The 288,358-nt window shown below is 38.4% G+C and overlaps 1 protein-coding gene across 2 annotated transcripts; it reads right to left on the reverse strand.

Moving 5' to 3' along the window:
* Positions 1-29,856: 29,856 nt before the first annotated feature.
* On the reverse strand, positions 29,857-45,935 carry LOC111917948 (phospholipid-transporting ATPase 2). Of its 2 annotated transcripts, none has more exons than XM_023913583.3 (25): positions 45,710-45,935; positions 44,806-45,022; positions 44,104-44,317; positions 43,883-43,999; positions 43,196-43,288; positions 42,643-42,817; positions 42,351-42,517; positions 41,224-41,328; positions 39,664-39,761; positions 39,411-39,553; positions 38,207-38,303; positions 37,673-37,782; positions 37,431-37,595; positions 37,195-37,349; positions 36,841-36,921; positions 36,353-36,473; positions 34,753-34,859; positions 34,545-34,676; positions 34,318-34,471; positions 33,447-33,564; positions 32,333-32,506; positions 32,180-32,231; positions 31,695-31,822; positions 30,814-30,964; positions 29,857-30,393 (listed from the first exon to the last, which is right to left on the reverse strand). In XM_023913583.3, the coding sequence occupies exons 2-25, from the start codon at positions 44,928-44,930 to the stop codon at positions 30,043-30,045; spliced, it is 3,333 nt and encodes a 1,110-aa protein (XP_023769351.1). In that variant the 5' UTR covers positions 44,931-45,022; positions 45,710-45,935; the 3' UTR covers positions 29,857-30,042. The 2 variants fall into 2 exon arrangements, with proteins under 2 accessions (XP_023769351.1, XP_023769353.1); XM_023913585.3 differs by having other exon boundaries at positions 45,623-45,935.
* Between the last annotated feature and the right edge of the window lie 242,423 nt (positions 45,936-288,358).

Consider the following 288,358-nt stretch of genomic DNA (forward strand, 5'->3'; position numbering starts at 1 on the left):
TAGCTCCATTAAAGTCCTTCTTGAGCCATTTCCAAGCTTGATTATGAATTAGGGTTTGTAATAAGTTGATTAACCCTTAGATCTAGGCATGATTGAGCTCCAGGAGCTCGGATCTACTGCCTTTATGGAGCCATATTGCATGAAAGCCCTAGATCCACTCTTTTAGTGCATTTTGAGCCCTAAAACCTTCATTGGTGTTTATTTACACGCAAAGTTGGAAACTTTACGTGTTAATCAAGCCCTAGAAACCCAGATCTATGTATGGCATGAGCTGGATTCGAGCTAAATCGAGTATATAGTATTTGCATGTGAAAGACTCGGTGAGTCGTTCATCGGACTCAGCGAGTCGAGTCACGAGTCCTCGAGTTTTCCCCCTTTTCGTGTTTGCGGAGTGGAGTAATGAGTCATGGGGTGTGACTCAGTGAGCCGGAAGCCAGACTCACCCATGAAGGAACTCGGCGAGTCAATGCCCTGACTCGGCGAGTCCAAGGCAATCTTCTTGCCTCAAGAACAGACTCAGCGAGTTGTTCATACGACTCGGCGAGTAGGATGAAGGACTATTGGACTTTGGTTTAGAAGGAAAACTTCTCGAGTCAATGCCTAACTCGACGAGTAGAGACAGGATTATGGTCAATCGAATGGATAGGGACTCGGCGAGTTGGCAAGCCAACTCGGCGAGTCAGGTCAACTGGAAGTTGACTTTGACTTTGACTCGTGGCTTGGTTAGGGGTAAATGGTCATTTTACCCTGAGGTCGGTTAGCAGTATTTGACTGAGTGTTTTGTGGGGATTATAGCCGGAAGACTTCTGGGGCAGCAGCAACAAAAGGCAGTCAGGACCCACGCAGATCAGCAGCTACTTTGAGGTGAGTTACCTTCCAGTAGCGGTGGGTCTACGGCCACAATGTCGGCCCACCAGTAGGAGCTGTATGATAGATGATTGTCTCTGTGATATTCATCTAGGGTTGCTACTACCTGTGTTATGTTATTGTGCTAGTATGATACGATGCTATGTGCTAGTGAAAGTAGGGGGAAATAGTCCCCCAGATTATCGGTCGATAGGGCCGAAGGGGTGGTCATGCCCAGCCATGCTAGATAGATTATATGATATATGTGTTATGTGATAGTAGTATGGGGTGAAATAGTCCCCAGTACCCGGTCGAGAGGACCAAAGGGGAGACCAGCACCCAGAAATGCTAGTCAGTATCCGGTCAAGAGGACCGAAGGGGAGGCAAGCTCCCAGACATACTGGTCAGTATCCGGTCGAGCGGACCAAAGGGGAGGCCAGCTCCCAGATATACTAGACAGTAGCCGGTCGAGAGGACCGAAGGGGTAGTTTGGGCACCCAGATATGCCTGACAATATATGTATGTTATGTGATTGTATGGTATGTGGTCTGTTAGGGAACTCACTAAGCTTTGTGCTTACAGTTTTTAGTTTTGGTTTCAGGTACCTCTTCTTCGAATGGGAAAGAGCTGGCGTGGTAGCGGCCCATCACACACATGCCTTGTATTCCGCACTATGAGATCTTCCTGGGGATTTGTACTCTGACATTATTATGTTTTATAAAAAAAATTTCCAGACATGCGATATCTTTTATGAAATGATATGATCGGTGAACGTTTTATTTCCAATGTTTTGCTAAGTATATGTTTTAAAAATGAAATTTTTGGCTCGTATTTTTGGGACGTTACAAGTTGGTATCAGAGCCTTAGTTTGTGGGATTCGGACACACCTTCGGGGGTGTCTGAACTCAAATCGAGGGATTAAAAGATTTTAAAGAAGAAAATGTTTTCTAAAAAGCTAAGTAAAGAGTTTTAAGAAGGAACGAAGTGTGTGATGTGCGTGACCGGCCGAGCTCAAGTAAGTATTCCCCAAAGTACCCATACAAGCTTATGTTATGTTTATCAGTTTCAATAGAACAGCATGCTAGAATAGGGCTAAGGATCTAGGAGTGATGCCTTATGTGCCTGCTTTATGTGCTTCAGTGTATGAAAAACTGCATGCTAGAATTGAGTAGACAGCAGTAGGATAGCCTGTTTAGGTTATGCCTGATAGTATGAGTTTAGCATTGTATGCTAGTTCGGCTTCTCTCTATGAGGACGGATTTGCTTGAGATTGTTCCCTTTTGTCTGAATGTTGCTTGCTTTGTGCTTCGTGGGACTCTGAGTGATGGGAGTTAGACATTAGGTGAATACGTCACGTCACATGTGAGCAGGGTTGAATAATCTTAGAGTGCTGGATTTGGCCCTATTGTGCAGCTCTTGTCTGAGTCTAACCGTTGTAGAGCCGAGTCAGTTACTCGAAGGATTATCTTAGCCTCACCACATGTGATGGTATTCAGGTAATGACTAATTGGCATTACAAGGAGGCCTTCAGGAGCTGAGGACCGAGTAGGGTGGAGTTAGATATTTTCTTGGGGCAAGCCTAGGATGAGTATAGCAGTGATCAGCGGTAGTGAAAGGGACCTGGTGGAGTCAAGGCATTCCTTGGAGAAGGTACGGATAGATGTGGAAGGTAGTATGGGCCCGTACTACAAAAAGCAGAGGATCTGTACCCGAACCGAGGAAGGCCAAGATAAGACCATGGAACTTGTATTAGGTGTGATCCCTCCAGAGGTATCAGTATCGCTAACGATTATTATTTATGTATTTCAGAATGGTGGTACTACGCTCGAGGCCAGCAGTTGGTAGTACAGGAGAGGGATCGGGTTCGGGATCAGGTTCCGAGCCAGTAGATGAGGGGCTATGCGAGTTCATCGCGTTAGAGATCACCAAAGGCATCCTTGAGTCGACCCCCATTACCTTTGGGTCGATCAAGGAAGGGATATTGGAGTTGATGGAGGATCGCCTCAGGGCATTCAGGAGCGACATGGCATCTGGCCACTCGGGATCTCGCACACTGCCCTTCAAGGACTTCCGGGGCAGTGGTGTGCCGGATTTTCACGGGGTGAAGGACCCCATAGCTGCCAGGCGATGGATTGCAGACATTGAGTCTGCACAGTTGACTAGCTTCTGCCCTGAGGGGTCGAAGGTGAGATATACAGCAGGGTGTTTGAGAGATCGAGCTAGGGATTGGTGGGAGTCTGTTGGTGACTCGTTGGGAGTCTCGGATGTCAAGGCTATGACCTGGTCGGACTTCATGACCAGGTTCAGGGCAGAGTTTGCGCCGGCTGTCGGGCTTTAGCAGCTGGCCAGGGAGTTCCTAGATATGAGATAGACGACAGAGACTGTGGCGGAGATCACCGCCAAGTTCCGGGAGAGGGCGTTGCTGGTGCCCCAGTACGCGGGTGATGAGGATATGAGGAGGACCCGCTATCATGACATGCTACGAGCTGATATTTGGGAGCATGTTAGTTTTTCAGCTTGCCCTACCCTGGACTCTATGATTACCAGGGCAAGGGAGAGGGAGATAGATCTGGAGCACATCCAGAAGAGGAAGGCGGAAGAGGGGCATGTTATAGGGGCTTCGGGGAAGAAGCCCAAGGGACTAGATGCGGGACCGAAAGGCCAACAGGGGCGGGGCCGCTGCAGGAAATGCGGCAAGACGCACGAGGGAGCGTGCAAGTTGGGATCGTCAGGCTGCTACAAGTGCGGCAAGTTAGGACAATTCAGCAGGGATTGTACCGCCCCTGCACCTATGATACAGACGTCGGAGTTGCTGTGTTTCCACTACAACCAGAGGGGCCACAAGAAGGCCAATTGCCCCCAGTTGACAGCATCAGTGTCGGTTAAGGCGCCAGCTCCAGCTACCCTGCACATTGCAGATGGCCGGCAGGGAAAGGCAGAGGCTCCATTGGTGAGGAGCCTAGTGTTTCAGCTGACTACCGAGGAGGCACGCGCCGTACCCGATGTGGTGACGGGTATGATTCTTTCCCTCTGTCTTATTTTTATGATGTTATGATATTGATATATGCTTGTGTATATGCGTTAGGATCGTTGCATGTGAACGGTATCCCTGTTCAGGTGTTGTTTGACTCAAGTGCTACCCGATCATTTGTTTCCCTTGCGCTTAGCAAGAGGTTTACTGAGTCTTCGGGCATGTTGGATTGCCCTTTAGAGTTAGAGATTGCCGATGATCGATCGGTGCGAGCGTCAGCAGTATTCAGGGATTGTGTCCTAAGGTTATTTGAGGAGCGCTATTTGGTGGATTTGGTTCCCATCCCTTTGCGGGGGAACAAGGTGATTATCGGCATGGATTGGTTGAGCCATAATGGGGCGGTGATAGATTGCGCACAGCAGCTAGTGCGGATCAGGACCCCAAGTGGGGGAGAGTTGGTGATCCACGGCGAGACGCCACAGCGTGGACCAATAGTATGTTCAACAGCGAGAGCTAGGCGCTACCTTCAGCAGCGTTGTGCGGGATATGTTGCGTATGTTATGGATACCCGGGAGACGGGTAAGGCGACGGTGAGTGAGGTTCTAGTGGTGCGAGACTACACTGATGTTTTCCTAGAGGAGCTTCCTGGAATACCTCCGGATCGTCAGGTAGAGTTCAGGATCGACCTAGTTCCTGGTGCGGCTCCGATAGCCAAGGCACCCTATCGGTTGGCTCCTCCCGAGATGCAGGAGTTGTCTACGCAGCTGCAGGAGCTACTAGACAAGGAATTTATTCGACCGAACAGTTCACCTTGGGGAGCCCCGATCCTATTTGTGAAGAAGAAGGACAGGTCGCATCGGATGTGTATAGATTACCGGGAGCTGAATAAGGTGACGGTGAAGAACCGTTACCCACTCCCGAGGATTGATGACCTCTTTGATCAGTTACAGGGAGCATCTTGGTTCTCCAAGATCGATTTGCGTTCAGGTTATCATCAGATGAGGATCAGAGAGGATGATGTACAGAAGACCGCGTTTTGGACGCGTTATGGTCATTATCAGTTCGTGGTGATGCCGTTTGGGCTCACCAATGCTCCTACCGCGTTCATGGACCTCATGAACCGCGTGTGTAGACCGATGATGGACCGGTCTGTGATAGTTTTCATTGATGACATCTTGGTTTATTCCAAGACGCGGGAGGAGCACGAGGAGCATCTGAGAGAGGTTTTGGAGACCTTGAGGAGGGAGAGCTTGTACGCCAAGTTCTCCAAATGTGAGTTTTGGTTGCGCGAGGTGCAGTTTCTTGGGCACCTCGTCAACCAGAACGGGATTTCAGTAGACCCGGCCAAGGTGGAGGCCGTGATGAGATGGGAGGTTCCGAAGTCTCCATCTGAGATTCGGAGTTTCCTAGGATTAGCAGGCTACTATCGGAGATTCATTCAGGATTTCTCCAAGATAGTCGTACCCCTGACACGGTTGACTAGGAAAGTCGTGGTCTTTCGATGGGGGCCTGAGCAGTAGGCAGTGTTCGAGATTCTGAGGCAGAGATTGTGCGAGGCGCCAATCTTTTCCCTGCCCGAGGGCGTAGAGGATTTTGTGGTATACTGTGATGCATCTATCTCGGGCTTAGGCGCAGTATTGATGCAGATGGGACATGTCATTGCTTATGCCTCGAGGCAGCTGAAGCCTCACGAGGCGAACTACCCGACGGATGATTTAGAGTTGGGTGCGGTGGTTTTCGCCCTCAAGATTTGGCGGCATTACCTCTACGGGGTTCGATGTACCATTTACACGGACCACAAGCGTTTAAGGTACCTCATGGATCAACCGAATCTGAACATGAGGCAGCGTCGGTGGTTGGACGTGGTGGAGGATTATGATTGCGAGATCCTTTATCACCCGGGGAAGGCCAATGTGGTGGTCGATGCGCTTAGCCGTAAGGCGGCACTGATTAGGGATGTGTGTATGAGGATAACGATGGTGACTCCACTGTTAAAGCAGATTCGGGAAGCTTAGCAGGAGGCTATGAAGGAGGAACATCGGAAGAGCGAGCGAATAGTGGGTCAAGTCACCTCCTTCGATTATGATAGCCGAGGATTATTGACACTACACCGTAGGGTGTGGGTGCCGTATCACGGAGGTGAGCGCCAGATCTTGATGGAGGAGGCGCACAAATCCCGATTCTCTATTCATCCAGGGGCGACGAAGATGTATAGGGATCTTCGTCTAGACTATTGGTGGCGCTGCATGAAGCAGGATGTGGCGTGGTACGTCGAGCGGTGTCTAACCTGCAGGAAGGTCAAGGCCGAGCATCAGAGACCGCACGGCAAGATACAGCCGCTGGATATCCCGTTGTGGAAATGGGAAGATATTACGATGGATTTTATCACAAAGCTTCCCCGGACGGCGCGAGGAGTAGATTCGATTTGGGTCATCGTGGATCGGTTGACCAAGAGCACCCATTTTATTCCAATCCAGGAGAGTATCTCGGCCGAAAAGTTGGCCGATATCTATATCAGGGAGATAGTGGCACGACACAGGGTGCTAGTGTCAGTGATATCAAACCGAGATGTGCGGTTCACTTCCAGGTTTTGGAAGAAGTTTCATGATGAGTTGGGAACTCGTGTGCATTTTAGCACCGCCTTTCACCCGCAGACGGATGGTCAGAGCGAGCGGACCATCCAGACTTTGGAGGATATGTTGTGGGCATGCGTGCTAGATTTCGGTGGTAGCTGGGATACTTATCTTCCCTTGGCTGAGTTCTCGTACAACAACAGCTACCACCCGAGTATTGATCGTCCTCCATTTGAGATGTTGTACGGATGAAGGTGCAGGACCCCGATATGTTGGGGTGAAATTGGCCAGAGGGTCATGGGGAGCACCGAGGTGGTGCTCAAGACGACCGAGAGAATCCAACAGGTTCGAAGCAGGCTTCAAACTGCGCAGAGTCGACAGAAAAGTTACGCCGACAAGCGTCGATCAGACCTGGAGTTCCAGGTCGGGGATATGGTTCTCCTAAAAGTGTCGCCTTGGAAAGGCATCATTCGATTCAGGAAGCGGGGCAAGTTGGACCTGAGATACATTGGTCTGTTCAGGGTTGTAGCCAGGGTGGGCAAGGTGGCATATAGGTTATCCACAGCACTTTCCATGTCTCCCAGCTGCGGAAGTGCCTAGTGGATGATTCAGCGGTGGTTCCGCTGGAGGATATACAGGTGGATGACAGCCTGAATTACATTGAGCGCCCAGTCGCAATCCTCGACCAGAAGTCGAAGGATCTGAGGAACAAGAGGGTGGAATTAGTGAAGGTGCAATGGCAGCACCGAAAGGGTTCAGAGTGGACTTGGGAGCCGGTGGGAGAAATGATGGAGCATTACCCCGAGCTGTTTCAGGATCGAGCAGCAGACTTCGAGGACGAAGTCTAAAATAAGTGGGGGAGATTTGTAGCACCTGGTTCCTGGTATGTAAAATTTATCTAAGTGTTTTGCATTTTTAGCCTTGGACTCGGCGAGTTGTAGGCCCGACTCGCCGAGTAGATACGGGATTTGGAACACGTTTAAGTTGGCGACTCGGCGAGTCCATATTCTGGACTCGGCCAGTCCCCGCTATCTGATGAAACCCTAAATTTCAAGGGTTTGCACCCTATTTAAGTCATCTTATGCACCCCCAAGCTCGCCCCCTTCACCCTCAGAGCTCCCTATATCGTCCAACCCTTGTTTCTTGTGAGATTGAAGTGCTTTGGTGTGTTTTCTTGAAGATTTTGAGAGAAAAGGAGAGTAGATCAAGAAGAGAAGAAGGAGGCCAGACATCTTGTTGTTATTTCAGTGATTTCCTTGAGGTATAACTCAATTTCCCTCTGTTTTCATGCTTATAGTCCCTTGTAGCTCCATTAAAGTCCTTCTTGAGCCATTTCCAAGCTTGATTATGAATTAGGGTTTGTAATAAGTTGATTAACCCTTAGATCTAGGCATGATTGAGCTCCAGGAGCTCGGATCTACTGCCTTTATGGAGCCATATTGCATGAAAGCCCTAGATCTACTCTTTTAGTGCATTTTGAGCCCTAAAACCTTCATTGGTGTTTATTTACACGTAAAGTTGGAAACTTTACGTGTTAATCAAGCCCTAGAAACCCATATCCATGTATGGCATGAGTTGGATTCGAGAAAAATCGAGTATATAGTATTTACATGTGAAAGACTCTGTGAGTCGTGAGTCCCCGAGTTTTCCCCCTTTTCGTGTTTGCGGAGTGGAGTAGTGAGTCATGGGGTGTGATTTAGTGAATCGGAAGCCAGACTCACCCATGAAGGAACTCGGCGAGTCAATGCCCTGACTCGGCGAGTCCAAGGCAATAGTCTTGCCTCAAGAACAGACTCGGCGAGTTTTTCATACAACTCGGCGAGTCTTAGCCTAGAGTGTTCTTCGGATGAAGATGAACTCGACGAGTTGTTCATACAACTCGTCGAGTAGGATGAAGGACTATTGGACTTTGGTTTTGAAGGAAAACTCGTCGAGTCAATGCCTAACTCGATGAGTAGAGACGGGATTATGGTCAATCAAATGGATAGGGACTCGGCGAGTTGGCAAGCCAACTCGGCGAGTCGGGTCAACTGGAAGTTGACTTTGACTTTGGCTCTTGGCTTGGTTAGGGGTAAATTGTCATTTTACCCTGAGGTCGGTTAGCAGTATTTGACTGAGTGTTTTGTGGGGATTATAGCCGGAGGACTTCCGGGGCAGCAGCAACAAAAGGCAGTCAGGACCCACGCAGATCAGCAGCTACTTTGAGGTGAGTTACCTTCCAGTAGCGGTGGGTCTACGGCCACAATGCCGGCCCACCAGTAGGAGCTGTATGATAGATGATTGTCTCTGTGATATTCATCTAGGGTTGCTACTACCTGTGTTATGTTATTGTGCTAGTATGATACGATGCTATGTGCTAGTGAAAGTAGGGGGAAATAGTCCCCCAGATTATCGGTCGATAGGGCCGAAGGGGTGGTCATGCCCAGCCATGCTAGATAGATTATATGATATATGTGTTATGTGATAGTAGTATGGGGTGAAATAGTCCCCAGTACCCGGTCGAGAGGACCAAAGGGGAGACCAGCACCCAGAAATGCTAGTCAGTATCCGGTCAAGAGGACCGAAGGGGAGGCAAGCTCCCAGATATACTGGTCAGTATCCGGTCGAGAGGACCAAAGGGGAGGCCAGCTCCCAGATATACTAGACAGTATCCGGTCGAGAGGACCGAAGGGGTAGTTCGGGCACCCAGATATGCCTGACAATATATGTATGTTATGTGATTGTATGGTATGTGGTATGTTAGGGAGCTCACTAAGCTTTGTGCTTACAGTTTTTAGTTTTGGTTTCAGGTACCTCTTCTTCAAATGGGAAAGAGCTGGCATGGTAGCGGCCCATCACACACATGCCTTGTATTCCGCACTATGAGATCTTCCTGGGGATTTGTACTCTGACAATATTATGTTTTATAAAAATGTTTTCCAGACATGCGATATCTTTTATGAAATGATATGATCGGTGAACGTTTTATTTCCAATGTTTTGCTAAGTATATGTTTTAAAAATGAAATTTTTGGCTCGTATTTTTGGGACATTACAGATTTATTTATGTTTACAAGTGTACAACTATAAATCCTAATGCAAAGTAACACTTGAAAGTCCCAAATGTTAAAAATTTAAAACCCTAATCTAATTTAGGGAAGTATCAATTCTATAAAGTACTAATAAGTACCCTAGAGGGTGTATGGCACTCAAAATGGGATGTAACTAAGTCTAAAGTCCTTGCTCTACAAAGAAAAACATTATTAAGGACTCCCGAAAAAGTCTCTCTCAATCTCTCCCACGATATCTAACTCTCTCCCAAATCTCTCCAAGTATGTGAAATCTCTCCCAAATCTCTCCAAGTATGTGAAATGTCTCCTAAATCTCTCCAAGAATATGAAATCTCTCCCAAATCTCTCCAAGAGTATGAAATCTCTCCCAAATCTCTCCAAGTATGTGGAATTTCTTCCAAATCTCTCTATGTACCTTCTTCAGTCGAAAACAGCCCAAGACCGGAGGAGTGGTCCGGAACCCCCTTGGTCCGGAATGCCTTCTAAGGAACCAAGAGGAGGCACATCTTCGGAACCCTCCTGGCTCCGGATCCCCTATCATCACTCCAGAAGGTTTAAGCTCCGGAGGGCCTCGCGTGATGCCTTGCTTCGGAACCTCGCACCGAAAGATCTAGCCCCGCTTCGGAATTTTAAGTTGCTTCGCACCTCGGTCCGGACTGCTGACCTCGCACGTGCTTCGGATCCGAGAATATGCTCCGGAACTAATCTTGTTGACTCCGGATATTGCTTAACGACTCCGGAATTTAGAAAGTGACTTCGGACCCTTGCAGGCTCCGGACTACACACCATATTTTCATCATTTTCGGACCTTTTTCTCATTTTAAGACATTTTGACGTCGGAAATCACACCAAACTCGTATTTTTCATATCCTAAACCCCTTAAACCCCTGTTTTATGCCAAAATTAATTATTTTAATACATATTCATATAAAATAATACCTAAGATTTTAAAGAGATTTTTAGAGGATAAAGGAGTTTGACTTGATGATGTGATGCTAATTCCTCATTTCCCATTGATAATTGCATGTATTTGTATGTTTAGTATGTATGTTGAGATGTTATTATATTATAACAAATTTTTCATGAACGTGAGTGCACAGATTATACGAAAATCATAGAAATGTTTACAAAACCACCATATAGAGAATACTTTATGTACAAGAAGAGCCTCCCAAGGTTTGAATGTGTACATTCATACACCCCCCCCCCCTTACTTCATATCTCTATATCTAAAGATAAAAAGTTGTTGAAATACACTTATAAGATGACACAATTGCTAGGATCTTAAAAGTTTGGGACTTTATGCCCATTAATGATTATTTTTGCAAACTATTAGGGGGTATTTCTTAAATAGTTGACATTAGTATTTGCAGCAAGAAAATATATAAAAATAGAGTGGTTATGACAGAAAAATTTTTATGTCATAAATTTGTTGTCATAAACTCACACAAGTCAAAGTTATATACATATAAATCACAACTTGGTATTTTCCAATAATTTGAGTCGCACATAGTCTGTTATAAAGAAAAAGGGGCTGTTTGCTGGATCTGATAATATTTGGGTCATTTTGTGTAAAATCCTAAAATTTAGGTATATCTCTTTAATCCTTCTTCTTTTCCATGTTGTCAAAATTAGCCCAAAATAGAAAATGGTGACAAGTGGGTACATTGGGCTTACTGAAGAGTACACTGCGCTTACCCATGGGCGTGCCTTTGACGCGAACTCAACCCAGTACGCGGGGCGTACTGGACCGAGATTCCAAACCCTAAATGAAGCATGCACACTATAAAAGGAACATTATGGCCTCCATCCCAGCCACCATATTCAGAGAGTGAAACCCTAAAAGAGCCAACCCTCGTTTTAGATGTGAGATTGTGAAGAGAAGAAGGTCCATTGTAGAAGCTAGAGTTGGAGTGCAAGTTGTGGATCTGAGCTTTAGAGAGGTTGGAGCATCATTTGGAGGTAAAAAGCTCAAAGCTTTCTAAACCTTTTTGGATTTGTGTATTATGGACCATTTTTAGGGTTTTTGTCCCAAAGATGGAGAGTTTATGAGTAAATAGTCTCCATAAGCCTTGATATGCCCCATTTTAGTATCAAATGTGTTGTAGATCCATAAAAATCCAATCTTGATCGTTAATATGGGATCATGTATGAGATAAGGACTTAATGAGGAGAGAGGATAAGAGTTTGGAGTGATTGGTGACCTTTACAACCATGCAAAGGCTTAAAGGCTTCAACTTTATGGGTTAAGAGGCATTAGAAGGACTAGATCTACGATATGAGCTTGTATCCTAATCGATTCAGACCAAAAAACACTAAGAGCATGAAACTGAGCCTTATGCTAGGCGTAAATCTCAGAACGCACCGCGTAAGGGTTGAGATCCCCGATTCTAGATAGCCAGGGTACGCCCCGTGTACAGAGTTGGTACGCCCCGCGTACTTCCCTCTGTTGACTTTCGTTGACTTTTAGGGTTTGGTCAACAATTGGACATTTGGACCTTTGGAGGGGTAAAATGGTATTTTCCCCTTCTGAGAGATTATAGGAAGGGATTAGTCTAGCCTTTGAGAATCGTTGTTAATTAGAGGTAAATTACTTTATGTGATTAGTCGGAGGCTAGATCAGTATTTCAAGTTCGAGACTTTCCGAGATTACCCGAGGTGAGTCTTCTCACTATACATTACCTAGAGTGGTATCTATGTGCAGACCGGAGGATCTTATGTGTATGTGTATGTTTTAGATTTATGTGCATTGTGTTATATGTATGCTTTGTGTTATATAGACCAGAGCAGAGGGTCCAACAACTCATAAGGCCAGAGGGTCCTCGATCAGACCGGACCGGAGGGTCCAACGATTTAGACCGGACCGGAGGGTCCAACGAGCTAGACCATACTGGAGGGTCCAACAATTTAGACCGGGCCGAAGGGTCCAACGAACTAGACCGGACCGGAGGGTCCAACTAGCTACGGGACTGGAGGGTCCCACTGAGACACATTGACCGGAGGGTCATACCGAGTTATAGCCTGGAGTGTTATGTGTTGTATGTGGTATTTTGGGGAACTCACTAAGCATTTATGTTTACCGTGTGATGTGATATGTGTTTTAGGTACTAGCGAGGATCGCGGGAAGGCGTCGACATGATTTGTACACTCTGACAGAGGATTTTGTATTTGAGATTCTGGGATATGTTTTACCGTGATAACATTTGATACACTTGAGTTTTGAGATGATTTATATGAGATATGTTATGTTTGAAAAATGAAAAAAAAATGTTTTGAAAATTCACGTCGTTACAAGTTCGTATCAGAGCCTTGGTTTGAGGGATTCGGATGCACCTTCGGGTGTATCTGAACTCAAAATGAGGATTTGAGAAAAAAGTTCATAAAATAAACAATTTTTATAAAGGAGTAAAGGATTTTAAGACAAGCAGAACGGAGTAGTGTGTACGATCAACCAGCGTCCGAACGGTGATTTCCCAAAATACCCTTACATTATGTGTTATGAGATATTATGTGATATGCTATGCATGATAGAGTAGGATATCTAGGACTAGAGTGGCCTAATTTGTGATGCCTTAGCCTAGGAGATTACTGCTACTATGAGATACTTCGAGAATGAGTGAGTAGCAGCGAGGAGCTTATGAGTGGTCTACTGGAGGGTAGCCTGTGTTTAGCGAGATACAGAGTACTTGTGATATGGGATCCTAGGAGGAGGACCTTGGGTGAATATCGATGCGTTGTGTAAGGTAGTATAGGGCCCGTACTATTAGAAACACCATATCAGTGAGCAGTCCAAGTAAGAATCCTTAGGGTACTAAGGAACAAGTAGGGTTGAGTATCGAGTGCGAGCATACTCGAGCGAGTCTTTGATTCTATTTGTGTTGTGTTTCAGAGACATCATGGTTGGGACACGCCACACACCAAGGGGCAGCAGCGTTAGCGACAAGGAGAATCGTCGAATGATTCATGATGAGGTGGTCGCGGCGATCCAGGAGGCCATTACGGAGATGTTTGGGTCTACCAAGACCGCGCTAATTGAGACGTTTGACAAGAGATATGTTGTTGTTACTGAGGCGGCTGTTGTTGCATCCATTGCAGCTGTCGCTGCCGCAAAGCCACAGGGGGGTGACTCGTTGCTGTACTGAGAGTTCAGCAACACGAAGCCACCAGAGTTTGATGGGACTCAAGATCCGATAGCCACGATGAGGTGGATCTCTGACATTGAGGGATGCTTCTACACCTGTTCTTGTCCGGAGCATCTGAGGGTACGGTTCGCACTGAATCAGCTTCGCTTGGGAGCGAAGGACTAGTGGAAATTTGTGACGGCTGACTTCACTCCTGCAGAGATTACAGCGGTGACCTGGGAGAGGTTCGCCGCCATGTTCCGAGATAATTATGTTCCCCCTGTGGAGAGGGAACGTCTAGCCCATGAGTTCTTGTCCCTCAAGCAGGGGACGGAGTCTGTGACTGTGATTACATGGATGTTTCACAAAAGGACGTTGTTTTGCCCTGAGTATGTGTCTACTGAGCAGGCACGCATGAGTCGATATCTGAGCATATTAAGGAGAGACATTCGTGAGTTCGTAGCAAACTCAACATACTGTACATTTTTCGAGCTCCAGGCAAACGTCCGAAAGAGGGAGATCGAGCTAGAGACTCAGTCCAGGGAGGAGGCCGAGTCTCAGAGGAGGGATAGGCGGCTGGCACATTCTCTGCCGGCAGCCAAGCAGGAAAAGCCAGCTGATTCGAGATCTGGAGGACCGAGGGGGCGCACTTGTAGGAAGAGCGGCAAGAGACACGAGGGAGTGTGTAGAGCGAGGGTGTGCTACAAGTGTGGAAAGGAGAGGCATCTCGCGAGGGATTTCCCCAAGGGTTTGCAGTTTACTTCCACTGCAACCAGACTGGCCATCGGAAGGCCTAGTGCCCACAGCTACTTTAGGGATCAACACAGGGATCTGTACCTCCTGCTAGACCTACCGAGGCCCGACCAGCGAAGGCCGAGGCACTAAAGGCTCGCAGGAGAGCCTTTTAGTTGACAGCGGAGGAGGTCCACGCCGCGCCCGATGTCATGGCTGGTATGTATTCATTTATTTACTTATACTGAGTTTGAGATATTGTTCTTATATTGTGGTATGCATAGGTACTTTTTTTGTGAGTTCTATACCTGCTTTAGTGTTATTCGACTTGGGTGCGAGTCGATCTTTCGTGTCATTAGTGTTTAGCTAGCACATCAGTATCCGATGAGAGACGTTAAGCGAACCTTTGTGAGTTTCTATAACCGAAGAGCGAGTGGTGTATGCTATTGATGTGATTCGAGGATGTGTGCTCGAGATTTTCAGTGTTGAGTTCCCGATAGATCTGGTACCGATTGCAATGGGGGATGTATGTGTCATCATGGGCATGGACTGGTTGAGCCAATTTGGAGCTATTATCAACTGCGAGCGTCAGTTGGTGACCATACAAGACCCTAGTGAGGGAGTACTTACGGTGTATGGCGAGGGTACCCAATCTGGGTCAGCATTTTTCTCGGTTGCCAAAGCGAGACAGAGTCTACAACAGGATTGTAGAGGGTTTGTAGCCTATGTGATGGATACACGAGTTGTCGTAGAGAGGTCGAGTTATGTCTGTGGGGTTCCAATAGTGCGAGAGTTTCCGGATATTTTCCCGGAGGAGTTGTCGGGTGTGCCTCCCGAGAGGCAGTTGGAGTTTCGCATCGATTTGGTTCTGAGGGTGGCACCTATTGCCAAGGCACCCAATCTCCTTGCGCCACCGGAGATGCAGGAGTTATCCTTGCAGCTTCAGGAGCTGTTGGGGAAGGGATTCATCCGACCGAGTAGCTCGCCGTGGGGAGCGCCGATACTTTTTATCAAGAAAAAGGATGGTTCACACCAGATGTGCGTTGATTACCGGGAGTTGAACAAGTTGACGGTCAAGAACCGTTATCCACTACCGATGATCAACGATCTGTTCAATCAGTTGCATGGAGCTTCTTGGTTCTCCAAGATAGACTAGAGGTCTCGATATCACCAAATGAGGGTGCGGGATGAGGATATCCAGAAGCCGGCGTTTAGGACTCGTTATGGGCATTACGAATTCGTGGTGATGCCTTTTGGGCTCACCAATGCACCAGCAACGTTCATGGATCTCATGAACCGAGTATGTAGGCCGATGTTGGATTGATCAGCGATTGTGCTCATGACGATATTCTAGTGTATTCGAGATCCAGGGAGCAATATGAGGAGTATCTACAGGAGATTCTTGGAGTATTTAGATCGGAGAGGCTTTATGCCAAATTCTCCAAGTGTGATTTCTGGTTACGAGAGGTCCAGTTCTTGGGACATCTCGTTAATCAAAATGGGATATTGGTCGATCCCGCCAAGATTGAGTCTGTTATGAGTTGGGAGGTTCCGAGATCCCCCACCGAGATCAGGAGTTTTCTGGGGTTGGCTGGCTACTATCAGAGATTTATCAAGGATTTCTCCAAGATTGTCGTTCCCCTTAGCAGATTGACTCGAAAGGGCGTTGCTTTTACTTGGGGTCCAGAGCACCAGACCTCTTTTGAGACGCTTCGCCAGAGATTATGTGAAGCCCCGGTGTTAGCCCTTCTGGAGGGAATGGAGGATTTTGTGGTTTACTGTGATGCATCTATATCAGGGTTCGGTGTGGTGCTTATGCAGAAAGAGCACGTGATAGCATACGCATCGAGGCAGCTGAAGCCTCATGAGACGAGGTATCCCACCCACGATTTGGAGTTGGGGGCAGTAGTGTTCGCCCTCAAGATATGGCGCCATTATTTGTATGGGGTTCGGTGTACCATATACACGAACCATAATAGTTTGAAGTATCTGATGGATCAGCCCAACCTGAATATGCGCCAGAGGAGATGGTTGGATGTGGTAAAGGATTATGACTGTGAGATCCTGTACCACCCGGGCAAGGCTAACGTTCTAGCCGATGCCCTGAGCCGCAGGGCGGAGAGTGCCCCGATACGAGATATATGTATGAGGATGACGATGATGACTCTGGTATTGGATACCATCCGAGAGGCCCATTCAGAGGTTGTGAGACCTGAGAACCGCAAGAGAGAACGGGTGATTGGGCAGGTATCCGAGTTTGTTACGGATAGCCGAGGGCTTATGACCTTTCACGGTCGGATTTGGGTGACGTTTATGGGCAGGGCACATATCATATTGATGGAGGAGGCGCACAGATCGATATTCTCGATCCATCCCGGGGCCACTAAGATGTATTTGGACCTAAAGAGAGATTACTGGTGGCCCTATATGAAGAGGGATGTTGCGTGGGTAGTAGAGAGGTGCTTGACCTATCGTCGGGTTAAGGCCAAGCACCAGCGTCTGCATGGCAAGTTGCAGCCGCTAGAGGTTCCCCAGTGGAAGTGGGAACAGATTTCTATGGATTTCATCACCAAATTGTCGAGGACCACGAGGGTTGTTGATGCAATTTGGGTGATTATGGATCCGCTGACGAAGAGCGCTCACTTCCTTGCTATCAATGAGAGCTCTTCTACAGAGAGGTTGGCAGAGATATATGTGAGAAAGGTGGTGTCGCAGCATGGGGTGCCAATATCGATTGTGTCAGACCAAGATGTACGTTTCACTTCCAGATTCTGGAAGAAGTTTCATGAGGAGTTGGGTACGAGATTTCACTTCAGTACCGCTTATCACCCACAGACAGACGGGTAGAGTGAGCGGACGATACAGATGCTTGAAGACATGCTTCGAGCATGGGTTTTGGACTTCGGTGGAAGTTGGCATACATACCTACCCTTGGATGAGTTTTCTTACAACAACAACCACCATTCGAGTATTGGTATGCCTCCCTTTGAGCTTTCATATGGGAGGAGGTGTCGGACCCCCATCTGTTGGGGAGAGGTAGGGCAACGAGTGATGGGTAGCATGGAGATAGTGCTTAAGAGGACGGAGCAGATTCAGCAGGTCAGACAGAGGTTACTGACAGACCAGAGTCGCCAGAAGAGTTATGTGGATAGGTGACGATCCGAGCTAGACTTGGAGTGCAAGCCGTGGATCTAAACTTTACAAAGGTTAGAGCATCATTTGGAGGTAAAAAGCTCAAAGCTTTCTTAACCTTTTTGGATATGTGCATTATGGACCATTTTTAGGGTTTTTGTCCCAAAGATGGAGACTTTATGAGTAAATGGTCTCCATAAGCCTTGATCTACCCCATTTTAGTATAAAATGTGTTGTAGATCCAAAAAAAGCCAATCTTGATCGTTAATATTGGGTCATACATGAGATAAGGACTTAATGAGGAGAGAGGATAAGAGTTTGGAGTGATTGGTGACCTTTACAGCCATGAAAAGGCTTAAAGGCTTCGACTTTATGGGTTAAGAGGCATTAGAAGGACTAGATTTGGGATATGAGCTTGTATCTTAATCGATTCAAACCAAAAAAAACATTAAGAGCATGAAATTGAGACTTACGTTGGGCATAAATCTCAGAACGCGCTGCGTAGGGGTTGAGATCCCCGATTCTGGACAGCCGTGGTACGCCCCGCGTACAGAGTTGGTACGCCCCTCGTACTACCCTCTGTTGACTTTTGTTGACTTTTAGGGTTTGGTCAAAAATTGGACATTTGTACCTTTGGAGGGGTAAAATGGTCTTTTCCCCTTCTGAGAAATTATAGGAAGGGAATAGTCTAGCCATTGAGAATCGTTGTTAATTAGAGGTAAATTACTTTATGTGATTATCCGGAGGCTAGATCAGTATTTCGAGTTCGAGACTTTCCGAGATTACCCGAGGTGAGTCTTCTCACTATACATTACCTAGAGTGGTATCTATGTGTAGACCGGAGGGTCTTATGTGTATGTTTATGTTTGAGATTTATGTGCATTATGTTATATGTATATGTTATGTGTTATATAGACCTGACCAAAGGGTCCAATGACTCATGAGGCCAGAGGGTCCTTGATCAGACCGGACCGGAGGGTCCAACAATTTAGACCGGACCAGCGGGTCCAACGAGCTAGACCGGACTAAAGGGTCCAACGAGCTACGGGACTGGAGGGTCCCGCTGAGACACATTGACCGAAAGGTCATACCGAGTTACAGCCTCGAGTGGCTTATGTGTTGTATGTGGTATTTTGGGGAACTCACTAAGCATTTATGCTTACCGTGTTATGTGATACGTGTTTCAGGTACTAGTGAGGATTGCGGGAAGGCACCGGCATGATTTATACACACTGACAGAGGATTTTGTACTTGAGATTCTAGGATATGTTTTACCGTGATAACATTTGATACACTTGATTTTTGAGATGATTTATATGAGATATGTTATGTTTGAAAAATGAAAAGAAAAATTGTTTTGAAAATTCACGTCGTTACATTTTGATAAATATTTCAAAGCGGATTAATTCCAATAAGTGAAACGAACGAAATGAGATATCTAGTTACAACTACAACTATTATTTTTATTTATTTAGTAAATAATGATTTTCACGATTTGCTCAAAGATCGGTTAGTATTCTATTCAGACAAAATCTTCACAGTTCATATATTAATACAATATTGTACACTTTAAGTCCTGTAAGAGTTATAGCTAGAGTCTCCTGGAGGAAGAGCGGAAATTTGTGTATAGATCTATACGGAATTGACACCCCGCACCTTCGATGTTTGCTACAGCTAGATCGGCCAGTCTAGGGTGACAAATGTCTTGAACAAAACCGACGCCTAAAGAACGTCATAACAGGCACTCCTTCATATTAGTATGGTTATAACGACTCACTAGAATATATTAGAAATGTATTTATATAGATTTCACCTTTGGTTTACAATAAACTCTGTTTTGATTTCCTCAAATGAGACCTTTTTCACACAAGTGTTATTGTTTTGTTAAAGCTACTATTTTATACATCAGAAAATATAGGATTTTCTGGAGGAAACGATTTTATACGATTTCGATAATGACAAACTAAGGCATACATGCAACTATACTCGTTTTGAAACAAGACTTACAACTATTTTGATAAGAAAATATTGGATTTTCTGGATTTCTAAACTATCATCGAAGTTTTACACGAAAATGCCTATGAACTCACCAACATATTTTATGTTGACGCTTTTCAAACGACTTGTATTCTCAGGAAACCAATAAGCAGGTTATGAAATCGCGGACTCAGGATTATTTTGTTGTATTTTGGGAATTGCTTACCGATGTTTCTTTTGTGTAGAATTTGAGAACATAAACATGATGTAAAACAATGTAAGTTTGTTATATTGATGTATGTTGTTTGGATTTGCTATCTTTCATTTATATTCAATTGTTATGATACTACACAATGAAGTCACCCGCCTCCGGACGTTTCCGTCGTTCTGGTCCGGGGGTGTGACATTATCCAAGAGGTGAGTTTCAAGTTTTTCCCAGACTTGTCGCCATAGATGATTAGTGCTTCGCCGTTATGCAAGGGTAGTCATATGACTTCTTCATAACACTTGATTTCAGCATGGTATGGAGATAACCAATCCATATCAATGATGATGTCAAAACTCCTAATGGTCATGAACATAAGGTTGACGTGAAAAGTGTGGTTGTTTAAGGTCAATTCACAGTCTTCTTATATTTCTTTAGTGCTACATCTAACTTGCTAGACTCATTATTTAAAAGTTGTCTAAATGTTGGAGTTATAAAACTTTTATCAGCACCAGAGTCAAAGAGTATCGTAGCATATAAGTTATTGATGGGGAATGTATTAGTAACCACTGTAGGATCCTGGATAGCGTCCCTATTCCCAATCACAAAAACTAGCCCACATGCATTCCTGTCTCTATTTATCTATTTCGACAATCGCGCTTGAAATGACCTGCTTCACCACACTCATAACAAGATCTCCCACTATTACCAGTTCCTGTACCAGTCCTTTGATTCCCCATAACAGGTGTTGAGCTTTTGTAGAAATTGGCAGTGTCCCTTTCTGTTACACTTGGTGCAATGGAAGCATTCACCAATGTGATGTCGGTTGCATTTGTTACAATACGTGTGATTTCTAGTGTAGTTTTTCTACTGAGTGGGGTTTGGTTTTATTGTTGTCGTTGTTGTTACATAAACCGTTCCTACTTCCTGTTTTTCCCCGATGATTGCTTTAAGCTTCTTCCATTAAACTTTCGCTCGTGGCCACCATACTTGGGGGTTTTGATCTTCTCTACCATGGTTCCTAGTTGTATCTCGTTTGTGATCAGATGGAATGTGATGCGCTTGACACTTTTGTAGATTGTTGGTCTTGAATCCATGACCATTGCCTAAATCTGTGGTGCTAAACCCTGAATGTATCGCTCTACTTTCTTGTTTTCTAGAGATGCGAGTGTCGGACACAAAAGAGAGAGGTCAGTAAACCTATTAGTGTACCCTGTAATGTATGCACCCTTCATGGTCAAGCTCCAAAGTTCCTGTTCCCAACTTTGAATTTCATCCCTAGGATAGTACTCTTCGATTAGGAGCTCTTTAAGGCCCTCCCAAGTCATGTTATTTGTTGCAGTAACACCCACTGTGGACATGTTGTCATTCCACCAAGTTAATGTTGTGTCCATGAAAGTACATGCAACAAACCTGGCTTTACAATCCCCCAAACAAAAGCTAATTTGGAAGATTGATTCAGTTTTCTCAATCCACCGTGCTATACCAATGACGCCTTCATTTCCATAGAAACTTTTGGGTGTATAGCTCATGAAGTCTTTATAGGTACATGCCCTTGTAGGCCCCACATTGCCACCATGGTAACTGCTTCCCTAACCATTGGTTCCCCCACCTTGATGTTCTCCAGATGTTGTGTTCCATATGGTCTAATAATTTACTAGTGCATTTGTAACTCTTTGTGCTATTAATTTCTCTAGTGTCGTTGATTCCATGGTGATTTTCACTACAGGTGGTGGTGGTGGTTGTTCCGGTTGTCCTTCTTGTTCACCTTGCGTGAGTTTACGATTTATTCGGATACTCCTCCTTCTAGGAGGCATATTGTTCTTCCTAATAGAGGTAAGAAGAGTGTAAGTTTTTACGTAGCATTTTTTTAGTCATTAGAGTACAAATGTCAAACGACTATTTTGTTCATAAGAGTTCACCAAAATTCAAGTTAAGCACATAGTTCATACAGTTTGTTTAACAAGCTTAGATTTAGTATAATGTATGCGTCAATTATATTTATATCATTGTTTTTGGTTAAATGTATTTTCCACGATTACAAAAGAGCATGTGTGCATGTTAAGGGTAAAAAGCCCTAAACATCATTATAGGAGTCAAAAAAATTTGAAAATTTGTAAGACTATCTAAACCTCTCACTATATGCTTTTTCCCTCCACTAACTACAACCATGGGGCATTACGTGCCCGATCATCCTCCTATATTCATACTAATCTAAAACTTCTATAGCAAAATTGGCTAGTCGAAATTATACACTTGCATATACCATTTCTTACCACATATACCCTATTCATAACCAACTCCCATCTTGGTCTACCCACGATGCAAGTAACATGCCAAAGTGGCGAGTATCTCTTATACTTGTTCTTCCATCTCCCAGCACCACTGTTTAACCATACCAGCTCTCTCAACAACACTCGTTACTCTGTAAAGTGCTTATTTGATTGGCATTTCCAGTTCCAACTATCGGATATCATGCGTGATCATGTAGTCATAGGTGGATTAGGTCTTGTAGTGATCTTTCATTGTTGATTCATGATCATGAGCTCTTTGGATTTCCATTCTTTTTCCCTCCTCTATAGATGTCTGGTGTTCCCCTCTATGCTATTTAGTTCATCACTCATAGTCTTTACTTAGTGTCTAAGCTAGATGTTGCGATCAAATAGAAGTGATAAGGCTTCAACTTTAGTGGGTGTCAAGGGTTTTGTTCTGGATGACTGTCCAACTTCAAACCTACAATTTCCTCCATTTCCACTCAACCAATTGTTTACCACACCTGCAATCCAAGCAGGGTTGTCCGTTTGCCTCTATAGGTTATTATGATTGCCTCCAAATTCACAAGGGAAACTCTCTATCTCTATCCACCTATCATGGAAAGGGTCATATAGATTATGATTTTTTTGCATATCAGATGACTTATACTTAGACTTCTTCCTGATTCCACCACGCACCAGAATAGACTTGTGTGCTGTCTTTCGAGTATGATTTCTTCCAGTGATTGGCATGCATGGGATAGGTGGTGGTGGTGCAACACGTTCTTTTTCAATTATAGGTTCCACATCTCCCTCTGAATCAAACTTATATGATTCCATGTCTTCTTCTGGCTCTTCCTCTTCAGGGTCTTCCTTGGGGTCCTTTATAGGTTCACTACTTTCTGAAGGTAGTGGTGCATCATCGTTCGAAGGAATTAGATCACTCATCACTGGTACATCTGAAAAATACGGATCCCCATATAGTAGTGATAGCCTTGGTTCATCCTATGGAGGCTCAGTGATCATCCACCTCGGTAAGTCGTCCATCCTAAAAATAGTTAAACCGAGTTAGCGTCGCATATCATAAAAAACCATGTGTGCCTATCGATGAGCGTGTGGTGTGAAGCTGTGATAATTTGGTGTGAGTCGTGTGAATCCATGAGATGTAAATCCCTTAAATCTCCAAATGTTTAGTCTATCAACTACTGCACTTAAGTTAGATAGTTCATGCGGCCTGGCCATAATAAATCTTAGGTGTGCAACTAGGTTCCGTTGTGGTATGACCTATGTACTATAAAACATGGTTGAGTATTTGACCTAAAATCTTTAGTTTAAGTTAGTTATGGTATTGTATAAGGGTTATCATCGAGTGATTGAGTTCATATAACTCTATATCTTATGTTTGTTGTGTTTACGAGATTTATTAATTATTGTCCGTTACTTCAGGTCAAGCTGATTAAGGCATCGGCCAGTCAGGACAGTCTGATGGCAAGCCCATTTTGGCGTATAGCTTAGCTATGCTAAAATCCAACAACCCATGCGACATGTCTATCCTGACACTCTTCCCGTAAGTAGTCCATCAGTAGTATATTTAATAATACTTATTATTTATAGGTTAAGGGATATACCTAAACCTAAGAGAGTAATTCCTAGACTATAGTCGTGCTTTCCTAAGAAAGTACTTATTTCCCTATAGCGTTTAGTTCTTATACCAATCTGTCACACCCCGGTCGACGGCAGAAGCATCGGGGTAGCGACGTAAATGTTGGATCACAGATAACACACACATAATGAACAATACAAAAACTTATAATAATATTACATACTTTCATTAATCTTAGGACAAGGATTACATTGTTCGAAACTCTAAAATACGATAATATAGAACAAATTCAGCAAAACATAATTTAAAATAAAACAAAGGCTTGAACAGATCGGCCAACAATCAAACAAGGAAACAGACTTTCCATGATACACAATATGTGTAATCCAACTCATATGTTCCTGAGAATACATGCGTTTAAAATACGTCAATAAAAATTGTTGGTGAGTTCCAAATGTTTTGACTCTACGTACTTTTATAATCAAAAGTGTGTTTTATATAAATATAATTGAACATTAACTTATATAAAATGAATGTACTTTTTCTAACTAAAAAAATATAAAATAAATTGTTTAAACACATGGAATCCAATACAAGTAAAGGAGTCATATACATTAATAACTTATTAAATATAAGTTTGTAAACAATAAAGTTGTGTCATAACCTTTATTATGTATCATTTTACTTAATTAATTAACCAACACTTAACACTTGACCAAAACATTCTTACTACATACAATCCTATGTCAACTGGTATGAGTATTTTAACTTACGTATAAATAATATTTCAATTCTATATGTGTGCTTATAGAGTGAACTACGGATCTATAATGAACCTATAACCAAACTATGGACGAGAAAGCCTCTAAAAAAGCACTGCAAAGGGGCGTGTTGAGAACATCACCAATGCTTTATTGACATCATGATAAGTGTAGAGAATGAACATTAATGTCCAATTCGACTCGTTGGACGTAGGTTGTAGCTAGCAACCACAAGCGGGGTTGTCAACCCGTATATATCTATACCAAAAGTTTCACGCTATTTACGGATTAACGGTTAAAGCACAAAGGGCTTTACTAAGTTTTTGTGTTCTTAGTAGATGAAGAGTACATCTCATATAGGAAATCCCGAGTTTAACAGATCTAAAAGTGTGTGCGTGCATTTAAGTTCTAAACTTTAGTTAAAAATTTTATTAAACTATTATTCGTTTACTAAGTTCAAATTGTTGCAAAATAGGAACCCGACTCTTTAAAACTTAAATTATAAAGTTTAATAGCCTAGGAGTTTAGAAATTGTAATAAAGTTTTCTGATGAAAATCAGACAACATAATAAGTATTTTGACCAAAACCAAATTTCAATCAATGTGACATTATAGTTTATAAACCAATAATACATCTGAAATGTATATAATTGTTATATGACTTTGCTTTTATAAACACAAAACGATCCTTTTTATTATAAAATAACCAAATACTATATTTTTAATGATTTAACCTAAAAAAATATATTTTATTCTTTGTCCATCATAGTATATGTAGTTATTCCTTATGTCATAAATGTGAGAATGGATTTTCATAACATATATATGGTTCTCTCTCTCTCTCTCTCTCTCTCTCTCTCTCTCTCTCTCTCTCTCTCTCTCTCTCTCTCTCTCTCTCTCTCTCTCTCGTCGGAGGTGGTGTTTTAGATCTGCGTACCTCCAATGGCAACAAGGAACCAACGTTGTAACATGATCGACATGGGTTTCTCTTGGACGTAGCCCAACTTTGTCGTTGAAGAAGGAGCGAGGATTTCCAGATGGCAGTGTCGTCGTCGGATTCGTTATTGTTTAATGATGACTGAAGATGAAAAAACCCTAACTCTTCAGATCTCGATTTGTTTTCTCCAGTAGTGGGAATCAGTTAGGGAATCAAAGGGGTTTTCCATAAGGGTTTTCTTGATCGGATGCGGAGACAATGGCAGTTGAAGATGAAAACCCTAATCGGAGTGTTCATGGGGTTTGAAAGATTATTATCAAATCGAAGGGTTTCTTTTTCTTTTTGACTGAAAATCGAGTGTGTTTTTGTCTTTTTCGGAAAACCGATGGTGGTTGTGGTGTTGATTTGTGGTGGTGGTGGTGATTTTGACATGCGGTGGTTATATAGACTGGAGGGGGTGGTGGCATTCATATCTTCTGACGGTGGTAGCGATGACGTTCATAAGTTTTAACGAGTCATCGCCTTCGTCATAGTTGGAGGTCCGATGATAACAAACATTTGTTTTGCATGTTTAGGGAATGGGTGTATGTAATGTATAAAGAGATAGAAGGGGTGGGTGAGGGTGATACTAGGATTTTTTTTTTTTTTGACAAACCACAGGGACCATTTTTGCAATTTTTCCATTACTAATAAATATTTAAAAGTGGCAACTTGCTAAAAGTATGACCATATGAGATCATATGTTACTAGCAAATATCATTCTAAAATGATTTTTAAGCATATAGATCCAACATGTTAAACACCAAAGATCTAATGCTCATTCATGTAGAGTATGATCAATGGGTGATTAGGATGGAAGATTGTCTATAAGCTTATGATGAATATGTATGGAGATCGATCGAGATTGGACGACACAAGCAGAGATGCATCCAACGTCACAACATACCGAATTTGTAATTTACCCCAACCAATATAATTAATTGATTACCGTTATCCATAATAATTCATTATTATTATATATTCATTACAATTAAGAACATTAATTAGACATGATGATCAATAACTTTAGGTTTGGGATTCTTAGCACCTAACATCTCTTTTATTTTTATTTTTCTTATTTTTCATACGTGTTATAATACTCGACCCGGTTAAGTCCGGCCCAAATTTCTAAGGCCCTTCGACTTTCTGTTTTTTCAGTTTTAGCTTGAGTTTACATGTTGCGCCGTGTTTTGCCTGCTCCAACAAGGCCCAATCAGCATAAGTCTAAACCATTCACAACCCAAAATTAACCCTTTAAGTTATGTCTTATACATTTAAGCCCAAAATCTCAGTACTTTAAGGTCTGAACTTTATTCTTGACTAAAATAAAGCCTGTTATTTCTAAATGACAAAATTCCAAAAATGGTCCCTGTGGTTTGTCAATTTCTGTGGGTAAGGTCCAAAAAAAAGTTTATTAGCAAAAACGATCCCTATTTGATGGTTTTGTTGCGGTTTTGGTCCCAACCTCGTTAAGTTTAACAGCATGGCTGTTAATTTTTGGCAAATAACGGATTTACCCCTGGGACTTTTCCTGCAGTTTTATCTTTTTTACCAAACTACAAGGACCAATTATGCAATTTTTCTTTTTCATTTTATTGAATTGTTATATATTAATTATTTTAATTACTTTTTTCTTTTTAACTTTTTTCTTGTTGTATTATTTTTTATTGGATTATTATATATTAATAAATATTATTTTTAATATATTATATTTATATATTAATAAATATTACTTTTTTATTTTAAATTTTTTTAATTATTTTTTTATTCTTTATTGCATTAATTCTTTTTTATTGTATTATTATATATTAATAAATATTATTTTTAACATATAATACTTATCTATTAGCAAGTGTTACTTTTTTGGATTATAATTCATTTAATTAATTTTTTTATTTCGTTAATTTTTTTGATTGGATTATTATATGTTAATAAATATTATTTTTAAGATATTATACTTATATATTAATAAATATTACTTTTTTATTATTATTATTTTAATTAATTTTTTAAATTTCTTCTTTATTGTATTAATTCTTTTGTATTGGATTATTATATATTAATAAATATTATTTTAGCATATAATATTTATCTATTAGTAAGTTTTACTTTATTGGATTATTAATTTCATTTAATTATTTTTTAAATTTTTTTATTGCATTAGTTCTTTTTATTGGACTATTAATTTAAATTTATTATTTTTATTTATAATAAATAATACTTATTTAATTGTTTTTATTTTATTTTAATTTCTTTCTTTATTGTTTTAAATAAAAATACCAAACACTCCAAGTCAGCTCCTCCATTCGTTGCATTTTACCACCTTGCGTCGTCGTATCATCTTGCTGGAAATCATCTATCATCGACTACAGTCGGTCATTCTCGATGAAAACTACATCAGTTAACTAGCCACACAATGTGAAATAAACCCCAGGAAACATACTTCCTCCAGCCGACCATTCATTATAAATACCACCATCGACGACAACAATGTTAGATCGAGGGTTTTCAAACCATCATAGCCACTATAGGTGGTGACAAAGTTGTAGAACTCATTATTCGGTACTCGTTTGGCCGACCGCCGAGTAGCGAATACTTAGATTTGGTAATTCATGTAGAAATATTTTTAGGGAAATTATATATATCAAAATCATAAGTTTATTGAAATAAATAACAAATTTTGATATATGTGAATACACAAAAACTAAAATACACACGATGATCTCACTTCGTGAATAATTATTGAACTTATATATTTATATATATAGTAATAGGGTTGGAGATGACCCAATAGTGGTTTGTTGTGACTGAGTAATGGTGGTGGTGTTGTCCAAATATGTTATCTTTCAAATATTTAAAATAAATTAGAGAATGTGGGGTGGGTATGATTTTTTGGTATTTTTATTTGAAACAATAAAGAAAGGAATTTAAAAACAATTAAAAACAATTAAAAAAATATTATTTATTATAAATAACAATAATAGTTTAAATTAATAATCCAATAAAAAGAACTAATGCAATAAAAAAATAAATAAATTAATAATCCAATAAAGTAACACTTACTAACATATAAATATTATATGCTAAAAATAATATTTGTTTAATATATAATAATCCAATAAAAAAGAATTAATGCAATAAAGAAGAAATTTAAAAAAATCAATTAAAAAATTAATAATAAAAAATGTAATATATATATATATATATATATATATATATTAAAAATAATATTTAATAATATATAATAATCCAATAAAAACAAATAACGAAATAAAAAAAAATTATAAAAATTAATTAAATAGATTTAATAATCCAATAAAGTAATACTTACTAATAGATGAATATAATATTATATGTTAAAAATAATATTTATTAATATAATAATCCAACAAAAAAGAATTAATGCAATAAAGAAGAAATTCAAAAAAATTATTAAAAAAATAATAATAATAATAAAACTAATATTTAATTAAAATATAAATATAATATATTAAAAATAATATTTATTAATATATAATAATCCAATAAAAAATAATACAATAAGTAAAAAGTTAAAAAGAAATAAGTAATTCAATTATTTAATAATTCAATAAAATGAAAAAGAAAAATTGCACAATTGGTTCTTGTAGTTTGGTAAAAAGATAAAACTGCAGAAATAGTTCCAGGGGTAAATCTGTCATTTTCCAAAAGTTAACAGTCGTGTTGTTAAACTTAACGAAGTAGGGACCAAAACCACAACAAAACCATCAATTAGGGACCTTTTTTGCAAATAAACTTTTTTTTGGACCTTATCTACAGAAATTGACAAAGCACAGGGACCATTTTTGCAATTTTGTCTTTCTAAATATAAGAAACCTCCAAAAATCGGATGTTACAAGTGGACTTTTTGGTTTGAGAATTTGGCCACAAAAAAATTGATATATTCGCATATTTAGCCCCTATAACTTTTGGGTTTCATATTTTGACCACATAACAGTTTTGTTTATTGGCCGGTTTAGTCCATAGATATTTTGGATCTAAGACTTTGGTCACAACATTTTCGGATGTTGACATATTATATCCTTGTATAGAAAATAAATTATAAAAATTATCTAATAATTTACGGATGAAGTCTTTTTTTACATAAACAATTCATATGCTTAAGATTTTCTTATGTTGGAAAGTTTGGGTAGAAAATAAATTACAAAATTATTCCTATAATTTATAGAACATGTGTTTAAAACAATTACAAAAATAACCGAGGAAATAGAAAAATTACGTATTAAACCTCCTGTAAAACAGAGTTTTATTAATTTATAAATTACATCCGAATTACAACTTTTTATTAAAATTAATTTTTCACGAACTTTTTTATAATATTTTCTTATTTCTTTTTACAACTTTGTTTTATAAAATTTAGTTTTATATTTATAAATTATATATTTAGTGGTGATTTTACATTTTAGATTTTATGAATTTGATTTTACAGGTCTTTTTAAGATTTTCCATTTTATGCCTTGTCTTTTAAGATTTTTTAATTTTTACAAATTACATCTTGCTTACAAAATCATTTTTTAACATACTCGTTTTGGTGCACGAAGGATTTTTTTTTTTTTTTTTTTTGACAAAACTGGCAGGGTGCAACCATAGTTTCCTACAATTATTTAAGCTGTTGAAAATGAAGACATAAGGCACCGGCAATAGGGTGCTAACCATAGTTTTATACAATTATTTAAAGTGTTAAAAAGGCATAGGATAGTTGAAAATGAGTTGATATAATAGTAATAAAATGCAAAAACTTTACAAAAATGATAGGATTCTATGGGTGGGTTATTGGATTGGATGGTGAAAAATGGTGGGTGTTGTTACTTGTCCTTATTTCGGGAATAGGTGGAAGATTTGGACTGGGATGGGAAAAAGTCGAATGTAGCCCCGGGCCCGAAAGAGCGTCTGACGGCATTGGGTGAATCTGAGAGAAGCGGCTCGAAAACAGAGTTGCGGCCGTTCTTGGACTGAGAAATTGACAAGGGGGCGAGATCGAGATCCAGATCATTGTCTAATAATAATGATCTTGGCTGCGGTTCAATGTTTCCAAGTGAGAGGATGGGGCCACCCAAGCGCTCCGCTTGCTGAAGAATGTTGATTTTGCTTGATCTGTATGTGTACCTGAAGTACTTCAAAGCTAGCACCGGACCCATCCCAGCAGCTACTATCAGCTGAAATTATATCCAAACACAACACAACAAATGTACATGTAATGTATTTAAAGGAACAAAATAATATATATGTATATCATAATTTTAGCAAATAGCTTTTTAGTTATGTTTTGTTTGTTTTAGTCAATGTTCTTGACCATATCATATTGGATCAATAGATATATTTTTTGGTATGGTCCCATCCAATAAATTAATCACTCTGTATTCTTCCCATCGTTAGAATTAAAAATAGCCTTACTGTCTTTTGCACACAACACAGTAAGTACACAAGAGAAAAGATGGAGAGTGATGAAAACTTGCACGTTTTTTCTAGTCTAATATTGGTATGTTCTTTCCTGTAGGCTTAGGTTCACATTTGCTCAGAATTTGAGTACTAGGAGAAAGAATATGCAAAAGAGATGGATGGATGGATGCACTTACAAACATAGTATTCCAGTAAGAGGGCTGTCTGCACAAGCGATGCATGATTGTGTACATCCCGGATTGTGGCACAGCACTCACAATCCAATTGATGATATAGAAAACCACTAAATTGCCCCATATGGCAACATGTTGGAAGATTGTAAATGAGCTGCACACATACACATAATTGGTAAACAAAGCGAATAAGTTTCAGTTACCAAGCGTTCAAGGGCTATTTTTTTGGGTGGGGGTGGAACAAAAAACTGCAACTTCTATCCCATGGACAAACTTTCTGGGGCTATTTAAATTTTAAAATGACATTTGTGGATTTGATGAGAAATGGATGGCAATTATTTGTCTTCTGTATAGTCGGGTGGGACCAAAAATCGTCCCATTGACATCAGTCTAATTCACGTTAACCACAAAAACAGATCTTTTCACTTACTGCAGTCCTTTTTTCATGTTTTCCATAGATAGAGATCTTTCCTGAGTTTCGGTTTCATATAATTATATTTAAAGCAGCATGTATCATGTACACACACATTTCTTTTTCGACGAGATTATTAAATACAAAAAAGTACATATATATAAATAAAAAAAATAAAAACATTCTTTGAATTTTTTATTTTAGACAAGTGTTACGCTCGCTGGACAGGATAGAATAGTAGAACAGGTTGTATTATTGTATTGCGTAAATGAGACAAAAATTGCAACTTTTTTGTTCTACCAAAGAAGGTGGGAAACTGGTTTGAGAAAAAGACGTAAATGCCCTTCTCATCCTCATTCATCAAAAACAGATGTATTGCTCTGTCGGAATCGGAAGAGAGGGAAATATTTTCACAAATACAAATGGTCAAGATGAATTCTAGTAGTTGAAATCTCAAGTGTTGGTAACTTACTTGGTCTCCAATGTGACCACAAAAGCTTGTAACCAGACACAGCCAGAAAGTGCCACCATTGATACCTCCTCCAACCCACTTTTCTCAAAGGCATATGAATGTATGGTTATCACAAACACAACAATCGCCTGAAAAAAGTAATAATCACCACTGTAAATATTAGGGAAAGAAATATTGATGCCATGGTCATGTCGACGAAATCAAATCAGCTTCTTAACTGTGAAGATGAGAAAAGCATTTCATAAAGTTTTTTTTTTTTTTAAGTTAATACCTGTAATTATTTTTCATATTATCCACTCTCGGTTAACACTTAGGTATGATAATTCATGAATTTTTGAAGGATAATATATTAGCTTATTTATCCATATAGGTTACATTTGCTTTCATTAAAAAAAAATGATGAGCATGAGTCATGAGACATGATCGATCATATTTATAAGATAAGAAGCGCCAATATGAAATGGTAATTAAGAAATAGCACTGACATGAAAAAGAGCACGCCCAAACCATCCAGCAAATGTAGTAGGATTGAGAAGCCTGTTTAAGAAGAAGAATATTAAAGCTTAGGTTACCTAGAATCAGAATTTGAGACATGAATGATAAGAAGAATCCATCCTAAGTCCAAACTAATTACTAACCTCCCTGCTTGGCAGTAAAATAATATTTGCGGGTGCTGCATAACAGTTTTTTCAGTGAGATCTTTGTCAAGAACACTGACTAGAACAGGAACACTGGTGTAGAAAACATTATAAGCCATGAGGCTCACAGAGTTGAAAAGGCTGGTGCCAGATACACCTGAAACGAACGAGAAACTGAACACAATTTAAGTCAGCAGTTGAATTATAAGAAATAAGATCCGTTTCTTATAAAAGAAGCATGACACTAACAGGACAGAAAAGGTAACAAACATCATGTACTGCATTCGACTGGGACTCAGATTGATGTCAATGGGACAAAAAATGTAACTTTGATCCCACCCAGAAAAGGGACTCCTCAATCTGCCCTCCTCATCCTCTTTAAATAAATATTTTCTCTATCATTTACCATACAACCAACCAAATTCAATGTTTTACCATTTATCAACAGCCTATCACAACTAAAAATATATATCATATACGAGACTTTCAAATAAATATAGAAAATCCATCAATCTTATACTCTATTTATACGAATTAAAAACCATGTATTTAAATATACTTTTTACAATTTTTACATAAATATATTATCTAATAAATAACTATTAAAACTAAAAAGAATATATATATATATATATATATATATATATATATATATATATATATATATATATAAATTTGACATGTGGCAAGGTTGGGTAGTGATTCGTTCTGTCTGGCGACTTTGGTTGTAAATTAGTATGGTATTTTCATTTTTATTTATTAAATATCCGTAATTTTGCCCCACAATTGGTCGCGACTTTGCTCCTATAAACATGGTCTCAAAATAACCCTAGAAAGTTTGTTCAATTCCACCCAATCCAGTCTAGTCCAGTCCAGGCCCATGTAACATACGCAGGCAAAATAATAATAATAATAATAATAATAATAATAATAATAATAATAATAACTACAACAATAACAATTATAATAAAAAATATTGATAATGATGATAAGATTAATAATAACAAACACGATGATTACAAAAATAGCAATGATGAAAACAGTAGTAGTAGTAGTAGTAATAATAATAAGGATGAAAGAAAGAGATTAACATAGGTTGTTGCAGGGAACTCACAAAATCTGGATGAAGCATATGAGTAAGGATTTATAGAATGAATATTGTGAAAGAAATGCGGTGCGGTTATATGAATATCTCCCATGGACAAGTATCAATCTTTTAAGGAACCTGAACTCTGCATAGTAACACAAATGGAGATATTACTTGGTGTGCATATCAGGGTATAATAAACTGAAACAAAAGAGCAATTTATTTATTGCCATTTAAAACTAATTTAATAATATTTTAAATAATTCTGAGACATGTGAAATTATTGAACCCATACATAATCCCCAAACTACCCCCGTGCATCCGAAAAGCAATGAATGAGAATCTAAAAGGATGATGCCATGGCCAGGGGATGTTTCTTTGGAAGAAGAATAATCATAATGGTCTGTTTGATTGGATGAAATGGGATTGATGAAGGTAAGGAATGAGTCTGTTTGGTGATCAATAGGAGCGGAATGAATTTAGATATGACTTTTTTTATATTATATGCAGAAACATATCTACTCTATGATTTAATTATATAATCAATGAAGATTTTATCCATGAACATCAATTAAATAACTAAACCTAATAGATTAAATGCTCACCTAAACCCAATAAAAGTATTTAGTAAAAGATATATATACATTTTCTAGTTATTTTTAGAAAATAAGAATTGATAAATAAATAAATAAATAAAGACGGGTGTTGGGTGATATTGCAAATTATAATGTTGTTCCACTTCCACAATGGAATGAGAAAACAAAAACAATTCCAACGTTGGTAAGGAATGAAATTTAACAAAATGGAATTTTCCATTCAGTTAGTTGTTTTCATTTCGTTAAGGATTAGATACGTATTGCTCCTAAAATTGTTAGCCAAAAAATTCAGTAGATCTTACTCCCAATACTGTAATCAGCTGCTCTTGCTGCCTGTAGTCCTTCTCTCCCACTTATGCCAACGCCAATATCAGCTTGTTGGATCATCCTTACATCATTCCCACCATCCCCAATGGCCAGGGTTCTGTAGTCACAAGATTTAAGAAGCTCTACAAGCTGCAAAATACAAAGCTTTAGTACCAGTCCAATCACAGAATATAAATATAAAAACAAACTAGTGTTGTAGTACCTGTGCTTTCTGGGATGGTGTAACCCTACAACATATAGCTGTCCGTGACAGTATAGCCAACTCTGTGAATGCTTTCCGGTAATACTTGAGTGCAATTTCAAGAGCCCATCCATCAATCACAAAAGCCACATCCTGCAACATACATACATAAATAAATGCCTTCTAATTAAATCAAACAAACACAATAATAAACCATAAATGTAGTTACCTTAGGTTCTGCTTTTGTTATCCTCATTGTAAGCAAAACTCTTTCCAGATTTCTGCAAACTTCATCTTCTGTTTTTCCATTAACTAACAGAAGCTGCCCTTTGGGTTCTGTACAGAAAAAAAAATTTGAAAAATCATAAATTCTAAAATTCAACCAAACTTCCAAAACTCATCCTTCCTACTCAAGATACTTAAGGTAAATTCAAGGAATAACAACATAATTTCGTTGATTTATTTCCAGGCACAGCATTGTACTTTGAAAAATCTAAGGATCTACCCAATTATCAACCAAATAAAAAGCATTTTTTGCTGTTATAACTCAAAATTATAATGTCCCTAATAAGCAAAATAATAATAACGATAAAGTACAATGCTATCATTGGCAAAATTTTCAAACAGCATTGGCCTTGATAAGAAAAAAAAAATACAAGTATTATGCTGTAACAAAAAGATCGCAAGTATAAATTGAAAGTACACTGCTATATCTTGCATTTTAGGTATAGCTCAGGATAAAATATCTGACATGTAACAACAAAAGAGTGCAGTGCAGTGCAGGCTAATCATGAAAATTTGGAGACATTCGTGGCTTTGCTGCTCTCAAGTAATGCATTACCATCATAGGAGAACAAGGCACTTAACAGAGCTTTTTTCCAACTTGTTGTTTATATCTTTCACCAAGTACGCATCTATCACTATTTGTGATTCAAATTCTACACACACAAACACATGAATATATGTGTATGACTGTTTGTTGAGTGGGTTCTCAATCCCTAAAAAAATAAATTAATTTTTTAACCAAAACACTTGTAGTTTCATTGTAAACCAGCATATATAGTATATACTATTGCTTTTACAAAAACTTCTAACAGGTAGTTTATAATAAAACTACAACAATGATGGTTGAAATAGTACTCTAATGTTTTTCTTTTACTTTCTTCCATTTTTTTCAAATTTCATAAAAACGTAACGTACTTTAGTCATTTTCTGATTTTAGGAATCCTACTAATTTTAGTCCAAAATTAAAGGACAACTTTGATCCATGGTATTATTTTTTCTTGAAAACCAGGTTGTCGATAGATAATATTTTCGTGTATAGGTTTATGTGTGTGATATGCATTCAAGAACAGAGAAAAGAAAAAAGCAACGGAGAAATATGGATTAAAATACTTGTTTTTTTTTTCTTATAAAAGCAAAGCCATTGAAATTATCCTAGGCAATAAAGGCTGTGTTTGTTGCACACACAGGATAGGAGAGGACGGACAGGACAAGCTTTGTAGGGCTATTTTCAATGATGAGGGCATTCACGTCTTTTGAACAAAAAAAAGAGACCGTGGTCCTGGTTCTGGTTCCGTCCCACCAAAAGTGGCACAACATGTTATGCATACCAAGTCCTGCTTAACAATCCATAAAGAACAACACCCCCATGCTCCTTTGAGGTTTAGGTATATCTAGATACGAGTAAGAGAATGATCCCTTCCCACTACAAAGTACAATCAATCACAAGTGTGAAATATTTGCATATATGAATCAACGTAATGGAGTTAAGTTCCCTATTCTGATATCAAGCAAGGTGAAGGTTGGTTTCACTATATAATTTTAACCTGGGGAAACAAAATTGCACGACAGAGCAATCTGTATAGCGGTATCCTGTTTGTCACCAGTAAGCATCCAGAAATTTATCCCAGCTTTTCTGAGGGTTTCAATCGTCTCTGGCACACCATCCTGAAAAATATTATGCAACATACAAAAACTATAATGCTAGTTGTTATATTGAGTATGTGGGTTAGGTTGCCAAAATAAGGGCAAAACACACGAAAAATCAAAGTGAGTATAGCATCCGATTATAGTTTTTTTACTTTTGATGTTTTCTTATATTGATTGTACTTTGAAAAAGCTATCCGATTATAGTAGCGAAAATGTTTTGTATTTGGAAGACATTCACATTGCTATGATTGGGTAGGGGTTTTATTCAAAAAGTAGAATGCATTTATAAACAAATAAATGAAAGTATGTATGTATGTATGTTCCTATTTCTTGCATTTCACCTGCCAAGCTAACTATATCTGCTTCACAGAAAATAAAGATTAACCTGTAAACGGTCCTCTATCGCAGCAACCCCAAGTATTTCAAGGTCATGTTCCAATCTTTGGCAAACCTCAGCTACTCTCCACTACAAAAATAAACCGATGATGTGAAAAAGAAAAATGAACAGACCATATCAAGATATAAAAGAATAAAAAAATATATTAAAGGTTTACACCACCCAACCAACCAGCCCCATGGACCTGACTTATGGATGCTTGCTGCTAGGTCAAGCAAAAACCTCCCCCCATGTGATGTGGGGAGGGGAGAGGATAATACTATATTATAGGTATCTATCTCTAACTGTGTATGTATGTATGTATGTATGTATGTATGTATTTATGTTGTTGCTTTCTTGTACCTCTCTGTCAACTAATGTGCTATTAGCCTCTTTAAACATCACAGACCAATCTTGATATTCCAACTCATTTAATTCACGCCAAGCCAAGCACAAAGTCCGTAACCCCATTTGTGCATATTGATCTACAGCTTCAGAAAATGTCTTGGTTTGATGTCCTGCCAGTGCCACATTTTACAAGTAGCTATTTAAAAACTACTTATATTATGATTATTATATGAGGAACACGGAACGCTTACCCGCATATGCACATGGAAGAATAGTTTCATCTGCTCCTTTCGACAAAAGCATAATCTTCCCCTCATCACAATCTCTAACAACCACCGACATTCTTTTCCTATCAGAGGTAAACTCCAGGTACTCCAGCACCTCATACTGCTTTAACGACCCATTAAAGTTTATTTCTGCGCACAAGTATTTTCTTTTAAATTAGTAGTATAATTAAAATATTTCATTTAAAGGGACAAGGATAAATTCATACCAAGTATGTTAGAATTTTTGTTAACAAAAACCATATGCAAGGAAGCAGCTGCACGCACTAGAGCTTCCTCATCCTGCGACTGTGCCTTATATGAGACCGTTCCACTCGGGCTGTAATTATTTGTTTCAGGTACAATTACATCATGCAGAAAAGACAAAACCCAAAATGATGCAGTTTTCTTGGCAAAACAAGACTGAAATGCAAGGAAAAGCAAAGCACTTTCACCTCATTTGTTTATTATAGCATCATACTTTTTATTCCTCCTATTACAGACAGGTACACCATCATAATTTGAAAAATCTACCCGATTATAGCAATGTCACCAAGCAATTTTCACTGCTATAATTGGTACATATTCAAAAGTACAATGTCCTATCAAGAAGAAAAATTGAAGTACATTGTCATTGATATAAATTAATTGGGAGGACTTTGCAAAGTACAATGTTGTAATAGTAAGATATGAAAGCACATCGCTATTTCTTGCATCTAGCCAGCAAAAAAAAAAAAACTGACAAATAGCCATTGAGGAATAACCTTTTGATAGGAATGACAGTGTTACATATTGCCATAACCGTCAGAAATCTAATAGCATCTGGGGAAGCAGTATTGATGGCATTGAGAAGCTCCACATCTGTAAAAAGTACATTGAAAGAAATTTCAATGAGAAAGCAAAAGTATGTAGTATAAAGTAATCCTACATAATGGAAATAACCGCATGAATAAACTAGTTAAAGCTCAATGAAGGGAAAAATTCACAGCAATAAATAAATATAAAGATGTGTTCTAAAATTTGATATAAAATCATAAATTTATAGAAATGCTAAAGTATAAATTATTTAATATGTCACTAATGATATTGATTTTTTAACTATATGATATAAATAAAAAATAAAAAACATTTGATAGAAGTATACGCAAATAATAATAAATTATAAATAATGAAACACTTAAATACTTTATTTAGAAAATTTTCATCACATTTGGGGAAACGGAAAGGAGAGACAGATGATGGAAAATTTGTAAAAAGTTAGGACTTTATGAAGAGACCATTCCTTTTCCAGATTTATCTGTTAAGTCATTCTAACATCTTTATGCATTTTGTCTTTCTCTCTCGCTTCCTTATCTTATAGGGATGAGCTTTTTAATCGAAAAACCAAACCGGTAGGAACCGATAAGTGGTATCAGTCCGGTTCCCAGTTATCTCGGTTCCGGTACCAAACACCTTCTTAGATGGCACACTTTCTAGTAGAACCAAATCAGAACCAGAACCAGACCCGTTTAGTGGTATTCCGTCCAGTTCTCAGTTCCTCGTTCACTCCTTAATCGGTCTTTGGTTATTCCGGTTCTAGAGCCGGTTAGATCCCTAGCTCCTTATATATATATATATATATATATATATATATATATATATATATATATATATATATATATATATATCATTCATCTCAGTTGTTCACTCCAATACTGAAGAAGATCGAGGAGGCTGTGGTTCCTTTATTGTATGTATCATGTATGTAAGTTATTCTATTAGGGTTTATAGATGCTAATATACGCCTGTATATATATATATATATATATATATATATATATATATATATATATATATATATATATATATATGTATGATTTTGTTCCAGAAACTTATTAAAGCTTTCCTTGTCTTTCTTCTCTGCCGTCTCAATTTCAAGTAATACCTCTTTACTATCAAATTATTACAGCTTAGGGGGAAAAGACAAACCTTTTACAGCATCTCCATTCTCATTACCAAAGAATGTCCCAGCAATGCAACATCTCTTAAAAATCATCTTATTTTCTGTAAGTGTCCCTGTTTTATCTGTCAGTATGTACTCAACTTGACCCAGATCTTCACTTATTGCTGTGCTGCCATATAAAAGAATTAAAAAAAATTAAAAAAAAATATAGCAATAAACTGAATAAGGTGACGTAGGCATATTTGGAAAAGTTGATAAACGAATTACACTTTTTCTTACTTTGTTGCATTGGCTGAAGTGCCAGTCTCCAGATCAATCATCTGTTTATCCCAATCAATGAACTTTGCATACAAGCTTTTAACAAGATCTAATGACACCTGCCAAAGAAGAGGGAAAATGAATCTCTAGAGCTTGGAATTTTGTGGCATATCAAACAGCAAACAAACCATAAATAGAGCTTGTATATTGTAGAAGATGCTAAATGCAACAAGTATACTTTTATTTATTTATGTATTATAGCATCCTACCTTCATTTCATTCTATTACAGCATTGTACCTCCAAATTTAATTTTTTTTCTTATTAAGAAATTAATTATACTACGAAGAATGTACCCAAAATTGTAATATCTACCTGATTATAGCAATGAAAATTTCTTTCTATTTGGATAACATTTCTTATAAGTTATAAGTGAGTGGTACAATGATGTAAATATGTAATTTGAAAAAATGGAAGTAGAAGGCTTTAATAAAAAATCAAAGGAAGTATGGTACTGTAATTTGCATTCAACCCTTTTAGAGACAAGATCAAACTGGAATACTGTCTTTCCCCCAAAAAAATGGGATACTGCAGAATAACATTATAGTATACATACTTTCTGGTTCATTAAAACACCCACATCTTTCATATTTTTTGGGGTTTTAGCACTTGTATCGTTAGATGCTATACAAAACTTTACTGGGTTAATGCAAGAAACAGCACTGTACTTTTATTTATTTGTGTATTATGGCATGGCATCTTACTTTCATTTCTTTCTATTACTGCATTGTGCTTTCAGTTTTTTTTCCTATTAAAGCATGGTACTTACAAAACTCTACCTAGTAGCATCGTACTCTCATTTTTGTCTTATTAGGACATTATCTTTGAACATTCTACCCAATTATAGCAGTAAAAAAAGCTTTGTATTTCATGACATTTGATAGGAAGGAGATAAATGATGTAATAAATCGATAATCAACTATAATCTATAATAATGGTTGAATGCTTGATTTATTTCTGAAAATGGTAAAGAGAAGAATACAAGAGGGGATATCAGAGAAGAGAGCCAATGACTACTCTTCCTGCCCAAGCTAGCTACTAGCCGATCCTTCCTAACAGAAAAATATTCTCTCCACACCTTTATTCACGCATTCACCTACATATATATATATATATATATATATATATATATATATATATATATATATATATATATATATAGTATCTCCATGTGATGTAACAAACTATGATGTCATCATCTTACACCTGGGCTTAGCAATTGTGATGCCTGTTCTGTATCAACATCGCTATAATCTAGTAGAAACTAATAGTACAATGCTATACAAGACGTGAAAGTAAAATGCTATAACAAACAAATCAGTGAAAGCCATGCATTTAGCTCTTTTTATTCACCAATATAAATATGTTTCAATAGAAATTTCTCATCTGATCAAAGCAAAATTATGGCCATAACTGTTCTTCACATATCTTCTGAAAACAGCTATGTATATTAAAAGGCTTCAATTATAATAAGCAACAAGCATACCATCAAAGAATAACGACCTAATCCTAAGTAAAATTACCTTTATAGATATTGGTATCATGATGGAACAAAGAAGCTCAAACCGTAGAGGGATTATCAGTAGTTCATACCATGGACCCTCATCTGGATATAGAACATACCAATGCTGCATAAGGTAGATACGAACATGAGTTCAATTGTCCAAGTGTAAGATATGAGATAGAAAATTAGGAGGCATTGTTGGAACATCCCTTAAATATGTGGCCTTAAGACCATTTACACCAACAATACTAGTACATAACATTTGTTATCATTTGTAATTGTACCACATTCATTTTGACTTAAATGACAATACCTAGCATAACTAACTATACTATGGAAATAACTGCCATGTAACTTGGTCTCTTTCCCAAGTGATGTCATGAACATAAAGAGAATCAGAAAACTCTCTCTAGTAACACCTTAACTTGTGAAGTCCTTTCTTTACATAAATTACGTAAGGGTTTCCTCATCAAACTTAAATCCTGAATAGGTGTTATTATCATGTAAGTCTGTTTTCTTTTAATAATTTAATCTGCCTATTGGATAGATTGACTTGATTTAAGATTGAATCCTGTTACATGTTTAACTTGATCAACAGGAATAAGATACATGATGCTCAGGACTAAAATAGATTATGTAAAGAAGCCATTCAATCTATATGATAATTGACCTACAAAGAAAGTAAAAGAACCCATAAGATAGTTTATGATGAAGATGCCACGTCCGCATAGATAGATTATACATGTGAAGTTGAAATCATTCCAATTATATGTTACCATTTCTGCATAGATAGATTATTTATGTGAGCTTATATGATTTTAACTCGTGCTAAATCAGAATGAAGTCTAAAGTCATGTAAAGAGGGCAACTTAGGAAGTATCACAATTCACAAAAGCTCCTATCACCATCAGCAACAAAGAATACCGACCCTAGAAGTAGAACCACAGATGGCAATATTAGCAACTATAAACCTTAGACTTGATTTTGAAGTGTTACCTTTGTATGTATGGATCATCAGCAGAATGAGATGAATGGTGCAAAAACACAATAAATTATAAAGTAGTATTTTGAATCAAGAACAAGCATAAGTATGTGAAAGAAACAGTGTAGTGTACATGATGAGAGTGAGACAAACAGTATACAAACCTTTCTTGCTTCTGTATCCTTCCATATATTTCCAGCTATGCCTAGAACAATTACCACCACAATCTGAAATATGAATATAGCCCCAGTCAACTTGTCAATCATCGCGTCCATAGCAGTAAGCTTCGGTTCTGCCACACCTCTACTCATGCCCATCTTGGTCTCGTTGCCTGCTTGACAAAATCATGTTCATGGATCAGCTAAAAAGGAGAGATTCCAGTAAATATGCCTGCTAAATAGAAAGACTTTCTCATCTTTTGTATGTGAACTGTGAAGAGATAGGACATGTGCATGCCTGTATATACAGCAACACCACAAGCCCAGTCTGTATTCCGTAAGTAGCATGATTGTAGGATTGTATTTTTTATGCTTAAAGGGCACACGTCATTATCTAAAAATGGAGGAAACAGCCTCAGATTTGCATCAAATCTTCTAATGTCCTTATCTGGGTGTGGGCACTCAATCACACCCTGCAAAAAAGAAGACCCCATATAAATAAAGGGCTGTTTAGTTCGTAGAATGTTTTTGGAATAGGAATCATAATTTGTCACTTGTTTGGTTGGCAGGAATTTGGAAAGAATTCAATAGTAAAACTTAAATACCTTTTGCTCTTCACTTAAAATTTGATTATCTTTTTGTTTCAAAATTATATATGATGAGGATATTTTGGTCTTTTAATATAAAAGGAAGAATGAGACTGAATCCCTTCCACCCTTCCCTAGGAATAGTGAAGTTGATCAGACATGGAATTTGAAGGATTTCGATGAAATTGAATTCCATCCATTATGTGTAATGTGTGAGAATAATTAGAATGTATCCTCAAGTTATAGAGTATATGCAAATCTTGCCTTGATTTTGTGCAACAAGTCAGAGTCAATACCCATGCAAGCAGGAGGTATATTCCTTGTCTTAAGGTCAGTTTCACCATCTAATGCAGCCGTCTGCAAAATATGTTATTAAATGGTTACAAGCTATGATATGAAATGTATAGTACAAACTAGAAAGAAACAAAGAACTAACATCTATTTCCATATTTTAGTATCAAACTCCAGATACTAAAAGCTCCCAAACTTGGCAAAAATCAAATTTAAACATTGACTTGTTTATCAAATGGGACCACATGAGGTCTTCAAGACGAATACTGGCTTATAATCTCTTTAATTCTCTTTTTTGTTCCTACTTACTATATATTGCCAAACATGAGATTCTAAAAGGATTTAATGTAGTAAATCATATGATACAACCTTATCTAATGCAACCACAAACACAAACACAAACACAGGACATGGTGTTGCCTATTTGCTTTCTCAATTTATGGACGCTTTATCATATTTATGTGGATTAGTTGTAGGTTTGGTGATGGAGAGTTATATATATATATATATATATATATATATATATATATATATATATATATATATATATCATCTAACTAATAGTATTCCTGTGACAACAATTACCATCACCCAAGCTAGTCGAAATTCGACATAATAAATCGTATGAGATATCAGCAAGAAGTAAGAACATAGTCATACCTCCACATAGCAGACTCCTTGTGGCTCGGAGGTACCAAGTAAAACGAGATCACATGGAACTTCATCATTTTCACGTAGCCACACCAGGTTACCAACATGAATCTCTTGCGCTTGAATCTTCAATTAACATGGTTTTTGAGAGAAATAGAAGTCCACGAAATTAATCCCTTTATCAAAGATAGAAAAAAAAATTTGTCTTATTGAGTTGGTTTAGCACTTACCAGTTTCTTGGAACCCTGCCTCACAACCCATACTTGTTTCTCATTTGCTTTCTTGTCAGAGAGATATCTATTGTAGTCGTCCCATGCCTCTTTCGTTGCTGAGACTGCGAATATAAATATGAGTGGACCCCACGTACTAGCGGGGTTTACTGGTGTTATAAGCGGCCATAGTTGAAGACAAGCGATCAACAAAAAGTATTGGTTCATAAAGCGGCTGGGAAAAAAAGAAATTTAGAGGAACAGGTTAGAATGTGGTAGACAGAGGTAAAACAGAAGTAACTAATAAAGGGCAACAAAAGATGATATCACTTGCAAAACCACATCAAAAAATTAAGAAAACTAACTTCCAATCATCCCATAAAGGAGGTCATACTTAGGAATTCCTATCTCATGCTCAATATTTCAATATTTTTAATATATATACATACATATATATATATATATATATATATATATATATAGCAGCTCATCCCACTTATCTTCATGAAACATTTAGTTCTACTTGTACAAAGTTTTTGCTCCTATTCTCTTCAAAAACTAGGCTCTTTCTTTATCAAACATAAAGACATAAAGTACAATCTTTTTTATACTCATCCCCAACACAATATAACCATGTATAACTACAATATTCAGTTGAGATACATACTCAAATCATCATATCAGCATCTAAAATCTTAAAATACATCTCAGATATTACATTACCTGAACTGTTCCCATAAATTTTTCGGGATGAAATTTAACAATGTGTACTTTCTGTTTGATATACGGTTGTCACAGTAAAGCTCATGCGACAAATCGTCGTCATTGGCATACACAAAACGCTTCATTGTTGACTTTGGTGCATGCAATCATACTCCTAATATGTTCACCCGAGATCAAATGCAGGCAGCTACAAATCATCTTCAAGAAAATCCATGTCCTGAAATTTATTACACAATATCGATAAACATTACATACACTCTCATGGGAGCAGCTAGCTACATGGCACAGGCTTGCAAGACATGAAGAACAATATCCTCGACCTTTATACCAGTTAGGGATAGGCTATATAAGAATACCTAGTTATGCACCCACAAGAAAAGAATGCTACTTTGTATGAAAGCTAAAACTTAAAAATCAGTTCTAAAGCATTCAGAAAATCATAGTTTAATTGACTTTTTATCTTACACTGCAAATTTAAAATCAAGAGCATTTTTTACAGAATTCTCCCAGCTCACTATTTTTTTTCTTTCATATTTGTTTAATTACAGTAGTTTTGCTCTACTGCTTGGATGCCATGACATCCAAGCATTCAAAAGAGCATTTAGACCAATTGACGTGTGCATAATCACAAAGATAAATTAGACTTAAGCATGAATGCATCACAATATAACTAGGGTATAGGAGTTCATCTAGCTTCAGTTACTTGATGCCGAACACATAAGTACTCAAACTGCCAAACACATCCTAAAAGTCTATCAGAATTGACGAAATCAGTTACAGAGAATGGCGAATTTCATCTAAGAGTTGGAATACATACGGATCAGGTAGTGAATTTGACGAATAAAGCTGAATCCCGAAAATCACAAGAGCGCGTATGAATCAAAGTAAACGAGATGTTTGATACCTGAGGGGAATTGGCGTGGTTGTGATTGGGTCTGAGCTTCTTCCCAAGAGAATATGCTTCTTAAGGGGAGAGTTGAAAAGTCAAGACTCGGATATGCTTTCTTCGATGGTTCGATCAGGGGCCAAAGTCAGCTATTTCGTTTCTCTGTCAAGAATTTGCAAATTATGCCCTCCATAGTAAAGGAAAATAGAAGGCAAATCTGGTGTAGTCACTCAATTTGGGAATTCTCAATACTCGAGATTCATAGAAATTATATTATACTATACGAATTCTTCAAAAATTAAAAATATATTGTATTAACTTTGAGATAATATATATATATATATATATATATATATATATATATATATATATATATATATATATATATATATAAAGCAATTTTCAATTCTCAATTCTCCGTTCTCCGTCGCCTCACATCCCATCCCGTCTCTTCTGTCTTTTGAAATTATATCTATTTTGGAAATCAATTTTTGTTTTTTAAGTCTTAAATTTTGATCCTTTTGGATTTATGAGTTTTTGCATTGAACTTATTGCTGATTATTTGATGATTTCTTGATTGAATTTTCTTTTCTATCAATTTTCAGATGGTAACGAAACAACAATCGTTCTTCTACACAACTACCTCATCCGCCCTACGTCTGGGGTAGCTGATCTCTCGGTTGCTATTTTTCTTTCACAATTGCTTTTTTTCTATGTTTAAAAGATTGGATCAGGTCACCATCTCTATCTTGTTTGCTTGCTTCTAATCATCATTACCTCATGCTGAGGCTGAAGACTTCAAGACGGGTTTTCCTTGCATTTTCCCTCCCCTTTTACCGCAGTTCTTCAGCCGACTCATCCTCTCCAACGTTCTCTTGACAACACGTATCTTACACATGGGTGAGACATGAGATTTCCCGTATGCCTTCACACTTATACTTTTCAAGGTTCGTTTCTTCTTCAGTGGATGCTTTATTTCTTCTCTTGTGTTTTCTTCATTTCTTTTATTGATGTCGACTCCATCTTTATTATGTATTTAAGGTTTGTACAATTTCATTTGTTTAATTTATATTTATAGTGTGTATAATCAAGGGTTTGTATTGTTTAATTTATATTTGGTTTCATTTTGTTAATTTTGAGTTTTATTTTTTATATTGTAATTTAGGTTTTGTAATTTGTAATTTTTGGTAATTTTTACATTTTTACATTTAGGTTTTGTATTCTTTATCTTCTCTTTGACCTGTAACTCGATCATTTGGAAGAACTTGTTTGAATGAATTTTCGAGGTTAAAGCTTCAGTGACCCAAAAGTGAAAAGATACAAAATGGATTTCAAGGAAAGATCCTCATGTTCCGCATTTGTATAGGTGCTTTATCTCTCTCACGTATTTCACTATGAATATGCTAATTGATGGCAATTGATTTGAATTTTTTTGGGATTGATAATTGATAGTTCAATCTCCTTTTGGTCTTTCTCTTTTTCCATTGAAGTAATTTGAAGATTTGATTGCCTAAATCTATAATTCTATTCATTGTTTTTTGATTTGTGAACATTTATCTAGCATCAGGAAGGTGTATGAACAGAGATCAAGAAACAATGTTCCTGAATCAGCTAAACCTTTCAAATCTGACAACCCTTTTTGCTTGTCCACAAGAACACCTTCATAGTTAATTTTGGATTGGTTGTTATTTTACTTGACTAATCTTGATTCCTATTTATTTTCTATTATCCCATTCTTTCTTGTAATATGGGTAACTTTGTTTATAATACGTACTTATTGGAATCATGAGGAGTTGTCACACCCCTAAACCGGAACGGCTGAAACGTTCGGGGGCGGATGACTTCATGTGGTAACGTAACAAATGAATACATAGTAAAGAAAGCAATACAACCATCATATATATAATTGAAAGTTTACATTGTTAAAAGGTACATGCTCAAAACCAATTACAATATGATGCCAAAATATGAATTTAAACTGGCGCCGCAGCGTCCCTTCTTCAAAAGTTGTTTGTTACCTGTAATTACTAAATCCCTGGGACATACAAGTAGTTTTGAAAGAGTAGATCAGCATTTAAGCTGGTGAGTTTCATAAGTATTAAATGACAATGTTTGTATGAAATGAAATGTTTTGTTCTTGTTTGTTTGTTCCTAGAAAATCCTATATTTTCTACTAGCATAAATGTAGCCTTCTTTCAAGACTAATGTTTGTTTCTAGAAAATGTATGTACGTATAAAATTTCCAATACGTCTGAAAAACCCCGTAAATCAATGTGTTTTTAATACTCCATGTGAGTTTTATAACCATGCTATTGACTAGAATTGCCTATACACAACGTTCTTCAGGCGTTGGAATGTTATGACGTTTGTCACCCCAAATGGTGGACTGTAGCTAACAGTCAGGGTGCGGGTTGTCAAGCCCGTATAGATCTATACACAAACACCATGCTCCCCCTCCAAGGGATTCCGGTTTATAATACAGGACTTGAAATGTGTACTCGAACGTACGTGAAGTTGATGTCTCACAAAACTTAGTATAAAACAGATTTACGTGTGAAAATGTTCGTTTAAATGATCATCCCCTAAGACTGGGATAGCTATGAAAAACAACGTGAAATCTTTAGATATGCATTTGACAATACTTTACCCTTTGCTCAACAGGATACAAATGGAGTAGAGTTTCGTAAACTATATATGTATATTTTTGATGTAGAAGACAAGTTTGTAAACAAAACATATATATGTATATTTTCGATGTAGAAGACAAGTTTGTAAACAAAACATATATATGTATATGGTTCGTATATATGTATATAAAAATATATATGTATATAAACAAAACATATATATGTATCAATTTTAAAAGATGATTTGGTATGTTTCGTAATTGTTGTTCATATTCTTACGTTTTTATTAGAAACTTTGCATTAAATAATCCTTAAGTTTGATACTAAAGACCTTTTTGTACTTATCACTTTTGTAAAAATGGTAATTAAACATATTTAAATGATTGTGTTTTAACATCCTCAATGTATAAACATTGCTCAAAAATGTTAGAAGGTGTTAATAAATCTATAAACCACTTTTGACAGTTTTACCCTTTACTGTCCCTGTTTTTAGAAAACTCATAGAAAAATCATCGTAAGTCAAAAACTGAATCCGTCACCTTTGAGAGTTTATAAAATGAGTATACTTTGTTCCTAATTTTTATTATGATTTTTAGTGGTCTCAAACTAGTGTGAAAATGAACATCTTCACAGACTGGTCCGAAATCACTTCTGAAATGACAGGCAGTTTTATAAAAATCGCCATAAATTGTAGAAAAATCGTATGAACGCGTGCGAGTAGTCCTTAGAAAGGTATAAACTTGAAATATTTGCATATTATATAGTTTTGAAAAATATTAAGTTTAAGATGGTCAAAACAGTCTGTGAACAGGACTCAACTTTTCTGTAGAAAGCTGTCATTTAAATTTAAGTTATGTTTAGTGTTCTAACTTGTATCCCCCCCCCCCCCCCCTTAAAACTAGAAGAAAACATGAAAAATGTAGGGGTATGAACTCACCTTATGTGAATACTTGAAGAATGGAAGGTTGAAGATGAACTTTTGGTTGTTGGTTTGATGCTCCAAAACAGCCACTCTTTTGGCTATGTTGCTATCACGAAAATTTCACAGCAAAAGAGCAAGAAAAAGGGTAGTTTACTCACTGTTTTGAATCAATAATTTTGAGTATCATAACAAGTAACTTCCAGGGGTATTTGGTGGTAAAAATATCAAGCAAAAAGGAAGGTGTATATGGATGAAATGGTGGCTGAAACACAAAAGGGACAGCAGCCCTTTAGTTCATGGTTTTGATGGCTTTGGAAGGAAGTTCTTGTGCTTGAAAATGAGATGAAGGTTGAGAGTAATTCCCTGGAGTATTGGCTGGTCAAATGAGGGTAAAATGAAGAGGAAATTTCGTGGATATGAAGGAGGAAAGAGTGGAAGAGGATAAAGGGACAAAACCTAGACTAGCTTGTGATGGGATGTGAGTTTAAGTGATGTGATCTTGTCTAGCCACTTGCTTGGGTGGTTGCTTAGAGATAGAGTTAGTTAACTAACTAACTACTAGTTATTTAGTTAGTTAGGAGTTCTAGTTAAGGAGATGGAAGGTCTTAATCTCGAAAATTAGAAGAGGGATTAATAAGCATTCTTAGTAAAATGTCTTAAGTGATTAAGCACTTATTAGTTAAGTTGGCACATATCTCCACCAATTCTCTTATCTTAATTGATTTAGAAATCATATTCCTTACATGAAATCACTTAAATCATGACCCATTACTAGTCATTCACTAGATAATAATACATATGTACAAATACATACATGTATGCTTAGTATAAAATAACAATGTAGTTTTTGTGTATTTGAACTTTAATGTTTATGTTTTATTCTTTTTATTCAAAAACACTTAAATACATTCTAATTATACCTTATAATAATTCATTTTATATCTTTATTTATTTAAATATAAAATTTATTGACCAATGTATAATTTCGTGACATTTAACCGGTTAACCATATCGTTAAACACGTTTTGTCACTTTGGTTTGTATATTTGTCAAATGTAGATCCTTCACATCTATTAAGCAAACGTTTTACATATAACCTAAATTAATTATCAATTAGAGACATGTTGATACAAAAATTAAGCTTGTTGCGTTTAAATGATGTTATATGCTAATTTCACAAACCGGTGATGGTTCGTAGTCATACATCATAACGAAATTTATCAATAGTTACTTGTTTAATATTTCACAATAACTTATTTAAATAGAAGAGGTTAAATTCCTTCAACCATTCTTGATAAAATACTCATATTGCTTAATAATCATAGCATCGCACGATCATTCCTATTTTTACCAATTGTTACATTCTCCCTCCGTTAAAAGAATTTCGCCCCGAAATTCAACTTGTAGACGGGATATCACTAAACAATTGGGGGTGTTTTTTTTATTTGATCCTCGCATTCCTTAGTGAATTTCGGTCCTCGCTTGGCGTTCCAACGAGCCTTCACTATGGGCATGCGACTTTGTTTTGTCATTTTGACCTCCTGATCCATGATTTCCACCGGTTCTTCGATGAAGTTTAGACTCCCGTTGATTTCAATTTCATCCAGTGGAATAACAAGAGTCTCATCAGACAAGCTCTTCTTCCGATCCTGGGATGCCTTCAATCGTTCACGGGTTTGAACAATCTTCTCTGTAGTTTCTCGTATGATCTGGGGGCTGGTGAGAGTGTTGTTAGGAACTTGCCTGTTAGCTATTTATGTGTCACCTACCTCATCCCATCAAAGAGGTGATCTACACTTGCTTCTGCAGAGAGCTTCGAATGACGCGACTTTGATGCTAATGTAATAGTTGATGTTGTATAAGGATTCGATGAATGGTTTTTCCTCTTTGTCTTTCAGTTTGAGGGTGATAAAAAGGACTTCTTTAATGACTATTGAAAACACGAGGTGAATCGCCTATCCCTTATCCAAAATGATAGATAGTGGTATACTATGCAGTCTCGCAATTTTCTTGTGATATGCTCCTGTCAGCTTTTCTATTTTTCTTTGTATCCTTGGTCGGTAGAAAGTGTGTGGGTTTGGTTGATTTGTCTACGATCGCTCAAATGGTAGCATATCCATCCACTGTCCTGGGTAACTTGTCATGGAGTTCATGGTATGACTCGTAACTAATTCATCTATCATCTCTTTGTGTTTATAACTCGTATATAATTAAGATTGAAAAGACAGTCGAATCGGTGATTCTATTCTAAGCCCACATCCAAACAAGGAAAAGGATTTAAAGCGAAATTACCAACCCTAAGTCCGTAGAATCTTAATTATACAGGGCTCCAATATATACACTTAGTAATCATAGATTCACTAGTATGGGTCCATAGTCTCTACTTGAGTGGGGTGATTAACTTGGGTGAGATGGCATTTACAACAACCCTTTTCCACAACTACTGCACTTACGTTGATTTTTGAACTCGGGTTGCCGTACGGATGGTATTCCCAAGAGATCTTCTGGGAATATATCGAGAAGGTTACGGGCTTTTTCAACATCCATGATGTCTTTCTCTTCTTGTTTCTTATCCACAGCACGGGCTAGGACGGCGTGGTACCTCCTGTGTAGGTACTTCTGAGTCTTGTTGTAAAAGGTGAGTCGGGGGTTTGTGTCTGGTTTGTCGTCATAGACAACGAGGGTTCTATTACTCGATGGGTTTAGGCGAATGGCCTTTTCGTAATATATGATATCGGTATGGTGAGGAAACTAACTAATACGTTGTTAAAATGAAAATGTCATAAATTTTTATTGTGATCGGTTTTAGGATGATTTGAACGAATTGGTTGATTTAGTGTTAGAGTGCACCATATGTACACGTCTCTAGTGCTTTTGATTATTCCAATTCTACTGTAAATATTTCGTTTAAGTTTTTGAGGTTTTTGGTTGAGAAATTGATTAAATCTTCGACTCACAATACTCCTCTCTGCGTTGCTATTATATAGTATCCATGCATGTGTGCTATCGGGAATGAACGTACTGGAATCTCAGTGGGGTCTATTACTGCTTTCCCACGCTCTGTTGCTAAAACACTTCCGACGCTCCTGACATCTTTGTTTTTAGTCTCCGGGAACTCCTTTATGAAATGCCCTACTTCTCCACATCAGTAGCAAGTCCGACTCATCCCAGCTTTTATGTTCTGGGCGGTCTGTTGAGCCGGCACCCTATAGAAATTTGTGGTATGCCCCTTTTCATTACAGTCCTTTCAGTGCATTTCCCTGCACTTTCCTTTGTGATGAAAGCTACACTTGGTGCATTTTGGCAGGTTTCCAACATATGGTCTTATCGGCACTGAGGTAGTAGGGATGGTGGTGGTATGGAATGTCATTGTTTGTTGTCTTTTGGTAGGTCCTTGATTTGGGGCGTCGTTGCAGGAACATACTCGGGGTGTCCCTGGTTGTTATTACGATTGGAACTTTCGACGCCGTTCCCGCTTTTGTTTGTGTTGTTAGCGTCGAGGTGTACCATGACTGTTGTCACGGCGACTGTTACCGCAATTTGAAATGTTGTAGCGTCTATTTATAGAACTAGTGTTGCACCAGAATGCTGATTACCTTCATGTGTCGGCATGATTCTATTTCGCGAGTGGCCTCCTCTATTCTCAGTTCTGTGATGACTGTCCAGGTTGTAGCTGTAAGGGTTCTTTGTCCTATAACGACTATCTCCTTTTCTAAGGAGTGTAGGTGATCCGTATTGTTCTCTTGATCTGCTTGCCGGTCTATGGGTGCTATGGCCCGAAGTACGGTGCAGTGAGTTTATGTCGGTTGTGGATCATCGGTTGTCCTCTCCAATATATATGTGTGGCTAGGTAGTTAATTGCGGGTTGCTTCCTAAAATAAGAGGTGGAGGTTCTCACATTCCTCTTGATAGGGTAAGGTTTATTGATGGTATCTCCCGAACTTCTTTCTCCATCTGGTCCCTTCTCGAAAATCTTCTTCCTCGTATTTCATCTATTGGTACTCTTCGAAATCTTCTTCTGGATCCTTCTAGATCCATCTATTAGCTTCGGTGGCAGGATAGTAGGGGTCTATGTGGAGATGAAGTCTAGCTGATATGCCTATGCGAGAATAGGGGTAAGAAGCATATGAAGAATCTAAGTGTGTGGTTCAATTGTAACGCAAAATACTCCCATAGTATTTTAAATTTGTATGTTAAAGTTTTCATTGTATGGTTTGTTGGTAAGTTTTAGACTCGTCATCCACTACGACCATTCCTCGGCATACGTAGGTCACCTCTTGGATAAATATAGTTGATCAAGCTATATTCATCCCAGACATGATTACATACCCCGAGGCTTACTCGCAGTGTTTAACTTATCTTAATACTTTTTGTTTTGTTGCCAATATGACTCCTTACTAGTATGTTTGTATGAACTTATATTTTTCATGAAATCTCAGTCCATTCCTGGTCCTTCTATGGTTGCCTTGTGTATACAGGTCATATACAGTCAAGATTAAATAGTCAGTCGAATAAGTGATCTTACCTTATATCCACATCCAAACAAGGAAAAGGAAGTAAAGTGAAAATCACAAATTCTAAGTCTATAAAACTTTTAGTATATACCACCTTAACGTATACACTTAGCAAACATAGACTTAACAGCAAAGGACCCCTAATGTTCCTGTTTTGAAATTGTTAAGTCAGAGAGTTTTAGTCCCTATGTATTTATAGTTTGTATATCTTATGTGGTTTGATATACTTAGCTCACTATAAACTGATAAGTTAATAAATAAACTTGAAGATCGATTAGATCTTTATAACAGGTAGTATGAAGAACATAAACAATAAACAAGACAAAGTTAAATCACAATATGTCAAATGATTGATTCAAACAATCCTCAGCAGAGCTCGACTAAGAACTTCCGCTGTAGAGGATTTAGGGTTACAAGAACGATAATGAAATAATGCTCTGATCTATCGTAACTATCGTTTCAATCGTTATCAATCTCTAACCTAAGATGCATGCAAGCACCTATATTTATAATAAACCCTATCAAGCTCTCGGTTGGACAGGCCCAAACCGGAGTTACAAAACTGGACTAATAAGCGAGCCCAATCGACGCAATACATAACAAAACACGACCCAACAATCTCCCCCTTTGCGTCAAATTGGAGCGAGACTACTTCTTCTTTTTGCTTGGGCCAGCAGCGGGTGTCTTCTTTATAGTATCAAACAGACGTGAGATAAGAGCGAGAATAGTCTGTCTGAACCGAATGTACCAATGTATCATGTCGTCGAAGTACTTGATATCATCCGCTGTGTTTTGCTTGCATCTGTGGATGATCCCCAACACATGCTCTAGGCAAGCAGTGGTGTACAGATGTTTATCAGCTAAGGCAAAAAGACATTTCTGTCCTTCGTTTCTAGTGAACATGACTGAGTTCCGCCTCGAGTCAATTTTCCCCATCTGCATTTGGTTCAGATCACTGGCCGAGCCAACAGGAGATATTGTTGGTTTCTTCTTGAAGACGCTTGCTATCTCCTGATCCATCAGTGCAACTTCCATGATGTAGCACACGAGCATCCTTTTGAAATGGTCGATGATCGGACCGTATTCAGCTTCATTGGTCAGAAGGATGTTGTGCAAGATAATCCAATCATGGGGATTGAGGTTCGGAAGATCTGCTAAAGAAATGGCATGTTCGGTTTTGGCAGATCCCCGAAGCACCTTGAACCGAATGTTAATGAATTTCCCTTCAGTGTACGGCTTCAAGACTCGAACATTGATAATCTTCTGAGCGCTCCAAGTTTGATATTGGGGTTGAGCAGCTTTCAGATAAAAATCAACCAAGTCCCGATCAACCTGTGGATGAGGATGATGGAACTCTACAACGTTGGAGAAGGCGTGAAAGATGAACGCCTTTCGGGTCAGTGGCATGTCAAACTGAGAGTCGACAATATTGGAACAATCAAAAGAAATTACGGGTTCCAGCCACAAGATGCTCGGAGTGTCGATGGCTTCCTTTATCATCTTCTCGAGAGTCCAAGCAGGAAAAAGAGTTTTCCTACTCTCAAGAAGGTCGTGGGCTTCCTTCTGTTTTCGTTCAGCTTCTTCAGCCACTTTTGCCACATGACCACTGTCATCAGCATCATTGCGTCGACTTCGACGCTTCAACAAGTCGACAATTGTTTCTTTGTCTTTTCCTCTTCTTCCTCAGCAATATTTTTACCTTTGTCTTTCACACCTGAACCGGAGGCTTGGCCTACAGGAGGAGGTTCGGTAGTGTGAGTTGCCTTTGAGGAATGAGGTGGTTGGGATACAAACTCCTTTTCTCCCCCTTGTTTCGGAATGGACACGAAATCGGGTAGCCCTTCGATTTTGGTTAACAGGTCAAGGGTAGGAGCGAGCTTCTCTGCAAGGGTACGCCTCACAGAATGGTTAAGGATAGGATCATGTGCTTCGAGGATGTTTGAGATAGCTGAGTGGACATCCGAAACACATGTCTTTATGACCTCCCGTTCGGACCGAAGAGAGTCAATCGCCTGTTGAGAATGGGAGAGTTGAGCACTCTTGACCTTCAGGGCAGTGGTCTTCTTGGCTAAAACATCCATCAACGAGTTCTCAGCAGCTAAATCTTCTTGGAGCTTTGAGAGACGCTCGTCAATAGTAGCACGAAATGCTGAGTTGTCGTCTGAGAGCGTTTGACGAAATGAAGCGAAGGACTTCAACTCAGTGGAGACAGACGTGGCCAATTGTTGAACAATTGGTTCCAACGTAGTCTTGGTGGCATTTGCACTCTCCTGTAAAGACTTTAACAGGGCAGAGGCATCAGAAAATAGTTTATCAACTTTTTCGGTCGCAGCCTGACAGGCTTTTGTTGAGGCATCAATGGTGGAGGTTGTAGAAGCGAGAGAATCTTGCTGAGCCTTTGAGAAAGCATCAACAATCTTCTGAACAACAGCTTCAGAAAGGGATGATTGAGACGTGGAAGAGGAGGCAATGAGCAAGTCGACCTTGTCATGGAGCTCCTTGAGATGTTTCTTTGTTACCGGAGCGTCATCATCATCATCGCTCTGCACTTGAAACGGACTATAGTAGACCGAGTCAAACGTCATATTTTCACCGCCAAGGAATGTGTCGTCTCCCTCAGAGGCGTGACCGGGAGATGGTGGTGGTGGAGAAGCTGGTGGTACAGTAGTATGGGTAGGTTCGGGTTGGGTTGTTTCGGGTGTAGGTGTGGGGGTAGGTTCGGTTGCTTTTGGGGTTTCGGTTGTGTTTGTGGTTTCGGGTGCTGGTGTAGGTTCGGGTGCATCAGTATGAACCCCCGTATCAGATACGTTGGCTCTAACATCTGCAGTGGATGTTGTGGTTGCATCGGTGAATATTGGTGGTGGCATTGGGATTGAAGTGTTTGGAATATGTGTAAAGGAGTTTATGGTGGGAATGGAAGTAGGAATAGTTTTAGGAGGAGAGGGAATTGGAGAAGGAGGGATTTGAATATCAGGGGTAGGAGATCTGGGTGGTGTGTTGCCTCGTGGAGAGTCATCAGAATCCGAACTCTCACTTTCAGACTCGCTAGAGGAGGAAGCGATAATCAGCTTTCTCCTGGGTTGTGTTTTTCGCCTCTTTTGCTGCATAGACTGAGCAGCCTTTGTGGGTTTCCTCTTCTTTGGAGAAGGGCCTTTAGCCCCTTTCGCCACCCGTTTCCCTTTATCGACCTTCTTGCCTCTTGGAGCAGGCTTGTCGGCTTCATGAATAGACTTCAACATCTCCGGTGCGAGATCCCTCGGACCAGAACGCTTGAATTCTTTGTAAGTTCTGATAATCCGGCTGTCAGCTGGAACATCTCCATACATAGATTCCGGAATGGAACCATTGAATGGAAATTTGGAAGCATCTGAGACGATGATCTTCGTGGTATGAAATGTACCAATCGAAGACATCGGAGCACCGGCAAAAACGGGGACGTTGTACTTGTCCATCACCCATTTCGTAACCCAAGTCCAGAACCTGGTGTAAGAAATTTCAGAATGTCTGGATGTAGAGGAGAGACTCTGGATGAGTTGTTGCCACAGAACAGACCCATAATCCATGTTGATGCCATTGTAGACACCATACATTATTGACAAAAATAACTGACTGGCACCATCGGATCCAGAGCTTCTTTCAGATAACCCTTTAAATAGAACAGTGAACATCCCGTTCCTCTGTGGCGGCAAGCATGACTTCTTGAACTTCGCGACGGAAGAAAGCACCTCTGTATAACCCATGTTGTAGAACATGTTGAATAAATGCCCCATTGGAACCGTTTCTGGGTTAACCCTCGAGGAATCAGGTTCAAACCTAACAACGAGCAAAATCTTTGCTTTGAAATCGAGGCCTTGTGCTGAAGAATATCAAAGAATATTCTGTCAACGACCTTGTCGTAGTGAGCAGTCGCAAAGATCTGCGACAAGAACTCCATCGGAACGGATTCAGCTCTTGTAAGTGCAGGAGAAATCGGCGAAAACTTCAAACACTCGATAATGGGGAACATGTAGGAATCGTAAGCATGAGGGGTTAAATCGATGATGAGGCATTGATGTGGGCAAATAGGCAGTATGTGGGATGTTGTGTGAACAGAAGATGAATCTGCCATTGCTTGAAGAAAGTGGAGAAGATGATGAACACTTAAGGTTCAGGGATTTCTTGCGCTCTGGGAATTTTAATTGCAGTAAAGAGGTAAACGGTAGAGGATGTTGCCTTTTATACTGTGGGGTAAGGAGAGAGAAAGATCTTCCCAAATCTTCTATCGAAAAACGAAGAGTTTTCCGGAGTTGACTGATGCGTGACAGTTAGGGTAGCCGATGATCACGCATGAGAGAGAGTGTCAGACCCCTAAGAACACGCCTCCCATCAAGCGTCGTTTGGATATGAACCGTTTCAGATTCACACGCGCCCCTTCTGTGCCATTTGGAGATGCGACGGTTCCAATTCGCACGCGTTCCCTTTTGCGCCGTTTGACATCAAATCGATTAGACTCCCGCCTGAGTCAGCAACTCTTCATCTTATCCCTTTAAAGTGTAACGGCATCTTTTTGAAAAAAAATACCGCCACGTGGATTAAAATCAACTACAGCCTTTAATCGACTGCCAATCCAAGTAAAATGCCTTGTAATTATTAGAACCTGAATTTTGGAAAATCAAAGATTTTCGTGATTAGGGTGTCAAAGAAAAGAAATAAAGCAAAATTTTGGTGACAAATGTGATGTCAATAAAGACACGAAACAGATGATCCCGGGCACGAATCTCTTCCTTCAAAGTCAAGAGAGACCTTAAAGTGTTAGTGTGGTTTCCCGTTGAATAACGATCAAACACTTATTAAGAAGTGTTGAAAGGCGTCTTTTAATTAGGCTGAGTAGGGTGGCTTTCGCTTCGATCCAACATTCCTAATCTTGATGTAAGAGAGAAAGTGAACGAAGTACTTGTGAGACCGGTGTAGTCTGTTGAACAAGTAGGTTGGTAGTAATTTAAATTGGCTGGGAAATATAAAATCTCAACAAAAATGAAAAATTGGAACCCAAGGGAAGAAATTTTATGGTGTTTAACAATTTCATAGGAATCACACAAAAGAAAATTTTGAGATTTCATGAAGATACATCCGTCAATTCATTAGTGAAAACTAGAGCAAATGAATTGTTCACCGTCAATTCAGATTGGGTGTTGAATTTTGGGTTTCACTCAGCTCATAGTGGCACGAAACTAAGATCATGAATGCAGTTAGTGGGTAACCATAAACCTCAGTGGTGATTTCTGAGAGTCTCAAGGGTTATGTTTATGAACTGAGTGGGATGGAGAAATGTAATGTAGATGGTGTAAGAAAGCAAAAGTACCTCTGCTGTGAAAGATAGGACTAAGCAGAAAACTCTTATCTCTTGTGAGAAGAGAGTTAGGTAGCTCACGATTAGAATAAATGTGATAGCCTAATTGGGAAGACAAGGTTTGTGTATACCAAGTCATTAAGGCTATTATTCAGAATCAAATGAGGCTTTGGACACATACAGCAGCATGTTTCTAGGGACACTTAACTAATTCAACAATTTCCCCATAAACAAACACACAAATAAAATTAAAGATCCTGTTTCTAAGGACACATACAGCAGCATGTTTCTAGGGACTCTGCTTGAATTCACCAAACTCGGATAGCAACAAGGTTTGAATAGAATGCTCAAGATCCTCGTCCGTAGAATACAATTCTCGTAGCCTGTCCCATATTTCTTTGGTAGTTGTGCATGAACTCACCAGCCTGAACGTGTCAGATTGAAGAGCGAATCTGATTAATCTCAATGCTTTAATATTGCACTGAAATTTATCTTTTTCGTCTTGAGCAATATCTTTAACGTCTTTCAATAGATCATTACATTCTTTCTGAGTTTTAATGATCCTTGAAGTTGCTGAATGAGCGAAAGGTCCAGACACGATAGATGAGGTATCCATTGTCCTCAGATCCGATGACATAATCTTCAAAATGATGTGCCCAAACTTCGTAATCCTGAGTATAAAGAATGGGAATCTTTGTTGTTGATCCAATGTTGTTTGAGATGTTAATGGGATTGGATTGTGACTCGTCCATGCTTGATCGAATAACATGTTTAAAAGATCAGACTTGTAAAGAATTAAATTAGGGCAAAACAAATAAATACCGAGTTACGTCAATTATGGGATGACGGCTCAATAAATATCAGTAAATGCGGAATAACCCTAATCGCAACCTTTTTCACAGAAAAGAAGTGTATGAATTACACAACCTCCTGCTCTGATACCAATAGATAAGTTAATAAATAAACTTGAAGATCGATTAGATCTTTATAACAGGTAGTATGAAGAACATAAACAATAAACAAGACAAAGTTGAATCACAATATGTCGAATGATTGATTCAAACAATCCTCAGCAGAGCTCGACTAAGAACTTCCGCTGTAGAGGATTTAGAGTTACAAGAACGATAATGAAATAATGCTCTGATCTATCGTAACTATCGTTTCAATCGTTATCAATCTCTAACCTAAGATGCATGCAAGCACCTATATTTATAATAAACCCTATCAAGCTCTCGGTTGGACAGGCCCAAACCAGAGTTACAAAACTGGACTAATAAGCGATCCCAATAGACGCAATACATAACAAAACACGACCCACCATAAACAACGCTCTAATACCAATCTGTCACACCCCCAAACCGGAACGGCGGAAACGTTCGGGGGCGGATGACTTCATGTGGTAACGTAACAAATGAATACATAGTAAAGAAAGCAATACAACCATCATATATATAATTGAAAGTTTACATTGTTAAAAGGTACATGTTCAAAACCAATTACAATATGATGCCAAAATATGAATTTAAACTGGCGCCGCAGCGTCCCTTCTTCAAAAGCTGTTTGTTACCTGTAATTACTGAATCCCTGGGACATACAAGTAGTTTTGAAAGAGTAGATTAACATTTAAGCTGGTGAGTTTCATAAGTATTAAATGACAATGTTTGTATGAAATGAAATGTTTTGTTCTTGTTTGTTTGTTCCTAGAAAATCCTATATTTTCTACTAGCATAAATGTAGCCTTCTTTCAAGACTAATGTTTGTTTCTAGAAAATGTATGTACGTATAAAATTTCCAATACGTCTGAAAAACCCCGTAAATCAATGTGTTTTTAATACTCCATGTGAGTTTTATAACCATGCTATTGACTAGAATTGCCTATACACAACGTTCTTCAGGCGTTGGAATGTTATGACGTTTGTCACCCCAAATGGTGGACTGTAGCTAACAGTCAGGGTGCGGGTTGTCAAGCCCGTATAGATCTATATACAATGTAACACCGAAAATTTCAAAACAATTTTTCATTTAAAAATAATCGTTTAATTCTTAGAAACACTTATTTAAAATCTCATTCATTATCGAATTACAAAACATAACTCCATTTTCACATGCATAGTAAACCAGGATCCTCAAAACATGACTCTTTCTCTGGTGTGTACAATCTAGCCGGTGTCGTCCCGTGGGCCTGAAAGAAACCTGAAACACATACATAACACAAAACACTGTAAGCACGAAGCTTAGTGAGTTCCCCAAAATACCACACATAACACATATTAGCCACTCGAGGCTATAACTTTGTGAGTCCGTGGACCCTGCTCTGTGAACCCTCTAGTTCTAACTCTATGAACCTTTCGGTTCTAACTCTAGGAACCCTCCGGTTCCAACTCTGAAAACATGCACAGCATAAATCACATAGAAATAATGCAGTACAACACATAACATACATAGCATACAAATACTCTGTCACATAACTCTGGTTACCTACTCAAGGTAAAGTATAGTGAGAAGACTCACCTGGCAAGCAGAAAGCAGATATCCCCACACTTGAATCTCGAACTCGCCACCGCCTAACACGTAAGGCATATACTCTCATGAATATAACTCTCGAGACTAGAATCAACCCTCTCATGGCACCCTATTAAGGGTAAAAGACTATTTTACCCCTCTCTTGGCCCAAAGACCACATTTGCTGACCAAGCCCTAAAAGTCAACGGTCAACTCTTGGTCAAAGTCAAAGTCAACCCTCCTGGTTGACCCTGCTCGCCGAGTCAACCCGTCGACTCGTCGAGTCCCCATGCTCAGAACTTCCCCAATCTGCGACTCAACTCGCCGAGTCATCCCGAGACTCGCCGAGTCCCACAACTCTGAGTCCACTCGCACACAACTCACCGAGTCATCCCTTGACTCACCGATTCTCGACTCAACCAGAAAATATTGGGACTCTTCGACAAGACTCTCCGAGTCCAAGAACAGACTCGCCAAGTCTAAGGCTATCCTCAACCTACTCGCCGAGTTGTTCATACAACTCGCCGAGTTCCAGGCCATCTTCATCCAACTCGCCGAGTTGTTCTTCCAACTCGTCGAGTTCCAGCTCATCTTCAAGCAACTCGTCGAGTACACCCATGTGACTCGCCGAGTACCACCGGTCTGAATCCATACAGAAGCATTCCAGGCCATGCAATTGGTCCAAAACATAGATCTAGTCTCCTACAACTCATCCATCACGTAAAGTGGCAAACTTTACGTGAATCCAAGGAGATCTAGGCCTTTTACACTTTAGGGCTAAGGTTTGGGACATGATAGCTTCACTACATACTCAAACACAGGGACTTTCAGGCATTTCCAATCCTTCTCCATTCCAGATCTGAGGTAGCAACCTCAGATCTAACCTCTAAGCTCCAAAACACCAAAAGATATGATCTCAACACCCCCAAACATGAAGAATCTAGACAATAGCAGCTCAAACAATGGAAAGATACCTCAAAAGGAAGCTCCAAGAGAAGATTATCCCGATTCCTTGCAACGCCCTTTGATCCAAGCCTCTTCTTCTTCAAGATCTCTTCAACAACCACCTCTCCAAGCTCCAATTTGCTCAACAATGGGGTTTCTCCACGAAATTAGGGTTTCTGGGACTCAAGGGGGTGATAAAGCGGCTGGGGAGGAGACATAATGTTCCTTATATAGGGCTCAACCCCGAGAATTAGGGTTTTCTCCACTCAGCGCCTACTCGCCGAGTCCATCTCGTTAACTCGCCGAGTCGGCTACTTGACACGCGACAAAGCCGTGACTCTACTCGCCGAGTCACCCATGGACTCGCCGAGTCACTCTTTCCCAATTTACTCTTTTAGCCCTTCAACTCTACTCTTGATATTTCGGGATGTTACACACAAACACCATGCTCCCCCTCCAAGGGATTCTGGTATATAATACAGGACTTGAAATGTGTACTCGAATGTACGTGAAGTTGATGTCTCACAAAACTTAGTACAAAACAGATTTACGTGTGAAAATATTCGTTTAAATGATCATCCCCTAAGACTGGGATAGCTATGAAAACCGACGTGAAATCTTTAGATATGCATTTGACAATATTTTACCCTTTGCTCAACAGGATACAAATGGAGTAGAGTTTCGTAAACTATATATGTATATTTTTGATGTAGAAGACAAGTTTGTAACCAAAACATATATATGTATATTTTCGATGTAGAAGACAAGTTTGTAAACAAAACATATATATGTATATGGTTATATATATGTATCAATTTTAAAAGATGATTTGGTATGTTTCGTAATTGTTGTTCATATTCTTACGTTTTTATTAGAAACTTTGCATGAAATAATCCTTAAGTTTGATACTAAAGACCTTTTTGTACTTATCACTTTTGTAAAAATGGTAATTAAACATATTTAAATGATTGTGTTTTAACTTCCTCAATGTATAAACATTGCTCAAAAATGTTAGAAGGTGTTAATAAATCTATAAACCACTTTTGACAGTTTTACACTTTACTGTCCCTGTTTTTAGAAAACTCATAGAAAAATCATCGTAAGTCAAAAACTGAATCCGTCACCTCTGAGAGTTTATAAAATGAGTATACTTTGTTCCTAATTTTTATTATGATTTTTAGTGGTCTCAAACTAGTGTGAAAATGAACATCTTCACAAACTGGTCCGAAATCACTTCTGAAATGACAGGCAGTTTTATAAAAATCGCCATAAATTGTAGAAAAATCGTATGAACGCGTGCGAGTAGTCCTTAGAAAGGTATAAACTTGAAATATTTGCATATTATATAGTTTTGAAAAATATTAAGTTTAAGATGGTCAAAACAGTCTGTGAACAGGACTCAACTTTTCTGTAGAAAGCTGTCATTTAAATTTAAGTTATGTTTAGTGTTCTAACTTGTATCCCCCCCCCCCCCCTTAAAACTAGAAGAAAACATGAAAATGTAGGGGTATGAACTCACCTTATGTGAATACTTGAAGAATGGAAGGTTGAAGATGAACTTTTGGTTGTTGGTTTGATGCTCCAAAACAGCCACTCTTTTGGCTATGTTGCTATCACGAAAATTTCACAGCAAAAGAGCAAGAAAAAGGGTAGTTTACTCACTGTTTTGAATCAATAATTTTGAGTATCATAACAAGTAACTTCCAGGGGTATTTGGTGGTAAAAATATCAAGCAAAAAGGAAGGTGTATATGGATGAAATGGTGGCTGAAACACAAAAGGGACAGCAGCCCTTTAGTTCATGGTTTTGATGGCTTTGGAAGGAAGTTCTTGTGCTTGAAAATGAGATGAAGGTTGAGAGTAATTCCCTGGAGTATTGGCTGGTCAAATGATGGTAAAATGAAGAGGAAATTTCGTGGATATGAAGGAGGAAAGAGTGGAAGAGGATAAGGGGACAAAACCTAGACTAGCTTGTGATGGGATGTGAGTTTAAGTGACGTGATCTTGTCTAGCCACTTGCTTGGGTGGTTGCTTAGAGATAGAGTTAGTTAACTAACTAACTATTAGTTATTTAGTTAGTTAGGAGTTCTAGTTAAGGAGAGGGAAGGTCTTAATCTCGAAAATTAGAAGAGGGATTAATAAGCATTCTTAGTAAAATGTCTTAAGTGATTAAGCACTTATTAGTTAAGTTGGCACATGTCTCCACCAATTCTCTTATCTTAATTGATTTAGAAATCATATTCCTTACATGAAATCACTTAAATCATGACCCATTACTAGTCATTCACTAGATAATAATACATATGTACAAATACATACATGTATACTTAGTATAAAATAACAATGTAGTTTTTGTGTATTTGAACTTTAATGTTTATGTTTTATTCTTTTTATTCAAAAACGCTTAAATACATTCTAATTATACCTTATAATAATTCATTTTATACACCCGCGGAATCCCTTCCGCGTCCTCAGCAGACATCCCATCATGATGTCATTCCATACCACTGTCGCAGACACAATGTTCAACCACCATACTCCAAATCATCCATTCTCACTACTACTTTCACTTCCGTGAACCAACACTTTCCCCCCAGGGGTTACATACCTTTCTCTTCCCTAACCCAGGGAAATCCACTTGTCAACCTTGCCACTACTCCATGTATCGCACATGCTCTGGATCTGCTCGCAAGGACTCTCGGGTCCATGCGCTACCTCTCCCCAGCAAATGAGGGTCCGACACCTCCTCCCATACAACAACTCAAAGGGTGGCATACCAATGCACTAATGATGGCTGTTGATATAGGATAACATAACCAAGGATAAATACGTGCCGCAACTCCCTCCGAAATCTAATACACATGCCCGAAGCATGTCTTCGAGCGTCTGAATCGTTCGCTCGCTCTGAAGTGTCCTCAGACATCATCATGATAAGCTCTAGCTCATTTCTCATATCCCTCTTCGAGACTGAGCACCAGGTCAGCTTTTGACTCCACAGCTGAGCCTCCAAGGGTCACCCACATCATGATCCAAATATCCCACTAACTTCCTCCCCGTGACCACTATCCCGGCCCAGTGACACGCAAGTCACGAAATTCTCTTTTCCTCATGCGAGAAAATACAATCCAACCGAGGATCGTCTCAACTCTGATCTCTGGTTTCTGCTGCGCATATCCCTTGCGCATCTCGCCGCATCTCCCGACAGAGACGGAGACCCCAGTCTCGCCCCCGGTTCAACACCCAGGCTCCAAAAACTCAATACTAGGGCTACTCAAGCCCAAAACTCTTCCACATCATACACTGATCGGAGAACATTCCATCATCACATTCTCTTGCCATCTAGTGAGTACTACGGCTCCCTGCAGTATCACAACACCCTCTGACTAGTGAAACCTACGGCTCCCCGCAGTATCACAACACTCTCTGATCCCACTAGCTCATGCTCCGCAGACTATCATAGGCAGCTACCCATACTCGACTCGAATATGTATCACAGACTCTGGAGGCAATCGACATATCAAAATGCCTACCCTCGCGAAGATCCACTCTCTTAAATAATCTCCCTGGATGCCCATACTCGAAGAGCTCCCACTAGATCCGTAGATACCTGATATACCACAAGTCGTCTCAACTCAAGATTCACGAGTAACTCCAAAATAAAGATATCATACCCGGATACCTCGGAATATCCCAACAGAACATCACAAGCTCCTGCCACAACCACTGATCTCCTGCCCCCAAGCATCATATAGATACAATAATACATTTCCTCCGAACCCCATAATTAGATCTACATTTTTCCCTTAAAATGCAACTTCGGTGTATCCAATTTCTCAATTGGAATACGAGAAAACGCTAATGCTATGAAATACGCTGATAATTCTCCGAAACCCTTTTTCCCACCACTCAAAATCCAAGCAAGGATACGCATACCGACCCGGGAGTTGGCTGCCCAATCATTCTCTATCTACTTGCAACAACACTGACCACTACCAGGTTCCTGACCATTAAACACCTTCCGTGGAGACATTCATCCTTCTCAAACAAGTACTTCCCGCATTAACTCACTCTGACCCCCTTCCCTCGATTACCGACATCTCTGGTCTCATGATTTCTTACCGCAGATCTCTATACTCCACTTAGAACTGCTCTTGACAAATCTCTGCTTTCTTACATACGGTACCCAGTTCTCCCCCACTCAGGGTTCGAACCATCACCAATTAGCACACAACCAACCCACAACTATTTTCACCAGCAAAATCGCACCTGCCCCTGGAAAGTGCTACACAACGCCCGATAATCCCCCTTTAAGGAAATCAATCGACCTCATATACTCTGGACCTCTGATGAACTCCTCAAGAATTTCTCGTACCAATCTAGTACCAAACAACTCAACTGCTCAATAACATCCCTATCTCATAGACTGAACCACAAAATCATCGTACCCCTCACCTCAACTCATCAACCAACGCTCCAACACCGGGATCATCCCAAGAACAGAGACCCACTCCCATATTCAATACCCAACATAGATAGAAAACTCTCTGCACTGCTAAACTCAACTGAACTTCCCACTGATACCACTACAATACATCCTACTATACTCAAATAGGCGTAATGTGGTCCTCAACTATCTCAGTCCCAACTGACTATCTGATCATGATAAATCACTGCCTCGCGGCACACATGCTACCTGATACTCTGGTGGGAAATCATCATCAATGACAACCTGCAGGGTTTACCCCCAAACCCAAACTTAAACATCATTCTTCTCATATTTTGCACACGAACATAATCAGTACCACCCAGATCATAGAAGGTGACATCTCCTTTATCGACTGATCGCTCAACTCAGATCGAAATTCTCCCTTCTCACTGACTCCTTACTAAAATACTCTGAGAGGCTCTCGATCTCCCTCTCAAGGGACGCCTCTTCGAACTCAAACATGACCGGATAGCCGGAGAACCACAAGCATCATTCCCTACGAACCATGGTACTCATTCCATGACATCTCTTCTCAATATGCTCCGGCGTACGGTACTCGAACCTTAACATCACTCCTTAGTCCACTCCGATGTATGGTACTCGAACCATAACATCACTCCTCAATCCGCTCCGATGTATGGTACTCGAACCATAACATCACTCATCAATCCGCTCTGATGTATGGTACTTGAACCATAACATCACTCCTCAATCCTCTCCGATGTATGGTACTCGAACCATAACATCACTCCTAAATCCGCTCCGATGTATGGTACTCGAACCATAACATCACTCCTCAATCCGCTCCGATGTATGGTACTCGAACCATAACATCACTCCTCAATCCTCTCCGATGTATGGTACTCGAACCATAACATCACTCCTCAATCTGCTCCTTAGAACCTTCAGAATACTCCCTGTATCAAGTATAGGTCCTCTGTTTTCAGTAGTACGGGCCCATACTACCTGCCACATCTACCCATACTTTCCACACGGACCATCCTAGAGCTCCTAAGTAGCTGCTCGACCTGCTCTTTCACCAATCCCATCGCGCGTGCTCGCTCCCCAGCGAAATTCTCTACCCTACCAGTGCACTCATTTGGCTAAGGTTACTCCCTAGGCTCTTCCTTGATCCTCCTACTTCTTTGCTATCAGCTGCTGAATAGCTCCTAATGATGCCAACCATCTACCTCCTGAATATCGTCATATTCACTTGGTAGCTGACTCCCATCATCGAGAGTTCCACAAAGCACAAAGCAAGCAGCATCCGAGCATCGAAGAATACATAGAACTCACTCTCGGTGATAACTCCACTTTCTCGGCTCATCCTCGAAAGTACCACCGAACTCTGTAACTCTACCCCTCATGGGTTCTAACTGGATACTCTCACTCATCACATACTCAAAAGCATAACACATATAACAACAAGTCCTAGGCTAAGGCATCACAAATCAGGCCACTCTAGTCCTAAGATATGAAATACCTAGCCTGTCTCTAGCATGCAATAATATCTCATAAAGTGCATCATAAATATCTCATAACACAAAAGTAAGGGTATTTTGGGAAATCACCGTTCGGGCTCTGGCTGATTGTACACACTGCTCTTTCTCGCTTTCTCTTTGAACTCTTATTCACTTTTAGAAATTCATTTATTTTTGAAAACTTTTCTTAATTCCTCAGCTTGAGTCCAAATTTACCCGAAGCCGCATCCGAATCCCTCAAACCAAGGCTCTGATACCAACTTGTAACACTGAAAATTTCAAAACAATTTTTCATTTAAAAATAATTGTTTAATTCTTAGAAACACTTGTTTAAAATCTCATTCATTATCGAATTACAAAACATAACTCCATTTTCACATGCATAGTAAACCAGGATCCTCAAAACATGACTCTTTCTCTGGTGTGTACAATCAAGCCGGTGTCATCCCGTGGTCCTGAAAGAAACCTAAAACACATACATAACACAAAACACTGTAAGCACGAAGCTAAGTGAGTTCCCTAAAATACCACACATAACACATATTAGCCACTCGAGGCTATAACTCTGTGGGTCCGTGGACCCTGCTCTGTGAACCCTCTGGTTCTAACTCTGTGAACCTTCCGGTTCTAACCCTAGGAACCCTTCGGTTCCAACTCTGAAAACATGCACAACATAAATCACATAGAAATAATGCAGTACAACACATAACATACATAGCATACAAATACTCTGTCACATAACTCTGGTTACCTACTCAAGGTAAAGTATAGTGAGAAGACTCACCTGGCAAGCAGAAAGCAGATATCCCCACACTTGAATCTCGAACTCGCCACCGCCTAACACGTAAGGCATATACTCTCATGAATATAACTCTCGAGACTAGAATCAACCCTCTCATGGCACCCTATTAAGGGTAAAAGACTATTTTACCCCTCTCTTGGCCCAAAGACCACATTTGTTGACCAAGCCCTAAAAGTCAACGGTCAACTCTTGGTCAAAGTCAAAGTCAACCCTCCTGGTTGACCCTGCTCGCCGAGTCAACCCGTCGACTCGTCGAGTCCCCATGCTCAGAACTTCCCCAATCCGCGACTCAACTCGCCGAGTCATCCCGAGACTCGCCGAGTCCCACAACTCTGAGTCCACTCGCACACAACTCACCGAGTCATCCCTTGACTCACCGATTCTCGACTCAACCAGAAAATATTGGGACTCTTCGACAAGACTCTCCGAGTCCAAGAACAGACTCGCCAAGTCTAAGGCTATCCTCAACCTACTCGCCGAGTTGTTCATACAACTCGCCGAGTTCCAGGCCATCTTCATCCAACTCGCCGAGTTGTTCTTCCAACTCGTCGAGTTCCAACTCATCTTCAAGCAACTTGTTGGGTAGTACATTTGTTTATGTGTTGCGTCTTTGGGCTCGTTTAACAGTCCATCATTTTGTACTCCGGTTTGGGCTTGTCCAACCGTGAGCCTGTTAGGTTTACTATTTAAGAATATGCTTGCATGCATATTAGGTTAACGATCTAGAATACGATTCATAGAAGAAGATAGCATTACAAAGTTCTTTCTTTATCGTTCCTGTAAACCTTCTAACCCTCTACAGTTGATGTTCTTTATCGAGCTCTTCTGAGGGTTGTTTATAAATCATTCGACATGTTTGATTCATTCTTGAGTTGTTTATTGTTTTCGTGTTCTTGCTGTTTACTGTTTATTTAACCTATTTAAGATCTAATCGATCTTCAAGTTTAGTTTTTAAACTTATCAATTGGTATCAGAGCAGGAGGCTGTGTAATCGATACACTTCTTTTCTGTGAAAAAGGTTTCAATTAGGGTTTTCCGCAATTACTGATATTTATTGAGTCGTCATCTCATTATTGACGTATCTTGATATTTATTGTTTTGCCCTAATTTGATTTATTACAAGTCTGATCTTTGAACAGGTTATTCGATCATAATGGACGAGTCGCAATCGAATCCCATCAATATTTCCAACAGCATTGGATCGACCACGAAGATTCCCATCCTATACACCCATGATTATGAAGTCTGGGCGCATCACTTTGAAGATTATGTTATAGGGTCTGAGGATAATGGATACCTCATCTGGGAAGCAATTGTTAATGGACCATTTTCCTACTCTGCAACTTCAAGGATTATTAAAACTCAAAAGGAGTATAATGATCTACTGAAGGATGTTAAAGATATTGCGCAAGATGAAAAGGATAAATTCCAGTGCAATATTAAGGCGTTAAGATTGATCAGATTCGCCCTTCAGTCCGACACTTTTAGGCTGGTGAGTTCATGCACGACGGCAAAGGAGATTTGGGATAGGCTACGTGAATTGTACTCTACAGACGAGGATCTTGAACACTCAATTCAAACCTTACTCTTGTCTGAGTTTGGTGAATTCAGGCAAGGAGCCGAAGAATCTGTGACCCAAACGTTCGACCGCTTCAATCATCTTCTTAGCAAGATGATCAAACATGACATTGAAAGGAAGCTTATTGAGCAGAAGGTTACGTTCCTAAATGGTCTCAGATCAGAGTGGAGAGCTGTTGTGTCCACAGTGAAAGCCCATGAGCAGTTTAAATCATATTCTTTGGCGAAACTGGTGGGCATTCTCAAATCTCAGGAGAAGATTGTGTTGCAGGAGAAGAATGTTGTCTCAAGCCTAGGTTCGTTGGCTCTATTGTCAAAAAGTAAAGCTGTGATGGAGGACGAAGACCTCAACTTGGAGGATTATGACCTCACGTCTGAGGATTATGCTATGATGGTGTCTAACCCCAAAAGGTTCATCAAGAAGAGATTCCCCACCAACAAAAACCGAAACTGGCAGGGAAGTTATAGTTCAGAAAAGGTTAAAGATGAACCGAAGGTTGAAGAGTCTAAGAAGGAACCGAAGGCAGAAGGTGATTCTGGAGTAAGCTGTTACTACTATGGAGGGAAAAACCACTATGCAAAGGATTGTGTCCTCAAAAAGATGGCTGAAAAGGATGAGGAAAAGGATGAAGAAGCTTTGCTGCAGAAAAAGCTTGATGAGATCAGGAAGAAGAAATCTACCGCTAACCCTTCTATGAATGCTCTAATTGTGCAGGGTTCGGTTGCTGATGACGAGTTCGGTGGCGTGGAGGTTTGGTCAACCGACTCTGAAGACGCTGAAGTGAGGAAGCCTTCTCATGGAAAGGCTTGTGTGGCAAAAGAGGAAAGCAGTGGAGGACGGTGCTTGATGGTGTCTGACGTATCTCAGATGAGGGGATACAATACTGATGGTGGGAGCAATGAACCGAAGGAGCAACAGGATATGTGCTTTACAACCAAACCACTCAACGTACAGTTCAACGAGCTCGATGAACTAATCAAGAAGGTACAATCGGTTTTTGTCTCATTTAAAGTTCCACTATGCTCATATGAAAAAGAACTAAAAAGTGTTAATTCTCGAATCTCTCATCTAGATAGTAGTTTAACTCAAACTCGAGTCACCAATTCTAACCTAACTGATCAATTAAGCAGGGTGTCTTCGAAGAGTGAGGAACGGCGCATGTGGATCGAATTGAAGGAGTCAGAATTAGTCAAAATAAAAGATGAAAACATTTATTTACAAAGAGATAATTTAAAGCTTTTGAAACAGCGAAATGTTTTTTGTTTGATTGCTAAACGTCTTTACACTAATATTACTCAGCTTCATCTGGATTGTGAAATAGGACAAAAGATTCATCGCATGATTTTTCCCTTCCTTGAGTTTAAGGAGGATGAAATTGATGCCGAAGCATATAATTGTGAGAGTGTGATATCATCTGAGGACGTTAATTCGACCTATATGTATGGACTGGACAAAATAGAATCTTTCATTAAATCCAAGGACCATAAGGACATGCTTAAAAACCTTTTGGATGAAAATGATAGACTGAAACTGAGAACCGAAACCATACAAAAATTTGACTCTTTAAACTCCAACTTGAGCTCTGAAAACAAAATTGATGTTGAAAATGCATCTAAGCTTAATGAGGATGACAATATGAGTGAAATTTCTGTAAAGGACACGGTTGACTGCTCAGAATTTGTGAAAAGCGAACCTGAAAACCACAAGAATCTAATTTCAGAAAATTCAGTAGAGTTCGCTCGATTGTCCCAACAAAAGTCCCCGATCCTAGCAGAAAAGGCAGTTGTATATCAAAAGGTTAGGACTACTCCAAATCAAGTATACAAGGTCACCGGAGTAACCGAACATCAGACTGTTGAACTCACAGCAATTGTAAACGAAGACAATGCTGATGGCTGCGATGAGTTCTTCTGGTCAGCTCCAATCGATAATGCTGATGAAACGGTAGGCTTATTTGAAAGGACCTCATGGAAAAGTAAAGGTAGATACGTGCTAGAACCCTTGAACAAGCCTGATAATTTTGATGTGCTAAGTACCAGTGGTACGAAAGACATTCCTCAAGAAAATGGAAGTTCGGCAAAAGAAGACACTCCCTCTAGTGAAACTTCCTCAGTTCAAAGTGAACTAGCCAAAGAAAAACCGAAACCAAAAGCCAACATCCATCATCAACCAAAGCAGATGAGAAATCAGAAACGTCAAAGGAATCAGAGATACAGGAAGAATCTCTCTGAAAGAAAACAGTTCTAGCAATCCCAAAATGCTTATTTCTCACATCAAGACAAGAACCTAAAGTACGAGAATAATCCTGTTGAAACGCACGAGAGCCACAACAACCGAAAGCAAAGGTTCAGTTCAGAAAAGAATACCAACCGAAAGCAAAGGTTCGGTTCTGAGAATGACTCCAACCGAAACCAAAGGTTTGGTTAAGAAAAGAATACCAACCGAAAGCAAAGGTTCAGTTCTGAAATCAAAAGAGATCAAAACTCTAAGGTCAGTCCCACCAATGATCAAAAGCAAAAGGGTCACCTAGAGTCTCCATCCAAGAAGTCATCTCAATCTAAGCCCTCTCATTCTTACTCATCTAATTCTTCTAATTCTTCCAATTCATCTCCACCTCGCTCTAAATTCCATTCTGTTCCTTCTCAAAAATCTCAATCTTCAGCTGAACAAAAAGGGAAACAGAAAGTTTCAGTGTCTAAACCTGAGTCAAAACCGAAATCACCAAACCCTAATAAAATTAAAGTTTTTACCATCAAAAAGAAAGATGACACAACACTAATAAAACGAACATACCTTGTTGACATCTCTCTTACTATTCCTGTTCCTGTGAAAGGCTCACGTGGACCCAAGAAACTTTGGGTTCCTAAATCTGCTTAATTTTTGCAGGTTATCAGTGACGAGCAGTTTGACGAAGAATGGTACATTGATAGTGGCTGCTCGCGTCACATGACAGGGAGGAAAGAAGAACTGAGGGAATACAGGTCTCTTTCAAATGGTGGAAACGTGAAGTTTGGAAACAACTCCTTCGGCACCATAAAGGGATACGAAATGATTACTAACGGTGATTTCACGATAAGAAAGGTTGCATACGTGGAAGGACTACAACACAACCTCATCAGTGTATCTCAGCTTGTTGGAGGTACCGGTCTAAAAGTCTCATTTGACGATGAGGGTTCTGAAATTATTGAGAAGAAAACAAAGAAAGTTATTCTCAAATCGGAGCGTAAGGGTGAAATGTTTCCTCTAAACCTCAAACCCATCAAAGGAAACCCAGCTATATGCCTATTATCAAAAGCACAATCTGACGAAAGCTGGTTATGGCACCGAAGGCTCTCTCATCTCAACTTTAAAGACATCAACAAACTTGTCACTGGAGGTCACGTTCGAGGTCTTCCACTGCTCAAGTTCGACAAAGATCATTTGTGTGCTGCATGCGAAATGAGGAAGCAGAGTCGTCAAAGTCATCCATCTATAATAAACACTAAAGTTGTTGAACCACTTGAATTACTTCATATTGATTTATGTGGTCCATCATCTATCGAAAGCATTGGTGGTAGCAAGTATATACTTGTTATTGCTGATGACTTTTCGCGGTTTACATGGGTGTTCTTTCTAAAGCTTAAATCTGAAGCGACTCATAAGCTGAAAATGTTCATCAAGCAGATTGAAGTTCAGCTGAAGAAGGTCGTTCGCAACATCAGGAGCGACAATGGTCTGGAATTTAAAAATATAGAATTCGAAGAATTCCTGGCAGAAAAGGGAATAAGTCACAACTTCTCAGCTCCCTACACACCTCAACAGAACGGAATTGTCGAAAGACGAAACCGATCTTTGTGTGAAGCTGCCCGAACCATGCTAAGTTTCGCTTCCTTACCTCTTTCTTTTTGGGCTGATGCTATTTCTGCTGCTTGTTTTACACAGAACATGTCATATCTCAACAAGCGATTCACGCTCACACCTTATGAGATTCTCAACAATAGGAAGCCCAATGTGAAATTTTTCCATGTGTTCGGCTCACGGTGCTTCATCTTTAACTCTAAGGAACACCGCAACAAGTTCGATGTCAAAGCCGACGAGGGAATCTTTCTGGGATATTCTCTCACTTCTAAAGCATACAGAGTGTTAAACAAGCGTTCGAGGAAAATCGAAGAGACTTACTATGTGACTTTTGATGATAGCTATGTCAAAAAGCTAAAGGCCAATGAAGAAACCGCTGGGGAAATCTTTCCACAAACTGGCCAAGTCACGGTCTCGATCGCTAATCTATTCGAGAAGTTTATGGAACTATTTGACGAACCAGAGAAAGCTACTCTCTCAGAAGCAGGTGCAGTAGACAATAAGGTAGATCACATGAAACAAATTATTGAAGATGCTGCAAGGAGGATCAATGAAGGAGGATCATGTTCTGACGAACCTCCATCAAACAATGCTTCAGTCGAGGGGGAGGATCAACCGTCATCAACTCAGCTGACCTCACATGTTGAGGGGGAGCCAAGGTCTCCAACTGCTCCCGAAAGCACTTCTCCAACCGAAAGCTCAGCACCACAAGAAACCTCTGAACCTCAAGGTTCTCAAACCATTCCTGAAAGCTCATTTATCGAGGGGGAGCAAGCTGATATGTCATACGACTACGAAAGCCAGCCCGAGCCAGAAGAAATGATAAATGCTGAATTAGATCCTACCTTTGATCCTCATTATCCACCTCTCACCAAATGGACAAGAGATCATCCCGTCTCTCAAGTTGTTGGTGATGTCTCTGAAAAGGTTCTGACCCGATCACAACTCAAGGAAAAACAGACGTCCTTATTTTCCAAAGTTGAATTCTGCATGTTTAACTCATTCGTATCAAAAGTTGACCCGAAGACAGTTAATACTGCTCTTGATCACTCCGATTGGGTTCAAGCCATGCAAGATGAACTGAACGAATTTGAAAGGAACAAAGTCTGGCGCCTCATTCCAACTCCTCCAGAAGCCTCGGTTGTTGGTCTCAAATGGGTCTTTAGGAATAAAATGGACAAGGAAGGAAATGTTATAAGGAACAAAGCTCGTCTGGTAGTGAAAGGATATTGTCAGGAGGAAGGGATTGATTACGAAGAGACTTTCGCTCCTGTAGCTAGGCTTGAATCAGTCCGAATATTTCTTGCCTATGCTGCCCGCAAAAACTTTGAGGTTTTCCAAATGGACGTCAAGTGTGCATTTCTCAATGGAGAACTTGAAGAAACTGTGTATGTGGAGCAACCTCCTGGATTCGTGAACGAGAAGTATCCTAATCATTGCTACATACTGGATAAAGCTGTGTATGGTCTCAAACAAGCTCCGAGAGCCTGGTATGAAACGCTAAGTAAATTCTTAAAGATGTCCAAATTCAAACAAGGTTCGGTTGACCCAACCTTCTTTCGTAAAAAGGAAGGTAACCACCTTATGATCGTTCAAATTTATGTCGACGATATCATCTTTGGCTCAACGAATCCTAGCCTAACAGCTGAATTCAGAAAGCTGATGGAGACTAAATTTGAAATGAGCTCAATGGGTCCTATTAACTTTTTCCTGGGTTTAAATATTAGACAGGGACCCGAAGACATCTTTATCAATTAGGAAGCTTACACGAAGACTCTCTTAGCAAAGTTTGGCATGATGGGAGATTCCAAAGTCAAAGTCCCAATGGCATTCGGCACCAAGCTCACCCCATCCCTGGACAAACCGGCTGTTGATATCACGCTTTATCGTCAAATGATAGGCTCTCTGATGTATCTTACTGCTAGCAGGCCTGACATCATGTTTTCTGTGTGTTACTGTGCTAGATTTCAGGCACACCCACGCGAACCTCACATGCTTGCAGTGCAGAACATTCTACGATATCTCAAGCGAACTGCCTCCTTAGGTCTATGGTATCCTTCCAACTCAGGCTTCTTCGTTCAAGCCTACTCAGATGCAGACCTTGGAGGATGTGGACTCGACAGAAAAAGCACCACTGGTAGCTGCCAATTCCTTGACGGGAAGTTGGTTAGCTGGCAGTCAAAGAAACAAACGTGTGTGTCTTTGTCTACTGCCGAAGCTGAATACATAGCAGCTGCCTCCTGCACCTCTCAAGTGATTTGGATCCAGAGTCAACTTCGAGATTATGGACTCAATATGAAGAAGATCCCTCTATATTGTGACTCTGAAAGTGCAATTAGGATCTGTCATAACCCAGTGCAACACTCCAAAACCAAACACATAGCACTGAGGTATCACTTCATCAAAGATCATGTGGAAGATGGAAATGTTGAAGTACACTATTTTCGAACCACTGATCAACTGGCCGACGTCTTTACCAAAGCTCTTCCTGAAGCGTCATTCAACAGAATTTTACAAGGGCTAGGTATGATGCAATCAGAGTCAGTACCACAAACTACCTCTCAACCTCAAACGTAAGAAGTGACATTGACCGAACGTTCAGGTTCGGTTGAATCATCTGACTCGCTCATCACTTCAAAGGTAGTTTTCTTGGTTGTAAATTTCTTGTATAAAGTTTTTTATCTTACTGTCAAAAGTATTTCCTTGTTGAAAGTCTAAATTCCTTGGTTTTTCAAAAAAATTTCAAAACCGAAACCAACTGAACGCTCGGGTTCGGTTTTCCAAAAATTTTTCAAAACCGAAACCAACTGAACGCTCGGGTTCGGTTTTCCATAATTTTTCAAAACCGAAACCAACCGAACGCTCGGGTTCGGTTTTCTAAAATTTTTCAAAACCGAAACCAACCGAACGCTCGGGTTCGGTTTCTAAAATTTTTCAAAACCGAAACCAACCGAAGGTTCGGGTTCGGTTTTCCAAAATTTTTCTCAACCGAAACCAACCAAACGTTCGGGTTCGGTTTTTCAAAAATTTTCTCAACCGAAACCAACCGAACGTTCGGGTTCGGTTCCATATTTTTTCCAAAGTTTTTTTTCTATTTATTTTCTTTCTTAGTCTTATTTTTTTTTTATTTTTTTATTTTCTTCTTTATATCAAAAACTCCAAAAATATTTTGTTTTTTTTATTTTCTTGTCTTTATTTTTTTTGTGTGTTCGTTCGTTTATGGGGATAAAATTGTTGGATTAGTTAAGTGTCCCTAGAAGCATGCTGCTGTATGTGTCTCAAGCCTCATAAGATTCTGAGTAATAGCCTTACTGACTTGGTATAAACAAACCTTATCTTCCCAATTAGGCTACCACATTTATTCTAATCGTGAGCTACCTAACTCTCTTCTCACATGAGATAAGAGTTTTTCTGCTTGGTCCTTATTTTCGCAGCAAAGGTACTTTAATTTCTTACACCATCTCCATTACATTTCTCCATTACATTCGTTTCATCAACGTAACCCTTGAGACTCTCAGAAATTACCACTGAGGTTTATGGTTACACAACAACTGTGTTTATGATCTCAGTTTCGTACCACTACGAGCTGAGTGAAACCCAAAATTCAAAACCAAATCTGAATTGACGGTGAACAATTAATTTGCTCAAGTTTTCACCAAAGAATTGACGGATGTATCTTGATGAAATCTCAAAATTTTATTTTGTGTGATTCCTATGAAATTGTTACACACCATAACATTTCTTCCCTTGGGATCCAGTTTTTAATTTTTTTGTTGAGATTTTATATTTTCCAAACCCTTTAAAATTAATTCCTACCTACTTGTTCAACAGACTACACCGGTCTCACAAGTACTTTGTTCACTTTCTACCTTATTTCAAGACTAGAATTGTTGAATCAAAGCGAAAACCACCCTTAAGTAGCCTAATTAAAAGAAGCCTTTCAACATTTATTAATAAGTGTTTGATCGTTATTCAACGGGAAACCACATTCACACTTTAAGGTCTCTCTTGACTTTGAAAGAAGAGATTCGTGCCCGGGATCATTTGTTTCGTGTCATTATTGACATCACATTTATTCCTAAAAAGAGTTGCTTTATTCCTCTTTTTTTACACTCTTAGCATGAAAATCCTTGATTTTCCAAAATTCTGGTACTAATAATTACAGGCTGTCTTCTTGTATCGGTGGTTAATTATAAAGATGTGGTCAAAAATCATCCACGTGGGAGTATCTTTCAAAAGATGCCGTTACAAAGATAAGATGAAGGGTTGCTGACTCAGGCGGGAGATAAATGGATTGAATTTCAAACGACGGTAAAAAGGCACGCATGCGAAATTGAAACGCAAATTTTTTAATTGACATAGTGGACGCGTGTGCGAATATGAAGCGGTTCCTCTCTGGCATTAAACAGGCGTGTGTGGATTTGAAACGGTTTCTTCAGAAACGGCGCTTGTTGGGCGGCGTATTACACGGAATCTGACACTTTCTCTCATGCGTGATCATCGCATACCTTAACTGTCACGCATCTGTCATTCTGGGAAAACCTTTTCGTATTTCCATAGAAGATTTGAACAGATTTTTCTCTCTCCTATCACCCACTATAAAAGGCAGTCTCCTCTCCCATTTACCTCTTTACTGCATCCAAATTCCCAAGAGAGCAAAAATTCCCTAAAGCCCTTACTGTTCATCTTCTTCTTCCTAACTTCAACAATGGCAGAATCCTCATCCGTCCATGCCACCTCACACATCCTTCCCATTCGCCCTCAACAGTGCTTGGTGATTGACTTAACCCCTCAGTCATATGATTCCTACATGTTTCCGATCATCGAGTGCCTGAAGTACTCGCCAATCGCTCCTACACTTTCTAGGGTTGAATCTGTGCCTATGGAGTTCCTATCGCAGGTGTATGCGACTGCACATTATGATAAAGCAGTCGATAGAGTTTTCTTCGAGGTTTCTGATCACAAGACCTCGATTTCCAAGCAACGATTTGGCGCAATGCTAGGGTTTGCTGCTGACCCTTCAAGGATTAATTCGGAGATGATTCCGATTGGGCATCTTTACAACATGTTTTACAATATGGGGTACACGGAGGCGCTCACCTCCGTAGCGAAGTTTAAAAAATCCTGCTTGCCGCCACAGTGGAACGACATGTTCACTGTCCTCTTCAAAGGTTTATCTGAACGGAGCTTAGGATCAGACGGCTCCAGTCGACTCTTCTTGTCGATCATGTATGGTGTTTACAACGGTGTTAACCTTGACTATGGGTTGGTTCTCTGGCAAAAACTCATCCAGAGCCTCTCTTCTTCTTCGCGACATTCTGAGGTGTCGTATGCATGGTTTTGGGCTCTCATCACCAAGTGGGCGATGGATAAGTTCGATGTCCCCACTGTTGCCGGTGCATCGATGTCTTCGATCGTTACTTTTCATACCACGAAGATTATCGTCTCAGATGCATCAAAGTTCTCTTTCATTGGCTCTATTCCGGAGACCATGTATGGCGATGTTCCATCTGACAGCATGATCATCCGGACTATTAAGGAGTTCAAACAGTCTGGACCGAGAGAACTCACACAGGAAATGCTTAAGTCCATCCATGATGCTGATAAGCCTGTTCATAGAGGCAAAAAGACAGATAAAGGGAAGCAAGTGACCAAAGGGGCTAAAGGTACTTCTCCCAGGAAGAGGAAACCAACCAAAGCTGCACAATCCCCGCAGCCGAAGAGGCGAAAGACTCAACCGAAGCGCAAGCTCATAATCGCTTCCTCTTCGAGTGAATCAGACGGTGAGAGTTCGGATTCGGACGACTTTCAAAGAGGCAAAACCCCTCCAAGAGGCAACACCCCACCCCGATCACCTACCCCAGACATGGAAATCCATGTCTCACCCATTCCCTCTCCTACTCAAACAATCCCCACTTCCATTCCCACCATAAACCCCTCTACCACCATTCCTAAAACCTCTTTCCCTATACCACCACCCATTTTCACTGATACAACAACAACAACAACTGCAAAGGTTACAACCAACGTATCTGATACGGGGGTTCATACTGATGCAACCGAAACACCACCTGTAACCGAACCTCCTCATACAACCGAAACTCAACCACCATCCGAACCTATCCACACTCAACCACCACCCGAAACTACCCCCACTCACACTCAACCTGAACCTACTCACACCACAACACCCCCAGCTTCACCACCCCTAACATCTCAAGATCATGCCTCTGATGGAGATAACCCTTTCCTTGGAGGGGAAAATATGACCTTCGATTCGGTCTACTTTAGTCCGTTTCAGGTCCAAAGCGACGACGATGAGGAAGCTCCAGTAACAAAGAAGCATCTTAAGGAGCTGCATGAGAAAGTTGACATGCTTCTTGCTTCATCCTCCAACACTCAATCCTCTCTCTCTGAAGCCGCTCTTCAGAAGATTGTTGATGCCTTCTCCAGGGCTCAGCATGATTCCGTCGCCTCTGCCACTGCAGCCATTGACGCCTCAACGAAAGCTTGTAAGGCAGCGACCGCAAAAGTCGATAAACTATTCTCTGAAGCCTCTTCCTTGTTAAAGTCCTTACAGGAGAGCGTCGATGCAACAAAGACAACGTTGTAACCAATCGTTCAACAATTGGCCATGTTCGTCTCAACGGAGTTGAAGTCGTTCGCTACCCTTCGCCAATCCATCAGCGACGACAACTCGGCCCTTCATGCCTCCATTGACGAGCGCCTCTCTAAACTTCAAGAGGATCTCGCTGCTGAAAACTCGTTAATGGACGTTCTTGCTAGTAAAACTACCGCCCTCAAGGTCAAGAGCGCTCAACTTTCCAATTCTCAGCAACAAATTGACGCTCTTCGATCCGAACGGGAGGTTATCAAAACATGTGTTTCGGATGTACACTCTGCCCTATCCAACATCCTGGAAGCACACGATCCGATTCTCAATCATTCGGTGAGGCGAACCCTTGCTGAAAAACTTGCTCTTGCCCTGGACCTTCTCAGCAAAATTGAAGGGCTACCTAGTTTCGTGTCCACTCCGAAACAAGGGGGAGAAGTGAAGTCCGGATCGAAACCACCTCCTTCCTCAAAAGCTGCTCACACAACCGAACCTCCTCCTACTGGTCAAACTTCGGGTTCGGGTGTGAAGGATAAAGGAAAGAAGATAGCTGAGGAAGAAGATGAAGATGATAAAGAAAACATTGTTGACATGTTGAAACGCAAAAACAGTCGCAATGTTGATGATGACAACATTCGTGTGGCGCGAGAAGCTGAAGAAGCCGAACGCAAGAAGAAAGAAGCCCACGATCTCCTCGAGAGCAGGAAGACTCTTTTCCCTGCTTGGACTCGAGAGAGAATGATAAAGGAGGCCATAGATACTCCTAGCATCCTATGGCTCGAACCGGTGATCTCCTTCGACTGCTACAACTCTGTCGATTCACAGTTCGACATGCCCTTAACCCGAATGGGGTTTGTCTTCCACGCCTTCTCCAACATTTTTGAAGTCCCTCATCCTAATCCTGAGGTTGATCGGGAGTTAATTGAGTTCTATCTGAAGGCTGCTCAACCACAATACCAAACATGGAGCGCTTAGAAGATCGTTAACGTTCGGGTTTTGAAGCCATATACCGAAGGGAGATTCATCAACGTTCGGTTCAGGGTGATCAGAGGGTCTGCAAGAACCAAACATCTCATATCCCTAGCAGATCTGTCGAACCTCAACCCCCATGATTGGATCGTTCTGCACAACATCCTCTTGACGAATCAAGCTGAATATGGTCCAATTATAGACCATCTCAAAAGGATGATAGTTTGTTATATCATGGAGGTCGCCTTGATGGATCAGGAGATAGCCACAGTCTTCAAGAAGAAACCGAAGATCTCTCCTGTTGGCTCAGCCAGTGATCTCAATCAGATGAAGATGGGAAAGATTGACCCAAGGCGAAACTCGATCATGTTCACTAGGGTTGAAGGACAGAAATGTCTCTTTGCCTTAGCGGATAAACATCTTTATACCACTGCTTGTCTTGAGCATGTGCTAGGGATCATCCATCGGTGTAAAGAGAATACAGCGGATGATATCAAATACTTCGATGATATGATACAATGGTACATCCGATTCAGACAGACGATACTCGCCCTTATCTCTCGTCTGTTTCAGGTTGTAAAGAAGAAGGTTCCTGTTGCTGCTGGCCCAAGTAAGAAGTGAAGATCTCGCTCCAATTGACGCAAAGGGGGAGATTTTTGGGTAGTACATTTGTTTATGTGTTGTGTCTTTGGGCTCGTTTAACAGTCCATCATTTTGTACTCCGGTTTGGGCCTGTCCAACCGTGAGCCTGTTAGGTTTACTATTTAAGAATATGCTTGCATGCATATTAGGTTAACGATCTAGAATACGATTCATAGAAGAAGATAGCATTACAAAGTTCTTTCTTTATCGTTCCTATAAACCTTCTAACCCTCTACAGTTGATGTTCTTTATCGAGCTCTTCTGAGGGTTGTTTATAAATCATTCGACACGTTTGATTCATTCTTGATTTGTTTATTGTTTTCGTGTTCTTGCTGTTTACTGTTTATTTAACCTATTTAAGATCTAATCGATCTTCAAGTTTAGTTTTTAAACTTATCACAACTCGTCGAGTACACCCATGTGACTCGCCGAGTACCACCGGTCTGAATCCATACAGAAGCATTCCAGGCCATGCAATTGGTCCAAAACATAGATCTAGTCTCCTACAACTCATCCATCACATAAAGTGGCAAACTTTACGTGAATCCAAGGAGATCTAGGCCTTTTACACTTTAGGGCTATGGTTTGGGACATGATAGCTTCACTACATACTCAAACACAGGGACTTTCAGGCATTTCCAATCCTTCTCCATTCCAGATCTGAGGTAGCAACCTCAGATCTAACCTCTAAGCTCCAAAACACCAAAAGATATGATCTCAACACCCCCAAACATGAAGAATTTAGACAATAGCAGCTCAAACAATGGAAAGATACCTCAAAAGGAAGCTCCAAGAGAAGATTATCCCGAATCCTTGCAAAGCCCTTTGATCCAAGCCTCTTCTTCTTCAAGATCTCTTCAACAACCACCTCTCCAAGCTCCAATTTGCTCAACAATGGGGTTTCTCCACGAAATTAGGGTTTTTGGGACTCAAGGGGGTGATAAAGCGGCTGGGGAGGAGACATAATGTTCCCTATATAGGGCTCAACCCTGAGAATCAGGGTTTTCTCCACTCAGCGCCTACTCGCCGAGTCCATCTCGTTGACTCGCCGAGTCGGCTACTTGACACGCGACAAAGCCGCGACTCTACTCGCCGAGTCACTCTTTCCCAATTTACTCTTTTAGCCCTTCAACTCTACGCTTGATATTTCGGGATGTTACACACAAACACCATGCTCCCCCTCCAAGGGATTCTGGTATATAATACAGGACTTGAAATGTGTACTCGAACGTACGTGAAGTTGATGTCTCACAAAACTTAGTATAAAACAGATTTACGTGTGAAAATGTTCGTTTAAATGATCATCCCCTAAGACTAGGAAGGTGTATATGGATGAAATGGTGGCTGAAACACAAAAGGGACAACAGCCCTTTAGTTCATGGTTTTGATGGCTTTGGAAGGAAGTTCTTGTGCTTGAAAATGAGATGAAGGTTGAGAGTAATTCACTGGAGTATTGGCTGGTCAAATGAGGGTAAAATGAAGAGGAAATTTCGTGGATATGAAGGAGGAAAGAGTGGAAGAGGATAAGGGGACAAAACCTAGACTAGCTTGTGATGGGATGTGAGTTTAAGTGATGTGATCTTGTCTAGCCACTTGCTTGGGTGGTTGCTTAGAGATAGAGTTAGTTAACTAACTAACTACTAGTTATTTAGTTAGTTAGGAGTTCTAGTTAAGGAGAGGGAAGGTCTTAATCTCGAAAATTAGAAGAGGGATTAATAAGCATTCTTAGTAAAATGTCTTAAGTGATTAAGCACTTATTAGTTAAGTTGGCACATGTCTCCACCAATTCTCTTATCTTAATTGATTTAGAAATCATATTCCTGACATGAAATCACTTAAATCATGACCCATTACTAGTCATTCACTAGATAATAATACATATGTACAAATACATACATGTATACTTAGTATAAAATAACAATGTAGTTTTTGTGTATTTGAACTTTAATGTTTATGTTTTATTCTTTTTATTCAAAAACACTTAAATACATTCTAATTATACCTTATAATAATTCATTTTATATTTTTATTTATTTAAATATAAAATTTATTGACCAATGTATAATTTCGTGACATTTAACCGGTTAACCATATCGTTAAACACGTTTTGTCACTTTGGTTCGTATATTTGTCAAATTTAGATCCTTCACATCTATTGAGCAAACGTTTTACATATAACCTAACTTACTTATCAACTAGAGACATGTTGATATAAAAATTAAGTTTGTTGCGTTTAAATGATGTTATATGCTAATTTCACAAACCGGTGATGGTTCGTAGTCATACATCATAACGAAATTTATCAATAGCTACTTGTTTTATATTTCACAATAACTTATTTAAATAGAAGAGGTTAAATTCCTTCAATCATTCTTGATAAAATACTCATATTGCTTAATAATCAAAACATAGAATCGCACGATCATTCCTATTTTTACCAATTGTTACAGAAGCTATTTGCTGAATTGTGTTGGTTAATTGATAGTTTCACTTTACTTTTAAAATTAAGGTAGTTTTAAATGGACTATGAGATGATGACTAGAATTGGTGGCTTATAGACTATCACCTCCGCCAAGATTTGTATCAATTTTCCTATGATTTTGATATTTAGGGTTTTAAATTTGATGTTTATTCATTAAAACTCCATCTTATTTCATTATCAAAACAAATTTTTTGTGTTTGTAATAGCATGATTGGAATTTTCTGAAAAAAGGGGCACATGCATAAGGAGAGGTAATATCTTACAAGTTTGATAAATTGGTTGATGAGACCTACAACCCGACTTATAATGGCAAATCTTCCATGATCTCTAAAAACTAAAACTTTTGTGGATGAAAGGTTGTTAGACATATGCATGGGTTTTGATCCATTCATTTAACTCTAATGTAACTAACAGATGAGGAACCAAGGACAATAGTTTTTTTATCCCTTCATCCGAGAACCAGTTTCAGGTATGGTACCTTTAACTTATGATTTCATTAATTGGAAGTTAGGTCTATAATCAACTTATCGGTGTTTGAAATTTTATATATTGATGTTTATTACTGTTTTTTATTACTTATGTAGCTCACATCAATAACCAGGAAATGAATTTGCTAATGTTGAATGCATTAGTAAGAGTTTTCATGCTCTTTGTTCTCTTACTACCTTTATATTTGAATTAAAGCTATACATGGAGATTCATTTTTTCTTTTGTATAAGCCATAATTGATAAACATGGACAGGTGAGGGGTAGTTAGGAAGAAGGAAAAATTACAAGGGCTGGACGGATCACTTGGTCATCTGTCTTATTAGTCTGAGTCCAATATATGGGAAACACAATACGCCTACCATTTTAGTTTTCTAATCTATCTATCAACGCCGCCTTGCAGTGTTCTCTATTGATACAACAATTGGAGCAGTTACAGCTCAGAATGATGTTGTCGTTAAGCCTTCAGAAAATTACTCCACTCATGTTTCACTGCTACAAAAAAAAAACTTTTGGATGGATGTCTAGATAATTTGGTTGTAAAAGTTGTTGAAAGTGGTGTTGCTGAAACAAGTGCGGTCATGTTGATACAATAATTCCTTGTTCCTTACCTTTTAACTATATTTTCCTACGCTGTTGTAACATAGGGCTGGTTTGGGGCTACAAGAGTTGTACATGTTACACATTCACAATATAGTATGTGTTAGTCATGACTCATGAGCATAGGCAATCGACTTAAAGTGATGCAAAAAGAAGCCATTTAGTTACTTATCTCAAATGCAACCTCATTTTTTTCTAACCATATGAAGCAAACATGTTCAACATCTACTATAATTCGGCTCTGTTTCCAGTTGGTGCATTTAATGACCCCAAACTCACCGAAAAACTTCGAACTCAAAAAGCAACTGAAGATAGAATACAGGGGTCAGAGGGAAAGGTTAAGGGGCTCAATTCAGCCTTACAAAGTCGAGGAAATTAAATCATCTCAAAAACATCAACAATGAGGTAAATATTCATATTTCCTAGAATAATCCATTTTTTACTACTTTTGGTTGATTACAGTTATGTACTTTTTTCTAAGGAGAAGTTAGAGAAAGAAAGATCATTGAAAAATGAAGTTTTGGAACAAACATGCCCAATTAACTGCTTAACTTGATTAAAGCTAAATTTGTCTTACTTATGGGTTGATTTCCTAAAACATGTTTATTTGCTGTCAAAAATGCCCCATGGTTTATCAGTTTTGTCAAACATTACCATTTAAATTTGTATTACCAATTTTGCCCTTACATTTTTCATAAATTTATTATGTAGGCTACTAGAGAGCACGCTTCAAAACAGAGGATTGTACACATTGAAGGCTCTGGGCCTTACATACACACCATTTCCATAGTAACAAATTTATAAAACAGTACCTACTTAAAAACAATACCTACTTAAGTTGCTGGGCATGTCCATAAATGATGACATAAGTTTATTCATTGATCACTTCAAAAATATCTAAATGGATTTAATACTTTCTTCTTTTATTTCTGTACACTGTATCAGTTATATAAAATGTTGTCAAATAAAAAATGTTTGAAGATAAATTATCTAAGATAAACAACCATAATCAAACGATTTGGTAAAACAAAAATTAAATTTATTAAAATAGCTTGCCTGATATGCTATATACAACTATTTAAATTTTATGTTAAAAATAACGACCTACATAAAATTAAAAAAAAAATAAAAAAATAAGCAAAGGAAACGATCATATAACAATAATACCCTTTGTAACTTGGTTATAACCTATGCAACTATGGAAACATTTGGAAAATAGATATATTACAAAACAACAATTACAAAAAATGGTTACATACTTCAATCTAGATTATCAATATAAACAAAAAAATACCACACCACCACAAAAATAGAATAAGACCATTTCAACATGTCTAAATCAACAAAATTTAGTTTATTTGAAACATTTTAAGATCATACATTGCACGTCATTTTTTAAATTCCAAAATTACCCTTCGTGGGCCGTGCTCAGCACGGTCCTCTGAAATTCACTAGTATATATATATATATATATATATATATATATATATATATATATATATACATATATATATATATATATATATATATATATATATATATATATATATATATATATATATATATTGAACAATAATATCTATTGACATCAACCCACATTCCTCATTGATAGAATTAAATATTATTATCTATTTAGTGCTATTTTTAACAATTATTATTATTGATTAATTATATTTTTACTTATGCGATCATTTAATGATGTTCATTTAAAATACAATTTATTTATAGCTAAATGTAATTTATAGCTTGTTGTTAATATCATTTAAAATTGATATTCATTAACTTTAAACCACTTATTATTAAAAATAAGTTAAAGAAGACTTTTAAGAAACACTTAATATTATTATTAAAATGTGAAACATACACTAAATAATAAAGTGATAAGATAGACAATTTGCATTTCAAAAGAGACTTGCATGGATAATATGACATATCCATGTAATTTGATTTTATTATTTATAATTATTGCTTATTAATTTAACAACCACTTGTTATTATTAATAAGTGAAAGAAACTTTTAAAAAACACTTATTACTATAATTAAAGTGTTAATCATATACTAAAGTATAAAGTGATAAGATAGACAATTTGCATTTTAAAAAAGACTTACACAGATAATATGGATAATATGACATATCCATGTTTTTTTAATTAATTATTGTTTTGAAGCAACATGAACATACAAACATGTATACAATAGTTAATTAAATATTATATATATCACCTTCCATAACATATAATCGATAACATGAATCTAATCTAATTTATATTAAAATTCCAACCACAACATACAATGATATTCTTAAAAGAATACTTAAATCAAGAAAATACAAAAAAGAATTAGTATATAACAAACTTACAAATTAAAAACTTCAACATAATAACATGACTCGAAAAATTGTTCAAACCCTTCAAACCAATACAAAAAACTTTAAACTTGTTTTCTTTGTGAATTTTGTATGTGATTTGTATTTGTGTGTCTACTAAAAAAGATTAAACTTTTTATAGTAGAGTATCCATTAATTGTTTATTAAATATATTATATAAGTTATAAAACCTTTGAATTGTTAATCATTATTAAGAGATATTTGAGTGATATTCATTAAAATAGGAGGTTTCAAATGCATGTGGTGTTCGCAAATTTTTATGGGGGTTTCAAATGCATGAGGTTCAAGAAAAATACTAGCTTTATAAGTATGTATAACTAGTACCTTGTGCCAAAAATGTACCTTAGTGGTTAAAATAATTATGGGAAAAAATAAAAATATGTTGAAATTTACGTTCTTAGTCATGTTTTGGGCATTAACCGAATTATCAAATAACATAAATGTAACATACACGTTTTAAAATCGTATTTTGTAAATGTTAAAAGTAAATAATATTATGAAATATTATGTGATATTGAGTATTGGGTTCTAACAGATAGTTTTTACTAGAAATGAAGTAAAACTATGTTTAGAATCACTTGGAAAATATTGGAAGTCTTATGAGATTTCAATCAAAAGGCAAATATTGAAATTTAACGAAAATATGAAATTTGAAATAAGTAGAATTTTATTATCGAAAGTTGTAAAGAATCTCGTTAGAAACATTTAAGCGAAAACCTCATCGAAATCCGAGTTATAACGAAGAAGTTATGACCAATCGAAGATCCGCGACAAACTGGCAGGACACCGAATGACGTAAAAAGTGAGCTTTTGATAAACTACTTTTTAGCCTTGGTGATCTAAATGAAAGTCGTAGTGTTTGTTAAACCGAGAATTTTCATTAAAGAACGTCCAAATCTGACTTCGTATGAGAAAGTTATGATTTTTCTAAGTTTCGAAATAGCAGTAGACAGTTAAAAACTCAAAATGAAGATCGAGCGATATTTAGCCGACACAACCTAAACAAGAATCGAATGTCTCGTAAATAGTAGTACAACGGTAAAAAGACAGGCAAAAACGGACGTCAGATGAAGAAGTTATGAATTTTTAATGGATTTTCCTGTCCCGGTCTGTTAAAAATAATAATATTAAAAATAAAGTCAAAATTAGCCAACGAAGTCTAAACGAAAGTTGTAGAACATAATTTTACCTACGCGTGCATATAAAGAACGTCAAAAACGGAGCCCGTATGCGAAAGTTATGGATTTTAGAAGTTTGGGGCTCAATTTCCGAGGAATCTCGCATGGATAAGGTCGAATCTCGCACACGTCACCCCCGTCGTGTCCGATCTCGGTGAGTCAGCAGATGCGTGTCCGATCCGGAGAGTCGTCCGAAGCATGGTCCAATTGGCATCCGACACATCCCCCCCGTCTCGTATCCGAGGCCTCGGTCCAATCAGAAGCCGCCAGCTGCCCTCCCTCGCCTCCTCGCCTCACTGCTGCAACGCATGTTCCCTTTCCTCTCGCTTCAGATCTGAGGCTCACACCTATATAAAGGGTGCGAGACCTCCCAGCTATATTTAGAAAATTGCCACTTTTCACCCTTAATTTCATATTTTAGCTATTTCCACTTCCCCCGAAGCCCCGAGATCATTTCCAACACCCGAAACATGCCCCAAAGTACCCGAGGAGCCCGAGAAATTTATCTTTTCGGTTTAAAGCTCAACCCTCGCAGGTCCTGGTTTTCAATAAAGCTTCCGGTTTTCAACGAAGAAAGCTATTTATTATAACGAAGTGTTGCACAAATTACTATTTTAACCCCCGGTTAATTCACGGTGAGTTCAATATAGGAACAATTGTATGTTATGTGTTATATGTGCTATGTGGTTTTCAGTGTTATTATTCCAGGTTATTTCCTGTGTTATTTTTATTTGCTATTTTAATAGCAAAGTAATACCTTTGACCATGTGATCAGTGAAAGGACTTAGATTCACATTGGTACTGGTATGTAGTCTCTGGCCATGTAGAGCATGTCTCCGTAAGAGAATGGCTTCTATTCTATGGCATTGGCAGAAGGTTAGACAGGGCTATAAGCTTGAAATCTACCAAAATGTTAATCAGAATTGTATGTCTTCTGTGTCATTTGGGCCAAAGCTTTATTGATGTACATCAATTATGGAAATCATTATGTCTCATTAATTGTATATCTTTGAATCAAATCATTGATTGATATGGAAAGTTTGTCACATGATTCACATATGTCTTTTTTGTTCCTTGTTCCTATTTGCTTCTGCCATATTGAAGTATATATATGGCATAACGTTATATTGTATCTATTATTGAACTCACTAAGCGTCACCGCTTATCCCTCTCAATGTTTAACAAATTGCAGGAGATAAGTAACTAGTATAGTTGTATACTGTTTGAAGGTTTATAATAGTTATGAAACTATTGTATTGTGTACTCATGTATGTATAAATTATAGTATCCTGGGAAATATGTAATATATAACACTTTGTAATAGTCGATTTGTATCCAATAGTTTGTAATCACTTTATCAATGTAAAATATTGTTTTTATGAATATGCATGTAGCATGTTTTTGAGTAACAATTGTCAAGTATGAAAGTTTGGGACTTTCAGAAATATGAAAGTGTGGGTGTTTCAATAAAAATCCACCAAGTTATATTTTGATACTATCTAATATAGATCATACCTTATAAACTTTACTTTTACTTTATGATATCCAATATATATTATAAGTTTTTGTATAACATTAATATAATCTACTTTTCTTATGTTCGATAATATTTTTTTGGATAAAATAATAAATAAATTGTTTTGAATGAGCTATTAATAAACAGTATTGAACAAATAGATTTTGTATTACACTATTTATATTACACCAAAACATTCAAGGTTTCATATATGAACTTTCAAATATTAAACATTGAAATTAAGAATGAAGTCATACAAAATATATCATTATACATAAATGTCATAAAGAGTTTTAAAATAAGTCGATTAGTAAATATGATATTTAATTTTAATTACATATTTTGCAAGGCGTACGTTTGACTTTATATTGGTGCGCTGATAATCCTCTTCCTTAATTTGTACCTAAAAAATTAAGGTGAATAAGAATACAAAATAGATATTACTAAGCATTAATATAAATAATTAAAAAGGGTGTGTGGATCTCCTATCACCGGTTAAAGACAGCATGCATCTCTAGTGGTATCGATTCATATGTGAAATTGAAGTATTCATTCTATATACACCTTGTTTTCTAATTACATAACAAATATGAGTAACCAAACATAAATAGTTATCTTTATGTAGGAAAAATATTTTAGTTAACTAACAAATTAAATATATAAGTTTAAGAGTTAGGAGTTTCAAAACATTAATATTTTTATTAATCAATCAATTAGGTAACACATGTTGAAATTTTTACAATCATTATTAAAAAGCATTTGAAATATTAGATTTTAAATGAATTTTGATTGAAGTGTTCTGACATATATGTATATATATATATATATATATATATATATATATATATATATATATATATATATATATATATATATATATATATATATATATATATTGTCACACCCCCGAACCAGACGGCGGAAACGTCCGAGGGCTCGCGTGACTTAAATTGAATATCATCACAATGAATATATATGAATCATAACATAAACATCACCATGCATCAATATATTACAACTGGAATTGTTCACATCAAGTACATTGTTTTAACGTTACAAATCCATACATAAACTGTTTGATAGTTTTCAATAACAAAACACACTAACATACTTGGTACTCATTCCTCGGCTTACCTGTTACCTGAGAATACAAGTTATTTTGAAAAACGGTCAACATATGGAATGTTGGTGAGTTCATAAGCAATGTTGTGATAAAAATGATTTGTGTAGTTTGCAAAACCCAGAAAATCCGATATTTTCTGAAAAGACCATTGTTTATAAAAAGGTGTGAGGACCGTAAATATATGCATGATGATTTCAACACATGTATAATTGAAAAACTTTGTATTAATCGTAAGTGCAAAATGTTGAACTTCCCCGGAAAACCCGATGTTTTCCAAAAACATAAAATACAGTTATTTCTCAAATTGTGATACCACCACAATGAATGATTTTTGATTACTCTTCCTTTATTACTCAGGTGGTGTTGGATTAATTAAGGTTTGTGAGTTGTTATAATCATGCATTAGTAATGACTAGTTATAACCATAGTATACGAACGATCCTTAGAGACGTCGCCCATTATCACTCACTTAATCCAAACAACCTTGTTTACTATTGATTAACAACTTGAATTTGTTTACTTTGATTACTCATAAGCCTAACAAACGAGGAGAAGGAGTACGAAGTCCTGCTACTTCCGTGAGTTATTTTAGGCTGTCGGGGATGCGAAAGACGCGTTGACCCATCTCGCATTTGATTATTTTGACCTTATGACAATACTAATGGGTCACTAGGGCCCAATAGCACTTAAAAAGTCATTGAAGGTCCCTTTATATGGAATTGGGTCATAGAAGGCCCAATAACATATAATCATTAGCCCTTGGGCCCAAAGATCATGTTAATGGACTTGCAAGGTCCAACAAGCATGATTTGAAATTTTCAAGACCAAGTGTCGAATGTTTACTTGTCTTAGGTATCACATATCTACTAGAGAGTTCAATTTAACAAATGTTATTTTGTATCGACTCGAGACCGATCGATTTATTTATAACGATATTTTGGAGTTATACGTGTATTTGTGTTTCGATTTTTGTAAGCCGTAGATTGGTATTTTTTTGACTCAATATTCTATAAATAAAATAATTGGTTTAAAATATGTGGTTTGACCTTTTCAGCCCCTTTTCGTTTTATAAAAATAACAATTTTAGTCCTTTATATAAGAGAAAAGTCATTTTAAGCCCTTAAAACATTTTCTTGACACTTTTGCATCATAGATTTGTTGAAATGATATTTTAACTCAAAACTTATTTTGTTAACAGTTTCAGCCCTTCCAGAATAGTATTTTCCGGTTAAAGCCCAACTTTTTGCAATTTTTACATTTTTAGCCCAAAATCCAAAAACTTTACATTTTCGATCCTTTTTGGAAATGAAAACCATCTTTAACCCTTGAAATAATTTTGTTACACTTTTTATCTCCTGTTTTGAAGAGTTTACTACTTCAGCCTTTTTAAATGTCATATTTTTGCAATTTTGGGCTTATTGGGCCGAAAAGCCCAAAATTTAGCCCATTAAGCTAATATTTACATTTTAAGTCCTTTGAAGATCATAATGTTCAGAAAAGAAATTATTGTAACTTTTTTGACGCTTTAGACCTTTAAGAAAACGTGAATTAGCAACTTTTAGCCCAACTTTTGTATATTTGACAATTTAAGCCCAAAAATGAGTTTTGTGGTGAAATATGTTTATCACAATCTTATAAGTTATTATTCTTGACTAGTTTAGTGTAAGATAACTTAGATCATGTTTGATTTCCTTCTAATGTTATAGATCTCGAGATTTCTTCCCTTTTTGTTTACATATTCAACACAAAAACACATAAAGTCACACATACATGCATAAAATCATACATAGCATACACATACACATAGATCTACACATTTTACTTGTATTCTCCCCCATAAAACTCATGAAAAACGAAAAGAGAGGGGTATGAAGCTCACCTTGAGTTGTGGGTTCGTTTTTTGAAGAGAGAAATGAAGAAGATTCGATCCTAGCAAGCCTTCTTGGAACATCTCGAACTTAGAGGCTTCTAAGATGGTGATCATGAGTTTGAATAAGATTAGGAAGAGGTTTTTGATAAAATGAAGTTGTTAGATCATATATTAAACATCAAATTACCTTAGATGATGAATTTTGTGGAAAATCCTCCTTGAAAAGCACTTAAATCTCGAAAGTTTTGAAGGAGAAGTGAGAAGATGTTCTTGAAGACTTACAGAGAGTTTTAAGTGTTTTTTGTGTTTTCCCTTGCTCTCAGCCAAGGATAGATAAGAGAGAGAAGAGAGAGTGTTGAAGTGACCATGCATGGGAACATGAGAAGAGTGCATGGATACCCCATGTACAATTGTGGGGTGGCACCAAAAGTCAACTCCTCCCCTTTCTTTTGTAGTTGGACCGAGAGAGAGAGTAGGAAGAATAGAATGTTTGGGCCTTTTGTGTTTAAATTTATATTGTGGAGCCCAATTTAATGATTTTTGGCCCATTGGCCCTTTTAGGGTAATTCACGGCCCAAAATTCATCAAAGTATGAGCTTTATGGCCCATTAGGGCTATTTAGTTTTGTTATGGCCCAATAAAGTCCATTAGTGTATTTTATTTCATTCTAGGCCCAATATGGCCCAAAATGTTAAAATAAATGAAAGTGGGTTCAAATTAGAGCCCATATAAGAGTTCTAAGCCCAAAGTAGTTGATGTGTGTAAAACAAACTAGTTTTAATCCTACTAACTTAGACACAAAATAAACACACGAAAGGCAGTGCACCTATCGATTAGTAATATAGTTCAAGCAAGTAGGGTATCGAACACAGGGAATGGTAAACAATTAAAATAAATGCTAATATTATCTAAATAAAACAAGTAATAGAAAATGGGTTTTCTCTAGTTTTGCAAGAATAGAAACTTAAACAATTAACTAAAATTTAAACTAAGAAACTAAGAACTAAGCAAATAAAAATCAACTAAATTCAATAATAAAGAGGACTTCTGTTTAGGTTCGAATCATTTGTTCCCATGGATGATTTCAATGTATCGGATTAATTCTTTATTGGTTACCGACTAAGATGATTAGTTTCACGTTCGCTATTACTAATCCTTAGGAAACAAATTAACTCAAGCAGTGGCCAGTTGTCTAAATTAACGGATTTCATAGTTTTTGATTCGGGTTAAATAAGGCTTGTAATGGTTAATTAAATTGGCCCTTCAATTAACCTCTTGCTGATGTTCATCAAACAAGCTCACATATTAACTTACCTATCTTCTAGTTAATTCTAGTTTCACATTCGCTATTCCTAGACATACAACTATGTGGTCACGTTAATCATATGAAATTAGCAACTAAGAGATGTTCATACAACTTAATTAATAATTTATTAACAGAGAATTGTTGTTGTTAGCATATGAGGTTCTTTAACAAGCTTAACAAAACAATATCACCAATTAAAATAAACCCTAACCATAAAATCAAACCATGTTTACAAATTCATCTACCCTAAACAGAAGTTATGAGTTTTTAGCTCATATCTACAGCAAATAACAAACTAAAAACATAATCTAATGATTGAAACATGGTTCATGCAAAAGATTAAGATAAAAGTAGTGTGTTATTGCTTTTGATCTTCTTCCAAGTTGATATCTAGGTTGAAATATCGAAAACTACAGCTTCTAAGAACCCTTCTGGCCTCCAAAAATCGTCCTAAACTTCCCCCATTAGTTAGGCTTCGAATGAGAAGCGTTTCTATATATATATATATATATATATATATATATATATATATATATATATATATATATATATATATATATATATATATATATATATATATATATATATATATATTCTGAAAACAGGGGCTACTCGGCGAGTCCAGTGACCTACTCGCCGAGTCCATCACTTAAAATCCCGTGTACGGCAAGGCAAAGTCAAGAATCGCGAAACTTCTGACCAACTCGTCGAGTTGATGGCCTACTTGTCGAGTCCGTTTGGAATCAACATTTTCTCAAAACATGAAAGTCGTCCGAAATTATGTCTAGTTTTCAGATCATTTTGAATCTCTTCAATCGGAGTTACAGTTCATGAGATATGGCCAAAACACTGACGAGGGGTCAAGCTGTCCAGCAACATCCTTCTTTCTTCAAAATCCAAGATCCAAGCCTCCAATCGCTAGTTCCACTTCCTTTTCCATCCGAGCATGTAATTGTTGCTGAAAAATGAAATTATAAACTAATTAAGCACCTTTCGTGTCACAACTAGAAATTTTTGTGCCTTGTAACTACAACACTTATGACAATTATGAATCAAAAACATGAAAGCATGTATGATGCTTACTCTATGACAACAAAATTTCAATCAAACACTTCATACAAGCACTGCAAATAGTCAGCAAACAATTGGGAACCTTAGAAATCCTTGTTTAAGTCTGTTTTGGATTAGTATTTCCTTATTGGGCCCAATTGACCAATAAGCTTTCAATTGGACTATCTAGGGCCTAGAACTCTCGAATGGGCTCTAATTGGACCCACTTGCATTTATTTCAATATTTTGGGCCATATTGGGCCTAGAGCGAAATAAATTATTTAAATGAACCATATTGGGCCATAATTAACCTAATTTAGCCCTAACAGGTAATAAAAATCACATTTATAATTATTTGGACCAAAAATCACTTAACATAACCATAAAAATTTGGCTTAAGCATTCAAGGCCCAAAACTCTATTCTCTTTTCTCCATTCTCGGCCCAAGCCCAATCCATGGGGAAGAGTTGAATTAGGCCTTGCCACCTCATTTTTACATGGAGGTTATCCATGCAAATAACCCAAGTATCCATGCAGTATCTCATCAATCTTCTCTCTCCCTCTCCCTCTTTTTCCTTCGGCCGAGAGCAAGAGAATGAACACACACACACACACACCTCACAACACTCTCTCTAAATCACTCAAGAATCATCCACTCTTCTTCAACCAAAATCTCGAAAATTTGGCTTGAAGTATAAGGATCTTCATCAAGTAATTCATCATCTAAGGTAAGTTAATGGCTAACTTATGATCTAACTCCCTTCATTTCATCAAAATCTCTTCTAAATCCATTCAATCTTGTGATCTTGCACCTTAGAAGCTCTTTAAATTCGAGATCTTCCAAGAAAGGTTGCTAGGGCCGAATATAACAACAAACTCTTCTCTTTTCTTCTTCAAAACCGATCCACAACTCAAGGTGAGCTTCATACCCCCTTTCTTTTCGATTTTTATGAGTTTTTATGGGGGAGAATACAAGTAAATGTGTAGATCTATGTGTAAATGTATGCTATGTGTGATTTGATGCATGTTTGTGTGTGATATCATGTGTTGTGATGAATATGTTATCCAAAAAAATATATGTAAAAAAAAACCGAGATCTAAAACATAGGGAAGGAAATAAACATAACTTAAACTATTTTACAAGAGCCCTCAGACGTTTCCGCCGTCCGGTTCGGGGGTGTGACAGGTTGGTATTAGAGCTCCGTTTACAGTGAACTAGCATATTTAACCACACATTGATATGCAACTATAAACCAAAAAGATAGACTAACACAACTCTGAACAAAACAAGTAAAACATAACAATAAAAACATCCTTGATTGTATTAGGAAAAAGAAGATAATAGCGAACCAAACAAGATAATGCTAGTATCTCGGTTAAGCCCAGGATGTTCTTAGTCGTATCAAGGAGTGGATGTAGCCTGATCAACTACATTCCCTCCAAGGTACAACCATCACATGTCTTGAGGAAATCGTGATAGCTAGGGAACCTAAAAACATACCCCTTAATCTCCAAGAATGGAACCACAACTAAATCTATGCTATAGTTGTAGAGTTGTAGGAGTAATGATAGTTTATTCGTATGCCTTCTTGAACGACCCAAAGATTAAATAACTTATCAAACAATGACTGTAAATAAGAACAATAAAGATTCACAAAGAAAACTTTCACTAAGAATGATAATCTCACCAAGAGATTATCGTATGCACAAAGCAGCTATTAGGGTTTGTGAAAGGCGTGCCTATCACAAACCGGTACAAACGAATATATACAACTATTCTAGGCAATCCCTACAAATCAGGGATATACCAGCTAACTAATAGACAATAACTATGGAAATTAGATAAGTACTAAATCTGTTTCAAAACGCTGAATATTAAGCTATACACTGAACAACTGTTACGCTGACGCTGATACTGACGCTGAGTCATGCGCTGACGCTGAGTGACCAGTTTCAAACATCATCATATTACAAGGTTTGACCTTACAATCTCCCCCAATATGATGATGTTCAAAACCAGCTAGACTAGAACACTTCTGGACAAAAATTCTTCATACTCAGCTTCAGCTTCTACTTTCACTGGCCAGTAAGGGCTATCCAGCAGCTCCTGTCTTCTATTCAGTAACTCCATAGCAATTAGTATATGAAACTCTCCGGAGAGATCTCGATGACTCATGCACATTTTCCTTAAGCCATCAAGATGATTTGTTGGAGCCCTTGGAATCTCTGTAGTTCGCTGAAAACACATTTTTCTGTTCTTGTCAAGATAAAACATTCCATGTTCAGGAACAGAAATGAACTGATGTTGAACCGGCTCAACACCAATGGGAAGAGAGTTGTTTAATTCTTCAGCACCAAAATTTAGAACCAACACATCTTCACCATCAACCTGAAATCTGGTTCTTCTGTTTCTTGGAATTGAGGAACTTGAACCTTGCTGCTAAGAACGCTCTTTAGGAATGAGATCAGGACGCTGAACTTTCTTAATCAGTAAATGAAGAGCACAAGTCAATTCCGAAGAAAGAGCTGAAGTTTGCTTGGATGCCAACTCGAGCAATTCCATCCATTCAGAGAGTCCATATCTGATCAGCTCGTCTCTCTTGACAACTTCAGTGTACGAATGTTGAGGACCTTGACGAGTAATCAGCAAAGTAAGAATTTTCTCGTTATGAGGTTTTGAGGCTTTAACTTTGATGATCTTATCATTGCTCACTCTTCGTTTAAGAACATCTTGAAACCTCTTATGATCAATCCTGTCGAGAACACTATCAGTCCTTGACTTGATCAGGAGACATGTTCCATTCAGCTGCCAAATTGGATATGCTGACAATGGACTTAGATTTCTTGCTGGGAAGAGAAGTGTCAGCATGTGAATCAGATAATTCAGTATCTGCTGCCTTGCACTTTCGAGATAACGGATGAAGATCCTCGCTAACTACATGTGAGTCTTCACCTTGAACTGGCACAGTGGGATCAATGAAGTTCATGTCTAGCATCTGACACTCATCATCATGTTCATCTTCATCATCATGCTCACTATCTTCAATAAGCTTTTCAGTTTCTGTTAGTCTCTCAGAGTCGTGCACATGCTGTGGTGGCTCGGTCTGGTTTAAAATGTTCTCTTCAGATCCATGCTCAACAGAATCAGTTTCTCCCTCTTTTTGACCATCATCATCATTTGGGCCAGGGGAAGGAGTTGACAGAAGAACTCCCTTCAGTTGGGTGACATCATCCTCAATACGTAGAAGACGCTGACTCATGTCTCGAGTCAGTGTAAGAAGCTCATTAAACGCTGAGGCCAGGATTTAAATGAGCTGAGAACTTGGAATTTCTTGTGATCGATGCTGCTCCCCCTGAGATGGTTGCTTCCCTTGAGATGGTTGCTCCCCTTAAGCAGATGGCTCCCCATGGGCTGAATGAATCTTTTCAGTGACAGAAATGGTATGGTGAGAAAGTTGAGTAGAGATATGACCACCTTTTGGACTAGGATCAGCTTGTATGTCAGCATTAGTGTCGTTGATATCATCAGCTCCGTCGTCAGTATCAGCGTCTAATGAAGGAACAGTATATGGATTCGCGATCCATTCTCGCATCCGATCAGAGATGCCGATGTCATTGGCCAGTGGATCATCCTGATACATTCGAACTGACATGCGTGGGCATTGGATGGGGTTTCCAGAGTGTGAGTAGTAGGCTTCAACGAAAAATTTATCTAGAACTAGAGCAATCCAGTGTGGAAATGGAACATGATCAGCTCTTACATTGGCACGAAGAAGTTGGACAAGCTGATCAAAGAAGAAAGCCCCATAATCAAGAAGTTTATTGAGAAGAAGGGAACATACAACTTGTTGCTCAAAGGCACTCAGTTGATCACCACTACGAGATTTGTGACCCACACATTTGCAAAGTGCCCCGGTGAAGAACTTCCATCCTGGAGTCATACATTGACGCAGAATGAGAGATGGTCGAGCACCAGCCTTGGAGTGATCATAGCCCAGTTGATCAAAGAGGCGTCGAAAGCGTTCAATAGTTGGAAGCTCAGAGAATGGCTCAAAAATTGGTAACATGAGTGCAACACTGAGGAGATCAGCGGTGATGAAAACTGAGCGACGGCCACGCCCAATAGTGCCGGAGATGACGTTGTTTTCATTATTAACCGTTGCGGTGTAATAGAACTCACATACTTGTTCGGGAAAGAACTCTGATGGAACCTCACTGATAGCGTATCGAAGTCGGCAGGATGCTAGAAAATTGACAAAATCATCAAGTCCAAGACCGCGATGAACATCTGGTATATCAGGGTTGAAAACGACATTTGTGGATTTGATGTATATGGGAAGAGGAGGAGAGTTTGGAGCTGGGATGACTCTTCTTGAAGTGGAGGAGAAAGCAAACAGTGATACCACCATTGAAGAGAGTTTGGATTCTAGGGTTTTGAAGAGAGAGAAGGAAGTTTGAATTATGGAGGAAGGTTTGGGAGAGAGGTGGGGGAAAAGTTTAAATATGGGATTAAACGGTTTTAAAAAGGTAATGATTATCTTTTTCGAAAATAACTGCGTATCTTAACAAACTGTCAAATCAAAAAATAGTCGTTGGGTAAAAAGAGTCGTTGTACTGAAGATGAAACGACAATCAGTGTCTGCAGAAGCGCTGAGATCAGTGTCACTAAAAGTTACATGCTGAAAGATAGTCTGTCGTCAATTCAAGGTACAACTTGCTTGTTTAAGGTTAGCAAGGTGGTTGGTGCGTGTGATAGATATTGGTTTAATTATCTAACCATCGGCACAGAGTGTTGAGTCTTTATTAGTGAGCGGTTCTTCTTATTGAATCATTAGACACTGAGTGAGAAGAAGGTGAAGAGAGGATTGTTGCGTGTGATAGGCCTTGGTGTTTTGGTCTAACCATCGGCAAAGACTGTTAGACTCTCATCAACATGTGTTTTGTCACACTGAATCACAGAATCAATGTAAGATTGGTAAGAAGGGATAGTTGTGTGTGATAGACCTTGGTGTTTTGGTCTAACCATCGACAAAGAATGTTAGACTCTCATCAGCATGTGTTTTGTCACACTGAATCACAGAATCATTGTAAGATTGGCAAGAAAGGATAGTTGCGTGTGATAGATCTTGGTTTTTTGTCTAACCATCGGCAAAGAGTTTCAAGTTGTTATCAGTGTATGGTTTAATACGGTGAATCATTCAACTTTAGTTTAGAAGATTTGTAGAAGAGATAGAGATAAGAGATCATACAATATACTCAGCATGGTAAACATCATCAGCACATCATCATTAGCAAAAAAAATACATTAGTTTATAAGACAATAGCAAATATTAGTAAAACATTTTTTTAATCCAGAGTGATCATTCCAAGTTCTCCAATAATGTGAGCAGTAGTTTGAGTATCTAGGGCCTTGGTGAAAATATCAGCTAGTTGATCTGAAGTCTTGACATGTTCTAGAACAACCTTGCCCTTCTCAACATTGTCTCTGATAAAGTGATGTCTGATCTCGATATGCTTTGTCTTTGAGTGTTGAACAGGATTTTGTGTGATCTGAATGGAACTGGTGTTATCACAGTATATAGGAGTCTTTGAGAATTTAAGCCCATAGTCTAAAAGTTGATTCTGAATCCATAAGAGTTGAGCACAACATCTCCCAGCTGCAACATACTCAGCTTCTGCAGTGGAGATAGCTACTGAGGTTTGCTTCTTGCTAGACCAGCTGATTAGTCGATTTCCAAGGAAATGACATCCACTTGACGTGCTCTTCTTGTCTAAGTTGCATCCTGTATAGTCAGAATCAGTGTATCCAAAGAGTTCAAGTGCTGAGTCACGAGGGTACCACAATGCCAAGTTCTGAGTGCCCTTTAAGTATCGAAAGATGCATTTAACTGCAATGAGATGAGACTCCTTGGGATTAGCTTGGAATCTAGCACAGAGAATGGTTCCAAACATGATATCAGGGCGACTTGCAGTGAGGTAGAGAAGAGATCCAATCATTCCTCGATAAAGAGAGTGATTAACATCAGTGCCGGTGGGATCAGCGTGTAGCTTATCAGTCTTGGACACTGGAGTAGAAGCCGATTTGTAGTCGCTGAGAGAGTACTTAACAAGCATGTCAGCAATATATTTACTTTGACAAATTGAGATACCTGATTTTTGTTGCTGAACCTCAAGACCTAAGAAAAAGGTCATCTTCCCCATCATGCTCATCTCGAACCTTTGAGACATGATCTCAGCGAATTCCTTGCTCAGCTTCTCATTTGGAGAGCCAAAGATGATATCATCGACATAGATTTGAAAAAGAATCATGTCTGAGCCTTTGTTTTTAATGAAGAGTGTATTATCAATTACTCCTCTTCTGTAGCCATTCTCAAGAAGATATGATGTCAGTATCTCATACCAGGCCCTGGGAGCTTGCTTCAGTCCATATACAACTTTATCTAGTCTGTACACATAGTCAGGGTGCTCTTTGTCTTCAAAGCCTGGGGGCTGTTTTGACATCCATCTGGTAGATAATGAAGTTCATGTATGAGGCATATGCGAGAAACAGTCTGATTGCTTCAATGCGGGCAACTGGAGCAAAAGTCTCCCCGTAGTCAATAGATTCAATTTGATTGAACCCCTGAGCAACAAGTCTTGCTTTGTTGCGAGTAATAATACCATCTTTATCAACCTTGTTGCGGTAGACCCAACGTGTTCCGGTGATGGTCTTTCCTGATGGTCAGGGAACAAGAGTCCAAACCTTGTGCCTTTCGAACTCATTCAGCTCGTCTTGCATGGCTTTAATCCAGTCAGCGTCTTGAAGAGCTGAGTGTATCTTGTCAGGTAAGATCATTGAAACGAAATTAACATACATGCAAAAATTATTAGATACACGAGATCTGGTTCGGACACCATCATGAAGATTCCCAATAATTTGATCAACAGGGTGATCTCGATGTTCAGGAGCTGATTCCAATGGATTTGACACTGAAGTGTTATTACTGAAAGGAACATCAGTTGTAGGAGAATCTTCAGCTTCAAGGGTTTCATCAGCATCAGACAAATGAGTTGTCGAGCTGACCGCAGTACCTTGATTTACAGAACTTGGGTCTGAAACGATAAGATCAGGAATAATAGCTTCTTCTTCAGTATGAGAAACTTCATCAAATGGGCAAGGGAGAAGCTCTTGAAAGATAGAAGAGGAATGAGCTACTTTTTCATCAGTGTATGATTCTTCATCAAACTTTACATGAATGGATTCCTCAATGCACTGGTTGTTCACATGAAAAACACGAAAAGCCTTTGAAATAGATGAATATCCAACAAAAATACCTTTGTCAGCCTTAGGCTCAAATTTTGATATGGGATCGCGCTGATTGAGAATATAGCAAACACATCCAAACACATGAAAGAAGGATACGTCTGGCTTTCGACCTTTCAGCATCTCATATGGTGTCTTCTTGTGAACCTTGTGAATTAGAGAGCAATTCTGAGTATAACATGCTGTATTAACAGCTTCAGCCCAAAACGACATAGGAAGACCAGCATGTATCATCAAGGTTCTTCCTGCCTCAATCAGTGTTCGATTTCTTCGTTCAGCAACTCCGTTTTGTTGAGGTGTGCGAGGAACTGCAAAGTTCTGCCCAATGCCTTTAAAATCACAAAAGTCTTCAAGAGTTGAATTCCGGAACTCAGTGCCATGATCACTCCTTAGCTGCTTAACTTTGAGACCAGTCAGTGTCTCGTTTTGACAAATCAGGGAGATAATTTCCTGTGCAACATAACCTTTCTTCTTCAAGAAAACCACCCATGTAAATCGAGTAAACTCATCCACAACCACCAGAGTATACTTGTTTCCTCCTAGGGAACGAACAGGAATAGGTCCAAACAAGTCCATGTGAAGTAAATGAAGAGGAATGGATAGGCTAGAACATGCCTTGGGTTTGAAAGATGACTTGGTTTGCTTTCCTTGTTCACACGCTGAGCACACCTTATCTTTGACAAAACTGAATTTTAGGAGACCTCTAACCAGATCTTGATTGGATATTTTAGACAGATTCTTAAAGTTCAAATGTGAGAACCTTTTGTGCCAAATCCAGCTGAGATTGGTTTGAGATTTGGTAAAAAAACATTGCATCGGTGCCTTGTCACTTGAGAACATGTCGAGAACATATATATCATCTTTTCTGCTTGCTGAGAGTGCAATGTTCTTGTCAGTGTTGATGACTCTTCCCTCATTCTTTGTAAAATGAACTTCATAATCAGCATCACACAATTGGCTGATTGAGATAAGGTTGTGTTTGAGCCCCTTTACATATGAAACATTCTGAAACACCACATTGTTGCACTTGATGTTCCCATATCCTTTAGTAAACCCCTTTCCATTGTCTCCGTATGTAACTGTAGGACCACTTTTCTTGACATAGTCTTCCAGGAGAGACTTGGATCCTGTCATATGTCTTGAGCAACCACTGTCTAAGTACCAAAGATGCTCTTGACCCTGCAGTGCTGAGAAACTAGTTAGAACACACTGGCCCATTGTAAAATGGGTCATTCACAAAGTTATTCGACAATAAATTATAACACCCTTTAGGAAGACAGTTCAAAGAATTTGATTTACGAGTCCATTTTTCATTTCTAACTTTGATGTTGTCAGCTCTTAAAGATGTTTTATCAAACGTGCATTCAATGATCTTGTGAGAGGTATCACCACATCTGTAACAAACTCTAGTACCAAAGTTTTTCTTGGTGACCAGATGTCTAGATTTAACACATTTGGATTTGTAAGATCCACCAAGTGAACTTTGAGTCCTTTTGTTTGACATTAAATCACAACTGAATTCAGTGTCAGATGGATTATGATCAGTGATGGATGAGGAGCTGACATCAATATCAGATTTGGACTTATTCACGGAAGCACTACAGTTAGGGTAATGCTTAAGTTGTTCATGAACATCATGAAACAATCCACTTAAGATAGGGAAGGCAATAATATTTTCAGTGAGAGGAGTTGGTCTCACAAGATGTGCAGGGTAAGAGGTAGGATCAATTCCGGTAATTTCAAAATTACACTCAGTAGCACCATTAGAATTAGTAACACAGTATTCATCAATTAGACTCTGATTAATAAAAGTGTTACTGATAAACTTGTTTTTGAAACTATCTTTCAACTCATTCATGGAATAAAATTCAGATTCTTTTTCTTGAGATTTAAAAACCTTTTCAGCTTCAGCAAAATTTCCCCCAAGAATTTTCTCACATGAATGAGGTATTTGAGTAGAAATGACATAATTAGCATTTTTGTGAGATTTAGCCGAAATTTGTAGTACAATTTGTTCTTTGTTCAAGAGATCTTTAACATTATCAATTTCAATAGACAGAGAGGAATTTGATAAACTAGTGACTCTTAGATTTTCCTGAGTAGAATCAATAATGTTATTTTTCAGGGATAGTTTGGTTTTAAGAAAATCAATTTGATGATGCAAATCCCTTATTATTTGATTCTTCTTAGAATTAAGAACACCCAAATACTCAAACATTTTGATTTTTTCATTCATTGAATAGGAAACAAAATTTTGAACCTGATACATTGAAGGGGAATCAGTGTTGTGCTTCCTGGAATTTTCAACTGCATCAGACATATCATCATCAAACAAACTTTTGCTGACTTCACATTCATCATCATCTTCTATCTTAGCCATCAGACATTTAACTTCATCATCTGATGACTCCTCATCAATCTTCCATTTTTCTTCTTCAGCGACAAGAACTTTATGTTCCAAGTTCTCTACTTTCAGCTTTTCAACCAACTTGTTGTACTTCTGCTTCCAGTATTCGTCCGAGCTTTGGGTTCTTTGCTTGCATTCTTTTGCAAAATGATCAGTGCTACCACAGTTAAAGCACCGAGCTTTCCCTTTCCTTTTAGTAGCATGTTTCTTGTCAGCATCTGATTTTCTTTGAAGATTTCCCACTCATCTTCTTCTGAAACTTTGAGAAATTACGGCCTGATTTCTCAAAAGTCTTCACAATTGAAGCCGCACTAGCAACATGTCACACCCCGAAAACCAAAGGCGGAAACATTTCCGGGGTTGACTCCACGTTGAGTATCAAATCCAATGCACATAGTAATCAAAGTAAACAACCATTACATTACATATATTTGAAAGTTTACATTTGTTTCAAAAGTAAATTGTACAAGTGTTATACATATATCATATGAACAAAAGTAGAGACGAGTCTTCTGCGCACTCCGTCTTCACCAAAAGATATCACCGGGTACCTGTTTAATGAGGACCTGAGAATACAAGCGGTTTGAAAATCAGCATAAAGCTGGTGAGTTCATAAGATGTTTGTTTTCTGAAAATTTTACCGTTTCCTTTAGTTTTCCGAAAAGGTTTGTTATCCAAGAAAATCCCATATTTTCTTATGTAAAACAGTTTAGTTATCCTTCATTACAGTTCAATTACGCGTTATATGTTACCGCAGGAAAATCCCATATTTTCCTAAATGCAAGACCGATTGAATATCATGGAGTATAGTTTAATACACAAAACTATATATTGAGAATCATGGGATTACTATCCCGAATTAGGTATAAAATACTTTAATTATACGTGAACTGTAGATGGAAAGTAGTTTGAAAACCTTGGGACTAACATCCCGTACTACATATAGATTTAATACCATGGGACTATCATCCCGGACTAGATACAAGATAGTTTGATATACTTGAAAATATAGACTAAAAACCATGGGACTACCATCCCAAACTAGATACAAGATAGTTTGTTAAAACCATGGGATTACTATCCCGAACTAGATATAAGATAGTTTGATAAAACCATGGGATCACTATCCCGAACTAGATATAGATTCTAACCATAGGAATAACATCCTGCAATAGATATGAACCCTATAGACTAAAAACCATGGGATTACCATCCCGTACTAGATATAAGATCTAAAGATAGAAGATTGATATAAAATCAAATCCAAAACCAAAGTCGTGAATAAACTTATATTAATACGTATTGTGAGTCGGGTAACCATGCAGATACGACAACGAGACCTCCATAACGTTTGTTAGACGTCGGATGATATCCAAAATTTGTCACCCCAGGCGTGCCCGCCTAACTGTAGCTAGCAGTTAAGGTGTGGGATTGTCAGTCCCGAATAGATCTATTCACAAATTCCTCGCTCTCCCTCCAGGAGACTTTGGTTACACTTTCGGGGAGCATTTACTGATCATCCAAAAAGGGTAGTGACGAACTCACAAGCTAGTACTAAACTATTCATAGGGTTCTCATACGATATCAAACATACAAAAGATTATGAAACATAATAGAGTGAAACTATCTGGCAATACATTCAAATGAAACGGAGATAAACTGAATCAGACATAGTTTATCTAATAACTTATTATATAAATATCAGTACGTGATAAAACAAGAACTAAAGAACCCCAAATTATTCCCATAATAATTTGATTAGTTTGGTTATTTCCTTAACTGAAATTCATATAGTTGTGGTTGATAAATCATCCCTTATGCTCAACATAATACATAAGGGGTAAAAGTATTTATAATCTGGCCAGATATTATTTGAAATACATCAAAGTTATGTTTTGAAAACATTTATAGTTTGCTTATATTCCCCCCCTGAAAACATTGAAAAATCATTTAAAAAGGGTAGGGGTATGAACTCACCGGACGAGAAACATGTCTGCTTGGATCCTAAACGTCGTTTCTGGGTTTGCAAACACACGAGGTTCCTATGAATTATGAAAAGATACATATTTGTATCTAATTAGGACTTAGATTATTTATTTGGTAGATACAAACACTTCTAGTTGTGGAAACACTCCTTTACAAGTGTTTGGAAGGACCCGGGTGACATTTGGGGACACATATAGCTAGGATATTGAAATGGGACTTCAAGAGTAAACTCCTTAGGGAGTTTACGGCCCTAAATACCACACCCACATGAGTTCACGGCCGTGAGCTCATAAGTGGTGTTTTTGGATGCTAAATGGCTTCATAATTCATGGATAATTTAGCTAGGATTGCATCTAAGGCATAGGGATGAATTTAAACTCACTTAGGGACCATTTATTGGAGTTTACGGCCGTAAACTCCCCCACACACAAGATCCTTAATGTTTTGGTCCTTTAATCAATCACATGTGATTCTAATGATTTTTCCAAGCCTTGAATGGATTTTTAAGGGACTTTTGACATGGTTTTAGGAGTTTACGGCCCATGAACCCCCTCATGGCCGTGAACTCCTTGGAAGGGTGTTATAATATGTTTTAAGGTCCAATACTTGTTTGTAAACACTTCTAGAATTTATCCCAAGGCTTTAGGTGTGTTAAAGTGGCATTTTAACACATTTAGAGGAGTTTACTCTCCATGAACAATGAGTTTACGGCCCAAGCATGTTCTTGGGCAGTAAACTCAAGTTTACTCCTCTAAATTGATGTTCAAGGTGTTCCAAGGCCAAATCCAATGTTCTAAAATTCATATCTAAGCTTCAATGGAGTTTTGGAAGGGTTTAAGGGCATAAAAACCCCATTTACATGAGTTTACGGCCCAAGCATGCTCTTGGGCAGTAAACTCATGTTTAATCTTTAAAATCCATGTTTAAGGCATTCCAAGTCTATTCCATTAAGCCATTAATCCATATCTAAGCTCCAAAGGTCGATTGGAAGGGTTTTTGGGCTCTAAAACACAATTTATGTGAGTTCACGGCCTAGGACTGTTCTAAAAAAGAGATTGTACCTTCTTGATCAATTCATCAAGCTCGTTGATCTGCACACTGAGAGGTTTTGCTGTGATGCATAAGTCCTCTCGCTCCTTGGTGTCCTCATTCCCACCGTCTGTATTGTATCCCCTCATGTGAGATACATCAGTCACCATCAGACATTTCCCACTGCTTTCGTCACCTCTTGCCACATACGCCTTTCCATGTGAAGGCCTTCTCACTTCATCATCCTCTGAGTCGGTAGACCATACCTGCACGCCACCGAACTCGTCATCTTCTGCTGAACCCTATACAATAAGAGCATTCATAGAAGGGTTAGTAGTAGCTTTCTTCCTCTTGATCTCTTCCAGCTTTTTCATCAAGACAGCTTCTTCATCTTTTTCTTCATCTTTCTCTGCCATTTTTTTCAGAACACAGTCTTTGGCATAATGGTTCTTTCTTCCACAGTAGTAGCAGTTCACACCAGAATCTCCTTCAACCTTTGCCTCTTTCTTTAGTTCTTCTGTCTTCGGCTCCTCTCTAACCTTTTCAGAACTATAGCTTCCCTGCCAATTTCGGTTCTTATTGGTAGGGAACCTTTTCTTGATAAACCTCTTTGGATTAGACACCATCATTGCATAATCTTCTGAAGTAAGATCATAGTCTTCTAGGTTAAGATCTTCATCTTCTACCACATTTTTGCTTTTAGACAAGAGGGCCAAGGACCCCAAACTTGAGACCACATTCTTCTCTTGCATGACAATCTTTTCTTGGGATTTCAAAAATCCCACCAGCTTTGCCAGCGAATAACACTTGAACTGCTCATGAGCTTTGACTGTGGACACGACAACTCTCCACTCAGATCTTAGGCCATTCAAAAATGTGACCTTCTGTTCAATCAGCTTCCTTTCTATATCATGTTTGATCATCTTGCTAAGAAGATGATTGAAACGATTGAACGTCTGAGTAACAGTTTCATCATTATTCTGCTTAAATTCATCGAACTCAGATAAAAGCAGGGTTTGAATAGAATGCTCCAAATCTTCATCTGTGGAATATAGCTCTCACAGCCTATCCCAGATTTCTTTGGCGGTACTACAGGAACTCACCAACCTAAATGTATCAGATTGAAGAGTGAATCGGATCAGTCTCAATGCTTTAATGTTGCACTGAAACTTTTCTTTTTCATCTTGAGCAACGTCCTTTACATCCTTTAACAGATCATTATACTCTTTCTGAGTTTTATGATTTTAGATGTTCCTGAGTGAGCAAATGGTCCAGACACGATTGCTTCCCAAATAAGATATCCATTATCTTCAGATCCGATGACATAATCTTCAAAATGATGCGCCCAAACTTCGTAATTATGGGTGTAAAGAATAGGAATCTTTGTCGTTGATCCAATGCTGTTTGAGATGTTGATAGGATTAGATTGTGACTCGTCCATGCTTGATCGTTTAACCTGTTTGAGAGATCAGACTTGTAATATGTAATATTAGGGCAAAACAAATAAATGCTGAGTTACGTCAATTATGGAATGACGGCTCAATAAATATCAGTTAATGCGGAATAACCCTAATCGTAAACTCTTTCACAGAAAAGATGTGTATGAATTACATAACCTCCTGCTCTGATACCAATTGATGAGTTATAAAAACTCTTTGATCGATTATATCTTCGTAACAGGTAAGTAAAGAACGTAAAAACAGTGAAACAAAACACAAGTATGGATCTGAATGAGTCGAATGATTAGATTACTCAATGCTCAGCAGAGCTCGACTAAGAACTTCCGCTGTAGAGGATTCTAGGGTTACAAAACAAGAACGATGAATAAGCTTGAAAATACTTCTCTAATCGTTACTAATCTTTTTTTTAGGATGCATGCAAGCATCTATTTATATTAAACCCTACAAAACTCACGGATGGACAGGCCCATACCGGAGATAAACATTGGACTAGCTAACGAGCCCAATAGACGCAACACAATACTGGACCTAACAGTTTACATTTGTTTCAAAAGTAAATTGTACAAGTGTTATACATATATCATATGAACGAAAGTAGAGACGAGTCTTCTACGCACTCCGTCTTCACCAAAAGATATCACCGGGTACCTGTCTAATGAGGACCTGAGAATACAAGTGGTTTGAAAATCAGCATAAAGCTGGTGAGTTCATAAGATGTTTGTTTTCTGAAAATTTTGCCAGTTTCCTTTAGTTTTCCGAAAAGGTTTGTTATCCAAGAAAATCCCATATTTTCTTATGTAAAACAGTTTAGTTATCCTTCATTACAGTTTAATTACGCGTTATATGTTACCCCAAAAAAATCCCATATTTTCCTAAATGCAAGACTGATTGAATATCACAGAGTATAGTTTAATACACAAAACTATATATTGAGAATCATGGGATTACTATCCCGAATTAGGTATAAAATACTTTAATTATACGTGAACTGTAGATGGAAAGTAGTTTGAAAACCTTGGGACTAAGATCCCATACTACATATAGATTTAATACCATGGGACTATCATCCCGGACTAGATACAAGATAGTTTGATATACTTGAAAATATAGACTAAAAACCATGGGACTACCATCCCAAACTAGATACAAGATAGTTTGTTAAAACCATGGGATTACTATCCCGAACTAGATATAAGATAGTTTGATAAAACCATGGGATCACTATCCCGAACTAGATATAGATTCTAACCATAGGAATAACATCCTACAATAGATATGAACCCTATAGACTAAAAACCATGGGATTACCATCCCGTACTAGATATAAGATCTAAAGATAGAAGATTGATATAAAATCAAATCCAAAACCAAAGCCGTGAATAAACTTATATTAATACGTATTGTGAGTCGGGTAACCATGTTGATACGACAACGAGACCTCCTTGACGTTTGTCAGACGTCGGACGATATCCAGAAATTGTCACCCCAGGCGTGCCCGCCTAACTGTAGCTAGCAGTTAAGGTGTGGGATTGTCAGTCCCGAATAGATCTATTCACAAATTCCTCGCTCTCCCTCCAGGAGACTCTGGTTACACTTCCGGGGAGCATTTACTGATCATCCAAAAAGGGTAGTGACGAACTCACAAGCTAGTACTAAACTATTCACAGGGTTGTCATACGATATCAAACATACAAAAGATTATGAAACATAATACAGTGAATATAGATACATACAATGAAACTATCTGGCAATACATTCAAATGAAACGGAGATAAACTGAATCATACATAGTTTATCTAATAACTTAATATATAAATATCAGTACGTGATAAAACAAGAACTAAAGAACCCCAAATTATTCCCATAATAATTTGATTGGTTTGGTTATTTCCTTAACTGAAATTCATATAGTTGTGGTTGATAAATCATCCCTTATGCTCAACATAATACATAAGGGGTAAAAGTATTTATAAGTTTGCCAGATATTATTTGAAATACATCAAAGTTATGTTTTGAAAACATTTATAATTTGCTTGTATCCCCCCCCCCCCCCCCCCCGAAAACATTGAAAAATCATTTAAAAAGGGTAGGGGTATGAACTCACCGGACGAGAAACGTGTCTGCTTGGATCCTAAACGTCGTTTCTGGGTTTGCAAACACACGAGGTTCCTATGAATTATGAAAAGATACATATTTGTATCTTATTAGGACTTAGATTATTTATTTGGTAGATACAAAGACTTCTAGTTGCGGAAACACTCCTTTATAAGTGTTTGGAAGGACCCGAGTGACATTTGGGGACACATATAGCTAGGATATTGAAATGGGACTTCAAGAGTAAACTCCTTAGGGAGTTTACGGCCCTAAATACCACACCCACATGAGTTCACGGCCGTGAACTCATAAGTGGTTTTTTTGGATGCTAAATGGCTTCATAATTCATGGATAATTTAGCTAGGATTGCATCTAAGGCATAGGGATGAATTTAAACTCACTTAGGGACCATTTATTGGAGTTTACGGCTGTAAACATGGAGTTTATGTCCGTAAACTCCCCCACACACAAGATCCTTAATGTTTTGGTCCTTTAATCAATCACATATGATTCTAATGATTTTTCTAAGCCTTGAATGGATTTTTAAGGGACTTTTGACATGGTTTTAGGAGTTTACGGCCCATGAACCCCCTCATGGTCGTGAACTCCTTGGAAGGGTGTTATAATATGTTTTAAGGTCCAATACTTGTTTGTAAACACTTCTAGAATTTATCCCAAGGCTTTAGGTGTGTTAAAGTGGCATTTTAACACATTTAGAGGAGTTTACTCTCCATGAACAATGAGTTTATGGCCCAAGCATGTTCTTGGGCAGTAAACTCAAGTTTACTCCTCTAAATTGATGTTCAAGGTGTTCCAAGGCCAAATCCAATGTTCTAAAATTCATATCTAAGCTTCAATGGAGTTTTGGAAGGGTTTAAGGGCATAAAAACCCCATTTATATGAGTTTACGGCCCAAGCATGCTCTTGGGCAGTAAACTCATGTTTACTCTTTAAAATCCATGTTTAAGGCATTCCAAGTCTATTCCATTAAGCCATTAATCCATATCTAAGCTCCAAAGGTCGATTGGAAGGGTTTTTGGGCTCTAAAACCCAATTTATATGAGTTCACGGCCTATGACTGTTCTAGGGCCGTAAACTCATGAATATGGTCCTATTCCATGATTTGAACTCGAATTTGAAGGCCTAAGATGTTATACTAGGAGTTAGGGTAGTTACCTTGGTGATTTGGAGCTTAAATTTGATGATTTTGGACCCTTAAACTTGGTTTGAGGAGAGAGGTTATAGAGAGAGAGTAGAGAGAGGAAGCAAAAGCTTCAAATGAATGATTTAACATGTTTATATAGGTCTCAAATCTTGGACATAGAGGAATTCTACCCGATACCGGCATTAAACGGGGCTTTTGGTCGCACCCGATTAAGTTTCCGTAACCCGACGGGGACGTTTCTATAATTTCTGAAATAAACAATTTGGGCTAATTTCATGAGTTCCTAAGGGGTTTGGACACTCATTAGATTATAATAAACATATAAGTTTAAATAATTTAACCTAAAACGAAATCGGAACGAATTGATAAACGGTGCATTTTTAAGGGTAGAATGGGTTTTTGGCGATGACAACTTCGAGCTGTTACATTATCCGCCCGTTAGAGGGAATTTCACCCCGAAATTCAAAGATTAAGATACAGATCATGAATTGGAATGAAATACGAATGGATTTGTTGCCTCGTATCTTCACGCTCCCAAGTGGAATCGGGTCTCCGCTTGGCGTTCCATCGAACCCTCGCTATCGGGACGCGTCTTTGTTTCGTACATTGACTCTCTCAATCCAAGATCTCAATCGGTTCTCCCATGGAGGTTCCGACCCTTGATGACTTCGGTTTCCTCAAAGGAATCACTAGGGTTTTGTTGGATAAGTACTTTTAAGGATTCGAGATGTGAAGTACCTGATGGATTTTTACTAAGTTCTGAGGGTAGCCAAAGTTTGAAGGTTACGAAATCGATTCTACTAGGATCTCGAAAGGTCTGATGTATCACGACGGAAGTATTTTACATTTCCCAAAGCATATCATGCTTTTTTGGGATAAAGCCTTCAACAGGACAGACGCTCCAACAGGAAGGCACATCTTCATGGAGCCGAGTAGCTAAGGGTCTGATGTTTCTAGAAGAAATTTCTGGGTAGATCTGCGATAATAGTCGATGGGACCTAAGAATCGACAGGTTTCTACGGGTATCTCTGGTGCCGACTAATTCCCTATCGCCTTAGTTGTTGAAAAGGTTCACGGGTTATGACTGCTTTGTTTAGCTACATAATCAAGGAAAATGATTTGACCGAAAGGTACCACTACTAACCCGTAGTGATCATATAAATTCTTGGTCACCGTCTTGGACATGTTACTCTCACTGAGGTTTGGTGACGAGGTAGTTCCAGAGATTAGGCCGGTGCGAGACTAGACTAAACGTTCGGAAGGAATTTTTGGGAAAGAAATTTAGGGAAAAGAGGTGCAGACTTCCCGTTTCCCGATGATCAGGAATGAGGAATGCATGACAATTCTTATCGGGAAAACTTCTTGAGCCTTGGTGTACGAAATGATGCAAAGGTTTGACGCCGAAGATCACGAGAGTCGGGTCGGGGAAAGATCTAGACGGGCGACCCTTTCGAAACCAAGAATAACGACACGAATGATACTCGGTCATTACTGCTGAGGCATATGTATTTCCCTGACTTCTCTTACTTTCTTTAATAATCAAATTCAGTATTTTGATAATGATAGCGATTAAGGGAAAACTACTTTTTACCACATAACTCTGTCCAGTTTTGGTAGAAGGCTGTTCTTATTAAAGAAAATATAGGATTTTCTGGAAAGAACTCTAATATTTTGAAATCTCTTAAACTACTACATTATAAGGTTATTTGAATAAAATGTCATTAAATGCTTATGAACTCACCGGCATTTGTAAAAATGCTGATACTCGCTTTTCAAATAACTTGTATTCTCAGGTTAGCATTAGACAGGTACATTCCAGGAGCCGTTGATGAAGATAGGTTAGTACCACGCTGTATTTATTCTGTTACTTGTATTATCTTGTTGTATTGTAAAGTAAACCATGTAAAACTATTACTATTAATGCAATGTTTTGTTGTACTTTGATTACTATAATGCATGTGTTGTGATACTTGACATGACGTCATCCACCCCAGAACGTTTCCGTCGTTCCGGTTTTGGGGTGTGACAGATTGGTATCAGATCATTGTTTATAGTGAGCAAGTATATCAATTCATAAAAGATATACAACCTATAAATACAAAGGGATAAAACACTCTGACCAAGAATTATACTTTAAAATATAACCATATTTTACCAAAGTATAATAACATCCAGAATCTAAACACCCGAACACAAGTATCACAAGAAGAACAATAATAAAAGTCTTCGGATGTTGAGCACTACAGTCAAACCTGGGCAGTTATGTAATCATAAGCTGGAATAAATGTAACCTGATCAACTACATTTATTCGAGATGCGATGAACGTGTGCTTGGGAGTGATAGTGGTGTTGCAACAGGTCTGAAACTTACCAACTAGGAATGTTAGAGCCAAACATAAAGTTAAAATACTATAGGAGTATTTTGGAACACTAAAAGATTCACACTAATCCCAGAATCATAATCAGAAGATAAGAATCAAACAAGAATTAAAATACCATAGGGGTATTTTAGAATCCATAACCAACCTTGTGTGAAGAACTAAAAAGATCCTTATTGATATACCTACGACTACAGAGGGTACACTCCCAAGGTTATATATAATAAGGATCCCATAGGCTAAGAATGTGTGGTTTCACTCTACTTCCTTTTCCCCATTGGGATGTGGATATAGAGTAGTATCACATATTCGAAGGCCTATCGGATCTAAGCTATATATGATTTGCATACCCTGTGTAATCGTAGCAGGACTCGATGTGGATCATCCAGTGAAATGTTAATAATCTCTTAGGATTCTTTAGACATTTCCAATTCTCGTACGAACCCTGTAGAAAACCCTATCTACTTCAGTGCTTAACAGAAGAGTTGAGTCCGACCCCGAAGAAGTTCATTGAGAAGATTTCCAGCTAGGAAACGAATGAACTAGGTCGAGACTATTGAATTCACCAAGTGCCTATATCTTTTAGGGACATCGGTGAGAAAATTTGCCTAAGATTCCGAGATTCCCAGTCGTCCACCACGAAGTAATGACACCCAGAGTTGGAATCAGAAGGAAGGCGGAGTAGAAATTCAATGTGTCCATACAAAGAGAGAACCCTAGGTAACTACCCGAAGGAAACCAATGTTGACTTCAGTCAAAGATACGAGGCGGACAGCGGGAGCCAGTACATGGAACCCGAGAAGTGTCTTTTTCCTCGTGTTCGTCACGATAATACACCCTTAAAATAATACAATTTAGTGAGTTAGTGGTTACACTACTCACGCTATGTGTTAGGAAAATCGTCGTTTCCCGTTGCCAGTTACACGATTAGAGCGGATCCCCACACCTCTATTGAAAGTATCTAGCCATAAGCCCTCATGAGCCTCTCTTTCCGCAGTTTCGTTCCGAACTGTTCTCAAATCTCTCCAGGCCGGAGAGTGAAACCTTTCCCAGTATAAAGGTAACGTATTAGGAATGACTCGCATCTTATGGCCTTTTTCCAATACTCACACTCATACCTTGAATACCAGGACTACATCATAGGGATGTAGGTCGACACTCAGACAACCAGTACCCGAGGCACGGGAAAAATTTATGCCTAATACGATCAGGACAGAAATGTCCAGGGTTAGCCATCATCTCTCATTATCTTGTATTCCTTCCGTGTAGGAAAAACCATGCCTCCAAAGAAACGCAACCAGTCCGTAAGCAAGAAACCTACTCTCTTATTCGATGAAGCTACGTTCCAAGCTGCAGTCTCAGCAGCCGTAGCAGCTGTCATGGCTCACCTGAATGCTAACAATGCCAATGTTAGCAAGGTGCCTGTCGGGATTTCCGATCCTAGCAATGGACAGCAACAACCAACACCTTCATACCCAGCCACCCAAGAACCTCAACCGAACCCACTGAAGAGAAAGATCAAGATCGAAGGGGGAAGTACCTCAGCTCAAGGACCTTCTGAAGGGCAACGAGCTGAGATGGTTAAATTCCCTGCCAACCCTTCCATCCCTACACCTAGGAGACCATACTTAGAAAGCCTTCCCTATTGCAGCAAGTGCAGCTACCATCATTATGGAGTCTGTCGGGAGCTCTATTGTGCTAGGTGCCACATGTTGGGGCATACTGCTCGCGTCTGCAGAACCCCGGTTGAGTTCATTACATCAACCACCAATGTGGCAACCCATACAGTTTGCCACCTATGTGGTGAAATGGGACACTTCAAGAAGGACTGCCCAACCGAAGGGAAAGACAAAGACACAGGAGGAGTCTAACTCAAATGCTTAGGGAGAAGCATCAAGGAACCTGGTAGATTTTTGGTACGTCTCTCGATCCCAGATAACTAAACTGAAAACAATACAAGACTAATTCAAATGTAATTTTCTTCCCCATTAAGGCGAAAGTCGCAACACTGTTATAAAATTTAAATTCATTAGGTAAAACTATAATGGCTAAACGTATGCGTTACGACCATGTATAGTTAAGATGGATAGACCTAGAGTGAGTGAATACCGCCTCATTTTCTGTTCCTCGTTTGGTTGTGGATTTAGGGCGGAGTCGCTCAGTCAACAGTCCTCCCCACCTTAACTATACATGACTAGTATATATTAGGCAATTATAGAAATGCCTCGTGAGAATCCATTCATGAGAAGGTACTCCACTCAGAAACCCTTAGAACACTCTATAGTTCTGCGTCGACTCTATCGGTCCAAGTATCCGCGATAGTGATACACAGGATGAAACCTTAGATGCCTAGAACTTGTGTGCCTGTTCGGCGCATGACTCTATTGATCTTCACTTTCTATCATGTCGAGGTATGCCAACTTCGACGACCCTATCGATCATGGTTTGACTCCGTTCAGCCATGTGTAAATCCTTAGTGCTGTGTAAAAAGAACTTTCTCCATAGCCCTTTCGGCAAATAAAGGTTCTTCCGAACCTAAACAAAATAAAAGTAATAAAGATGAATGCGATCCGTCAGTCGTCTCTCTTATCTCAAACTTTCCGAAGTACCCGGAGAGGGTATCGTATGCTGTTGACCGACCCCTCGTAGTCAGATGGACACCGAAGCAAAAGGCACTGCATGCATTCCAGAAGACGATAACCAGCCAAAGCATACCTAGTAGATTCCCTAGAAAGACCCTTCATCCTATCCCATGGAACGGGAGATAGAGTCAAGAGAACCCTACAGATTGAGCTACTATAATGAACACAAATCCGAAGTTGTTGTCATTCCGCTTGAGCCAACCTAGTAGCTAACACCCTCGGTCAAAGAGACCTTAGTCGTAAGAGACAAGGACATTGACTAAGACCATCCATTCATGCTTAATCCCCCGAATTAAGCATCTCGGCGAATATCCCGGAAATCCGAGAGCTGCGATAAAGTAAACTCTAAGAAGAGTGGATGAAAAGACTAAAGTTCCGAGTGATGGGAACCTATACTCACTAGATTTAACCTAGACCGAGAAAACTCATAACCTTCGGAAGAGTAGTTGCTGAAGACGTTCGCACTACTCAGGCACTTCGTCCACCCTGTTACAGATAAGTAGTGCCCATAACCCTCCACCCTCTCGTATGGAGGAAATTGTCGTCGCCCCGTAGACGATAGACTTTATTCCCCGAAGTAAACACTAGAATACTGATAACCACAGGATAACCTCCGCAACCAAGGATACTTGATCAAAGTGCAAAAGTAGTTGCGTTAAGCCTCATGACCCAGATCCCGAAGAGATTATGGACTTGGCACCAGCCGTGGGGTTAGTCGAGAGGTTATGTAGGAACATGTGCTTTTCGCACTAGAATAAACCAAAGTCTTAAAGATTCATTGGACTATTAGGTGTTCCACGAATACTATCTCACGCAGAAATAGTAGAACCACCTCCCGAGATAGTCCAACACTCGTCTGGTGAAACCCTTTCTCCCCGACCTTAAGGGTTTCCATATCTCAAGAATCGTTAGTGCAAGTTCATTTAGCACGAGCTTGAGATAGACACTCTACAGCAGACAGAAAACCGTAGTCACACAACCCATTCGATGACCTAGAAAGCCTCTAAAAGCCAATTGACGAGAGAACGCAAAACCAAAGACCACCCGAGCTTCCTAAGAACCAACCCGAAGGACTACACTACCAGTACGGGAGAGAACGTTAGGAACTTCGGAATGGCGATCGCGCCAGTGATGATCTTGCCATAGAAGTACACTAGGTTCTAAGTACTGAAAGGCTCTACTCTTCTGAGAGCCTAGAACCATCTGAGAATCCTCAGAGATTTGGTCCAACCCTTGTCAGACCACTACTACTTTCGGATATTTCACAAGTTTCATACCCGATCAATCCACTTCTTGAACTAGATATGCGATTACTCGAGGACACTCTTCCTACCCCAATCATCTTGATAGAAACCATTGAGAACCCTAACCTTGTAGATACACCAGTCGGAACCCACTAACTACGCGAGACGAAATCCGCATCTCGTACGTGAAGGTCTGTTGGAATGACAAACACGGACCAGAGATCACTTGGGGATGCGAGGACAAACCGTACAGGAAGTACTCTCTTACCTCTACTTGACCATTCATACCTACTTCCTTTCCTAGACCTGAATTTCGGGACGAAGTTCCCTTTAACGGGGGGATGATGTGAAAACCCAAAGTTATTCCGTTACATTACCCCGTTACTGTTAACGGAATATTCCACTGTATAAAAGTTCCGTTAATTAGAGGTTGTCAAATAAATAAATGTTTCATTTATTTATGTCTTTATGTCGTTAAGTCGTGATAAGAGAAATAAAAACTCGTAATACACATTTCCATTTAATTGGAAAAGTTAGTTTTTATTATTACGACCACTAAATCGGGTGCGACCAAAAGCCCCGTTTAACGATAGTATCGGGTAAAATATCACTGAGCTCCAACTCCCACCCATATATAAAGGGGGAGTAAACCCCATTTGAGCCTTTTCCACCCTCTCTCTCTATACACTCTCTCTAGACTCGTTTTCGACTCAAAACTGCAACCAAACGCTTCCAAATCGTAAGTCCGCTTATCCTAGCTTGTTCTAAACACTATGATTCGTGTTTATAGCTTAAAAATCGAACTTAGAAGCTGTTGAAAAGGAGTTTATGGCCTAAGATCCTCCTTAGGCCGTAAACCCCTCAAATGAGGCCAAAATGACCCTAAAATGTCCCTAATGGCTTGGAAACTAATTGGGGGTTTAGCCTAGGAGTGTTTAAACATTAAAACACAAGGATTTAGGGCATAGAAGAGAGTTTACGGCCCAAGAACATGCTTAGGCCGTAAACACCTCTATTCCATGCTAAAACCTTGATTTTTATTCCCCAAATGGCCTTAGACTATTACTATAAAATGCTAGGAGTGATTTAAGGGCTTGAAACTTCACTTAACTCATGGCATAGGAGTTCACGGCTGTGAACTCCCTTAGGGGTGGTTCATGGGCCGTAAACTCCCTAATGAAGCCCTTAGAAGCCTTAAACTCATTCATGCCTTATGGATTTGGACCTAGAAAAATCCCACAAACAAGATTGAACCCTTAAAACACCCTCGACTCCCTCACCATGAGTTTACGGCCGTAAACTCATGGGGAGTTGTCCCTGGGCCATAAACTAAGTATTGAGAGTTTACTCTCGGAGAGTAAACTCCATTCCTAAGCCATTTGAGCCCTTAGTTGTTACCTGGGACACCCTAAACACTTAACCAAAGTGTTTTCCGCTCCTTAGAGTGCGTATACTTGTTTAATTGGTATATAATATACTAATTGTATGTCAACATATGTTATCATATGTGAAATAGGTCTTTAAGTGTGTCCAAGTCCTTACTTGACACCGAACACCCAACCGGCACCTTCGTCGGACCTACTTACACCAGGTGAGTTCATACCCCTGAATGAACCTTTTAAATGTTTTTATACGTTTTATAGGGGGAATACAAGTTAAACATGCCAGTTATCATGTCAATCATATGTGATTGATAACCTGCATGCACAAGATTTTACCACACTGTACATTGTTTTACCGAGTAGGATACTATGATGGTTTCAAAAAGGTTTTCATTTGTTTCAAAAATCTTACTTATACTGTTTTATCTAAATTCATTCTAAACTAGTTTATAAAGGTTTCAAGGATTTATAAAGTTTTTCAAACTTATTTTACCAAAGAATACCAAATGTGATTTTCCCAAAGTATAAAGGTTTTTCCAAGGTTTTCATCGAAGTTCCCTTTCACGACGTATACTTTTACTTGTTAGTTACTGCTGCTTCGCTTTTACTTATAAAAAACTCCCACATGATAACGCATTTCCTTCGTGATACGCTTATTCCGGTTATTGTCTCTATATCGCTTATACTTGTAGCTACTTATACTTGATAGACGCTTTTACTTCACCAGTTGTCGTTTCTACTTCGTGATACACTTATACTTGGTACACTTATACTTTATGATTCAATTATCCCACACTGTATGCTTATACTTCACGACTCGGATATTCCACTGTACGCTTATACTACACCACTTGGATATTCCACTGTATGCTTATACTTCATGACTCGGATATTCCACTGTACGCTTATACTTCACGAATCGGATATTCCACTGTACGCTTATACTTCACGACTCGGATATTCCACTGTATGCTTATACTTTACAAGTCAGTTATTCCACTGTACGTTGACTCATTAGTTATATGTTATGTATATGAGCATAGACATATGGGTTTACTTCAGTCAGTTCAGTTATGAGTCTCTACCTCTAGTTCAACACTTACATTAAAAACCCACTCCCCACTAGAAACCCACTACCCTCTATTTGCGATGCATCTTCAGGACACGACCTTCTCCGTCGTCTAGTTGGTAACCAGAGTCTCCTATAGGGAGAGCGGACATTGTGTGTATAGATCTATACGGGATTGACACCCCCGCACCCTGACTGCTAGCTACAGTCCACGGCCTACCAAGCCAAGGCGTGACAAATTTCATATTCTCTAGACGCTTGTAGGGCGTCTGGTACTCTAGTGTCGGTTAGTATGGTTACAAGTATCCCGGGTTACCTTATAATTAATGGTCTTAAGGTAACGGCATTCACTGGCAATTTACACTGTATGCTGCTAACTCATTTTCAGAGTCACACTGTTTTGACCTTGCAAGATGTATCTTTCATTTGATACTGTCTGCAGTCTGTATTCACTGTTTTGACCTTGCAAGATGTATCTTTCATTTGATACTGTCTGCGGTATGTATTCTCTGTTTTGACCTTGCAAGATGTATCTTTCATTTGATACTGTCTGCGGTCTGTATTCACTGTTTTGACCTTGCAAGATATATCTTTCATTTGATATTATCTGCGGTCTGTATTCATTGTTTTAGAGCTTACCAGCTGTACCTTTCATTTGGTACCTTCTGGGGTCTGTGTCTGCTTTTGTTAGACTAAACCAGGCGTGTCGTTCGTTCGATACTCTCCTGGAGTCTATGATTCCTTTGCCTTAGTCAGCAGTCCTCACTGCTGAGGCATATGTATTTCCCTGACTTCTCTTGATTTCTTTAATAATCAAATTCAGTATTTTGATAATGATAGCGATTAAGGGAAAACTACTTTTTACCACATAACTCTGTCCAGTCTTGGTAGAAGGCTGCTCTTATTAAAGAAAATATAGGATTTTCTGGAAAGAACTCTAATACACTGAAATCTCTTAAACTACTACATTATAAGGTTATTTGAATAAAATGTCATTAAATGCTTATGAACTCACCAGCATTTGTAAAAATGCTGATACTCGCTTTTCAAATAACTTGTATTCTCAGGTTAGCATTAGGCAGGTACATTCCAGGAGCCGTTGATGAAGATAGCTTAGTACCACGCTGTATTTATTCTATTACTTGTATTATCTTGTTGTATTGTAAAGTAAACCATGTAAAACTATTACTATTAGTGCAATGCTTTGTTGTACTTTGATTACTATAATGCATGTGTTGTGATACTTGACATGACATCATCCACCCCGGAACGTTTCCGCCGTTCCGGTTTTGGGGTGTGACATTTACTTTGATGTTGTAATCTGCTATGTGTACGAATCCATAACTATGTGCCAAATTGTTTAAGTACCTAAGTTAGTGCCTTACACCTAGCTCATTGGATCACGCTCTCACAAAAAGCACGGATACTCAACATCTTTCTGTTCCTTGGCAGAAAGATGCCTCGACGACCCACCCATAGAAACCCTGAGCCAAACCCTCCCGAGTTCAACTCTGTTGCTTTTCAGGTAGCGGTGTCGGCTACGGTCACCGCGACTATGACCCAAATTCACCAAGGGAACAATGAAGGAGTCAATGGACCAGGCGCCGGAAGTTTGAACAACGGGACGAATCAAGGACCTACCAAAACATGTTCCTACAAAGACTTCACTAATGCCAAACCACGAATCGTTAACGGCACTGGTGGAATGATCACCCTGAAACGATGGATCGAGAAGGTGGAATCAGTATTCGAGATATGCGATTGCCCTGAAGAGATGAAGGTGAAGTTTTCTGCATGCACTTTCGTTGACCAAGCACTCACTTGGTGGAACGGACACGTGGAAGCTATGACACTCCTCGTAGCCAATTCCATGCCACGGGCAGAAATGAAAGAAATGATGATGACTGAATACTGCCCTCGTGGAGAAATTCAGAAAATGGAACAAAAGCTGTGGAATCTCACCGTCCGAAACTCGGATATAGATGCATACATATCAAGGTTCAGTGAACTGTCTCTGCTATGCCCTGGCATGATTACCTCAGAGGGTAAGAAGATCGAGCGATTCATCTGGGGACTAACCTCCCCGATCCAAGGAAACGTGATAGCTGCAAATCCCGAAACTTTCGACAGTGCCAAGAGATTGGCCAAGAAGTTGTATGACCACAACAACAAGAAGGGTGAGAAGCCAGTGGAGACTGAAGCTAAGAAGGAAAATGATAGCAAGAAGGGGAAGAATAACAAGAAGAAGGGACGTCAAGGCTCCGAATCGTCCAAGAAGCACCAAACAGTGGTAGTTAATGCTGCAACCACTCAAGTTCCATCCACACCACATGCTCCAGCCTCAGCTGCCCCAAGTGCTCCTAGACCTTATTCCGGTAATCTTCCCAAGTGCAACAAGTGCGGTCTCCATCACAATGGAGAATGCAGAGAGATGCAGCGCACCAGTTGCAATCAGAAGGGAAACATGGCAAGGTATTGCATGACCTACCCTCCTCAGAACCAACAACAGGGAAACAACAACAACAATAACCGCAACAACAACAACACCAACACTACGGCAACAATGCAGGACCTAGCCACACCTGCTATGGATGTGGAAGGACTGGGCATTTCCGTCGAAATTGCCGCAACAACAACAATCCCGAAAATGGAGGAACAGGAAGGGTGCTGACCATGGGTCAGGGGGAAGCGATTCAGGATCCCGCTGTTGTTACCGGTACGTTCCTCCTAAACCACACTTATGCATGCATTCTATTTGATACCAGATCAGAGCGAAGTTTTGTGAGCAATAAGTTTAAAAAATTGTGAAAACAACAACCCTAGAAGCATAATGAAACCGTAAAATGGCCAATGGGAAAACCGAATCCACTGGGGAAATCTACATCGGATGTACCCTAACTCTAAATCAACACGTCTTTCGAATAGACTTAATGCCTGTTTCGATTAGGAGTTTTGATGTGATTATTGGCATGGACTGGTTAAGCCCCCACCATGCTGAAATTATGTGTCACGAGAAGGCTGTTCGCCTTCACCTTCCCAATCACGAAACCCTAGTTATTTACGGAGACAAACCTCGCACGAACCTTCACCTCGTCTCGTGCATCCAGGCACAGAAGCATCTGCGAAAGAACGATTTGACATTCCTGGCTCATATAGTGGATAAAACCAAGGAAGAGGTTAGCATTCAAGACATTCCAGTGGCACGTGAATTCCCAGACGTATTTCCCAAAGATCTTCCTGGAGTACCCCCAGAGAGACAAGTTGAATTCCGGATTGATCTTGTTCCAGGAGCAACTCCCCTCGCTAAATCGCCTTACCGACTAGCTCCTGCTGAGATGCAGGAATTGTCTAGCCAACTCAGCGAACTCCTGGGCAAAGGATTCATCCGACCCAACTACTCGCCATGGGGAGCTCCAGTCCTCTTTGTCAAAAAGAAGGACGGATCTTTTAGGATGTGCATCGATTACAGGGAGCTAAACAAGCTCACTGTAAAAAATCGCTATCCACTCCCACGAATCGACGATCTATTTGACCAGCTCCAAGGAGCTAGTTAGTTCTCTAAGATAGATCTACGATCCGGATACCATCAACTCAAGGTCCGGGAAGAGGATATTCCCAAAACCGCTTTCCGAACTCGTTACGGATATTATGAATCTGTCGTAATGCCCTTCGGTCTAACGAATGCCCCTGCCGCATTCATGGACCTAATGAATCGAATCTGTCGACCATTCCTCGACAACTTTGTTATCGTTTTCATTAACGACATTCTAGTCTATTCCCGAAGTGAAGAAGAGCATGGCCAACATCTCCAACAAATCCTGGAAACCCTGCGAATGGAGAAGCTATATGCAAAACTCTCTAAGTGTGAGTTCTGGCTCCGTAGCGTGAACTTTTTATGTCATGTTGTTAGTCAGAAAGGAATACATGTGGATCCTTCTAAGGTCAAAGCCGTTGAAGGATGGGCAGTTCCGACGACACCCACAGAAATTCGCCAATTTTTAGGCCTAGCAGGCTACTATAGGAGGTTCATTCAGAACTTCTCTAAGATCGCCAAGACACTTACCTCGCTTCCACAAAAGGGCGTACCATTCAAATGGACGGACAAACAAGAAGTTGCATTCCGAACTCTGAAACAAGCACTCTGTAGTGCCCCGGTACTATCTCTACCAGAGGGAATGAAAGATTTCGTGGTCTACTGTGACGCGTCAAATCAGGGTTTAGGTTGCGTTCTCATGCAGCGTGGAAAAGTGGTAGCTTACGCATCCTGCCAACTAAAGACACACGAAGTGAACTATACAACCCATGATCTAGAATTGGGAGTAGTGGTCTTCGCTCTAAAGATTTGGAGGCATTACCTCTATGGTACGAAGTGCACCATCTTCACGGACCACAAGAGTCTCCAGCACATCTTGAATCAGAAAGAGCTGAATATGAGGCAACAAAGATGGATTGAACTATTAAACGGTTACGAGTGTGAAATCAAGTACCACCCAGGCAAGGCCAACGTGGTAGCTGATGCCTTGAGCCGGAAAGAGTACTCTAATCGTCGTGTGAAAACTCTCTCAATAACCATCCAATCTCACCTAACCACTCAGATCAGGGCAGCCCAGTCAGATGCCATGAAGGCGGAAAACAGAGCGAGCAAAGCATTACGCGGAATGGAGAAGAAACTCGAGGTGAAAGAGGACGGAGTATACTATTTCATAAACCGTATTTGAGTCCTTAAATTTGGAGGATTTAGGAAGGTAGTCATGAATGAAGCTCACAAGACGCGATACTCCATCCATCCAGGTTCGGACAAAATGTACTTGGATATTAAACAACATTATTGGTGGACTAACATAAAGGCAGAAATTGCCACCTATGTCAGCAAATGCCTTACTTGCGCCAAAGTAAAGGTGGAGTACCAGAAGCCCTCGGGGTTGTTACAGCAACCAGAAATCCCCGAGTGGAAATGGGAAGGGATTTCCATGGACTTTGTGACCAAGCTACCCAAGACGTCTTACGGATTAGACACTATATGGGTAATAGTTGACCGACTGACGAAATCCGCCCATTTCCTGCCAATAAAAGAATCCTACAAGATGGAGAGACTGACAATCATGAGACTTCACGGAGTGCCAATATCTATCATCTCAGATAGAGATAGTAGGTTCACTTCACGTTTTTGGCAATCACTTCAGAAAGCACTAGGAACCCATCTCGACATGAGCACCGCTTATCACCCACAAACGGACGGTCAAAGCGAACGAACCATCCAGACGCTCGAAGACATGCTTCGCGCATGTGTGATAGACTTTGGGAAGTCCTGGGATACCCACTTACCCTTACTTGAATTCTCGTATAACAACAGCTACCATTCGAGCATTAAAGTCACTCCTTTCGAAGCGCTATATGGACGTAAGTGTAGGTCACCGTTGTGTTGGGCTGAGGTGGGCGACACCCAACTAGCAAGGGAACTAGCATCAGACAAGACGTTAACAGGACCGGAGATCATACGTGAAACCACGGAAAAGATAGTTCAAATCAGAGCTCAACTACAAGCCTCGCACGACCGACAAAAGAGCTACGCTGATAGACGGCGAAAGCCCTTAGAATTTCAGGTCGGGGATCGAGTACTGTTAAAAGTTTCACCCTGGAAAGGGGTCATTCGTTTGGGGAAAACTGAACCCACGATACATTGGACCTTTCGAGATTCTTGCCCGAATAGGTCCAGTGACGTATAGACTGCAGCTACCCGCTGAGCTCAGCAGTGTACACCCCTTGTTCCATGTTTCCAATCTAAAGAAGTGCCTATCCGATGAAACTCTCGTCATTCCCCTTGATGAAATTGAAATCAATGAGAATCTCCTGTTCGTTGAAGAACCAGTCGAAATCATGGACAGGGAGGTGAAGCGTACTAAGCAAAGTCGCATCCCGATCGTGAAAGTACGGTGGAACGCGAAGCGTGGGCCAGAATTCACGTAGGAACGCGAAGACCAAATGAAGCAAAAGTACCCTCATCTATTCTAGCATTCTCAAATCTAGCTTTCAAAAGAATTTCGGGACGAAATTCCCTCTAATGGGGGGATGATGTCACAACTAGAAATTTTTGTGCCTTGTAACTACAACACTTATGACAATTATGAATCAAAAACATGAAAGCATGTATGATGCTTACTCTATGACAACAAAATTTCAATCAAACACTTCATATAAGCACTGCAAATAGTCAGCAAACAATTGGGAACCTTAGAAATCCTTGTTTAAGTCCGTTTTGGATTAGGATCTCCTTATTGGGCCCAATAGACCAATAAGCTTCCAATTGGACTATCTTGGGCTTAGAACTCTTGAATGGGCTCTAGTTGGACCCACTTGCATTTATTTCAATATTTTGGGCCATATTGGGCCTAGAGTGAAATAAATTATTTAAATGAACCATATTAGGTCATAATTAACCTAATTTAGCCCTAATAGGTCATAAAAATCACATTTATAATTATTTGGACCAAAAATCACTCAACATAACCATAAAAATTGGGCTTAAGCATTCAAGGCCCAAAACTCTATTCTTTTTTCTCCATTCTCGGCCCAAGCCCAATCCATGGGGAAGAGTTGACTTAGGCCTTGCCACCTCATTTTTACATGGAGGTTATCCATGCAAATAATCCAAGTATCCATGCACTATCTCATCAATATTCTCTCTCTCTCTCTCTCTCTCTCTCCCTCTTTTTCCTTCGGCCGAGAGCAAGAGAATGAACAAACACACCTCACAAAACTCTCTCTAAATCACTCAAGAATCATCCATTCTTCTTCAACCAAAATCTCAAAAATTTGGCTTGAAGTCTAAGGATCTTCATCAAGTAATTCATCATCTAAGGTAAGTTAATGGCTAACTTATGATCTAACTCCCTTCATTTCATCAAAATCTCTTCTAAATCCATTAAATCTTGTGATCTTGCACCTTAGAAGCTCTTTAAATTCGAGATCTTCCAAGAAAGGTTGCTAGGGCCGAAAATAACAACAAACTCTTCTCTTTTCTTCTTCAAAATCGATCCACAACTCAAGGTGAGCTTCATACCCCCTTTCTTTTCGGTTTTTATGAGTTTTTATGGGGGAGAATACAATTAAATGTGTAGATCTATGTGTAAATGTATGCTATGTGTGATTTGACGCATGTTTGTGTGTGATATCATGTGTTGTGATGAATATGTTATCCAAAAAAAATTATATGTAAAAAAAACCGAGATCTAAAACATAGGGAAGGAAATAAACATAACTTAAACTATTTTACCCTAATCAAGTCAAGAAAAATAACTCATATGGTTAGGATGAACATGCTTGAACATAAAACCCATTTTGGGCTTAAATTGTCAAAAATACAAAACTAAGGGCCCAAACTGACAAATTATACTTTCTGGAGGGTCAAAAGAGTCCAAACAGTTTCTATAATAATATTTCTGAAACAAAACATTTTTGAAGGACTTAAAATGTAAATTTTGCACTTAAAGGGCTAAACTTGGGCTTTTCGGCCCAATAAGCCTCCATATGCGAGATTTTCAAGTTTGAGGGGCTGAAAAGGAATTTTTCTATAAAACAAGGGATTTGAAGTGTGTTAAAACTATTCCAATGGTCAAAAATGCTTTTCAAATTCAAAAAGGACCAAAAATGTAAATTTTTTCTATTTTGGGCCAAAACTGTAAAATTTGCGAAATTGAGGGTTCTAACCGAGAAAATATTATTTTGGAAGGACTAAAGCTATTTACAAAACAAAATTTACTTAAAAATGTCTTTTTAAGAAGTTTATGATACAAAAGTGCCAAAATAATGTTTTAAGGACTAAAATGAAATTCTTTTATATAAAGGACCAAAAGTGCTATTTTTATAAAAGAAAGGTTGTGAAAAGGTAAAGATCTTATTTTTAAACAATTTAATTCATTAAGACAAAATACAAGATCACCGACTACCGACGAAACATAAAAACAAATACACTCTCAACACCCAATATCGTTACAAAACGAATTGATTCGGTCTCGAATCAATAACAAAACAAAAATAATAGACCAAAGTATTTCAATGAACACGCGACAACCATGATGAGTCAATAAACAAACTTTGGGCTTGAAAGTTTCAAATCGTGCTTGTTGGGTCTTGCTAGCCCAATAACATGATCTTTGGGCCCAAAGGGAATACGCTTACGTGTTAATGGGCCTTCTATGACCCAATTCCATGTAAAAGGACTTCAAAAGCTCTAATGTGTTATTGGGCCCTAATGGTCTATTAGTACTGCTAGTGAATTTGAGAAGTCAAATGTGAGTCGGGCCAAGTGCCTTTCGCATTCGCGATAGCCTTGAATAACTTATGGAAATAAAGGGGGCTTCGTACCCTCCTTTCTCCTCGGTTGACCGGCTTATGAGAATTCGAGTAAACAAATTCGTGACGTTAAACAAGAGAAGTCAGGGTGGTTGGATTATGTGAGTAGTATGGACGACACCTCAAGGATCGTTCGTAATTTGTAGTTATAAACTAGTCATTTTCATTAATACGTGATTGTAACAACTCACAAACCTTAATAAATCCAATGTCACCTGGGTAATAAAAAACAATTGTCGTATCGGTATAACAATAAACAAGTTATGTAATTTACGTATTGGGAAAACATCGGGTTTTCCCGGGAAGTTCAACATTTTCACCTATGTGATGTAAACAAAATTCGACAACTATACATGTTTTCAAAATCGACAAGCATATTTACGGATCTTCACACTTTTTATAAAAAAAAATACTCTTTTCAGAAAATATCGGATTTTCTGGGTTTTTCAAACTTCACAAAAATCATTTTTCCATAACATTACTTATGAACTCACCAACATTTCATATGTTGACGTTTTTCAAAATGACTTGTATTCTCAGGTACAGGTAAACCGAAGAATATGTATCAAGTTATGTCATGGTGTTTTGCTTGTATTATTTATCGAACGGGTTATGTTATGAAATTGTAATGTTTAAAACAATGTACTGAATGAAAACAATATCAGTTGTAATATTTCAATGCATGGTGATGAATGATGTTATGATTCATGTATAATCATTGTGATCATATTCAATTTAAGTCACAAGAGCCCTCGGGCATTTCCGCCGTCCGGTTCGGGGGTGTGACATTTCGGTCATTATTTGAGATAAAATTAACATAAAGTATTAAGATCATGCATGAATTTTATAACTAAATATGCCCATATCAAAATACCCCACACTTGACTTTTGCTTGCCCCCAAGCAAAACTGAATTTTAGTACACTAATATTACATAAGACAATCCCAATCGAACCCAACCATTATGCCAAGACCGCAACGCTTGCATTTGTGTCTAAATTTTTTTCTAAGGACCCCCCTTAATCCTAAATACTCACAATCCTCATAAACACTCGCCCACTTCTTTTGAACAACGCTCATTTTGTGCAACCCTCCGAATACAACCCCAGAAAACTTTTTAACCTCAAGGTATTTTTGGTCAAGCAACCCAAGCATACATAATCTAGAAAATTACAACTTTTCGATACCACTATGGAGCTATTGGTTCACTTCTTTGATAATTTAATCTTGATTTCTTTGAATTGACCACCTTCTTTGATTTGATTTTTGGTATCTTCAACTTTTGAACTTTCAGAATTTTGATCTTTTGATCTTCACTTTGATTGCTCCAAAATTCTTACAACTTTTCTTATAATTCTCTCTCTCTTTTTTTACATTTACCTCACTTTTTTTCACTCAAAACCTACATGCTTAAGCAAGGGCGCTCAACTTCAACCTTTATTGATTAAAGATAAATATTTTTCTGGATACATTTCTGGTACACGATGCTAAACATATTGCGATCCTTCGGGCTAAGCAAGGTCGTGTTTTTGTCCCATGATTTCACTGGAATTAGGAAGTCACAAATGCACTAAAACGTATATAAGCTCAACTAAACATTTGGGTCTTCATAGAATCATCAAATATAATACTAGCATGATCCCTAATTGCTTTACCAAAATTTTCTAAATTAATCCTAGCAAATTTTATGCAAAATTTTAAAATTTAACTAGTGTAACCAACCAACCCCTACCCCACACTTAATTTATGCAATGTCCCTATTGCATATCATGCATGATAAAGAACAATAAAAATAAGGAGAGAATTGGAACAAACTCCCCTGGAATAGTAGTGGCGAGGTTGATATCTCTTCTCTTCAGATCCATCTTCAATTGACTTTATACATGGGAACAACTCATCCATGTCTTGGGTGTCAAAATCTCGTGTGGTACAGTCTTTATAAAAGCTCCAAATATAAGAGAAAAACTCTTGGAAATGCTCAGAAAATGATCTTCAAAGAATAGAACCAATGCCCATATTAAATGTCATCAAATCTTCAGCTCAAAAGTAAGAAGAATGAGCTACTCATCGAGTAAGTATGTAGACTCGCCGATTTGAAGCGTAAATGGCAGAAGAATCGTGAATTTTCACATGGACTTGGCAAGTCCATAAGATGCACTCGGCGAGTAGACCGCTGTGTGACAAAATTTTTATTCTGCCCAAGTCTGTTTCTGAAGTATGGGGGTTATATAAACTAATAATTTCCCTCATTTTTCTTCAGGGAATAAACACTATATAACCCTTCTATCAATTGGACTCATAGCTTGACTCAAAACTTCGTTTCCTCTCTCTCCTAGACTCGATTTCTCGCTTCGTCAGCCTTGACTCTAGACCCTCACATGCAATCCTAAGCTTCAAACTGAAAAGATCAAAACAACACACAAGTAATAGAAAAAGGAAAACAAACATCAAAATTAAATTCCTAAATTACCCTACTAAACTAGAAGTTTAAAAAGAAAAGAAAAGCAAACTCTAATGACGGGTTGCCTCCCGCAAGCGCTTCTTTTTGTGCGAGTCTTGAGCTGGACTCTCAACTTAATAAACTTCTAATAAACTCAATGCCAATCCATCTGTTGCATTAAATATTTTCTTTGGACCAATTTGTAAAATTTGGCTCTTTGCTTCTGAAATTGGCCAAACGAGCTTGAATACATAAAACCCAAGAATTCTGACAAGGGTTGGGACCGGTCGGGTACTAATCAGAAATGGATCGCGCTTCAGAACTTTCTCCAAAGTTGGAATCGTCACCCCATGCTTCGAAACACAAACCAGAAGAATAGGGGACCATGTCGTGGTAATGGTCAAACCACAACTTGGTTCCTGCAATTCAGCTTGTTCTTGTTCTTCGTCCGACCTCTCTGCTAACAACCTTTCAAGCTCCTCCAAATCTCTTTCTGGATTAAATTCTTCATCTTGTAAATCTAGCTCTTGTGACTCAAATTGTTTTTGATCGTTAGACAAGATGTTATCTAACGATCTATCAATTTTCTTCAAATCTTCATCCTATCCACACTCCTCATCTTCTTGCTCAATTTCCTGTACTACTTCCTGAAGAAAAGCATCAAAAGCATCGAGATTTGGAAAATACATAATAAACAAATTAATAAATAAATAAATAAACTATATAAAAAAATAATCAAAAAATAAAATAAAAAATGATAACAATTAGCAAATAAAATTAACTATTTAGAACCATTCCCCGGCAATGGCGCCAAAAACTTGATGTGTGTAAGACAAACTAGTTTTAATCCTACTAACTTAGACACAAACTAAAGACACGAAAGGCAGTGTACCTATCGATTAGTAATATAGTTCAAGCAAGTAGGGTATCGAACACAGGGAACGGTAAACAATTAAAATAAATGTTAATATTATCTAAACAAAACAAGTAATAGAAAATGGGTTTTCTCTAGTTTTGCAAGACTAGAAACTTAAACAACTAACTAAAATTTAAACTAAGAAACTACGAACTAAGCAAATAAAAATCAACTAAATTCAATAATAAAGAGGACTTCTGTTTAGGTTCGAATCATTTGTTCCCATGGATGATTTCAATGTATCGGATTAATTCTTCATTGGCTACCGACTAAGATGATTAGTTTCACGTTCACTATTACTAATCCTTAGGAAACAAATTAACTCAAGTAGTGGCTAGTTGTCTAAATTAACGGATTTCCTAGTTATTGATTCGGGTTAAATAAGACTTGTAATGGTTAATTAAATTGGCCCTTCAATTAACCTCTTGCTGATGTTCATCAAACAAGCTCACACATTAACTTACCTATCTTCTAGTTAATTCTAGTTTCACATTCGCTATTCCTAGACATACAACTATGTGGTCACGTTAATCATATGAAATTAGCAACTAAGATATGTTCATACAACTTAATTACTAATTTATTAATAGAGAATAGTTGTTGTTAGCATATGAGGTTCTTTAACAAGCTTAACAAAAAAATATCACCAATTAAAATAAACCCTAACCATAAATCAAACCATGTTTACAAATTCATCTACCCTAAATAGAAGTTATGAGTTTTTAGCTCATATCTACAGCAAATAACAAACTAAAAACATAATTAATCTAATGATTGAAACATGGTTCATGCAAAAGATTAAGATAAAAGTAGTGTGTTATTGCCTTTGATCTTCTTCCAAGTTGATATCTAGGTTGAAATCTCGAAAACCACAGCTTCTAAGAACCCTTCTGGCCTCCAAAAATCGTCCTAAACTTCCCCCATTAGTTAGGGTTCGAATGAGAAGCGTTTATATATATATATATATATATATATATATATATATATATATATATTCTGAAAACAGGGGCTACTCGGTGAGTAGTCCAGTCACCTACTCGTCGAGTCCGTTTGGAATCAGCATTTTCTCAAAACACGAAAGTCATCCGAAATTATGTCTAGTTTTCAGATCATTTTGAGTCTCGTCAATCGGAGTTACGGTTCATGAGATATGGCCAAAAGAATGACGAGGGATCAAGCTGTCCAGCAACATCCTACTTTCTTCAAAATCCAAGATCCAAGCCTCCAAGCGCTAGTTCCACTTCCTTTTCCATCCGAGAATTGTTGCTGAAAAATGAAATTATAAACTAATTAAGCACCTTTTGTTCATTATTTGAGATAAAATTAACATAAAGTATTAAGATCATGCATGAATTTTATAACTAAATATGCCCATATCAGTAGTCAAATTGGAAGCTTATTGGTCCATTAGACCCAATAAGGAAATCCTAGTCCAAAATGGACTTCAACAGGGATTTCTAAGGTTTCCAATCATTTGTTGACTGTTTGACGTGCTTGTATAAAGTGTTTGATGGAAGTTTTGTTGTTATTGAATAAGCACCATACATGCTTTCTCATTGTTGGTTCACATTTGTTATCATTGTTCAATGTTTACAAGGCATCATAATTCCTAGTTGTGACACACACACACACACACACACACACACACACACATATATATATATATATATATATATATATATATATATATATATTACCTTATAAAGCATTTTCGGTCAACAGTGTGAAATAGTGTGAAGGAGTCAAAGTTATACGAGCGTTCCTCTATTATTTTCCTATTGAATTGGTAAAAAATACTTGATTCAGTTAGATCAGGTCATATACTACTCTGTGTTCTCCACAAAACCTGGATCTAACACTCCATCTTAGACTCATTCAAACTGAGAGTAGGTTGAATTTTCAAATCTCGACCATGTCGCCTATATCACCCATCTTCTGGTGGTAGAATTCATAAAACCTTAGCCATCCATCCTCAACTCTCTGCTACCCCCACCTCTGCTTCATCCACCCACTGGCACCACACCACCATCACCACCACCTCTACTACAAAATATGACCAAATCTTTAAATTATAACAAAGACACTGCTTAAAAGAAACCTAGTCAACGTTCCTCACCCTTGCCCTTCCCTTTCCATCTCCATTCTGGCCCGACTTCCCTTATATCTCTCTGCAGTTGATTTCTAGAATTGCTAACATAATTCTTTTCACAATCTCTCTTCAGCAATACAAAAATATTTCAGAAACCGGAAGTATCGTCGAGGATATATGAAACCCTAACCACACCTCACCGCCACCATCACTCAAAGTTGTCGTCATTAGCCTAGAGCGAACGTTGCAGCTATACCATCGTGACAATGGGAGTCCAATGATCTACGCACTCACACCATACACAGATTTGGAAATCTGAAAAAATCACCACAAGGTCTCTTTCTAGACTTTCTCTCTGTGTATATGTGTGTGTCTATTTTGTGTGTTGTTTACTGTTACCACCCCAAATACGAACAACCATCCCTTCATTGTTGATCTTAAAATGCTTCAACTTTACATTCAAGGTAGTCCACGATTTCAAACCCTAAATCTCACTCTTGATTCAATTTCAAGCCCTTCATTATATCACCTAGAATCACCTTTGAAATGAGTGTGCGTCTTCTTGGTGGATTAATGGCATTAGGATACACCATTGCTTCCATTCTCAAAATAAGTAGCCATGTTTTCTTTGATGAAAAGGTCTGCGTGAAAACCGATTGGTTAGAGCAACTTAATTGCACCTATGTTCAGGTATCTTATTGGAACACCATCTTGTTAATTTGGCAAAAAGTTTTTATTTTTATTTTTATTTTTTCATGTTCCTTTATTTTGATTGGCTAAGGTGCGAAGAGACCGTTTGTATGTCAAATATAAATGATGCTTATAAAAATATATAAAGCAAGTTATATGAATTGGACTTTAATCATATATAAATAAGACTCTAATCATATATGAATTAAATAATATGATTTTTTTCATTTATGATTATTATGTATTTTCATCTTTGTCTTGTATTTTATTCCTTTATGATTAAAATTGTAAGAGATTTATGTTTCTACATTTGTACAGTGAAATCCAAGATCTTCTGGAATGTAATGTTGGAATGGCCGTGTTTAAGAAAACATTATAAAGTGGAAATGTTGAAGACTTATTCATGTATGACTGTCGAATTCCACAGAACACTGCAAAGTGACTTATTCATTTATGAATTATAGAATAATAGTTAATTATTGTATTCAAATTTTTGTTTGAGTTGTATTAGTTTTGATTATAAGGAAAATAGTTAATTGGTATATTGTAATTTTGTTTTCTATTATTCATTTATGATGAGATATATAATCTACTTATTTATGCAATGTGTTTTATTCATTTATAATTATGATTTTATTGAAAGCTTTTTATATAAAAGTTGTGTTTTATTCATTTAAGATTATAATATGATTGTATAGAAATTTTTTATATCCAAATTATGTTTTTTTACATTAAAACTTACAACAATATTTATATATGATTACAAATGTGTTTTTAATATGTCGTTAAAAATATTCATGTGTCGTTAAAAATATTTGGATAATATGATAAATTCTTCAATATTTTTAATATGTCGTTGGTAAATAAAATATAAAATAAAAATGTTTTTTTTAAAATCATGTTAAATGATATTTTAATAATTTTGTTAACTAAAAAATAAGTTTACTACATTCCTAATATTAGGGAAAATAAATGTATCACATAATTATAGAAACTAATTAATTATCATAACTTATCCATATTTAATTACATTTGTCAAATTCCTTTTATGCCCTTATGAAATGATTAGTCCAAAATTGTTCTAGCGTTCTCAACCTTTTAGGTGTTTTCATTTGATCATTTTGCTATATATATATATATATATATATATATATATATATATATATATATATATATATATATATATATATATATATATTGAGAGAGAGAGAGAGAGCGGGGGGGGGGGGGGGGGGGGGGGAGATATATGGAAAGTATAACATATGTATGCGTTTTAATTAATTATCTTTTTTAAACGGTACAATTACAAAACAAAAAAAATATTTAAAATATTTAATTAAATATTGTCGACATCACCCTATATAACATATGATCAATATATTAACAATTATACCACAATATACAATGATTGTATTACAATAATTCAAAAACGAAGAAAATATAAAAACGAATTAGTATAACAAACTTATAAATTAAAAGCTCTAATATAATAGCATATCTCCAAAAGTGGTCATAAGACCTCAACCAAACACAAAACCTTTCAGTTTGTTTTCTTTCTGATATTTCTATATGATTTGTATGCATGTTTTCCCAAAAAATTGGCCTTTTTATAGTAAACTTTTCACTAAATTCTAATTAAACATAATATAAGTTATAAAACTTTTGAGTGTTAAATCATAATTAACAAAACTTTTGATTTGCATTACTTAAAAAAAGGGGTTTCAAATGAATGTGGTTTGATGAAGTTAAAAAAGGGGGTTTCAAATGCAGGAGATTCAAGAAAAAATGCTAGCGTTATAAGTATGTATGATGATTAGCTAAAGAAATTAGATTATATTTAAGATCGAAATAAAACTATATTAGATTAAACAATTTTATATAAAATCAAAAATAAAATTTTTAAAGAAGTTATATATAGTTTAGTAGAAAAAATATAAAAACAAAAATATCTAGAAAAAGAATTAATCGAGATAAAAGACGATATTGAAATTTGTCATTAAAACCAACTGGATTTGTAACACTCTATTTCAAGTCGTTTCATAATCCAGGGCCGTGACCCGAAGATCAATTATCATAAGGTTTCGGGCATTAAGGAAAAATGAGGTTTAGACCCATTTGGATGTGGGTGATGTAGATTTTGTGATCCAAGAGTTTGGTTTGTGCTTTGGAGAACAAAAGGTATATTAGTAAAGTGATGGTTTGGACCTTTTATTGAATTTAAGGATTTTAGTTTGATGTGTTTTAAGTCAAAAGTAAATAGATAAGGTTGTAGAGCTCCTCAACACCTTTCTGTAGATATAAAGATCACCGAAAATGGAGTTGGAATGAAGAAGTTATGACCATTTGAAGTGAAGATTTTGGGCTAGCCAGGAATGTTGAGCGTACAATGAATGTACGTTGGGTGTTTAGGGTTGGGTGATCGCGAAGGCTCCTTCACGTACGTTGGGCGTTCGCGACTCAGACCCAAACCCTAATTTAGGACCTTGGACCCCATTTAAACACCTTGACTCATTTCCAACCCTTCTTTTCTTCATCCTCCATCCCCTCTATCCCTAAATTTGAAACCCTAGCCCCATTTGGAAGGATTTTGAGCCTTGGAGTGATTTTGGGTGGATTTTTACCGCATTTGGAAAAAGAAGAACTCCTTGGAGAAGTGTGGGTTGTCTTGGAGCTTGGAGATTCAGACCTTATTCATATTGATCTAACTTCTGGAGGTATAAATTCTCAATCTTGCTAATGCATTTGTTAGATCTAGCTAGTTTTGGGTGTTATGAGCTTTTGATCACTTTAGTTCATGAAGTTTAGATCTTGAAGGTTTGTGACCTTGTTATGGATAAAGCTGGAAACTTTATCCATCTTAATATCATATTGATTCAGATCTAAAGGTTGGAGACTTGAACTTAATGGATTAAGTTGAAAAAGATGAACTCTTGGTCCCTTTGAGACTTAAAGACTAGATCTTGGTCGTTTAGACCATTCTAATGGATAAAGTTGGAAACTTTATCCATTATGGAGTTATTAGGAACCATAAAAATGTAATCTTGATTACTAGTTTCCTCCCATGCATGAGTTTCAAGGTCTTAATGGGTTAAGTAGTTATAGTTTTTGGTGTTTGGGCACTTAATGACCATGTTATACGATAAAGTTGGAAACTTTATGGTTAAGGGAGTTATTCTAAGGCTATATATTGATTATAGGCAAAAGAGCTTAAGGACTAAGCTCTTAACAAGAAAAAGGAACTCAGTTGCGTACGTTGGGTGTTCCCTAGGAATGTTGGGCATTCGTGGTCAGCCAACACGTTTTTGGTCAAACTCGTGTACGCCAAGCGTACAAGCTGGTAACGTTGGGCGTTCGCAACCATGTTGATCAGCCTTAACTTTTTGACTTTTTGACTTTGACCTGGATTTGACCAAGTTTGACCTAAGGATATTTTGAGTATTTTGAGTTGCATTTAAGGTTGATCACTAATTCATGAATATGTGATAGATAGATTTGATATTCGGAGTCGGGACCTATTCAGCTATTTGTTCAGACTTAGAGGTGAGTCTCCTCACTGTACCCGTGGGTCGAAGGCACCAATGCCAGTCCACTAGGATCCGATATATGCTAGTTGTCTTTGTGACTCTTGCATGGTATGTTCGGCTAGGCCCATTATATGACGGGCTAGGCCTATTGTATGCTAGGCTAGGCCCATAGATCAGGAAGAGCTAGGCCCAATGTATGATGTTAATTGTCTCTATGACTCTTGCATTGTATGTCGGGATAGGCCCAATGTATGAAGGGCTAGGCCTAAATGTATGTCGGGTTGTGCCCAATGTTTAAGAAGGGCTAGGCTCATTATCATTGTAGTAAGTGAGCTTGAGATGTCCTTTTTTTGTCTAGCTAGCCCCAAATGTATACAGGGTTTGGTCGCGCTGATTAGCAAGTACTTGGAGTACCAAATTAAGAAGGTGACTTGGAGGATCCAGAATAACACTTAAGGAAAGTATGGATAGGTGTGGAAGGTAGTATTGAGCCCGTACTACTGAAAGCACATGATCCATACTCGAATCGAGGGGAGTCACGGAGAATCTAGGAAGCTTGTGGATGACGCTTTTTAAGTATGTTCTAATTATTGTATGGTTGGTTTTCGGTATGGTGATGATCACTCGTGGCGGAAGATCTGGTTCGGGCTCATGTGTTGTCATTGAGCCGATTAATGAGTGGATGCGGGAGTCCATCTCGTCAGAGATCACCCGATGTATTTTGGAGTAGACTCCTATACTCTTTGGTTCGGTTAAGGAGGGGATCATGAAAATTTTAGATGAGCGTCTGGGCACGTTCCGCACAGAGATTATGGCTATTATGGGAGCTCGCACTCTTTCCTTCCACATGTTCCGTGTTTGTGGAGCTCCCGAGTTCTTTGGGGAGACGGACCCCATTGGTAGTAGGAGGTGGTTAGCGGACATGGTAAATGTTCTCTGGACGAGTTTCTGTGTTGATGGGTCGAAGGTCATATTTGCTTCTTGTCTTCTGAAAGGTAGAGCTCGAGATTGGTGGGAGGAGGTAGATTTCACTTTGGGAGGAGAAGCCATTAAGGCAACGGATTGGGATGAGTTTGTTGCCCGGTTTAGGGTGGAGTTTGCCCCAGTCAGTGAGGTGCAATAGTTGGCGAGGGAGTTTCAAAACCTTCGCCAGAAGACTGAGACTATGGCAGAGATCACTGCTAAGTTTAGGAAGAGAGCTCTTTTAGTTCCGCAATGTGCCGCTGATGAGGAGATGAAAAAGACAAGGTACCATGATATGCTGCAAGACAATATCCGGGAGTTTGTTAGTTTTTCATCTTGTCGAACTTTGGAAGACGTAATAGAAAGATCCCGATAGCGGGAGATTGATTTGCAGCACCTCGGGAAGAGGAAGCCAGAGCAAATTCAGATCACAGTGGGCCAGGCGAAGAGGTCCAAGATTCAGGATTTGTGTTTGGGAGGCCATCAGGGTTGGGGTTGTTGTGCCAAATGTGGGAGGACCCATGAGGGTGGCTGTCGGGAGACAGGAAGAGGATGTTTCAGTTATGGTCAGATGGGTCATTTCAGCAGGGATTGCCCCTGTGGATCAGTTCCGATATGTTTTCACTACAACCATATGGGCCACAAGAAGGCCGATTGTCCGATGTTGAGGGGTGGTGCAGTGAGTGCACCCGCTCTATTTACTTTGAGAATCACCGCCGGTCATGAGGGCAAGGCAAAAGCCCCAGCAGCGAGGAGCCGAGCATTGCAACTTTAGTCAGGGGAGGCCAAAGTTCCATCAGATGTTATTGTGGGTATGTTATATTTTGTTTTCTTCATGCCTTACTATCCGTATAAATGTACTATTGAACCATGTAATTGTATGTGTAAGGCATTATCTTTGGTTTAGTTCTCTGCTATTGCCTAGTTTATATTATCAAGGATTCTTATATGTTATTTTTGCATGCGGAGAGTTATGAGTGGGATATGTCTTGTTGAGCTGGATTTCGATGGTCATGTAGTTTGTTGTGGGCCATTGGTGGAAACAATACAAGGGTATCGCTTGGAAGATCAGTGGACGGATTAGCATGATTAGTTCAACAATGAAGGCAGAGTTCAGAAGTGTTGTGTCTCTCAGTGGGGATGGCAATTTTTTATGGAAGGACTTTTGGTTCTGATCGTTACCGTTGCTAGGGAAGGAGCAGTAGCAAGAGGATGATGATGATGGCGGTTGCATGAGCTTGTTCATACATTGGAAGTGTCAAAGACTTTTGAAAACGTATTGGTTAAAGATGGTTAGAATGCAAAGATGTCACACCCCATTCTCGGCCTTTGGCGGAAACACCGAGCAATGTGACGGTATGAAGAGCGTCAATCTTACTAACCTGAGAATACATGCATTTTGAAAGTCAACATAAAGTTGGTGAGTGCACGAGTTTTTATTTTTTGAATCTTTTTAAGAATCCTTTTCTTTGAGAAAAAATTTCTTAATTATTGACCTAGCTTTCTATCTTTTAGAATATCTAACGATCCTTGCATCTTTTAATTATGATATCTTTTATTAATCCTAATTTACTATCTTTTTAGGATATCTAACGATCCTAACTTATTTTAATTAGGATATCTTTTATTAATCCTAATTTTCTATCTTTTTAGGATATCTAACGATCCTAACGTATTTTAATTATGATATCTTTTATTAATCTTAATTTACTATCTTTTTAGGACATCTAACGATCCTAATGTATTTTAATTACCATTCCAGGTATCCCTAATGGTAATCTAAACTCTAAGGCAATTTTTAATGTATTTCGTGAGCCCCTATAATCAACGCTATGACCGTAAATGTACCCCAAATCACGATGCTTCATTGGACGTCGAATAGTAACTTATATAGAGGGTATCCCGTCGAGATTGTAGCTAGCAATAGCAGGTGGGGTTGTCATGGCCCCATATAGATCTATACATAACTTCCTATCTCTTGCAAGACTAACAATTATAGGTATTGGGGATATGTCGAATTTAATCAAGACTTTTGGATGAATAACCAACTCACTAACGCATTAACCATAGGCTTTTATCTTATATTTTATTGTTTTATCTTACCATAACTACCTATATATATATATATATATATATATATATATATATATATATATATATATATATATATATATATATATATATATATATCATACATACTTATAAAGCTAGTATTTTTTCTTGAGTCTCATGCATTTGAAACCCCATTTTTTAACTTCCTCAAACCACATTCATTTGAAACCCCCTTTTTTAACTAATGTAACTCAAAAGTTTCTTAATTATGATTTAACACTCAAACGTTTTATAACTTATATTATGTTTAATTAACATTTAGTGAAAAGTTTACTATAAAAATGTCAATCTTTTGTGAAGAGATGCATACCAATCATATACAAATTTCAGAAAGAAAACAAATTTAGGGGTTGTTCGGTAGGATCTGAATTTTTAAGATCTGAATTTTTAAGATGTCTGAATTTCTAAGAGGGTCTGAATTTTTAAGATCTAGATTTTTATCATGTTGTTTGGTTGGAACCACTGAATTGTTGTCTGAATTATAAAAATGACCATTTTACCCTTTTGTATTATTTTTTTCTGAATTAAAATTATTTTGTTTAGAATATAACTAGACCAACTTCTTGGATAATTATAAAAATATATATAAAAACACCATACAAAATCCAAATTAAACAAAAATCAAAATCAAACATAAATATTTGACAAATCTAATCCAATTAGCAATCAAAGTTGCTTTCGTTTTGGATGACATTGCTTTAACTAAATAGATTTTTCAAAAAATACAATGGTCTAATAGGAAGAGGTTAAAGTTTGAGGCTATAATAAAGAAATCAATAAAAGTACATTACTATTTATTACATATCATTACAAGTACAAACACATTCTTGAAAGAGAAACCCTTAATAGTTATTCCAAATCAATGATATGAGGTTCACCAACTGAATGTTCAAACTTTAAGCTCATAACTAATTCACTTCATCAGCAAATTCATCTGGAAGCTCATTGAAAACATCCCTACAAAACAACAACAACAACAACAAAAAAACCCATAACCTCTACTCAATTCTTTTAATAACCACACAAGCATCATTGATTCCAACATAAATAAATACACATATCATTTCGACATATCAAGCACTCCAAGCATTCCGAACATCACCACATCAGATTCCAACATCAAGAAATACACATATTATTTCAACATCTAGATGGTCATCTGATTTCAGAAAAAAAATCAAAATAGCTCTGATGGTCATCTTATTTCAAATCTTCAATTTAAGACGCATTGGAAATAGTTGTACACAATATATTAGGCAAACAATATCTTTCTCAAATATGCAAGGGTTAATTATTTGCACATTTCAGAGTCTGTTTGTATGTGTAGTTGATTATAGAAATTTTGCAAAAAGAGAATAAAGCACAAGGAATATGTATGCTAACCCGGAAAGCCATAAATAATATCATGGCCTTGTGAAAATCGAAGTCAAGGAAAAAAATAATGAATAAATTGATCGATTTCAGGGAAAGAAAAACATAGGAACATCAAGAACAAGAGAATCTTACCAGTTAGAGCAGATGGGGTGGTGGTTTTATGAGAGTTCGATAATAGGGGCGGCGGTACTGTACGATCGACTGGTTTGTGCGGCGGCATCAGAGATGTTGGCGGTCAAAGCTGAGTTGGGGCAAAAGAAGGAAGAAAAACTTGAATAAGTCGGTGGTGGCCGGTGCAAGAGACGGCCGTAGGTGATCAGCACTGGAATTGGTCGAAGATGGGAAGAGACCAGCTGGTGGCGAAGGGCTGTTGGAGGTTGCAGATCATCGGTAAGTGTGGGAGGGAAAGGGAGCCGTGAGAAATAGAAAGGGAAGAAGCGTAGCATAAAGAAGGAACAAACGCATCTTTTTTTATTTTCAGACACAACCCCATATCTGAAATATTAAGAGCCTTCTTAAAAATTAAGAGGCAAAAATTAAAATGTTACCAAACAATCTAAATTTGGATTTTTAAGAGCTTGCCTTTTAATTGTTCAATTAAGAGGCTACCAAACAACCCCTTAAAGGTTTTTGTGTTGGGTTGAGGTCTTATAACCACTTTTGGAGCTATGTTATTATATTAGAGCTTCTAATTTGTAAGTTTGTTATACTAATTCCTGTTTATATTTTCTTCATTTTTGGATTATTGTAATACAGTCGTTGTATATTGTGGTTTAGTCTTTTATATATTGATCATATGGTATATAGGGTGATGTCGAAAATATTTAATTAAATATTTTAAATATTTTTTTGTTTTGTAATTGTACTGTTTCCAAAAAATAATAAATTAAAACTCATACATATGTTTTACTTTCCATCTCTCTCTCTCTCTCTCTCTCTCTCTCCCCATATATATATATATATATATATATATATATATATATATATATATATATATATATATATTATAATAGAGGTAAAAAAACTTCAACCAAAATTCATTTAAAATCTAATATTTCAAATGTTTTTTAATAATGATTGTAAAGATTTCAACATGTGTTACTTACTTGATTGATTAATAAAAATATTAATGTTTTGAAACTCCTAACTCTTAAACTTATATTATTTAATTTGTTAGTTAACTAAAATATTTTTCATACATAAAGATAACATTTTTATGTTTTGTTACTCATATTTGTTTATGTAATTATAAAACAAGGTGTACATAGAATGACTACTTCAATTTCACATAGGAATCGACATCACTAGAGAAGTATGCTGTCTTTAACGGGTGATAGGAGATCCACATACTTTTTTTAATTATTTATATTAATGCTTAGTAATATCTTTTTTATATTCCTATTCACCTTAATTTTTTAGGTACAAATTAAGGAAGAGGATTCTCGGTGCACCAACATAAAGTCAAACGTACGCTTTGCAAAATATGTAATTAAAATTATATATCATATTTACTAATCGACTTATTTTAAAACTCTTGATAACATTTATGTATAATGATATATTTTGTATGACTTCACTCTTAATTTTAATGTTTAATATTTGAAAGTTCATATATGAAACATTGGATGTTTTGGTGTATTATAAATATGACAAAATTGCAAAAATGGTCCCTGTGGTATGCAAATTTTTGGGCTTTTAGTCCAAACCCCGTGTTTTTTGGATCCTTGGTCCTTTTGGAGTGGTTTGTATGTGGAATTAGTCCCTGGACTTAACTGCCGTTAAATATGATCAGTTAACCCCCTCATGTGCCTCACACGTGAGGGTAAATTTGTCATTTCATATGTAAGGGATCATTTTTGCATAATCCATTTTTTGGCTTATTTGACCTTTACCCCTTTCTCTCTCTCTCTCTCTCTTTGAATTTCTTCCTGGAAATTAAAACACACGCACACAACTTCATCATCTTCTTCTTTGGTCACATTTCTTATTCTCACCATCCCTTTACAGTTAGTTAATAAACACATATACATAAAGCCAAGTATCTGGGAATCGAAGTAGAAAATAAAGCCCCTAGATTTTCAAATCTTCCTTCCAATCTAGAAAAAAAAACCCAAAATTCTCATCAAAATCAAGTTTAGATAAAAAAAAGCATACAGAAAGCCATGTATCTCGGATAGTTGACGACTTAAAGCTAGTCCCCCTGCACAAGATCGTATCTCTCAGACCGTTGTGAATTTACAACCAAATGCAGGTTTTCGGCGATGGGATAATTGTGGAATGTCTCTCTCTCTCTCTCTAAGAACTGTTATTGCCTCTCGATTATGTCAAAAAGTTCATATTCAATCTAAACAATGCTTTCAAGAAGAAATCAAGCACGCAGAAGAAATAATTCACCCATGATCACAAGAAATCAATCACGCAGAAGAAACCTATGAGGTTACTAGTTCATCAGGTTTGATTTCAGGTTTTGATTTGTTTTGATTTCGGGTTACTAAGGTACTGAGGTGGATAGATTTGCAAATTGTTATTATATTCTATTATGTGTGTATAACCTATAATGTCGATCTATTTTTCTTCCATACATAGTCTTTCATTCTGATTTCTGTGTTTGATTACAGCCTCAAGTTCTTCCCAAAATTCATGTAACCGTCTTTCCCTCTTCCCATTCTGTTTTAGTTCCCAAATTTTCCTCCACTGTCGACGGGATGAAAGGGTGGGAGTGTTTCTTTGATGGCAATGGTTTCTTTGGGAAAATTGTTTTCATTTTGGCTGATAATCTGCTTCTGTGAGTACATTTATAAGTTTAATGGAGGATGATGGATTGAATATGCCAAATTGAGGGTATTACGAACCTTCATCCCTACCACTTCAACCTCCCAAATCTGGAGTATTAAAGATATGAGGGCTGATTTTGGAATCAATTATAGATGATGCTGATGCGATGGCTGGTTCATCCCAAGGACATGATTTTGAAGTCTTTGATTAATCCAAGTTGCAGTAAGATGATCGAACCAGGTGTTTTTGGAATATTTGGCTGATTTCTCTTCAAATCCACCCCTCGATCTACAATCTGATGACGAAGAACGTCAGAGCTAAGTAGCAAATTGAGATCATGAAGCTGTTTGGGATCACAATGTACTGCGGTTTGACCTGGCAGCTTCGTCTTCAACAATTGTGTTTGTTTTTCTTAGTGGAATTGCTTATTGTTTAATTGAGTTTGTGTTTGTTAAGAGAGAGAGAGAGAGAGAGAGAGAGAGAGAGAGAGAAAGAGAGAGAGAGAGAGTGTGTGTGTGTAAAGGTCAAATAAGCCAAAGAAAACGGATTATGCAAAAATGGTCCCTTACATATGAAATGATGAATTTATCCTCACATCTGAGGCACATGAGGGGGCTTAACAGATCTTACTTAACATGAGTTAAGTCCAGGGACCAAAACCACATACAAACCACTCCAAAAGGATCATGGATCCAAAAAACTCGTGGTTTGGACTAAAACCCCAAAAATTTGCGTAACACAATGACCATTTTTGCAATTTTGTCTATAAATAGTGTAATACAAAGTTTATTAGTTCAATATTGTTTATTAATAGCTCATTTAAAACAACTTATTTCTTATTTTATCTAAAAAAATATTATTGGACATAAGAAAGTTTTTATATTTTCTTCGTTTTTGGATTATTGTAATACAGTCGTTGTATATTGTGGTTTAATCGTTAATATATAGATCATATGTTATATAGGGTGATGTGGAAAATATTTAATTAAGTATTTTAAATATGTTTTTTTTTGTATTGTACCGTTTGAAAAAGATAATTAATTAAAACTCATACATATGTTACACTTTCTATCTCTTTCTTTATCTCTCTCTCTCTCTCTCTCTCTATATATATATATATATATATATATATATATATATATATATATATATATATATATATATATATGTATATCCTATTCCAAGAAATGAATAGTTTTAATCTCCTTTTGTCAAGTGTCACTCTAATACAACTCGTCATTAATATTATGTCATGTGTCATGTAGATATATTAAGCAACTCATTTTAAAATTTGAATTTACATTTTCTAGTTATATGTTAAACTAGGCAAATACCCGCGCGTTGCGCAGAAGCATCTATATAGCTGAAATCTTTACAAATATATGTTTTTCTAAATATAACAATAATGTCTTTAAATTTGATATAATAATTCGTATACTAAGTTGATATAGTATATTGATTATTTTGAATTATATGATAATATATACATCTATTAAAACTGCATAATATCAATCTTTTGAATGACCTCTACTTGGAGGTTACTTATAAATAAAATTAAATATAATATATAGTTTAATATTATTTATATTTGTTGTTATTGTTAATTCATTTTTAAAATTTATTTGCTTAACGTTTTAATTTCTATCAGTGTAATTATTTAAAACATCAAACAGTTTTTTATTTATTCTAAATGTAACAATAAAATCATTTATATAGAGTTTTTTTAACTACTGTTGTTATTTTAAGCTACTTATTTCAAAACTATTAACGATTATAAAAATATTTTTAGGAAATATTTTAGTGAATTGATATGACAATTTAGTTTTTCATTTAGCACTATAATTTATTACTTTTCACTATTCACAAAATATTCTTTCGGTTCTTTTTTAAGTGGAACTGAAATTTATATTGAAGTTGACACTGTAATGTTATATTTAAATTAACAATTTAAGTATTTTGTACATATAGTTCAAAAGTTGTAGCTTTAAACTGATAATGGTTTATATACAACAACATATTAAATCTAATAAATTAAGTATAATATGTTAAAAGTTAAAGACATAACTTTATACGTAGAACTAAAAATATTATTTTAATATTGAAATTTAGTTTATTTTTTTTATTACACTTTAGGTTTGATATTTGTTTATCCTTATTTATAATCATTATTAGAAAGACACTACAATTTATCACTTTTAACTATTTACAAAATATTCATTGACTAAATTTTATATTTAAGTTGATCATGTAAGGTTATATTTATTTTAACAATTTAAGTATTTTATACAAATTGATCAAAAGTTGTAGCTTTAAAATGATAATGGTTTACATACAACATATTAGACCTAATAAATTAATTATAATATGTTAAAAGTTAAAAACAAACTTTATAAGTAGTAGAATATATATATTTTTTAATATTGAAATTTAGTTTATATATGATTACACTTTAGGTTTGATATTTATTTAACCTTATTAACCAACATATAATAATTATTAGAAAGAAATTGAAAAGTTATGGGAGTTTCAAATGAATGTGGTGAAAGGAAAAAATGCATCGGAGTTTCAAATAAATGTGGTTCAAGAAAAAATGCATGAAATTTAGTTTTATTTTTATTACACTTTAGGTTTGATACTTATTTATCCTTATTAACCAATTTATAATCTTTATTAGAAAGAAGACACTACAATTTATCACTTTTAACTATTTACAAAATATTATTTGGATTGTTCAAGTTGAACTAAATTTTATATTTAAGTTGATCCTATAAGGTTATATTTAAAATAACAATTTAAGTATTTTATACAAATTATCAAAAGTTATAGCTTTAAAATGATAATGGTTTACATAAAACATATTAGACCTAATAAATTAAGTATAATATGTTAAAATTTAAAAACAAGCTTTATAAATAGAAGAAAATATATTTTTTTAATATTGAAATTTAGTTTATATATGATTACACTTTAGATTTGATATTTATTTAACCTTATTAACCAACTTATAATAACTATTAGAAAGAAATTGAAAAGTCATGGGAGTTTCAAATTAATGTGGTGAAAGGAAAAAATGCATGAGAGCTTCAAATGAATGTGTTCAAGAAAAAATGCAAGCTTTATAAGTATATAATGATAATGATTTGAAGTTATAATAACTTTAAAATTTTGATATATCTTTTAATTAATAATTTATTTAAAATGACTTATTTAAAACAATTGATTAATAATTATAAAAATTTATTATAAAAGTTTAATTAATTTTATAACTGTGGTTTCCATAGGTTATAAACTAATATATATATATATATATATATATATATATATATATATATATATGTGTATATATATAATAATAATAATAATAATAATAATAATAATAATAATAATAATAATAATAATAATAATAATAGAGGTCAAAACACTTCAACCAAAATTCATTTAAAATCTAATATTTCAAATGCTTTTTAATAATGATTGTAAAAATTTCAACATGTGTTACTTAACTGATACCACTAGAGAGGTATGTTGTCTTTAACCGGTGATAGGAGATCTACATACCCTTTTTAATTATTTATATTAATGCTTAGTAATATCTATTTTATATTCATATTTACCTTAATTTTTAGCTACAAGTTAAGGAAGAGGATTCTCGGCGCACCAACATAAAGTCAAACGTACGCTTTGCAAAATATGTAATTAAAATTAAATATCATATTTGTTAATCGAGTTATTTTAAAACTCTTGATGACATTTATGTATAATGATATATTTTGTATGACTTTATTTTTAATTTCAATGTTTAATATTTGAAAGTTCATATATGAAACATTGGATGTTTTGGTGTAATATAAATAGTGTAATACAAAGTTTATTAATTCAATATTGTTTATTAATAGCTCATTCAAAATAAATTATTTCTTATTTTATCCAAAAAAATATTATCGAACATAAGAAAAGTAGATTATATTAATGTTACAAAAACTTATAATATATATTGGATATTATAAAAGTAAAAGTAAAGTTTATATGGTATGGACTATATTAGATAGTATCAAAATATAAATTGATGGATTTTTATATTATTTGATAATTTAGTTAATGCCCAAAACATGATTAAAAACATAAATTTAAACATATTTCTATTTTTTTCCATAATTATTTTAACCACTTAAATGCATTCTTGCGCAACGCGCGAGGTTACGCCTACTATATATATATATATATATATATATATATATATATATATATATATATATACCCTAATTATGGTTATTTTAACGGGATATTTGGGCAGAGTAACAACTAAATATTGTGCATATCCTAAATCTTATCTAGCATAACTCCTAGGTACTAAGGTTTCCTAGGGATTTGGCCATTATAACATTTATGTAACATCTACTCCTAAATTATTTGGCATTATAACCTTTAGGCATAAGATCATAGTTTAAAACTAGGCATATTATCTACAGTTATACTATCCGAAGGCATCTAGCTTATTCTAAAAGGATTTGACATTTGCAAAATAAACATTTTTATAAAACCATTTGATAAGCATGTATTCCCCCCTGAAAACATTTAAAACAGTAAAATAGGGGTCATGAACTCACTCTAGTAGCGTATCGAGAAGCACTCGAACTGCTGCAACCGGAGTCTCTTGTCATCGAGAGGGTATCGAAGTATCGAGAGTGAGAGTTTGGAGATTGCTTTGAGATGAACAAAACTAAGAAGCAAGCACCTATATTTATAGTGGTGGTGTGCGCCGCGCACTCTCATGCACGACATGCACTCACTTCGTGGTCCATCCAAATCTTGCCACATGTCACCCTTGTGGTGGTCCATGTTTCCAGATCTCCGACGAATCTAGGGGTCAGACGTGCACGACGGGCATGGCGCACACATTGATGCACACCCTTAATTCCTTTTTAAAAATTCATATTTTTCTTCATATGAACTTTGTTTCTTATCCTCTGTATATATTTGTGTATTTCTTTCCTAAAACTACAACTTTCCTTTAGGTTGCATCATCAAATTTTAACTTTCATTTTTAACCCACATTTTTATATTTTATAAAAATCATATCTCCTTCATACGACTTCCATTTTTTCCCTTCTTCCTTTCAAAGTTCTTATCTCATGCTATACTACAAATTTCCTTTTTGTAGTGTTAGCCGAAACTCAACCAATCTCTTTTTCCATTTTGACATTAATAGCGTTACTAACATACTTGGTTTCTATTCGTCATAAAATCACAACTCTTCCAATCAGAGTTGGATTTTCACGACGTTTATATATTTGGGCTCACTAGGTCGTGTATTTTCCAAATACACTAACCATTTTAACTTTTTGATTAATTTATTTTCGACTCAATTTTCCATATTATTCTTCAATATGGGAAATTTTTATCATTATGAGTCGATCCAAACTCCTAGTAACAATTAATGATGAAAAACTCTCAATTGTTACAAAAGATCCTATGGTAAGTGGGTTTTTGGGTATGTGATCCATCAATTCTGGTAAGGGGATTCATTATTTGTTGTTTCCAGTGAATTTGACAGTGTGTAACTAAATCCAAGTGGGGGAGAACCGTTTGGATTTTGTTGAGACCTTAAGTGTTGCGTCATTGGGCTCTGTTGTATAGTCCAGTTCTGTCACGGGTTTGGGTCTGTCTAACCGTGTTAATCTTTCTAGGGTTTAGTATATAAGTTGCATACATGCATCCTTGTCATTAATGCTTTCATAATTATCGTATTGATTGTATTGTAAACCCTAACACACCTCTACAGTGGAAGTTCTTAGTCGAACTCTTCTGAGGCGTGACTATATTTTAATCATTCGACATACGGTTGATTCATTGTGCGTTCAAGTGTTTGATTGATTTACCTGTCAAAGATCTAATAGATCTAAAGAGTTTTCAACTCATCAATTGGTATCAGAGTAGGAGACTGTGTAATCCATACGCATCTCTTCTGTTGAAGAAGGTTTTAAGGTTTTCCGCTATTATCATTTTCTACTAGAACCGTCATCATGTTATTGATGCTATTCTTAGACTTCGATCTTACCCTAATTTTGTTTACTAGTTTGATCTTGAGTAGGTTTCAAAACAAAATCATCATGTCACTTGAAGATTCACAAATGAACCCAATTAACATCTCCAACAGTATCGGATCAACCATCAGGATTCCTATCCTATATAGTCAAGATTATGAAGTTTGGACGCATCACTATGAAGACTATGTGATTGGTTCAGAAGATAATGGATACTTAATCTCGGAAGTGATCACTATAGGTCCATTTGTTCACTCTGGCACAAACAAAATAATCAAGACGCAAAAGGAGTACAACCAACTCATGGTTGATGTAAAGGATGTTCCTTAAGACGAAAAGGAAAAGCTTGTGAGCGATATTAAAGCACTAAGAATGATCATATTCGCCCTACAAGCTGATACATTCCGGTTGGTCAATTAATGCACGATGGCAAAAGAGATATTATATTCCACCGATGAGGATCTTGAGCATTCTATCCAAACTTTACTGCTTTCAGAGTTTGGAGACTTCAAGCAAAAACCAGAAGACAAGCTCATTTAAGCCTTTGATCGTTTCAATCATCTTCTCAGCAAAATGATAAAGCATGACACAGAAAGGAAGGTAATTGAGCAAAAGGTCACATTAATGAATGACCTAAGAACCGAATGGTTGGCGGTGGTGTCTACAATAAAAGCTCATGAACAATTCAAAGCTTACTCCTTGGCAAAGCTAGTGGGGATTCTAAAATCACACGAAAGTGTAGTGACCAAAGAAACGAATGTTGTTTCAAGCATGGGATCTTTAGCTCTCATATCAAAAAGAAAGAACGTGGCTAAAGAAGAAGAAGATTTAGATCTAACAGAATTTGATCTAACCAATGAAGAATATGCTTTGATGGTCTCTAATCCAAAGAAGTTCGTGCGTAAAATGTTTCCTAACTCTAAGAACCGAAACTGGCAAGGAAGCTACAGTTCGGATAAAGCAAAGGAGGAACTGAAGAACTCTCTAATGGGTTTTGAGCATTCTAACACTTCCTAAGCGTACATGCAACCCTAATAAACCTTGGATCTATGTTTGTTTAAATACATCCAAAATATGGTTTCCAAGGTTCATAATCCTATCTAGCATACATGGGGAACTTTTATCCTAAAAGGATGACTAGAATTACATACCTTGTAGTTGATTTTGATTCCTTGAAACCTTGTGAGCCTAGCACCCCAAGTGTGATGCCTCAAATGCTTCACACAACACCAAATGCTCTTGGAAAGACTTTTGAGAGAACACACACTTCTTTAAAATCGGCCTAGCCCTCTTGTTTCATATGTGTAGCCGATTTTGGTGGAGAATGGGATTCTTATAGAGTGTTGACACATCTAGGGTTACACCATGTAAACCTTAATGTGTCATGACTCTTCATTTCCATGACCCATGGGTTTGTAACTCCCATGGAGCATCCTATGGGTGGAACCCAACTTGATAATCCATGGAGCCTCTTAGCCCACTATACAAGATATGGATGATTTACATAATCAACCCATATATTTAATTAGTTATCTTTTGATCACTTAATTAATTCTAAATTAATTCTTGATCAAACTAATTAAATAATATTATTAATATATTAGAACTTATAATATATTAATAATCTCCAAGTGTTATTTCTCTCATTTAGTCTATCCAATTGCATGGTGCCATGCAACCCAAATGGACCATGCCGGGTCGGGTCAAGTACTTACCAGAAATAGTTATGGACTTAGACACCTTATCCAACAGTCTCCCACTTGGATAAGTCTAATAACTATAACTGCAGTACTTAAGGGAACCAATCTACAATCGTAGCTCTTTCAAGGTCTCTCGGAACTGAGAAGATGATGATACGCCATTTAAGATAAGTGATCATATAATCCTCTGTTCTAGATGTCAGCTGGACAAATACATGGAACAATGTCTTACTTATTTTCCAGCGGTTTGTTTCTCGATTTCCGATTTGTTTGACAAAGAACTTAATTGAACACATCAACTTAGTTCTGACCGGGCCCGGTACATAGGTCAAAACAAAATCATCGAGGGGCCCATATATTAGCTTCTAATCCAATAAGGAACAGATAAACTTTGACTCATATGTTTGTTCTACCACTCATTGAATTATACACAAAAGCACGTTTTATAACATCGAGTTACCAATGCGTTTTTGTACAATCAATGCATAATAAATTCGTAAGTAACAAATCATATCTCTAGGTTTGAAGACTTATATGATATTACCGTCTCACGCTCACTCGATATAAATTTCATGAAGTGATTCCAGTGAGCGTGGGTTGAGTCCAATTCTCAAAACTTATGAGCACTCATGATTGTTGTAGCCATGTCCAACACCTTAGACCTCTACAACCAATCATGACAGTCTTGATTCATACCTACTTCCGACATATGACCGACTGTGGAGATTTGAATAATATGGTATACCAAAAATAATTATTCTGGAAGTCAAAACATGCAAAAGAAATATAGTAAACGATCGACAAGAGATAGCAACACTTTACTCATAAATAAAACACCTTTTATTCATCATCTCATGTCAATTACACTTTACAAATTTTGAGGTTATCTGACTACTAAATCTAATATCATCCTTCAGCCCTATGCTCCGAGCATGTTGGAGATGCTTAACCCGAGACAGTCCCTTCGTGAGGGGATCTGCTGGATTCTCATCCGATGATACCCTCTTTGCCACGAGGAGTCCTTCTTCTATTCGATGTCTGATAAAATGGAATTTTCTGTCGATGTATTTGGATCTCCCGTGATCCCTTGGTTCCTTGGCTAAGGCAACAACGCTTTCACTATCACAGAAAATTTCCATTGGCTCTTTAATAGCTGGTACAACTCTAAGGTCTCCAATGAAGTTCTTCAGCCATATCGCCTCCTTTGCTTCCTCGCTAGCTGCAATATACTCTGATTCGCAAGTTGAATAATCCACTGTCTCTTTCTTGGAACTCTTACAAGAAATTGCTCCCCCGTTTAAGGTAAAGACGCAGCCTGACTGAGAGCGGAAATTATCCCTATCAGTCTGAAAGCTAGCATCACTATACCCTACAACTCTCAAGTCATCACTCCCACCGAGGGTAAGGACCAAGTCCTTAGTCCTCCGTAGGTACTTGAGGATATTCTTTACCGCAGTCCAGTGTGCCTTGCCAGGGTTCCCCTGATACCTGCTAACCATGTTCAAGGCAAAGGCTACATCAGGTCGAGTACACGTCATAGCATACATGATCGATCCTACAGCCGAAGCATAAGGTATTCGACTCATTTCTACTATCTCAGCCTCAGTACTAGGGCTTTGTATCTTACTGAATCTGCCGTTACTCTGGATAGGTAACTCTCCTTTCTTGGAGTCCTGCATGCTGAATCTATTCAACACCTTATCCAAGTAGGTACTCTGACTAAGTCCAATTAGTCTTTTACTCCGGTCTCTCTAGATCCTTATCCCTAGAATATAGGCAGCTTCTCCTAGGTCCTTCATAGAGAAACACTTCCCAAGCCAGGACTTAACTTCCTGCAGAGTTGGGATGTCATTTCCTATGAGTAGTATGTCATCCACATAAAATACCAAAAGCTAACTATACTCCCACTAGCCTTGACATATACACAAGATTCATTTTCACTCCTAGAAAATCCAAATTCCTTGACTTTCTCATCAAAGTAAAGATTCCATCTGCGAGGTGCTTGCTTTAACTCATAAATGGATTTCTCAAGCTTACACACTCTATTAGGGTACTCTATATTGAGAAAACCCACTGGCTGACTCATGTAGACATCCTCAGCCAACTTTCCATTAAGGAAAGCGATTTTGACATCCATTTGCCATATTTCATAGTCATGAAATGCGGCTATGGCTAACAGAACCCTAATAGACTTAATCTTGGCCACTGGAGAAAATGGCTCATCATAATCAACTCCCGGAGTTTGTGAGAAACCCTTTGCAACCAGTCGTGCCTTATAAGTGTGTATTTTACCATCCATGTCGGTCTTCTTCTTGAAGATCCATTTGCACCCTACTGTCTTACGACCTGGTACATTCTCAACCAAGTTCCAAACTAGATTGTCATACATGGACTGTATCTCGCTGTCCATTGCCTCTTTCCACTTGGCTGACTCAGGGCCTACCATGGCTTCCGCGTAACTATTAGGTTCATCCAGACCTATCAGGGTCTCATCACTGATAAGTGTATCACCTTCCACAGTAATATGGAAACCATAATAATGCTCGGGTGCATTGATAACCCTTGTGGAACGCCTCAGAGGTATAGACTTGTCAATTGGCTCAACAGGAGTTTCCCCTAAAGTTGAGTGCTAGGGTTTGAAGTTCCTTCACCGCTTGACTCTTGAATCTCTTCAAGGTCAACCCTCCTCCCACTGTTTCCTTGGCTTATGAACTCTCTTTCTCTAAAGAAAGCCCTCCTAGCTACAAAAACCACATTTTCACTAGGTCTGTAAAGGAGGTAACCAAAGGATTGCTGTGGGTAGCCGATGAAAATACACCTCTCACTTAGAGGTTCGAGCTTATCATGAGTCTCGCGTCTCACGAAACCCTTGCAACCCCAAATCTCGATGTGGTCTAGTTTGGGTACTTTACCAGTCCACATCTCATGAGGACTTTTGGCAACTTTCTTTGTAGGGACAAGATTAAGGATATAGGCGACAGTCTCTAAGGCATACCCCCAAAATGAGATTGGTAGCGAAGCTCGACTCATCATGGAACGAATCATATCCAACAAGGTTTGATTACGCCTCTCAGCCACACCATTCAACTGCGGTTTCCTGGGAGGTGTCAATTGTGAGACAATCCTACATTCCCTAAGATAGTCAAGGAACTCTGAACTAAGATACTCACCACCTCGATTGGATCGAAGCATCTTAATGTTCCTGCCCAATTGATTCCCGACTTCCTGTTTAAATTCCTTAAACTTTTTGAAAGTCTCTGACTTATGCTTGATTAAGTAGATATATCCATATCTATTGTAATCATCAGTAAAAGTCAAATAATAACGATTAGCATCCCTTGTGGCATGTTTGAAGGGCCCACACATGTAAGTGTGTACAAGATCCAACAAACCTTCACCCCTCTCACAAGAACCTATGAAGGGTGACATTGTCATGTTTCCAAGTAAGTATGATTCGCAACTATCATCTAACTTTAGGTCAAATGACTCCAAGACTCCATCCTTTTGGAATTGGCCTATACGTTTCTTGCTTATATGTCCAAGATGACAATGCCATAATGATGCTTTATCCAAGTTATTATTAACAGAATCAATACACAATACATTATTTCCTAAGTTATCAACCACAAATACTGTTTCATACAGACCATCACAAGGCAATGCTTTAAAATAAAGAACATTATTAAAGAAAGCATTAATCGAACCAACTTCATTATCAATTGAAAAGGTGAAACCTTGTTTATACAATGCATGAAAGGAAATAATATTTCTTGCCATTTTTGGCGAATAACAACACTTATTCAAATCTAAAATAAACCCACTACTTAGCGATAAAGTATAAACTCCAATATTGGTGACAGGTAAAGCTTTCCTATTCCCCATGATTAAGTTTATTCTTACTTGCTCCACATTCTCACTTCTTCTTAGTCCATGCAAATCAAAACAAATATGAATACCACAACCGGTATCAAGGACCCAAGAGTTACAATGGGGTGAGTTATTAGATAAGATAGTGTAAATACCTGCTTGGTTGGTTTAACTTTCCCATCCTTCACATCTTGCTGGTATTTTGGGCAGATCCGCGTCCAATGTAATTTTTCATGGCAATAGAAGCGTTCAGTCTCTTCTGGGTCAGAAGAAGGAGCGACACACTTTTTTTTTCTTTTTTTTTTCTCTTTTTTTTCTTTTTTTTCACACACTTATTCCATTCAAAACTAAAAACCCAGAAAAACATATGCTTAAGCAAGGGAATTTAACTTCATCCTTTATTGGTTAAAGACATTAGTCTAGTGTGCAATGACTACTTAAGCTTTCCTGGGTACATTTCTGGTACACGATGCTAAACATGTTGCGATCCTCAAACTAAGCGAGGTTGTGTTTTTGTCCCATGATTTCACTAGAATAAAAGGGGCCACAAATGCACTGTAACATATTTTGGCTCAACTAAACATTTGGGTTCTCATAGAATCATCAAATACAATACTAGCATGGAATCCTAATTGCTTTACCAAAACTTTCTAAATTAACCCTAGCAATTTTTATGCAAATTTTATAAAAATTAAACTTAGGATTCTAATATAACTAATGTAATCAACCCCCTACCCCACACTTAATTTATGCAATGTCCCCATTGCATGTTGTGCATGATATAGAACATAAAAGTAAAGAGAGAATTGGAACAGACTCCCCTGGGATAGAACTTGCGAGGTTGATATTCTTCTTTTGAGCTCCTTCTTCAGCTAACTTTGGACATGGGAACAGCTCATCCTTGCCTTGGGTGTCAAATCTCGTATGGTTATGCTCCAAAATATAGAGGAAAAAGATCTTGGAAATGCTCAGAAAATAAACAATGATGGCACAGCCAATTGCCTTCGTAGAATGTAATCAAATCACCAACTCAAAGGTAAGAGAAAGAGCAACTCGTCGAGTTGGGTTGCTGAAACTGGCACAGTCGGGTTTTTCCAAAAGAACTCGTCGAGTTTATATAGGGATCTCGACGAGTTTTATGCACTGAGTGAACAAAATATACTCCAACTTAAGTTTCGTTTTTGGATTTTAAGGGAATGATTACAGCAATATTCCCCCTCATTTTTCTTCAGTAAAAGCTCATCCTTTCAGCTATTTATTCACCGGACTCGTAATTAGACTCAATTCTCCCACTCTTCTCGTTTTGGACTCGATTTCCCATTTATTCCTCATGCTTTAACAATTTGATCGATTCTCGCCCTAACTTCTGCAAAGATCAAAATCAAAACCAAATAATAAAAAGGAAAACAATCATTAAATTAAAATCCTACACTACCCTAATAAACTAGAAGTTCAAAAAGCAAACTCTAATGACGGGTTGCCTCCCGCAAGCGCTTCTTTTTGTGCGAGTCTTTAGCTGGACTCTCAACTTAATAAACTTCCAATAAACTCAATGCCAATCCATCTGTTGCATTGAATGTCTTCTTTGGTGGACCAATTTGTAAAATTTGGCTCTTTGCTTCTAAAATTGGCCAAACGAGCTTGAATATATAAAACCTAAGAATCTTGACAAGGGTTGGAACCGGTTGGATACTAATCAGATATGGATCACGCTTCAGAACTTTCTCCAAAGATGGAGTCGTCACCCCATGATTCAAAACACAAACCGAAAAAACAGGGGGCCACGTCGTGGTAATGGTCAAACCACGGCTTGGTTCCTGCAACTCAGCTTGTTCTTGTTCTTTATCTGACCCTTCTGCTAGCAATCTTTCTAGCTCCTCCGAATCTCTTTCTAGATTAAATTCTTCATCTTTTAACTTTAGCTCTTGTGACTCAAATTGCTCTTGTTCGTTGGGCAAGATGTTATCTAACCATCTTCCAAATTTCTTCAAATCATCATCTGAGTCATACTCCTCATCCTCTGGCTCAATTTCGTGCACTACTTCCTCAAGAAAAGCATCAAAAGCATCGAGATTTGGAAAATACATAATAAATATTAAAACAAAAGAAAAAAAAAACTCGTAACTTTATATGAGATAAATCTCACACAAAGGATTGATAACACTAGCAAATAAAATTAACTATTAGAACTGTTCCTCGGCAACAGCGCCAAAAACTTGATGTGTGTTAAACGCACTAGTTTTAATCCTATTACTTCAAACACAAATTAAACACACGAAAGGTAGTGAACCTATCGATTAATAGTATAGTTTAAGCAAGTAGGGTATCGAACACCGGGAACGATAACAATCAAATTAAGTACTAGTATTACCTAATTAAAAACAATTAATAAAAGAGGGGGTTTATCTAGTTTTGCAAGACTAGAAACTTAATCAATAAATTAACTTTCAAACAAAGACAATTAACAACTAAGAAGAACAAGAAAGGACAACTAGATTCAATGATAAAAGAGACTTCTGTTCAGATTCGATTCACTTATTCCTATGGTTGATTTCGTGGCAAGTGCAATGGACTAATATGTCAATGGTTACCGATTCCTAATGTGATTGGGTTCATGTTCATTATTACCAATCCTTTAGTAGACAAGTTAATTCAAACAATGGCCAGTTGATTAAACTAACAAGTTTCCTAGTGTTTAGTTCGTATCAAGCAAGACTTATAATAATAGTTAATCAAATTTGTTCAATTCAATCAAATCATGTATAGATGTTCATCACACATGCTCACACATTGATTTACATATTTTATAGTTAACCCTAGTTTCATATTCACTATTCCTAGGCATACAATCTTATATTCATAAAACTATATGAATCAAGTAATCAAGAAGATATTCATGCAACTCAATCACTTATTTGTTAACTAAAAACATTTATCATCAATACATAAGGATCTTTAATAAGCTTAACAAGATGAATAACCAAATTAATATCAATTCAACCACTCAATCAAACCATATTCATAAGATTATCTCATCCAAACAGAAGTAAAAAGCTTTTAGCTCATATGTAAAGCAAGTAATAACCTAAAATCAAAATCTAATGATTTAACCATGGTTCAAAACAAAGATTAAGAAAAGAAGAATGATTATTTGCCTTTGATTCTCTTCTAAATTGTTTCTTAGGTTGCAATCTCGAAAATAGCAGTTCCAAGAACCCTTCTGATCTTCAAAGTCGCAGCTAGCCTCCAGCAAAAGTTAGGGTTCGAATGAGAAGAGTTTCTATATATAAATTCTGAAAACAGCGTCAACTCGATGAGTTTTCACCAAAAACTCGTCGAGTTTTTTCGATAATCCGCGTATACAGCGTGTACGGCAAGGCATCTTCGAATCTGGAACATTCTAACCAACTCGTCGAGTTTGTGCTAAAAACTCGTCGAGTTTCTTTTGGAATCAACATTTTCTCAAAACACGAAAGTCGTCCAAATTTGTGTCTAGTTTTCATAACATTTTGATTCTCGTCAATCGGAGTTACGTTTCATGAGATATGGCCAAAACACTGATGAGGGGTCAAGCTGTCCAGCAACATCCTTCTTTCTTCAAAATCCAAGATCCAAGCTTCCAATCACTCAATCCTCTTCCTTTCTCACCTGAGCATGTCTTTTATTGCTGAAATTGAAATATTAAGCTAATTAAGTATCTTTTGTTCATTAAATGATATAAAATCAACAATAATTAATAAGATAATGAATGATTTCTATGACTAAATAAGCCCATATCAAAACCTTTCTTGGTTCCACTTGAAGAAGAGCCATCAAGGGTCCTAGACTTGGTACCCTTCGAAGAGCTCTTTCTCTTCTTCCCTCGACTTTTCCCGATTGCCAAAACCGGGGCAGAGTTTGGAGTAGGAGTGTTAACAACCGGCTTCCCCTTAAGACCTGTTTCTGCGGTCTTGAGAAGACCCTGAAGTTTGCTGAGTGTGACCTCTTCCTTATTCATGTGATATGTCATGCGAAATTGATCATAGCACGATGGTAAGGAGTGCAAAATGATATCTATTACAAGCTCCTCAGGGAAGTTCACATTAAGCTTTGGCAACCGATCCACATACCTTTGCATTTTCTGCATGTGGCCCGTGATGGGTTCACCATCCTTCATTTGGGTTGTTATCATGGAGGAGATGATTTCATACCTCTCTTGCCGTGCACTTTGATGGTATCTTTCCATCAGATATTGGTGCATTTCAAAAGGGTAGAAGTCCTCATAGGACTTTTGGAGTTTCGCTGTCATCGTGGCCATCATGATGCATGCCACTTTGGTAGCATCCATTTCATGTGCCTGGAAGTCAGCGATCTCCTGGGGAGTTGCAGTGGTCTCATCAATCTCCTTAAGATCCTTGTCGAGGACATATTATTTGACCTCGTAGTGGGTAATCATCCTGATGTTTCTGATCCATTCATTGAAGTTGGACCCATAAAAAGTGACTTTCCCACACAAGTTCATAAGGGTAAATAAGCCATTAGGATTAGAGCCAGAAGCAACATTGTTTGAAGATATCTGAAAGGAGAGGACAAGATTAGCTTAGATATTAAGAGAGTCCTTAATAAAACACCCAAATGTAATATTAAGGCTAGGATCCAATCACAATATATTATAACTTAGAAGAGGTATGTTGTAATCCAAGCTATAACATATTTGAAAGGTAGGTGAATGACGATTCACCATTTTCCACCATGAAAAACGAAATATTAAATATTAGGTTTTTCATTGGTTCTTAGAAATTCCAAGATTCTTTTGAGATTCAATGAACTTTTCAAAGGCATGTTTCAATCTCGAGTGTGCCCTCCAAGTTTTGTGACTGGGATACCAAGGATCACAAAACGAGGTGTGAAGTAACCGTGCAAATCACTTGGTACCCTTAAAGTTGAACCAAATACTGTTAAAATTGATGGGTTTTGAGCATTCTAACACTTCCTAAGTGTACATGCAACCCTAATAACCTTGGATCTATGTTTGTCTAATTATCATGCAAAGTTGAATTCCAAGGTTATATTCCTATCTAGCATACATTGGGAACAATTTTTAACATGAATGAAAGATAGAATAACTTACCTTGTTGTTGCTTATGATCCTTGAAACCTTGTGAGCCTAGCACCCCAAGTGTGATGCCTCAAATGCTTCACACAACACCAAATGCTCTTGGAAAGACTTTTGAGAGAACACATACTTCTTTAAAATCGGCCTAGCCCTCTTGTTTCATATGTGTAGCCGATTTTGGTGGAGAGTGGGATTCTTATATAGTGTTGACACATCTAGGGTTACACCATGTAAACCCTAATGTGTCATGACTCTTCATTTCCATGACCCATGGGTTTGTAACTCCCATGGAGCATCCTCTGGGTGGAACCCAACTTAATAATCCATGGAGCCTCTTAGCCCACTATACAAGATATGGATAATTTACATAATCAACCCATATATTTAATTAGTTATCTTTTGATCACTTAATTATATCTAAATTCATTCTTAATCAAACTAGTTAATAATATTATTAATATATTAGAATTTATAATATATTAATAATCTCCAAGTGTTATTTCACTCATTTAGTCTATCCAGTTGCATGGTGCCATGCAACCCAAATGGACCATGCCGGGTCGGGTCAAGTACTTACCAGAAATAGTTATGGACTTAGACACCTTATCCAACAAACACTTTACTCGATCACTCTGATTGGGTACCGACAATGCAAGACGAACTCAATGATTTTGAGCGAAACAAAGTATGGAGACTGATTCCTACACCAAAGGATGCATTTGTGGTTGGATTGAAGCGGGTTTTCAGAAACAAGATGGACAAAGAAGGGAATGTGATTCGTAACAATGCAAGGCTGGTTGTGAAGGGATATTTTCAGGAAGAAGGAATAGACTACGAAGAGACCTTCATTCCTGTAGCAAGATTAGAATTGGTACGAATCTTTTTGGCCTATGATGCTCATAAGAACTTTGAAGTATACCAAATGGATGTCAAGTGTGCATTCTTAATTGGAGAATTAGAAGACACAGTGTACGTAGAGCAACCACCTGGTTTCGTGATCGAAAAGTATCCAGATCACTGCTATATTCTAGACAAGGCGGTTTATGGTCTGAAGCAAGCTCCTAGAGCCTGGTTTTAAACACTTACTCGATTTCTAAAAATGTCTAAGTTTAAACAAGGTTCGGTTGAGCCAGCCTTCTTTCATAAGAAAGAAGGTGACCACCTTATGATCGTCCAAATTTATGTCGATGATATCATCTTCGGTTCCACGAATCCTGGCAAAACATCTAAATTTAGGAAGCCAATGGAGACTAAGTTTGAGATGATTTCAATGGGCCCAATTAACTTTTTCCTTGGCTTGAATATTAGATAGGGACCCGAAGGCATTTTTATTAATCAAAAGACTTATACGAAGACCTTACTAGCCAAGTTTGGAATGATGGGAGAGTCAAAAGTGAAGGTTCCTATGGCGTTTGGAACGAAGTTAACACCTTCTCTGGAAAAACCGGCTGCTGACATGACTCTCTATCGCCAAATATAATGTATCTAACAGCTAGTCGACCGGACATAATGTTTTCTGTCTGTTATTGTGCCAGGTTTCAAGCTAATCCACGCGAACCTCACATGATGGCTGTGAAGAATATTTCTCGATATCTGAAGCGAACCTCATCTCTCGGTTTATGGTACCTGGCGAAATCAGGATTCTTCGTACAAGCATTTTCTGATGTCGATCTAGGTAGATGTGGACTCGACCGAAAGAGCACAACTGATGGGTGTCAGTTTCTTGATGGCAAACTCGTTAGCTAGCAATCGAAGAAGCAAACATGTGTGTCTCTTTCTAAAGCTGAACCCAAATACATAGCCACAACATCTTGTACCTCACAGGTCATATGGATACAAAGTCAACTAAGAGACTATGGCCTGAACATGAAGAAAATCCATTTGTATTGTGATTCTGAAAGCGCAATAAGGATATGTCACAATCCAGTGCAACACTCAAAAACGAAACATATAGCACTGAGGTATCATTTCATCAAGGATCACGTGGAAGATGGTAATGTCTAAATCCATTTTGTTTGAACCACTGATCAACTAGTTGACATCTTTACAAAAGCCTTACCTGAAGCAAGCTTTAACAAAATTTTACAAGGCTTATGAATTTTTCGGTAACCGAAATGAACCGAACGTTCGGTCCATTTTGCCTCATATCTCATGGTGAAGTTTCAGTTGTATCCTTTGTACACTACCTTTTCCAGTAATTTATTTTATGCTCTTCTTTTACTTTTCACAAAATACAAAAATATTTTTATTTCTGTTTTTAATTCTTTTCAGAAAACTTCATAAAATCCAAAAATATTTTCTTTTCTGTTTTATTTCTTTTTCAGAAAAATCAATATAAAATTCAAAAATATTTTCTTTTCTGTTTTTTTTTATTTCTTTTATGTTTTAGTGCCTTTCAAGATATCAAAAAGTTCAAAAATAATTTTGTTTGTTAAAGTCTTGTTCTAATATAGGTTTATGGGCTACTTCTTGTGATGGAGCTGGGACAAGTATAACTCTCGATCTCTATATTAGCTAATTGTCCCTAGAAGCATGCTGCCGCATGTTGACCAAAGCCTCCAAAGACTCTGAGTAAAGCCTTAATGACTTGATATACACAAATCATGTCTTCCCAATTAGGCTGCCAAATTTACTCTAGTCGCGAGCTACCTTACTCTTCTCACATTGAGTTAAGAGTTTTCTGCTTGGTCACTCTATTACACCAGAGGTACATTCGGTTCTCTAACCATCTCAACACTTTTCTCCATCAATTTTCGTTTCATGATCGTAACCCTTGAGACTTTCAGCACTTACCACTGAGGTTTATGGTTACACAACATCTGTGTTAATTATCTTAGTTTTGTTTCACCACGAAATAAGTGAAACCAAAAATTCAGTACCCTATATGGATTGACGGTGAACAATCAAACGTTTTAGCTTTCACCTATGAATTAACGAAACCACTTTTGTGGCATGTACCCTGAAATCCCTTTTTTCTTTTTAAGAGATCCTTATGAAAATGTCTATCACCAAGGCTTTTCTTCCCATAGGATCCAGTTTAATTTTTTTGGGGTCTCTGAAAACATTATCAACAAGTCACTGAAAAATGAACAAACCTACTTGTTTAATAGGCTACATCGGTCTCACAAGTACTTCGTCCACTTTCGGTCTTATGTCAAGAACCAAAGCATGGATTGAAGCTCAGCCACCATTAATAGCTTTCTAATGAAAAGATGCCTTTCAATGCTTCTTAACAAGTATTTGATCGTATTTTAACAGGGAACCACACAAGCACTTTGAAGTCTCTATTGACTTTGAAGGAAGAGATTTGTGCCCGAGATCCACTGCTTCATATCCCACAGATATTTTGCTTTATTTCTTTATCTTTCACACTATCTTGCACCAAAATCTTTATGATATTTCCAAACTCTTGTTCGACTGCTAATAAGCTATTCTCAGACATATAACTTTAGTTCTTCATGGTGGAGTCGATTCATTTAAAAGGAAAAGGGTGAGTAAGCATAAATTTGAAATGGTTCAGAATTTGAAAAGGAGATAAGGATGGAAAGGCGCGTGAATTTGAAACGGCTACCAACCCATTGCGTCATGTGACACCTTTTATGGAGCTACAATTGTTACATCGCTCTTTTTCATGCGTCGATTTAGAAGATGTGATATGATTGCACCAGATTTTTCTCTCTCTTAGGAAATGGTATAAAAGTGTCTCTCACCTCACTTTTGCATCTTTACTACCTCCATTCTCCTTAAAAGAAGTTTCCGACGATTTGCTTTTGCTGTTCATAATCACTTTCATCAAGCTTCAACAATTGACAATTCATCTTCTATCCAAGACACATTTGCAAGATCATCTCTTCTCACTATCAAGGAGAACCAAAATCTTATCATCGATCTCTCACTGATCTAGTATGATTCTTACATGCTCGAAGTGGTAGAATGCCTCAAATATTCTCCACTTGCGACTTCCCTAACAAAGGTCGATGCAGTTCCCATGTCTCATCTCTCCAAAGTGTACTCAACGGTGACCTATGACAAAGGAAAAGAGAGGGTTTTCTTTGAGCTCTTCTATTAGAAAACGTCGATTTCCAAGAATTGGTTCTGCTCTCTTCTAGGGCTTCCTCTCAACGATTCCTTGATCAACCCTGATTCAATCTCTACAACCCAACTGTTCTCGATGTTCTACAATATGGGATACACTGAAGTTCTCTCCACAATCACAAAGTTCAAGAAATCATGTCTCCCACCCAAATGGAACGGTTTATTAACTCTCCTCTTCAAAGGTTTATTGGAGCGAGTTGCAGGTTCTGATGGGGAGAGCAAATCCTTCATGACCATCCTCTATGGTCTCTACAATGGTATTAACCTGGACTATAGGTCCATTCTTTGGACTCAACTGGTGCAAAGTCTTAACTCCGCCTCATGCTATTCTGAAATCTCTTAGGGTAGATTTTAGACTGTTGTCACCTACTAGGCAATGGACAAATTCCATATTCCCATTATGGTGGATTCTTTGTTGTCTTCAATCGCCACTTTTCACACCGCAAAGATAATCGTCACAGAATCCAACCAAGTTTTCTTTCAACGGATCCATTCCTGCCTCGATGTTTCGGTGTGTTTCAGACGAGAGTCAGATTATTCAATAGTACCAGCAATTACCCTCTTCTGGGCCGAGGGATTTAACTCCTGAGATGATACGTTCGATAGAAAATGTTGATAGACCATCCAAGAGGGGTAAAAAGGTTGACCGTAAGAAAGGTGACAAGGAGGGTCCTTCTTCAAAAGCTACAGCACCAAAGAAGCAAATGCTAGAGAAAGCAACTTCATCTCAGCCGAAGAAGAAAAAGGTCAAGAAGATGGCTAAGAAACCCAGAAGTCCTTCAAAAAGTGACTCAGACTATGTTCCTACTGGTTATCTACCCATCCATCCCCCATGTGAAAATGAAAGCGAAATCAAAAGCGAAGACTTAGAGGATGAGAGTTCGGTCCGCGGAGGCACTCCTCCTCCTTCGCCTACACATGAGGTACCAGTTCGCTCCAACCCATCTTCTCCTCTACCTATCTCAATCCCAATATCCATTCCTCCAATACCACATGTTATCACTTCCCAACCCACATCAACCATTCCCATTCCAGCTCCCATTTTCTCTGAAGGTACCACCACCACTACCAAAACTACCGAAACCCTAGTTATCTCTAAACCTCTTTCTTCTACTCAAATAACTGAAACCGACACCGTTCTTGGTGGAGATGGCATCGATTATGACTCCTTCTACTATAGTCCCTACAGAGTACAGAGTGATGACGATGATGATGCCCATGTCACAAAGAGGCACATTAAGGAACTGAATGAAAAGCTTGATAAGCTTATGGCCTCGTCTTCGTCTTCCTAGGATTCATTCTCTAAGGCTGCTGTGAAATCCATGATGGCTTCCTTCATCAAAGAACACGAAGCCTCCATCTCCAAAGCAACATCAACAATTGATTTATCTACCAAAGTCTGCAAGGAAGCGACCGAAAAAGTCGAAAAACTAATTTCTGATGCTAATCTTTTCCTTGATTCCTTACAAGCTGTTGCTCATAAAAATGTTGCACCTGTCAACCCCACCGTTGAATCGCTTGCCTCTTCTCTTCAAGATGAAAAGCAACACTTTGCCTCCATACGCCAAAGCATTCAAGCCCACAATTTAGACTTGCAGTCTTCCATCAATACTCGTCTTGCCAAGCTTCAAGAGGAGCTGGCACTCGAAAGAAAAATCATGGATGAACTGGCACTCAAGACTACTCAAGTTAAAACAAAGTCCTTGCAACTCAATCAGGCGAACAAGGAACTTGAGTACCTTCAGTCTAAGCAGGCTGTTGTAAAGAGCTGTGTGAGTGATGTTCATGCTCTTCTCTCTAACGCTTTGGAAGCCCATGATTCGGTTCTCACTCTCTCGGTCAGGCGGCATCTCACTGAAAAGCTTGGTCCTACTCTTGAAATTTTAAGCATAATATAGGGTGTTTCGGAGATGGTTGTCCTTCCTAAACAAGGGGGAGAAGGAAATCAGAGCAAATCTCAACTATCTCCAACAAACGAACCTCAACAACCAAAACTCAACACTGGACCGAAGGGTAATGTAGCTTTGGGTTCTGGTATGCAGAACAATGGTAAAGGTCATGTCGAGGATAGTGATGAAGAAGAAGAAACTATTGCTGACGCTATGAAAAGGAAGCAACATGACTGGGAATTAGATGAAAATGCTAGAGCAGCGAGGGAAGCTGAAGAAAAAGAGAGAAAAATGGAAGAGGCTCACGACCTGCTGGAAAGCCGAAAAAGTCTTTTTTCTCTATTTGTCATTGGAGAAGCTTGTCAAGGAAGCGATTGATTCTCCAAGCACTCACTGGCTTGAACCGGTTGTTTCCCTAGACTATGAGAATTCAAAGGATTCATAGTTTGATATGCCGATAACCCGAAAAGCGTTTGTCTTCCATTGCTTCAACCCATTGCTGAGATTCCCTCTCCTGATCCGAAGGTTAACGGAGACTTAATTGATTTCTATCTTGCCTTCGCTCAGCCTCAATACCAGACATGGAGTGCCTAGAAGATCACTAATGTCAAAGTGTTGAAGTCTACTGCAGTAGGAAAGTTTATCAACATAAAGTTCAAAGTGACCCGAGGTTCTGCTAACTTGGAGCATATTATTTCTCTTGTTGACCTACCAAACCTAAACCCTCATGGTTGGATCTTGCTGAACAACATTCTACTCACCAATCCGAAAGTGTATGATCCTATCATTGGTCACATCAAGAGAATGTTGGTTTGCTACATTCTCGAAGTAGCGAAGATGGATCAAGAAATTGCTTCTATCCTCAAAAAGAAGCCAACGATCAAACCTATAGGGAAGTCGAGTGACATCAACATAATGAATATGGGGAAGATTGATCCAAAGTTCAACACTGTGATGTTTACACGAGGCGAAGGGAAAAAATGTCTGCTTGCTCTCGATGACAAACACCTTTTCTCTACAATCTGTTTGGAGCACATTCTCGACATCATTCACAGGTGCAAGCAGAATAATGAGGCTGACAAGAAGTATTTTTCAGACATGCTTCGATGGTATATCAATTTTCGCCAAACATTACTTGCCATTATATCGATTTTGTTCAAAATTGTGAAGCGAACCACTCTTGCTCAACAGAAGTGAGGTCTCGACTCAATTGACGCAAAGGGGGAGATTGTTGAGACCTTAGGTGTTGCATCATTGGGCTCTGTTGTATAGTCCAGTTTTGTCACGGGTTTGGGCCTGTCCAACCGTGTTAATCTTTCTAGGGTTTAGTATATAAGGTGCATGCATGCATCCTTGTCATTAAGGCTTTCATTATTATCGTATTGATTGTACTATAAACCCTAGCACACCTCTACAGTAGAAGTTCTTAATCGAGCTCTTCTGTGGTGTGACTATATTTTAATCATTCGACATACGTTTGATTTATTGTGTGTTCAAGAGTTTGTTAGTCTTATTGATTTACCTATAAAAGATCTAATCGATCTAAAGAGTTTTCAACTCTTTAGATTTCTAGGAATAAAATCAGCTGTTAAACCAAGGGGTGTTTCACCTCCTACTCGAGAAGGAATCTAGTTCAAGTGGAAATCTGGATAGAGGTTGTGCGAGGTTGGGAGTTCAAAAACTTTCAACATCAGATCGACACATTCGTAGTAGTGCATAACAGACATATGGATGGATCCAGGTTGAGGGTTGTGTTAGAACCTCTCTGTTTATTCTTGTTTGATGAAGGATTTGGGGTTCGAAGCATGACCCGAACACCTGATTGAGATATAGCCAATGTGGGTCGACTCATGATTGATCATGGGTTTGTAGGTAGACGGAGAACAAGATCATGAGTCGGGCTCATGGCTGATTTGGAAGTTTTGTAAGACTATGGGGTAGCCGTAGCATACACAAGGATGATAGGTTATTAGGGAAGTGTTGTAAGTTTGCGATGTAGTCATAACATTCACCAGATTGAGGTAGGCCATTATTGGAGTGGTCATGGGGCTGAAAGAGGATCAACACATGCCTTGGTCGAGGCGGACAATATTGTCACACGATTTCTCTTTGTTGGTATGAGGATCGTGGATCTAAGGCAAAGTTGGGACTATACAGCACTTAATTGGGTGAAACCCGTAGGCGAGGCCCGTTCGATTATGCAGACTGGGTGAGACCTGTGGGCGATGCCCGTATGGTTTTGATAGTGCGGGTGAGACCCGGTGGAGATTGGTTGGAGCAAGGTATTGGATTATGTTTAGAGTGGGATGACTCTATGGTTAGTGATTGGTATATGTGTGATGTATAGGCTAGGGTAGCATTTATCAGTTAGACTATCCGTAGGAGCCTAGTGGTTGGACCAGGTGTGAGACTGTCAGTCTCAGCGGTGGATTGGGGATTTTATACCGGGTTGGTAAATGGACGAGTCTCTCCCTAGGAGTCGTCTTTGTATATATAAAATATATTTCATTAGCAAGTTATGGTTAATTTATTTGCTTACCAAGGGTATCAGTTGGATACTTTAGTATCAGAAGATGTTTTCAGTTCAGATTGTAGAGAGAGGTCCTATTGATTGTGTGTAAGAATGGTTATCCCTATGATGAGGTCATGTTAAGTTTTGGGTTCCAGACTTATAGCAGAGGAGTACTTGGTTTTTGTATGATTTAAGTTAGTGGATTAATAACTCGATCACCATTAGAGCATTTGGGTCCTGCTATGTTTGGGTTTCGATGGTAGCATTGGAAGGTTGTCGTGAGTATGAATCAGCCTTCTCATCGAAGCGGGGTGCAAGAGGTTTTGGTCAAATCGTCTGGTTGCCTGGAAGATAGTAAGGATTGATTTCAAGGACAAAATCTAATTTAATTGGGGGATAATTGTAACACTCTTTTTCGAGTCGTTTCATAATTTGGGACCGTGACCCAAAGATCATTTATCATAAGGTTTTGGGCATTGAGGAAAATGAGTTTTTGACCCATTTAGATGTGGGCGATGTAGAATTTGTGATCCAAGAGTTCGGTTTGTGCTTTGGAGCACAAGGGTATACTGATAAAGTGATGGTTCATACATTTTATTGAATTTAAAGATTTTAGTTCGATGTGTATTGAGTCAAAAGTAAATAGATAAGGTTGTAGAGCTCCTCAACACCTTTTCGTGGATATAAGGATCGCCAAAAACATAGTTGGAATGAAGAAGTTATGACCATTTGAAGTTATGAGGATTTTGGGCTAGCCAGAAACGTTAGGCGTACATGGAATGTACACTTGGCGTTTATGGCTGGGTGATCGTTGTGGCTCCTTAACGTACGCTGGGTGTCTGCGACTCAGACCTAAACCCTAATTTAGGACATTGGACGTTATTTAAACACCTTAAATCATTTCCAACCCTTCTTATCTTCAACCTCCATCCCCTCTAACCCTAAATTCGAAACCCTAGCCTCGTTTGGAAGGATTTTGAGCCTTGGAGTAATTTTAGGTGGATTTTTACTGCATTTGGAAAAAGAAGAACTCCTTGGATAAGTATGGGTTGTCATGGAGCTTGGAGATCCATGCCTTGTTCATCTTGATCTAGCTTCTAGAGGTATAAACTCTTAATCTTAATAATGCATTTGTTAGATCTAGCTAGTTTTTGGTGTTATGAGCTTTTGGTCACTTTAGTGCATAAATTTTAGATTTTGAAAGTTTGTGACGTTGTTATGGATAAAGTTGGAAACTTTATCCATCTAAGCATCATATTGATTCAGTTCTAAAGGTTGGGGACCTAGACTTAATGGATTAAATTGAAAAGGATGAACTTTTGGTCCCTTTGAGACTTAAAGACTAGATCTTGGTCGTTTGGACCATTCTAATTTATAAAAGTTGGAAACTCTATCAATTATAGAGTTTTTTGGAACCATAAAAATGTGATCTTGATTGTTAGTTTCCTCTAATGCATGAGTTTTAAGGTTTTAATGGGTTAAGTAGTTTTGGTTTTTGGTGTTTGGGCACTTAATAGCCATGCTAGAACATAAATTTGGAAACTTTATGGTCAAGGATGTTATTCTAAGACTAGATCTAGATTATGGGCAAAAGAGCTTAAGGATTGATCTCTTAACGAGAAAAAGGAACTTAGCCGCGTACGTTGGGCGTTCCCCAGGAATGTTGCGCATTCATGGTCGGCCAACACGTTTTTGGTCAAACTCGTGTATGCCAAGCATACAAGCTGGGAGCGTTGGGCGTTTGCAGCCATGTAGACCATCTTTGACTTTTGGACTTTTTCACTTTGACCTGGATTTGACCAACTTTGACCTTTGGATATTTTGAGTATTTTGAGTTGTATTTGAGGTTGGTCACTAACTGATGAATAGGTGATGGGTGGAGCTGACATTCGAAGTCAGTACCTATTTAACTATTTGTTCAGACTCCTCACTACCCGTAGGTCAAAGGTACCAATGTCGTCCCACTAGCATCTGTTATATGCTAGTTGTCTTTGTGACTCTTGCATGGTATACTGGGCTAGGACCATCGTATGACGGGATAGGCCCATTATATGTTAGGCTAGGCCCATGGATCATGAAGGGCTAGCCCCAATGTATGTTATGTAGGATGCTAGCTGTCTCTGTGACTCTTGCAATGTATGTCGGGCTAGGCCCATTATATGATGGGCTAGGCCCAATTATATACAGGCTTGGGCCCAATGTTTAGGAAGGTCTAGGCCCATTATTATTGTAAAGTCCAAAAATTTAAGACCAAGAATTTCATTTTAATAATAAAATCACCAGTCAAACATGTTCTTAAATCCTTAAGGAAAACATAGTATATCAAACAAACATCCCCAAATACATCAAAGTCAAGTAAAATGGAAATTATGGAGTGTGTGTGTGTGCATGATACAATTATCCCAAGCTCTTCTCCTTCGATCCAAAAGTACCTAAAACATAAATTGAAAACCGTAAGCACGAAGCTTAGTGAGTCCCCAAAATACCACATACCATACATATTTGTCAGCTTAAAGTTGTACCGGGTCCATTTCACCCTCGTGTCTATTTCACCCCGAGTCTATTTCAACTCATGGGTCACCACAAGGTTGTACCGGGTCTATTTCACCCCATATACATATAGCAAATAGGCATACATGTATATAACACATACAACAGGAGTCATAAAGACTACAAGCACATAACATATCCTAGTGTCCTACAATATAAGGAAGCTCACCTTAGTCTGTTGACAGTCAAGCAAATGATCAGGTTGTTGAACTAGAAAATCCTTGCACTAGTCAATCAAATAAAGACCCTAATTAATAATCGGGCCATAAACCTTAACTAGGAATGTAGTTCAATTATCCAATAACCAGGGTGAAAGACCATTTTACAGTTTCCTTACATGGTCCAAAACCAAGGCCCAACCCAATGGCTCCAAAAGCCCAATAGTCCAAATATGGCCAAAATTGCAAAAGTCAACAAAAGTCAAGGCCGTTGAGTACGTTCGACATACTTAGACTTACGCCATCATACTCCCTTCTGGGCCAATACATGCAACGTATAAGCTAGGAACTCCCTGTGTACTGCACAGTCAACCCAACTCTCCATTAAGTGCTTAAACGGTTAAGCCACTAAACCCAATTCTCAGGTCTGATCCTAAATGAAGTCTTATCACGTAAAGTTGGCAACTTTACACCCTTTCAAGAGTTAATGGGACCCAATACTCAAAAGAACCATAATACTAACCCTAACTCATGCATGGTCCGAGATAACTCATCAAGATTGCATTTTTATGTACAAGGGACCTCAAATATGCCAAGATCTACCATCCCTAGCTTCTGGAGTACCTCATACTCTCAAGAATGGCTTAAACGACCATAAAAATCATAAAAACAAGCACTAAATAAATCTAACTAAATGATCCATCATGTTAAGAGCTTCATACCTCAAATAGCTTGCAAAGTTGATGAAGATTCTGGATCTTCAAGCTCCAAGTCCATCAAAGCTTCACCATCAAGCTTCACCTACTTAAAATGATCCAAAACACCACAACATCACAACAATGGATCACAAACACTCAAAGGAAGGCTAGGGTGTGACAACCCGAAAATTTCTATCTGGTAAGTCAATCAATTCAATCAAAAGTCAGACTTGTTTTTGTTACCTTTTTACCGTGTTAAGGGTCTGTTTGAGAGTTTCTAAGCCTAGTACACTAAAGGATTGAGTGTTAGGAAGTGTTATCTTGAGAGCAGAGAGTTGCAATCGAGCCAGAAACACCTTCAAAAGTGGTTCACGACCGCAAACTAGGTTCACGGCCGTGAACCCATCCTAGGGTCATGAAATCATGCCATATATATGAGTTTTGGCTCATTTTCTCTTCATTTCTGATCTTCCATCCGTGATCATCCAAGTTTTCTCTCAAGTATCTTCAACAAAAGGGTCTTCTTTCACCCTAAATACATGAGTACCTTATCCCTTACTTGTTCATGCTTAGAAACCCCTTTGATTCTATCATTGATTCATCACTTTTCATCATCATCTTCAAGATCTTCAAAGGTTCTGGCCGTGGACCCTTCATCATTGACCGTGAACTCTTCATAGATTCAAGCTAGGACAGTGAACACTTCAGGTGTTCTTGGGCTATGAACCACTCTAAGGCCGTGAACCCTCATTGTTTGACCGTGATCAAGTTTCAACCTCCCATTTTCAGTTCTAACACTTCATTGTAAGTGTTTCCTAGTTCCTAAGGTTGTTTCCTTGACATATTAACTGTTATAGGTCCTAATTTCATACATATATATATATATATATATATATATATATATATATATATATATATATATATATATATATATATGTTAATATATGCTAAATAGGATCCATTTGTGCTCGAGACTTCACTTGGCATACTTAGCATCGTATATTGATATTTCAATCGAATCACTCACTACAGGTGAGTTCAAACCCATACAATTACACTTTTAAATGCTTTTAGGGGGGAGAATACAATTAGAACACAATACAAATGTGTTAACCATTTACATGTGAAAACAACAAACAAAAGGATTTCTTATACTCAAAAACTTGTTAAAACTCTTTTAAAACTCTTTTAAACTTCTTTTCTATCAAATCATATTCGTCTATTTATTTACGTATAAGTAGGCTTTAACGGACTTAGGACTATTGCTAGATACCTTGACTCCTATTCCTTTTTTGGTTGTGGGCTTAGGGTAGGATCACTAGTCCGGCTGTCGGCTAAATCGTGGTTATACTTATTAAATACATATATGAATATTAAACCCATTTTTAAGGTACATACTTAACTTAGTTGCTTATGGTGAGTAATTGAGTCTTTTCTACAATCAGTAACAAATCAAACAAGCATACTAGTAAACTATAATTGGTGTAGTTTAGAGGATCACTACTTACTATTTCTAGAACAGTGAAACATACATGACTCAGTTCATACATACTATTGCTATACATTACATACATACTATAACAAGAACAGAAAGGAACATACATACTATAACAAGAACAGAAAGGAACATACATACTATAACAAGAACAAAACAACTAATATGTGAGATACTATTTCATGGCGTAACAATTCCCTTGCTATGTTGCGTTTAATAACCAGAGTCTCATGGAGGGAGAGCGTGAGTCTGTGTATAGATCTATACGGGATTGACCATCCTACGCCTTGCTGATAGCTACAGTAGGACCTGCAGGTCTACACGGAACAAATGTCATACATTTTCGATGCCTGAAGAACGTCGTGTTTCATACTAGTCAATCAAGCATGGTTATAACCTAATCACATTTTTACCTTAATTAATGATTGGTTTTAAGGTAGTTAGGGCTTTGGAAGCTATTTTATACAAACACTACTGTACATCTTCTTTTTCCATTACATTCATACAGTGATATTCTCATATTGAGAAATGCAAACTATTTTTCTAGTAAAGATAGTCATAAACTTGGAAAAAGATATATTTTTACAAGAAAGCAAACATACAAAACAATTGAGTCCTGGTAGAAAACTACTTTTTATTTTAGTAGAAAATATAAGATTTTCTAGGATGTATACTAACATTTACATCAAAACACTTACTAACATTTTCATGAAACAGATGCAAACTTTTGACACTAAAATACTTATGAACTCACCAGCTTAAATGCTGATCTACTCTTTCAAAATAAGTTGTATTCTCAGGTCACCAATAGACAGGTACATATGCACAGGTTTTGAGAAGACGGAGCAGGATCAAGACTCGTCTTTAATTTTTGATATATATATATATATATATATATATATATATATACACACACACACACACACACACATTTTTGGTGTCATATTACTTTACAAAGAACACATATGTATAAACTATATTATTAATGCAATGGATGATGTTGTTGCTTAATTTACTATTGTGCATTGTTATGATACTGTAGATGACATCCTCCACCCCTGAATGTTTCTGCCAATTCGGTTTTGGGGGTGTGACAGATTGATATCAGAGCCAGGTTTATAGTGAACTAAGTGTTAGGTTTTGTATACTACAACATCCTATGGTGCACATACAACTCTAAATGCCTTGTATCTATGTTTTCTCTAATTATACATGTAATGGTATTTCCAAAGCATTAAGCCTATACCTAGCATGCAATTGACATAAACAATATGAAATACTAGTTAGGATGACATACCTTTTATGTAGCTTGAAACCTTGTTGCATTTGGCCTTAATAGCTTAGCACCAAAAGTATGAATGCCTCAAATGTCTCACAACTCACCTAGGACAAAGGTGGCTCTTGAGAGAGAATTCCTTCCACACCAAAATCAACTCCATGAGCTCCAAGAATATGTGTGTATCCATTTTTTGGCTAAGGAGTACATATTTATATGTTGGATTCCAAGGGTTATGGGTATAACCGGAATCCATACCCATGGGTATTATGATCCATGGTTCATGTGACCCAACTCTTTATGTGTCCATACATAAACTTGGTCCAACATGGATCATAAGCCCAACACATATAAATATAACTAATTATCATAATTAGTCCCCATATATTTAATTAGTCCCTTTTGATCACTAAATTAATTCCAAATTAATTTTTGATCAATACTAATTAAAACATATGATTTCATATAATATTAGAACTTATAATATATTAATAAATCACATATAACCTTCTCTCAAGAGTCCATCCTAACAAATTGTCCTGGTGTTATGCAACCCAAATGGACCATGCTACTCTCGGGTCGAGAACATACCAATAATAGTTATGGGCTTAGACATCTAATCCAACAGTCTCCCACTTGGATAAGTCTAAAACTATTATTGCAAGTACGACTCCAAAATCCCGACCAACAATTGTAGCTCTTAAAAGTCGTTGTCGAACTCTAACCTAGTCAATGACGTGTTCATTAGATAAGCGGTCATATATTCCTCCATTCTAGATATCATATGGACTAAGACATGGATTATAATCATTCTCTCTATCCATCTGTTGTTCCCGATTTCTGATTTATGACGACCGACTAATTGAACAAATCAAATCAGTCCTGGCCCGACCGAGCACTTAGGGTCGTCATCACTAAATCATCGAGGGTCCCAAATATATCGCTTTTATCCATATGGGGTAAAAGGAACGGATAAACTTCGAACCAAATGCTCGCCTGTACTCACTCATCAAATTACACACAACAATATGTTTTATAACATCCAAGTTACTGGTTCATTTACATATGTCAATGTGCTACGGAATCGCAACTACAACTCATACGTCTTCGTTTGAAGAGTATAAGATATTATCGCCTCATGATCACTCGCGATAAAATCCATGAAGTGATTTAAATGAGTGGGTTTAATCCAATACTCGAATCTTATTCCAGGAGCACTCATAAAAACTGCAGCTATGTCTAGAACACCTAGAGATACTATATACCCATTCATGACTGTCTTGCCTCAATACCTACTTCCAAAGTATGATTGACTGTGGACGGTTTGAATAAACTAGTTACTCGGGAAGTCAAAACATGCAAAGTGAAACACAAGAATAATACTAATCCTATATGGCCCCAAAACTTTTGAGTCATATTGATTACTCATTATTCATTGTATAATGTTTCAAATAATCAACTTAATACTTGAACTAAAACAATAGTTGTCCCATGCTCCAAGCATGCACACTATGTTTACATATGGTCCTTTCTTTGTGGAATATATCAATTGAAAACATTTCAATGATACTCATTTCACAATTCCAAATCCTTATAACAAATGTAAGAATACAAGATTCTTTGCCAATCTGTTAGACTCTAAACTTATATGAAATGATCCTCTTGTAATGACTATGCACAAAAAGTCAAAAAGACTTGGCTACAGACATTACAAAGTATTCCAATGGAGATCAATTCAATGGAAACGAAGTCTCACATTCAAAGTACATTCCTTTGAACATCCTTCTTGCATTAAGTTTTCTAATCTTACACAGATTTAATGAATAACTTCCACCTATGGAAACATTTCCATATTCCTATTTTGACTATCACTTATGAACAAAGGTTGCCTCTTTTTAGAATATGTCAATATGGTCATTCCAAAATTTACACTATACTTCCAACTGTCCATGAGCAACCAATCTTTGATAAACCTCAGGTTGTCCTCGACAATTGCTTAATCATTTTAGTCATATACAGTTATGGTCCTTTTCCCTCTTAATGCCCTAGGCATTTGGAAAATTCAGAACACATAGAAATATTATAGCATATGCAATCGATCTTATACCCGAAGCATATGGGATATGATTCATAATGTCTCACATAAAGACATGATCCTAGACCAGTCTTTTGCTATAATTTTTCTATTTGCCATGTTCTCCTAATTCGAATTATGAAAAGGGATGCCGTAATCATAATTGAATTTTAGAACGCAAATAATATTTCCATATACATAATTTCATTATGTTGAACCATTCCAGCATAACATTCATATTCGTCTTTGAATGGTGAATTGGATTGTGAGAAATCACAATGACACTCTCTAAGTCACAGTAAATTGGTACCCGCAACATTTTGTAACCGTAGTCCTTCAGTTGAGTCTTCATCCAAAGAACTTGAGAACAACAACTAGCTGCGGCCACATATTCTGCTTCCGTGGTAGACAACAAGACACAATTTTGCTTCCTTGAAGACCAGTTGACTAATCTTCCTTCTAGAAATTGGTAACCACCAGAAGTACTCTTTCGATCTATTCTGCAATCAACATGATCCACATCGGTGAATGCATGAAGGGTGAAATCATTTCATACAGGATACTAAAGGCCTAGAGCTTTGCTTCCCTTGAGGTATCTAAAGATTTGGCTTGACTGCGATCAGATGTGATACTTTAGGGCTGGCTTGGTATCGAGCACATAAGCGTGTGGCGAAGACAATGTCCAGTCTACTTGTGGTTAGGTACATCAATGACCCAATCATTCCTCGATAAGTTTTGTGATCAACTGACTCTCCGGTAGGATCCACAGAGATCTTGTATCCGAAGGCCATTGGAACTTTGGCAGAGGAGAAATTTTCCATTGAGTATTTCTTGAGCAACTCAGAGGTGTATTTTTATTGATGGATGAAAATCACTTAGGGGACTTGTTTTACTTGAAGTCCTAGAAAGAAATTGATCTCTCTATTCATGCTCATTTGGAATTTGCTTGTCATGAGCTTTGCAAAATCATCCACCATTTTCTGGTCTGTTGAGCCAAATATGATATCATCCATATATATTTGGACGATCATTAAGTGATTACCATTTGCCATTCTGGATAATGTAGGATCTATCACGCATCTTTTATTCCCGTACATGACAAGAAACTCAGAAAGAGTCTCATACCATGCCCTTGGAGCTTGCTTTACATTGTAAACTGCCTTTTCAAGCTTTTAGTAATGGGTGGGAAATTCTTGACTCTTGAAGCCCGGAGGTTGTTGCAAGTAAACCTCCTCCTTCAGTTCCCCATCGAGAAAGGCACTTTTTACATCCATTTTGTTGGGATCATGATGTTGCTGATGGGTTTTGAGCATTCTAACACTTCCTAAGTGTACATGCAACCCTAATAACCTTGGATCTATGTTTTTCTAATAATCATGCAAAGTTGTTTTCCAAGGTTATGAACCTATCTAGCATACACGGGGTATAATTTTCTTTGTATAAAAGATAGTACTACATACCTTGTTGTTGAAAGTGTTCCTTGAAACCTTGTGAGCCTAGCACCTCAAGTGTGATGCCTCAAATGCTTCACACAACACCAAATGCAAAGAATAAACTTGAGAGAATACTCTAACACATGCAAAATCGGCCAAGCCCTCTTGTTTCTTAGTGTAGCAGATTGTGGGGAGAGTTACATTGCTTATATAGTGTGTTGCATTAGGTAAACCCTAATGTTCCATGACTCTTCATTTCTTGATCCATGGGTTAACTCCATGGAGCATCCATGGAGCATCTTATGGTTGGAACCCAACTTGATAATCCATGGAGCCTCCTAGCCCATTATATAAGATATGGAAGATTTAATTAATCTACCCATATATTTAATTAGTTATCTTTTGATCACTTAATTAGTTCTAAATAAATTCTTGATCAAAACTAATTAAATAATATTATTAATATATTAGAACTTATAATATATTAATAAACCATATGTGTTATTTCTCTCATTTAGTTTATCCAATTACATGGTGCCATGCAACCCAAATGGACCATGCCGGGTCGGGTCAAGTACTTACCAGAAATAGTTATGGACTTAGACACCTTATCCAACAGTCACCCGCTTGGATAAGTCTAATAACTATAACTGCAATACTTTAGGAACCGATCGACAATCGTAGCTCTTTCAAGGTCTCTCGGAACTAAGAAGATGTTGATACACCATTTAAGATAAGTGATCATATAATCCTTTGTTCTAGATATCAACCGGACAATTACATGGAACAATGTCTTACTTATTGTCCAGCAGTTTGTTTCCCGATTCCCGATTTGTTTGACAAAGAACTTAATTGAACACATCAACTTAGTTCTGACCGGGCCCGGTACATAGGTCAAAACAAAATCATCGAGGGACCCAGATATCAGCTTCTAATCCAAGAAGGAACAGATAAACTTCGACTCATATGTTTTTTCTTCTACTAGTTGAATTATACACAAAAGCACGTTTTATAACATCGAGTTACCAATGCATTTTTGTACAATCAATGCATAATCAATTCATAGGCAACAAATCATATCTCTAGGTTTGAAGACTTATATGATATTACCGTCTCACGATCACTCGAGATAAAATTCCATGAAGTGTTTCTAGTGAGCGTGGGTTGATTCCAATACTCAGAACTTATGAGCTCTCATGAAGTGTTGTCTTATATCCTGACACCTACAACCAACTTCATGACAGTCTTACTTCATATCTACTTCCAACATATGACTGACTGTGGAAAATTTGAATAATATGTGAAACCACAACATACTATTCTGGAAGTCAAAACATGTAAAAGAAATTATAGTAAATGATTGACAAAAGATAGCAACACTTTACTCATGAATAAACACAACTTTTATTCATCATCAAATGTCAATTACACTTTACAAATTTCATAATTTATCTAACTACTAAAACTTATATCATCCTTCAGCCTTATGCTCCGAGCATGCTGGAGATGCTTAACCATACTTAGTCCCTTCGTGAGGGGATCTGTTGGGTTCCCATCCGATGATACCCTCTTTGCCACGAGGATTCCTTCTTCTATGCGATGTCTGATAAAATGATATTTTCTATCGATGTGTTTGGATCTCCCGTGATCCCTTGGTTCCTTGGCTAAGGCAACAACACTTTCACTATCACAAAAAATTTCCATGGGCTCCTTTATAGTTGGTACTACTCTAAGGTCTCCTATGATGTTCTTCAACCATATAGCATCCTTTCCTGCCTCGCTTGCTGCTATATACTCTGATTCACAAGTGGAATCAGCCAATGTCTCCTGCTTGGAACTCTTCCAAGTGATTGCTCCTCCGTTTAGGGTGAAGACCCAGCCTGACTGAGAGCGGAAATTATCCCTATCAGTCTGGAAACCAGCATCACAATATCCTACAACTCTTAAGTCATCACTCCCACCGAGGGTAAGGACCCAATCCTTAGTCCTCCGTAGGTACTTGAGGATATTCTTTACTACAGTCCAGTGAGCCTTTTTAGGATTCCCCTGATACCTGCTAACCATGCTCAAGGCAAAGGCTACATCAGGTCGAGTACAAGTCATAGCATACATGATCGAGACTACTGCCGAAGCATAAGTCACTCGACTCATTTCTGCTACCTCAGCCTTAGTACTAGGGCTTTGTGTCTTACTCAATCTGGCATTACTCTGTATGGGTAACTCTCCTTTCTTGGAGTTCTGCATGTTGAATCTCTTCAACACCTTGTCCAAGTAGGTACTTTGACTAAGTCCAATTAGTCTTTTACTCCGGTCTCTCAAAATCCATATCCCTAGAATATAGGCAGCTTCTGTTGGGTTTTGAGCAATCTAACACTTCCTAAGTGTGCATGCAACCCTAATAAACCTTGGATCTATGTTTGTCTAAATACATGCAAAATAATAATTTTCCAAGGTTTATAACCTATCTAACATGGCATGGGGAACATTTCAACATAAAAGAGTTAGAAGAGATTACATACCTTTTTGATGAGTTTGGTTCTTGAGGAGTTTGAGGGCCAAGAACCAATAGTGTGAATGCCTCAAATGGAATCACAAAACACCACAAACTCTTGGAAAACTTTGAGAGAGAATACACACTTGTATTTTCGGCCACACACAAGCACACACACACACTAGTTTAGTAGTTGCCACTAGTGGCTATTTCATGCACCATAAGCATGCTTATATAGTGTGCATGGTTAGGGTGAAACCCTAATAACCCATGACCTTTCCTTTTCCAAGGATCCATGGGTTAAAAGCTCCATGGATCATCCATGGACTTCCATCCAAGCCTAGCCCATTAACAAATGAGTGTTAGCCCACACCATATAAAACAAATAGCCTATAATCTAATTAGTCTTCCTTTTAATCTCTAAATTAATTCATAATTAATTTAAGACTAAAACTAATTAAATAACATAACCTCATATTAATATATTATAACTTATAATATATTAATAAACATATGTGTATAACTCTCATAAAATTATCCATAAATAGTTCGGGTGTGATGCAACCCAAATGGACCATGCCGGGTCGGGTCAAGTATATACCAAACAAATTATGGATTTAGACACCTTATCCAACAGACTCCCACTTGGATAAGTCTAATAACTGTATTTGCCTATATAACTTCAGGAACCAACCAGCAATCGTAGCTCTCGAAAACTCCGTTGAACTATGAAGACTCTGTTGAACTATGAAGCGCCATTTTAGATAAGTGATCATATAATCCTCTGTTCTCATGATATCAACCGGACAAATACATGGAACAACGTCGTACTTATTGTTCAGCAGTTTGTTTCCTGATTTTCTGATTTGTTTGACAAAGAACTTAATCGAACACATCAATTTAGTTCTGACCGGCCGGTACATAGGTCACAACAAAATCATCGAGGGGCCCAGATATCGCTTCTATTTCTAGAAGGAACAGATAAACTTCGACTCATATGCTTGTTCTACTACTTGTTGAATTGTACACAAAGGCACGTTTTATAACATCAAGTTACTGACGCGTTTACGTGCAATCAATGCACAACCAACTCATAGGTAACAACTCATATCTCTGGGTTTGAAGATTTATATGATATTACCGTCTCACGATCACTCGAGATAAATTCCATGAAGTGATACAAGTGAGCATGGGTTTAATCCAATACTCATAACTTATGAGCACTCATGAATGTTGTAGCAACCATTGCTATGACTAAACCCATTTAGCCATCTACAAACTCGATTCATGACAGTCTTGATTCATACCTACTTCCAACATATGAACGACTGTGAAGTGTTTAAATAACTTAGTCATTCGGAAAGAATAACCTAGCTATTCTGGAAGTCAAAACATGCAAAGTGAAACACAATAATAATCGAATCCAGTATGGTCTCAGAACCCCTTTGAATATAAATAGAACCACCTTTTATTTATCACCATATTGATTACACATTATTCATTGTATAATGTTTCAAACAATCAACTTAAGACATGAATAAAAACAACAGTCGTCCCATGCTCCTAGCATGTACACTTTGTTTTTCTAAACAATAGTTATGCCATACTCCAAGTATGCACACTATGTGTGTCTATGATCCTTACATTGTGATGTAGATCAATTGAACATGATTCCAATGATACTCATTTCACAATCCCAAATCCTTATTGTAAATGTGAGAATCCCCGATTCCTATCATTTACCAAAAAAATTTGTTAGATTTTAAACTTTTATGCAATGTTCCTCTTGTAATGATTATGCACAAAGTCTCCAAAACCTTGTCACCAGTCATTACAGAGTATTCCAAAGAAGGTCAACCTCTATGGAACGGAAGTCTCATATTCAAAGTACATTGCTTTGAACATCCTTCTTGCATTAAGGTTTTCTAATCTTACATAGATTGAATAACTTCCACCTATGGAGACATTTCCATAGTCCCATTTTGACTATCACTTCCGAACAAGAGTTACTTCTTTTCAGAATATGTCAATATGGTCCTTTCCGACAACTCACATCATACTTCCAACTTTCCCTGAGCAACCAATCTTTGGCGAACCTCAGATTGTCCTCGACAATTGCTTAATCTCTTTAGTCATATCCAGTTCTAGACTTTTCCCTTCTCAATGCCTTAAGCATTTGGAAAATTTAGAAAAGATGAATATTATAGCACATGCAATCGATCCTATATCCGAAGCATATGGGACACGATTCATGATGTTTGACATAAAGACATGATACTAGACAAGTCTTTTGCTACAATATTTTTTATTTGCCATGTTTTCAAAATTTAACTATGAAGAGGGATGCCGTAATCATAATTAAATTTTGAAAATGCAATATATATAGAATTTCTTCAAGTTGAACCATTCCAACATAAAATTCATATATATATATATATATATATATATATATATATATATATATATATATATATATATATATATATTCTTGACTAAAGATGATTAAAATCTCAATACTAAAGATGATTAAAATCTCAATCTAAGCTTTAGAATTGAAATGAAGTATAATTTCCTCTCCCTTAATTATAGCAAAACAACTTTTCAACCCCTGCAACTTCACGAATTGAAACTTTGTTTTCCATAATTACCATTGCTAACTTGCAACACTAAACGTAATAATCATGCTCCCACTAACATGATGATTATCAGCATAACACTTATGCTCCCACTAGCTCTGACATATTTCCAGAAATCTGCTGGACTTTTGAAATTTAGATTCATACACTCTTTCTTAGATAGCTCACATGTGTGTCTAAACAATTTTCAGAACTATGAAAAGGGATGCCGTAATCATAGTCTCAATTGCTTAGGCATTTGCCATTTCTCACAAGTCCATGTTAGTGTGCCGGTTAACCACACACGCTCCACTAACGACTTTTGAAAATGCAAAAAACACAATTGATATCTACTTAGTGAAAGCGTTTCCTCACCATCATTTTCATGAATCGGAGAGAAACCTTATGACACTTAGATTTTATAGTGTATGAGTTCCTATCCATGTGAATTTGTAAAAACCATAATCACAAGATAAGGTTAGTGACAAATTCAGCCTTACATGGATTAAACTTGTTCAATCTTAGTTTCTTGTCACCTTGGTAGCACAAGGCCCACCTATGCTTCCAAGTTGAACTCTAATAACTCACATGCAAATTCAACTTATTTGAAGTAGGTACATAAATAAGAATTATGTCAACACGATAGGTTGCAAACCTTAAGTCGTGTGCTAGTGATAAATTACAGGTTTTACTCTTGATTAAATCTTGAAACTCTTTCAGGATCTTTAAGGCTCCCACTGTCCCCTTGACATATAAGTTTCCCCAATCAAGAACCATTCCTTGACAAAACAAATATTCAAGGGATAGTGTGGATTCTTATCAAGACTAACACTTCACACAATTGGTCTTAGTTGGTCTTTGTCTCATCCAAGACATCACAACTTACCAATCTCAAATGTACAAGGGTAGAAACATTTTACACTACATTTGATAAGTGTTTTAAACCTTACGTTATGTCACTCAATGTTACAATCTTTGAGTATGACTCTAAGAATTGTTTTGGAACGAAGTATGACTCATCTTCTTGATTTTAACCAATACAACAATTCATGACCTCTCTTCTTAGCCATAACAATGCACTAAGACGTCCTTAGAGTATGAATTTGTGATATGGTTTCATAATCATTAAGATGATCATGAAATATGATAATAAAGTACTCTCCCATCCTTTCAGATTTGAGAAACTTTTATCTTTCTGTCCAATTTGATTCTTCTCATTTGTTTTGTCATACATTGTAACCTTTCCAATGTTACAGAATTATACTTAACCTCTTAAGTATAATCATATTTACTAATCTTTAGTAAATCATGACAAATCAATCTTTGTGGTGGACCTTGACAAGCGCACACCCAGTGTACCTAATTCCTTAGTCCTTCAGTTGACTCACATATACATGTGATCAAAGAATTAGTCTTAATTTTCAAAGATGAAAATTCTCAATCATCATACAATACAACTTGTATGATTCCAAGTTTCTGTCCAATTGAAACTTGGGTGATGAAAAACTTTCTTCATTTGGTAAATTCAGACACTACCACAAATGAAAGAATCAAATCCACTTTCCAATATTGCTATTACTGGAAACATATAAGCAACAATTTTCCACAGATGCCATTGTAAGGATATTTTTAAAATAAATAAAATTAAAACCCTTTTTTTCTTTTATTTTAAAACTTTGCGGAAAAACTTATCCTTACAATCCACATGAAAACCTTGTTGTTATCTATTCATAAGCAATATATTATAACTCTTAAGCAACAACTCAAAATTCTGATTACCGAACCATGCGATCGAAACCCACCTTTGCAATCAGAATCAACATATACTTACTTTAAGCTTCCTATCTTTTCTTTTGATTCTTAAAAACATCAACATGTGACCCATTCACATTATGTAATAAGAATCTCCAAATAGAAACTTAATAGAGTTAGTTAGTGGACTTTACCCGAAGTAGAGTCAAACCTCTTGACTTGATCAACCTTATGACCTTTCAGGTGAATAGGGCAGCTTCGCAACCAATGCCCCTTCCTTTAGCAACAAAACACATGGACCCTTTGGTAATGGCACATGAGACTATCTCAGACTTAGCCTTTCTCTTTACCATTTGGTCAACCGAGTTGACTATGGCCGATCCCTTTCCGTTGGGAAGAGAAATGCTTTTCTAGATATCCAATGCTACCATTGTCAATGTCCATTTAAGACTTGGGAAGTTGTTCTTTTAATCAAATTTGCTTTACTGGTGTTCCAAATCATTGCTGATTCCACAACACCAAGCAAATAGATAACATCATTAAGGGTCATGTCATAGTCTGTCTCATAGTAGTCCCAAAGAGACTCACTATGTTACTAAGAAAGTGATTGAACATCCAACCTTCACGAGACTTTGACACCCACCTCTCCCGGCTTGTCAATATGTGACTTTATCTCCAAGATGTGAGCACACATAGACTATGCTTGCCAATAGGGATTGAGTGACTTGAAACTTTTCAAGAACTTGTGGGTGAGGGAGAATAATTGGAGGAGGTGGAGGAAGTGAAGCATGATGTTGAGGGACACCATCTTCAAGAGATTTGGGAAGATCATAGTTGTCTGAACTAGACATCTATAATGGGAGAAAATCAAGTTAGTTGATTCAAAGTCCTTAATATAACACCCAATATGAAATATTAAGGCTAGGACCCAACACAATATTTTATAATTTGGAAGAGGGATGCCGTAATCCAAGCTATAAAATATTTGAAGGTAGGCGAATGACGGTTCACCAATTTCCACCATGAAAAACAAAATAATTTATTAGGTTTTAATTGGATTTGAAATTCCTAGATCTTTTGAGATTCATTGAACTTTTCAATGGCATGTTTCAATCTCGAGTGTGCCCTCTCAAATTTTGTGACTGGGATGCCAAGGATCACAAAACAAGGTGTGAATAACCATACCGATTCACTTGGTACCCTTAATATTATCACCCAATCAATGTGCCGGTTAACCACTCACGCTCCATTGATCTATGACAAACATTAAGTCACCCTTCGTGATCCTTACTAGTCCAAGTTAGTGTGCCGGTTAACCACACACGCTCCACCAACGACTTGGTAAGGTACAAAGTGTGAATTCCATGGGCTAGCACCAAATTCACAATTTTCCTAAAGTAACTAAGACTGGGAATTAAATAAAAAAATATTTAGTTACTTTATAATATTCATTATACTTTTAATGAGAATTTAAAGTCATTGTCCTACCCGTTCGGCTAACGACCCTCCACCGATCAAGCAAGCGGTGGGTGAGAGTGGACACCCATTAAGTCGCCATTTTATAGCCAACAACCTTATACCCACCTTATAGACCGGCTTCGTGAATGAGGCCTACTAACGGTAAAACGACTTGTTCTTATACATATATATAATAATTAACCATTAATCTTATAAATAGTATAAGGGTAGAATTTTAACTTTTAAAACTTCTAGGGAATGGAATTAAAGTTTGTGTGAGACTTTACAAATTCCAAAACTTGAGGGCAATTTTTGAACAATTCATAAACTTTTGGATATTCATAACTTATAAGTTTTAATTAAGTGTTTTAAAGCTTTTAATGAAGAGTCTCTTGGAAATCCATAACTTGAGGACAAGTTATGAAGTCCATAAAAGCATTTATGGGAAAAACCCTTCAAGAAAATGTAACCTACAACTTCTTAAAAACATTTAAAAGAAAAACTCTTGGAATTCCATAACTTGAGGACAAATTAAGAATTCCATTAAAACACATTAAGATCAAGAATTAACTAACAAACAATTTGCAAATAATTCCTATGATCTAACAAAACGCATATGAACATGAACATCCACTATCCAAAACTTTTCATTTCATAACTTATGAATTAAAGGTTCATAAAAATGAAGACTCTTCATTTTATGTAACTTATGTGTTTAATGTGTGTTAAAGAAAAGTGACCTTTGGATATCCATAACTTGAGGACAAATTATGGACTCCATTAAAACACATAAATGACCAAGAATTAATTCTAAACAATTCAGCAAATAATTCCTATCATCTTCTAAATTCATAAGAACATGAACATGATCATCAAAATTTCAAGAATTATATGAACACATAAAATCATGGAATTTTGATATATGCTATTGTAAATGGATTAGAACAACCATTACACCAACTAAAACAAGTTTTAAAACACCAAAACAGTTTAGGGTAATATTTCTAGTCCATTTACAGCAGCAAAAGTCGAAATTCTGTTTTTTTTTTTATTTTTTTTATTATTATTTTGCATCAAGTATCAAACAAGCAAGCCTAGGCTCTGATACCACTGTTGGGTTTTGAGCAATCTAACACTTCCTAAGTGTGCATGCAACCCCAATAAACCTTGGATCTATGTTTGTCTAAATACATGCAAAATAATAATTTTCCAAGGTTTATAACCTATCTAACATGGCATGGGGAACATTTCAACATAAAAGAGTTAGAAGAGATTACATACCTTTTTGATGAGTTTGGTTCTTGAGGAGTTTGAGGGCCAAGCACCAATAGTGTGAATGCCTCAAATGGAATCACAAAACACCACAAACTCTTGGAAAACTTTGAAAGAGAATACACACTTGTATTTTCGGCCACACACAAGCACACACACACTAGTTTACTAGTTGCCACTAGTGGCTATTTCATGCACCATAAGCATGCTTATATAGTGTGCATGGTTAGGGTGAAACCCTAATAACCCATGACCTTTCCTTTTCCAAGGATCCATGGGTTAAAAGCTCCATGGATCATCCATGGACTTCCATCCAAGCCTAGCCCATTAACAAATGAGTGTTAGCCCACACCATATAAAACAAATAGCCCATAATCTAATTAGTCTGCCTTTTAATCTCTAAATTAATTCATAATTAATTTAAGACTAAAACTAATTAAATAACATAACCTCATATTAATATATTATAACTTATAATATATTAATAAACATATGTGTATAACTCTCATAAAATTATCCATAAATAGTTCGGGTGAGATGCAACCCAAATGGACCATGCCGGGTCGGGTCAAGTATATACCAAATAAGTTATGGACTTAGACACCTTATCCAACAGCTTCTCCTTGGTCCTTCATAGAGAAACACTTCCCAAGCCAGGACTTAACTTCCTTTAGAGTTGGGATGTCATTTCCTATGAGTAGTATGTCATCCACATACAATACCAAAAAGCTAACTATACTCCCACTAGCCTTGACATACACACAAGATTCATCTTCACTCCTAGAAAAGCCAAATTCCTTGACTTTCTCATCAAAGCAAAGATTCCATCTGCGAGGTGCTTGCTTTAATCCATAAATGGATTTCTCAAGCTTACACACTCTATTAGGGTACTCGTTACTGACAAAACCTTCTAGCTGACTCATGTAAACATCTTCAGTCAACTTTCCATTAAGGAAAGCGGTTTTGACATCCATTTGCCATATTTCATAGTCATGAAATGCGGCTATGGCTAACATAACCCTAATAGACTTAATCTTGGCTACTGGAGAAAAAGTCTCATCATAATCCACTCCAGGAGTTTGAGAGAAGCCCTTTGCAACCAGTCGAGCCTTATAAGTGTGTACATTACCATCCATGTCGGTCTTCTTCTTGAAGATCCATTTGCACCCTACAGTCTTACGACCTGGTACATTCTCAACCAAGTTCCAAACTTGATTGTCATACATGGATTGTATCTCGCTATCCATAGCCTCTTTTCATTTAGCAGACTCAGGGCCTGCCATGGCTTCCGCATAGCTGTTAGGTTCATCCAGACCTACTAGTGTCTCACCACTAGTAAGTGTCCCACCTTCCGCAGTAATATGGAAACCATAGTAATGCTCAGGTGCATTCCTAACTCTCGTGGAACGCCTCAGAGGTACAAGATTGTCAATTGGCTCAACAGGAGTTTCCTCCTCAAGTTGAGCGCTAGGGTTTGAAATTCCTTCACCACTTGACTCTTGAAGTTTTTCAAGGTCAATTTGCCTCCCACTGTCTCCTTGGCTTATAAACTCTCTCTCTCTCTCTCTCTCTCTCTCTCTCTCTCTCTCGAAAGACTCCTCTTCTTGCTACAGAGACCACATTATCACTAGGTCTGTAGAAGAGGTAACCAAAGGATCTTTGTGGGTAGCCAATGAAAATACACCTCTCGCTTCGGGGTTCTAGCTTATCATGAGACTCGCGCCTCACAAAAGCCTCGCAATCCCAAATCTTGACGTGGTCTAGTTTGGGTACTTTACCAGTCCACATCTCGTGAGGAGTTTTGGCAACTTTCTTTGTAGGGACTAGATTAAGGATATGTGTGGCAGTCTCTAAGGCATACCCCCAGAATGAGATTGGTAGCGAATCTCGACTCATCATGGAATGAACCATATCCAACAAGGTTCGATTATGCCAGCTACACCATTCAACTGCGGTGTCCTGGGGGGTGTCAATTGTGAGACAATCCCACAGTCCCTAAGATAGTCGAGGAACTCTGAACTAAGATACTCACCACCTCGATCGGATCGAAGCATCTTAATGTTCCTGCCCAACTGATTCTTGACTTCTTGTTTAAATTCCTTAAACCTTTCGAATGTCTCTGACTTATGCTTGATTAAGTAGACATATCCATATCTACTGTAATCATCAGTAAAAGTCAAATAATAACGATTAGCATCCCTTGTGGCATGTTTGAATGGTCCACACACATTCGTGTGTACAAGGTCCAACAAACCTTCACCCCTCTCACAAGAACCTGTGAAGGGTGACTTTGTCATTTTTCCAAGTAAGCATGATTCACAACTATCATCTGACTTTAGGTCAAATGACTCCAAGACTCCATCCTTTTGGAGTTGGCCTATGCTTTTCTTGCTTATATGTCCAAGATGACAATGCCATAATGATGCTTTATCCAAGTTATTATTATTAAGAGAATCAATATACAAAACATTATTTCCTAAGTTATCAACCACAGATGCAGTTTCATACACACCATCACAGGGTAATGCTTTAAAATAAATAATATTATTAAAGAAAGCATTAATAGAACCAACTTCATTATCAAATGAAAAGGTAAAACCTTGTTTATACAATACATAAAAGGAAATAAGATTTCTTGCCATTTCTGGCGAATAACAACACTTATTCAAATCAAAACTAAACCCACTACTTAGCGATAAAGTATAAACTCCAATCTTGGTGACAAGTGAATCTTTCCTGTTTCCCATGATCTAGTTTATTCTTCCTTGCTCCACATTCTCACTTCTTCTTAGTCCCTGCAAATAAGAACATATATGAATACCACAACCGGTATCAAGGACCCATGAGTTAGAATGGGGTGAGTTATTAGATAAAATAGTTTAAATACCTGCATGGTTGGGTTTGACTTTCCCATCCTTCACATCTTGCTGGTACTTTGGGCAGTTCTACTTCCAATGTGCCTTTTCATGGCAATAGAAGCATTGAGCCTCTTTTGGGTCAGAAGAAGGAGTGATTAAACCTTTCTTGGTTCCACTTGAAGAAGAGCCATCAAGGGTCCTAGCCTTGGTACCCTTCGAAGAACACTTTCTCTTCTTCCCTCGTCCTTTCCCGATTGCCAAGACAGGGGCAGAGTTGGTAGGAGTAGGAGTAGTAACAACCGCCTTACCCTTAAGACTACTTTCCGCGGTCTTTAAGAGTCCTTGAAGTTTGCTGAGAGTGTCCTCTTCCTTGTTCATGTGGTATGTCATGCGGAATTGATCATAACATGAAGGTAAGGAGTGCAAAATGATATCTATTGCAAACTCCTCGGGGAAGTTCACATTAAGCTTTAGCAAACGGTCCACAAATCTTTGCATTTTCTACATGTGGCCCGTGATGGGTTCACCATCCGTCATTCAGGTTGTTATCATGGAGGAGATGATTTCATACCTCTCTTGTCTTGAACTTTGATGGTATCTTTCCATCAAATCTTGGTGCATTTCAAAAGGGTAGAAGTCATCGTAGGACTTTTGTAGGTCGGCTGTCATAGTGGCCATCATGATGGATGACACCTTGGTGGCATCCCTTTCATGTGACCTAAAGTCAGCGATCTTTTGAGGAGTAGCAACTGTCTCATCAATCTCCTTAAGCTCCTTATCGAGGACATATTCTTTGTCCTCGTAGCGGGTAATCATTCGGATGTTTCTGATCCATTCATTAAAGTTGGATCCATCAAAAGTGACTTTCCCACACAATTTCATTAGAGAAAAGGAGCCATTATGATTAGAGCCAGAAGCAGCAGTGTTTGCAGACATCTGAAAAGAAGAAGAGTTTAGTTTAGAAATAAAGATAGTCCTTAATAAAACACCCAAATGTAGTATTAAGGCTAGGACCGAATCATAATATATTATACTTAGAAGAGGTATGCCATAATCTAAGTAATAACATATTTGAAAGGTAGGTGAATGACGATTCACTAATTTCCACCAAAGACGAAATATTAAAAATATTTAATTTGGTTCTTAGAAACTCCTAGATTCTTTGAGATTCAATGAACTTTTCAAAGGCATGTTTCAATCTCTAGTGTGCCCTCCAAGTTTTGTTACTGGGATGCCGAGGATCACAAAACGAGGTGTGAAGTAACCGTGCAAATTACTTGGTACCCTTAATGTATTACCCCTCAATCGATGTGCCGGTTAACCACACACGCTCCATCGATACTATGATAAACATTAAGCCTCCCTTTACCTACCTTGTTAAGTTCAAGTTAGTGTGCTGGTTAACCACACACGCTCCACTAACGACTTAGACAGAGTGTAAAGTGTAATTTCATGGATTAGCACCTTATTCACATTTTTCCTAAAGTAACTAAGATTGGGAATTTAATAAAACATTCAGTTACTTTAGAATTATCATTATACTTTTATTGAGAATTTATAAGTCCTTGTCCTACCCGTTCGGCTAACGACCCTTCACCAGTCAAGCAAGCGGTGGGTGAGAGTGGACACCCATTAAGTTGCCATTTTATAGGCAACAACCTTATACCCACCTTATATACTGGCTTCGTGAATGAGGCGTACTAGCGGTAAGACGACTTTGATCTTATACATATATATATTACTGTTAACTTATAAAATTATAAGTATAAGGGTTGAATTTGAACTTTTAAAATTCTAAGGGTTGGAACTAAAGTTTTAATATGACTTTACTTGTTCCAAAACTTGAGGGCAAGTTTTGGAAACTTTCAAAACTTTTCATTTCTTGTAACTTATGAGTTAATTAGAGTATTAAAAATGAAGACTCTTCATTTTTATAACCCATGTGTTCTTTTAATGGTTTTAAAACATAGTGACTTTTGGTTTTCCATAACTTGAGGACAAGTTATGGACTCCATTAAAACACATAATGATCATGAATTAATCTACCACATAGGTTACAAATAATTCCTATGATCATCTAAACATCATAAGATAAAGAATATGAATATGAACACTTTCATGAATCAAAAATTACACTTAAAAACTTGTAATTTTGATAATTTGTCATAGTAAATGGATTAACATGAACATTACACCAACTAGAACAAGTTTTAAAACATCAAAACAGTTTAGGGTAATGTTCCTAGTCCATTTCTAGCAACAAAAACCGAAATTCTGAAAACTGCAGCCTCTACTCGTCGAGTGCATGAACAGACTCGACGAGTAGCTTGCATTTGGTCATGGACTCGTCGAGTCCCCCCATGGACTCGGCGAGTTCATACGGGCAGAAAGCAGATACTCGATTTTTCAAGCAGTTTGAACAAAAATCAAACAAGCAAGCCTAGGCTCTGATACCACTGATGGGTTTTGAGCATTCTAACACTTCCTAAGTGTACATGCAACCCTAATAACCTTGGATCTATGTTTGTCTAATAATCATGCAAAGTTGTTTTCCAAGGTTATGAACCTATCTAGCATACATGGGGTACAATTTTCTTTGTATAAAAGATAGTACTACATACCTTGTTGTTGAAAGTGTTCCTTGAAACCTTGTGAGCCTAGCACCTCAAGTGTGATGCCTCAAATGCTTCACACAACACCAAATGCAAAGAATAAACTTGAGAGAATACTCTAACACTTGCAAAATCGGCCAAGCCCTCTTGTTGCTTAGTGTAGCCGATTTTGGGGAGTGTTACATTGCTTATATAGTGTGTTGCATTAGGTAAACCCTAATGTTCCATGACTCTTCATTTCTTGATCCATGGGTTAACTCCATGGAGCATCCATGGAACATCTTATGGTTGGAACCCAACTTGATAATCCATGGAGCCTCTTAGCCCACTATATAAGATATGGAAGATTTACTTAATCTACCCATATATTTAATTAGTTATCTTTTGATCACTTAATTAATTCTAAATTAATTCTTGATCAAAACTAATTAAATAATATTATTAATATATTAGAACTTATAATATATTAATAAACCATATGTGTTATTTCTCTTATTTAGTTTATCCAATTGCATGGTGCCATGCAACCCAAATGGACCATGCCGGGTCGGGTCAAGTACTTACCAGAAACAGTTATGGACTTAGACACCTTATCCAACAGTTACGTCTTAGGATCATTCCTTTTGGCCCAGTTTTGTAAACGGTTTGGACCTGTCCAACCATGCATTATTTTATTCTAGGGTTTTAGTATTTAAGGTGCATGCATGCATCCTTTGTTAAAAAGTTTTTTTTGATAACTCTCATTATAGTATTGTAAACCCTAGCTCGCCTCTACAGTGGAAGTTCTTAATCGAGCTCTGCTAAGGCATGACTACGTTTGAATCATAAGCTTTATATTGATTCTATATTGTGTTCATTGTCTTGTTTGATTTAATAGTTTGTTCTTCATTAATATACATGTGAAAGATCTAAACGATCAAGATATTTTATCTCATCAATTGGTATCAGAGCAGGAGGCTATGTAATTCATATACATCTCTTATGTTGAAGAAGTTATTAGGGTTTTCCGCATTGATTGATATTAATTGAGCTGTCATTCCTCATTGGAATATCTCATTAATTGTTGTACTTGCCCTAACGATAAATTACAAGTCTGATCTTAAACAGGTTATCAATCAAACATCATCACAATGTCAATGGACGATTCACAATCCAATCCAATCAACATCTCTAATAGTATTCGATAAACAACAATGATTCCAATCCTATATACTCAGGATTAGGAAGTCTGGACGCACCACTTCGAAGATTATGTAATCGGTTCAGAAGATAATGGGTATTTGATTTGGGAAGTAATCACAGTTGGTCTGTTTGCTCACTCAAGCACTTATAAAATTGTCAAAACTCAAAAGACGTACAATCAGCTCGTGAATGATGTGAAAGACATTCCTCAAGACGAGAAAGAGAAGTTTTAGTGCAAAATTGAAGACTTAAGAATGATTAGGTTTGCTTTACAATCGGACACGTTTCGAATGGTGGGTTCATGTGCTACAACGAAGGAGATATTGGATAGGTTAAAGGAATTGTATTCTACTGATGAAGATCTGGAACATTCGATTCAAACTTTGTTAGTTTCTGAATTTGGTGATTTCAAACAGAAGCCCGAAGAGAAACTTATTCAGGCTTTTGACCGATTTAATCATCTTCTCAGTAAGATGATAAAGCATGGGATCGAAAGGAAGGTTATTGAGCAGAAGGTTACCTTCATGAATGGTCTCAGACCCGAATGGATGGCAGTTGTGTCTACAGTAAAGGCACACGGACAATTCAAATTCTATTCTCTGGCGAAACTAGTGGGAATACTGAAGTCCCATGAAAGTGCAGTGACAAAGGAAACGAATGTGGTTTCTAGCTTGGGTTCGTTAGCTCTTATCTCCAAAGGAAAAAGTGTTGTTGAAGAAGAAGAAGAATTAGATGTTGCTGAATATGATCTAATTGGTGAAGAGCATGCCCTGATGGTTTCCAATCCAAGAAAGTTTATCAAAAGGAAGTTCCCCGCCAATCAGAACCGAAGCTCGCAGGGAAGTTATAGTTCTGAAAAAGTGAAGGAGGAACCGAAGATGGGTTCAAAGTCTGAAGAAACTAAGAAGGAAACGAAGATTGGTGGTGACTCAGGTTTTGATAGAAATTACTGTGGAGGCAAGAATCACTTTGCCAAAGACTAGATGTTGAAGAAGTCTGAAAGAGTTGATGAAGACGATGAGGAAGCGAACATCCTGAAACGATTGGAGGATATCAAGAAAAAGAAATCAGCAGCTAACAATAATGATGAATTTGGTGGAGTGCAGGTGTGGTCCACAGATTCAGAGGACAAAGAAGTAAGAAAGCCTACTCATGGCAAGGCTCTGCTGGTGAAAGAAGAAAAGGTTGAGGAAGATGTTTGATGGTGATGGAAGGTGTGTCACAGATGTGAGGATACACAACAGATGGTGGACTGGATGACGAGCAGGAGCGAGAGGACAGATGTTTCGCTGCGAAACCTGTCAGTGCACATATCAACGAATGTGATGAGTTGATCAAGAAGGTACACAATATTCTCATTTCTCTGAAAATTCCTATTACTAACTATGAAATGGAACTGAATGGACTAAAATCTAAATTTTCTAGTTTAAGTAGTAGTCTTACCCAAACTCGTGTCACAAACTCTAACTTGACTAATCAAATTAGCAGGATCTCGTCGAAGTGCAAGGAGAGGAGAATCTGGATTGAGCAGAAGGAGAGGGAATTAATTAGATCTAAGGATGAGTCAATCTATTTGCAACAAGACAATCTTAAGCTTTTAAAACAACAAAATGGTTTTTTTTGATTGAGAAAAGATTATATTTTAATATCACTCAGTTACATCTCAATTGTGAAATAGGAAAGAAGATACATTGCATGATTTTACCCTTCTTTGAGTTGAAGGAGGATGAAGTCGATGCCTAAGCTTACAACTGTGAAAATGTTGTATCTTCTGATGAAATATATCATGCTTACAAAATTGGTCTTGACAAAATAGAGTCCTACATAAAGTCAAAATACCATAAGGACATGCTCAAAAATCTGTTGGATTAAAACGATAAACTGAAATTGAGAACCAAAACTGTACAAAAATTTGACTCGTTGAATGCAAAATTAAGTTCAGAAAATAAAATTGATGTTGAAAATGCATATGAACTTAATAAGGATGATGACATGAGTGAAATCTCTGTAAAGGATGTGGTGGACTGTTCTAAATTTGTCAAGAGCGAACCCGAAACAAGTAAAAATCTCATTTCTGAAAACTCTGTTGAGTTTGCTCGCTCATCGATAGACAAGACCAAAGTCCTCAAGGCAAAAGTTGTTGTATATCAAAAGGTTCAAACCACTCCAAATCAAGTTTACACAGTACAAGGAGTCACACCACAATAAACAGCCGAACTCACAACATTAGTAGAAGAAGATAATGTTGATGGATGTGATGAGTTTTTCTGGTCAGCACCGATAGATAACGCTGATGAAACAGAACGTCTATCTCAGAAAACATCATGGAGAGTGAGGAGTAGGTATGTGGCAGAACCACTTAACGAACCTACACGATATGATGTGCCAAGTACAAGTGGTACCAAAAAATCTTCAAGTGAACCAGTGATGCATCTAGTGAGACATGTTCGTCAAAGAGTGAAAGTCATGCTCAAGTACCAAAGAAAAAGTCCAATATTCACAAAAATCCAAAACAGGTGGCAGAACGAAAGCACCAATATAACTTGAGATACAAGAAGAATCTCTCAGAAAGAAAACAATTTTGGCGATCCCAGAATCCTTATTACGTTAGTTATGAAAAGACAAATAAGTCACGAGGAGAACCAAGAGCCAACGAAAGGAGAGTTTCGGACATCAGGTGTTCCACAACCAAAATGGTAACTTTGGTCCTCATGAGAATAGCACCCGAAAGGAAGGTTTCGGTCCTCAACATGTAAGCACCCAAAAGGAAGGTTTCGGTCCTCAACATGTAAACAACCGAAAGGTTGGATTTGGTCCAAGATCCAATTATCAGAAGAACCGAAGGGAAGAAAGTTTTCATTCTCAACCAAGGAAGAGCAATAATCGACGATCTAATCTTGCTACTAAACCTTATTCTTCTCATTCTTATTCTAATTCTCATTCTTCAAAAGATTCAAAGGGGAAAGGAAATCTCTTTCCAGAAGATGATAGACCCTCGAAAGAAACTCAAAAGCATGCAGGCGTCAAAACCACAAATCCTACGTCTAAATCAAATGAGTCCAAGTCAAATAAAATCAAAGTTTTTACAATAAAAAGAAAAGATGAAACAACTCTAATAAAAAGAACTTATCTGGTTGATGTTTCTCTTACTATTCCCTGTCCTGTAAAAGGATCACAAGGACCCAAGAAACTTTGGGTTCCTAAATCTGCTTGATATTTTGTAGGTTATTCGTGACGAGTAGTTCGACGAAGAATGGTACATTGATAGTGGCTGCTCGCGTCACATGATAGGAAGGAGGGAAGAACTGAAGGAGTTTCGGTCTCTCAAGGATGGCGGAACGGTGAAATATGGCAATAATTCGTTTGGAACTATCAAAGGCTATGGAATGATTACAAATGGCGACTTCTCGATCAGAAAGGTAGCATACATTGAAGGATTGCATCACAACCTCATCAGTGTCTCACAACTGGTGGTTGGCACCGGATTGAAGGTCTCATTTGACGATGAAGGCTCAGAGATTGTCGAAAAGAAGTCAAATAATATTCTGCTGAAGTCGAAGCTAAAGGGAGAAATGTACCCTTTAAATCTCAATCCAATTCGAGGGAAACCAGTTGTTTGCTTTCTAACGAAGGCACACTCAGACGAAAGTTGGTTATGGCATCGAAGGCTCTCTTATCTCAATTTCAAAGATATCAACAAGCTGGTACTTGGAGATCACGTTTGAGGTCTTCAGTTCTCAAATTTGATAAAGAACATCTATGTGCAGCTTGTGAGATGGGAAAGCAAAGTCGACAGAGTCATCCTTCTATTATCAACACAAAGGTGATAGAACCGCTAGAGCTACTACATATCGATCTATGTGGTCCTTCCTCTATCGAAAGCATTGGTAGAAACAAGTACATACTTGTTATCGTAGATGATTTCTCTCGCTTCAAATGGGTATTTTCTTGAAGCAAAAATATGTCACACCCCCAAACCAAGGATGGCGGAAACGTCTGGGGGTAGAGGACTTCATGTATAGTATCATAACAACAATGGCAATAGTGATAAAAGTAAACGCAACCAACATATATATAATTGAAAGAGTTACACCATTGTATGAATTACATGCTTTAAAATCAATTACAATATGTTGACAAAATATGAAATGTTTGACGCCTTAACGTCCCATCCTCAAAATGCACTTAATTTCCTGTTTAGTGATTTCCTGAGAATACAAGTTATTTGAAAAAGTGTCAACACAAAGGTTGGTGAGCTCATAAGCATTTGTAGATGGTTTATGAAAAGCTTTTTCTTGTAAAAGTAGTGTTTGTTCCAGAAAAATCCAATATTTTCCTTTATAAAGTTATGGGGTCCTAAATCCCAGAACCAAGAATGAACAAGTATTTTCTATACTTAATGATATAACCATGGTTTTAAATCGACATAAAACCCTTTTTAATTATATAAATTCCCATAAACTTTATGAGTTGTTAACTTCCTAAGTAAGTCTCTATAACCATACTATGACTGAATGAACCTGCCACAACGTTTCTCAGGCGTCGCGAAACTGATATGACATTTGTCACCACAGACCTGCCGGTCTAGCCGTTGCATGCAGCTCAGGTGTGGGGTGTCTAACCAATATAGATTTATACACAACTATCAAGTTCTCCCTACAAGAGACTCTGGATATAGCTACTAGGAATTTAGATCCCGCACTCGGACGTACGGAAAGAGAATGTCTCACAATTTAAGTTAACAAGTTTATGTGTGGTGTGCGTGAATGTAAAACCTTTTTGTATGAATGTATTTGTATGATTGTGTTATGTGATGAATCATAAACTATACCTATTATAGTTTATCAAAACAAGGGTAAAAGTGGTAATGTACATAAACTATACTTAACATAGTTTATTCAAATGTTTGTATTTAATAGGTGTACTTTGATTGTAACAAATTGTTACTTCTATACTTTGTCTAGAAAAATCCATTTGTTAACTGATGTATGTCTATAAACTAAGACAATATTGTCATATAATGCAATAACATATAATCACATAAAGATATACACCTTGCTCAACATGTTACAAGGTGAAATGAAATTGATAGTATTTTTCTGTTGATAACATTTTCTATCCTTGTTATTAGAAAATTTGTAGAAAAATCATCAGAGGTCCAAATCAGAATCCAAAATTTCTGGGAGTTTGGATGAGTTTGGAAAATGAGTCTAGTTTCCGCATAATTTTTATCATGATTTTTAATGACCTCTAACTTGTGTGAACAAGTCCATAATCACAGACTGGTCCGAAATTAGGTTTGAAATGATAGGCAGTTTTGTAAAAATCACCATAAATTGCAGAAAAATCGTATGGAGATGTGCAAGTAGTCATTTTAAATCTAAGAACTGGAACTACTTGCACCTAAAACAATTTTGAAAACTAAAATGTTTAAGTTGTCCAAAACAGTCCGTGAATGGAGTTCAACTTTTCTAATGAAAGCTGTTAGAAAAGTTTGGTTATATTCTTGGTGTTTTAACTTGTATTCCCCCCCCCCCCCTAAAAACTTAAAAAAACATGAAAATGTAGGGGTATGAACTCACCTTGAGTGATGTAAGTGGGTGGATGTTCAAGGAGAGAAGTGTTCAACTCAAGAACACTTGAAGATGCCTAGAAGATTTTCGAGAATCAAACACCAAAGTGATGGAATTTGTGTAAGCATTGTATGATATGAGTAAAGGGGAGTGTAATAATCATAGAGAGGATGAATTATACTTACCAAGAGAGTGAGAAAGCTTGATAATCAGCCTTGAATCTCGAAATTGGCGGGAGGAAGTTGGAGAGAAAAGGTTGTTTGATCTTCTTGGTGAAAATGAGGAAAATGTGTGAAGTGAAGAGTGAAAGAGAGTTCTCCAGCTCTTTTAGACGTGGGTTGCTGGGAAAAGAGAGGGGTAATGCCTTGAAGTGACTAGGAGTAGAGAGGAGTATAAGGATTGGTCAAAGGAGTGGGCATGGGGTGGTGGTTTGTGTCAAATATTATGGCAAGATCCACACTCCACCTCAAGATCTCACTTAAAAGATTTTATTCTCAAATAAATATTTTCATGAAAATATGCCCAAATTATGATTATTTAGGGTCTTATATGTTAAAATATGATTTCTGGAGAAAATCCCGTGTTAAAATAATTAAAAACGGACTTAAACTGGAGAATTAGTCAAAAACCGGGTGAAAAACGTAAAAATCCGAAGTCTAGGACCGGAGGCGCTAAGGCTCGGTCATCAGCGGCCTTGGAACTGGAGTGGCTCGACTGCTGAGGAGGGTCTGAAGTGTGGCTCAGTCGCGGATGCTGAAGGAAGGCGCTGCGGTCCGAGGGAGTCTGATGCGGGGCTTGGGTCCGGGTCCGGTGGCTCCGGCTTTGTGGCTGTGGTCTTGACGGCTGCGGCTCTAGGTTTCGGCTCGGTGGCTGCGGCTACTCAAGGGGCCTCAGATCTAAGAGGACTTGACCCTTATGGGGAGGCTTCGGTCCTAAAGGGTAATTTACAAGATTTTTCCCTTCTTTGAGTGGTTCCTTATCAAGCCAAGTATCGGGATGCCCCAATTGATTATAAAAATTTCAAGAGAGGTTCCGGGAGAGATTTTGGAGAGATTTTACAATCTTGGAGAGATTTTATAATCTTGGAGAGATTTCACATACATAGAAAGATTTGGGAGAGATTTCACATACTTGGAGAGATTTCTCATACTGAGAGAGATTTGGGAGAGATTTGTCATACTTGGAGAGATTTCTCATACGGAGAGAGATTTGGGAGAGATTTCACATACTTGGAGAGATTTCTCATACAGAGAGAGATTTCACCTACTTGGAGAGATTTCTCTTACGGAGAGAGATCTGACATACTTGGAGAGATTTCTCATACGGAGAGAGATTTGGGAGAGATTTCACATACTTGGAGAGATTTCTCATACGGAGAGAGATCTGGGAGAGATTTGACATACTTGGAGAGATTTGGGAGAGATTTTTGGATAAAGAGAGATAAAATGAGAACAATTGAGAGAGGTTTTGCGTGCGACATTTGAGAGTGTTTGGCTCCGCAACGCAAGGTCCGTAAACCTCGTTAAGCCGGGTTTTAGGATCTTACACACTCTCGATGAGTATGCAACACTGTTTTATCGTTTTTGTTCATTGTTTAGCACTACGGCTAAGGAAAATTATGATGGGTTTTGAGCATTCTAACACTTCCTAAGTGTACATGCAACCCTAATAACCTTGGATCTATGTTTGTCTAATTATCATGCAAAGTTGAATTTCCAAGGTTATATTCCTATCTAGCATACATGGGGAACAATTTTAACTTGAATGAAAGATAGAATAACTTACCTTGTTGTTGCTTATGTTCCTTGAAACCTTATGAGCCTAGCACCCCAAGTGTGATGCCTCAAATGCTTCACACAACACCAAATGCTCTTCGAAAGACCTTTGAGATAATACACACTTCTTAAAATCGGCCAAGCCCTCTAGTTTCTTATGTCTAGCCGATTTTGGTGGAGAATGGGATCCTTATATAGTGTTGACACATCTAGGGTTACACCATGTAAACCCTAATGTGTCATGACTCTTCATTTCCATGACCCATGGGTTTGTAACTCCCATGGAGCATCCTATGGGTAGAACCCAACTTGATAATCCATGGAGCCTCTTAGCCCACTATACAAGATATGAATGATTTACATAATCAACCCATATATTTAATTAGTTATCCTTTGATTACTTAATTAATTCCAAATTAATTCTTTGATCAAACTAATCAAATAATATTATTAATATATTAGAACTTATAATATATTAATAATCTCCAAATGTTATTTCTCTCATTTAGTCAATCCAATTGCATGGTGCCATGCAACCCAAATGGACCATGCCGGGTCGGGTCAAGTACACACCCGAAATAGTTATGGACTTAGACACCTTATCCAACAGTCTCCCACTTGGATAAGTCTAATAACTATATCTCTAGTACTTTAGGAACCGACCGGCAATCGTAGCTCTTTCAAGGACTCTCGGAACTGAGAAGATGATGGTATGCCATTTAAGATAAGGGATCATATAATCCTCCGTTCTAGATATCAGCCGGACAAATACATGGAACAATGTCTTACTTATTGTCCAGCAGTTTGTTTCTCGATTTCCGATTTGTTTGACAAAGAACTTAATTGAACACATCAACTTAGTTCTGACCGGGCCCGGTACGTAGGTCAAAACAAAATCATCGAGGGGCCCAGATATCAACTTCTAATCCAAGAAGGAACAGATAAACTTTGACTCATATGTTTGTTCTACCACTCATTGAATTACACACAAAAGCACGTTTTATAACATCGAGTTACCAATGCATTTTCGTACAATCAATGCATAACCAACTTGTAAGTAACAAATCATATCTCTAGGTTTGAAGACTTATATGATATTACCGTCTCACGATCACTCGAGATAGAATTCCATGAAGTGATTCCAGTGAGCGTGGGTTGAGTCCAATACTCAGAACTTATGAGCACTCATGATTGTTGTAGCCTCGTCCAACACCTTAGACCTCTACAACTCATCATGACAGTCTTGATTCATAACTACTTCCGACATATGACCGACTGTGGAGATTTGAATAATATGTTATACCAAACAAAATTATTCTGGAAGTCAAAACATGCAAAAGAAATATAGTAAACGATCGACAAGAGATTGCAACACTTTACTCATAAATAAAACTCCTTTTATTCATCATCTAATGCAATTACACTTTACAAATTTCTGGGTTATCTAACTACTGAATCTAATATCATCCTTCAGCCCTATGCTCCGAGCATGCTGGAGATGCTTAACCCGAGTCAGTCCCTTCGTGAGGGGATCTGCTGGGTTCTCATCCGATGATACCCTCTTTGCCACGAGGAGTCCTTCTTCTATCCGATGTCTGGTAAAATGGTATTTTCTGTCGATGTGTCTGGATCTCCCGTGATCCCTTGGTTCTTTGGCTAAGGCAACAACACTTTCACTATCACAAAAAATCTCCATTGGCTCTTTGATAGCTAGTACAACTCCAAGATCTCCAATGAAGTTCATCAGCCATATCGCCTCCTTTGCCGCCTCGCTAGTTGCAATATACTCTGATTCACAAGTTGAATCAGCCACTGTTTCTTGCTTGGAACTTTTCCAAGAAATTGCTCCTCCATTTAGTCCACTCCAGGAATTTGAGAGAAACCCTTTGCAACCAGTCTAGCCTTATATGTGTGTACATTTCCATCCATGTCGGTCTTCTTCTTGAAGACCCATTTGCACCCTACTGTCTTACGACCTGGTACATTCTCAACCAAGTTCCAAACTTGATTGTCATACATGGACTGTATTTCACTGTCCATTGCCTATTTCGACTTGGCTGACTCAGGGCCTGCCATGGCTTCCGCGTAACTGTTAGGTTCATCAAGACCTATCAGTGTCTCATCACTGATAAGTGTATCTCCTTCTGCAGTAATATGGAATTCATAGTAATGCTCAGGAGCATTCCTAACCCTTATGGAACGCCTCAGAGGTATAGACTTGTTAATTGGCTCAACAAGAGTTTCCTCCTCAAGTTGAGTGCTAGGGTTTGAAGTTCCTTCACCGCTTGACTCTTGAATTTCTTCAAGATCAACTTGCCTCCCACTGTTTCCTTGGCTTATGAACTCTCTTTCTCTAAAGAAAGCCCTCCTAGCTACAAAGACCACATTTTCAATAGGTCTGTAGAAGAGGTAACCAAAGGACTGTTGTGGGTAGCCGATGAAAATACACCTCTCGCTTCGAGGTTCGAGCTTATCATGAGTCTCGCGTCTCACGAAAGCCTCACAACCCCAAATCTTGATATGGTCTAGTTTGGGTACTTTACCAGTCCACATCTCATGAGGAGTTTTGGCAACTTTCTTTGTAGGGACTAGATTAAGGATTTGGGCGGCAGTCTCTAAGGCATACCCCCATAATGAGATTGGTAGAGAAGCTCGACTCATCATGGAACGAACCATATCTAACAAGGTTCGATTACGCCTCTCAGCCACACCATTCAACTGTGGTGTCCTGGGAGGTGTCAACTGTGACACTATCACACATTCCCTTAGATAGTCAAGGAACTCTGAACTAAGATACTCTCCACCACGATCGGATCGAAGCATCTTAATGTTCCTGCCCAATTGATTCTCGACTTCCTGTTTAAATTCCTTAAACCTTTCGAAAGTCTCTGACTTATGCTTGATCAAGTAGACATATCCATATCTACTATAATCATTAGTAAAAGTGAAATAATAACGATTAGCATCCCTTGTGGCATGTTTGAATGGTCCACACACATCTGTGTGTACAAGGTCCAACAAACCTTCACCCATCTCATACGAACCTGTGAAGGGTGACTTTGTCATTTTTCCAAGTAAGCATGATTCACAACTATCATTTGACTTTAGGTCAAATGACTCCAAGACTCCATCTTTTTGGAGTTGGCCTATGCGTTTCTTGCTTATATGTCCAAGACGACTATGCCATAATGATGCTTTATCGAAGTTATTATTATTAATAGAATCAATACAAAAAACATTATTTCCTAAGTTATCTACAACAGATACAGCTTCATACACACCATCACAAGGTAATGCTTTAAAATAAAGAACATTATTAAAGAAAGCATCAATAGAACCAACTTCATTATTAAATGAAAAGGTAAACCCTTGTTTGTACAAAGCATGAAAGGAAATAATATTTCTTGCCATTCTTGGCGAGTACAACATTTATTCAAATCTAAATTAAACCCACTACTTAGCGATAAAGTATAAACTCCAATCTTGGTAATAGGTAAAGCTTTCCTATTCCCCATGATCAAGTTTATTCTTCCTTGCCCACATTCTCACTTCTTCTTAGTCCCTGCAAGTCACAACAAATATGAATACCACAACCGGTATCAAGGACCCAAGATTTAGAATGGGGTGAGTTATTAGAAATGATAGTGTAAATACCTGCATGGTTGGGTTTAACTTTCCCATCCTTCACATCTTGTTGGTATTTTGGGCAGTTCCGCTTCCAATGTGATTTTTCATGGCAATAGAAGCATTCAGCCTCTTTTGGGTCAGAAAAAGGAGTGATGAAACCTTTCTTGGTTCCACTTGAAGAAGAGCCATCAAGGGTCCGAGCCTTGGTACCCTTAGAAGAGCTCTTTCTCTTCTTCCCTCGACTTTTCCCGATTGCCAAAACCGGAGTAGAGTTTGGAGTAGGAGTGTTAACAACCGACTTCCCCTTAAGACTTGTTTCTGCGGTCTTAAGAAGTCCCTGAAGTTTGCTGAGTGTGACCTCTTCCTTATTCATGTGATATGTCATGCGGAATTGATCATAGCACGATGGTAAGGAGTGCAAAATGATATCTATTGCAAGATCCTCAGGGAAGTTCACATTGAGCTTCAGCAAACTATCCACATACCTTTGCATTTTATGCATGTGGCTCGTGACGGATTCCCCGTCCTTCATCATGGTTGTTATCATGGAGCAGATGATTTCATACCTCTCTTGTCGTGCACTTTGATGGTATCTTTCCATCAAATCTTGGTGCATTTCATAAGGGTAGAAATCCTCATAAGACTTTTGGAGTTCCGCTGTCATCGTGGCCATCATGATGCAAGCCACTTTCGTAGCATCCCTTTCATGTGCCTGAAAGTCAGCGATCTCTTGAGGAGTTGCAGTGGTCTCATCAATCTCCTTAAGCTCCTTGTCAAGGACATATTCTTTGTCCTCGTAGCGGGTAATCATCCTGATGTTTCTGATCCACTCATTGAAGTTGGATCCATCAAAGGTGACTTTCCCACACAAGTTCATAAGGGTAAAGGAGCCATTAGGATTAGAGCCAGAAGCAACATTGTTTGAAGACATCTGAAAGAAGAGGACAAGATTAGTTTAGATATTAGGAGAGTCCTTAATAGAACACCCAAATGTAATATTAAGGCTAGGATCCAATCACAATATATTATAACTTGGAAGAGGTATGCCGTAATCCAAGCTATAACATATTTGAAAGGTAGGTGAATGACGATTCACCAATTTCCACCACGAAAAACGAAATATTAAATATTAGGTTTTTGATTGGTTCTGAGAAATTCCTAGATTCTTTGAGATTCAATGAACTTTTCAAAGGTATGTTTCAATCTCGAGTGTGCCCTCCAAGTTTTGTGACTGGGATACCGAGGATCACAAAACGAGGTGTGAAGTAACCATGCAAATCACTTGGTACCCTTAAAGTTTATCACTGAATCGATGTGCCGGTAAACCACACACGCTCCATCGATACTATAATAAACCTTAAGTCACCCTTTACCTACCTTGTTAAGTCCAAGTTAGTGTGCTGGTTAACCACACACGCTCCACCAACGACTCAAACAAAGTGTAAAGTGTAATTTCATGGATTAGCACCTTATTCACATTTTTCCTAAAGTAACTAAGATTGGGAATTTAATAAAACATTTAGTTACTTTATAATATTCATCATACTTTTAATGAGAATTTATAAGTCCTTGTCTTACCCGTTCGGCTAACGACCCTCCACCGATCAAGCAAGCGGTGGGTGAGAGTGGACACCCATTAAGTTGCCATTTTATAGGCAACAACCTTATACCCACCTTATAGACCGGTTTCTTGAATGAGGCGTACTAGCGGTAAGACGACTTTGTTCTTATACATATATATATATATATATATATATATATATATATATATAATTATTAAATCATAATAATATAAGTATAAGGGTTGAATTTTAACTTTTTAAAATTCTAAGGGTTGGAACTAAAGTTTTAACTTAACTTTACTTGTTCCAAAACTTGAGGGCAAGTTTTGTAAGCTTTCAAAACTTTTCATTTCTTGTTACTTATGAGTTTAATAGAGTAATAAAATGAAGACTCTTCATTTTTCTAACTCTTGTGTTCTTTTAATGGTTTTTTAACTCAAGTGACTTTTGGTTTTCCATAACTTGAGGACAAGTTATGGACTCCATTAAAACACATTATGATCAAGAATTAAACTACCACATAGGTTACAAATAATTCCTATGATCATCTAAACATCATAAGATCAAGAACATGAACATAAGCATTTTCATGAATCAAAACTACACTTAAAACTTTGTAATTTTGATAACTAGTTGTTGTAAATGAATTAGCAAGACATTACACCATCTTAAACAAGTTTTCAAGTACCAAAACAGTTTAGGGTAATGTTTCTAATCCATTTCCAGCAACTCAAGTCGAAAATCTGCACTCTGTCGACCCTACTCGCCGAGTGCATGAACCTACTCGCCGAGTAGGTTGAAGATACAAGTGAACTCGACGAGTCCCCCCATGGACTCGCCGAGTCCAGCAGTCAGACAGCAAGTTTTTCGACTTTCTTCAACTTTTAAGCACAAATAACAAACAAACAAGCCTAGGCTCTGATACCACTGATGGGTTTTGAGCATTCTAACACTTCCTAAGTGTACATGCAACCCTAATAACCTTGGATCTATGTTTGTCTAATTATCGAGCAAAGTTGAATTTCCAAGGTTATATTCCTATCTAGCATACATGGGGAACAATTTTAACTTGAATGAAAGATAGAGTAACTTACCTTGTTGTTGCTTATGTTCCTTGAAACCTTGTGAGCCTAGTACCCCAAGTGTGATGCCTCAAATGCTTCACACAACACCAAATGCTCTTGGAAATACCTTTGAGATAATACACACTTCTTAAAATCGGCCAAGCCCTCTAGTTTCTTATGTCTAGCCAATTTTGGAGGAGAATGGGATCCTTATATAGTGTTGACACATCTAGGGTTACACCATGTAAACCCTAATGTGTCATGACTCTTCATTTCCATGACCCATGGGTTTGTAACTCCCATGGAGCATCCTATGGGTAGAACCCAACTTGATAATCCATGGAGCCTCTTAGCCCACTATACAAGATATGAATGATTTACATAATCAACCCATATATTTAATTAGTTATCCTTTGATCACTTAATTAATTCCAAATTAATTCTTTGATTAAACTAATCAAATAATATTATTAATATATTAAAACTTATAATATATTAATAATCTCCAAGTGTTATTTCTCTCATTTAGTCTATCCAATTGCATGGTGCCATGCAACCCAAATGGACCATGCCGGGTCGGGTCAAGTACACACCCGAAATAGTTATGGACTTAGACACCTTATCCAACAAATTAAACACACGAATTTTCCAAGTGATGTTTTCTCATTAAAACAGTGAGTTATACAGTAATTACATAACGTAAACCCTAATATACAAGGTTTAATTGAGTTGACCGGTTTGACTCATTGACTTTGTTCAACTTTGATATTGACCCGAAATTGACTATTGTCACATCATCCCCCCGTTAGATGGAATTTCGTCCTGAAATTTACGTTTTGGCAGGGACTTCAAGAGTTTGGGAAGAGACGCGGGTATTTTTGTTTCATTTCATCTTCGCATTCCCAGGTGAACTCAGGTCCTCGTTTCGCGTTCCAACGAACCTTCACTATGGGAATACGACTTTGTTTCGTTCTTTTGACCTCCCGATCCATAATCTCAACTCGTTCTTACACGAAATGGAGACTCTCATTAACTTCAATTTCGTCGAGAGGTATTACAAGTGTCTTGTCACACAGACACTTCTTTAAGTTGGATACGTGAATTGTGGGGTGTACATTATTAAGTTCTTGTGGTAATCTGTGACAACCTGAAATTTATTCCGTCATTTTTAATCCCTTCTTCCGTTAATAAGCCTCACTTTATTAAATTGTCCGTTAACCTTTTGGAAGAGGTTAATTAATTTGGGACTTTTTAAATCATTTAGTAAGGGTTGAAATAAATTAGAAACACCACAATATTCCCTTGAAAAGTTTTAGTTGCTACCAAGTAAAAATACGACAAATTAATCGGGTGCGACCAAAAGCCCCGTTTGACGTCAGTATCGGGTAGATTTCTACTGAGCCCCAACTCAAACCCCTATATAAGGGTGAGTGGAAGTCCATTTGAGACTTTCCACTCTCTCTCTACACTCTCTTTACAACTTGTTTTCGAGCCAAAAACGCCCATTCCGAGCCCCAAACTAGTAGGTAATCTATCCTAACTTGTTGTATAGCTTATTTAACATACAAATTTGTGTCTAGGACATCAAATAGGGGCAAGATTATGTGTTTACGGTTCAAGAACACTCTTGGACCGTGAATACCCTTAAGTGGGGTTTTTAATCCCCCAAACCCCTCTAAACTACCCCTAGGGCTTAGATATGACTTGTGGACTTACACCTTCGAGCTTAGAACATCAAAACCTTATAATATGGAGAGTAAACATGACTTTACGGCCCAAGAGCACTCTTGGACCGTAAACCCCTCTTCATAGGCTGTGAACACCTTTTAAGGTGTTAGAAATGCCCTCAAACACCTCCTATGGCCTTGGAAAATGTCTAGAAGCAACCCCTATTGTAGTAAAGACATTAAATATCAATTAAACCAAGGAAATAGGAGTTTACAGCTGTAAACTCCCCTAGAATTCGTCCATGGGTCGTAAACTCCCAAAAGGTGTCCAAATGATGCCCTAACACCCCCATTTGACTTGGATAAATGCATAGAACTTTATTTCCTACCATTTAAGACCTTAAAACACAAAAATAATATGCATATAGGAGCTTACGGTCGTAAACTCCTTGTTTAGGGTCGTAAACTCCTCAAATGGTCCATTTAGAGCTTTAAACCCCTTCATATGCCATATATTTGGACCTAACCTAATTCTATGAGTGAGATAAGACCATTTAGCATCCTAGAACACCCTCACCATGAGTTTACGGCCGTAAACTCATGGGGAGTTGGCCTTAGGGCCGTGAACTCTATAAAGAGTTTACTCTTGAAGAGTAAACTCCATATCTAGGCCATACATATCCATAGATGTTACCCGAGACACCCCTAGCACTTAACCAAAGTGTTTTCCACTCTTTAGGATGCATATATGTGTTTAATTAGTATTATATTTACTAATTGTATGTAAACATATGTCATCATATGTTAATAGGTCACTAAGTGTGCTCAAGTCTTTAGTTGACATCGAGCACCCAACCGGCACCTTCACCTGATCCACTTACAACAGGTGAGTTCATACCCCTGAATTAACCCTTTAAATGTTTTTACATGCTTTCATGGGGGGGGGGGGAGGAATACAAGTTAAAACATGCCAGTTATCATATCAATAACATGTAATTGATAACCCGCATGCACAAGGATTTCGTACACTGTCAACTGTTTTACCAAGTATGATACTGTAAATGGTTTTCTAAGACGTTTTTACTTGTCCAAATCTCTTCTCAAATTGCATCTCGCGTTGTATGCTTTATTTCAAATTCAGTTACAGCAACATTTTAAACAAAGGTTTTCTTTACTTATATTGTTTTAGCAAAGTTATAATCAAAACTTGTTTATGAAAGGTTTTCAAAGGATTTCTAAAAGGTTTTTCAAACTTATTTTACAAAAGAATACCAAGTCGTGATTTTCTTAAGTATAAAGGGTTTCCAAAGTTTTCATCAAAGTTTTCTTCCATATTTTTATACTCCTACTTTGTTAGATACTACTACTTCATTATACTTCTACTTAGTTAATGCTCATTCTTAGTTAAATGCTATTACTTTGTTAACGCTTTTACTTCGTGATACGCTTTTACCTAGTGATACGCTTCTACTTGTTAACACTTCTACTTAGTGATACGCTTCTAGTTGTTAATGTTGGATTAATGTCTAAGTCCATAACTATAATTGGTGAGACTTGACCCGACCCGGCATGGTCCATTTGGGTTGCATGGCATCATGCACTTGGATAGACTAAATGAGAGAAATAAGACACTTATGGTTATTAATATATTATAAGTTCTAGTATATTAATAATAGAATAATGAGATTATTTAATTAGTATTGATCAAGAATTAATCTAGGATTAATTAAGTGATCAAAAGAAGACTAATTAAATATATGGGTTGATTGTGTAAATCATCCATACTTGTATAGTGGGCTAAGCTCCATGGATAATCAAGTTAGGCTAAAACCCATAGGATGGTCCATGGATGCTCCATGGTGTATTTGAACCCATGGATCCAAGGAAATGGAAAGCCATGACAATTAAGAGTTTACCCTAATTGTAACACTATATAAAGATCACATTCTTGCGAAAAATCGGCCACTAGAGAGAGTAAGAAAGGGCTAGCCGATTTTCATGAGTGTAGTTTTCTATTAAGTCATTCCATGTGTATTTGGTGTTGTGTGAACCATTTGAGGTGTCACACTTGGGGCACTTGGCACTCAAGCTTCATGAAGACTTTCTACACCAAAGAGGTATGTATTCTATCTTGCTATAGTCATTGTTTTGTATGCTAGATTAGGATAATACCTTGGAAGTTCTTATTTGCATGTATAATAGAGAAAACATAGATCCAAGGTATTTAGGGTTGCATGTACACTTAGGAGTGTTAGAATGCTCAAAACCCAACAGTGGTATCAGAGCCACGGGTTGTTTTCTGTTATATTGATGCAAATATTTTATTTTCAAAGTTGAAAAAAAGGAAAAAAAAACATGAAGTTTGTCAAATTTTAAGATAATTACTTGTTCTTGTGAAAAACTAATTATTTGTAAAATTTGAATAATTTGCTTTATGAGTTGAATTAGGTCAAATTTAATAAAAGATAAAATAATATGATTATTTTATTAGTTTTAAAAGTTTGATCTAAAGAGTTTTATTTTTTGAAACCTCCATAAGTTATGGATATGAAAAGGTTTTAAAAAAATTGATTCAAAGTTTTTATGGAGTTACAAAATTTGGTGTTAATGTTTTAAAGGATTCCATAACTTATGAATAAGTTATGGATCACCAAAAGTTTTTTGTGTTACCTTGTTTTATGAGTGAATTTAGATTAATGAATAAAATTATGTGATAGTTGGTTTTAATACAAATTAATCTAAGAATTGATTCTAAAATGTGTTTTTGTAACTTGTCCTCAAGTTACATGAAGAGTCACATTTAAGAATCATAAAACTCATAAAAATTGGCAAAGGTTACAAAAATGAAGAGTCTAGTTCTAATTAAATGGTTTTATGACTCCATAACTTGTCCTCAAGTTATGGAGGACCAAGACTCTCTTCATTTAATAAAATAAAATAAAATAAAAAAAGGTGTAACCTTAATTAATTCCATAAGTATAAAATAAAGAAAAGTTAATTCTTTTATTAGTTTAAAGTCTTCCATAACTTGTCCTCAAGTTATGGAACTTGAAGAGTTTTTGGATTAAAACTACTTTAAAGACATAAGTTATGGAATTAATTAGTTTTGAATAGTTTCAAAACTTGCCCTCAAGTTTTGGAATTTGTAAAGTTTTCTCTTATGAATACTTTAATTCCAAGTTAGCCCTTAGAATTTTAAAAGTTAAAATTCAACCCTTATACTTTATAATATTATAAGTTAATAATATATATATGTATAAGAGTAAAGTCAGTCTTACCGCTAGTACGCCTCATTCACGAAGCCGGTCTATAAGGTGGGTATAAGGTTGTTGCCTATAAAATGGCAACTTAATGGGTGTCCACTCTCACCCACCGCTTGCTTGACTGGTGGAGGGTCGTTAGCCGAACGGGTAAGACAAGGACTTATAAATTCTCCCTTCATTAAAAGTATTAATGATAAATACTAAGTAACTAAACACTTATAAATACCCAATCTTAGTTACTTAGGAAAATGTGAATAAGGTGCTAATCCATGAAATTACACTTTGCACTTTGTTTAAGTCGGTTAGTGGAGCGTGTGTGGTTAACCGGCACACTAACTCGTATTTAACAAGGTAGGCAAAGGGTAACTTAATGTTTATCATAGTATCGGTGGAGCGTGTGTGGTTAACCGGCACATCGATTGAGGGGTAAACACTTAAGGGTACCAAGTAATTTGCATGGTTACTTCACACCTTGTTTTGTGATCCTCGGCATCCCAGTCACAAAACCTGAAGGGCACACTCGAGATTGAAACATGTCATTGAACAGTTCAATGAATCTCAATAGATCTAGGAGTTTCAAAACCAATTAAAACCTAATAATACATTTCGTTTATCTTGGTGGAAATTGGTGAATCGTCATTCACCTACCTTCAAATATTTTATAGCTTGGATTACGGCATCCCTCTTCTAAGTTATAAAATAGTTTGTTGGGTCCTAGCCTTAATATTTCATATTGGGTGTTATATTAAGGACTTAAGATCAACTATCTTGAATATCTCCCAAAAGATGTCTGGTTTAGACATTTATGATCTTCCTAAATCTCTTGAAACAAGCTTTCCTAAATGAAGATGATGTCGCATGGAAATCATACTTCTTTCACCTCCTCCAATTATTCTCCCTAACCCACAAGTTCAAGGTCACTCAAGCCCTATTGGCAAGGCAAGGTCTAGGTGTGATCACATCTTGGAGATGTAGTCACATATTGACAAGCCGGGAGAGTTGGGTGTCAAAGTCTTGAGAAAGTTGGTGGTTGAATCACTTTCTAAGTCACATAGTGAGTTCCTTTGGGACACCTATGAAACAGACTATGACAAGACCCTTAATGATCTTATCTATTTGTTAAGATCAACTTCCTTAAAACTTGATGGACATTAACAATAGTAACACAGGAAATCTAGAAAAGCATTCTCTTCCCAATGGAAAGGGATCGGCCATAGTCAACTCGATTGACCAAATGGTAAAGAGAAAAGCTAAGTCTGTGATAGTCCCGTGTACCATATCAAAGGGTCCATATGGTTATATTGCCAAAGGAAGGGACATTGGTTACGAATCTGCCAGATTTACCTAAGGATGTTAAAGTCAATAAGTTTGACTCTACTTCAGGTAAAGTCCACTATCTAACTCTATTAAGTTTCTATTCTGAGATTATTGATACATGATGTGACTGGGTCACATGGTGATGTTTTAAGAATCAAAGAAAAGTGAAGAAACTTAAAGAAAGAATTTGCTGAATTTGATCGCGTAGATGGTTTTCTATCGCGTAGTTTGAAGATCGGATTCTTGAGCTACTTCTTTGGAGTTATGAGATATTGCTTAGGAACAGATAACAACAAGTTTTCATATGGATTGTAAGGATAAGTTTTTCCGCAAAGTTTTAAAATAAAAGGAAAATTTTTGATTTTATTTATTTTAAAATATCCTTACAATGGCATTTGAGGAAAAATTGTTGCTTATATGATTCCATTAAGAGCAAGAGTGGAAATATGAAATTGATTCTTTCATTTGTGGTAATGTCTAGATTTACCAAATAAGGAAAGATTCTCATCACCCAAGTTTCAATTGGACCGGAACTTGGAATCATGCAAGTTGTATAGCATGATGAATGAGAACTTTCAAGTATTGGAAAATTAAGACTAATTACTTGTTCACATGGATGTGTGAGTCAAGTGAAGGACTAAAGGATCGAGTACACAGTCTTGTGCACTGATTAAGTCCACCACAAAAGTTTGATAAGACTATTCGTCATAATTTACTAAAGCTCAGTAAATATGATTATACTTACATGCTTAAGTGTAATTTTGAGACATTGGAAAAAGGTTCCAATGTATGGCAGAGCGAATAAGAAGAATCAAATTAGGCAGAAGGATAAAAGTTTCTCAAATCTGAAAAGTTGGGAGAGTACTTTAGTATCAATTTTGTGATCATCTTAATGATTAAGAAACCATATCAAAACTAGTTCTCTAAGGAAATCTTAGTGCATTCTTATGACTAAGAAGAGGGAACTTGAGTTGTTAAAATGGTTAAATCAAGAAGGTGAGTCATACTTCGTTCCAATACAAGTCTTAGAGTCATACTCCAAGATTGTAACTTGAGTGACATGTCTCAAAGAAGGTTTAAAACACTTGTCAAATGTAAGAGTAAAAGTTTTCTACTCTTGTACATTTGAAATTGGTAAGTTGTGATGTTTTGGATAAAACAAAGACCAACTTAGGCCAATTTTCTGAAGTGTTTGTCATGATTAGAATCCGCACTATCTCTTGGATGTTTGACAAGGGAGTCCATGCTGCTACTACCCCCGTTGCAGTTGCTTCTGTTGTGGGATCCACAGCTCCAACTCCTACCAACCAGTATGCTGGTAATCTTCCCCTCTATGACAAGTGCAAGTATCACCACAACCCTGACCCCTGCCGAGAACTGTCGTGTACCAATTGTGGCAAGAAGGGGCACACGGTTCGATTCTGCAAAGCTCCGGCCCAATCGGCCAATCAATCTTCTGGAGCAGGTGTTGGTCAAGCCTGCTACAACTGTGGTGAAGTTGGACACTTTAAAAAGAACTGCCCCAAGAAGTCTACAGCCGATAACACCAGGAGAGTCCTGGCCATAGGACGGGAGGAAGCGGTCGCCGATCCCACTGTTGTCTCGGGTACGTTCCTGTTGGATTAATGTCTAAGTCCATAACTATATTTGGTAAGACTTGACCCGACCCGACATGGTCCATTTGGGTTTCATACCATCATGCACTTGGATAGACTATAATGAGAGAAATAAGACACTTATGGTTATTAATATATTATAAGTTCTAGTATATTAATAATAAGAATAATAAGATTATTTAATTAGTATTGATCAAGAATTAATCTAGGATTAATTAAGTGATCAAAAGAAGACTAATTAAATATATGGGTTGATTGTGTAAATCATCCATACTTATATAGTGGGCTAATGCTCCATGGATAATCAAGTTGGGCTAAAACCTATAAGATGGTCCATGGATGCTCCATGGTGTATTTGTACCCATGGATCATGGAAATGAAAGGCCATGTCAATTAGGGTTTACATGGTGTAACCCTAACTATATAAGCATATTATTCTTGACCAAAATCGGCCACTAGTGTGTGAAGTGGAAAGGGCTAGCCGATTTCATGAGTTGTAGAATTCTCTCAAGTTATTCTAAGTGTTTTGGTGATTGTAATTCCATTTGAGGCTTCCACACAATTGGGGCTAGGCACTCAAGCTTCCTGAAGACTTTCTACATCAAAGAGGTATGTATTCTATCTTATTACACTCATTGTTTTGTATGCTAGATTAGGATAATACCTTGGATGTTCTTATTTGTATGTATAATAGAGAAAACATAGATCCAAGGTATTTAGGGTTGCATGTACACTTAGGAGTGTTAGAATGCTCAAAACCCAACAGTGGTATCAGAGCCTAGGCTTGTTTTCTTGTTATACCTACAATAAAAGCTGAAAAAACGAATTTGTTGCTGTCTGATCATCAGACTCGGCGAGTCCATCAGAGGACTCGGCGAGTCCATGCCTAAAATGTGATCAATTCGATCCAACTCGCCGAGTTGGTTCATGCACTCGACGAGTTGGACCCCCAGACAGCATATTTTCGAGTTTTTTGGCTAGAAATGGACTAGGAACATTACCCTAAGTTGTTTTTGAACTTATAAACTTGTTTCTTGATGTGGTAATGTTCATGCTAATCCATTTTCAAAGATAATTGTCAATAGATTCATGTTTTGTATTAGTTTAAGATTTAGACTAATTACATGAAAAAATTTGATTTGAATTATCTTGTACTTATGAGTTGCTTAGATTAATAGAAAAGTTAATTGAAATAGTTGTTTTCAATCCATTTTAATCTAAGAGTTGAGTATAAAATGTGTTTGTGTAACTTGTCCTCAAGTTACATGAAGAGTCACATTAAAGACTCATAAAATTCATAAGAGTTGGCAATGGTTACAAAATGAAGAGTCTTGTGTCATTGAATAATTTTTTTTTATGACTCCATAGTTTGTCCTCAAGTTATGGAAGTTCAAGAGTCACTTCATTACAGAAAAATATGTAACCATAATTAAATCCATAAGTTATAAAATAAAGAAAAAGTTAGTTCTTTTATTAGTTTAAAGTCTTCCATAACTTGTCCTCAAGTTATGGAACTTGAAGAGTTTTTGGATTAAAACTACTTTAAACACATAAGTTATGGAATTAATTAGTTTTGAATAGTTTCAAAACTTGCCCTCAAGTTTTGGAATTTGTAAAGTTTTCTCTTATGAATACTTTAATTCCAAGTTAACCCTTAGAATTTTAAAAGTTAAAATTCAACCCTTATACTTTATAATATTATAAGTTAATAATATATATATATATATATATATATATATATATATATATATATATATATATATATATATATATATATATATATATATATATGTATAAGAGTAAAGTCAGTCTTACCGCTAGTACGCCTCATTCACGAAGCCGGTCTATAAGGTGGGTATAAGGTTGTTGCCTATAAAATGGCAACTTAATGGGTGTCCACTCTCACCCACCGCTTGCTTGACTGGTGGAGGGTCGTTAGCCGAACGGGTAAGACAAGGTCTATAAGGTGGGTATAAGGTTCATGCACTCGACGAGTTGGACCCCCAGACAGCATATTTTCGAGTTTTTTGGCTAGAAATGGACTAGGAACATTACCCTAAGTTGTTTTTGAACTTATAAACTTGTTTCTTGATGTGGTAATGTTCATGCTAATCCATTTTCAAAGATAATTGTCAATAGATTCATGTTTTCTATTAGTTTAAGATTTAGACTAATTACATGAAAAAATTTGATTTGAATTATCTTGTACTTATGAGTTGCTTAGATTAATAGAAAAGTTAATTGAAATAGTTGTTTTCAATCCATTTTAATCTAAGAGTTGAGTATAAAATGTGTTTGTGTAACTTGTCCTCAAGTTACATGAAGAGTCACATTAAAGACTCATAAAATTCATAAGAGTTGGCAATGGTTACAAAATGAAGAGTCTTGTGTCATTGAATAATTTTTTTTTATGACTCCATAGTTTGTCCTCAAGTTATGGAAGTTCAAGAGTCACTTCATTACAGAAAAATATGTAACCATAATTAAATCCATAAGTTATAAAATAAAGAAAAAGTTAGTTCTTTTATTAGTTTAAAGTCTTCCATAACTTGTCCTCAAGTTATGGAACTTGAAGAGTTTTTGGATTAAAACTACTTTAAACACATAAGTTATGGAATTAATTAGTTTTGAATAGTTTCAAAACTTGCCCTCAAGTTTTGGAATTTGTAAAGTTTTCTCTTATGAATACTTTAATTCCAAGTTAACCCTTAGAATTTTAAAAGTTAAAATTCAACCCTTATACTTTATAATATTATAAGTTAATAATATATATATATATATATATATATATATATATATATATATATATATATATATATATATATATATATATATGTATAAGAGTAAAGTCAGTCTTACCGCTAGTACGCCTCATTCACGAAGCCGGTCTATAAGGTGGGTATAAGGTTGTTGCCTATAAAATGGCAACTTAATGGGTGTCCACTCTCACCCACCGCTTGCTTGACTGGTGGAGGGTCGTTAGCCGAACGGGTAAGACAAGGACTTATAAATTCTCCCTTCATTAAAAGTATTAATGATAAATACTAAGTAACTAAACACTTATAAATACCCAATCTTAGTTACTTAGGAAAATGTGAATAAGGTGCTAATCCATGAAATTACACTTTGCACTTTGTTTAAGTCGGTTAGTGGAGCGTGTGTGGTTAACCGGCACACTAACTCGTATTTAACAAGGTAGGCAAAGGGTAACTTAATGTTTATCATAGTATCGGTGGAGCGTGTGTGGTTAACCGGCACATCGATTGAGGGGTAAACACTTAAGGGTACCAAGTAATTTGCATGGTTACTTCACACCTTGTTTTGTGATCCTCGGCATCCCAGTCACAAAACCTGAAGGGCACACTCGAGATTGAAACATGTCATTGAACAGTTCAATGAATCTCAATAGATCTAGGAGTTTCAAAACCAATTAAAACCTAATAATACATTTCGTTTATCTTGGTGGAAATTGGTGAATCGTCATTCACCTACCTTCAAATATTTTATAGCTTGGATTACGGCATCCCTCTTCTAAGTTATAAAATAGTTTGTTGGGTCCTAGCCTTAATATTTCATATTGGGTGTTATATTAAGGACTTAAGATCAACTATCTTGAATATCTCCCAAAAGATGTCTGGTTTAGACATTTATGATCTTCCTAAATCTCTTGAAACAAGCTTTCCTAAATGAAGATGATGTCGCATGGAAATCATACTTCTTTCACCTCCTCCAATTATTCTCCCTAACCCACAAGTTCAAGGTCACTCAAGCCCTATTGGCAAGGCAAGGTCTAGGTGTGATCACATCTTGGAGATGTAGTCACATATTGACAAGCCGTGAGAGTTGGGTGTCAAAGTCTTTAGAAAGTTGGTGGTTCAATCACTTTCTAAGTCACATAGTGAGTTCCTTTGGGACACCTATGAAACAGACTATGACAAGACCCTTAATGATCTTATCTATTTGTTAAGATCAACTTCCTTAAAACTTGATGGACATTAACAATAGTAACACAGGAAATCTAGAAAAGCATTCTCTTCCCAATGGAAAGGGATCGGCCATAGTCAACTCGATTGACCAAATGGTAAAGAGAAAAGCTAAGTCTGTGATAGTCCCGTGTACCATATCAAAGGGTCCATATGGTTATATTGCCAAAGGAAGGGACATTGGTTACGAATCTGCCAGATTTACCTAAGGATGTTAAAGTCAATAAGTTTGACTCTACTTCAGGTAAAGTCCACTATCTAACTCTATTAAGTTTCTATTCTGAGATTATTGATACATGATGTGACTGGGTCACATGGTGATGTTTTAAGAATCAAAGAAAAGTGAAGAAACTTAAAGAAAGAATTTGCTGAATTTGATCGCGTAGATGGTTTTCTATCGCGTAGTTTGAAGATCGGATTCTTGAGCTACTTCTTTGGAGTTATGAGATATTGCTTAGGAACAGATAACAACAAGTTTTCATATGGATTGTAAGGATAAGTTTTTCCGCAAAGTTTTAAAATAAAAGGAAAATTTTTGATTTTATTTATTTTAAAATATCCTTACAATGGCATTTGAGGAAAAATTGTTGCTTATATGATTCCATTAAGAGCAAGAGTGGAAATATGAAATTGATTCTTTCATTTGTGGTAATGTCTAGATTTACCAAATAAGGAAAGATTCTCATCACCCAAGTTTCAATTGGACCGGAACTTGGAATCATGCAAGTTGTATAGCATGATGAATGAGAACTTTCAAGTATTGGAAAATTAAGACTAATTACTTGTTCACATGGATGTGTGAGTCAAGTGAAGGACTAAAGGATCGAGTACACAGTCTTGTGCACTGATTAAGTCCACCACAAAAGTTTGATAAGACTATTCGTCATAATTTACTAAAGCTCAGTAAATATGATTATACTTACATGCTTAAGTGTAATTTTGAGACATTGGAAAAAGGTTCCAATGTATGGCAGAGCGAATAAGAAGAATCAAATTAGGCAGAAGGATAAAAGTTTCTCAAATCTGAAAAGTTGGGAGAGTACTTTAGTATCAATTTTGTGATCATCTTAATGATTAAGAAACCATATCAAAACTAGTTCTCTAAGGAAATCTTAGTGCATTCTTATGACTAAGAAGAGGGAACTTGAGTTGTTAAAATGGTTAAATCAAGAAGGTGAGTCATACTTCGTTCCAATACAAGTCTTAGAGTCATACTCCAAGATTGTAACTTGAGTGACATGTCTCAAAGAAGGTTTAAAACACTTGTCAAATGTAAGAGTAAAAGTTTTCTACTCTTGTACATTTGAAATTGGTAAGTTGTGATGTTTTGGATAAAACAAAGACCAACTTAGGCCAATTTTCTGAAGTGTTTGTCATGATTAGAATCCGCACTATCTCTTGGATGTTTGACAAGGGAGTCCATGCTGCTACTACCCCCGTTGCAGTTGCTTCTGTTGTGGGATCCACAGCTCCAACTCCTACCAACCAGTATGCTGGTAATCTTCCCCTCTATGACAAGTGCAAGTATCACCACAACCCTGACCCCTGCCGAGAACTGTCGTGTACCAATTGTGGCAAGAAGGGGCACACGGTTCGATTCTGCAAAGCTCCGGCCCAATCGGCCAATCAATCTTCTGGAGCAGGTGTTGGTCAAGCCTGCTACAACTGTGGTGAAGTTGGACACTTTAAAAAGAACTGCCCCAAGAAGTCTACAGCCGATAACACCAGGAGAGTCCTGGCCATAGGACGGGAGGAAGCGGTCGCCGATCCCACTGTTGTCTCGGGTACGTTCCTGTTGGATTAATGTCTAAGTCCATAACTATATTTGGTAAGACTTGACCCGACCCGACATGGTCCATTTGGGTTTCATACCATCATGCACTTGGATAGACTATAATGAGAGAAATAAGACACTTATGGTTATTAATATATTATAAGTTCTAGTATATTAATAATAAGAATAATAAGATTATTTAATTAGTATTGATCAAGAATTAATCTAGGATTAATTAAGTGATCAAAAGAAGACTAATTAAATATATGGGTTGATTGTGTAAATCATCCATACTTATATAGTGGGCTAATGCTCCATGGATAATCAAGTTGGGCTAAAACCTATAAGATGGTCCATGGATGCTCCATGGTGTATTTGTACCCATGGATCATGGAAATGAAAGGCCATGTCAATTAGGGTTTACATGGTGTAACCCTAACTATATAAGCATATTATTCTTGACCAAAATCGGCCACTAGTGTGTGAAGTGGAAAGGGCTAGCCGATTTCATGAGTTGTAGAATTCTCTCAAGTTATTCTAAGTGTTTTGGTGATTGTAATTCCATTTGAGGCTTCCACACAATTGGGGCTAGGCACTCAAGCTTCCTGAAGACTTTCTACATCAAAGAGGTATGTATTCTATCTTATTACACTCATTGTTTTGTATGCTAGCTTAGGATAATACCTTGGATGTTCTTATTTGTATGTATAATAGAGAAAACATAGATCCAAGGTATTTAGGGTTGCATGTACACTTAGGAGTGTTAGAATGCTCAAAACCCAACAGTGGTATCAGAGCCTAGGCTTGTTTTCTTGTTATACCTACAATAAAAGCTGAAAAAACGAATTTGTTGCTGTCTGATCATCAGACTCGGCGAGTCCATCAGAGGACTCGGCGAGTCCATGCCTAAAATGTGATCAATTCGATCCAACTCGCCGAGTTGGTTCATGCACTCGACGAGTTGGACCCCCAGACAGCATATTTTCGAGTTTTTTGGCTAGAAATGGACTAGGAACATTACCCTAAGTTGTTTTTGAACTTATAAACTTGTTTCTTGATGTGGTAATGTTCATGCTAATCCATTTTCAAAGATAATTGTCAATAGATTCATGTTTTGTATTAGTTTAAGATTTAGACTAATTACATGAAAAAATTTGATTTGAATTATCTTGTACTTATGAGTTGCTTAGATTAATAGAAAAGTTAATTGAAATAGTTGTTTTCAATCCATTTTAATCTAAGAGTTGAGTATAAAATGTGTTTGTGTAACTTGTCCTCAAGTTACATGAAGAGTCACATTAAAGACTCATAAAATTCATAAGAGTTGGCAATGGTTACAAAATGAAGAGTCTTGTGTCATTGAATAATTTTTTTTTTATGACTCCATAGTTTGTCCTCAAGTTATGGAAGTTCAAGAGTCACTTCATTACAGAAAAATATGTAACCATAATTAAATCCATAAGTTATAAAATAAAGAAAAAGTTAGTTCTTTTATTAGTTTAAAGTCTTCCATAACTTGTCCTCAAGTTATGGAACTTGAAGAGTTTTTGGATTAAAACTACTTTAAACACATAAGTTATGGAATTAATTAGTTTTGAATAGTTTCAAAACTTGCCCTCAAGTTTTGGAATTTGTAAAGTTTTCTCTTATGAATACTTTAATTCCAAGTTAACCCTTAGAATTTTAAAAGTTAAAATTCAACCCTTATACTTTATAATATTATAAGTTAATAATATATATATATATATATATATATATATATATATATATATATATATATATGTATAAGAGTAAAGTCAGTCTTACCGCTAGTACGCCTCATTCACGAAGCCGGTCTATAAGGTGGGTATAAGGTTGTTGCCTATAAAATGGCAACTTAATGGGTGTCCACTCTCACCCACCGCTTGCTTGACTGGTGGAGGGTCGTTAGCCGAACGGGTAAGACAAGGACTTATAAATTCTCCCTTCATTAAAAGTATTAATGATAAATACTAAGTAACTAAACACTTATAAATACCCAATCTTAGTTACTTAGGAAAATGTGAATAAGGTGCTAATCCATGAAATTACACTTTGCACTTTGTTTAAGTCGGTTAGTGGAGCGTGTGTGGTTAACCGGCACACTAACTCGTATTTAACAAGGTAGGCAAAGGGTAACTTAATGTTTATCATAGTATCGGTGGAGCGTGTGTGGTTAACCGGCACATCGATTGAGGGGTAATTTATTAAGGGTACCAAGTGATTTGCATGGTTACTTCACACCTTGTTTTGTGATCCTCGGCATCCCAGTCACAAAACTTGAAGGGCACACTCGAGATTGAAACATGCCTTTGAAATGTTCAATGAATCTGAAAGATCTAGGAGTTTCAAAACCAATTAAAACCTAATAATACATTTCGTTTATCTTGGTGGAAATTGGTGAATTGTCATTCACCTACCTTCAAATATTTTATAGCTTGGATTACGGCATACCTCTTCTAAGTTATAAAATAGTTTGTTGGGTCCTAGCCTTAATATTTCATAATTGGGTGTCATATTAAGGACTTAAAATCAACTATCTTGAATATCTCCCAAAAGATGTCTGGTTTAGACACCTATGATCTTCCCAAATCTCTTGAAACAAGCTTTCCTAATGAAGATGATGTCCCATGGATATCATACTTCTTTCTCATCCTCCAACTATTCTCCCTAACCCACATGTTCTGGAAAAAAAAAGTTTAAGGTAACTCAAGCCCTATTGGCAAGGCCAGGTCTAGGAGTGGTCACGTCTTGGAGATGTAGTCACATATTGACAAGCCGGGAGAGTTGGGTGTCAAAGTCTTGAGAAAGTCGGTGGTTCAATCACTTTCTAAGTCACATAGTGAGTTCCTTTGGGACACCTATGAAACAGACTATGACAAGACCCTTAATGATCTTATCTATTTGTTAAGATCAACTTCCTTAAAACTTGATGGACATTGACAATAATGACATTGGGTATCTAGTAAAGCATTCTCTTCCCAATGGAAAGGGATCGGCCATAGTCAACTCGGTTGACCAAATGGTAAAGAGAAAAGCTAAGTCTGTGATAGTCCCGTGTACCATTATCAAAGGGTCCAAATGTTTATATTGCCAAAGGGAGGGGCATTGGTTGCGAAGCTGCCAAATTTACCTAAGGAAGTTAGAGTCAATAAGTTTGACTCTACTTCAGGTAAAGTCCACTATCTAACTCTGCTAAGTTTCGATTCTGAGATTCCTGATACATGATGTGACTGGGTCACATGGTGATGTTTTAAGAATCAAAGAAAAGTGAAGAAACTTAAAGAAAGAATATGCTGAATCTGATCGCGTAGATGGATTTCTATCGCATAGTTTGAAGATCGGATTCTTGAGCTACTTCTTAGGAGTTATGAGATATTGCTTAGGAATAGATAACAACAAAGTTTTCATGTGCTTTTGCACTGTAAGGATAAGTTTTTCTGCAAAGTTTTAAAATAAAAGGGAATATTTTTGATTTTATTTATTTTAAAATATCCTTACAATGGCACTTGAGGGAAAAATTGTTGCTTATATGATTCCATTAATAGCAAGAGTGGAAATATGAAATTGATTCTTTCATTTGTGGTAATGTCTAAATTTACCAAATAAGGAAAGATTCTCATCACCCAAGTCTCAATTGGACCGGAACTTGGAATCATGCAAGTTGTATAGCATGATGAATGAGAACTTTCAAGTATTGGAACTAATTACTTGGTCACATGGATGTGTGACTCAAGTAAAGGACTAAGGGATCGAGTACACATTCTTGTGCACTGATTAAGTCCACCACAAAAGATTGATAAGACTATTCATCATAGTTTACTAAAGCTCAGTAAACATGATTACACTTACAGGCTTAAGTGTAACTCTGAGACATTGGAAAAGGTTCTAATGTATGACAGAGCGGATAAGAAGAATCAATCTAGGCAGTAGGATAAAAGTTTCTCAAATCTGAAAAGATGGGAGAGTACTTTAGTATCAGTTTTTGTGATCATCGTAATGATTAAGAAACCATAGCACAATTAGTTCTCTAAGTAAATCTTAGTGCATTGTTATGACTAAGAAGAGGAACTTGAATTGTTGAAATGGTTAAATCAAGAAGATGAGTCATACTTCGTTCCAATACAAGTCTTAGAGTCATACTCCAAGATTGTAACTTGAGTGACATGTCTTAAAGAAGGTTTAAAACACTTGTCAAATGTAAGAGTAAAAGTTTTCTACTCTTGTACTTTTGAAATTGGTAAGTTGTGACGTTTTGGATAAAACAAAGACCAACTAAGACCAATTGTGTGAAGTGTTTGTTTGTCTTGATTAGAATCCACACTATCTCTTGGATATTTGACAAGGGAGTCTTATAGGTCAAGAGGACAGTGGGAGTCTTAAAGGTCTTGAAAGTCTCAAGAACTAATCAAGAATAAAACCTGAAGTTCTTAACTAGCACACGACTTGAGGTTTACAACCTATCGTGTTGACATATTCTGTGCCCACTCCAGTTAAAGTTGGCTTTGCATATGAGTTCTTAGAGTTCTCAATTGGTTGCACAACAACTTGGAAGCAATGGCAGGCCCTTGAGTTGCCAGGTGGCAAGAAGTTAAGATTGAGTTCAATCCATATGAGTGTGGATTTGTCATTACCCTTGTCCTGTGACTATGGTTTTGACAATTCACATGGATAAGAACACATACACCATTAAATCTAAGTGTCATAAGGTTTCTCTCCGATTCATGAAAATGATGGTGAGGAAACACTTTCACTAAGTAGATTTTAGCTAGATAGCAATTGTGATATTTGCATTCTCAAAGTCGTTAGTGGAGCGTGTGTGGTTTACCAGCACACTAACTTGGACTTGTGAGAAGTAGCAAAAAGGTCCAACCATTATGATTACGGCATCCCTCTTCATAATTGTTTAGACACACAAGTGTGATATCTAAGGGAAGGTGTATGCTTTTGATTAAGTTTTATCAAAACAATCTAGTATCAGAAATATGAACTTTGGTAAGAAAGTCAGCTGATTTCTGAGTACATGTAAAAGCTAGTGGGAGCATAAGTGTTATGCTAATAATCATCATGTTAGTGGGAGCATGATAATTATGATAAGTATTGCAAGTTAGCAATGTTAATTATAGAAAACAAAAGTTTCAATTGGGAAAAAGTTGTTTTGCTATAATTAAGGGAGAGAAAATTATACTTCATCTCAAATCTATAAGCTTAGATCATGAGGTTTTAATCATTTAGTCAAGGATATATATATGAATTTCATGTTGGAATGGCTCAACATAAGGAAATTTTGTATATGAGTCCATTATTTGCGTTCTAAAATTCGATTATGATTACGGCATCCCTTTTCATAATCTGAATTATGAGAACTTGGCAAATTGAAATGGAAATGTTATAGCAAAAGACTGGTTTAGTCTTTATGTGAGACATCATGAATCGATTCCCATATACTTCGGATATAGGATCGATTACATGTGCTATATTCATCCTTTCTAAAATTTTCCAAATGCCTGGGGCATTAAGAAGGGAAAAGGTTTAGAACTGGATATGACTAAAATGATTAAACAATTGTCGAGGACAATCTAAGGTTTACCAAAGATTGGTTGCTCAAGGACAGTTGGAAGTATAGTGATAATTCTGGAAGGACCATATTGACATAATTTGTAAGGAGGCAAATCTTGTTCAGAAGTGATAGTCAAAATGGAATCTGGAAATGTTTCAAAGTTAGAATTTTCAATCTATGTAAGATTAAGGAAACTTAATGCAAGAAGGATGTTTCCAAGGAACTGATATCCTTTGGAATGCTCTGTAATGTTTGTTGTCAAGTCTTTATGACTTTGTCCATAATCATTACGAGAGGATCAATGCATATAAGTTTAGAATCTAATAGATTTCAGTAAATGGCATGAATTTGGAATTCTTGCATTTGCGGTAAGGATTTGGGAGTGTGAAAAGAGAATCATTGAAGTTATGTTCAATTGATCTAGTTCATAAAGTAAAGATCATAGACAAACATAGTATGCATACTTGGTGTATGGCATGACTAGTGTTTAGAAAACATAGTGTACATGCTTGGAGCATGGGACAACTATTGTTTTAAATTCAAGAATAAAGTTGATAGCTGAAACAGTATACAATGAATAATGTGTAATCATATGGTGATAAATAAAAGGTGTTTTATTTATGTTCAAAGGGTTGATACCATATTGGATTCAATTATTATTGTGTTTCACTTTGCATGTTTTGACTTCCCGAATAAACTGGGTTATTCTTCCGGAATGACTAAGTTATTCAAACCATCCACAGTCGGTCATATGTTGGAAGTAGATATGAATTAAGATTGTCATGGGTTGGCTTGTAGAGGTCTAAGGTGTTGGACAAAGGGCTACAACACTCATAAGTGCTCATAAGTTCTGAGTATTGGATTCAACCCGCGCTCATTGGAATCACTTCATGGATTTTATCACGAGTGATCATGAGACGATAATATCTTATATTCTTCAAACCTAGAGATATGAGTTGTTACTATGAGTTGGTTGTACATTGATTGCACGAAAACGCATACGGTAACTCGGTGTTATAAAACGTGCCTTTGTGTATGATTCAAAAAGTAGTAGAACAAGCCATATGAGTCGAAGTTTATCCGTTACTTTTACCTTCGGGATAAAAGCGATATCTGTGGGCCCCTCGATGATTTGATGATGACAAATGGAAGTGCTCGGCCGGGCCAGGACTGATTTGATTTGTTTAATTAGTCAGTCGTCATAAATCGGAAATCGGGAAACAACAAATGGACAGAGAGAATGATTATAATCCATGTCTCAGTACATATGATATCTAGAATGGAGGAATATATGATCCTTTATCTAATGGACAAATCATTGACAAAGGTCAGAGTTCGTCGACAAGGTCAGAGTTTGACAGAAGCTTTTGAGAGCTACGATTGCCAGTTGGTTCCTGAAGTCATACGCAATAATAGTTTTAGACGTATCCAAGTGGGAGACTATTGGATTAATGTCTAAGTCCATAACTATAATTGGTAAGACTTGACCCGACCCGACATGGTCCATTTGGGTTGCATGGCATCATGCACTTGGATAGACTAAATGAGAGAAATAAGACACTTATGGTTATTAATATATTATAAGTTCTAGTATATTAATAATAGAATAATGAGATTATTTAATTAGTATTGATCAAGAATTAATCTAGGATTAATTAAGTGATCAAAAGAAGACTAATTAAATATATGGGTTGATTGTGTAAATCATCCATACTTGTATAGTGGGCTAAGCTCCATGGATAATCAAGTTGGGCTAAAACCCATAGGATGGTCCATGGATGCTCCATGGTGTATTTGAACCCATGGATCCAAGGAAATGGAAAGCCATGACAATTAAGAGTTTACCCTAATTGTAACACTATATAAAGATCACATTCTTGGGAAAAATCGGCCACTAGAGAGAGTAAGAAAGGGCTAGCCGATTTTCATGAGTGTAGTTTTCTCTTAAGTCATTCCGTGTGTATTTGGTGTTGTGTGAACCATTTGAGGTGTCACACTTGGGGCACTTGGCACTCAAGCTTCATGAAGACTTTCTACACCAAAGAGGTATGTATTCTATCTTGCTATAGTCATTGTTTTGTATGCTAGATTAGGATAATACCTTGGAAGTTCTTATTTGCGTGTATAATAGAGAAAACATAGATCCAAGGTATTTAGGGTTGCATGTACACTTAGGAGTGTTAGAATGCTCAAAACCCAACAGTGGTATCAGAGCCACGGGTTGTTAAATGTATGCCTATGCTTGTATAGTTATATATATATAATGTTTAAAGGACTTAGGAAGGCTAGTTCTCCCTATTTCCTTTTCTTCGTTGAGATGTGGTCTGGTGGGATCGGATATCCGTCCGAAGGTCGTTTGATCATTAATTATATATTAAGTATACAAGCATAGACATATAGGTTTACGTTGGTCAGTTATTTGTGAGTCTCTATCATTAGTCCAGTATTTACATCAAAACTCACTACACGAGATGCATCGTCAGGACACAGCCTTGTCCGTTGTCTAGTTGGTAACCAGAGTCTCCTATAGGGAGAGCGGGCATTGTGTGTATAGATCTATACAGGATTGACACCCCCACACCCTGACTGCTAGCTACAGTACACGGCCTACCAAGCCAATGGGTGACAAATGTCACATTCTTTCCGACGCTTGCAAGGCGTCAAGTTCTCTAGTGTCTATCAGTATGGTTACGAGTATCTCGGGGTTACCTTATAATTCATGGCCTTAAGGTAATGGGAATTAACACTTTATTCACTATTTTTAGACCTTACTAGACGTATCATTCATTTGATACTGTCTGGGGTCTGTATTCACTGTTTTTAGACCTTGCTAGACTTATCATTCATTTGATACTGTCTGGGGTCTGTATTCACTGTTTTTAGACCTTGCTATACGTATCATTCATTTGATACTGTCTGGGGTTTGTGTCTCCTTTCGTTAGACTGAGCCAGGCGTGTTGTTCATTCAATACTCTGTTGGAGTCTATGATTTCTTTTGCCTTAGTCAACAGTATTCACTGCTGAGGCATATGTTATTTTCCTTAATATTCTCCTACTTTCTTTAAAATCAAATACCGTATTTTGGTAATGATAGTGTTTAAGGGAAAATTACTTTTTACAACATAACTCTGTCGGGTCTTGGTAGAAGACTGCTTTTATTTAAGAAAATATAGGATTTTCTGGAAAGGACTCTAATACACTGTTGATTCTAAACTACTACATGTATAAAGTTATTTGAATAAAATGACACTAAATACTTATGAACTCACCAGCATTTATAAAAATGTTGATACTCGCTTTCAAATAACTTGTATTCTCAGGTCAGCAATAGACATGTACATTTCAGGAGCTTTTGGTGAAGACAGTTTAGTACCAAGCTGCACCTATATTATTACTTGTATTACTTTGATGTTTCTATGTATGTAAACTATGTAAAACTATTACTATTAATGCAATGGTTGTTGTACTTTGACTACTATACTGCATATGTTGTGATACTTGACATGACGTCATCCACCCCAGAACGTTTCCGCCGTTCCGGTTTTAGGGTGTGACATAATCGGAGTTTGTACGCCACAGGACCAATCCTGGCAAGGATTTCAAACGGTCTGATGTACCTCGGGTTTAGTTTCCCACGTTACCGAAACGTATCATTCCTTTCCAAGGGGAAACTTTCAGTAGTACCCGATCTCCGACCTGGAATTCTAAGGGTTTGCGTCGCTTGTTTGCGTAACTCTTTTGTCGACCACGAGACTCCTTCCGTCTTTCCCGAATTTGAACAATCTTTTATGTGGTCTCCCTTATGATTTCAGGACCAGTAAGGGTGCTATTAGGGACTTGCCCCCTAGCTAGCTGGGTATCCCCCACTTCGGCCCAACATAGGGGTGATCTACACTTGCGACCGTAGAGAGCTTCGAATGGAGCGACTTTAATGCTAGTGTGATAGCTGTTATTGTAGGAGAATTCAATCAATGGAAAATGAGTATCCCATGCCTTACCAAAGTCTATCACACAGGCTATCAACATGTCTTCTAATGTTTGTATGGTGCGTTCGCTTTGCCCGTCGGTTTGTGGATGGTAGGCCGTACTCATGTCTAGCCTAGTTCCCAAGGATTTCTATAGGGACTTCCAAAATCATGAAGTGTATCTACTATCTCGGTCGGAGTTAATGGATATTGGTACACCATGCAGTCGTACAATCTCCTTGATGTACGTCCTGGTTAACTTCTCCATCTTGTGGGTTTCCTTTATCGGCAGGAAGTGCGCAGACTTGGTCAATCTGTCTATGATTACCCATATGGTATCAAGCCCACCTGAAGTCTTAGGCAGCTTGGTTATGAAGTCCATGGTAATCTGTTCCAACTTCCATTCCGGTATATCAGGTTGTTGTAGTAGTCCTGAGGGTTTCTGGTATTCCACCTTGACCTTGGTGCAAGTCAGACACTTGCCTACATAAGTCGCAATCTCGGCTTTCATGTTCGGCCACCAGTATAACTTTTTGAGGTCTAGATACATTTTGTCCGAACCTGGATGGATGGAATATCGAGTCTTGTGTGCTTCATTCATGACGACATCTCGGAACCCACCAAACTTTGGCATCCAGATCCGATTCATGAGATAACATGCTCCATCATCCTTGACTTCGAAGTTTTCATCCATCCCTCTTAATGCCTCACCTGTCACATTTTCTGGTTTCAAGGCTTCTAGTTGAGCTTCCTGGATTTGTGTGGCCAGGTGGGAATGGATGGTCATGGTTAAGGATTTTACTCAACGGCTTGAATATTCCTTTCTACTCAGAGCATCGGCCACTACATTGGCCTTGCCCGGATGATAGCAAATTTCACACTCGTAGTCGTTCAACAGCTCTACCCATCTTCTTTGTCCCATGTTGAGCTCTTTTTGATTGAGAATATGCTGAAAACTTTTGTGATCGGTGAAGATAGTGCATTTTGTGTCGTAGAGGTAGTGCCTCCAGATCTTTAAGGCGAACACTACTGCTCCCAACTCAAGGTCGTGGGTAGTATAATTGACTTCGTGTATCTTAAGTTGCCTTGACACGTAAGCAATGACCTTCCCTCTTTGCATGAGTACACATCCGAGACCTTGATTCGAAGCATCGCAGTACACCACAAAGTCATCAGTTCCTTCCGGGAGAGACAAGATCGGTGCGATGCATAGGGCTTGCTTTAGTGTCTGGAAGGCGGCTTCTTGTTTATCTTCCCATTTGAACACCTCTCCTTTTTGAGTCAGGGTGGTGAGGGGCTTAGCAATCTTGGAGAAGTTTTGTATGAATCTTCGGAAGTAGCCCGCGAGTCCCAAAAATTGTTGGATTTCCGTTGGCGTTGTAGGTGCTGACCAATTTTCAATTGCCTTGATCTTTGAGGGATCCACATGTAGTCCACTCTTGCTTACCACGTGGTCAAGGAATCCCACTTCTCGGAGCCAGAATTCGCACTTTGAAAACTTAGCATAAAGCTTCTCGGCTCTTAGAGTCTCCAGTATTAGTCGCAGGTGTTGCCTGTGCTCTTCTTCGCTCCTTGAATAGACCAAGATATCATCGATGAACACGATCACAAATTTATCTAGGAAGGGTCGACACACTCGGTTCATCATATCCATAAACACCGCAGGCGCGTTTGTTAATCCGAATGGCACTACCACAAATTTGTAGTGTCCGCAGCGAGTTCTGAATGCCGTCTTGGGGATATCTTCTTCTTGAACTCGCAATTTATGGTAACCCGAACTCAAGTCGATTTTTGAAAAGTAGCTTGCTCCCTGAGGTTGGTCGAAAAGGTCATCGATTTGGGGTAGGGGATATCGATTCTTGATGGTAAGTTTGTTCTACTCTCTATAATCGATGCACATGCGAAAGGATCCATCCTTCTTTTTCACAAATAGAACTGGTGCTCCCCAGGGTGAAAAGCTCAGTCTGATGAATCCCTTGCTTAATAGCTCGCTCAATTGACTAGACAGCTCTTGCATCTCTGCCGGTGCGAGGTGATATGGTGTTTTGGCTACGGGGGTAGCAACGGGAACTAAGTCGATTCAGAATTCGACTTGTCGTGCGAGCGGTACACCTGGCAGATCTTCTGGGAATACGTCGGGGAAGTTGCACACTTCCGGTATGTCTTTGATGTCCTTTACCCCTTGATTCTTATCTACAATGTGGACTAAGAAAGCATGGTATTCCTTTCGGAGATACTTTCGGGTTTGACACAAGAGATGATTTGTAGGTTCGCACTAGGTTTGTCGCCATAAACGATGATAGTGTTGCCATTCGGCAGAATGAGACGGACGGCCCTTTCATAACACAAAATGTCAGCACGATTAGAACTCAACCAATCCATACCAATGATGACGTCGAAACTTTTTATTTTGACCGGCATTAGATCGAACTTGAACGAATGGTTGTCTAGAGTGAGAGTACACCCTATGTAAATATCATTAGCGCGCTCAACCTTTCCGTTTGCCATTTCTACGACATATGAATCTTTTAATGACTGGGTATTTTGCTTAAGTATATGTTTGAATTGGTGGCTCACGAAAATCCTTTCTGCCCCACAATCGAAAAGTATGCATGCATAAGAGTTATTGAGGAGGAACGTACCAGTAACCACTGTAGGATCCTTGACTGCTTCCCCGTGTCCCATTGTCAGGACTCTCCCTACACCACCAACATTAGGAGCTTGTGCTTTGGGGTAGTTTCTCCTGAAGTGTCCTGCTTCACCACATCCATAGCAGGTTTGGCTTTCCCCCGTATTGGCAACTTGGTTGTTCGGTTGTGCTGGCGCTTTATAGAAACGAGCGGTATGCCCTTTCTTGCTGTAGTTTTTGCAGTGCATTTCCGGACAAGCACCATTGTGGTGGTAGTTGCACTTGTTTCACTTGGGGAGATTTCTAGCATATTGCTTCGGTGGTGTTGGAGTGGTAGCAGTAGTGGCAGCACGGACAACAACGGTCTGTTGCTTTTTTGCGGGGTCCAGTACCGGTTGCTTCTTTTTATGGTTCTAGAACTTCATCTTGTTGTTTCCTCCCTTTGCTTGGTCGGTGGTGGCGATCACGGTACCACGGCTGGCCCTATGATCGATAAGTTGCTGTGCCAATTCCTTGGCACTCTCGAAGGTAGTAGGTTTCGAGGCCAGTACACTATCATGAATCCGGGATGATAGCCCCCAAAGGTATCATTCTACCTTTTTCTCCTCCGGAGTGACCATTGCAGGACAGAGGAGTGCTAGGTCATTGAATAGGGCGGTATAAGCTTCGAGATCCGTCCCCGACATCTTGAGGTTCCAGAGTTCCTCTTCCAGTTTCTGCACTTCGCTTCTTGGGCAATATTCCTTCAGCATCAAAGCTTTTAAATCCTCCCAACTTATAGAGTTAGCCACTATAGGAGTAAGCGACTTAACTCTACCGTTCCACCAAGTGAGAGCTCTTCCGATGAAAGTGAATGCTGCGTATTTGACTTTGCTCGCTTCGGGGCAAGCACAAATTTCGAAGACTGCTTCGGTTCTCTCGAACCATTGCATTAGTGCGATGACGCCCCCGCTTCCATTGAAAGAATCGGGTTTGCCATTTGTGAAGTCCTTGTAAGTGCATTCCTTTGTGCGCCTTGAACTGTCACCCTGATTAGAGGGTGTAGCACCAGATCCGGATCCACCATTACCATTAGGGCTGATTTGTGACATAGCGGCCGCCACAGCTGCTGTTACTGCAGCCTGGAACATCGCTGGATCAAATTGTGGTGGCGGCGGCGGAGGAGGTGGTGCTGTGCTACCGGAAGGTCTTGGTCTTTTCCTTGGTGGCATAGTTCTGTCATAATTTTAAAATGACAAGTCGGTAAGACTTCAATAGTAATAATGAGTCGAGTGTTACTGGTTTCATCTCAATTGTATTTATTCTGAGTTTATTACTTTAGCAGGTAATTCATCGAAAAGTTTATGCATTTAAACTTATGAATTAAATAGTGTTGACCCAAGCAAATTCATGTGTTTGGGTCATGTCAACATCCAAGGAAGTAAAATACATGCCAAATTCATTGATAACTTGTTAGTACATATTGTTTTGAGAAAATTTGACCTCACAAGGGTCTACATTACATCATAATAAAAGATAAAGTTTTGGCAGTACAACAGCCCCTTTGACTAGTGTGATCACTTAGTCGTGGAGTCAACCTATTCGCAATAAAGAGTAGCACCAACGCATACTCGAAATCCTAGATTTATAACAAAACATGAGCAGTGCAAACACTACTCGCGGCGGGTGGCATCTGGTCCATGGTGGCCCTGAGATGAGGTCGAGGCTCCCTGAAGCTCCGCAATCCGGCGTTCGGCCGCGATCACTCTCTCTTCGAGAGCTGTGTGCCTCTCCTGGTACTCTCTTACCTCCTCTCGAGCAGTGGTAAGGTCCTTGATGAGTTGGTCGACTGGATAGAAGTCCCTTTCCAAATCCCGGATGCGTGCATCGGTGGCTGCCGTAATAGCGCTGAGATTTCGAACCTGGTCTGCCATTTCCCTACTCTGGTTCCCCAAGTTCGTGATGTGTTGGACCATAACGGGGAGGGCTTTGTCAGCCGGTCCCCCATGGCTGAGGTCATAGTAATCACGTTGGTCGCCATATGGTGACCGTTGGCGTTGTTGCCGGCTCCACCTCTCAATCATGGTTGCCCAACGGGGCTCAGGCCCGTTGTGACCAAAGTGGTTCACAGGCACCCTGGCGATGTGAGGAGGGATACTCGCTTTCAAAATAACTTGTATTCCCATGTCATAAATAGACAGGTATGACTACCAGGTTTTGTGAAGACGGAGCGGTCAAGACTCGTCTTTTATTTTGAATATTGATTTTGTAGAATTATACTATGAAAGAACTCACATGTAATTAAAATTATAATATTAATGCAATGGATGATGTTGTTTCTTGTTTACTACTTTGCATTGTTGTGATACATTACATGACGCCCTCCGCCCCAGAACGTTTCCGCCGTTCTTGGTTTTGGGGTGTGACATAATGTATTAGTATTCTTGTAATTGTATTTCTATAATTGTATATCTTCATATAGTAAGTATTGTATTAGTATAGACTCATGAATGAACTGACTCTTGTGCGATTCCCTGTACTTGGGATAGTAAGTAGTATCTCCTAACTATACCTATTATAGCTACTGATGAGATTAAAACTTTAATCTACGAAGATCGATTAGATCTTAAACAGGTAATTAATTATAAAAACAGCAAGAACACGAAAATAAGAATAAGGCAATAGTGAATCAATCGTGTCGAATGATTAAAACAAAATCCTCAAAAGAGCTCGATTAAGAACATCAACTGTAGAGGATTGGTAGGTTACAAGAACGATTAAAGAAATCTGTAAATACTATCGTTATGCTCTTGATCAATCGTTAAAATCATTAACCTAATATGCATGCAAGCATATACTTATATAATAAACATAATGGACTCTCGGTTGGACAGGCCCAAACCGGAATACAAACTAAATAAACAAACAGCCGAGCCCAAATGACGCAATCTTCAAACTAATCTTCAGCCCAACAATCTCCCCCTTTGCGTTAATTGGAGCGAGATCTTCACTTGTTACTTGGGCCAGCAGCGAAGGCAGGTACCTTCTTCTTCACGGTGTTAAACAGACATTTGGTGAGAGAGAGTATTGTCTGTCTAAACCTGATGTACCATTGGATCATGTCGTTGAAGTACTTTACATCATCCGCTGAATTCTCTTTACACCTTTTGATGATCGATAACACATGCTCCAGACAAGCAGTGGTGTAAAGATGTTTGTCAGCTAAAGCAAAGAGACATTTCTGTCCTTCTGCTCTAGTGAACATAACCGAGTTGCGCCTCGGGTCGATCTTGCCCATTTGCATTTGGTTGAGATCACTGGCCGATCCCACAGGAGCTATCTTCGGTTTCTTCTTGAAGACTGTGGCAACCTCCTGATCCATAAGGGCAACCTCCATGATGTAGCAGACCATCGAAAACGGAGTTCGTATGAAGAAGATATGAATTTTTGAAGTTTATTAAATAAATTATATATTTATTTAATTCAAAATTCGGACCTTATCCAAAGAGGAGTCAGCGTCCTCATCCGAGGTACGCGCTGCGTACCCCAGTACGCCCTGCGTACCCGAGAGACTTGGCCTCTGATCATCCACGTCGCCCTATCCGAGGCGTCCGACCCGTCCGACCCGTCCGAAGCGTCTGACCCGTCCGACCCGCTGTCCCGTCCGACACGCCGTCCTCTCCGACCCGCCTCCCCAGCAACCCGTCCCATCCGAAGCCGAGGCAGTCGAGGCTTCGGTCATGCATGACGTACACGTACGCACTGCGTACGAGCGTACGCCCCGCGTACCGAGGCAGTTCAGCCTTCCTATAAATAGGATGCGAGGGCTTCCGAGAAAAGGGCTCATTTCTCTCCTTTCTCTCACAATCTTGCCTTGTTTTCCGTGCCCGTTCAAACCCGAAGCTCTGGTCTTTTTGCTCAAGTCCCGAGGGTCGATTTTACTCCCAAGATTCCCGAGAATCCCGAGGAAAATCCGTTTCCCGAGACGAAACTCTGCCCGGTTTTCCATCTCGCTATCTTCAAACTTTCAAGTGAGTTCATACCCCTTAATTTACCTTTTAAATATTCTATAAATTCTTTTATATGCTTTCAAGGGGGGATTACAAGCAAAACACACGAGTATTATCGTGTGTTACATCAAGAAACTCTTTTATATGCTGTTATATATCCAAATCACATGCGATTTATAAACCTTTAAGGAACTTTCATATATATATATAACATATGTTAAAATAGCATTCTATCTCTTGAAATATAAATTTGTTGTAATGCATGTATAAACTAAACTTTTCTTAGATTATTCTTGTCTATCTTAGACTCTACACCAAAAATCTATGCTTTCATAAACAAGTGATTCCTTTTCTAGGTAATTCTAAACAAACAAGACACACTTTTAGAAAACTATAATAGGTATAGTTTTACGAACAAATTTCTAACTCTTATGTACTAGAAACATGAATTTCAAGAAGTTTACTTTCGTATACAAGAACAAACGTAACATTTTAACAAGTAGATCTGTTTTTATACCACGGTTTTGTGAGACACTAACTTCATGTACGTTCGAGTACACATTTCAAGTCCTGTATTATATACCAGAATCCCTTGGAGGGGGAGCATGGTGTTTGTGTATAGATCTATACGGGCTTGACAACCCGCGCCCTGACTGTTAGCTGCAGTCCACCGTTTGGGGTGTCAAACGTCATAACATTCCAATGCCTGAAGAACGTTGTGTATAGGCATTCCGAGTCAATAGTATGGTTATAAAACTCACAAGGGGTATTAAAAATGCATTGATTTACAAGGTTTTCAAACTCATTGGTTATTTTACACTTATATACATTTTAGAAACAAACATTGGTCTTGAGTGAAGGCTACTATTATACTAGTAGAAAATATAGGATTTTCTAAACACAAACAAACAAAGACAAAACATTTCATTTCATTCAAACATTGTCATTTAAATACTTATGAAACTCACCAGCTTAAATGCTGATCTACTCTTTCAAAATTACTTGTATGTCCCAGGAAATCAGTAAATTTCAGGTATTCATTTTGCTTTTGATGAAGGGATGCTGCGGCGCCAGTTTAATCTCGTATTTTTTACATCATATTGTAATTGGGTTTTGAACATGTAACTTTTGACAAATGTAAACATTCAATTATATATATGATGGTTGTATTGCTTCCTTTACTATGTATTCATTTGTTACGCTACCACATGAAGTCATCCGCCCCCGAACGTTTCCGCCGTTCAGGTTTGGGGGTGTGACAGATTGGTATCAGAGCAATGTTTATAGTGAACTAAGTATATCGAACCACATAAGATATACAAACTATAAATGCTTAAGGGACTAATACTCTCTGACAAAACAAATTTTCTTTTTACGCTTAAGCAGCATGGCGTTCAACTTAAATTGATAGTTCATTTAAGTACAATTACAAGCATACCACAAATTATTTTCATGTTATTCAACTATACAAGTATTTAGACAAGTTGACATTACGATTGAGACTCGATATATGTAATCAGATTTTGGACAAATATAGCGTGATCAACTATATTTGCCCGAGATTGGACCAACGTATATCGGAATGATCGTAGCAAGCAACAAGTCAAAACTTACCAAACCATTACAAGAATCAAACACAAGAATTTAAATACTATAGGAGTATTTGCTATCTAAACTAGTTTAACTTACATGTTTTGCATGTTTCAACTTTATTCCATTCTTATAACCCTATTTCTCGTACAGTCAAATGGCTGGATTTCATCACCCTGGCGACCCCTACTTTCCCAACCAAGGCAACGGAGGATGGATCGAAGATGATCCCGAAGAGGACGAGGAACCCATAGAAGTGGGTGATGACTCCGGTACCGACTCAGAGCCGGAAGTTATCGATCCACCACCCATACAACCTCCCGTCTTCGTACGGAACTTTCAAGAACCGACTCCCATCTGGGGAAGTCACCTCCACCATTGGAGCCAACAGAAAAACCTACGCCCTCCCTACGGCATGTGCCGGGACTTCTATGATGTCCGCGGCGGAGGTTCGGCTGATCGAGCACTCCCGGTAATGGTGGGTAAGTTAGCCAATCAGTCCTATCAGTCTGGAGTTCAAGCTAGTCGACTCCGGGATGTCAACATGGAAGTGCAGGTTCACACTTCTGACATCCGTAGGCTGGACAAGATACAAGACAATGCTCAACTCCAAACCGAAGCATTTCAAGCGCAAATGATTGCAGCCCTCGCTGAACTGAGGGAACAACAAGCCGCTTTTGATAGGCGTCTAATGGAGTCAAAGCAATCAGATGCGGAGTCAAGCTTCGAGCGCAACCTTCGACGCATGTAGTGCTTGTCAAGGACTCAAATTTTGTTATAGCTTAGGACGTCGGCTAAAAGTCTTTAAATTTCTCGAACTTTGTAATCGGAGACCCTTATAGGGGTCAAATTTTCATGATCGTTGTAACAACTTTTATATTAATATAAGTGACACTATTACTACTATGTTAAGTATTTCGTTCGAACCTTGAACGGTCTTTGTGAAACCAAATACTTGTTTCATACCTTCAGTCTTACAAATAACTTTCATTCTTCTATTTTAAAACTTATACTTTCATCTGTTGTTGAACTATGGCGATTTAGTTCATGAGACACATACATTTTCTATTCTATGAAATTCTTATCTTTGTCTTTTCAACCTATAGTTGAAGGATGCCTCCGCGTAGGAATCCAAGGCGAAACAACGGTGAGGAAGCACCTGTACCACCACCACCTCCACCACCTCAATTTGATGCTGTTATGTTTCAAGCAGCAGTCACCGCAGCGGTGGCAACTGCCATGTCACAGATCAATAACTCGAGTACTAATGGCTCAGGATCTGGCACACACCTATCCAACCATGGCGAGAGTCATGTGCCACCTCGAGAATGCACCTATAAGGACTTCACCAATGCCAAGCCCTGGATGTTTTATGGAACTGGTGGTGTGATGGCCCTGAGGCAGTGGATTGAAAGGACGGAGGCAGTCTTTGAAATCTGCTCCTGTCCCGAGCACAACAAAGTCAAATTTGCAACTTTCACCCTTCTTGATAAAGCTTTAACTTGGTGGAATGGCCACGTTAAAGTACTTACCCTAATCATGGCAAACTCCATAAGTTGGGAGAGCCTGAAAGCCATGATGATGAGAGAATACTGCCCACGGGGAGAGATTCAAAAGCTTGAACACGAGCTATGGACTCTCGGAATGGTTGGTACCGACATCGCTACTTATACCAACAGATTCTGCGAGCTGGCAATCCTTTGTCCATATATGATTGCTCCCGAGAGCAAGAAAATAGAAAGGTACATCTGGGGACTGACGCCCCAAATGTGATCAAGCGTGTTAGCTTCTAAACCTGACACCTTTGAAAGTGCTAAGGAACTGGCACAATCTCTGATTGACTACGGAGGTCATCAGAACTCAACCACTTCTGCACCAGCACCACAGAAAGGAAACAACAACAACAACAACAACAACAACAACAACAACAACAACAACAACTACAACAACAACAACAACAACAACAACAATGGCAGAAAGAGAGTGCGGAATAAAGGGAAGGGTGGGTCTTCCCAAGAATCTGCAAAGAAACAACTGGTTTCAGTGAATGCTGCCACTGTACTTACTACAGCTCCTACAAATACCTACCCAACAAAGCCTTATGTAGGTAACCTCCCGAAGTGCACTAAATGCAACTACCACCACCATGGACCTTATCGGGAAATGCAGTGCGCCAACTGCAACAGGAAAGGACACACAGCCCGTTTTCTGCAAGGACCCCGCAAAGCCGATCACTCAAGTTCCCGGTGCGGGTGTAGGGCAGACTTGCTACGGTTGTGGCGAAGTGGGCCACTACAAGAGGAATTGTCCTAAGGCAGCAGGCACCGGAGGTGTGGGACGAGTTTTGGCAATAGGCCACGACGAAGCTGTAGCTGACCCAACTATAGTTGCTGGTACGTTCCTTCTAGATAATTCATATGCATGCATATTATTCGATAGTGGAGCGGAGAGAAGCTTCGTAAGTCGAAACTTTATTCATTTACTTAAAACTAAACCTAGCAAGTTAGAAAAATCATTCACTGTAGAGATGGCCAATGGAAAAACAGAAAACACTAACTGCATATACATGGGCTGTACGTTAACTTTAGACGGCCATTCTTTCCCAATCAATCTCATTCCGGTCCAAATTAAAAGTTTCGACGTCATAGTCGGCATGGATTGGTTGAGCCTTCTTCGCGCCGACATCATGTGCTTTGAGAAAGCAGTCCGTCTTAACCTCCCTAACAACGAAACATTAGTTATCTACGGAGACAAATCTAGTACAAATCTTCGCATCATTTCGTGCATCCAAGCTCGAAAGTGCTTGCGGAAGGATTGTCGATGATATACTTATCTACTCTCGAAGTGAGGAAGAGCATAGTCAGCACCTACGAAAAGTCCTAGAAACACTGCGAACGGAGAAACTCTATGCGAAGTTCTCTAAATGCGAATTTTGGATTCGAAGAGTCAAATTTTTAGGCCACGTTGTTAGCGAGAAAGGTATACACGTGGACCCCTCCAAAATTAAGGCTATTGAGAACTGGTCGGCACCAAAGACACCTACAGAAATTCGTCAATTTCTAGGTTTAGCTGGCTACTATCGCAGATTTATAAAGAACTTTTCGAGCATTGCGAAACCTCTTACTACATTAACCCAGAAAGGTGTGGCCTTTGACTGGGAAGCGAAACAAGAGAAGGCATTCCAGACACTAAAGCAGGCCTTGTGCACCGCACCGATACTATCCTTCCCCGAAGGGATAGAAGACTTCATAGTGTATTGCGATGCGTCAAATCAATGACTTTGTTGTGTTCTTATGCAGAGAGGGAAGGTTATCGCTTATGCATCCCGACAGCTTAAGACACACGAAGTGAACTATACAACACACGATCTCGAGTTAGGAGCAGTGGTATTTGCTCTGAAGATCTGGAGGCACTACTTATACAGAACAAAGAGTACTATTTTCACCGATCACAAGAGCCTTCAACACATTTTCGATCAAAAGGAACTCAACATGCGACAACAACGATGGGTTGAGTTACTGAATGACTACGAATGCGAAATTCGTTATCATCCTGGCAAGGCCAACGTAGTAGCTGACGCCCTCAGTCGAAAGGAATACACTGGTCAGAGGGTCAAATCTCTGACCATGACTATCCATTCCCACTTATCCACACAAATTAAGGAGGCACAAATGGAAGCTTTGCAACCTGAAAATGTGGCAGGTGAATCCCTGCGAGGAATGGAGAAGAATCTAGAAGTCAAGGGTGGCGGAGCCTACTATCTCATGGACCGAATCTGGACCCATAAACATGGTGGTTTCAGAAACGTAGTCATGACCGAGGCTCACAACTCAAGATATTCCGTTCACCCGGGTTCAGATAAAATGTATCTGGAGCTTAAGAAACTGTACTGGTGGCCTAACATGAAAGCAGAAATTGCTACCTTCGTGAGTAAATGTCTTACTTGCGCTAAGGTTAAGGTCGAGTATCAGAAACCGTCAGGATTACTACAACAACCAGAGATACCAGAATGGAAATGGGAGCGGATTACTATGGACTTCATAACCAAGTTACCCAAGACGACAAGTGGTCTCGATACCATATGGGTCATTGTCGACAGATTGACCAAATCCGCGCATTTCCTACCCATCAAGGAGACTGACAAAATGGAGAAGCTTACAAGAACTTACTTAAGGGAAGTAGTGCGACTGCATGGTATTCCGATATCCATTATCTCCGATCGAGATAGTAGATTTACTTCAAGATTCTGGCAGTCACTACAAAGTTCCCTAGGAACTAGGCTAGACATGAGTACAACCTATCACCCACAAACAGACGGACAAAGTGAGAGAACAATACAAACTTTAGAAGATATGCTGAGAGCCTGTGTGATTGACCTTGGAAAGGCATGGGATATTCATTTACCCCTTGTCGAATTTTCATACAACAATAGTTATCATACAAGCATAAAGGCTGCTCCGTTTGAAGCCCTCTATGGTCGAAAGTGCAGATCCCCTCTGTGCTGGACTGAAGTTGGCGATACCCAGTTAGCTAGAGGAAGAGTTCCTGAAAGCACTCTCACCAGCCCGGAAATCATTATGAGAAACGACAGAGAAGATCGTTCAGATTCGTGAACGATTGAAAGCCTCTAGAGACCGACAGAAAAGCTACGCTAACCAAAGGAGGAAACCTTTGGAATTCCAGGTAGGAGACCACGTCTTATTAAAGGTCTCACCGTGGAAGGGTTTAATACGATTCGGAAAGCGTGGGAAACTAAATCCAAGATACATAGGGCCTTTCGAGATTCTTGCCAGAATCGGCCCTGTGGCTTACAAGCTTAACCTACCGCGCGAACTTAGTAACATCCATCCAACCTTCCACGTCTCAAACTTGAAAAAGTGTCTGTCCGACGAGACTCTTGTTATTCCACTCGACGAGATCGAGATCAACGAGAGCCTCAACTTTGTGGAAGAACCAGTAGAAATCATGGACCGAGAGGTCAAACAAACAAAACAAAGTCGCATACCCATCGTGAAGGTTCGCTGGAACGCCAAGCGGGGACCTGAATTCACATGGGAACGCGAAGATCAGATGAAACAAAAGTACCCTCATCTCTTTCATGTTCACTAGTATCTTTACTACTTTAAATTTCGGGACGAAATTCTCTCTAACGGGGGGATGATGTGACAACCCGATATTTCAACTCTTTGTAATGACCAAAAAGGGTCAAGTATTGTAACCACTTTTGAGTAATAAAATTTACTTTCATAATAAAATGCACAAATAGTTCTATTTAATTTCCTTCTATGTTTAAATGTCTTTGAACCATGATCGTACGTGATAAGAACGCCCAAATCCGACTTCATATAGCGAAGTTATGATTTTTCCAAGTTCGGCTTAGCAACAGACAGCTAAAAACTCGAATCGAAGATCGAGCGACTTTTGGCCGGAATGACCTAAACGAGAATCGAAGGTCTCGACAATGGTATTCCAGCGGTAAAAAGTCTGGCAAAAACCGACATCAGATAAGGAAGTTATGAATTTTCAAAGAAATTCCTTAAACACGATGAGTTTAAAAAAAATAATAAAAAAATAATTTCGGAATTTGCCGACGGAGTCTAAACGAAAGTTGTAGAGCGTAGTCTCACCTACGCGTGGATATAAAGACCATCGAAAACGGAGTTCGTATGAAGAAGATATGAATTTTTGAAGTTTATAAAATAAATTATATATTTATTTAATTCAAAATTCGGACCTTATCCGAAGAGGAGTCAGCGTCCTCATCCGAGGTACGCGCTGCGTACCCCTATACGCCCTGCGTACCCGAGAGACTTGGCCTCTGATCGTCCACGTCGCCCTATCCGAGGCGTCCGAACCGTCCGACCCGTCCGACCCGCTGTCCCGTCCGACCCGCCGTCCCATCCGACCCGCCTCCCCAGCAACCCGTCCCATCCGAAGCCGAGGCAGTTGAGGCTTCGGTCATGCATGATGTACGTGTACGCGCTGCGTTCGAGCGTACGCCCCATGTACCGAGGCAGTTCAGCCTTCCTATAATAGGATGCGAGGGCTTCCGAGAAAAGGGCTCATTTCTCTCATTTCTCTCACAATCTTGCCTCGTTTTCCGTGCCCGTTCAAACCCGAAGCTCTGGTCTTTTTGCTCAAGTCCCGAGGGTCGATTTTACTCCAAAGATTCCCGAGAATCCCGAGGAAAATCCGTTTCCCGAGACGTAACTCTGCCCGGTTTTCCATCTCGCTATCTTCAAACTTTCAAGTGAGTTCATACCCCTTAATTTACCTTTTGAATATTCTATAAATTCTTTTATATGCTTTCAAGGGGAGGATTACAAGCAAAACACACGAGTATTATCGTGTGTTACATCAAGAAACTCTTTTATATGCTGTTATATATCCAAATCACATGCGATTTATAAACCTTTAAGGAACTTTCATATATATAACATATGTTAAAATAGCATTCTATCTCTTGAAATATAAATTTGTTATAATGCATGTATAAACTAAACTTTTCTTAGATTATTCTTGTCTATCTTAGACTCTACACCAAAAATCTATGCTTTCATAAACAAGTGATTCCTTTTCTAGGTAATTCTAAACAAACAAGACACACTTTTAGAAAACTATAATAGGTATAGTTTTACGAACAAATTTCTAACTCTTATGTACTAGAAATATGAATTTCAAGAAGTTTACTTTCGTATACAAGAACAAACGTTACATTTTAACAAGTAGATCTGTTTTTATACCACGATTTTGTGAGACACTAACTTCATGTACGTTCGAGTACACATTTCAAGTCCTGTATTATATACCAGAATCCCTTGGAGGGGGAGCATGGTGTTTGTGTATAGATCTATACGGGCTTGACAACCCGCGCCCTGACTGTTAGCTGCAGTCCACCGTTTGGGGTGACAAACGTCATAACATTCCAACACCTGAAGAACGTTGTGTATAGGCATTCCGAGTCAATAGTATGGTTATAAAACTCACAAGGGGTATTAAAAATGCATTTATTTACAAGGTTTTCAAACTCATTGGTTATTTTACACTTATATACATTTTAGAAACAAACATTGGTCTTGAGTGAAGGCTACTATTATACTAGTAGAAAATATAGGATTTTCTAAACACAAACAAACAAAGACAAAACATTTCATTTCATTCAAACATTGTCATTTAAATACTTATGAAACTCACCAGCTTAAATGCTGATCTACTCTTTCAAAATTACTTGTATGTCCCAGGAAATCAGTAAATTTCAGGTATTCATTTTGCTTTTGATGAAGGGATGCTGCGGCGCCAGTTTAATCTCGTATTTTTTACATCATATTGTAATTGGGTTTTGAACATGTAACTTTTGACAAATGTAAACTTTCAATTATATATATGATGGTTGTATTGCTTTCTTTACTATGTATTCATTTGTTACGCTACCACATGAAGTCATCCGCCCCCGAACGTTTCCGCCGTTCAGGTTTGGGGGTGTGACAGGTTGGTATCAGAGCAATGTTTATAGTGAACTAAGTATATCGAACCACATAAGATATACAAACTATAAATGCTTAAGGGACTAATACTCGGTAAGCCTTCTATTTTGCTCAGAGCAATGGTTCGGTTGTGTGAGTAGCTTTGGAGGAAGGAGGTGGTTTCGATCCGGTCTTCTTCTCTTCTCCCCCATGTTTCGGAATGGACACGAAACTCGGTAAGCCTTCTATTTTGCTGAGAAGGTCCATGGCAGGAGAAAGCTTTTCAGCAAGGGTTCGCCTCACTGAATGGTTGAGAATGGGATCGTGTGCTTCTAGGATGTTTGATAAGGCAGCGTGTACATCCGAAACACATGTCTTGATGACCTCCCTTTCGGATCGAAGAGCTTCTTGTTGTTGTTGTGAGTTTGAAAGTTGCGTGCTCTTGACCTTTAGGGCGGTTGTTTTGCTCGCCAGAACGTCCATCAATGAATTTTCAGCTGCGAGATCCTCCTGAAGCTTAGCGAGGCGCTCATCGATGGAGGCACGAAGGGCCGAGTTGTCGTCGCTTAGGGACTGGCGAAGTGTAGCAAACGAGGTCAACTCCGTAGAAACAAACTTTGCCAATTGCTGAACAATCGGTTCCAAAGTTGTCTTTGTGGCGTCGGCGCTTTCCTGTAAGGACTTCAACAGGATAGAAGCGTCGGAGAATAGTTTATCGACTTTTTCGGTCGCTGCCTCACAGGCTTTGGTTGAGGCGTCTATGGCGGCAGTGGCTGAGGCTACCGAATCATGTTGAGCCCTGGAGAAGGCATCAACAATCTTTTGAAGTGCAGCTTCAGAGAGAGAGGACTGTTGGTTGGAAGATGAGGCGAGAAGTAGGTCAACCTTCTCGTTGAGCTCCTTAAGATGCTTCTTTGTCACTGGAGCATCTTCCTCTTCATCACTTTGAACCTGAAACGGACTATAGTAGACCGAATCGAAGTTCATGTTATCACTGCCAAGAAACGGGTTATCTCCATCAGAGGCATTATCTGGAGATTGTGGAGGTGGTGAAGCTGGGGGTGTGGTTGTTTTGGTCGGTTCAGGTTGAGTGGGTGTGGGGTTAGTTTCGGGTGGTGGTTGAGTGGAGGTAGGTTCGGTTGTATGCTGGGTTTCGGTTTGAGGTGGTTGGGTTATGGGTGGGGTTTCGGTTACTGGTGGTGTTTCGGTTGCAGTTGTGAAAATGGGTGGTGGTATTGGGAAAGAGGTTGGAGGAATAGTGGTAGTGGGGATTATGGTCGGAATGGAAGTAGGAATGGTGGGAGGAGGTGAAGGAACTGGTGAATTATGAGGTTCCATCTCTGGGGTAGGTGATCGAGGTGGTGTGTTGCCTCGTTGAGGGGTTTCGCCTCCTTGAGAGCCGTCCGAACCCGAACTCTCGTTCTCTGATTCACTCGAAGAAGAGGGAATAACAAGCTTTCGCTTCGGTTGAGTCTTCCTCCTCTTCGGTTGTGGGGACTGTGCAGCTTTAGGCTGTTTCCTCTTCTTGGGAGAAGGACCCTTAGGAGCATTGGTCGCTTGCTTCCCTTTGTCCGCCTTTTTGCCCCTGGGAACTGGTTTGTCAGCATCATGAATTGACTTTAGCATTTCCGGTGTAAGTTCCCTAGGACCAGTTGCCCTGAATTCCTTGATCGTCCGGATTAGTCTGCTGTCAGAGGGAACGGTGCCATACATTGTCTCCGGAATAGAGCCAATGAATGAGAATTTAGATGCATCCGAGACGATGATTTTCTTGGTATGAAACTTACCGATTGAAGACATCGATGCACCTGCAGCAGTGGGAATGTCAAACTTGTCCATCGCCTACTTTGTGATTAAAATCCAGAACCGGGCCAACGACACCTCAGAGTGTCATGATGATGAAGAAAGGCTCTGGATGAGCTGTTGCCAGAGGACCAACCCAAAATCCAAGTTGACCCCGTTGTAGAATGCATACATGATCGAAAAGAAAAGTCGACTAGCACTGTCGGATCCTGAGCTCCGTTCCGACAAGCCCTTGAAGAGGACTGTGAACATGCCGTTCCACTGTGGCGGCAAGCAAGATTTCTTGAATTTTGCGATGGAGGTGAGAACCTCCGTGTACCCCATATTGTAAAACATGTTATACAGATACCCAACCGGAATCATCTCCGGATTTATTCTCGATGGGTCAATAGCCAACCCTAGCATAGTGCAGAAACGTTGTCGAGAAACAGAGGTCATGTGTTCAGCAATCTCGAAGAACACCCGCTCGACTGCTTTGTCGTAATAGGCAGTCGCATAAACCTGCGAGAGAGACGCCATGGGCACGGACTCGATCCTGGAGAGAGCCGTAGCGATTTGGGAGTACTTCAGGCACTCGATGATCGGCGACATGTAGGAGTCGTATGCCAGAGGGTTGAGATCGATCACCAGGCATTGTTGCGGACGAATAGGAAGGATTTGTGAGGTAGCATGGACTGAGGATGATTCCGCCATTGTTGAAGGTAGTAGAAGAAGAAGATGAACAGTGAAGCTTTTGGGAGTTTTTGCTCTCTAGAAAATCCGGAAGCAGTAAAAAGGTAAATGAGAGTGTAGACTGCCTTTTATAGTGAGGGATTGGAGAGAGAAAAATCGTTTCAAATCTTCTATGCGATGATCACGTAGGAGAGAGAGTGTCAGATTCCTAGGATCACGCCACCCAACAAGCGCCGTTTCAGAAGAAAACCGTTTCAAATCCTCACGCGCCTTTAAGTGCCAGAGAGATGGCGCTTGAAATTTGCACACGCGTCCCTGATGTCAGTAAAAGTATGGGCGTTTCAAATTCACATGCGCCCCCTTTTTTTTTGTTTTTACCGTCGTTTGAATTTCAATCCGTTTAACTCCCGCCGAGTCAGCAACCTTTCGTCTTATCTTTTTAAATGGCATCTTTTGAATTAAATACCCACGTGGATTATTTTTTACCACAGCTTCATAATAAACCACCAAAGTAATAATACAGCTTGGAATAATTAGTAACGGAATTTTGGAAAATCAAAGATTTTCGTGCAAAGAGTGTAAAAGGAAAAGAAATAAAGCTACTCTTTTAAGGATTTTCTGTGATGTCAATAATGACACGAAACTGATGATCCCGGGCACGAATCTCTTCCTTCAAGGTCAAGAGAGACCTTAAAGTGTTAATGTGGAATCCCGTTGAATTACGATCAATCACTTTTTAAGAAATGTTGAAAGGCTTCTTTTAATTAGGCTACTTTAGGGTGGCTTTCGCTTTGATGCAACACTTCTAATCTTGAAATAAGAAAGAAAGGGATCAAAGTACTTGTGAGACCGGTGTAGTCTATTGAACAAGTAGGTAGGAATTTATTTTAAATTGGGTTGGAAAAATATAAAATCTCAGATATATAAAAAAAAATTAAAAACTGGATCCCGAGGGAAGAAATGTTATGGTGTTTAACAATTTCATAGGAATCACACAAAATAAAATTTGAGATTTCATGAAGGTACATTCATCAATTCATTAGTGAAAACTTGAGCAAATTAATTGTTCACCGTCAATTCAGATTCGGTGTTGAATTTTGGGTGTCACTCAGCTCGTAGTGACACGAAACTAAGATCATAAACACAGATGTTGTGTAACCATAAACCTCAGTGGTAATTTCTGAGAGTCTCAAGGGTTACGTTGATGAAACGAATGTAATGGAGAAGTGTAATGGAGATGGTGTAAGAAGATAAAGTACCTCTGCTGCGAAAATAAGGACCAAGCAGAAAAACTCTTAACTCATGTGAGAAGAGAGTGAGGTGGCTCACGATTAGAATAAATGTGGTAGCCTTATTGGGAAGACAAGGTTTGTTTATACCAGGTCATAAAGGCTATTATTCAAAATCTTATGAGGCTTGGGACACATACAGCAGCATGCTTCTAGGGACACTTAATTAATCAACCATTTATATCCCCATAAACGAACGAACACACAATAAAAAAATATTTTTGGAGTTTTTGAGGTTTATATATAAAAAAAGCTAAATAAAATAAGTAAAAAAATGAGTTTAAAAAAAACTTTGAAAAAATTTGAAAAACCGAACCCGAACGTTCGGTTAGTTTCGGTTAGGAAAAATTTTGAAAAACCGAACCCGAGCGTTCGGTTGGTTTCGGTTCCAGAAAATTTTGAAAAACCGAACCCGAGCGTTCAGTTAGTTTTGGTTCCACAAAATTTTGAAAAACCGAACCCGAGCGTTCGGTTGGTTTCAGTTCAACAAAATTTTGAAAAACCGAACCCGAAGCTTCGGTAGGTTTCGGTTTTGGAAAATTTTGAGAAACCAAGGGATTTAGACATGCAATAGGAAAATACTTTCAATATTAAGAAAAACAAATTTTGTACAAGAAATATACAACAAAGAAAAACTACCTTTGTAGTGATGAGCGAATCAGATGGTTTAACCGAACCTGAACGTTCGGTTAGATTCGCTTCTTACGTTTGAGGTTGAGAGATAGTGTGAGGTACTGACTCTGATTCCATCATACCTAGCCCTTGCAGTATTCTGTTGAATGATGCTTCAGGAAGAGCTTTGGTAAAGATGTCATCCAGTAGATCAGTGGTCCTAACAAAGTGAACTTCGACGTTTCCATCTTCCACGTGATCTTTGATGAAGTGATACCTCAGTGCTATGTGTTTGGTTTTAGAGTGTTGCACTGGGTTATGACAGATCCTAATTGCAATTTCAGAGTCACAATATAGTGGGATCTTCTTCATATTGAGTCCATAGTCTCGAAGTTGACTCTGGATCCAAATCACTTGGGATGTGCAGGATGCAGCGGCAATGTATTCCGCTTCGGCAGTAGACAACGACACACACGTTTGTTTCTTGGATTGCCAGCTGACCAACTTTCCGTCAAGGAATTGACAGCCACCAGTTGTGCTTTTTCTGTCGAGTCCACATCCTCCAAGGTCAGCATCAGAATAGGCTTGAACGAAGAAGCCTGAGTTGGAAGGTACCATAGACCTAAGGAGGTGGTTCGCTTGAGATAGCGTAAGATGTTCTTCACTGCAAGCATGTGAGGTTCGCGTGGGTTCGCCTGAAATCGAGCACAATAACACACAGAAAACATGATGTCAGGCCTGCTAGCAGTAAGATACATTAGTGAGCCTATCATTTGATGATAGAGCGTGATATCGACAGCCGGTTTGTCTAGGGATGGAGTTAGCTTGGTGCCGAATGCCATTGGGACTTTGACTTTTGAGTCTCCCATCATACCAAACTTTGCTAAGAGAGTCTTCGTGTAAGCTTCCTGATTGATAAAGATGCCGTCGGGTCCCTATCTAATATTTAAACCAAGGAAAAAGTTAATAGGACCCATTGAGCTCATTTCAAATTTAGTCTCCATCAACTTTCTGAATTCAGCTGTTAAGCTGGGATTCGTAGAGCCAAAGATGATGTCATCGACATAAATTTGAACAATCATAAGGTGGTTACCTTCCTTTTTGCGAAAGAAGGTTGGGTCAACCGAACCTTGTTTGAATTTAGACATCTTTAAAAGTTTTGTTAGCGTTTCATACCAGGCTCTCGGAGCTTGTTTAAGGCCATACACAGCTTTATCCAGAATGTAGCAATGATTTGGATATTTTTCGTTCACGAACCCAGGAGGTTGCTCCACATACACGGTTTCTTCGAGTTCTCCATTGAGAAATGCACACTTGACGTCCATTTGGAAAACTTCAAAGTTTTTGTGGGCAGCATAAGCAAGAAATATTCTTACAGATTCCAGCCTAGCTACAGGAGCGAAGGTCTCTTCATAATCAATCCCTTCCTCCTGACAGTATCCCTTTAATACCAGACGAGCTTTGTTCCTTATAACATTCCCTTCGTTGTCCATTTTGTTCCTAAAGACCCATTTGAGACCAACAACTGAAGCATCTGGAGGAGTTGGAATGAGGCGCCAGACTTTGTTCCTTTCAAATTCGTTCAGTTCGTCTTGCATTGCTTGAACCCAATCAGAGTGATCGAGGGCAGTGTTAACTGTCTTCGGTTCAACTTTTGATACGAATGAGTTAAACATACAAAACTCAACTTTTGAAAATAAGGATGTCTGTTTTGCCTTCAGTTGTGATCGGGTCAGAACCTTTTCAGATACATCACCAACCACTTGAGAGATAGGATGATCTCTGGTCCATTTGGTAAGAGGAGGGTAATTTGGATCAAAGGTTAGGTCTAGTTCAGCATTGATCATTTCTTCTGGCTCAGATTGGCTATCATAGTCAAGCGTCATATCATCATGCTCCCCCTCGATTGATGAACTTTGAGAAACTTGAGGTTCAGAGGTTTCTTGTGATGCTAGACTTGCAGGCGTTGATGCACCTTCGGTTGGAGAAGCACTTTCGGTTGGAGAAGCACTTCCGGTTGCAGTTGTAGAGCTTGGCTCCCCCTCGACATTTGAGCTTGGCTCCCCCTCGACTTTTGAGCTTGGCTCCCCCTCGACTTTTGAGATTTGATGAACAAGATGCGGAAAATAAGAACAAACACAAATAATGAAGATTATGTCGAATGATCACTCAATTTATTGAAATATGAGGAATAAATTACACTTAAAGCATAGACTAAAGAATCTAACACTACATAAGAAACCTCACGTGGCGGCTACATTTTGCCTTACACTCTTAACCCTAATTGTGAATAATACATGACTATTTATAGGGAAAAGACAAGTCTTGGACTTTTAACCTAGAATTTATCAAAGGGGCCCATTGCCATCATCCATGGAGTGATTTGAAACCCTACAATCTCCCCCTCAAAGTATGGAATGGATGACAATGCTTTAACTTCCAAAACAAGCATCTAGCAAATAAAAAGATCTGCAACGAGGAATATATGAAGCAATCCACAAATCTTGATTCTTCAATAGTCTTCAAACACAGGCTCTAGGATATATAAATCAAGCACTGAAGTAATGTCTTTAAACTTCATTTTCGAATGTAATCCCAAAGAATCTTCATGAAAACCAAACCCGCCATAAAAACCCATTTCAGAACAAAGAAACTGAATCACTTCTTGTCTTTGAAGAGCTCCCCCTCCAAGTCACAACGATCTTCAAATAAGCTAATGATATAAGCCATCAAAAAATATCATGTAACAACCCAAACTTTAAGATTCGTAACGCCACTTGATCGAGAAAATACAAGAAGTCGGAGATATAACAAGTCCTTAGCAGAGCTCGATGAAAAACTTCCGTTGTAAAGGATACTTCTCTGTAAAAGCTTTAGTAGAGCTCGATGAAGAGCTTCTGCAATAAAAGCTACCTTCATAATTCTACCACAAGCTTTATCAAAAATCTTCAACTTTGAAAAGTCACAAATCTAATTTCGAATGGCCATACCAAATTCTCCCCCGATTTATAATCAAAAACATGATTATAAAGCCTTCAAATGGTCATGAGAATTATCTTGAATGGATTAAAATTTACTAAGCTCCCCCGTGACAAAATGATATTAACGATGAAGTATAAAATCCGAAAAAGTCGTGAAAAATTGACGTTATCACGAAAAACGACTTTCCGAACCGCCAAGACTTGATGGAATCTTTGCTTTTCTGTTCACGAAAAAATATGTGCGTTAAAGAATTCAATACTATTCACCGGCCCTTAAATTTGTAAAGTTTTCTGAATATAGGGGCAGAAACTGTCACTTGCTGAAATTCAGGGACTTAAATAGTAACTCTGCATCATTTTCCCTTTGATTTGTAACAAATTCCGGAAATCAAATTAAAATTGCCATGTTGGTGAAGTTACAAGGGCCAAATGTATAAAATCAAAGTCATCTTCCTCATTTATCGTCTGATTGACGAACACAACCAAACAATTCGTAACTTGAAGACATGAACTCCAATTCCCAGACATCGACTGAAAACGAAATCGGAAAACATCCAAAGTTAGGAATCCAAATAATTTTAAGCAACAGTGAACTCCGAATGCATCGGTTCCCAGCATCCAGTTCCGAATGCCAATCGATTCCAAGATCAAACAAAAGTACGAACTCCGATTTCACTCAACGTTCCGAGCAAAGGTTCGTTTCTGATGTAGATGTGAGTTACGAATACAAGCCCAGTCACAATTCCGATTCTGAATCAATCGATCACACTACCGCTTCCGATTTCGAGTGAATTTCCCAATCGATACGCCAATGACGATTCCGAGACCTGCACTTCAATTCCCAAAATCAATCATCAAATGTGAATAAGGTTTCTGTTCCAAACTTCACAGTCCTTCCCATACAGCCTTCGTATCCGATTGTACTTGCAGGTGAGACCATTTGTTCACATTTTGACTTTTATCATTGACCACCAAAAACATCTTCTTCCAATCGCTTCTATTCCCGAACACCCCGATTCTTTCATTGAGCAACACGATTTAGATTGAATTTCCAATTTCAGTTTAGATTTAAGTTCCAGTCGAGTGACATCATTATGACTACCAAATTGTTCATTACCCCATTGTTCCAAAACATCCACTTATCGATTTGTCTTCAGCTGTTCATCATCAGGTCTCAAAATCATAATCCCTAATCAACATCGAATGGAAAATCTAGACCCATTATCACACTCGATCATACAGATACCAAGATGTGATTCTCGTTCACTAAAATTATTATCAATCGTTGACAGGGTCAAATTAAAACTAGAGAACAAAGTCGATTAGGTCAAACGAAATCGATTTTAAGACCAAAACTCAACAGCAAGACCAAAGCGATGAGCAAATCAAATAGAAATCGAGAAGATACAGCAGAACAAAAAAGTGTTCAATCACCATGAAGTTAAACTCTTAAATCAAAGAAGAATTTTGACTTGACGTGATTTTGTTATGTCAAACGGCAATACAAGAAAAATCAATGAACATTGAACGAAATTAATGGGTTTTTGAGTGAAACGAATGAACAGGAACATGATTCCTTGGGCTAAATCAAAAGAGATATTATTGATCGATTTTGGATCAAACAATCGATCAAATTAAAAAAAAATACGAACAGGATTAATAGAGAATTACTTAGATGAACAGTGGATAAACAATCCCATGAACAGTAACTTGAACATAATTTTGATTCGATACCGCCAAAACACCAATAATCTTCAATATATGTGCAGAAAATCACCAAACCAAGAACCGATACTTCAAAAATCAATAGATCTTCAAAGACCCGCTCTGATACCACTTGTTGGGATTAAAACCCTAATTGAGATTTGATGAACAAGATGCGGAAAATAAGAACAAACACAAATAATGAAGATTATGTCGAATGATCACTCGATTTATTGAAATATGAGGAATAAATTACACTTAAAGCATAGACTAAAGAATCTAACACTACATAAGAAACCTCACGTGGCGACTACATTTTGCCTTACACTCTTAACCCTAATTGTGAATAATACATGACTATTTATAGGGAAAAGACAAGTCTTGGGCTTTTAACCTAGAATTTATCAAAGGGGCCCATTGCCATCATCCATGGAGTGCTTTGAAACCCTACAGCTACTAGTAATGTATGTGTATAACCGAAGTATGCCTTTGCTACCCAAAGGTACTGAACTAACTGACAGAACTTTTATGTCTATATATGTATACATAATATATAACTAATATATAGACAACATTCGGGCGAATAATCGATACCCTACGGACACATCCCAATGAGGAAAAGGAAATAAAGTGAGCTAGCCGTCGTAAGTGCTTTAAACATTACTTCTAAAACTATACATATATAGGCATGCATTTGACAATATAAAAATATAAAAGATGTTTTGTAAAACCTTTAAAAAGTTTAATAATTAAAAAATTATGACTTGATGTCAGTTTGTAAAATGATTTGAAAGCAGTTTGTTTGATAAGAACAGTTTTAAGTATAAGGAAACCTTTATTTGAATCAAAATTGTTATAAAGTTTGAAAGGAAACATACAGTATGTAAGATAGTTTGATAAAGAGCTTTAAACATGTAAAAACATTTTAGAAAACCATTTGAAGTGATCTGTTTGGTAAAACAGCTTAAAGTGTAGTAAATCCATTTGTATGCTAGTTATTAATCACATGTGATTGATATACTAACTAGCATGATTCAACTTGTATCGCCCCCCGCCCCCCATAAAAGCATTTCTAAACATTTAGAAACATTTAAAGGTTAATTAAGGGGTATGAGCTCACCTGCAGTGAGTGGATCGTATGGAAGTGTCGGACAAGTGCTTGGTGTCAAGTAAAGAATTAAACACACACAATCCTAATAACATATAAAGACATATGTATATATATATATATATATATATATATATATATATATATATAATTAGTGATTATAACACTAATTAGATAAGTATAAACATCCTGATGCGCGGAATACACTTTGGTCAAAGTGTTAGGAGGTTATTGGGTCGCAACAAACGAGTATAAGGCTTTGTATTTGAGTTTATGGTCCATAGACCATACTTATTGGAGTTTATGGCCCAGGGGAGTTTACTCCTGGCTGTAAACTCTCTAATGGGTCTCCATTTTAGGCTTAAAGGCAAGGTGTCTTAAGTGGTTAAGTGTTCCAAGGCTTAAATAAGAGAGTAGGTGAGTTTAAGGTCCAAGAATGACCTTATCTTGTGTTTACGGCCTGAGGACCAGTTCCCCATGAGCTTACAGCTGTAAACTCATCGTGGGAAGTACCATTTCATTGCTAGAAGTCCCTAGTCCAATGGTGGTTGGTTCTAGGCTAAGTTCTAGTCAATTGGTAGGAGGAAAGGGCATCATTGCAACCTTATAGGGAGTTTACGGCCTTGGGAGATCCTTGGCCGTAAAATCTCATTGAACCATTGATTCTTGATGATTCTAAGCTCTAAACATATTAAACCTAGTGTACAACGAGTTAGAACAAGAGTACTTACGATCAAGGAGCTTGAATGGTCGGTTTTGGCCAAGAACACTAGTGTGTGTTCTTGGTGTTCTTGGTGAAACTTGAAGATCTACAAAATGGAATGATTTCACAGATGAAATCATGTAAGATCACTAGTTCATGTAAGATATCAACTAGTTAGGACAAGAAGCTTACGAGTTTTGAAGATCGGGAACGAAGATCAGGATGGTACTTGAGAGGATTTCAGCCAAGGAAGTGAAAGAATGGGACAAATTGCCAAAATATCAACATATAGGAGGAGTTTATGGCCCACATAGAGTTTACGATCGTAAACTCCCATGTGGTGGCCGTGAACTCCTTGTCAAGGTGATCTAGGCTTGTTCTTTGTGCTATATCTTTAGCAGATAAACCCCGACATTTATCCCTTAAGTGTACAAGGCTCAGAATGCTCAAATAAACTCCAAATTGTGATAAATGAAAGCAGGAATGAGTTTAACTTTCAATGAAGTGTTAGACTGAACAGGATGGAAAATTTCGGGTTGTCACATCATCCCCCCGTTAGAGGGAATTTCGTCCCGAAATTAGAATTTAGGTAAAGGAGTAGGTATGAATAATCGAGCAATGAGGTGGGGATACTTCCTATTCGATTGATTCTCGCGCTCCCAAGTGAATTCAGGTCCTCGGTTAGCATTCCTGCAAACCTTCACTAATGGGATGTGGCATTGCTTCGTCCGCTTGACCTCTCGGTCCATGGTCACTACGGTTCTTCCATGAAGGTGAGGCTCTTGTTTATCTCGATCTCGCCGAGTGGGATTACAAGAGTCTCGTCGAACAGACACTTTTTTGCAAGTTCGAGACGTGGAGGGTACAATGTACGTTACTGAGTTCACAAATAGGTTGAATTTGTAAGTTACATGGCCGATTTTGGCAAGAATCTCGGAGGTCCTAACTATCTTGGATTTAGCTTTCCACGCTTTCTGAAGCGTATCAAGCCTTCCCAGGGTGAGACTCCAAAAGAATTTGGTCACTCACTTGGAATTCCAAAGGTTTCTTCCTCTTGCTTTACTTCCCAGTCAAGGGCCGCTCCCTTCTGGGTCGAAGCCGTAAGAGGTTTCCATAATTCGCGAGGAGTTCAAAATGAACTACAACAGTAGGTCAGCAAGACCTATGATTTGGTGAATTCTCGTCGGCGTCTTCGGTGCTGTCAAATTATCAATGATTTTGATTATTAGAAGGGTCCTCAAGAATTCCCACATCACTAATAGTGTGTCTTAGGAATTTGACTCTTCATTTCCAAAACTTGTATTTAGGGAACTTCGCGTTAACTTCTCTGATTGTATTGTTTCCATGGTTTGTTGTAGATGCTCTTTAGGATTTCTTTCTTACTACGAGAGTAGATAAGTAAGTCATTTACAAGGAAAATGATGAACTGATCCAAGTAAGAATGGCGCACCCTATTCATTAAGTTTATGAATACTATGGGCGAATTGGTCCTATCCGAGGGGTATCACTACGGACACGTAGCGTCCGTATCGAGTTTGGAAGATTGTCCTCGGAACATCCTTCTCTAAAACTCGCAACTACTGATATTCGGATCTTAGGTCCATTTCTGAAAGGTAAATCGTTCCTTGCGGTTGGCAAGCAATTCTTTTATGCGAAGCAGATTGTAATGGTTTCTAATGGAGATCTTGTCGAGGTCTCTGAAGTTGATGCTCTTATGAAACAATATGTCTACCTTCTTGAGGAATAAGACCGGAGCTCTCCAGGGTGAGAAGCTTGGTCTTTCCATTCCATTCTTGAGTAGTCGTTAAGTTGTCCAGACGGTTCTTGTATCTCCGTGGGTGTTAGACTATAGGGCGATCTGGTTACAGGAGTCGTATCTGGTTACAACCTCGTGTATATGAGTCGTATATAATTAATATTGAAAAGGTAGTTGAATAAATGATTCTTCTTTTATCTCACATCCCAACAAGGAAAAGAAGTTAAAGTGGAATCATAAATTCTAAACCTGTAGAACCTTGATTATATACCACCCCTGTGTATACATTCTTCAGCGATAGATCAACCGTAAGGGTCCTTGGTTTGAACTTGACGTACTGTACGAGTGGTACTCCACAGAGGTTTGCTGAGGTTTCTTCGGAAAGGATAAGAAACATGAGGTACTTTACGCATGAGTACTTCGGAGTTCTGAAATAACGGTTTCGCTAGAAAGACGTTTACGGAGAGATAAATGTACGCACGAACTGGTATGTGAGGATCGAATGGACTCAAGTTGTATGATAATATCGGACTCACTTGGAAATAAAGACATTAGACTTGATCATAAAGTCGTTACAGGCAAAACCAAACAGTGCAACTTTTAACAGAGTTACAGTACTATAAATTTACTACAAGAATAATGTTGCAAAGTAGGTATACTACAAAAGACAAGTATACGTAGCACGAGGGTCCCTTAACTGATGGGATCTCGCAACAGATAAGACTCGAGTTGCACTAGTTTTAAACAATTTATGAGTCTGTTACAACGAATGCCTTAGATAATTTAACGTGGGTTCGGAGTAGTCTCTCCTGCGGCAGTGAACCTTAGCATCTTCTCGTCGGCGCCAAAGTTCTTTGTTATTGGACGAACCTTTTTGAGGTGTCCAATCTCACCGCATTGGTGACATATCTGGCTGGTACTAGCATCGGTGGTGGAAGTGAGGTGTCGAATCGGAGTTATGTGGACGTGGTTGCTTTCATTGTTCTTTCCTTTTAGACAATTCCTATGATAATGTCCTGTCTCACCACAACTATAACAAACCTGGTTGGCTCCGGTGGTGGGGGTGGTTCTACAGAAACAAGAAATGTGCCCCATTTTGTTGCAATTGATGCATTGCAATACTCGACAAGCTCCATTATGATGATAGCTACACTTGTTACACTTCGGGGGTGTTCCCTCATAACGCTTGACCGATGCTGAGGTGGTAGGAGTCGCCACTTGTTGTTGTTGCATGGAAAGTCTTTGGGATCACTTGCGCTCCTTTAGGGCTTGGCGATTTCGTTTCCTCTTCTCGGTTTTACGACTTTGCAAGTCCGTGACTGTTGTCATTTGTTGGCTTCCTGGATCGGTACAACGATCGGAATTTTCAACTCCTTTGCCAGTATTGATTGCATTGCTAGAGCTAAGGTGTGCAAGCAAAGCTGACACGGCAGCTGTTACTGCGGCTTGGAATGTAGCGGCGTCGATAGGAAAGATAGGGGTTTCATTGTTTGGCTGACTATTTCTGGATGACGACATGATTCTGCAACACGAAAGATAAAGGAGTTCGTGAGCGATTATGGTTGACCCTAGATGTATTTCGATCATTCATGTAAAGAGTAGAAGTATGTTCTCGAGGGTTTGACCTACATCCTTATGATGCAGTCCTAGTACATAGTAAAAGTAAGTTCATAGAATGGTCTCAAGACGTTTGACGTTCAAACCAGCATACCATAGGTTGGTAAATAACATGATCTAACCTTTAAAAGAGAATTGGGAATGATCCCTGAGCTAAATTACTCTAGTCCAATAACTTGACTAGAGTGGGTTTCAGATAGACCCCAACGAAAGTATGATGAAAGTATTTGAACCATGAGTGACACAGAAGTTAGCTGAATTTCAATATCGATATTCATGACGTAATCAGTTTGGGAAAAATTGACATTGTAGAAGGTCTTACATCACATCTAAAGTAGAAAAGTCTTGGCCGCATAAAGGTCTAACTAAAAGTACTTAAAGTACAAGATAGTTACATAAAAAAATGCCACATAGGACATAGACAAGAAAACAATTCTTTGAAACAAGGAAGGAAAGTAAAGCATCTCTTACTGGTTACGGTCACCCATATGGTGAACCCTTAGTTCAGCTAGTTGACGTTCCATATCATGCAGGTGTCTTTAGTACACCCTCTGGCGTACTCGGAGCTCTATGACTTCGGCTCGTGTTTCAGCTAGTGCTTGTAGCAGGGTCTCATGGTGTCTCTCAGATCACTCATGACTGTGTTCAAGGTGATTGGTGCGGATGGTATGCATTCCTGAATTGGCATCAACCTCTGCGATACGATGGAGAGCTGTCCTGCCCTGAATCTCGTTTCTGGCAACTCTACGGACTAGAATTGGAAGAATTCTGTCTAATGAGCTTCCTTCACTTATGTTGTAGAAGGTTCAATCTCCATTAAACAGCATAGGCTGATCTTGCTCTTCGCTCCATGTCTCCAAACATTCTGCCCAAGGGGGCATCGGGCCATGAAAAGTCGGACGAGGGTTAGGATTTGGAATAGGAGCTACCGGGGGTAGGTTCTCAATTTCGGGCTCGGAGTTAGCATCATCCGAAAGGTCTTTAGCATCGTGATCATTCAAAGGGATTTTATGATCATGCTCTAGTTCTTCTCCAAACCATCCAGCATTGCCTTCGATCGGAAGGTACGGGTCACTGTGGGGATGGAGTCCAGCCATTTTATCTACGCAAGAATTGAGGTAAAGGACTAATTATTAGACGAATTAACTAGATAATTATTAGATAATCTTCATTGGTTGCATCACTATTTGTAAAGTGCATACCAGTTATATGAAATCAAAACAGGATACGCCTTCAAATAAGTGACCTTAACTCCAAATTCACCAGGAACAGGGGTAAAGCAAAAAATTCACAGATTCTAAGTCAATGTCATCCTAGTTACATATAACCTTAATGTATCCACTTAGCAACTATTGACCTAGTAATGAAGATCTTTTTAGTTCTCAAGCAAGTAATTATAGCAACACAAAATACTCATATAGTATTTTAGACTTATGTTCTGTTCTAGAGTTCTCATTGTGATAGTGTTGGTAAGTTTTTAGACTTGTTGCCACATCACATCAATTCTTGGGCATATGCTAATCACTCCTCAGACAAGCATAGTTAATCAGGCTATGCCACTCCCAAGACTGGCCATACATCCTCGAGCTTACTTGTGATATTCAACAAACATAATACTTTTGTTCTTGTCATTGTGACACTGATTTTAGTATGAATATAGGTATGTATACTTACTTAAATATTTTATTATTTAAAAGTATATACTCTTGGTCAGAGTATTTTTTAATCTCATTGTATTTATAGTTACTATATCTTTTATGGGTTGATATACTCAATTCACTATAAACAATGCTCTGATACCAATCTGTCACACCCCAAAACCGATAACGACAGAAACGTTCTGGGCGGAGGACGTCATGTAAAGTATAACAACAATGTAAAGTAGTAAACAAGCAACAACATCATCCATTGCATTAATAGTATAATTTTAATTACAAGTGTGTTCTTTCATAGTATAAAACAACATAATGAATAATCAAAATAAAAGATGAGTCTTGACTGCTCTGTCTTCCCAAAACCTGGTCGTCGTACCTGTCTCTTTGTGACCTGAGAATACAAGTTATTTTGAAAGTGAGTATCAGCAATAAAGCTGGTGAATTCATAAGTATTTATGTGACTTTGATTTGTAAAACTGTAAAGAAAAGACTTGTAATTGTTTGAAGGAAAGTTTGTATAAGTATGAGAATGTTTGTAAGTAATTGTAAACGTTTGAAAACCCTAGAAAATCTCATATTTCTAACTAGTATCAAAAGTAGTCTTTTGCCAAGACCCGACTGTTTTGAAAGAAGCCTTCTACCAAGACCCGACTGTGTTTGAAAGTAGCCTTCTACCAAGACCCGACTGTTTTGAAAAGTAGCCTTCTACCAAGACCCGACTGTTTTAAAAGTAGCCTTCTACCAAGACCCGACTGTTTTGAAAGTAGCAATCTACCAAGACCTTACTGTTTTGAAAGTTGCCTTTTACCAAAACCCGACTGTTTTGAAAGTAGCCTTCTACCATTACCCGACTGTTTTCAAAGTAAGAACCTCTACATAAGTGAAGGTTCTAATCTACCTCATCGATTATGTGAATGTGACACAAAGTAAGGGCAGTAAGGAAAATAATATAATAACTGGAATTGTATCCTTTTGTATTTGTTGTATGTAAAGTGTAAGTGCTGTAGTATTTGTAATAAGTGACTACTATTATACTAATTGCCTTAAAATGAGTATTAAGGTATAACGTGATGGCTAGATCCCATACTAAACTCTCTCCCTGTCAAAAGATTCTGGGAACCAAACGTGACCCCTGCAATGATTGCAAGTCGTGAACATCCACATTATGATTATATGATCATGTGTACCAAATATAACTATCACCTTTTGTTTAGAACAATGCGATAATGATTCATTGGTATAGTTAGATCTTGTACTTGTTCCATACTATAACACCTTATTATGTATGTTCTGTTACCGTGTATTGTATCTCTCAATATAGCATGTAATTGTATTTCTGTAATTGTATCTGTTCATATAGTAAGTATTGTATTAGTATAGACTCATGAATGAACTAACTCTTGTGCGATTCCCTGTACTTGGGATAGTAAGTAATATCTCCTAACTATACCTATTATAGCTACTAGTAATGTACGTGTATAACCGAAGTATGCCTTTGCTACCCAAAGGTACTGAACTAACTGATGGAACTTTTATGTCTATATATGTATACATAATATATAACTAATATTTAGACGACATTCGGATGAATAACCGATACCCTAAGGCCACATCCCAACGAGGAAAAGGAAATAAAGTGAGCTAGCCGTCCTAAGTCCTTTAAACATTACTTCTATAACTATACATATATAGGCATGCATTTGAAAATATAAAAGTATAAAAGATGTTTTCTAAAACCTTTAAAAAGTTTAATAACTAAGAAATGATGACTTGATGTGAGTTTGTAAAACGATTTGAAAGCAGTTTGTTTGATAAGAATAGTTTTAAGTACAAGAAAACCTTTATTTGAAACACAATTGTAATAAAGTTTGAAAGGAAACATATAGTATGTAAGACAGTTTGATAAAGAGCTTTAAACACGTAAAAACCATTTGAAGTGATCTATTTGGTAAAACAGCTAAAAGTGTAGTAAATCCATTTGTATGCTAGTTATTAATCACATGTGATTGATATACTAACTAGCATGATTCAACTTGTATTCCCCCCCCCTCATAAAAGCATTTATAAACATTTAGAAACATTTAAAGGTTAATTAAGGGGTATGAACTCACCTGCAGTGAGTGGATCGTATGGAAGTGTCGGACAAGTGCTTGGTGTCAAGTGAATACTTAGACACACACAATGATCCTAATAACATATAAAGACATATGTATATATACAATTAGTGATTATAACACTAATTAGATAAGTATAAACATCCTAATGTGCGGAAAACACTTTGGTCAAAGTGTTAGGAGGCTATTGGGTTGCAACAAACGAGTATAAGTCTCCGTATTTGAGTTTATGGTCCATAGACCATACTTATTGGAGTTTACGGCCCAGGGGAGTTTACTCTTGGCTATAAACTCTCTAATGGTTCTCCATTTGAGGCTTAAAGGCAAGGTGTCTTAAGTGGTTAAGTGTTCCAAGGCTTAAACAAGAGACTTGGTGAGTTTAAGGTCCAAGAATGACCTTATCTTGTCTTTACGGCCTGGGGACCACTTCCCCATGATTTTATGGCCGTAAACTCATGGTGGGAAGTACCATTTCATTACTTGAAGTCCCTAGTTCAATGGTGGTTGGTTCTATGCTAAGTTCTAGTCTATTGGAAGGAGGAAAGGGCATCATTGCACCCTTATAGGGAGTTTACGACCATGGGAGATCCTTGGCCGTAAACTCTCATTCAACCATTAATTCTTGATGATTCTAAGCTCTAAACATGTTAAAACTAGTGTACAACGAGTTAGAACAAGAGTACTTACGATCTAGGAGCTTGAATGGTCGGTTTTGGCCAAGAACACTAGTGTGTGTTCTTGGTGTTCTTGGTGAAACTTGAAGATCTACAAAATGGAATGATTTCACGGATGAAATCATGTAAGATCACTAGTTCATGTAAGATATCAACTAGTTAGGACAAGAAGCTTACGAGTTTTGAATATCGGGGATGAAGATCGGGATGGTACTTGAGAGGATTTCAGCCAAGGAAGTGAAAGAATGGGACAAATGGCCAAAATATCAACATATAGGATGAGTTTACGACCCACATGCAGTTTACGGCCATAAACTCCCATGTGGTGGCCGTGAAATCCTTTTCTTGGTGATCTAGAGTTGCTCTTTGTGCTATATCTTCAATAGATAAACCCCGATACTTATCCCTTAAGTGTACAAGGCTTAGAACGCTCAAATAAACTCCAAATTATGCTAAATGATAGCAGGAATGAGTTTGACTTTCAATGAATTGTTAGACTGAACATGATGGAAATTTTCGGGATGTCACAAAAGTTGCATGTATTCATAGTAAAACATAGATCCAAGGTTTTAGGGTTTCATGAACACCTTAGGAGTGTTAGATTGCTCAAAACCCAACAGTGGTATTAAAGCCTAGGATTGTTTTCTTGAATACTTGATGCAAACTATTGAAAAGTCACAAAATTGAGCTGTCTGGGCAGTGAACTCGCCGAGTCCATGGGGGGACTCGACGAGTCCAAGCACAAATTCATCCTACTCGTCGAGTAGGTTCGTGCACTTGACGAGTAGCTGACACAAAATGCAGTTTTTCGACTTTTGCTGCTGGAATTATACCAGAAACATTACCCTAAACTGTTTTGATATTTTAAAACCTGTTTTAGATGCTGTAATGGTTGTTCTAATCCAATTACAATGACTAATATCAAAATTCCATGTTTATATGTGTTAATATGTTCTTGAAATTTTGATATGGATATTCATGTTCTTATGAGTTATTGTTAAATCATAGGAATTACTTGCTAAATTGTTTATTGATTAATTCTTGATCAATTATGTGTTTTAATGGAATCCATAATTTGTCCTCAAGTTATGGATTTCCAAAGGTCACCTCTTTTAAAGTTATGAAATGAAAAGTTTTGAAGAGTTTCAAAACTTGCCCTCAAGTTTTGGAATTTGTAAAGACACACACACTTTAAAATTCCAACCCTTAGGATTTTAAAAGTTCAAAATTAAACCCTTATACTATTATAAGATTAATGGTTAATATTTATATATATATGCATAAGATCAAGTCGTTTTACCGCTAGTAGGCCTCATTCACGAAGCCGATCTATAAGGGGTTATAAGGTTGTTGCCTATAAAATGATAGCTTAATGGGTGTCCACTCTCACCCATCGCTTCCTTGATCGGTGGAGGTTCGTTAGCCAAACAGGTAGGACAATGAGTTTAATTCTCATTAAAAGTACAATGATTATTATAAAGTAACTAAATGTTTTAGTAATTCCCAATCTTAGTTACTTTAGGAAAATGTGAAAATGGTGCTAACCCATGAAATTCACACTTTGTACCTTACCAAGTCGTTGGTGGAGGGTGTGTGGTTAACAGGCCCACTAACTTGGACTAGTAAGGATAACAAAGGGATACTGAATGTTTATAAAAGATCTATGGAGCGTGTGTGGTTAACCGGCACATTGATTTGGTGATAATATTAAGGGTACCAAGTGAATTTGCATGGTTATTCACATCTTGTTTTGTGATCCTCGGCATCCCAGTTACAAAACTTGAAGGGCACACTCGAGATTGAAACATGCCATTGAAAAGTTCAATGAATCTCAAAAGAATCTAGGAATTTCAAACCAATTATACCTAATAATTCATTTCGTTTTCATGGTGGAAATTGATGAATCGTCATTCGCCTAACTTCAAATATGTTATAGCTTAGATTACGACATCCCTCTTCTAAGTTATAATATATTGTGCTGGGTCTTAACCTTAATATTACATTTGGGTGTCTTATTAAGGACTCTATATTTCTAATCTAAACTTGTCTTTCTTCTTTTCAGATGTCTTCCAACAGTGCTTTAGGTTCTAACCCTACTGGCTCCTTCTCTCTCATGAACCTTTGTGGGAGAGTCATCTTCGATGGTTCCAACTTTATAGATTGCATCCTGAACATCAGGATGGTCACTCATTACGAGGACAAGGAATATGTCATCTACAAGGAGCGTAAGGATCTTAAGCCGATTGCAACTCCTGAGGAGGTCGCTGCATATGAGGCACATGAAAGAGATGCTACCAAAGTGGCATGCATCATGATGGCCACTATGACAATCGAGCTCCAAAAGTCCTACGAGGACTACTATCCTTTTGAGATGCACCAGGATTTGATGGACCGCTACCATCAGAGTGCTCGTCAAGAGCGATATGAAATCATCTCCTCCATGATAACAACCCAAATGAAGGATGGTGAACCCATCATGGGCCACATACATAAAATGCAAAGGTATGTGGACCGTTTGCAGACATTAAATGTGAAATTCCTTGAGGAATTGGCAATTGACATCATTTTGCACTCCTTATCTTTGTGTTATGATCAATTCCGCATGACATACCACATGAACAAGGAGTAAGTCACACTCAGCAAGCTTTAAGGACGTGTTCTTAAAGGTAAGTCGGTTATTACTACTCCTACTCCTACATCAACCCCTGTTTTGGCTATTGGGCAAGGCAAAGGGAAGAAGAGGAAGACCCGTTCGAAGGGTACCAAGGGAAAGTGTCTTGATGGCTCCTCATCAAGTGGAACCAAAGGTAGTTCTGCTACTCCTTCTACCATGTAAGTATTTACACTATCTTTATGGTCGCAAGTGCCGATCACCCCTATGTTAGGCAGAAGTGGGGGACATGCAGCTAGCTAGGGGGCAAGTCCCTAATAGCACCCTCACTGGTCCTGAAATCATAAGGGAGACAACAGAAAAGATTGTTTAAATTTGGGAAAGACTGAAAGCATCCCGAGATTGGCAAAAGAGTTACGCGGATAAGGGACGCAAACCCTTGGAATTCCAGGTCGGTGATCCAGTGCTACTAAAAGTTTCCCCTTGGAAAGGAATGATATGTTTTGGTAAACATGGGAAACTAAACCCAAGGTACATCGGACCGTTTGAAATCCTTGTCAGGATTGGTCCCGTGGCGTACAAACTCCGACTACAACAAGAACTTAATAACGTACACCCTACTGTAACAGCCCAAAATCTCAAGTATTGTTAAGTTGCATTTTGGGGGTGTTTTAAAGGGGAGACTCGACGAGTTGGAGCCAGACTCGCCGAGTAGGGTCGCAGGTTTGGTCGCGGGTTCACGACTGGACTCGACGAGTCCAGATATGGACTCGGCGAGTCGACGCTGTTCAGCGGAAACCCTAGCCGTTCAGTATTGGGTCGTATATAAGGGTTATTATGCCGTCATTTCACGACTTTGGATCGATTGGGAAGAACCCTAGGCGACTGGGGCGGCTAGAGCAAGTTTGAAGGCCATTGGTGACCTTGAAGGAATTGTTGTGCAAGGAGGAGAGGGGTTTTAGCTAAAGGAACTGCAGGGAGTTCGAGTTCTGAAGTTTGGGGACATGGAAGGTACATCATTCAGGTAATAATTCGGATTACATTCTCCTGTGATTGATGTGTATATAGATTTAGGGTTTATGGAACCCATTTGGAGTCTAGATGGATTGTTGTGTTGTTATTCAACGTTTATAACCTTGTATTAGGACCCTTAGAGGTCCAGAAGGTCCCATGTTTGTATATTCGAGAATATATGTATCTCAGGAAGCAGTTCGATCGACTGCATGGCGTAGACTCGCCGAGTCGGATGATCAGACTCGGCGAGTAGCTTGAAGATTCACTGGGACTCGCCGAGTTTGTTCTTCAGGCTCGGCGAGTAGAGTCGGGGTGGCCCCGCGATTCTTCCACGAGGACCTCGTCGAGTCAAGAGGGATACTCGACGAGTAGAAAGGGATCATGCAGGAATTGGTGAGGACGACTAGACTCGCCGAGTCGCCAGGGTACTCGCCGAGTCCAGTCGAGATGGCCGTTGACCAGAGTTGACCTGTGTGTAACGTTTTAGGGTCAGTTAACGTGGAAGATAGAAGTATTAAAAAGAGATATATGATGAGACAGGGAGCTTGTAGCTCGGAGGATCAAGTGCACGAGATTTCAGGAGTTGCTATCTTCCAGTGTCCGCGAGGTGAGTCTTCTCACTATACTGTACCCGGAAGGGTTTGACTGTGTGACCGGAAGGTCGGATATGATATGTGATATGTATGCTATATGTGGTAAGTTATTTGTTATGTGTGCTATGTATGTTATGGGCCGGAAGGCGATTATATTATGGGCCGGAAGGCAATATGTTATGGGCCGGAAGGCGATATGATGTGTGATGGACCGGAAGGTCGGCGTGGGTAAGGCCGAAAGGTTTACCCAGCAGGGACGGAAGTCCCCTGAGACACATGGACCGGAAGGTCGGGCCTGGAAAGGCGTATGTGCGTAAGTTGTATATTGGGGAACTCACTAAGCTTCGTGCTTACAGTATTTATGTTATGTTGTTTCAGGTTCTTTCAGTAACGCGGAATGGCATCGGCTCGATTGTACACACCGAGGAAAGAGTTGTATTTTGGAGGATCCTGGTTGTCTATTCAAATGAAAATGGAACTATGTTTTGTAATTCGAATATGAATAAGATTTTAAACAAGTGTTTTAATATTAAATTGATTATTTAAATGAGAAATTTTGCTTTGAAAATCACGGTGTTACAATTGGTATCAGAGCCTTGGTTTGAGGGATTCGGACGCGCCTACGGGTGAGTCTGGACTCAAACTGAGGAATTAAGAAAAGGTTTTCAAATAAATAGTTTTCTAAAAGTGAATAAGAGTTCAAAGGGAAAGCAAGAAAGAGCAGTGTGTACAATCAGCCAGAGCCAAACGGTGATTTCCCAAAATACCCTTACTTTGTATTATGAAATATCTATTATGCACTTTATGAGACATTATTGCATGCTAGAGACAGGCTAGGTATTTCACATCTTAGGACTAGAGTGGCCTGATTTGTGACGCCTTAGTCTAGGGTTTGCTGTTATATGTGCGTTATGCTTTTGTGTGTATGTGATGAGTGAGAGTATCTAGTTAGAACGCACAAGGGGTAAAGCTACGGGGTACAGAGGTACTTCCGAGGATGAGCCGAGAAGGTGGAGCTACCACAGGTGGGGAGTCCTATGTATGCTTCAATGCTCGAATGCTGCTTGCTTTGTGCTTTGTGGAGTTATCGATGATGGGAGTCAGCTACTAAGTGAGTATGACGATACTCAGGAGGTAGAGGGCTGGCATCATTAGAAACTCTTCAGCAGCTGATAGCAAAGAAGTGGGAGGACAGCGGAAGGGACTAGGGAGTAAACCTAGCCAGATGAGTGCGCTGGTAGAGTAGAGGATTTCGCTGGAAAGCGAGCACGTGCGATGAGATGGGTGAAAGAGCAGGTTTATTAGCTACTTAGGAACTCTGGGATGGTCCGTGTGGAAAGTATGGGTAGATGTGGCAGGTAGTATGGGCCCGTACTACTGAAAGCAGAGGACCCATACTTGATACAGGGGGCATCCTAAAGGTCCTAAGGAACAGATTGAGGGGTGATGTTATGGTTCGGACACCATACATCGGAGCGGATACAGAGTGATGTTATGGTCCGGGCACCATACGTCGGAACAGATTGAGATAGATGTTGTGGTCCGAGTGCTATACATTGGAGCAGATTGAGGAGTGGTGCTATGGTTCAGGTACCATACACTGAAGCATGTTGAGGAGGGATGTCATGGGATGAGTACCATGGTTCGTAGTGGATGATGCTTGTGGCTATCTTGTTATCCGATTATGACCAATGAGGTAGAGATTGGACGCTATGGGTTTCAGGCCTGTAGACCATGATTGAGTACGGAGAGGCGTTCCTCGAGGGGAAAGGCGAGTGCCTATCAGAGTATTTTGGTAAGAGTCAAAGACAGGGGAGAATTTCAGTTGAGTCGAGCAATCAGACGACAGAGGAGAGGTCACCTTTTGGGTGGGTAGTGTCATTTATGCTCGTGTGCAAGACACGAGGGGTCTGGTGTTTCAGTTCTGGATTTGGGAGTACACCCTGCAGGTAGTTATCGATAATGACTTCCCTCAGAGCATCAGGTAGCGGGTGTACCGCGAGACAGAGATTTACCGTGAACGGACAGTCAGTTGGGGCTGAGGTAGTCGAGAACCACACCACACCTAATTGAGAATAACAGGTTGGGTTATAGTGGTAGCAGTGAAGAGTTCAGACGAGTTTTGCAGTGAGGAGAGTTGTCGTTTATGTTGAGAGTAAGTCCCTGTTCTTGGGACAAATCCGGCGTTGGATACGGATTGATGAGTTGAGATGAGAGGAACGATGATGCTGCGGTGCGGTCTACGAGCCAGATATGTTATCGAGCAGTGCAGGTGCTTAGTATTAGATCAGTATGGGATTTGGAACGATTAGAGGCAGCCGTGATGAGAAGTTCTTGAAGAGTTAGCTAGAGGTTCAGAGTATAGGGGATTGATTGACTTCATAAGGGGAGGGACTATCGGGTGTTGCACAGCACTTTACTGGGGCAGGTACGATTTCGCTGGTAAAAGATAGTCGTGGGTTGATTGTATACTAATTGGTGTGGGTTCGAACCCTAGTGGGGGAGAACCGGGTGCAGTATGTAAGAAAGCAAGAATTGTCAGGAGTAGTAATAAGTGGAGTATAGAGATGCAGTAGGAAAGCATGAGACCATAGGTGTCGATGATCGAGTAAAAAGGGGTTACATCGGAGCTTGCGGGTCCGGTGGTGCATGCCGCAAGTGCGGAAAGGAGGGGCACTGTGCACGGGATTGTTGGCAGTCAGTGCCAATTCGGGATTTGAGGAGGACAGGATGGAGCGGAGCCCCAGAGGGCTCAGGGTCGTGTTTATCTGCGTGCGACAGAGGGAGACGGAGCAGTGCCGGAAGCAGCTGCGGGTATGATGCTTTCATGATGTCTTAATTGTATTGCATTGATTTGGCGTATTGTTTGTGCTGGTATCTTGTATGGATTTCGATGCGGTATTCGTTGTTTCGCGGGTCTGGCATGGTTATGGATTGGTGCTTCAGGTTTTCGCTTTGGCATACGTTATTCCCTGATGGTTGGGTATGGTTATAATTGGTGTTTCAGTGTCAGTAGTCTTGTGCGGTTTTCGATGTGGTGTTCATCCTTTGGGCAGATTGTGAGTTTGGTTATGGGTTATTGTCGAGGATTCCTTTGGTTATCGTTCGTGGGGGTTGTTAGGGGAGATGCGGCACTGGGTTGATTGTCGGGTAGCATCTACAGTCGTGGAGTGGATGATTGAAGGACTAGACTCTTGTGAGTGGGTTGATCAGGGAGGAGGTGTGTTTTGCTGAGGGTTGCTTGTGCTTGTGGGAAGCAGTCAGTGTGTAATTGTTCTCTTTGTACAGGATTGTTCTGTAAGGTCGTTAATGACGATCGGTGGCAGTTAGTCAGTGCTTTAGTGGGGGGAGAATTAGAAAATTCTCCGGGAGATCGATGAGTATGTGAGTGTGCTTAGCTGTTGGGATTCAGCAGTGGTTGTCAGCGCAGAGTATAGGCCGACGAGAGCGAGTGTCGAGTATGCGGGGCGGGATACAGACCTAGGGCATTCGATTGTGGAGGCCTGAGAGAAGGCCGGGATCAAGCTTGAGTAAGTAACCGGGGTTATGTGATCAGAGTATTGGTATGTTTGAGGTACGTGATGGTTGTACTGCATTAATCCCACGGGATTATGTTGTGCATGTTTCTAGAGCTGGAACCGGAAGGTTCCAGAGTTAGAACCTAAGGGTTCGCAGAGTTGGGTGTACGGACCCACAGAGATATAGCCTCGAGTGGCTAGTATGTGTTATGAGAGTCGGTCCAGTCATGCTGGAGACTCTGTTGGTATTGCTGGATCAGTTTGAGATTGCGGATTGTGTATGTTGCAGTGTGATTGCATTGGAAGGTCTGGCCCCGGGTTAGTGATCTTGTTTAGCTGAGGCAGTGATTTTGATGAGTGGAGAGAGTGCATGGGATTGAGAGCCCCTGCAATGGGAACCAGAGTATGTGGATAGCGGTTACGCAAAAAGGGTGGTGTCGCTTGGGGCGAGCACCGTGGCACCGGTTGGAGTGGCATTATGGCCAAGAGGGTTCCTTGGAAAAAGGAAAAGAGGAAGGTGTGTAACTCCGAAGGGGTGCAAGTTCACGAAAGTGAAAGCTGCAGAGCAGAATTATGGTTAGAGTATTTCAAGTATGGTTTCGAGCATCGTGTTTGCGGCAGTGAAGTAGGAACCCATCCGGGTTGGGATGACTGACGAGACTCAGAAAGGATGCAAGGGAATAGAGAATCTTGAATTCTCAGTGTGATTCTGATCAGGGTATAGGACGGATATTAGTGGTTCGTCTTGGGAGATGTTCGAGGATATCATCAGTGAATCGGGTTTTTCAACCTGCGAGTGTTGGGACTAGTTCAGTATGTGTATGTGATGGCAAGAGGGAACTTGTGAGAGTTGATCTGAGAGGGAGAACGGATCTCTCAGTCGGTCCGGAATGGGCAAAGTGGGCTTTGGATCGGGGATCCGGTGGTTCAGGGTTTCCTAACCCTTATGGGTTGAGTGATCGTTGAGAATTGGAGCAGAGTGCATCTTGGGTAATTTCCGATTACAGAGAGTGATGAGCAGTTCAGAGTTCGTACTTTAGTTGACAAAGCAGACTCAGCAGGTTAAATAGAGTTAGTGATCGTCTAGAGTTAACAGGAAAGTTATGCAGGCAGACGCCGCTGCGAGCATGTGATTCAGGTCGGCGACTTCGTATTGCTGACGGGGTGTTTCGATTTAGGAAGAGGGGTAAATGGGGGGCCCCGGTATGTTGGGTCTTTTCGTGAAGGTGCGAAGGTAGGAAGGGTGGCCTATCGTTTGGAGCTGTCAACGGAATTGGGACGGATCCATGACACTGGTATGTGTCGCAATTGAAGAGGTGTATAGCGAATGAGTCAGTAGTGGTTCTACTAGAGAACGATTAGGTGGATGCGAGCCTGTGTTACGTCGAGAGGCCAGTGGACGTCGGAGATCGGAAGATCAAGGTTCTGAGGAACAAGGAGGTACCTCTGGTATTGGTTCAGTAGCGGCCTCGGGAGAGATCGGTAGTGTCTAGGGAAGCCGAAACGTGAGATGCGGGAGCAGCAGCCAGAGCTATTTTCAGAGTGAGACTTCGAGGGCGAAGTCTAATTCTAGTGAGGGAGAATTGTAACAGCCCAAAATCTCAAGTATTGTTAAGTTGCATTTTGGGGGTGTTTTAAAGGGGAGACTCGACGAGTTGAAGCCAGACTCGCCGAGTAGGGTCGCAGGTTTGGTCGCGGGTTCACGACTGGACTCGACGAGTCCAGATATGGACTCGGCGAGTCGACGCTGTTCAGCGGAAACCCTAGCCGTTCAGTATTGGGTCGTATATAAGGGTTATTATGCCGTCATTTCATGACTTTGGATCGATTGGGAAGAACCCTAGGCGAATGGGGCGGCTAGAGCAAGTTTGAAGGCCATTGGTGACCTTGAAGGAATTGTTGTGCAAGGAGGAGAGGGGTTTTAGCTAAAGGAACTGCAGGGAGTTCGAGTTCTGAAGTTTGGGGACATGGAAGGTACATCATTCAGGTAATAATTCGGATTACATTCTCCTGTGATTGATGTGTATATAGATTTAGGGTTTATGGAACCCATTTGGAGTCTAGATGGATTGTTGTGTTGTTATTCAACGTTTATAACCTTGTATTAGGACCCTTAGAGGTCCAGAAGGTCCCATGTTTGTATATTCGAGAATATATGTATCTCAGGAAGCAGTTCGATCGACTGCATGGCGTAGACTCGCCGAGTCGGATGATCAGACTCGGCGAGTAGCTTGAAGATTCACTGGGACTCGCCGAGTTTGTTCTTCAGGCTCGGCGAGTAGAGTCGGGGTGGCCCCGCGATTCTTCCACGAGGACCTCGTCGAGTCAAGAGGGATACTCGACGAGTAGAAAGGGATCATGCAGGAATTGGTGAGGACGACTAGACTCGCCGAGTCGCCAGGGTACTCGCCGAGTCCAGTCGAGATGGCCGTTGACCAGAGTTGACCTGTGTGTAACGTTTTAGGGTCAGTTAACGTGGAAGATAGAAGTATTAAAAAGAGATATATGATGAGACAGGGAGCTTGTAGCTCGGAGGATCAAGTGCACGAGATTTCAGGAGTTGCTATCTTCCAGTGTCCGTGAGGTGAGTCTTCTTACTATACTGTACCCGGAAGGGTTTGACTGTGTGACCGGAAGGTCGGATATGATATGTGATATGTATGCTATATGTGGTAAGTTATTTGTTATGTGTGCTATGTATGTTATGGGCCGGAAGGCGATTATATTATGGGCCGGAAGGCAATATGTTATGGGCCGGAAGGCGATATGATGTGTGATGGACCGGAAGGTCGGCGTGGGTAAGGCCGGAAGGTTTACCCAACAGGGACGGAAGTCCCCTGAGACACATGGACCGGAAGGTCGGGCCTGGAAAGGCGTATGTGCGTAAGTTGTATATTGGGGAACTCACTAAGCTTCGTGCTTACAGTATTTATGTTATGTTGTTTCAGGTTCTTTCAGTAACGCGGAATGGCATCGGCTCGATTGTACACACCGAGGAAAGAGTTGTATTTTGGAGGATCCTGGTTGTCTATTCAAATGAAAATGGAACTATGTTTTGTAATTCGAATATGAATAAGATTTTAAACAAGTGTTTTAATATTAAATTGATTATTTAAATGAGAAATTTTGCTTTGAAAATCACGGTGTTACACCTACCTTCCATGTATTAAACTTGAAAAAGTGCCTATCCGATGAGACTCTCGTAATACCACTTGAGGAAATCGAAGTTAATGAGAATCTTTACTTCGTGGAATAACCGGTTAAGATAATGGATCGGGAAATCAAAAGAACAAAGCAAAGTCGTATTCCCATTGTGAAGGTTTGTTAGAATGCAAAACGAGGACCCGATTTCACCTGCGAACGCGAGGATCAAATGAAACAAAAATACCCACATCTCTTCCCGAACTCTTGAAGTCCCAGCTAAAATGCAAATTTCGGGACGGAATTCCCTCTAACGGGGGGATGATGTGACAACCGTCAAATTCTAGTCAAGTCAAAGTCAACCAGTCAAACCGGTCAACTCAGTTAACCCTTGTATACTAGGGTTTACGCTATGTAATTACAATACAACTTGCTATTCTAATAAGAAATCATCAACTGAAAAGTTGGTATATCTAGATTTCCTTAACCTAAAACTGTGATATGTAATGAACCAAACCGATAAAAAAAATGTTGCATACTCATCTAGAGTGTGTAAGATCCTTAAACATAGCTTAACGGGACTTGCGGACCTTGCATTGCAAAGCCAATAACTCAAAAAGGTCACAAAAGAAACCTCTCTCAATCTCTTTCACTCTATCTCTCTATATTAAAAATCTCTCCCAAATCTCTCTCTGTATGTGAAATCTCTCCAAGTATGTCAAATCTCTCCAAGAATGTGAAATCTCTCCCAAATCTCTCTCCATATGTGAAATCCATCCAAGTATGTCAAATCTCTCCAAGAATGTGGAATCTCTCCCAAATCTCTCTCCGTATGTGAAATCTCTCCAAGTATGTAAAATCTCTCCTAAATCTCTCCAAGAATGTGGAATCTCTCCCAAATCTCTCTCCGTATGTGAAATATCTCCAAGGATGTCAAATCTCTCCCAAATCTCTTCAAAAATGTGGAATCTCTCCCAAATCTCTCTCCGTATGTGAAATCTCTCCCAAATCTCTCTCAAAACCTCTTTTGAGTTTTATAATCATTTGGGGCATCCTGACACTTGACTTGGTGAAAAACCACTCGAAAAGGGGTGATATCTTGGAAAATAGCCTTTTAGGGCCGAAGTCTATCTATAAGGGCCAAACCTTCCTTGGACCGAGGTCCCAAGAAGCAAACTCGGAGCCTCCTTGGGTAGCCATAGCCATCTAACAGCAGCCGCTTAAGGAACCACAACCTTCGGACCGCAATGGCTAAGGACTGGAGCTATGACGACGAGGCTGCTGAAGACCGTAGCGAAACCGAACCCGGAACTGAGCACCCCAGCCAACCTTCGCTTCGGACCGTCCTGACGAGCTGCCTGCGGTATCTGCTCAGACCGCAGTCCGCTCCCCCTCGGAACGACTCTGGTACTAAGGCTGTTGAGACCGAGCCCTCGCCCAGACTTCGAATTTTCCACCTCTTTACCCGGTTTTCGACCACGACTCTGTTTTAAGCCCGTTTTTAATTATTTTAACGGCGGATTTTCACTCAAACTTATATTGTCACATCCCGAAACCCAAGGCAGAAACGTTCCGGGGTGGAGGACGTCATAAATATCACAACCAATGTACATAGTAAGCATAGTAAACACAAAACTTTACATTACATAGATTCATTTACATTGTCTGAAAACAAGAGTTACGTGAGTTATACATGTACATATCATATGAACAAAAGTGAAGTCGTGTCTTCTACGTACTCCGTCTTCACCAAAATGATTGCTGGGTACCTGTCTAATATGGACCTGAGAATACAAGCAGTTTGAAAATCAACATAAAGCTGGTGAGTTCATAAGCGGTTTGTTTTCTGAAAATGAACATGTTTCCTTCCGGTTTTCTGAAAAAGTTACAAACCCAAGAAAATCCCATATTTTCTTAAAAGTAAAGTTTAGTTACCCGTTTGTTACCCAGTTTGATTAAGAATAGTTTGTTATTTGATTTTTACACACTCTGATTAAAAACAAGTCCAGTTATCCCAGGAAAAACCTTATTTTCCTAAAATGTTTGTGAAGTGTTATCGGATCTGAAAGTAACGTACAAGTATCTACCATACTTTAAGTGTGGGTGTGTGAAGTTTCCTGAAGATTTGCTTACCTTTCAATGTACATTAGTTTTAACACGTATATAAAACTAATAAATAAGTATAAAGCTTTCATAATCTTGATTGTGAGTTCCTTAACCATACTTCAGACTAGATATGACTCGGATCGGGGCCAATATCTTTTTATGACTTTTGTCACCCTTGAACCTTTCGGTTCGGCTATAGCTAGTAGCCAGGTGCGGAATAGTCAGTCCCGTATAGATCTATACACTCAAGCCACGCTCTCCCTTCCGGAGATTCTGGTTACAGGGATAGTCCTCCACTCTCGTATCAAGGGGAAGTGTTACAAAGGACGTTTCTCCAATCTTAAGATTACTCTTTACTCTCGTATCTAGGGGAGTACTATCTAAGACTGACTAAGTTCTAATGACTGTCCTTTACACTCGTATCTAGGGGGTGTTTTATTAAGGACAACACAAAGGTTCTATGATTTCTAACACTAAAAGTGTGAACAATCAATTGCGTAGTATAAAGTATAGCACTATATAATAAGAACTGAAATCGGTTTGAAAAAAAAAACAACTCTCAAGTCAAACAGTTTGTTAATATGTTTTCAGTTCTTAAAAGTGTACATATTATGAAACCATTCAAATGAAATAATGAATTTAAGTACAAGATATTCTTGTACTTTTGCTTGTATTCCCCCCCCCCCCCCCCCCCCTAAAAACATTGAAAAACATTGAAAAAGGGTAGGGGTATGAACTCACCAGGCGAGAAAACGCCATGGATTGGATGCTAAGTGTCGTTTCGGGGCTTGATAACGCGCGAGGTTCCTATGTAATATTAAATGATACACAAATGTATCTAATTACACTTTAAATCACTAATTAGACATGATTATACACTCCAAGACGCAAAAACACTTCAAACCAAGTGTTTGGAGTGACCCGGGTGACATCTATGGACGTATATGGTTTAGATATGGGGTTTACTCTTCAAGAGTAAACTCCCAAGAGAGTTCACGGCCCTAAAGACCACATCCCCATGAGTTTACGACCGTAAGCTCATGGGTGGTGCTTTTGGGTGCTAAATGGCCTTATATCATTTTAGGGGTGATGCTAGGTTTGGTTCTAGAGCATTGGAAAGGGATTAAACCACCATATGGACCACTTAAAGGAGTTTACGGCAGTAAACTAGGAGTTTACGGCCGTAAGCTCCCCCATATCCATTCCTTATATGTTTTGGTGGTGTAAGGTCATTCACATGTGATTTAAACTCATTTTACAAGCCTTGGAGGGAATTTAGGGCATCAATTGACCATGTTTTAGGAGTTTACGGCCCAGGAACCCATCCTTGGTGGGTTTACGGCCGTGAACTCCTAAGGGAGTTGTTTTCATCAATTTTAAGGCTTCTAATTCGATTGTGGTTGGTTCTAGACTTTAATCCAAGGCTATTGGTGTGTTTAAGTGGCATTTAAACACTTGGAAATGAGTTTACTCTCCATGATAATGAGTTTATAGCCCAAGCATGTTCTTGGCCAGTAAACTCATGTTTACTCCTCAAAAGTTAAGTTTAAGGTGTTCTACGTCCGTTCCATTAAGCCATCTAGCGATATCTAAGCTCCAAAGGTCGATTGGAAGGGGTTTTTTTGGGCTCCAAAACCCATTTTATATGAGTTCATGCCTACTACGACTGTTCTAGGGCCATAAACTCATGATAATGGTCATATTCCATAGTTTGACCACGAATTTGGAAGCTAGAGAGGTTGTACAACAAGTTAGGAAGGTTACCTTGATGAAATGGGGCTTGAATTGAGTGATTTTGGATCAATGACTTGGATTTGAGGAGAGAGGTTAGAGAGAGAGTAGGGAGAGAGTGTAAAACTTCAAAATGAAGTCTTTTGAGCTTTAATATGTTCTAAGTTTCGGACACGGTGGAATTCTACCCGATACCGACGTTAAACGGGGCTTTTGGTCGCACCCGATTAAGTTGTCGTAACCCGGCGGGATCGAATCTAAAAATTTTCAAATTAATAATTTGGGCCAATATCATGAGTTCCTAAGGGGTTTGGACACTCATGAGTTTTTAATAATCATATAAATTTAAATAACTTAGCCCAAAAACGAAATCGGAACGAATCGCTAAAGACGGGTTTTACGGACGAAATGGGTTACGGCGATGGACAAACTTCGGGTTGTCACATTATCCCCCCATTAGAGGGAATTTCGTCCCGAAATTCAAAGATTAGGATAAAGTTCATGTATTGAAAAGAGGGATGTGGATGAATCTACTGCTTCGGGTCTTCACGCTCCTAAGTGGAATCGGGTCTCCGCTTGACATTCTAGCGAACCCTCACTATTGGGATGCGGCTTTCTTTCATACGTTTAACCTTTCGATCTATGATTTCGTTTGGTTCTTCCATAGGGTTCATACTTCCGTTGATTTCGATCTCATAAAAGGGGTTACTAGGGTTTCATCGGGTAGGCACTTCTTATGAATAAAGACGTGGAATACCAGATGGATGCTGCTAAGTTCTAAAAGTAGTCGGAGTTTGAAGGTTATGGAATCGATCCTAACGAGGATCTCGAAGGGTCTAATGTACCACGAGTTAAGTTTTCCACGCTTTCCAAGGTGGACCATGTCTTCCCAGAGTAAGACCTCCAACAAGAGGGTACATCTTTCTGTGTCAGAATGATTAGGGTTTTAGCGATTCAGGAAAAATTCTGGAGGAACTTGCAATAGTAGCCAACGAGACCCAAGAATTGACGGGTTTTCTGTGGGTATCTTTGGTGCCGACTAATTCTCTATTTCTTTGATCATAGGAGGATTCCATACGTATGACTTCATCGTCTTCTACATGACTAAGGAAAATGATTTGACCGATGGGCATCACTACGAACTTATGGTGACCATATTGAGTCCGGCATACTGTCTAAGGAACATCACTCTCATGGATTTGTAGCTGATGGTACCTTGACCTAAGGTTTATCTTTGAGAAGTGGCTACTTCTTTGAAGTGGATCGAAAAGGTCATCTATTCGAGGAAAGAGGATATCGGTTTTGATGGTCAACTCATCAAGCTAACTGGATAACTCCTGCATTTCTGTTGGAGCTAAGCGATACGATGATTTGGCTACTGGGGTAGTTCAAGGAATCAAGTCGATATGAAATTTCAACCTGATGTTCGGAAAGAATTCCCAGAAGCTATACAGAAAATACATCAGGATAGTCACAGACCTCGGGGACGTTCTCGAGGTCTCTAACTTCCTTTTTCTCATGTATCACATGGGCTAGGAATGCATGGCACTCCTTTCAGGGAAAACTCTTGATTTTTGATGCACGAATTGATACGAAGGCTGGAACCGAATTTATCGTCGTAGATCATGAGGGTCTGATCAGAGAGGAGATTGGGACGGATGGATTTTTCAATGCGAGGGTATCAGCACGATTGGGACTCAAACAGTCCATGCCACAGATAACATCAAAACTATTTATGGAAACTGCCATAAGATCAATGGATAAAGGATGGTTGTTCAGAGTAAGGGTACAACCTGTGGATGTATCGATAAAGTTCTCTTTCCCACTGTTAGTCGTTTCGATGGTGAATGTTTCATTTACTAGTGGAGGGCTAAGATTAAGAAGATGTATGAATGAATAGTTAATAGATTTTTCTTTTAGCACTAGTATCGAAAAGGATTGCAGATGTAAGAGTTGTTGAGGAGGAATATATCTGGGGCGACGGTGGGATCAGCAGTTGTCTCCTCTCGTCCTATTGCTAGAACTCTTCCGGTGTTGCCAGTCGTTGTTGCCTTGGGGCAGTTTCGCTTAAAATTCCCGACTTCTCCGCAACCATAGCAGGCCTGACCAATGCCCGCTCCGAAAGCTTCACTGGTTGATTGAGTTGGTGTCTTACAGTTTTTCGCAATGTGACCCCTTTTTGCCACAACTGTTGCAAAACACCTCTAGACATGGGCTGGAAGTGAGGTGATGATAGTTGCACTTCTCACAACTAGGGAGGGTTCCAGCATACCTACTGGTACGTTTTCGAGCTGAGGATCCAACAATAGAAACAACTGCAGGGGTAGTAGCAGTGTGAACTGCCACAGTTTGCTGCCTATTCGAAGACTCCTACGATGTCTGAATTTTCTTTTCCCCAATTTTTCTTTTCTCGCCACTCCTCTCCATCGGCTCAAGAGTAATAGCTGTTTCCTCAAGGTCATCACTATGGTCGATTAAGGTCCGTGCTAAGCATTTGGCGCTATCGTATGTATCCGGCCTTGCAGCTAAAACATTTCCTTTTGTTGGCTGGGTCAGCCCCCAGATGAATCTCTCTATCTTCTTACACTCCGGGGTAACCATTCCCGGGCAGAGTAGCGCCAAGTCATCGAACCTGGAAGTGTAAGCGACCATATCGGAACCCTTCATCTTTAGGTTCCAAAGTTCATGCTCTAATTTCTGCATTTCGCCCCGAGGACAGTACTCAGCCAGCAGAAGTTCCTTCATGGCTTCCCAAACCATGGCGTTGGCTACAAGTAAAGTTAGGGATTTGACTCGGCCGTTCCACGAAGTCAGGGCTTTGTCGATGAAGGTGCAGGCGGCAAACTTCACCTTATCAGATTCTGAACAGTCACAAATTTCAAAGATAGATCCGATCTTCCCAAACCATCGGGTGAGGGAAATGACACCTCCAGTGTCATCAAAGGACGTGGGTTTTGCGTTCATAAAATCTTTATAGGAACCCTCTTTTCGGTGTCCCTGACTGCCTTCTTGGTTTTGGGGTTGGGGACCACCTTCTGAACCACCGGGGTTCCTTTGAGACATGGC

The sequence above is a fragment of the Lactuca sativa genome, chromosome 5, assembly GCF_002870075.4.
Source record: "Lactuca sativa cultivar Salinas chromosome 5, Lsat_Salinas_v11, whole genome shotgun sequence".
Lineage (NCBI taxonomy): Eukaryota > Viridiplantae > Streptophyta > Magnoliopsida > Asterales > Asteraceae > Lactuca > Lactuca sativa.

Bases quoted from the DNA above. Each gene is read 5' to 3' on its own strand.
- LOC111917948 (XM_023913583.3), bottom strand. From the start codon at position 44,930: ATGAAGCGTTTTGTGTATGCCAATGACGACGATTTGTCGCATGAGCTT. The intron at 37,596-37,672 runs GTATGAATTTAT...ACTTGTGCGCAG, and splicing joins CAAAAATTCTAACATACTTG to AAATAAACTTTAATGGGTCG. The intron at 34,472-34,544 runs GTACTACAACAC...TGTATTTTGCAG, and splicing joins CACCATCCCAGAAAGCACAG to CTTGTAGAGCTTCTTAAATC.